We start from the raw sequence: 271,878 nt of genomic DNA on the forward strand, positions 1-271,878 counted from the left end.
TGTGCGGATTTGGCTGCGGATCCGCAGCGGATTGGCAGCTGCGGATTCGTAGCAGTTTTCCATCATGTTTACAGTACCATGTAAACCTATGGAAAACCAAATCCGCTGTGCCCATGGTGCGGAAAATACCACGCGGAAACGCTACATTGTATTTTCTGCACTCAATTCTTTGTGCGGATTCCGAAGCGTTTTACACCTGTTCCTCAATAGGAATCCGCAGGTGAAATCCGCACAAAAAACACTGGAAATCCGTGGTAAATCCGCAGGTAAAACGCAGTGCGCTTTACCTGCGGATTTTTCAAAAACTGTGCGGAAAAATCCTCACACGAATCCGCAACGTGGGCACATAGCCTTAGGATTAGAATTAGAGTTAGGGTTGGAATTAGGGTTAAGATTAGGGTTCGGGGTGTGTTGGGGTTAGGGTTAGGCTTGTGGTTAGAGTTATGGGTGTGTTGCGGCTAGTATTGGAGTTAGAATTGAGGGGTTTCCACTGTTTAGGCACATCAGGGGTCTCCAAACGCGACATGGCGCCACCATTGATTTTCAGCCAATCTTGCGTTCAAAAAGTCAAATGGTGCTCCCTCCCTTCCGGTCCCCAACGTGCGCCCAAACAGTGGTTTACCCAAACATATGGGTTATCGCTGTACTCAGGAAAAATTGCACAACAACTTTGGCTGTCTAATTTCTCCTGTCACCCTTGGGAAAATAAAAAAATGGGGGGCTAAAAACTTATTTTTGTGGAAAAAAAAGGATTTTTTATTTTCAGGGCTCTGCGTTATAAATTTCTGTGAAGCACTTGGGGGATCAAAGTGCTCACCACACATCAGCATACTCAGGACAAACTGGGCAACAAATATTGGGGTCCAATTTCTCCTGTTCCCCTTGTGAAAATAAAAAAATTGCTTGCTAAAACATAATTTTTGAGGAAAGAAAAATGATTTTTTATTTTCACAGCTCTGCGTTGTAAACTTCTGTGAAGCACTTGGGGGTTCAAAGTGCTCACCACACATCTAGATAAGTTCCTTGGAGGGTCTAGTTTCCAAAATGGGGTCACTTGTGGGGGTTTCTACTGTTTAGGCACATCAGGGGCTATGCAAACGCAACGTGGCGCCCGCAGACCATTCCATCAAAGTCTGCATTCCAAAACGTCACTACTTCCCTTCCGAGCCCTGACGTGTGCCCATACAGTGGTATACCCCCACATATGGGGTATCAGCGTACTCAGGACAAACTGGGCAACAAATATTGAGGTCCAATTTCTCCTGTTCCCCTTGTGAAAATAAAAAATTGCTTGCTAAAACATAATTTTTGAGGAAAGAAAAATTATTTTTTATTTTCACTGCTCTGCGTTGTAAACTTCTATGAAGCACTTGGGGGTTCAAAGTGCTCACCACACATCTAGATAAGTTCCTTGGGGGGTCTAGTTTCCAAAATGGGGTCACTTGTGGGGGGTTTCTACTGTTTAGGCACATCAGGGGCTCTGCAAACGTAACATGATGCCCGCAGACCATTCTATCAAAGTCTGCATTCCAAAACGTCACTACTTCCCTTCCGAGCCCTGACGTGTGCCCATACAGTGGTATACCCCCACATATGGGGTATCAGCGTACTCAGGACAAACTGGGCAACAAATATTGAGGTCCAATTTCTCCGGTTACTCTTGTGAAAATAAAAAATTGCTTGCTAAAAAATAATTTTTGAGGAAAGAAAAATGATTTTTTATTTGCACGGCTCTGCGTTATAAACTTCTGTGAAGCACTTGGGGGTTCAAAGTGCTCACCACTAGGGTTGAGCGAAACGGGTCGACCATTTTCAGAAGTCGCCAACTTTTGGCAAAGTCGGGTTTCATGAAACCCGACCCGACCCCTGTGTGGGGTCGGCCATGAGGTCGGCGATCTTCTGAATCTGGTATCGGAATTCCGATACAGAGTTCCGATATGTTTGCGATATCAGAAATCGGTATCGGAATCCACATTTAAGTGTAAAATAAAGAATTCAAATAAAAAATATTGATATACTCACCTCTCCGACGAGCCCTGGTAGTAATCGGCATCTTCCGTTCCTAAGAATGAGCACGTTCAGGGCCTTAGAAGACGTCACGGCTTTGTGATTGGTCGCGGCGGCCCACGTGACCGCTCAGCGACCAATCACAAGCCGTGACGTAATTCTCTCAGGTCCTAAATTCCTCATTCTAGGAATTTAGGCCATGAGAATTACGTCACGGCTTGTGATTGGTCGCTGAGCGGTCACGTGGGCCGCCGCGACCAATCACAAAGCCGTGACGTCATCTAAGGCCCTGAACGCGCTCATTCTTAAGAAGAAAGGCTGCCGGAAAGAAGCCGAGGGTGAGTATATTCCTATTAGGTATATACTCACCCTCGTACGTGCCCTGCTTCTTTCCGGCAGCCTTCCTTCTTAAGAATGAGCGTGTTCAGGGCCTTAGATGACGTCACTGCTTTGTGATTGGTCGCGGCGGCCCACGTGACCGCTCAGCGACCAATCACAAGCCGTGACGTAATTCTCATGGCCTAAATTCCTAGAATGAGGAATTTAGGACCTGAGAGAATTACGTCACGGCTTGTGATTGGTCGCTGAGCGGTCACGTGGGCCGCCGCGACCAATCACAAAGCCGTGACGTCATCTAAGGCCCTGAACGCGCTCATTCTTAGGAACGGAAGATGCCGATTACTACCAGGGCTCGTCAGAGGGTGAGTATATCAATATTTTTTATTTTAATTCTTTATTTTACACTTAAATATGGATCCCAGGGCCTGTAGGAGAGTTTCCTCTCCTTCAGACCCTGGGAACCATAGTATCCTATTGCACTGCATTGGGTTTCGCGTTTCGGCCGACCCCGACTCCGACTTTTTTATAGGATCGGCCGATTTCACTCGACCCGACTTTTGAGAAAGTCGGGTTTCGTGAAACCCGACCCGATCCTATAAAAATAAAAGTCGCTCAACCCTACTCACCACACATCTAGATTAGTTCCATGGGAGGTCTAGTTTCAAAAATGAGGTCACTTGTGGGGGAGCTCCAATGTTTAGGCACACAGGGGCTCTCCAAACACGACATGGTGTCCTCTAACGATTGGAGCTAATTTTTCATTCAAAAAGTCAAATAGCGCTCCTTCCCTTCCGAGCCCTGCCGTGTGCCCAAACAGTGGTTTACCTCCACATGTGAGGTATCAGGGTACTCAGGTGAAATTGCCCAATAAATTTTAGGATCCCTTTTATCCTGTTGCACATGTGGAAATGAATAAATTGAGGCTAAAAGAAATTTTTTGTGAAAAAAAAAGTACTTTTTCATTTTTACGGATCTATCTGTGAAGCACCTGGGGTTCAAAGTGCTCACTATGCATCTAGATAAGCTCCTTGGGGGGTTTAGTTTCCAAAATGGGGTCACTTGTGGGGGAGCTCCAATGTTTAGGTACACAGGGATTCTCCAAACGCGACATGGTGTCCGCTAAAGATTGGAGCCAATTTTTCATTGAAAAATTCAAATGGCACTCCTTCCCTTCCGAGCCCTGTCGTGTGCCCAAACAGTGGTTCCCCCCCACATATGGGGTATCGGCGTACTCAGGACAAATTGTACAATAACATTTGGGGTCCAGTTTCTCTTTTTACCCTTGGGAAAATAAAAAAATTGTTGGTAAACGATAATTTTTGTGACTAAAAAGTTAAATGTTAATTTTTTCCTTCCATGTTGCTTCTGCTGCTGTGAAGCACCTGAAGGGTTAATGAACTTCTTGAATGTGGTTTTGAGCACCTTGGGGTGTGCAGTTTTTAGAATGGTGTCACTTTGGGGTATTTTCAGCCATATAGACCCCTGAAAGTGACTTCAAATGTGAGGTGGTCCCTAAAAAAAATGTTTTTGTAAATTTCGTTGTAAAAATGAGAAATCGCTGGTCAAATTTTAACCCTTATAACTTCCCTTTATACCCTTATAAATAAATGTTGTTTCCAAAATTTGTGCTGATGTAAAGTAAACATGTGGGAAATGTTATTTATTAACTATTTTGTGTCACATAACTCTCTCGTTTAACAGAATAAAAATTCAAAATTTGAAAATTGCGAAATTTTCAAAATTTTCGCCAAATTTCCATTTTTTACACAAATAAACGCAAACATTATCGACCTAAATTTACCACTAGCATGAAGCCCAATATGTTATGAAAAAACAATCTCAGATTCGCTAGGATCCGTTGAAGCGTTTCAGAGTTATTACCTCATAAAGGGACACTGGTCAGAATTGCAAAAAACGGCCAGGTCATTAAGGTCAAAATAGGCTGGGTCATGAAGGGGTTAAAATGCAATAACGGGCGATCAAAAGAACGTATCTGCACCGAAATGGTATCATTAAAAACGCCAGCTCGGCACACGAAAAATAAGCCCTGATCTGACCCCAGATCATGAAAAATGGAGACGCTACGAGTATCGGAATTTTTTTTTTTTTTTAGCAAAGTTTGGATTTTTTTTTCACCACTTAGATAAAAAAGAACCTAGTCATGTTAGGTGTCTATGAACTCGTAATGACCTGGAGAATCATAATGTCAGGTCAGTTTTAGCATTTAGTGAACCTAGCAAAAAAGCCAAGCAAAAAACAAGTGTGGGATTGCACTTTTTTTGCAATTTCACCGCACTTGGAATTTTTTTCCCGATTTCTAGTACACGACATGGTAAAACCAATGATGTCGTTCAAAAGTACAACTCGTCCCGCAAAAAATTAGCCCCCACATGGCCATATTAATGGAAAAATAAAAAAGTTATGGCTCTGGGAAGGAGGGGAGAGAAAAACGAACACGGAAAAATGGAAAAACCCAAGGTCATGAAGGGGTTAATCTTTTTTTTTTTTTTTTAAGTTTGCCTTATAGACAAGCCCTTAGGGTACGTGTCCACCTTCAGGATGGCCAGCGGTTTGGTCGGAGCGGCAAACCCGCTCGGCGCTAAGCCCCGCCCCCTTCTGTGATGCGATGATGCCGGATGTGTTCATTGCACACATCCGGGATCATCGCACCCCACACATAGGGCCCTGTGTTATACCTTGCGGCGGCGCAGCGGCGCCGCAAGGTACACGGACATGCTGCGATCTTAAAAGACGCGCAGCATGTCCGGAGTCGCAGGGCCGACAGATGCGTGTTATGTGTTACCACGCATAGTGGAGACGGGATTTCATAAAATCCCCTCCACTATGCTGGAACATCTGGACGCTGCGTGTTTGACGCTGCGGCCCCACGCAGCGTCAAACACGCAGCGTTTCCTGAACGTGGACACATACCCTAATATGGGAAAAATTATTCTTGTAAAATGCAATTTCTTGTCTTTTTGGAATGTGTGACACCACTGTTCTCAACTGAGATCTGGGATTCACAGATGCTTCCATAGGTCTTCCCCAGGTCTTCCCCTTGCTGTCCTCCTTCCATTCAGCACTATTCCCATCCATTTGTACATTTTCACTGCCCCCCAGACCTCTTTGTAGGGTCTTACGGAAAAAAGCTTGGCTTTTTAATTGACTCTTATTATACTCGTTATTCGAGTATTTTTGGAGAGATCTGTAGGATGGTAGTGGGACGGATCTCTCCCTCCATTCTGAGTCTTACACATGGCCCATGGCCATGATTTTCATTTAAACCTGCAGTAAAAGTTTGGGTGTGTCAGTTTTTGTGTTTGAATTTCACATGCAGAAGAGCTGAAGGTGCTGTGGTTGTACGCATGGCTGTGTAAAGCTAACACAGGTTAAAGCCAGCGACATGGACGAACATGGCAGCTGGGGTGCAAGTGCCAGCAGCACTGGACTTATTTACATATTCCCTTCTGCGATCCAGAGGTGAGCGATTTCATGTGTGCAGTATTTGGACAATAAAGGAGGTTTGATTTAATTTGCCTGGGTCACTGTCTTACTAAATTCAATGGAGGAAACGCCACTGCCTTACATTACACAAACGTTCCATTAGTAGCTAATACAGAAAACTCACTTTAATTGAAGTTTCTCTTAGAAATAAAGAGAACTGTCATCATTAACTTCTGTTGTATTTAGAATTTTTCTTTTTTTAATTCTGATCAGCAAACATGCAGATCTAACTGAAAATACAGCATACACATAAGCAGGGATAGAAGCAATAGGACAAACATTTTTCAGACAAATACATAATAGTTTCTCTCCTGTATTGGCATGCAAGCTCTTTTACTATACAAGCTATTGTTTGACAAGCATCAATGTATGACAAGAAATGACGTTCTCCCACTGCCTTTGGGCTCATAGTCATTAGTAGCTGTCATGTTCCTGAGACATCTGTGTTCACTACTTGGAAAACCACTTTCAGATAAATCAACTGTTTACTAGGCCCCGTGAAAAAAAGGTCTGATCATTTACACATTTTCAGATCATCTGTGTTGGATCAGCTGCATGAACTACTGGGGACTGCGCTAGAGAGGAGAGAATCAGCGAACAGGATACACCAGATCAAATTCAGGCAAAATTATAATCTACAAAGACCTTTTTTGTGCGCACAAATACATTGGAAGTCCGTCATTTAAATATAGAGTAAGGACATCTGGAAATGTACAAGTGTTTATAAGATGAGCCGGTCTTCTCCTCCTTCTTGAATAATGCGCTCAGTTGAAGACTGATTTTGCGATTTAAGAAAACACATTTTCTTGCATTCCATCAGCTGTTCAAAATCTTTCCACATTTTCACTTGTTTCATGTTAGGTCCATGGCTTTCTCGTATAGATTTTTGCTTTTCTCTTAATTTCTGTAAAAAAAAAAAGACAAAAACAAAATAAAACAACTTGTAAAATTGAATTTTCCAGGATATATTTTTCCTTGCTTTGCCAATTTTAGCAGTGTTGTATACTGAACTAGCGCACATGCAGTCACGGGATGGCATTCAACCAATCAACCCCTTCACGACCTTGGGATTTTCAGCTTTGATTGTCTGTTATCGCACAAAAAAAAAAAAAAAGTAATTCTGGCATTTTGATATTTTTTTCTCGTGATGTGTTTTACCGATCGGATTGTTTTTATATTTTGAGCTGGTGTTTCTGAGTGGGGTGATACTAAATACGTGGTTTTTATTTTTGTTTTATTTGGAATGGGGCAAAAGGGGGGCGATTTGAACGTTCATATTTTTTAAAACATTTTTTTTCTACTTTTTACCTGCTTCAATAGTATCCATAGGAGACTTGAAGCTGCGATCTTCTGATCGCTTGTGCTACACATAGCAGGACTTCAACTTTGCTATGTGTAGCAGAAATGCTCATCTGCTATGAACGCTGGCCACTGGGCGACACTCATAGCAGAGCAGCAATAACAACTACAGGGGTATCCTGCAGACCCCGAGTTGTCATACCAACCCATTAGAGCAGGGGTGGGATTCAAATTTATAACAACAGGTTCTGTGTTTGTGCGTAGGAAAACCACACCCATTTTTTAAGCCACACCCATTTACACACACCTTTTCCTCAAACATATACAAGTAGGGGCACAGTCAAACCATACCTCCCAACTTTTGAAGAAGGGAAAGAGGGATAAAGTTAGCGGCGCACGCAGGCAAATTTTAGGCCACGCCTCTGGCCACACCCATTTTACAACTAGTCACACCCATATCCATGTCCCAACCACAGCCATTTAGCACTGCGGATCACACTATTGCATAAACAATAATTAGAAAAAAAAATATGGCTCCACATGATGCTCAATACTGTATAATGGCCACACATGCTTCATACTGTATAATGGCCACACATGATGCTCCATACTGTATAATGGCCACACATTATGCTCCATACTGTATAATGGCCCCACATGATGCTCAATACTGTATAATGGCCCCACATGATGCTCAATACTGTATAATGGCCACACATGATGCTATGTACAGTATAATGGCCCCACATGATGCTCCATACTGTATAATGGCCACACATGATACTCCATACTGTATAATGGCCACACATGATGCTCCATACTGTATAATGGCCACACATGATGCTCCATACTGTATAATGGCCTACATGATGCTCAATACTGTATAATGGCCCCACATAATGCTCAATACTGTATAATGGCCACACATGATGCTATGTACAGTATAATGGCCACACATGATACTCCATACTGCATAATGGCCACACATGATGCTCCATACTGTATAATGGCCACACATGATGCTCCATACTGTATAATGGCCCCACATGATGCTCCATATACTGTATAATGGCCACACATGATACTACATACTGTATAATGGCCACACATGATACTCCATACTGTATAATGGCCACACTCGATGCTGGGTACAGTATAATGGCCACACGATATTGCGTACAGTATAATGGCCACACATAATTACTCCTACACACGCGGCTCCATTCCATATACCTTGCACACACAGCTCTGCTCCGTACACCTCATACACACGGCTCCACTCCGTACCCACACGGCTCCGCTCCGTACACTGTTGTGAATTCCGTTCTCGGGCTCCCTCCTGTGGTCGTGAATGGTACTTTGGTGAGTTCTGTCCATGGACACCCTCTGGTGGCTTTGAGTGGAACTGCTGATCTTTGAGGTTGGCTTTCTCAGCTGCTCTCGTTATTTGCTTCTGCTGGCTTCCCTATTTAACTCTGCCCAGGTCGTTAGTCCATGCCAGCGGTCAATGTCTCAGTACTGGTTCAGATCTCTCTTGGATTTCTCAGATGACCTGTCTACTCCAGCAGAAGCTAAGTCCTCGCTAGTTCATTTGCTGTTCATTGGTTTTTTAATATATTTCTCAGTACATGCTATGTTTCAGTCCAGCCTGCTATTATATTTCCTTGCTAGCTGGAAGCTCTGGGGGTGCAGAGCTGCACCTCCACACCGTGAGTCGGTGTGGAGGTCTTTTTTGCACACTCTGCGTGGTTTTTGTAGTTTTTATTACTGACCGCATAGTTCCCTTTCCTATCCTCTGTCTGTCTAGAGAAGATTTGGCCTCCTTTGCTAAAATCTGTTTCATTCCTGTGTTCGTTACTTCCTCTTAACTCACAGTCAATATTTGTGGGGGGCTACCTTACTTTGGGGAATTTCTCTGAGGCAAGGTAGGCTGCTATTTCTATCTTTAGGGGTAGTTAGATCTTAGGCTGTGAAGAGGCGTCTAGGGAGAGTTAGGTACGCTCCACGGCTATTTCTAGTGTGTGTGATAGGATTAGGGATTGCGGTCAGTAGAGTTACCACTTCCTCAGAGCTTGTCCCAGGTTTTTCCATTTTAACCATCAGGTCATTTCGGGTGCTCCTAACCACCAGGTCCATAACAGTACAGCTGGCCCACAAAGTGTTAATGCATCTCAAAAGAGGGAAAAGAGAAGTTCTGAGTCAATTTTTTTTTCTTTGCTGCTGGTTTTGTCTTTCTTTTCCCCTTAACCTCTGGGTGGTTCAGGACTCAGGTGTAGATATGGATATTCAGGGTTTGTCCTCTTGTGTGGATCAACTCGCTGCTAGGGTACAGAGTATTCAAGATTATGTAGTTCAGAATCCGATGTTAGAGCCTAGAATTCAAATTCCTGATTTGTTTTCTGGGGATAGATCTAAATTTTTGAATTTCAAAAATAATTGCAGACTGTTTCTTGCTCTGAAACCCCGCTCTTCTGGTGACCCCATTCAGCAAGTAAAGATTGTTATTTCTTTGTTGCGTGGTGACCCGCAAGACTGGGCGTTCTCCCTTGAGCCAGGAAATCCTGCATTGCTTAATGTAGATGCATTTTTTCTAGCGCTTGGATTGCTTTATGATGAACCTAATTCTGTGGATCAGGCAGAAAAGATCTTGCTGACTATGTCAGGGTCAGGATGAAGCAGAAGTATATTGCCAGAAGTTTAGAAAGTGGTCTGTGCTTACACAATGGAATGAGTGTGCCCTGGCAGCAATTTTCAGAAAGGGTCTTTCTGAAGCCCTTAAAGATGTTATGGTGGGGTTCCCCACGTCTGAATGAATCAATGTATTTGGCCATTCAGATTGATCGGCGTTTGCGTGAGCGCAAAGTTGTGCACCATTTGGCGGTGTCCTCTGAGCAAAGGCCTGAGCCTATGCAATGTGATAGGACTTTGACCAGAGCTGAACGGCAAGAACACAGACGTCAGAATGGGCTGTGTCTTTACTGTGGTGACTCCTCTCATGCTATCTCTGATTGTCCTAAGCGCACTAAGAGGTTAGCTAGGTCTGTCACCATTAGTACTGTGCAGCCTAAATTTCTCTTATCTGTTACTCTGATTTGCTCATTGTCGTCCTACTCTGTTATGGCATTTGTGGATTCGGGCGCTGCTCTGAATTTGATGGACTTGGAGTTTGCCAGGCGCTGTGGTTTTTTCTTGGAGCCTTTGCAAATTCCTATTCCCTTAAGGGGGATTGATGCTACGCCATTGGCCAAGAATAAACCCCAGTACTGGACTCCGCTGACCATGTGCATGGCTCCCGCACATCAGGAAAGTATTCGCTTTTTGGTGTTGCATAATTTGCATGATGTTGTCGTGTTGGGTTTGCCATGGTTACAGGTTCATAATCCGGTACTGGATTAGAAATCAATGTCTGTGTCTAGTTGGGGTTGTCAAGGGATACATACTGATGTTCCTTTGATGTCAATTTCTTCTTCCACTCCTTCTGAAATTCCTGAGTTTTTGTCGGATTACCAGGATGTATTTGATGAGCCCAAGTCCAGTGCCCTACCTCCTCATAGGGACTGGGATTGCGCTATTAATTTGATTCCTGGTAGTAAGTTCCCTAAGGGCCGACTGTTTAATTTATCTGTGCCAGAACATGCCGCTATGCGGAGTTATGTAAAGGAGTCCTTGGAGAAAGGACATATTTGCCCGTCTTCATCACCGTTGGGAGCGGGGTTCTTTTTTGTGGCTAAGAAGGATGGCTCTCTGAGACCCTGTATAGATTACCGCCTTCTCAATAAAATCACGGTCAAATTTCAGTACCCTTTGCCTCTGTTGTCTGATTTGTTTGCTCGGATTAAGGGGGCTAGCTGGTTTACCAAGATTGACCTTCGAGGGGCGTATAATCTTGTGCGTATTAAACAGGGCGATGAATGGAAAACAGCATTTAATACGCCCGAGGGCCATTTTGAGTACCTGGTGATGCCATTCGGGCTTTCTAATGCCCCATCTGTGTTTCAGTCCTTTATGCACGACATCTTCCGGAAGTATCTGGATAGGTTCATGATTGTATATTTGGATGATATTTTGGTCTTTTCGGATGATTGGGAGTCTCATGTAAGGCAGGTCAGGATGGTGTTCCAGGTCCTTCGTGCTAATGCGTTGTTTGTGAAGGGGTCTAAATGCCTCTTTGGAGTTCAGAAGGTTTCCTTTTTGGGCTTCATTTTTTCCCCTTCTACTATCGAGATGGACCCTGTTAAAGTTCAGGCCATTTATGATTGGACTCAACCTACATCTGTGAAGAGTCTTCAGAAGTTCCTGGGCTTTGCTAATTTTTACCGTTACTTTATCGCTAATTTTTCTAGTGTGGTGAAGCCTTTGACTGATTTGACGAAGAAAGGCGCTGATGTGGTGAACTGGTCCTCTGCGGCCGTTGAGGCTTTTCAGGAGCTTAAATGTCGTTTTACTTCGGCCCCTGTGTTGCGTCAGCCAGATGTTTTGCTCCCTTTTCAGGTCGAGGTTGATGCTTCTGAGATTGGGGCAGGGGCTGTTTTGTCTCAGAGAAGTTCTGATGGCTCTTTGATGAAGCCGTGTGCTTTCTTTTCTAGAAAGTTTTCGCCTGCTGAGCGTAATTATGATGTCGGCAATCGGGAGTTGTTGGCTATGAAGTGGGCATTCGAGGAGTGGCGACATTGGCTTGAGGGAGCCAAACATCGCGTGGTGGTCTTGACAGATCACAAGAATCTGACTTACCTCGAGTCCGCCAAGAGGTTGAATCCTAGACAGGCTCGATGGTCACTGTTTTTCTCCCGTTTCGATTTTGTGGTCTCATACCTTCCGGGATCTAAGAATGTGAAGGCTGATGCCCTTTCTAGGAGTTTTTTGCCTGATTCTCCGGGAGTCTCTGAGCCGGCTGGTATTCTCAAAGAGGGGGTGATTTTGTCTGCCATCTCCCCTGATTTGCGGCGGGTGCTGCAGGAGTTTCAGGCTGATAGACCTGACCGCTGTCCAGTGGAGAAACTGTTTGTCCCTGATAGATGGACTAGTAGGGTTATTTCTGAGGTTCATTGTTCAGTATTGGCTGGTCATCCTGGGATTTTTGGTACCAGAGATTTGGTTGCTAGGTCCTTTTGGTGGCCTTCCTTGTCACGGGATGTGCGTTCTTTTGTGCAGTCCTGTGGGACTTGTGCTCGGGCCAAACCTTGCTGTTCTCGTGTCAGTGGGTTGCTTTTGCCTTTGCCTGTCCCGAAGAGGCCCTGGACGCATATTTCCATGGATTTCATTTCTGATCTTCCTCTCAAAAGATGTCTGTCATCTGGGTGGTTTGTGATCGGTTTTCTAAGATGGTCCATTTGGTACCCTTGCCTAAATTGCCTTCCTCCTCTGATTTGGTTCCATTATTTTTTCAGCATGTGGTTCGTTTGCATGGCATTCCGGAGAACATTGTGTCGGACAGAGGTTCCCAGTTTGTTTCTAGGTTTTGGCGGTCCTTTTGTGCTAAGATGGGCACTGATTTGTCTTTTTCTTCAGCGTTCCATCCTCAGACAAATGGCCAAACCGAACGAACTAATCAGACCTTGGAGACCTATCTGAGATGCTTTGTCTCTGCTGATCAGGATGATTGGGTGACCTTCTTGCCATTGGCCGAGTTCGCCCTTAATAATCGGGCTAGTTCTGCTACTTTGGTTTCACCTTTTTTTTGTAATTCTGGTTTTCATCCTCGTTTTTCTTCAGGGCAGGTTGAGCCTTCTGACTGTCCTGGTGTGGATTCTGTAGTCGACAGGTTGCAGCAAATTTGGACTCACGTGGTGGACAATTTGACGTTGTCTCAGGAGAAGGCGCAACGTTTTGCTAATCGCCGTCGCTGTGTTGGTCCCCGACTTCGTGTTGGGGATTTGGTTTGGTTGTCTTCTCGTTTTGTTCCTATGAAGGTTTCTTCTCCTAAGTTCAAGCCTCGTTTCATTGGTCCTTATAAGATTTCTGAAATTATCAATCCTGTGTCGTTTCGTTTGGCCCTTCCAGCTTCTTTTGCCATCCATAATGTGTTCCATAGGTCATTGTTGCGGAGATATGTGGCGCCTATGGGTCCTTCCGTTGATCCTCCTGCTCCGGTGTTGGTTGAGGGGGAGTTGGAGTATGTGGTGGAGAAGATTTTAGATTCTCGTATTTCGAGACGGAAGCTTCAGTACCTGGTTAAATGGAAGGGCTATGGTCAGGAGGATAATTCCTGGGTTGTTGCCTCCGATGTCCATGCTGCCGATTTGGTTCATGCCTTTCATTTGGCTCGTCCTGATCGGCCTGGGGGCTCTGGTGAGGGTTCGGTGACCCCTTCTCAAGGGGGGGGTACTGTTGTGAATTCCGTTCTCGGGCTCCCTCCTGTGGTCGTGAATGGTACTTTGGTGAGTTCTGTCCTTGGACACACTCTGGTGGCTTTGAGTGGAACTGGTGATCTTTGAGGTTGGCTTTCTCAGCTGCTCTCGTTATTTGCTTCTGCTGGCTTCCCTATTTAGCTCTGCCCAGGTCTTTAGTCCATGCCAGCGGTCAATGTCTCAGTACTGGTTCAGATCTCTCTTGGATTTCTCAGATGACCTGTCTACTCCAGCAGAAGCTAAGTCCTCGCTAGTTCATTTGCTGTTCATTGGTTTTTTAATATATTTCTCAGTACATGCTATGTTTCAGTCCAGCCTGCTATTATGATATTTCCTTGCTAGCTGGAAGCTCTGGGGGTGCAGAGCTGCACCTCCACACCGTGAGTCGGTGTGGAGGTCTTTTTTGCACACTCTGCGTGGTTTTTGTAGTTTTTATTACTGACCGCATAGTTCCCTTTCCTATCCTCTGTCTGTCTAGAGAAGATTCGGCCTCCTTTGCTAAAATCTGTTTCATTCCTGTGTTCGTTACTTCCTCTTAACTCACAGTCAATATTTGTGGGGGGCTACCTTACTTTGGGGAATTTCTCTGTGGCAAGGTAGGCTGCTATTTCTATCTTTAGGGGTAGTTAGCTCTTAGGCTGTGAAGAGGCGTCTAGGGAGAGTTAGGTACGCTCCACGGCTATTTCTAGTGTGTGTGATAGGATTAGGGATTGCGGTCAGTAGAGTTACCACTTCCTCAGAGCTTGTCCCAGGTTTTTCCATTTTAACCATCAGGTCATTTCGGGTGCTCCTAACCACCAGGTCCATAACAGTACACCTCGTACACACCCAGCTACGCTCTGTACACCTTGCACACATGGCTCCATTCCGTACACCTCGTACACACAGCTCCACTCCGTACACCTCGTACACACCCACCTACGCTCTGTGCACCTCGTACACACCCCGCTATGGTCTGTGCACCTCACACACACCCGACTATGCTCCGTACACCTCATACACACACAACTCCGCTCCGTACACCTCGTACCCACCTAGCTCTGCTCCATACACCTCATACACACCCAGCTATGCTCTGTACACCGCATACACACAACTCCGCTCCTTACACCTCAAACACCCGGCTACGCTCCGTATGCATACACACACGGCTCCGCTCCTTACACCTCGTACACACCCGGCTCTGCTCCGTACACCTCATACACACACAACTCCGCTCCGTACACCTCATACACACCCGGCTCCACTCCGTACACCTCATACACGGCTCCTTTCCATGCACACACGGCTCCGCTCCGTACACCTCAAACACACACAACTCTGCTCCGTACACCTCACACACCCGGCTCCGCTCCGTACATCTCATACACACACGGCTCCAATCCGTACACCTTGTACACACACGGCTCTGCTCCGTACACCTTGCACACACTCGGCTCCGCTTCATACACCTTATACACACCCGCCTACGTGCTGTGTACCTGATACACATACGGCTCTGCTACATCCACACTCTAAACCCCTCCTGACCCCACACATAAGCTTACCCTCATCACCATGACAGCAAGCCAGAGTCCTGCAATACACAGAGTACCTTGATCATGTGACTCCTGACTCCTCCCCTCCTGTGACCTCATCACAGGTCCTGTGCACAGAGCAGGGGCAGCCATGTATGTGGTGTGCGGATCTCTGCGAGTGGAGGGATGCGGCTCTGCAGTGCGGGACCCTCGCAAAATCGGGATGGTTGGGAGGCGTGGTACCGGATCGTGGCTCTGAATCTCCCCAGTTCAGGGAACCGGCTGCTTTTTTAACAAGCGGTTCCATCGAACCGGGGAGAACTGGCCGAATCCCACCCCTGTATTGGAGCTCCGCGATCATGTGACAGGAGCGCCGATGGGCAGGTCTTATGGCTAGCTTCCGGCGCGGCCATATGAACCCCTTTACACCCGAGAGTAGTTTGCACATTAATGACAGGCCAATATTTAAAATTCTGACCACTGTCCCTTCAACGGATCCCAGTAATTCTGAGATAGTTTTTTTGTGAGATATTGTACTTCATGATAGTGGTAACATTTCTTCGGTATGACTTGCATTTATTTGTGAGAAAAAAACGAAATGGTGAAAAATTTGTGAGATATGTCACACAAAATAGTTAATAAACAACATTTCCCACATGTCTACTTTAAATCAGCACAATTTTGTAACCAACATTTTTTTTTGTTAGGAAATTATACGGGTTAAAAGTTGAACAAAGATTTTTCATTTTTTCCAACAAAATTTACAAAACCATTTTTTTTTAGTGACCACATCACATTTGAAGTCACTTTGAGGGGTCTATATGATAGAAGATACCCAAAAGTGACACCATTCTAAAAACTGCACCTCTCAAGCTGCTCAAAACCGCATTCAAGAAGTTTATTAACCCTTCAGGTGCTTCACAGGAATTAAAAAAACAAACATTTAACTTTTTTTTCACAAAAAATTAGATCCAATTTTTTTTAAAACTTTGACAAAGGTCCCCGACTGCAGCGGGACCGCCCCTGGGTGAGTATAATGTAACCTGTTTTTCTTAACTTTCAGGTTACATCAGGGGCTTATCTACAACATTACAGAATGCTGTAGATAAGCCCCTGATGCCGGTGGCCTTCTCTCATATAAGATTTTTGGGGTGACAGATTCCCTTTAACTTTTTTTATTCTGTCCCACTATGGGACTATCATTTTTTACAGGCTGATCGCTTCTATAGCATGGAGATGTAGCAGCATCCCCATGCTGTAGAAACTGTCAGCTCTGCACTGACAGAGAGACTTGCTGATCATGCACTGCGCATGATCAGCATGTTTCCTAGCTCTGGTGACCTGGATGTCGTCTTGACGACATCCGATCACTATGTCAACGATCCGGATCCCGCATCACGCTGCGGGGTCTCCAATCCCAAGGCAGAGGGGCTGTCAGCCCTCTGCCGGCAACCGGAATGCTGCGACTGTGTTTGATATCAGCATTTTGGAAGTTAAAGTGCCGGGAACGATCTGTGACCGCTCCTGGCACTTAGTGCTGGGTATCAGCTATCAGAATTAGCTGACACCCAGCGGCAATTGCCCGTTCACCACCCATGTGCTCAGGCGATCACGCAGACGTAACAATCCATCCATGTTCAAATAAGCCCAGGTCACATGGACGGATTATTACATCTGATTTCAGAAAGGGATTAAATTCTGCTGTCAGAGATTTCACCAGCGGCTGTTAGGGGCACATGTCAGCTGATGAAATCAGCTGTCATATCCGGAAAACATGCGGACTCATAGCCAGAGCCCGCATCAAACAGAGGGAGGCGACCTATGACGTACCTATACGTCGTGAAAGTGTTAAAGGGAATCAGTCAGTAGGATCAACCATTGTAAGAATTCTCTATGGGCATGTAGGTCATGGGAAGCTGACTTGAATGATACATTGATATCTGTGATCCGATGTCTTATTCTAAAGAAATCCATGTTTTTCTTATATGTAAATGAGCTGTTCAGGACTATGGGCCGGATATTGATCTGCATGATAATCCGCTTCCAGAGATTATTTTACATGAAAAGGGGCATTAACAATGTGAGACTGTCAGTCATTACCTGTCTCAAACTGGTAACGCCCCCTTTCATTTATAATAAATCCGGGAGGCAAATTCTCAGGGAGATCTGTGTCCGGCCCACAGATCTTAACATCTCATTTACTGTACATATTGAGAACAACATAGATTCTCTGGAACAAGACATTTGATCACAGCTATCAAGGTATCATTTTATTCCACTTTCTATGACCTGTATACCAATATAGATGGGTTACAAGGGTTGATTCTAGAGACAAATTTACTTAAATGGGGCAATGAGTACCATGTTAACCCCAACCATAGCAGCCAAAAGATGACCTACAGACACACTGGCCAACGGGGCTCTTTCTGACGACCCTTAATAAAGCTGTTATCTTTTTTTTTTTTTAAAGGGGATCGGTCATCAGGTTATAACCACCTAATCTGAGAACACCATAATGTAATACAGTGTTATACAGGCAATGACACCTGCTGGCATATAGGGTTGGCAGCTGCCTAGAGCCCCTGCTACTCCAGGGGCCCTCAGCCAGTGGCATGTTGCTAATAGCGGCACACCATGCAGCCGCTATGGGGCCCGTGAGTCAGAGCCAGCAGAGCAGCAGCGGAAGACAGGAGGCAGAAGCCTGTCTCCGCTGCTAAAGAGAAATGAATATTCACTCCTCCCCACGGCCCCATGGGCGTGAAGAGGGGTGAATATTAATTTCACTGTTATAGCTGGCAGTGTTAGCTGCAGGCTGCGGCTAACATACTGCAACTGCATGTAACGCCGATGCTTCCGCACTGGGGCCAGGAAGTAGAGGGGGGCCCCTGCAGGTGACTAACACTGAGCGCAATCTGGTCTGATTATCCGGCCCCAAGGCTCTGGGGGGACCCTGGCCAGATTGCTCTCATGTGCGGCGGGAAGGGATCCGTCCTACTTCCTGCCCGCGCTTCTTGTCTGACACAGCAGCGCAGCTGGATGATGTCAGCTGCCGGTGATGCAGATGCCGCTGGGGAATGGACAGAGAGGTGAGTGGTGCGGTGTGTGTGTCTGTTTGGGAATGTACAGAGAGAGGTGTGTGTGTAGGTAGTGGAGAGGGCAATGATGTGTGTGATGGAAAGGACGATTGGGGTGGTGGGGGAAGAAAGCGATGATTGAGGTCGTGGAAAGGGCAATGATGGGGAGAAGGCAATGATGGAGGAGATGGAAAGGGCAATGATGAGGGTGGTGGAGGAGAAGGCAATGATGGAGGTGGTGATGAGGACAATGATGTGGTACAGGGGGAGAACAATGATGGAGGTGGTGGAGAGGGTAATGAGGGGGGCTACATTGTATTCAATGAGGGTGGCTACATTACATTCTATGAGGGGGCTACCCCAACCCCTGCTACATAATTAAGACGCGTACTACCTTATATTATACCTGATATTAGTGCGTTTAACCACTCAGTCGGTGGTCTTGTATTTACTTCTATGAAGTTACATAGTGGGCCCCAAGAATGATTTTCTCTGGTGGGTCCAAGGTGCTCCAGTCTGACGTTGCTTACAGCCAATGAAAACCCAAAAGTCATTATCTCAGTACATTAGAATACTTTATAACACCAGCTTGAAAAATGATTTTAAAATCTGAAATGTTGGCCAACTTAAATGTATGCTCAGTAAATGCACTCAATACTTAGTTGGGGCTCCTTTTGCATCAAAAACTTCATCAATGCAGCATGGCATGGAGGTGATCAGTCTGTGGCACTGCTGAGGTGTTATGGAAGCCCAGGTTGCTTTGATAGCAGCCTTCAGCTCATCTGCATTGTTGGGTCTGGTGTCGCTCATCTTCCTCTTGACAATACCCGATAGATTCACTACGGGGTTAAGGTCAGGCGAGTTTGCTGGCCAATCAAGCACAGTGATGTTGTTTTTAAACCAGGTATTGGTACTTTTGGCAGTGTGGACAGGTGCCAAGTCCTGATGGAGAATGAAATTTCCATCTCCAAAAAAGCTTGTCGGCAGAGGAAAGCATGAAGTGTTCTAAAATTTCCTGGTAGACGGCTGCACTGACTTTGGTCTTAATAAAACACAGTGGATCTACACCAGCAGATGACATGGCTCCCCAAACCATCACTGATTGTGGAAACTTCACACTAGACCTCAAGCAGCTTGGATTGTGTGCCTCTCCACTCTTCCTCCAGACCCTGGGACCTTGATTTCCAAATTAAATGCATAATTTACTTTCATGTCAAAACAATACCTTGGACCAATGAGCAACAGTCCAGTTCTTTTTCTCCTTGGCCCAGGTAAGACGCTTCTGGCATTGTCTATTGGTCATGACTGGCTTGACACAAGGAATGCGACGCCTGTAGCCCATGTCCTGAATATGTCTGTGTGGTGGCTCTTGAAGCAATGACTCCAGCAGCAGTCCACTACTTGTGAATTTCACCCAAATTTTTGAATTGCCTTTTCTTAACAATCATTTCAAGGCTGCGTTATCCCGGTTGCTTGTGCACCTTTTTCTACCACACTTTTTTCTTCCACTCAACTTTCCATTAATATGCTTGAATAGGGCACTCTGTGAACAGCCAGCTTCTTTAGCAATGACCTTTTGTGGCTTACCCTCCTTCTGGACATCTGTCAAGCCAGCAGTCTTCCCCATGATTGTGGAGTCTACTGAAACAGACTAAGGGACCTTTTAAAACACTTAGGAAGCCTTTGCAGGTGTTTTTTGTTAATTATTCTAATTTACTTGGATAATGACTTTTGGGTTTTCACTGGCTGTAATCCATAATCATCAACATTAACAGATAGGAACACTTGAAATAGATCACTCTGTTTGTAATGATGCTATATAATATATGAGTTTCATTTTTTGTATTGAAGAACTGAAATAAATTCACTTTTTGATGATATTCTAATTTTGTGAGAATCACCTGTATGCCTTATGAGGACATCTACCAGATGATATAATTATACATAATAAACCTGCACTCTCATTAACTCTGACTATATAACTTTTGCTATATATAGTGATCTTACAACCACTGATATAATTGTGAGTGTGTTTATTCATACTATTTGGATGGAGGGTTTTGCTATTGTACTAAAGCACCTATTAATTTGTGCCTAAGAATGTGGGATAGTATTTTCCAACCGCAGATACATACATAGAAGCTTAACACTGCCAGGACCTGCCTTTCCCTAATAGGATTTGAGCAGTCTGAAGAACAGGTGTGACTTATAATTGGGATGATGAAAAAGGTGTTGTGAGTGCACAGTGTCTCCATGGAGAGTGACTTTCCATTATTTATATGAAATGCAACCGACAAGGATCACATTACAGCTGATGAATCATTGCAGGAACCTCTGCTGACGTCACAACCTTCAGCCTCTACCCAAAAGCAAGCACAATTGTTTCTCACAGTCTGCACTACAGAATGGGGGTTTCATAGAACAATCATACAGCTTTAAAACTTGAGAAAAGCTGGTTTATCCAACAGAGGGCATGGGAAACAGACATTATCTGAAGAGCACAGCAAGTACTGCTTGGCTACAGTTGCTTTAGGTTATGATAAAGGCCCAGCTACTATTAATAGACATAGGAAAATAAAGAATCCCGCACATCCGAGTCATTTTTATATTTCGCTTTGTTTTAAAAGGAAAATCAATATTTTAAACAATGTATACTAATAATTTCTAAGTACTTTCCAGAAAATGTAGCGTAATATTTGCATACTTTTTTTTTTCCTAAAAGTGAGTTTGCTTTAGTGAAGTTTGTGATCCTAACAATTTTCTCTTCTTGAGAAGCTAGCTAAAAAAGTATTGACATCTCATATATTTGTATTTAAGGCTTTTCCAAAGTATGGCCCTTATTCATCAAGACTGATTTTCATGCTGGTCTTGATGAGGGGGCATGCTACAGTCAAATGCTCCTGATTCATTAAAGGGAATCTGTCACCCCCAAAATCGTATATGAGCTGCGCCCACCGGCATCAGGGGCTTATCTACAGCATTCTGTAATGCTGTAGATAAACCCCCGATGTATCCTGAAAGATGAGAAATAAAGGTTATATTATACTCACCCAAGGGCGGTCCCGCTGCAGTCGGGGTCCAATGGGCGTCGCGGTCCGGTCCAGTGCCTCCTATCTTCATCAGATGACGTCCTCTTCTTGCCGCGGCTCCGGCGCAGGCGTACTTTGTCTGCCCTGTTGAAGGCAGAGCAAAGTACTGCAGTGCGCAGACGCCGGGAAAGGTCAGAGAGGCCCATGCCTGCGCACTGCAGTACTTTGCTCTGCCCTCAACAGGGCAGACAAAGTACGCCTGCGCCGGAGCAGTGGCAGGAAGACAAGAAGAGGATGTCATCTGATGAAGATAGGAGGCGCTGGACCGGACCGACGCCCATCGGACCCGGACCGCAGCGGGACCGCCCCTGGGTGAGTATAATATAACCTTTATTTCTCATCTTTCAGGTTAGATCGGGGGCTTATCTACAGCATTACAGAATGCTGTAGATAAGCCCCTGATGCCGGTGGCCGCAGCTCATTTACGATTTTGGGGGTGACAGACTCCCTTTAAGAGGCGCACAAGACTTAAAGAATCAGGAGCATCTGAATGATGTGCGCTCCTGTGCACCTTTCCACAAATCTTACTCCAGTTGTCTTTGGGGGCAGGAGAGGAGAAGAAGAAGGGGGTGGAAAAAGTCTGCGGTTTTTAGGGGCACGGGCCCTTTAAAAGCGCAAACAGAAAAAGTGCAGGGGCGCGCGCAGGCAGCGGTCATTACCTGAACCACGGGGTCGCACGTCCCAATAGTAGCTGTCAAGTGTGCACCCATCGTCTCCGGCGTATGACGTCAGTGTCATGCGCCACATGCCATGGACGCACATCAGTCGCCGGCCTCTGCTAGGCCAATTTACCATGTTTGCGCCGACCTGCAGAGAAGAGGATAAGGACGCCGCCCGACGCTGAGAGAGCAGGAAGGTAAGAGGAATCTTCTGTCTGTCTCTCGGTCTGTCTCTGTCTCTCCATGAATCCAGGATAAGGGGCCAGGATGGATATATGGGGGAGCAGGAAAAAAGGACCAGGATGGATATAAGGGGGCGGCAGGAATGGATGCATATATGGGGGGAGCAGGAAAAAAGAACCAGGATGGATATAAGGGGGTGGCAGGATGGATATTTGGGGGGCAGGAAAAAAGGACCAGGATAGATATAAGGGGGCGGCAGGAATGGATGGATATATGGGGGGAGCAAGAAAAAAGGACCAGGATGGATATTAGGGGGGGCGGCAGGATGGATATATGGGGGGCAGGAAAAAAGGACCAGGATAGATATAAGGGGTGCAGTAGGAACGGGTGGATATATGGGGGGGGAGCAGGAAAAAAGGACCAGGATGGATATAAAGGGGGCGGCAGGAATGGATGGATATATGGGGGGAGCAGGAAAAAGGACCAGGATGGATATAAGGGGGTGGCAAGAATGGATGGATATATGGAGGAAGGAGCAGAAAAAAGGACCAGGATGGATATAAGGGTGAAGCAGGAATGGATGGATATATAGGGGGGGGGGAAGCAGGAAAAAAAGGAACAGGATGGTTATAAGGGGGAGGCACGAATGGATGGATATATGGGGGAGCAGGAAAAAAAGGACCAAGATGGATATAAGGGGGGCAGCAGGAATGGATGGATATATGGGGGGAGCAGGAAAAAAGGATCAGGATGGATATAAGGGGGGCAGCAGGAATGGATGGATATATAGGGGAGGGAAGGAAAAAAGGACCAGGATGGATATTAGGGGGGGGCAGGAATAGATGGATATACAGTACAGAGAAAAAGTTTGGACACATCTTCTCATTTAAAGATTTTTCTGTATTTTCATGACTGAATATATGGGGTGAGCTGGACCGCAGAGTGAAGGCAAAAGGGCCAACAAGTGCTAAGCATCTCTGAGAACTCCTTCAAGATTGTTGGAAGACCATTCCCGGTGACTACCTCTTGAAGCTCATCAAGAGAATGCCAAGAGTGTGCAAAGCAGTCATCAAAGCAAAAGGTGGCTACTTTGAAGAACCTAGAATACAAGACATAATTTCAGTTGTTTCACACTTTTTTGTTAAGTATATAATTCCACATGTGTTAATTCATAGTTTTGATGCCTTCAGTGTGAATGTACAATTTTCATAGTCATGAAAATACAGAAAAATCTTTAAATGAGAAGGTGTGTCCAAACTTTTGGTCTGTACTGTATGGGGGGAGCAGGAAAAAAGGACCAGGATGGATATGAGGGGGGCAGCAGGATTGGATGGATATATGGGGGGAGCAGGAAAAAAGGACCAGGATGGATATAAGGGGGGTGGCAGGAATGGATGGATATATGGGGGGAGCAGGAAAAAAAGACCAGGATGGATATAAGGGGGGCGGCAGGAATGGATGGATAAATGGGGGGAGCAGGCAAAATGGACCAGGATGGATATAAGGCAGGCGGCAGGAATGGATAGATATATGGGGGCCAGGAAAAAAGGACCAGGATGGATATAAGGGGGGCGGCAGGAATGGATGGATATATGGGGGAGAGCAGGAAAAAAGGACCAGGATGGATATAAGGGGAGTGGCAGGAACGGATGGATATATGGGGGGACAGGAAAAAAGGACCAGGATGGATATAAGGGGGCGGCAGAATTGGATGGATATATAGGGGGAGCAGGAAAAAAAGACCAAGATGGATATAAGGGGGGCGGCAGGAATGGATGGATAAATGGGGGGAGCAGGCAAAAAGGACCAGGATGGATATAAGGCGGGCAGCAGGAATGGATAGATATATGGGGAGCAGGAAAAAAGGACCAGGATGGATATAAGGAGGCGGCAGGAATGGATGGATATATGGGGGAGAGCAGGAAAAAAGGACCAGGATGGATATAAGGGGGGCGGCAGGAATGGATGGATATATGGGGGGAGCAGGAAAAAGGACCAGGATGGATATGAGGGGGGCAGCAGGAGTGGATGGATATATGGGGGGAGCAGGAAAAAAGAAACAGGATAGATATAAGGAGGTCAGCAGAAATGGATGGATACATGGGGGGAACAGGAAAAAAGGACCAAGATGGATATAAGGGGGAGGCAGGAATGGATGGATATATGTGGAGGGAGCAGAAAAAAAGGACCAGGATGGATATAAGGCGGGCGGCAGGAATGGATAGATATATGGGGGGCAGGAAAAAAGGACCAGGATGGATATAAGGGGGGGCGGCAGGAATGGATGGATATATGGGGGGAGCAGGAAAAAAAGGACCAGGATGGATATAAGGGGGGTGGCAGGAATGGATGGATATATGAGGGAGAGCAGGAAAAAAGGACCAGGATGGATATAAGGGGGTTGGCAGGAATGGATGGATATATGGGGGGGGGAGCAGGAAAAGAACCAAGATGGATATAAGGGGGGCGGCAGGAATGGATGGATATATGGCGGGAGCAGGAAAAAAGGACCAGGATGGATATAAGGGGGGCGGCAGGAATGGATGGATATATGGGGGGCAGGAAAAAAGGACCAGGATGGATATAAGGGGGGCGGCAGGAATGGATAGATATATGGGGGGAGCAGGAAAAAAGGACCAGGATGGATATAACGGGGGGTGGCAGGAATGGATGGATATATAGGGGGAACAGAAAAAAAGGACCAGGAAGGATATATGGGGGGCCAGGATGCATATATATGTGGGTGAGCCAAAATGTGTGTATGTATGTGTGTATATATATATATATATATATATATATATATATATATATATATATTTATTTATTTAGATATTTATATATGTATGTACTGTATATACATATGGTATATGGGGCAGCCAGGATGGCTATATATGGGGGAGCCAGGATAGTTATATATGGGGGGCCAGGATGACTATATGGGGGAGCCAAAATGTATATATAAGTGGGATCCGGATGGATTAATCGGGGGAGGCCCAGACAATGGACCAGGATGGATATATGGGGGTCCAGGAGAGATATATGGGGGGGCAGGACAAGGGACATATGGGGGCCAGTATGGATAGCTGGGGGGGCAGGATGGATATCTGGGGGCCAGGCCGCACAAGGGACATAGGGGGCCAGGCTGGGGCATATTATAAAATATAGGGGGGCCAGGCTGGGTGAGATTATTAAATAAAGGGGGCCAGGATGAACTTCTGTGTATAATGTCACTGTATTACATATACACTGACTCTATAAACAGAGCTACTGTGTAAAATGTCACTGGTGATCCCTGTATTACATGTACACTGACAGTATATACAGAGCTCTTGTGTATAATGTCACTGGCGGTAATAACAGTGTTGTTAGTATTGTGGTTTGTATTCATGATCAGTACTGTAGTATTCAGTCACTATATGATGGTAATATGTGGTCTGGTCAAAGTGTGGTGGTATTTATCGCCTGTATGTGGTATTATTCAGTCACTATGGTGGAATATGTAGTCTAGTTATGGTGTGACTGTATTTCTCCTTGTATGTGGTATTATTTGGTGCCTATATGCTGGTAATATGTGGTTTTATTCAGGCACTATGTGGTCTGGTCATGGTGTGGTGGTATTTCTTCCGTGTATGGGGTATTATTGGTCTTGGTATAGTGGATTGTGTTGTATATGGCAGTTATCTGTTCTCTCTGATATTAATTAGGAGAAGATTCTTTATTTCCATTAGAGATTAAATACTTGGATCACAGCGTCAGAGATGCACATACAGGGGTTCTCCTGTGAAAAAAGTAATCACCTCTCCACAGGATTAGTCATAACGTATTGATTGGTGTTGGTGAGGGGTCTGACTGCTGAGACCCAGTCGGCACAATGTGGAACTTTTATCCCCATTAGACTGGAGCGGTATGTCCTACTTCACCACTGATCCATTAATTCACTCTGTGGCTGCAATTGTTTTTCATGGAAGCCCAAAAGAAAAATGAATGGAGCTGCGGTCAGACATCTGAAGAGCTACTGCATTTTAATATGGGGATGAGTGTCCTGTCATGGATAAAACTTCCCCATTCTTCCGATCGGTGCAGTTTCTAATTATCACACCTAAGCAATCACCTATCCTGTGGAACCCATCGATCGGTGATAACTTGTTTTAACCATAGAAGCTTAAATGTAAAATACCGTAATTGTACATCCCAGTTATGGGGGCGCACAGTAGATGTGCAGGAGCTGCCAGTGTTTTATAGTCGATGCTCCACTATATTGGGGATAACGACTGACAGATATTTGCATACAGTTGTAGGGTGGGCCCCTAGAGTCCATTCCCCTGGTGGGCCCCAGACACCCCAGTCCAACCCTGCTCCAGTCAATGACTGCTGGAGTTAAAGATTTTTGGCTTAAGAAGTGCCATAGCTGGTCATGAATTAGACGCCCCATCCCCTCCTATTTTAGCAGACCTGGGACACACTGGCGTGTAAACAACAAAAAAATCGCAATTATTTTTTTTACACAACTCAGTTGTAAAATTTTTTTTACTTTTCAAACATTTTTACTGCAGTTTTCTGATGCAAAAGATATGATTAATCAGGGCCTATGTGCCATAAATATATGGTAGATATGGATCCCAACAATGTAACCTGCATCTACAGTTGTGCTCAAAAATGTACATACCCCCGCCGAATTTTTGCTTTCTTGGCCGTTTTTTCAGAGAATATCAATGATAACACCAAAACTTTTTATCCACTCATTGTTAGTGGTTGGGTGAAGCCATTTATTGTCAAACTCCTGTGTTTTCTCTTTTTAAATCATAATGACAATCCAAAACATCCAAATGATCCTGATCGAAAGTTCACATACCCCATTTTTTAATACCGGGTATTGTCCCCTCTAACATCAATGACAGCTTGAAGTCTTTTGTGGTAGTTGTGGATGAGATTCTTTATTTTCTCAGATGGTAAAGCTGCCCACTCTTCCTGGCAAAAAGCCTCCAGTTCCTGTAAATTCCTGGGCTGTCTATCATTTACTGCGTGCTTGAGCTCTCAATGATATTGTGGTCAGGAGACTGAGATGGCCACTCCAGAACCTTCACTTTGTTCTGCTGTAGCCAATGACAGGTCGACTTGGCCTTGTGTTTTGGATCGTTTCCATTTCGGAATGTCCAAGTACGTCCCATGTGTAGCTTCCGGGCTCATGAGTGCAAATTTGCTTCCAGTATTTGCTAATAACGTACTGCATTCATCACACACACTGATTACAAGCAAACAGGTCACAGGTGAGGATGTTACCTTTAGTAGCCATTCAAACAAATTTGTGCCAACTTCTGTGCATGTTATCAGGCCTAAATCACCAGGATATGTGAATTTTTGATCAGGGTCATTTGGATGTTTTGGGTTGTCATGATTTAAAAAGAGAAAACATAGTAGTTTGACAATAAATGGCTTCGCCCACCCACTAACCACGAGTGGAGAAAAAGTTTTGGTGTTATCATTCATTCTCTGAAAAAAGACCAAGAAAGCAAAAATTCTGCCGGGGTATGTAAACTTTTGAGCACAACTGTATCTCAGGACCAGGCCCCCCTCGCGCACTATTGGGGGGTTAGAATAGCCACACAAATGAATACAGATTCCAACCACCTACTCTCTAACAACTGCAAGACTTAGGGCCCTGTTCTCAATATATATGTACGTTCCATTGGTTGGACCTATTTATACTATATATTTATAGCATATCCTTTAAGTATGCAATAAATGTATAGGATTGAAATACCTCTTTAAAGAGCTGTAATGAAACAGGTATATGACCTATTAAATCTTAACTTTATTTCTTGGTTGTTAATGCTCATCAGAGGTGTTCTCTGGGAACAGAACAAAAAAAAGAGCCCACCAAAGAAAATGTTATTATGAATAACTAGGGAGGTACCTATACCATGCCTGTGCTGCCTCAGAAATACAATGGGGTTAGCAGTGTGGGTTGCCTTTTGTTTAGGGTGGGCAGGGTGCACTGCTTCTACTGTACAAGATTACAGGCACTTGTACAAGGTCACAGGCACTGTCCTATTAACAATTTAAGACAGGTTTCTGTCATTGTAACAAGGTGGTGGCCATTTTAATGTTATAGTAATTACTTTAATAGACACAAATACTGTGATTTGCATATTCGATGTATTTAGGAATTTAGTTATGAAAACATCTTTTTTCTGTTTCAGGAGAACTCCCTTAAAAGGCTTTTTTATAAGATTTCAATTTTTTTTTGTTAAGGAAGATACTCTAGAGAACAGATGATCACGTGAAGTACAACTTTTGAAAAGATAAGCTATTAGCCATTTGAGAACATTTTACCAAATAAATGGGCGACCATGACTTGCATGGTACGCACCAGTCCAGTCTGTAATTCTGCTGCCCGATTACTCCACCTCTACCATCACTACTCCTCTGCCTCTGCCAATCCCTTCACTGGTTTCCAATTCCCCAGTGAATGAAGTTTAAATTATTAGCATTGAGTTATAAAGCCTTCCGTAATCTGTCTCCCAAATATATCTCCGAAGTAATCTACCAATACCTCCCACCCATAATATCCAGTCCTCACAAGACCATATGTTCCTCACCGAATCAACATTTTTCAAAAGAATCCGGATCCTCTAAAACTTAGTGCCTCAACATGTCTGATTCATCTCTTCAGGAAAGCCTACAGCCTGCAATAACCCTGCTGTCACCTCAACACCAGCTTGAGAAAAACATTGCAGCATGCTACAATATGACGGCAACTCGGTAAAGGGCGAGAAAAAAAAAACGCATTCGATGCGAACCATCAGTATAGCATCTGGTTTTTAAGAATACATTACAATTATACAGTGGGTACGGAAAATATTCAGACCCCTTTAAATTGTTCACTCTGTTTCATTGCAGCCATTTGGTAAATTCAAAAAAGTTCATTCTGTTCACATTAATGTACACTCTGCACCCCATCTTGACTGAAAAAAAAAACAGAAATGTAGACATTTTTGCAAATTTAATAAAAAAGAAAAACTGAAATATCACATGGTCATAAGTATTCAGACCCTTTGCTCAGACACTCATATTTAAGTCACATGCTGTCCATTTCCTTGTGATCCTCCTTGAGGTGGTTCTACTCTTTCATTGGAGGCCAGCTGTGTTTAATTAAACTGATAGGACTTGATTTGGAAAGGTACACATCTGTCTATATAAGACCTCACAGCTCACAGTGCATGTCAGACCAAATGAGAATCATGAGGTCAAAGGAACTGGCCAAGGAGCTCAGAGAAAGAATCATGGCAAGGCACAGATCTGGCCAAGGTTACAAAAGAATTTCTGCAGTACTCAAGGTTCCTAAGAGCACAGTGGCTTCCATAATCCTTAAATGGAAGAAGTTTGGGACCACCAGAAGTCTTCCTAGACCTGGCCGTCCAGCCAAACTGAGCAATCGTGGGAGAAGAGCCTTGGTGAGAGGTAAAGAAGAATCCCAAGATCACTGTGGCGGAGCTCCAGAAATGCAGTAGGGAGATGGGAGAAAGTTCCACAAAGTCAACTATCACTGCAGCCCTCCACCAGTCGGGCCTTTATGGCAGAGTGGCCCAAAGGAAGCCTCTCCTCAGTGCAAGACATATGAAAGCCTGCATAGAGTTTGCTAAAAAAACATATGAAGGACTCCCAGACTATGAGAAATAAGATTCTCTGGTTTGATGAGACGAAGATAGACCTTTTTGGTGGGAATTTTAAGCAGTATGTGTGGAGAAAACCAGGCACTGCTCATCACCTGCCCAATACAATCCCAACAGTGAAACATGGTGGTGGCAGAATCAAGCTATGGGGGTGTTTTTTAGCTGCAGGGACAGGACGACTGGTTGTCATTGAAGGAAACATGAATGTGGCCAAGTGCCGACATATCCTGGATGAAAATCTCTTCCAGAGAGCTCTGGACCACAGACTTGGCCGAAGGTTCACATTCCAACAAGACAATGACCCTAAGCACACAGCTAAAATAACAAAGGAGTGGCTTCAGAACAACTCTGTGACCATTCTTGACTGGACCAGCTAGAGCCCTGACCTAAACCCAATTGAGCATCTCTGGAGAGACCTGAAAATGGCTGCCCACCAACATTCACCATCCAACCTGACGGAACTAGAGAGGATCTTCCTCTGCAAGGAAGAATGGCAGAGGATCCCCAAATCCAGGTGTGAAAAACTTGTTGCATCATTCCCAAGAAGACTCATGGCTGTTCGAGCTCAAAGGGTGCTTCTATACTCAATACTGAGCAAAGGGTCTGAATACTTATGACCATGTGATATTTAATTTTTTCTTTTTAAATAAATTAGCAAAAATTTCTACATTTCTGTTTTTTTCAGTCAAGATAGGGTGCAGAGTGTACATTAATAAGATAAAAATGAACTTTTTGGAATTTACCAAATGGCTGCAATGAAACAAGAGTGAAAAATGTAAAGGGGTTAGAATACTTTCCGTAGCCACTGTATATCACCATAGGAAACTGTAAACTGTCCTGTAAATGATTAATAACGGCTCAATAAAAAAACCGGATTGCATACGGAGGACAAGGGAGAAAAAATCTGTCTCTCTCTCCTGGATGAAAATGGGACCAATTTTTTATACGATCATGTGACCCCAGCCTTAGTCTGTTTACTGCATTTTATATATGTATTATATCATGTAAATCCCTTTCTCATGGAATTCATGGTGCTTTAATAATTCTGCCACTTCTAGCCAATATTAAAAATAACCGTATTTTGTACGTTTTCTGGAGACTTTGTTTCTGCTGATTCTCGTCAAACATTCAGAGAGAATTGTATATAAACCTTCACATTTATTGTAAATTATTATTCACAGGGTGAAATGAGCCCTTATTTAAATAGCTGCTATGCTCTGTTCACATTATGTTCGGGCCATATATAAGATGCGATACACTTTATTGATCTAGAGGGAAAATATAGTATCACAGCATATATCGGACATATACTGCAAAATTCCAAAAGGATTCTATGCAGTAGATATATATACCTAGACAAGCATAATTTTTGAATATGCATCACAGGTAGCAATGGATACCATTGCTTATTCATGACATAATAGTACTTTTTTTATTACAATATGAGAAAATGTGTGGATTGAACAAAACATATGACTCCCAAGTGATACCAAGGGTTGTTATTCAGTTTTTAACAAGCAGCCCATGGAGGAAGATAAAGCCCAAGGGCAACATCTCAGGCTGTATTGTAAAACCGTAGTGAAATGGACACCATTCATAGGAGAACAATAAAACTTGTCTCCCTTGACCCAATTTAGTGTTGAAAAAAATATCAATAAATAAAGTAATAGTAATATGGTGAAGCGAAAACCACATGTGATATCCTACCCCAGAATAAGCAATTTTTAAAGAATGGATTTGTTAAGAATTTTACAATATGTAGCAAATGAAAACTGAAGATAAGGGGAACAGAAGGAGTTTACATATTTTCTATTACAGCAATAGTTTATATTGTCTGGAGAAATACAGATATGCTTTAATGTTTGTGAATCCTTCAGAATTTTTCAAGCATATATTTGACCTCAAACTACATCTGATTTGCACATTTTGAAAGTAGATAAGAGAAAGGGAAACAAATCAAACAAAAGAGTTATAAATAATACAATTCTTTTCAGAGGAAAATTATCCACTACGACATGTCTGAGTAACAAAAGTATGTGAACCTTTACTTTCAGTATCTGGTGTGACCTACTTGTCCAGCAATAACTGTATCGAAATGTTTCTGGTAATTGTTGATTAGTCCTGAACATTAGGTCTTCGAGGAATTTTAGTCCATTACTCCCTATAAAATAGCTTCAACACTGTTATGTTGGTGGATTTTCTCTTATGAGCGGTTCACCACAGGTCCTTCTACATTTCTATAGGATTAAAGTCAGGACTTGGACTTTGCCATTCCAAATCTCTTTAGTTTCCTTTAACTATTTTTTGCAGGACGACTTGAGTCTTTTGGGTCGTTTTGCTGCGTGATGCACGTTCTCTTAAGATTCAGCTCATGGGACAGATGTCTTGATATTTTCTTAGAATTTACTGAAAAAAATCTGAATTCACTGGTCCAATCTAAAGGTTCACATACTTTTGCCACTCACATACATGTGATATTGGATAATTTTCCTCAATAAAAAAAAAATCTAATATTTTGAACGCATTTGGTTCACTTTATCTACTTTTAATACTTATGTGAAAATCTGATCGAGTTTTAGGTGAAATTTATGCAGAAGTATGGAAAATTCAGAATGGTTCAGGAACTTTTAAGCACCATTGTAAAGGTCACTGAATGGCAGTGAACGGCTAAGGCCTCAGGCACTAACCCATAGGCATGTGTCACGCTTAGTGGTCAGCAAGTGGTTGTCACAGCGGCTGTCAAATGGATTGACTGACTACTTATTGTTAATGTGTGCAGCCGAGCACCCGATTCTACCCTGAGAACGAGCCTTCACATATGCTGTAAATGAGCGCTAAATAGAGGCCTCATCATGTAGCAGTTTCCACTTTCAGCTTTGTTTTGCTAACATGAAATTAAACCATCGGTTTTAAAATAAATTAACCACAATTTTCCTTTGCAACTGCATATCTGTAACTGAAGAAACACTTCTGTCAATCACACAGCATCTTGTCAGACCAAGGGAACTGCAGGCATTCATAGTTTTACTGTAAAAGGAAATGTTTGACGTCTATTTTAGTCTATTGCCATCACTGTACAATGGAGAATGGAAAATAAAAAAAAATAAACTACAGCAGCATCCATAAATACAGTCCCCTTAATAACAATTTATTATGAAATGACAAAAACAAAACTAACTTTTCAGCTTTACTCTACATACACATGGTAAGTTAAACATCCTGTATCCCCCCAGTGTGGACAGATCATATTACAAACATTCTACATTATAACAATATTCATCTCCTCTGTAGGAGTAAAATCTATTCAATAAATCCAGATATTGCTAAGATGAACTACTTTAATAAAACACAAAATTAGTCATAAGGCAGAAAACTCAGTGGGAATAGGCAGAAATTAACAAAAGATCAATTATGTAGTAAAATATTGAGTAGAAATACACATTTTCTGGCCTTAGGGCCACATTGTGAGATGTAATCCATGGGCTACATAAAACTTAAAGGGATATTAGCATCCGGGACATTTATGGCACTCGTATAATACACAACATCACTGTCTGACAGGAGCCGCTTCTGCTTCCAGAACTCCGATTCCCAATTTCCCTGCTTGCACTTCAGACAGGAGGACACGATGCGTATAAGGAGCTTACTCCACTGTAGTCAATAGGAGTTGCTAAAATGGCCAAGTGTCTCACTACTCTCAAAAACTTCAATGCAAATTGGGGGACACATGCATAACTCCCAATGTTATCTACTCTTAACTGGAGTTCCACCAGATCCCTGTTCCATCCTTAAGTCTGTGTGCCAGAGTGCAGCAGGTGCAATGACGCCACTACATTGTGCATGCTGGGCCTTAGTACACAGCACAGACCAGGGCAGTGGGGGAACGGGGTTAACTGGGTATTTTATTTTTGTAATCATTTTGTGGGGCAAGAGAAGAGAACATAATACTGTGAAATGGGCCTGTGTGAGGATATCATTCTACATTGGGATTGTGTATGGGGCTGTGTGGAGGGACAGCATTCTCAGTCAGTGGCTGTGTGGGGTCATAATTCTGTGTAAGGGGGCTGTGTGGGGACATAATACTGTGAAATGGGACTGTGAGGACATTATTCTACATTGTGATTGTGTATGGGGCTGTGTGGAGGGACAGCATTCTCAGTCAGTGGCTATGTGGGGTCATAATACTGTGTAAGGGGGCTGTGTGGGGACATAATACTGTGAAATGGGACTGTGTGAGGATATCATTCTACATTGGGATTGTGTATGGGGCTTTGTGGAGGGACAGCATTCTCGGTCAGTTGCTGTGTGTGGGTCATAATACTGTGTAACGGGGCTGTGTGGGGACATAATACTGTGAAATGGGACTGTGTGAGGATATCATTCTACATTGTGATTGTGTATGGGGCTGTGTGGAGGGACAGCATTCTCAGTCAGTGGCTGTGTGGGGTCATAATACTGTGTAAGGGGGCTGTGTGGGGTCATAATACTGTGTAAGGGGGCTGTGTGGGGACATAATACTGTGAAATGGGACTGTGTGAGGATATCATTCTACATTGGGATTGTGTATGGGGTTGTGTGGAGGGACAGCATTCTCCAGTCAGTGGCTGTGTGGGGTCATAATACTGTGTAAGGGGGCTGTGTGGGGACATAATAAAATGTAAGGGGGCTGAGTGTGGGACATACTACTATGTAATGGAGCTGTGGGGAGACACAATACTGTGTAAGGGGGATGCGTGGGGACATCGTTCTAAACGGGGGCTGTATGGAGACATAGTACTGTGTAAGGGGGCTGTGTAGGAACATCATTCTGAATGGGGGGGCTGTGTGGGGACATCATACTGTGTGTGGACTGTGGGGTCATCATATTGTATTGGGAACTATTGATCAAAATACAAGGGCTGAATAACAGGACAGTATTATGTATAAACTTTATAAAAACCAGTAAATTATATGGTTTTGCTGCTACAGGTAATAATACATGTTACAATAGGCCCTATCACAACATGTATTAGTGGTAATAACTAGTCAACATACAAACAATAATAATAAGCAGAATTAAGTTCAGCCGGTTGGTTTGGCCCTCCACAACAGTCACAGTACCTAATGCAGCCACTTAAATTAATTGCCCACCCCTGCAATACAGAAACAGTCTCAGCCTATTAACTCACTTTTCTCTTTGACACACAAAATACAAGCTAGCAGCCACCAGACATAGCTAAGCATGTTTGTGACGGAGTTGGGGGAAAAGAGAATGGGATCACAGGCCGCATGTGGCCCCCAGGCTGCAGTCTATACACCACTGTTGTACAGAAATAAAATGTATGTCTTACCTTTCCCAAATTTTCTTGCTCTTGGATAGTCTTTGAATATTGGTCCCTAAAACATAAACAGCAAATATTTTTTGAGCTTTAATAAAAAATAAACCCTGATGACATAAAAAACCCATATACATTGAAGACCTTTTCTAGTTTTAGCAAATATAGATTATTCACTATACAATTAAAATGATGCAATTTTCTAATATAGTAGTTGTCCAGCATGTAGTATCAGATAACAATAGGTTCAAAACTTCCATCTGATCTTCTCCAAACAAATTGTTTTGCTCTTTAAAGGGGTTGTTCAGTCCAAATCGATAAGTCTGTAGTCTCTCTGTGTGACTGCAGACTTATGAATCCCCCCGGCGCATGCACTGCATGCTGCGGGGATTCACCGGTTTCTGAGCTGGGACCAGAGTATGTATCCGTTAGGCCGGTGTCACACTTGCGAGTTCAATGCGAGAACCTTGGACGAGTCTCTCGCATGAAGTCCCGGCACTGCCGCCGGCACTCGGGAACAGAGAGTTCAGCTGCATAGAAATACATGCAGCCGCACGCTACGTTCCAGAATGATGGCGGCATTGCCGGGACTCCATGCGAGAGACTCGTCCAAGTTTCTCGCATTGAACTCGCAAGTGTGACCCCGGCCTTATACATACTCTTGGCCAGCGGGTGCAGCCTCGTTCCAAAAGCCTGTATGGAGCCAGGCGGCACTCTGTCTAGTGACGCGGTCGGCCAGTGAGTGAGGCCTTGCTCCATACAAGTGCATGGTGCTTGTGCTGGGGGGATTCCTAAGTCTGCAGTCATACAGAGTGACTGCAGACTTATCGATTTGGACCGGACAACCCCTTTAAATAGCTCTATTGTTTCCAAAGAATTTTTTTTTATGTATTTATTTTTGTGAACAGATGGGCGCATGGTGTAATGAGTAATACTTACGGGTAGGTATCCATGGGAACTCGTAAAATGAAATTATATAGATTTTTTTAGATTTTAAACAAGAAATCAGCAGCTTTACTGATGAGAAATGTTTATTTCTATAACATGTATATTTTATAAGGATGCAGCAGCCCATTTCTTTAGAGCAAAAAATTATTCTGTTACATCAAGGCACAAACTTCAAACATTTCATCTTTCTTTGCCAGCCACTAGGGGGCAGACTTGTATACAGTTCCTTTTCAAGGCCACTGGACCTCATACAGCCAGATATACAAGAGCCCCTAGTGGTGGCTGCGTGAAGCTGAGATTTTTAGGGAATAGAATAGTTCTCTGTACTAAATAAATGGAGCATAACAAGTATACGAGCATATATGGAAAACTCTCAAATCATTTATGCAGCTGAATTCTTAAACATATAAAGGGTGGGCGCAATTTACTGATAAAGCAGATACAACGAACAAAGGGTCAATAGAAAATGTACGATTCTGCAAGTCACAATGAATGATACAGGATACAGATTTACAGTAAATTGGTGACATGGAGCCAATTTTTATCTGCAGTCTTCATGTGGGCAAACTTCTGTGTAGGAAGTTGTCATGGAAACCTTCTGTCATTTTCTCGTCTTCAGCAGCGGTTCACATTAGTCCACTGCTCAATCCCAATGAAATGACCACAGCAGACTGCAGAGTCTCTACATTTTATTCCACCCCTTATAAAAGTATGAGGTTTTCAACAAACCTAGAACAATGATTTTATATTCTAGTTTGCTATTACTGATGTAACACTTATTTAGCAATAATAGCATAGTCTGACAAGTAATTAGGATACACTCATCACTCACTCTGCTAGTCGTCTATGTGTTTGCACTTGTCCAGCCACATGGGTGAGATATAAAAACAAAAACAATGGAAATTTGCAGTTGTCCGTAGTAATAAATTACATTTCTGCGTTTCAGATTGTCCAAACTAAGAAAAGTGTCGGGTTGGAATGGACAACATAACGATTTGCATTTACCACTATGTTTTTCATGTACCCTTTACTCCAGTCATCCATAGTCTCCAAGTTTGGGGCCACATGTGGCTTGGGAGCCCCATCAAGATGTCTTCGGAAGTGGTTTTTCACACCTTTTGCATAAAGATGGCTTCTTCTTGATTGTCAATACTACTTTTCCATCAAGGGGAAAAAAGGGGCAGTGTGGTCTACTGGCCGTCAGAAGGCAGTAAGGAGGAGGCTCTTGTAGACCTCCTAACCTGTTTTACTTGAAGAACTTGTATCCCCCATCTTTTCTTGTTGCTCATCGCATTGTGATGTTCTTTTGTGAAGTGTATAGTGGCACACCACATTGTTAAGAGAATGGTAACACTAAAGGACCCCCCCATAGATGAATTTTGTATAAACCAGCTATTGATGGGTTTAGCCAGCAATCTAATGGGGGCGTCTCCCAACTGATTTTGGACTAATGATCGCTTTGTTCTACCGGAGATAAGCCACTGGCAGAGATGACCATCGGTGGCTTTCTCATAGAGAACACAGGAGCACTTAGAGAGCGCACCTGAGTATGGGAGAGACAACTGCCAGGATTCTTGTTGTCCTTCTACAGTTTGACCACTAGTGGCTGCTATTATTCGCTGCTCTTGTGTTCTGCAATTGCCCTTTTTAAAGATTGCAGATTCTGAACCTGTGGAATCTATCTTGTTTCCTGTTTGGACTACTTAAAGCCACATAGATCCTTTCACTCATTGCTTTAGTATTGTGTCTAGGTGTAAAGGCCCCGTCTCACATAGCGAGATCGCTAGCGAGATCGCTGCTGAGTCACAAGTTTTGTGACGCAACAGCGACCTCCATAGCGATCTCGCTATGTGTGACACGTACCAGCGATCAGGCCCCTGCTGTGAGATCGCTGGTCGTGTCGGAATGGCCTGGACCTTTTTTTGGTCGTTGAGGCCCCGCTGACATCGCTGAATCGGTGTGTGTGACCGATCCAGCGATGTCTTCACTGGTAACCAGGGTAAACATCGGGTTACTAAGCGCAGGGCCGCGCTTAGTAACCCGATGTTTACCCTGGTTACCAGCGTAAATGTAAAAAAAAAAAAAAAAAAAACAGTACATACTCGCCTTCTGATGTCCGTCAGGTCCCTTGCCATCTGCTTCCTGCTCTCACTGACTGCCGGCCGTACAGTGAGAAGTGAGAGCACAGCGGTGACGTCACCGCTGCGCTCTGCTCTCACTGTACGGCCGGATCTCAGTCAGAGCAGGAAGCAGACGGCAAGGGACCTGGACACCGAAAGGCGAGTATGTACTGTTTGTTTTTTTTGGTAACCAGGGTAAACATCGGGTTACTAAGCGCGGCCCTGCGCTTAGTAACCCGATATTTACCCTGGTTACCCGGGTGCTGCAGGGGGACTTCGGCATCGTTGAAGACAGTTTCAACGATGCTGAAGTCGTTCCCCTGATCGTTGGTCGCTGGAGAGAGCGGTCTGTGTGACAGCTCCCCAGCGACCACACAGCGACTTACCAACGATCACGGCCAGGTCGTATCGCTGGTCGTGATCGTTGGTAAATCGCTTAGTGAGACGGGGCCTTCAGTCTAGCTCCATTTTCCAGCTCCTGAATTTTCTTATCCAGACTGTCCTTATTTACCTCCAGATTGTTTCCTACAACTCCTTTGCTATCTCCAAGGACTTATTACTGATTGCTGTTCCTTGCTTGTGCTCCTCCGGCCACTGGATTACCAGCAGTGCTACACCAATTTCGTAACACTGACAGTCGAATGCTAAGTCACAGTATCATTCTGCCAAAAGCAGTTAATTTATTAATATGTTTTTATAAGTAATAATAGGGTAACAGCACAAAGCAGCAGGCTAAAAAATATGCTCCAGAATTATTTCCGAGAGAATGCAAGTATTCACAAAAAAGGACAAGTCACAAGATCTTACAGAAGCACCCAGGACAGGAACATTTATGAAAACTTCTTTTAAATACAAGAGTAATTTAGCTGATGTTTTTTTTTTAAATTTATTTTGGTAATTAACTTTTGAATAAACATCGAGAAATAAAGTTCTGTTGAACAGTCTGCCAACTACCTATATAAAACTGGGTGAAGTTGGCATGTGCATACAAATATCCATTTTAGCTTTATACCATTATCTCACAGGCTGCTCACTTAAATCAGTGGCATGCTCTTTCTACTAAGCAGATCATACAGCTTAAAAATGAATAAATGAACGGATAATGGCTTTATCCATCTGTATCATCATTGTTAGTAATGAGTGCGGTAGTAATCAGGACTGCAAAGCTCTTTTACCATACATGGTGGTCAAATCCACATCATGGGCATTTCCAATGTCATGTAATTTCCTCCCAAGCTGAAAATAGCAAATCTCCAGTCATGCAAACTAACACACTGTGTTTCCAAGGTACATTGAAGCTAATTACCCGATAAGTGAAAAATAAATTTAACTTCACAGGAAATCTACAGTCAATTTGAACATTTAAAACAATTTCTGTTTTTTAATACCACGCCTCAAGAGGCAATATGATTTCCATTTCTATTAATTGAAAATCCATCAGATGGAGAATTCACATTATTAAAAATAAGACAGGTTTAGCTGCTATGAGTATGACCTGACTTGGCACTGATCTACATTTACGATTTTCTATTAACCAAAAAAATAAAATCCTTGTTCCTATCCTCTCTTCTCTTTACAGATTAGATTACTTGTTTGCAGATAGAGCCACATACATTATCACACCCTACCGGTATAATCTTACTCTGATTGTGTTGACAGATACGTGGTAGAATCTACAGAAAATAGGATTTGTTTTTTAAATTATTAACCAACGACTGAAGGCAAAACTGGAGGTTTCTAATTCTACTGCCTTATAGTATGTTTTAATAAAAGGTTACACTTTAAAGGGGTTCTCCAAAAATAGAAAAAAATAACTAAAATGAAAGGTCTTTGCATATAAATTCATAAATACTTTTAAATTAGCAAACCATAGTCATTTTTTCTAAGGAAGTAATCACTAAAGAATTAAAATGGCCATTTTGTTACATTGGCAGAAATATGTCCTACAACGTTAATAAGACAAAGGCCTGTTAGCACGTGCAATGGGAGAGAACATAACAAATACTGTCAAGCTATCTCCAGGTCACAGCAGCTGCTTAGCATTCAGAAAGACATGGTGGACAGCAGTGTGAGCAGCCTCTTCTTACCTCAGCACCCCTGGTATCTCCAGTATTAGATCAGTTAGACAGGGTGGACAGCAGTGTGAGCAGCCTTTTCTTACCTCAGCACCCCTGGTATCTCCAGTATTAGATCAGGTAGACAGGGTGGAAAGCAGTGTGAGCAGCTTCTTCTCACCTCAGCACCCCAGTATCTCCAGTATTAGATCAGAAATACATTGTGGCCAGCAGTGTGAGAGGTCTCTTCCTACCTTAGCACCAAAGGAATCTCCAGTATTAGATCAGAAAGACATGGTGCACAGCAGTGTGAGCAGTTTCTTCTTAAATCAGCACCGATGGCACCTCCAGTATTAGATCAGAAAGACATGGTGGACAGCAGTGTGAGAGGTCTCTTCTTACGTCAGCACCAATGGTATCTTCAGTATTAGATCAGAAAGACATGGTGGACAGCAGTGTGAGAGGTCTCTTCTTACGTCAGCACCAATGGTATCTTCAGTATTAGATCAGAAAGACATGGTGGACAGCAGTGTGAGAGGTCTTTTCTTACGTCAGCACCAATGGTATCTTCAGTATTAGATCAGAAAGACATGGTGGACAGCAGTGTGAGAGGTCTCTTCTTACGTCAGCACCAATGGTATCTTCAGTATTAGATCAGAAAGACATGGTGGACAGCAGTGTGAGAGGTCTCTTCTGACGTCAGCACCAATGGTATCTTCAGTATTAGATCAGAAAGACATGGTGGACAGCAGTGTGAGAGGTCTCTTCTTACGTCAGCACCAATGGTATATTCAGTATTAGATCAGAAAGACATGGTGGACAGCAGTGTGAGAGTCTCTTCTTACGTCAGCACCAATGGTATCTTCAGTATTAGATCAGAAAGACATGGTGGACAGCAGTGTGAGAGGTCTCTTCTTACGTCAGCACCAATGGTATTTTCAGTATTCGATCAGAAAGACACAGTGGACAGCAGTGTGAGAGGTCTCTTCTTACGTCAGCACCAATGGTATCTTCAGTATTAGATCAGAAAGACATGGTGGACAGCAGTGTGAGAGGTCTCTTCTTACGTCAGCACCAATGGTATCTTCAGTATTAGATCAGAAAGACATGGTGGACAGAAGTGAGAGAGGTCTCTTCTTACCTCAGCACCACTGGTATCTCCAGTATTAGATCAGAAAGACATGGTGGACAGCAGTGTGAGCAGTCTCTTCTTACGTCAGCACCAATGGCACCTCCAGTATTAGATCAGAAAGACATGGTGGACAGCAGTGTGAGAGGTCTCTTCTTACCTCAGCAGCCCTGGTATCTCTAGTATTAGTTCACGTAGACAGAGTGGACAGCAGTGTGAGCAGCCTCTTCTTACCTCAGCACCCCGGCATCTACAGTATTAGATTAGAAACACAGGATGGCCAGCAGTGTGAGAGATCTCTTCTTACGTCAGTACCAATGGCACCTCCAGTATTAGATCAGAAAGACATGGTGGACAGCAGTGTGAGAGGTCTCTTCTTACCTCAGCAGCCCTGGTATCTCCAGTATTAGATCAGGTAGACAGGGTGGACAGTAGTGTGAGCAGCCTCTTCTAACCTCAGCACCCTGGCATCTACAGTATTAGATTAGAAATACAAGGTGGCCAGCAGTTTGAGAGGTCTCTTCTTACGTCAGCACCAATGTCACCTCCAGTATTAGATCAGAAAGACATGGTGGACAGCAGTGTGAGTGGTCTCTTCTTACCTCAGCAGCCCTGGTATCTCTAGTATTAGTTCACGTAGACAGGGTGGACAGCAGTGTGAGCAGCCTCTTACCTGAGCACCCCGGTATCTCCAGTATTAGATTTGAAATACAGGGTGGCCAGCAGTGTGAGAGGTCTCTTCTTACCTCAGCACCAATGGTATCTTCAGTATTAGACCAGAAAGACATGGTGGACAGCAGTGTGAGAGGTCTATTCTTACCTCAGCACCACTGGTATCTCCAGTATTGGATCAGAAAGACATGGTGGACAGCAGTGTGAGAGGTCTATTCTTACCTCAGCACCACTGGTATCTCCAGTATTAGACCAGAAAGACATGGTGGACAGCAGTGTGAGAGGTCTCTTCTAACCTCAGCACCCCTGGTATCTCCAGTATTAGATCAGGTAGACAGGGTGAACAGCAGTGTGAGCAGCCTCTTCTTACCTCAGCACCCCTGTATCTCCAGTATTAGATTAGAAATACAGGGTGGACAGCAGTGTGAGAGGTCTCTTCTTACCTTAGCACCCCTGGTATCTCCAGTATTAGATCAGGTAGACAGGGTGGACAGCAGTGTGAGCAGCCTCTTCTTACCTCAGCACCCCGGTATCTCCAGTATTAGATTAGAAATACAGGGTGTGAGAGGTCTATTCTTACCTTAGCACCAATGGAATCTCCAGTACTAAATCAGAAAGACATGGTAGACAGCAGTGTGAGCAGTCTCTTCTTACATCAGCACCAATGGTATCTCCAGTATTAGATCAAAAAGACATGGTGGACAGCAGGGTGAGAGGTCTTGTCTTACCTCAGCATCCCTGGTATCTCCAGTATTAGATTAGGTAGACAGGGTGGACAGCACTGTGAGCAATTCCCCTGCAGCTCTACCACAAAGAAAATTAAGCATTAGATGGTGCCCATTACAATTCATTGCCTGTCCTTGTAAGGCATCAAGGTGGCAGGTATTCCAGGAGTAATGCACTGCGTTGATGTCTGGATTAGAGATAGATGGGGTCTTAAAAAAAAATTTCAACCAGGAGACCCCTTTAACCCTTTCATGACCTTTGATGTTCCCAAACGTCATGAAAGGGTTAAAGGTTCCCGACCTTTAATAAATGGGTATGTCATGGCGATTGTGTGCCGCACAGGAGCTGTGCCGGCGCGATCGCCACCGAGAGGTTAGCTTATGTGATAGTCGAGCCCCGGCTGTCACTGCCAAGAGTGGTTCCTACACTACCCCCAGCTGTTTAACCACCAAAATGCTGCAATTGATACCTCCCTTCTGATCGTTGCCTCCGCAACATCATCACGAGGACCTGATCATTGTCATGACCACCTCCAGGTCTGCCAGTGACTGTGGCTTGCTGCATGGTCCTAGAGGATTCTGTCAGTGTATCACTGATATGTATAATACACTGCAATGCTAATGCATTATACCAGCTAATCACACTAATAAACGTTAAAGTCCCATAGAGGGACTAAGTAAAAAAGTAAAGAAAAAAATTCTAGACCTATAAAAAAAAAAATAATTCACAAAATAAAAAATAAAAAAAATCACAAAATAAAAAAATTAAATATTATACCAATAAATATATATATTTATGTAAAAATAGAAATAAACAGAAAAAGAACACATATTTGGTATAGCCGTGTCCGTAATGATCAGATCTACACAACTGTTTCACGCGTTAAATCCCTTCAGTGAACACCATAAAAAAAGGGGAAAAAAATAAGCTTTTTCATCATAGTGACAAACAAAAAGTGGAATAAAATGCAATCAAAAGGTTGAATGGAAATAAAAATGGTATCACTGAAAACATCGAGTCCCACAAAAAATAATCCACCATACAGCTCCATCAGTAGAGAAATAAAAAAGCTACAACTCTTGGAATATAAATCAACATACGGAAAAAGGAGTCCAACCGCTGTCACTTATAGTTTTGATAAAAGGTAAATATTTATTATGATAACAACAAGTTTTTAGGCTATCAAGCCTGGCAAAAAATAAAATCACAGTATAACAAAGGTACGGGTAACAAACTACCCCACACATAACCAAAGTTGTACAGCTGAAGGTTGCAGGTTCACTATTTTAGTAGGAGCATTAATAGTGGTATAGTTAAATAATAGCACTCTCAACCATGTATAGGACTCATTCAGAGTAACCATAAACAAACAGTCGGTGACTGCACCTTACCCATGTGAGCCGTGGTGTGTGTGTGGAGTATGGCAGCCCCTACACGTGTTTCGCGTAGGCTTCTTCCGGGGGTTACTCTGAATGAGTCCTATACATGGTTGAGAGTGCTATTATTTAACTATACCACTATTAATGCTCCTACTAAAATAGTGAACCTGCAACCTTCAGCTGTACAACTTTGGTTATGTGTGGGGTAGTTTGTTACCCGTACCTTTGTTATACTGTGATTTTATTTTTTGCCAGGCTTGATAGCCTAAAAACTTGTTGTTATCATAATAAACATTTACCTTTTATCAAAACTATAAGTGACAGCGGTTGGACTCCTTTTTCCGTATGTTGATTTATTATATGGGAGTTGTTTCTGTCCAGATTTGGACATATATGCGGCTCTGTTCTAATTTAGTATAACTCTTGGAATATAGCGAAGCAAAAAGAATTAAATTAAAGAATCAAAATATAAAGTCTGGGGCCAAAACTACAATTTTGTTGTAAAAATGTAATTTTTTCTTCAATGGCCAATGATATAAAATTCTGTAACGAGCCTATCTTGTCAATACAATCCTTAGGTGAATTCATTGAGATATGTAGTTTGTAAAATGTGGTCACTTATCGGGGGGTGGGGTGGGGGGTATCTGCTCTTCTGGCACCTCAAGGGCTCTCCCAGTGGGTCATGGCACCCTCAAACCATTTCAACAAACTCTGAACTCCAATATGGCGTTTCTTCCCTTCTGAGCTTTGCACTGCGCCTCAAAAATAGTTTTTGAGTACATATGGGTATTGGCGTTCTCAGGAGAAATTGCATAACAAATTGTAAGGTCCAGTTTCTCATATTATCCCTTTTGAAAACTTGGGGCAAAAGAAACATTTTAGTGAAAAAAAAAAACGGTAATTTTCCAATGACTCAGCCCAATGTTATACAATTGTGTAAATCGCCTAAGGGCTAAAAATGCTCACTACACCCATAGATGAATTCCACAAGAAGTGTAGTTTCCGAAAGGTCACTTGTGGGGGTTCCTGCTGTTTTGGCATGTTAGGGGCTATTCAAATGTGACATGGCTTCCGCAACCTATTCCTGCCAAAACTGCGCTCCAGAATTCACTTGGCGCTCCTTACCTTCCGAGCCCTGTCGTGTGTCCAAACAGTAGTTTTCCACCACATATGGGCTATCGATATTTTCAGAAATAATAGCAAATAATTTCAACCAAAATTTACCACCAACATGAATTACAATGTGTCACAAAAACAGCCTCATAATCCCTGGGATATGTTGAAGCGTTCCAGAGTTATAACCTCATAAAATTACACTGATAAAAATTGAAAAAATTGGCCTGGTCAGGCAGGTGAGAACAGGCTGGGGGAAAGGGTGTGTGTGAAGGGGTAAATTGCATCTCCCTCCTACATTTTAATTTTAGTAAATACCTTGACTTCTATAAAATAATGATTTGCATTAAACCAGATATCTAAGAAATGATGTTCTGTTGCTCTGATATTTTCCTTGGAATTTGAGGAACAAAACGAAAACTGAGCTTTACCATTCCCCGGTGTCAATAGGAGTATGGTATCTCCTTGCACACATTCAAACAGTGCTGACAGTTTCGGTGCACCCTATTGAGAGGATGTATAGTAACACCTAGTTGACAATTTACTTATTTGTAAGAACAACAGAGGAATAGTACAATGGACATTAAAAATATGCTCTAGAATTGTTATTCCATGGGGAATACAGCTATTTATTATTTTAAAAAATTTATGAAACAGACAGATTTTTTGCTAAACCACCATTTCGCCATGTTTACATTTCATTAGATTACAATGTGTACCATTATAAATATGCCCAGCAATGAACGCAATGTGCTAGGCATCAAATGTCCATATGGACACAAGCAAAGGTTAACAACCATGAACCAATATTAGGCAACATATTACCTTGAAGGAATACCAAACAATGCAGGGGCTCCAAAGTACCCGCGCCTGTGACCTGATGCGCATTTCGGAGAAAACTTCGGCAAGGGGCATACTGTGGGTATGGTGCAGGAGTTTAAAAAGGGGACCAGAACCAATGCCACCGCGGACCGGAAATGACGCATGCGTTGCCATGCCAGCCGCGATGCAGGCCGGTATCCGCATGCGATGACGGGTGACGTCACTATACAGGGTTCATTGTAGGGTATATTTATAATGGTACAACATATATTACTACCACATATATGTATTGAGATTGTTTATAAATATATGCTATCACTCCCACCCTGCAAGCCCCATACACACACTGTCTATGTGCAAGTGTGTATCTTGTTTCTTCTGCTTGTTCATAAACAGGTGCTTCTCACAAAGTTAGAATATCAAAAACTTAATTTATTTCAGTTCTTTAATACAAACAGTGCAATTCATGTATTATATAGAGTCATTACAAACAGTGATCTATTTCAAGTGTGTATTTCTGTTAATGTTGATGATTATGGCTTACAGCCAATGAAAACCCAAAAGTCATTATCTCAGTAAATTAGAATAATTAAGAAAAAACACGTGCAAAGGCTTCCTAAGCATTTAAAAAGGTCCCTTAGTCTGTTTCAGTAGGTACCACAATCATGGGGAAGACTGCTGACTTGACAGATGTCCAGAAGGCAGTCACTGACACACTCCACAAGGAGGGTAAGCCACAAAAGGTTATTGCTAAAGAAGCTGGCTGTTCACAGAGTGCTGTATTCAAGCATATTAATGGAAAGTTGAGTGGAAGGAAAAAGTGTGGTAGAAAAAGGTGCACAAGCAACCAGGATAAACGCAGCCTTGAAATGATTAAGAAAAGGCCATTCAAAAATTTAGGGGAGATTTACAAGGAATGGAGCGCTGCTGGAGTCATTGCTCAAGAGCTACGACACACAGATGTTATCCAGGACATGGCCTACAAGTGTCGCATTCCTTGTGTCAAGCCACTCATTACCAATAGACAATGCCAGAAGCGTTTTTTCTTGGGCCAAGGAGAAAAAGAACTGGAGTGTTGGTCAAGGTGTTGTTTTCAGATGAAAGTCAATTTTTTATTTCATTTGGAAATGAAGGTCCCAGAGTCTGGAGAAGAGTGGAGAGGCACAAATTCACTGCTTGATGTCTAGTGTGAAGTTTCCACAATCAGTGATTGTTTGGTGAGCCATGTCATCTGCTGGTGTAGGTCCACTGGGTTTTATCCAGACCAAAGTCAGCGAAGCCATCTAACCAGGACATTTTTGAGCACTTTATGCTTCCCTCTGCCGACAAGCTTTTTGGAGATGGAAATTTCATTTTCCAGCAGGACTTGGTACCTGTCCAAATTGCCAAAAGTACCAATACCTGGTTTAGAATCTATGTGGTATTGTGAAGAGGAAGATCAGAGACCCCAGACCCAACAATGCAGACGAGCTGAAGGCTACCAAAGCAACCTGAGCTTCCATAACACCTCAGTAGTGCCACAGGCTGATCGCATCCATGCCATGCCGCATTGATGCAGTAATTGATGCAAAGGGAGCCCCAAGTATTGAGTGTATTTACTAAACATACATCTCAGTAGGCCAACTTTTAGGATTTTAAAATTATTTTTCATGCTGGTGTTATGAAGTATTCTAATTTACTGAGATAATGACTTTGGGGTTTTCACTGGCTGTAAGCCATGATCATCAACATTAAAAGAAATAAATACTTGAAATAGATCACTCTGTAACGATTCTATATAATATAAGAGGTTTCCCTTTTTGTATTGAAGAACTGAAATAAATTAACTTTTTGATGATATTCTAATTTTGTGAGAAACACCTGTACGTAATTTAGCTAGTAAAGTTCTTCTACATTTCTAATATTTGATTGAACTTCAATTGTCGTTTCCCCAACTCCACCACCTCTTTGATCCACATCAGAGTGTGTAAAGACCTCTTAGGGAGTTGAGAGGAAAAGTGCCTAAAAGAGGGAGCGCATTCAGATACTGAACTAGCGGCCTCAAAGGGTGGCATCAAATCCATAACAAAGGCACCTCTGAAACACAGACCCGTGTCTGCTTCCAAGGTGACTCAAGCTAAACCGAATAGCTGGAAGTCGGCTGGCCAGATGTAGGCTGTTTGGAAAGAGTCAGCTTTGTTTCTAAAACACATTATTAATGTCAACCTCCGGGTGGCACCATATAAGCCATAATTCTTGTATTGAAGAATCCAAGAAATTTGTATTCAATGAAAACAGATTCTACCTGTGAATTGAGAACTTTGAGAATAAAAGATCAGTCCATGGTGAGAACAAAGTGGATTTCTCTGATAAGCTATATTACAAAAGTTTTTATTTTTATGTGTATTATTGATTTATGAGAAAAAGTGTAAACGGCTTTTACTCTTAAGTTTAACTATGGGTCTCGCTCTATTTTACCTGCTGCTGTGGTTTATGGTAGTTATTCACTTTCAAAGCTTTACAATACTGTTCAATGTTTTGCCAATGGATAATAAAGTAAGACTGGGTTTTCAGGTAGCATCTTGATATGATGCCTTATTTTAGCAGAAGAAAATCTTGGTAGTTCCTAGAATTGTTTCTTTGGAAAATTGCATCATGGCAGCACATGCTTTCTAGTGCTCCCACCACTGGTGGACACAGACAGAAAAGGGTCCCTGTGCAAAACACTAGGCCCTTTTCAGTCCAATAGCTCATCATAATACCTTCTGCTTTGGAGGGGGAAATGGGCCCCCTTACCTCCTGGGCCCCTGTGGGGCTACATGGGTTACACCAATAGTATTGTCCACCCTTGGCTCCAGCTGGAGACAGAGCATTTAGTGTGTGGTTTAAAAAACAAAAAATTCTTGTCCTTTAAAGATAGTATCAATACATCTAGCATAATTTTGATTATATTAGCAGAACTCCTACGCAGCTTCAGCCACGATTACAGGAAAACTGGGGACATCTATATTGGTTAAGATGGCTACAGGGGAACAAGTAGATGGGACAATGTTCTGTGGTATTATTTAGATTTCTTGTATTGCTATTTATAATTTTGACCTCGGAAAGAATGCATCATAGATTTGAAAACCTTCTAAATTTAGATAGCAAAATACACAAGTCAGATTTTGTCAGCGCTCATATGATGGATGCGTTTTGATCATGGAAAACTTAAACTGAAGAGATTAAATTGATTTTAATCTTAATGAAATTTTTTCTTTGTGGGCTTATGAAATGAGTTAAAAGATACACGTATGGAAAAAAAATAACATTTAGTCTACAAAACTAGTTATTATCAGCTTATATGTACAGACGATGGGTAGGATTATCTCACTGGTCTTGTGATACAAAGAGCAACCTTTTTTATATAACAGTTATATAACGTTTTATAAGCAGGACTCAGATTTTGTTATACAGTGTAATGAATCATGATATCTCTATAAACAAGTAAATATAGACAGCAGAGATCGTGAAAAAGGGGGGGGTGAAGGACAGGTTTAACCCCTTAATGATCGACAATACGTCTTTTAATGACCAGAGATATAAGAGAATATCCTCCCCATTCAGGTGACAATCCAGCAGCTGTCGGCTGTACACTATAGCTGACAACTTGCTGCATCAGCCATGATCAGTTTACCCGTTAGGTGCTGCTGTCAATAATGACTACATCATGTAAATGGTTAAAGGGAATCTGTCACCTCATTTTGGCCCTATAAACTGCGGCCACCGCCATCAGGGGCTTATCTACAGCATTCTGTAATGCTGTAGATAAGCCCCCGATGTAACCTGAAAAATGAGAAAAAGAGGTTAGATTATTCTCACCCAGGGGCGGTCCGGTCCGATGGGCGTCGCAGGTCCGGGTCCACCCATCTTCATGCGATAACATGCTCTTCCTTGCTTCTGTCGTGGCTCCGGCGCAGGCGTACTTTATCTGCCCTGTTAAGTATTTTACGCTGCCCTTAACAGGGCAAATCAGTACACCTGCGTCGGAGCCGTGACAGGAAGCAAGGAGGATGACTAACTTGTTTTTCTTATCTTTCAGGTTTATAGGGACAAAATGAGGTGAAAGATTCCCTGGGAGCGTGGGGTCTCCCTCTTTATCCCCATTGGCACCGAGATTATGGTCGCGCGGTCCTGATGTTTGCCCTGGAAGTTCACAACCAAATAATGTCCTTGGAGCAGGGGTGGGCAATTAGTTTTCCCGAGGGGCCACATGAGAGACCGTGACTGTTGTGGAGGGCCGAACCAATATGCTAAAATGAATTAAGCTCAATATTAATCTCAACATATAATTATTAATATAATAATTATAATTAATATTAATTATCACTCAATACTGAGCAGAAATAAGTATGCCAACATTACCCTATATACCGCTTGAACCCGAATACAGATTCTTCTATATATCGTATAAGCCCACACACAGCCTCCCCATGCCCAACATATGAGCCCCACACAGCATCCCCATCTTCAGCATATGAGCCCCACACAGCCTCCCCATGTCCAGTATATGAGCCCCACACAGCCTCCTCATGTCCAGTATATGAGCCCCACACAGCCTCCCCATGCTCAACATGAGCCCCACACAGCCTCCCCATGTCCAGCATATGAGCCCCACACAGCCCCCCCATGTCCAGTATATGAGCCCCACACAGCCTCCTCATGTCCAGCATATGAGGCCCACACAGCCTCCCCATGCCCAACATATGAGCCCCATACAGCCTCCCCATGTCCAGCATATGAGCCCCACACAGCCCCCCCATGTCCAGCATATGAGCCCCACACAGCCTCCCCATGTCCAGCATATGGGCCCCACACAGCCTCCCCATGTCCAGCATATGGGCCCCACACAGCCTCCCCATGTCCAGCATATGAGCCCCACACAGCATCCCCATCTTCAGCATATGAGCCCCACACAGCCTCCCCATGTCCAGTATATGAGCCCCACACAGCCTCCTCATGTCCAGTATATGAGCCCCACACAGCCTCCCCATGCTCAACATATGAGCCCCACACAGCCTCCCCATGTCCAGCATATGAGCCCCACACAGCCCCCCCATGTCCAGTATATGAGCCCCACACAGCCTCCTCATGTCCAGCATATGAGGCCCACACAGCCTCCCCATGCCCAACATATGAGCCCCATACAGCCTCCCCATGTCCAGCATATGAGCCCCACACAGCCCCCCCATGTCCAGCATATGAGCCCCACACAGCCTCCCCATGTCCAGCATATGGGCCCCACACAGCCTCCCCATGTCCAGCATATGGGCCCCACACAGCCTCCCCATGTCCAGCATATGAGCCCCACACAGCATCCCCATGTCCAGCATATGAGCCCCACACAGAATCCCCATGTCCAGCATATGAGCCCCACACAGCCTCCCCATGTCCTGTACATGAGGCTCACACAGCCTATATGAGGCCCACACAGCCTCCACATGTCCACAGTAAGACCCCATAGCTTCCCCATGTGCACAGTAAAACCCCCATAGCCTCCACATGTCCATAGTAAGACCCCCATAGCTTTTTCATGTCCACAAGAAAGACACCCATAGTCTACTCGTGTCCACATTAAGACCCCCATAGCCTTCCCATGTTCACAGTAAGACCCCTATAGCCTTCCCATATCCACAGTAAGACACCCATAGCCTCCTCAAATACACAGCAAGACTCCCATAGACTCCTAATGTCCACAGTAAGACACCCATAGTCTACTCAAGTCCATAGTAATACCCCCATAGCCTCTCGATGTCCATAGTAAGACCCCCATAGCCTCAACATGTGCAGCCAAACACATACATAAATAAATAATAATAAAAAAAACACATACGGTCCCGTTCCCAGGCACTCTGCTTCTGCGTAAAAAAAATGAACCTCCTAAAATGCTAACAAAATAAAATAACATTTTACAAATGGCGCTGATGTAAAGCAGAGAAGAGGAAATGTTATTTATTAATGTTTTGCTGTGATATGACTATCTGGATTAAAGGGATAATTATTCAAAGTTTGAAAATTGCTAATTTTTTTTTATTTTTTATCAAATTTCTGATATTTTTTTTATAAATAAACACAAAACATATCAACCCAAATTTACCATGATCATAAAGTATAATGAACTACGAAAAAACTGTCTCAAAATTACTGAGATTTGTTGAAGCATTCCAGAGTTATTACCACATAAAGTGACAATGGTAAGATTTCCAAAATTTGGCCTGGTCACTAAGGGGTTAAGCTTTATCGTTGAAAGAGCAATTTTTAGTTGTGAAAAACCATACCCTGTATCAATCACTACATTATTATTTGTTATGCATTGCTTATATAGCGCCATCATATTCCACAGCACTTTACAGACATCATCATCACTGTCCCCATTGGGGCTCACAAACTAAATTCACCATCAGTAGGTCTTTGGAGTGTGGGAGAAAACCCACACAAACACGGAGAGAACATACAAACTTTATCTCTTTACGATGTAAGCCTATGATTCATCAGAACGAAACTCCATAGGCTTATATTGTAAAAGATACTCACACAGAGCATAGAGTGAGCCGGAGAGTCTGAAGAGCAGTGAGGTAGGTGAGTATATTAACACATTCACACTGCACTATATACATGTTTAGGGAAAAAAAGGTCATGTGAGTGCGTCTTTAAAGGGGTTGTCCACTACAAAGACGACCCCTTCTTGATCAAAATGTTTGGCCCTCATAAAATGATAAAGGTTATACTCCCCTCCTGTGCCAACACCATTCCCGCGGTGTCGGTACTCGCTCTCCTGGGGCTCTTCTGTTGTTGTTGTGAGTGGTACCGCTGTCCAATCACCGCTGGCGTCACTGTCCCCACCTTCGGACAAATCGAACATGAAGAGGAAGTCTGGGCTGCAGCGGATCTCAGACTTCCTCTTCATGCTTATTTCGACAGGAGTCGGAGACAGTGACGTCGTCACCACAGCAACCGCACGTGAGCCCCGAGAGAGCGAGCGCCAACACCGCGGGAACAGTGCCGGCACGGGAGGGAAGTATAAGCTTTATTATTTTATGGGGGCCAAGCGAGGAGTATGACAAGAAATTGTCCAAGTAGTGGACAACTTCTTTAAGTGGTTTCCCAACTCTTTTAAAAGCTACTTTAAAAGTTCCACAATCTTAACCCCTTAACACACCATGACATGAAGGGTATGTACATCATGGAGCGGTTGCCGATGTATAGAGAGGGATCAGGAGCTGAGCGTGCTCCACACAGGGGCGATTGTCTTCGATGTTTTCCATGGACCACTCGGTGCGAGGAAAAAACAAAAATCGGACATGTGGATCACCCCATAGACTACTGAAAATCACGGATAGCACCCATACGCAAAGAATGAACGTCTAAATGAGGCCTTATCCACAGTTAAAAATAAAGAAATGTAGCTGTTGTTCCTATTTTTTTATGAATGGGGAAGCATTATACCATAAGGTATATGTTTTGTTTTTAGTGATCACGAGGTTTGGTTTTTTAAAAAAAAAGATGAGCTCCTACAGAAAATATATATTTTATTATTTTCCGTGTATCTCAAAATCCAAGTTCTTTTCTGTGGAATGTTCATACCTTTTGCATAAAAGGTGCAATGTGTAAGTTAACCATAGGTCAGGCGGCAGCTTGAGATTTTCCTTGGTGATATGTTATGGAGAAACGGGAAGGTGGTAATGGGACATATTGATTAAGCTTAAATAACAAATAGTGTGTAACATTCATGCATACTCCATACTGTCAGGATGGACCTAATGGTGAAATTGATTGCCTGCATTGAGAGCACTGATAGCCTGGAACACAACTGTGCAAACTTGTCCTGTAGGTAACATTTGAGACATACAGAGAACCCAAACAAATTAGAAAACTGATGTCAGTTATGTTTATTATTTATTCAGTAAATCACATACATAAATTGAACCTAATAATGGGAATCCTCCTTTAAGGGCCTTTTATATGGGGAGATTAATGTGTAAAATATCTTATGTTTGCAATCAATCTTTTTAATACCAGCAACTAAAATCAGAATAGCATACAGTAACCTTACCTGATCGCTTTCCTCCTTTCCTGTGAGTCTGGAGACACATAAGCTTTCATCTCATCTGCTGAGCGCTGTATCTGGACTTCAGAAATCTAACAAAGAATACAGATTCAGTGTTTCTGTCCAAAACCAGAAAGCAACTTATTAAATAAATCTGTGTAGTTTAACCTTTTTCATCAAGTTGATGTAATGATACTGAGTCTCGGCTTGGCTACACTCCTCCTGGAGTCCATGGACTTCCTGAGTTAAACATAAATAATTACATAATTATTCTGGAGTAAAAATAGAACAAGTACTGAAAACACAGAGGAAAGCTAACACGGCAAAAAGTAAATCACTAAAATATTTTTTCTAGTATTTTACATGCAAATCAATGCTTCGTCAACAAAGGTTTAGGGGCACCAGACTAAAGGCCCCGTCTCACACAGCGACGCTGCAGCGACACAGACAACGATGCTGATCGCTGCAGCGCCGCTGTTTTGTCGCTGTGTGGTCGCTGGGGAGCTGTCACACAGACAGCTCTCTCCAGCGACCAACGATCAGGGGAACGACTTCGGCATCGTTGAAACTGTCTTCAACGATGCCGAAGTCCCCCTGCAGCACCCGGGTAACCAGGGTAAACATGGGGTTACTAAGCGCAGGACCGCGCTTAGTAACCCGATGTTTACCCTGGTTACAAAAAAAAACAAACAGTACATACTCACCATCTGTTGCCCGTCAGGTCCCTTGCCGTCTGCTTCCCGCTCTGACTGTGTGCCGCCGTACAGTGAGAGCAGAGCGCAGCGGTGATGTCACTGCTGTGCTCTCACTTTACGGCGGCAGTCAGAGCAGGAAGCAGACGCCAAGGGACCTGACGGGCAACAGATGGTGAGTATGTACTGTTTTTTTTTTTTTACATTTACGCTGGTAACCAGGGTAAACATCGGGTTACTAAGCGCGGCCCTGCGCTTAGTAACCCGATGTTTACCCTGGTTACCAGTGAAGACATCGCTGGATCGGTGTCACACACACCGATTCAGCGATGTCAGCGGGACCTCAACGACCAAAAAAAGGTCCAGGCCATTCCGACACGACCAGCGATCTCACAGCAGGGGCCTGATCGCTGGTACGTGTCACACATAGCGAGATCGCTACTGAGGTCGCTGTTGCGTCACAAAACTTGTGACTCAGCAGCGATCTCGCTAGCGATCTCGCTATGTGAGACGGGGCCTTTAAAGAAATGTTGATTGCAGCAATTCTGAACTCAGTCCTAATTCTGCCTCCTTAAACAAACCATGGGGCTTGCATGGGGAAATTGTAGAATAATAGAGGAGGGTGTTTGTAAAATGGTTATTTTACATTTTTGTGGAAATTCAAAAACTGAAAAGTGGGGCGTGCAATATTATTCGGCCCCTTTAACTTAATACTTTGTTGCGCCACCTTGTGCTGCGATTACAGCTGCAAGTCGCTTGGGGTATGTCTCTATCAATTTTGTACATCGGGAGACTGAAATTCTTGCCCATTCTTCCTTGGCAAACAGCTCGAGCTCAGTGAGGTTTGATGGAGATCGTTTGTGAACAGCAGTTTTCAGCTCTTTCCACAGATTCCCGATTGGATTGAGGTCTGGACTTTGACTTGGCCATTCTAACACCTGGATACATTTATTTGTGAACCATTCCATTGTAGATTTTGCTTTATGTTTGGGTTCATTGTCTTGTTGGAAGACAAATCTCCATCCCAGTCTCAGGTCTTTTGCAGACTCAAACAGGTTTTCTTCAAGAATGGTCCTGTATTTGGCTCCATCCACCTGCCCATTAATTTTAACCATCTTCCCTGTCCCTGCTGAAGAAAAGCAGGCCCAAACCATGATGCTGCCACCACCATGTTTGACAGTGGGGATGGTGTGTTCAGGGTGATGAGCTGTGTTGCCTTAAAGCCAAACATATTGTTTGGCATTGTTGCCAAAAAGTTCGATTTTGGTTTAATCTGACCAGAGCACCTTCTTTCACATGTTTGGTGTGTCTCCCAGGTGGCTTGCTGCAAACTTTAAACAACACTTTTTATGGATATCTATGAGAAATGGCTTTCTTCTTGCCACTCTTCCATAAAGACCAGATTTGTGCAGTGTATGACTGATTGTTGTCCTATGGACAGTCTGTCCCACCTGAGCTGTAGATCTCTGCAGTTATTATTATTATTATTTATTGTTATAGCGCCATTTATTCCATGGCGCTTTACAAGTGAGGAGGGGTATACATAATAAAAACAAGTACAATAATCTTGAACAATACAAGTCATAACTGGTACAGTAGGAGAGAGGACCCTGCCCGTGAAGGCTCACAATCTACAAGGGATGGGTGAGGATACAGTAGGTGAGGATAGAGCTGGTCATGCAGCGGTTTGGTCGATCGGTGGTTACTGCAGGTTGTAGGCTTGTCGGAAGAGGTGGGTCTTCAGGTTCTTTTTGAAGGTTTCGATGGTAGGTGAGAGTCTGATATGTTGCGGTAGAGAGTTCCAGAGTAGGGGAGATACGCGAGAGAAATCTTGTATACGATTGTGGGAAGAGGAGATAAGAGGGGAGTAGAGAAGCAGATCTTGTGAGGATCGGAGGTTGCGTGTAGGAAAGTACCAGTTCATCCAGAGTGATCATGGGCCTCTTGGCTGCATCTCTGATCAGTCTTCTCCTTGTTTGAGATGAAAGTTTAGAGGGACGGCCGGGTCTTGGTAGATTTGCAGTGGTATAATACTCCTTCTATTTCAATATGATCGCTTGCACAGTGCTCCTTGGGATGTTTAAAGTTTTCGAAATAATTTTGTATCCAAATCCGGCTTTAAACTTCTCCACAACAGTATCACGGACCTGCCTGTTGTGTTCCTTGGTGCTCTCTGTGCTTCAAACAGAACCCTGAGACTTTCACAGAGCAGGTGCATTTATACAGAGACTTGATTACACAGGTGGATTATATTTATCATTAGGCATTTAGGACAACATTGGATCATTCCGAGATCCACAATGAACTTCTGGAGTGAGCTTGCTGCACTGAAAGTAAAGGGGCCGAATAATATTGCATGCCCCACTTTTCAGTTTTTGAATTTCCACAAAAAATTAAAATAACCAATAAATTTCGTTCAACTTCACAATTGTGTTCCCCTTGTTCTTGATTCTTCACCAAAAAATTACATTTGGTATTTTTATGTTTGAAGCACGATATGTGGGAAAAGGTTGAAAAGTTCCAGGGGGCTGAATACATTCGCAAGGCACTGTATGTTTTTTTTTTGCTGTGATCTTTTGTTGTTGTTCCAGTACACACAAAGAAAATAAACATGTGTATAACAAAACATTTGTAACTGCAATAAGTTTCTGGGAGAAATACCTCATTTTCTGGAACAATTTCAAGGGTGCCAACACTTTCGGCATGACTGTTGTGAGATAGCGCTTACTGCATGTGTTGAGGGACACTCGCTTAGCAACGGGACATTTTTCCTCACAAAAACAGTCCATGCAGGTTTATTATGCAGTCACAAACCGGGTTATGCACAGTTCATTATAAACTTCATAGAATACAATAGGCACCAACCGGTGACATTAAGTTGCAGCTTTAACTTAGGTATTTCATATATGGCTTTAACTCACAGTTCAGACACTACACCCGCCAGCCCTCCTTGACTAGTTCCCGGGGGTGTCCGTAAGCCGTATCAATGTCTCTAGTCATATAGCACACACGACATTAGTTCGCAGTGTCTAAACATGCTGGTCCTCATTTCGTCCAGTTACCATGGGAGACCACACAGTTCATTACTTACCCCCTGTCAGTGCACACAGTTCCCCATACTCTGGATTACCTTCCAGGAGCTCCTTCTCAACACGCTGACGCCTGTCAGTCCTCTTTCCTCCAGGGAAACTGCCGAACCGGGATCATCAACATATCAGTTAGTCCAGATACCCAGACGGGCTGTAGCTCCCCCAATGCAGTGCCATCACAGACTCTGCATACACTCCTTCCCATGTGGTCTTCAGGAAGTCCTACTCCCAGGATCTTCCAACACAGGTTGTGCTATTCAGGAAGTCCTAGTCCCAGAACTTCCAACACAGGACGCTGCGTGTGCTGTTCAGGACGTTCGTCCCCACCTGGGACCGTCCAACACACAAGTCTCTCAGTGCGCTTATCAGGGATCCGATCCTACTCCCAGGATCTCCCAACACACCAGTCTTCGAGATCCACGGCCTCTCAGTGCGCTGTTCAGGGATCTGGCCCACACACAGGAGTTCCCAACACACAAGCTGTCCAGGATCTACAAACTCTCCATTACAGAGAGCACAACAGACTCCATAGCAGAGACTACCCACCATGTGACCACACCATGGTCACATTATGTAGTTGTAACCACTCCCATAGATGGGAGGTGTGTGTGGCTAGTTCGACCCACCCAGCTCTCAAACTAGCCCAGTAAGCCTCCCTTCACAACTATACAAACACTTGCGGGACTACAGGTCCCAGAACAACATTACTTCAGGCTTACAGCGCAGACCTCCCTCTGCGACACATACCGGCCATTTACAATCCTGCCAGGCACTATCTCATTATCACCATTATAACCACAGATACGCCGCCATGCATATCCTGAGGAGCACACACAGCGCCCCCTACCTGTAACAGGGGTCACTGCATCACACTGTGCATGTATATATGTATAAATATATAATAAATATTTATATAACATATATATTATTTTATGTTAACATGGCTGCCTATGGCTAACGTGTGTCCCTGTATAGAGCATATTGGAGCCTTCATTAGAAGGTGTACATTAGAAAAGCTTATCAACACATAATTCCACAATCAAGCCCAAAGGCAATTTAAACATGACTTTAGGTCTGCCTTTCAGACCTCAAGGCATGGCTGGTATCTCGTCTGTGCCCATTCTTCTCAGATGCATTTATCTCTCTCTACTAGCATGATCTTCCAGCATTAGTAGGTGCACCAATGACTTGAAGTTGAGGTAGAGAACATCTACAATAGGGGTTATTGAAGGGGAAACCTTCCAAAACAGCAAGCAGGAAGACTGCAAATTGTCTAGTTGACCACTGAAACCTTTATAAAGCTGGGAAGCAAGACAGCAGCCACAAAAATAACTTGTTTTGCTGACTTTCTTATTATATACTTTGCTGCTATGTCTCTGAAATTAAAATAGTGGAGCTACACTTTTCATTGAATGATTACTCACATAATATGAATGGAGCCTCCTGTATATACAACATGCAGACCAAAAGTTAATCAGACAAACATAGCAGCCAATCAGATTACAGCTGATATTTTCTGAAATGCAACATAGAAACAAAAATTGTAATCTGATTGGTTGGAATAAGCACTTGAATGAGCATATCTTTTATACAATGTCCATTACTACTTCTGGATGTGCCATATAAAGGTGGATCTTTATTCAGCAGTCCTGAATGTAGTTGTACATGACATATTCAGAAGAGACTTCACACGATAAAGAAAGCGATACCTGCTCTAGCTTCGAGCAGTTACTCTCCAGGCCAGCCGCGCAGCTGTCATATTGGGCTTTCTTTTCATCATGCTCCTGGGTCAGCTCCTAATGTGAAAAGGGCAAAGATTCATGTCAGCACGTACTACGAGACATCAAGCACATGGCACAGAGAAATGTACGTTCCCGTCAGTCAGCAGCTTCAGTCTGTCATCCTGGCACATAGAGTGAGGCTTACTTAATCTCAGCAGATGTGTTTCATTCCACTTTCACACATCGCAGGGGAGTATGTGTTCTGTCTGATACTTCAGACAGACACATGTCGGCTAAACCAAGATGTTCTGAAGTAACCACTATGATGACCCGTTTCAAGGCACCAAAATGTTCCCCCCCCCCCCCCCCCAAGTCTATTGTATGGAAGTGATCATAATGAAGTTCAATTATGGTAGCTGGACAGCGTCTACAGCAGATATCTTTAGAGACATTTTTAAAATAAAAATCCACAAATGAATGAAATGCACAGCTGTCACTAACATTAACACTATGGGCAGCAACATGGGAGGTCTTGTGTTACCATTAAGGACAGTAGATTAAGCAGCTATATGAGAAAATAACACCGTGTTCAGACAAGTGACTTGGCATCTCATTTAGACTACAATACAACAGGTATCATTTCAGTACGACAGATGAATCCTTCTTTCTCCACCAAGTACAACAAAACTGAACTCCAACATGACAGATACTGATTTGGCTTTTATCCTAAGTTATATGGCAATGCTCGCTAAAGGGTCGATATTGACTTGTAGGATTGCTACCCCTAATAAGTGGCACTAGCGTTCAAGTCATCTTACTCTATGAAGAGACAAATTGCATATTTTATTTCCCAGAGGAGCATGCATGGCATTTAAGTCTCCTCATACTGGCGTGCCAGACCTGGCATGTCACTCTCCACAAGGAGAAACTTTATCCCTTAGAAACCTTACCCCATAGCCAAATCAGATCTGACACCTTGTACTGATGAGTAGCAATACCCCGAAACACAGTGTCTGCAAATTGAGATTCGGATTTGGCTTTTATCCCAAGTCATACTGCAAGGCTCATTAAATGGTCAATAATTACTTGTAGGATTGCTACTTCCAATGGGTGGCACTAGAGTTCAAGGCCTCTCTGAAGAGACAACTTGCATCTCCAACGTGACACAAATTCAGGTGCGTGACATCACCCTACACTACTGTATAAGTATATATTCAGTACCTGATGTTTATAAACTAGTCAAAGCACAAAAATACATAGGCACATTTTGTAAGAAAAAAAAAACAACAACTCCCTTCCCCCCACATCTGTAATATATATTTCGATTTTTACAAACCTGGAATTTCTGGCGCAAAGGCCTTAGCTCTTTTATAACAGGAGCCAATGCTGATTTTTTTGCTTCTATCATGGAGTTTAACTTCTTTACCTAAAGAAACATACAAAAATAGCGTGAATTATAAAAATCATTGTGAGCATAGGTGAGCGAGCGCCTGTGTCAACTACTATTATCTATAGGCAACTACAACATGTAGCTTTAAATGTTGTTTTAATATGTTATTTGAGTATTTCACTGAGTTATTATGGAGAATATATATTTGTCCATACTGTCAAACATGAAGTCTTGTGAGTAGTGTTGAGCGATACCGTCCGATACTTGAAAGTATCGGTATCGGAAAGTATCGGCCGATACCGGCAAAGTATCGGATCCAATCCGATACCGATACCCGATACCAATACAAGTCAATGGGACTCATGTATCGGACGGTATTCCTGATGGTTCCCAGGGTCTGAAGGAGAGGAAACTCTCCTTCAGGCCCTGGGAACCATATTAATGTGTAAAAGAAAGAATTAAAATAAAAAATATCGCTATACTCACCTCTCCGACGCAGCCTGGACCTCAGCGAGGGAACCGGCAGCGTTGTTTGTTTAAAATTCGCGCTTTTACTTGGTTACGTGAAGTCCCGGCTTGTGATTGGTCAGGGCGGCCATGTTGCCGGGACGCGGACCAATCACAGCAAGCCGTGACGAAATTACGTCACGGCTTGCTGTGATTGGTCCGCGTCCCGGCAACATGGCCGCCATTAACCAATCACAAGCCGTGACGTCACGGGAGGCTGGACACGCGCGCTTTTTAAAATGGGCGCGTGTCCAGCCTCCCGTGACGTCCCGGCTTGTGATTGGTTGCGCCGCGGTCAACCAATCACAAGCCGGGAGGCTGGACACGCGCGCATTTTAAAATTTTTAAAATTTTAAAATGGGCGCGTGTCCAGCCTCCCGGCTTGTGATTGGTTGATCGCGGCGCAACCAATCACAAGCCGGGACGTCACGGGAGGCTGGACACGCGCCCATTTTAAAATGCGCGCGTGTCCAGCCTCCCGTGACGTCACGGCTTGTGATTGGTTGCGTCTCCCATGTGACTGCGACGCAACCAATCACAAAGCCGGGACGTAATTTTAAAATCCTTAAGGACCTGAAATTACGTCACGGCTTGCTGTGATTGGTTGCGTCGCCCATGTGACTGCGACGCAACCAATCACAACGCCGGAACGTAATTTTAAAATCCTGAAGGACCTGAAATTACGTCACGGCTTGCTGTGATTGGTTGCGTCCCGGTCACATGGGCGGCACGCAACCAATCACAAGCCGGGACTCACGTAAAGGAAAGAAAAGCGCGAATTTTAAACAAAGAACGCTGCCGCTTCCCTCGGTAAGGTGCAGGCTGCGTCGGAGAGGTGAGTATAGCAATATTTTTTATTTTAATTCTCTCTTTTACACATTTTTACATTAATGTTGTTTCGATACCGATACCCGATATCACAAAAATATCGGATCTCGGTATCGGAATTCCGATACAGCAAGTATCGGCCGATACCCGATACTTGCAGTATCGGAATGCTCAACACTACTTGTGAGGCATTTTTACTCCATTATCTAAAATAGTGCATTGATCAATACTAATTTCAATTATACAAATATGTATACAATTAATGTATTCATTCATAATGTTTCCTGTACACCATCTCTTTACAATTAGTAATTTATACACCTGTATTGACATTACACTACTAAAATCAAAATGATTGTCTAGCAGACTCTTTTTCTAATGTTATATAACTCTGGTAATGCTGCAATAATGTATGTTGCTTAGAAAATTACTTACCATGTTGGACATATCATCTAGGGTTCGCCCTTTCATTTCATCTACTTCGCTCTTCAAGGCAGACACTCTCTCCAATTCTTCCTGGGTGTCACTGTACCCTGATATTCCCCTTTTCTGTTCTATGGTTTGCTTTAAGAGAAATAAAGACAAAAGATGAATTGCACTTTACAAGCAATTATATTATAGCAAATACCAAATGTGCTAGCAGCTTCCAACAGCTCTATTTATGGTGAGCTGTGGGAAACAGATGAATGACGTCAACATCTTTAAGTGAGAAGTCATCATGTGTGAATGAATACACGTAAGAACCCATTTCCTATGAAAGTAAGGGGAAAAACTAACCAGTGGCATTGAGGGTAAAAAGGTAAATGACTGAGGAAGAATGGAGCCAAAGTGGCTGACATACTGATAGGAAATTAAGAATGTGAGACCCAGTGGGGACAGTGATGATGTATGTAAAGTGCTTATAAAGTGAATTATTTGGGCTATAAGCAAGTAAAATAAATAAGCTCTATATTGCTGCCCCAGTTGTGTGGGTATAGAGTACTGTGTAGGACAATTTAGAAGCATGTGGTCTCCAAACAGTAGGGTCATTCCATAGAAGCTTACATTACAACACAATATAGTTACGTTACAAAGATGATGGTAACTTGCCTTACATTAAGGTTAATCCAATGGATGGTAACATATTGTAACGTAAGTTACCATCAGCTTAGTAACGTAAGTTACTATACTGTGCGGTAACGTAAGTTATCTATATTTCTTGAAATAAAAACTGTTGCTTTTAACTTGAGAGGTTAAAATATATTTTTTTAAATGCTGAGACTATGGTGTTTTAATACAATAAAAATAGTGCTTCTCCCGTTTACCAGAACAGAAAATTTGGCAGACTCATGAAGGACAATTGCCTTTCCTTTTTTTGTAACGTAAGTTACCAAGTAATAACACTGTATTTTGTATTTCATTTTATTACTGAAAAATCAAACTGTGTTGAAATCTATTGAGAATAATTTAATGTACAATATACATTCACTCTTTTTTGTGCCTGCCTTCAAAGAACAGTCTGTAGCCAGTTTTTGGCTTGGGACTGTAACGTAAGTTACCATGGAATGACCCAGTAGTATGTTAATTGTAAGCTCGATCAAACCGAGAGAAAGTGTAGATTCATTAAGACAGGCATAGCGCAGGATCGCACCACATCAGTTTTGTTTCAAACTATTGTGCAAAACGCCAAAAGTAGTGAGATTTTTTTACCAACTCCACTTAGTGAAAAAAAATTGTGACTTTTAAAGGCTTTTATGCCACGTTTGTGGTGTAAATGCTTTGATGAATGGGCCCCAAAGTGTTTTGGAAATAAGTTAAACATCTAAGATCTAACACACAGAGAAAGGTGTAGTGGCTGCACTGCGGAGACGGAGGAGGGCCCAGGTAAAGAATACAGGAATGTGTCAAGTCCAGGGCACAGAACATCTGTTTCGTCTGCCAGCTCCTCCACATGGTTCCCCTCTCACCATGCGCGGACGCCGGCTTACTCATTGTCACGGCCGCAGCAGAATTCCCGTGTGCCTCCGCCTTCTGCGTGCCACACCGTGCTACGGTGGCGCACTCCCCTGCTCTTAAAGGGGCAGTGTGTGCACATGGCAAAATGCCCCCAGTTGACAGCTGGGAGGCATTTTGTTAAAGTAATTACCTGCAAGGTGTCTCCCAGCCAATAGCTGAGAGGCATCTTGCATATAAGGCACCCAACCCAATTGGGAGGTGCCTGAGCAACCCCTATAGTTTAGTATTAGGTGTGTTGGTGTTTGCAACTGTATGTTGCCAGGTCCCCCGTCCCAGGTCTGTTAAAGATATTCCTGTATCCTATGTTCCCATAGTCTATTATAGTGATATACTTCCCTATTCTGCCCCTTTAGTCCTGAGTAAGTTACGTTTCCCTGTAGCTGCGTCTGCGGTATTGGTACCCCGTGGCCACATCGGTGGCACCTGAACAGTTTTCTGGAGACCTGTGTGTCTGTACCTGTCGCAATAGTCAAACCTGTCGGATATCTAGAAATTGAACAATCCGAACATGTCCCTAGTAGCTGTCCTGCCCTGTCTAGGATTCTCTATTCATATTAATGGCTTGGGGTCAGCTGCTACTGCCGGATGCCACCTTGGACTGGCACCTGGCAGCTGCACAAGCCTGACCTCACACCTGGAGGCTCCAGTGAACACCAAGGTGGCTGCTTAGTTACGCCCCCCCCCCAAGGGTAAGTCCAGTCCGTTGCACTGTGGGTCCATGAACCACGGGCACCATTTTTGAATGGGTGAAAAATGCAGCACAAAATGCTAAGAGAATTGATATGCTGCAGATTTGAATCGGCTTTAAAGCTGAAAAGCAAAAAAATTATTCATTTTGATGGTACTGTAAACACTGTTTTGGTGCAGAAAATTCAGCTTCAAATACTTAACGTGTGCATTTACCCTCAGATTGAAAACTATACTCAGTAGTAGGGAAATCGCTTGCAAGTCGGTTTTTCTCAGGAAATCTTGCAGTTTAGTTGAATATTGTACATACAATGTTCAATCATTAATCAATGTCAATAGAGAAAAATGGGAAGCGTCAGCTTGTTGTAAAGAAGTCTATCTAGACAGGTTAGGGAGAATTGTGACATGTTGATCTCAGTATTTAGGTATGGCCCACACTAGAAAAGCACAAAAAAGCGGATATGCCTACAAAACTGGAAACTGCACAATATATAACATGGAGTTGAGTTAATGACAAAATAGGCACATTTTAGATGGGTGATAGCAGTCAAAGAGGGCAGAATTGATTGAAGCCAAACCGAAAACAATAGCAGTCAGGAGATTTCTGGGCAAGCTTTGCTAATATCATGAAAAGTTGATGAACAACACATTATGCAAATTCAGTTGTACCAAAGCGTGCGTGGATATTTCACTTACACGCTCAATTACCACATGGTTACAATTTGGGGTAAACGCAAACAACAAGAACTATACAATGAATGCAAGTATCATATGTATACTACTAGCAAGCAGTAGTTTATGCCAGTCTTGATGAACCACGGCCTAAGTATGAAAAATAGTAGGAATGTTACACAAGAAATACTTAGAACAGTACCAAGCTACAACAATCAGTGATATTGACATCGTACATATGAACAAACAATTACATAAATCTGCTGCTGCTTAGAGAATAGTAAAGGAGGACAGAAAACAAAAAAAAAAAAACACAACAAAAAAGTACCAAATTCCAGTTTTTAAATACAAACAATCACACCAGCCCTTTCAAACTACACTTCCAGTTACCATATGTTGATAGAGGAAGAAAGTGATGAAAAGCATAAATACAGTTACATGGAATGATGCAGCAGCAGAGCAGATGAAGAATACTTAGTAAATCAGTGGGATATGTGCAGAGTAGATTTTCCCTTCTAGGTATGTGTGTATAGCTAGTTACACCTATGTTTATGGGAGGCTTGACAAGAGAGTTTAACGAAGCATGCTTAGCCAGTGTGTCATTGGCATTCACAAAGTCAAATCCAAACCGTTCCAACTTTTGGACAGTAGTTGGATCATAATCAGGGCCCCCAGAGACCCCTTTGAGTGGATATGGAAATTGATGCCAAATGTATTCCTCGAGGACACACAAGAGATGATCCACAAGCTTGCTAGCCTCAGCTGTAATTGTGCCCAGAAATTTAGGTATGTGTGTTGACATAATAGGCTAGCTTTACAGTAGACTCCAAGAACAGGTTACTGAGTGGAGATAGAAAAATATTTAGAATTGAGAGTCCTCAGTGGTTGATACCTTTTAATGGCTAACTGAAAAGATGGTAACAAATTGCAAGCTTTCGAGACTGTTTCGAGACATTTTGTATCAAAATGAGTGGAGATAGTAATTCATTGCCTTATGTACAGTAAAAGAAAAAAAAATTGAGACGGGGCGACCAGATGACCAAGATGAAAGATGCAAGCTGTTCTGCTCTAGTGGTAAGCGAAGCATTGCAGACTCATACCACACAGTAGCCTGCAGATGATTGGAAGGGCCTGGGGCACTTTCTTATTTCCTTACAAGCCCTTATTTAGCCTAAAATCATCTGGAGGGCATAGAAAGCCGGTGATATGTATGCTTAGAGCTGAGCCAACACTTCAGCTGTGCAGAGGACAATGTTGAGCACTGCTCTTGCCTGGAGCATTCATTCACAGATCTGAATTTTTTTGAGACCACAAATAGACATCTACTTCTACTGGACGTTACTTCTGTGTTTCTTTACTATTTAGTAGGTACAATTATGATAAAAGCTATTAATTTATTTGCATATACCGCAGTAAGAAGGCAATGAGGTCTCTTAAAGGTCTTTCGCGACTAACGCTACTTAAAATTTCTGATTAAAAAAATTAATACATTTTATTAGAGGGGTTGTTCGGAACTTATATATTGATTGCCTATCCTTAAGATAGTCCCAGGTATCCGATTTAAAAAGGGAATGTATTGTAGGTATGGATCAGGGAGGATTTTATTACTAGATCTTATCTTTTAGACATGAACACTATTTAATATTTGGTCCTTCCCAGTAGTTACAGAACGTACAAAACAGCTTTTCTTTTAAGAAGCCAACAAAATATCTTGGTAAATACATGGTAAAATTTCTGGGGATTTACATAAAAAACACCATATCTACAGTCCAAATCATAAAGTCTCCACTGTAATATAAAATTACAATATTTAGTGGTTGACAAGCAAGTCTTTATCCTGGACGCTGCATTTAATGGGCACAGGTCTGTAGCTCCGTACTTGACGTTATGTTTGGCATCTTGTCAACTCTAAAGTGATGCACTTTGTCTAAATCACTCCACAAGTTACGAAGTAATCAAGATTCATGTAAATTCTCTTCTACATATTCCAGTCTCTCTTGTACCATAGGGAGAAGCTGTGTTTAGTAGATATTTATCATACAAATAGCGCCGTAATGAAACCTTAGAATCTGTCTACAATATTACACTGCACAATTTAATCATTTACTTTTGCAATTCACACCTATCTTCACTGTGATGGCTAATGAGCACAGCTTTATTTGCACAAGATATCATTTCACATATTTCCTTTCAGACCTCAGAATAATGCGTATATCATTGTGTTAGTCTGTCCAAAGAGAGCTAAGCCTATTCATTTCTGATCTAACATATGCGGCTATTAATTGGTCATCACGCATCTCATTTGCAGAAAGGTTATAGGTTGAAGGAAATATATTTGAAAATGATGTATAAAAAGAGTATTTGATCATATAAAGGGAACAACAACAAATGTTTTCTCAGTTATATGTACTACATATATATGTTCTCCTTATGAATTTTCAAATCTTGAGATGTATTTCACAATTAAAGGTGTGTTCCCATCTGAGACATTTGGAGCTGTAGTCAAATGTATTAAATCCCCACTGCACATTCCGTTTATTTGCAAAATGTGAAATTTTCTGCTGTTTGCTATAAACCAAGATTTTTTTTTTTACAGAACTAATATAACCAGTGTTTTTTTCAAAATTCAACACAAAATGCCACTTTAAAAGAATTATTCAACCATCTGAATAAAATGCCCCATTAGAGCCACAGTTGTAGACCAGGTGTTGTCTCAAGCACGTCTAATGCAAATAATCGAGGATTTCATAAGTGACATCAGGTGTTCTTTGGATGAAAAAAGGATATTTGTGAATATATTCCGCACTGCTAAATGAATAAAGACGTCAGTCCAGAGATGGATGGATGAAAGATATTTGTGGTTTATTCTATGTGTTTCAAAGTTTCAAACACTTCTTCTTCAGGAAGCAGCCACAGGTACATGGGTTTTGTAGAAGGCAGCTGCATCAAGCAAACCCAAGAATATTACAGAACTGGAGGCCGCTGCCCATGAGGAATGGGCTAATATTCCTCAGAAACGCTACCAGAAACTGGGGTCGGGCAATGTATCACATATGCAGCAGGTCATAGCTCTACTAGGTACTAAAGATGATTTTCATAAAGGGGTTGAGTTGTTCTGAGACTGTATTGGTCATTAAAAATTGTATTTTATTTTGGATATGGAGAAACCACTCATTATATTATATTGTTCTACTTTGGTTAATTGCAGTCAGCAAAAAGTTTGTCAATTTTGCTAATAAACCTAAACTGCAATGGGTATAATTGAAACAAACAAATCTCCAGCGTCAAAAGCAAAAGGAGCGTAGATATGTTAAAAATTAACTTTTAATAGCCCAAATATAAAAACATGGGTAACTGGACACCACAGACCATGATTAAGGCTCTCCACTGAAACGCGTCAGTTTATACTGCTATATATCTCTACTTGTGGTGTCCAGTTACCCATGTTTTTATATTTGGACTATTAAAAGTTAATTTTTAACATATCTACACTCCTTTTGCTTTTGACGCTGGAGATTTGTTTGCTTCTATTATACTAGTCTATCCACGTTCCTGACTTTAACGGCTCCGGGCGTCTATATCTTCCACAAGATGCTTGTATTTGGGTGAGCTGATTTTTTCTTATTAGATTTTTAAATTGCAATGGGGGTTCAATAATTTTGATTGCAACGGAATTATGGGCAGGCAAAGAAATCATGGGCCCCTTATAGCAAAAATCCTAACTGGTCCCCCTTTCTCTCTCACTCAAAGAAAAAATACATTCTGCAGAGTAGGCGCAGTCACAGCAGGGCATAACTCCCAACATTTAAGGACAAGGAAAGAGACGTAGTGCAATGTGAAACACTAATTGTACCGCTGCTGATGCTCCTTATGGTTCTCACTCACCACAATTCCCTTTTCATGACCCCAATAGCGTATAATGCTCCCAAAAATGCCACCCAACACACACTATGATACCCCTACAATGATTTCTCCCATACACATTACCCCACAGTACCCCCTACATGCATGCCACCAAAACTGTATAATGCCCCCCTCCACAGAATAATACCTCCCACACAGCACCATGGCCCTCACAGTATGATGGCCACCACAGTCACCTACACAAAGTATCAAGGCATCATATAGTATCTGTTATGCATGCAGGTGGCGCGCGTGGATCATAGACCCACTGTGCTACAGGGAAGGGCATACCTAGGAGGGGAGTAGCTAAGTGGCTACCAGGTGTTCACTGGAGCTCCTGATGGTGGAGTAAGGCTTGGCTGCAGGTAGCCACCAGGTACTACTTCTAGGCAGTCCCTGGTACCTTCCTATTGGGGAGGGTGACTTTTAAACACGATGCCTCCCAGCTGTTGGCTGGGAGCAATCTTGCAGGTGTACACTTACACTAAACGTCTGAGGGCATTTTACTATATATGCGCTGCCACACACAGGACCATGGTCCTCACAGTCCCCCACACCGTATTACAGCCATACACACCGTTTGATACCCCAACAATTTCCCCTAAAAGTACTGTCAACATAAAAATGCCCTATTTTATTAATCCAATGCTCCTCTCTGTGCGGACTGAGACTCTGCGCAACAGTCATGATCTAGTGACATCATCTCACCCGCTGTGTCGAGTCTTCGACACACAGTCTGAATGGTGAAACAGGAAGCTGACAGCTCTGTGTTACACCATTTTATTCAACTCTATCGGCGTCCTGAGGATGCAATCACAATTGAAACTGAGATACCAGGTGGGAGGACGGGACATCTCCCCCCGACTCGTGGGCCGCATAGCGGTGCATAGTCACTTCTATTAATGGCACGCCACTGAACTGTATGAGATATGGATAGGATCGGCTCCCAGAGAATTGATTAAAGAGACCAGTGCATGTATGTTTTCCTCTTTATTCCCAACAGTGCAGTCATGGGCTCCAATGGTGAAATCCACATCTATCATGTTCATGCATCATAAATATTCTCAATGGCAGAAAATTCTGCACCATCCACAACGTGTGCACATAGCCTAAGGATATGTGCACATCTGTGTTTTTCATTTCCATGGTTCTTCTCTGTCATATGAACAGCAAAATGATGGCTGTGCTGGATCAGAAACAAGATGGACACCAACATTGTCTGATAAACCACAATGACTATGATGTGGTCCATAGGGTTTTCATCATTGTGTCCGTTATTAAAACAGCGCAGCATGTAGTGGTGCCATTTTGTCCATCATGTTTTACAAATATTTTAACTGAGGCTCCAATATAGAAGTGAACACAGCCAAATTTTGTTCTATAATATAAAGCAGTTTTTTAGAAATACAAGACAAACATACTTTCTTTATCTTGCGTTAGCCATGCTTTATACTACCACAATCATATTAACTTACTACAAATGCCGTAAATTAGGTTTAAAGAAAGCCAAGTCTCTGAAATAATGCATGTACTGTAGGGAATCTCCAGCTTACCAGTTGCTGCTGCATACTGTCATGCCGTTGTCTTAGGATCTGCTCTGTTCTTTGTAGGACACCATATTCTGCAGTAAGTTCTGCTAATTCTTGCCTCTTTTTCTTGAAGACCAAACTTTTCCCACGAAGTTTGCTGACATAACGTTTAAACTACAAAAGAAACAAATATCTGAAGTTACAGAGGATCTGTCTCCTTCCTGTTATTTTTGTGCACATTACCTTTGTAAAACAAGAAACTCTTTAAATTACAGTATTACAACACACGAAACCATAAACATTGAAATAAATGTATAGAAGAGTGTGTGAATAAGACCAACAAAATCATTAAAAATTTCAACTCGTTTATTTCTCTCTCTGCATTGACTAGCAGAGTATCAAAGAAGAGGCTGGCTAATTACTGTTGCAAAAGTGGACATTTTACCAAGTTCTAGATCGTGGCACTAACTGCATTAACGTGTAGGCAAGGATATTATTTACTCTTTTCACTGCTGGAAATGTCGGTGCTTCCAGTAGCTTGAACCTTGCTAATTCTGTAGCTTTAGGCTTTGTACACACAACGTCTATTTTAGAGGCGTGCGCTCGCTAAGCCGAAAAGTGAGAAGTAGACGCTAAGAAGAATGAACATATCCATTTGGATGTAAAAATGACTTGCTGTGCATATGTTCAGTCTCTGAAGCTTCTTTTCGCCGCTTCACATTTCCAAAAGTGCAAATCGGGAAAAAACAGTGCCCTAACATTCTTCAGGCGGCTTGCATTTGGAAGATGCTCACTAGTTCGTACAGTAAAAGTAAATAAATAGTAATAATAATAAAGAAAAAAATCTTGCAAAAGAACTGAAAATACACTGTAAATGGCGCATGTGCACAAACCCTTGTGGGATCTTGCTGGTGGTTTTATTATTATTATATTTTTTTCAAGCATCATTTTAGAAAAAAATATAACAAGTATTCAGTAGGGATGAATAAATTGATTTGATGCTAATCGAGGTTGTGTCAAATTTTTAGGAATTTGCTGAACCCACTGAATATGAACAGTGAGCAAATCAGCGAATCGCTTAAAATGGCTAAAGCCGTTTTACACATTTCAGATGATTGTATCTGGCAGAGAAGGCTCACATGATCTTGGAAGGAGCCTTTCCAATAATGCCTTGAAGCTACTGGTACAGAACAGCCAATCAGGACGGCCTATCACATTTGGTATTAAAGCAAAAGTTGGGAATACAGCAGCTACTTTGTGGAGAATCTGGATGGGGAAAACCATTAAACACTGAATAAACATTATTGATAATGTGTGAAAGAACAGTAGTGAAACACAGTTACGATCTGTTTGCCCATAGCCATATACAGTTGTGCTCAAAAGTTTACATACCCTGGCAGAATTTTTGCTTTCTTGGCCTTTTGTCTGAGAATATGAATGATAACACCAAAATGTTTTGTCCACTCATGGTTAGAGGTTGGGTGAAGCCATTTATTGTCAAACTACTGTGTTTTCTCTTTTTAAATCATAATGACAACCCAAAACATACAAATGACCCTGATCAAAAGTTCACAAACCCCATTTCTTAATACCGTGTATTGCCCCCCTCTAACATCAATGACAGCTTGAAGTCTTTCGTGGTAGTTGTGGATGAGGTTCTTTATTTTCTCAGATGGTAAAGCTGCCCACTCTTCTCCAGTTCCTGTAAATTCCTGGGTTGTCTAGCATGAATTGCATGCTTGAGTTTTCCACAGAGTGGCTCAATGATATTGAGGTCATGAGACTGAGATGGCCACTCCAGAACCTTCACTTTGTTTTGCTGTAGCCAATGACAGGTTTACTTGGCCTTGTGTTTTGGATTGTTGTCATGTTGGAACATCCAAGTACGTCCCATGTGCAGCTTCCGAGCTGATGAGTGCAAATTTGCCTCCAGTATTTGCTGATAACATGCTGTACTCGTCTTTTCTTCAACTTTGACAAAGTTTTCTGTGCCTTTGTAGCTCACACATCCCCAAAACATCAGCAATCCACCTCTGTGCTTTACAGTAGGAATGGTGTTCCTTAAATCATAGGCCTTGTTGACCTCTCTCCAAATGTAACGTTTATGGTTGTGGCCGAAAAGTGTAATTTTGGTCTCATCACTTCAAATGACCTTGTTCCAGAAGTTTTGAGGATTATTTCTGTGCTGTTTTGCGTATTGTAGGCAAGATACTATGTGGCATTTGCACAGTAATGGCTTTCTTCTGGCGGCTCGACCATGCTGCCCATTTTACTTCAAGTGCCTCCTTATTGTGCATCTTGAAACAGCCACACCGCTAGTTATCAAAGAGTCCTGTATTTCAGCTGATGTTATTTGTGGGTTTTTCTTTGCATCCCAAACAATTTCCCTGGCAGTTGTGGACGACACTTTTGTTGGTCTACCTGACCGTGGTTTTCTTTTTACAGAGCCCCTGAGTTTCTATTTGTTAATCACAGTTTGTACGTTGCTGACTGGCATTATCAATTCCTTGGATATCTTTTTTTATCCCTTTCCTGTTTTTACAGTTCAACAACTTTTTCCCGTAGATCCGTTGACAATTCTTATGCTTTCCCCATGACCCACAATCCAGAAAAGATGCAAGAGTCTGTCTGGATCTCAGAAACGCATTCAGCTTTTATGCACACACACTGATTACAAGCAAACAGGTCACAGGTGAGGATGTTACCTTTAGTAGCCATTCAAACCCATTTGTGTCAACTTCTGTGCATGTTATCAGGCCAAAATCACCAGGGTATGTGAACTTTTGATCAGGGTCATTTGGATGTTTTGGGTTGTCATTATGATTTAAACAGAGAAAACACAGTAGTTTGACAATAAATGGCTTCACCCAACCACTAACCATGAGTGGAGGAAAAGCTTTGGTGTTATCATTCATATTTTCTGAAAAAAGGCCAAGAAAGCAAAAATTCTGCTGGGGTATGTAAACGTTTGAGCACAACTCTATGTCGAGATAATTTTGACGTTACTAAGGCTGTGTTTGTGTTAAAGAAGTTAAAATGTGTTGGATACAGATCTAGGAGATCTTAGGAGTGTGATGCACATCTTTTCAGGGCAACTTGAGTACTTAAGAATTTACACTAATCATATTTTGGGAAAAAATACAGCTAACCAGGAAATTTGAATTTTGAGATGTGTTCTTCTTTAGCATTCAGTCTATACAAATTTTTATTATGGGTGAAATCCTGAAGAAATAGTAATTCAAGTTTAGTCACCATAAATAAAATATACATGTGTGTATGATTTTGGGGTAAACAGATTTCTACCCGTTATATATATGTGAAGTCTAGAGTCTCTTGCATTTACTGGAGTTTGTATTGCATTACATTGTAATATTAATGTAAATTTGCTTCCATAACTATATGAAGAGAAATAAAAAAAATTGGTGGCTAACTGAATGCAGAACAGAATTTCCAGTTCCATAGTGCTGTGTGGCAAGGGAATAGTTAGAGGCTGGTCAAGGAGCACTGTCCAGACAGTTACAATAGAGGTAGGTCAAGAGCACAATGCCAGCCGCATAAAATGGTCTCATTCACAGGTAACAAACAAGATGAAAAAAAAAGAATCCTAAAATGGTGCAAGAAATACAGAGATGTATTATGATCTGATCCATAATCTCAGAATAAATTCATTCCAACTTCAAGGGCTGGCACAATTATAACGGATAAATCTTATTAACAGAAAACCTCTTCTCCTGCTGTTGAATTTGAGCAGGACAGAATGTACATTTAGTGTTAGTTCCTTGTTCATAATACGTTGTTATAAATGATATCAGGCAATATAAATAGACAGAAGGACAGTCCCCATTAAAAATAGTCATCTACTGATGAAATGAATAAACGTTCTGCATGAAGTAACTGTATGTACGATTATGCTCCATGAAAATGACATGGTTCCACTCAAAAGTTTTTCATTATCTGTAATGGGGTATCAGGCAAAATGAATAAATATAGTGAATTTTGTACAGTAGAACTCAGATTATAAAGTAAAGGGACTCTCCTGTGTGACATAAAAATGTAACTGTATCTGTCAATTTTTAGTAAAGTCATATACTGTATTACTCTTCAACTTATTTATTTTGCTGCTGATCCTCTGATTACTAGGCCCAATTTTATTTTTACCCCTGCATGGACACAATGCTTCTTAGACGACTCTGCTCTCAGACTAGCTGTTCACTGTTCACAAGAGAAGCATTCAAGGGTGATGAAAATGAGCAATCAGTGGCAAACGAAAATAAGGGCACAGCGTAACTTTACTAAGAATTGCCCAGATATTCTAACATATTTATGTCAAACGAAGACATGCTTTACATACATAAAAATAAAAGAACTTCCTGAACTTGTCAGAACACGTGCACAATGGAATAAAAGTAAAGCATTCAGCTACTACTTTATTGGTAGAATGACTGTGACGCAACAAGGCTGTTGCGTCACAACTTTTAGACAACTTGATCAGATTTGATAAATAACATGTTAAACTAGTAATTTGTAAAAATTGTAAAATGTTATATCACAGTCCTGACAAATCACTGCCAAAAGTACCAATACCTGGTTTGGAATCAACAGTATCACTGTGCTTGATTGGCCAGCAAAACTCGCCTGAACTTAACCCCATAGATTGTCTATGGGGTATTGTCAAGAGGAAGATGACACCAGACCCAACAATGCAGAGGAGCTGAAGGCTGCTATCAAAGCAACTTGGGCTTCCATAACACCTCAGCAGTGCCAAAGGCTGATTGCTACCATGCCACACCGCATTGATGCAGTAATTAAAGGGCCACTGTCACCCCCCTCCAGCCGTTATAAACTAAAAGAGCCACCTTGTGCAGCAGTAATGCTCCCAAAATAAAGCGTTTTGAAACTTATCCAAAATACCTGTCTTTAGCCAGGGAGGCGGGTCCTCACTCCCCAGCTAGAACCGCTACTCTGCCGTCACTCAAATCTTCAGGGGCTTTCGGCGCCACCCCCTCCGTGCTTTTTTCGCTTCAAAACCGGCGCCTGCGCTGTGTTTAAGCTCTGGCCGTCTAACGTCCCAGCCAGGCTTGCAGACTGCGCCTGTGCGGGCAGTGCGGCCACCCTGCTACTGAATCCCCGTCCCGCAGTGTGTTATGCATTATGCACAGTGCGGGGCTGGGATTCCTAGGCACGGCACGGGCGCAGTCCGGAACCCGGCATCTGAGCTGACGGCCAATGCTCAATGCGCCTGCCCAAGGCAGGAGAGCACAGCGCAGGCGCCGGATTTCAGAGGTAAACATCGCTGAGGGGGCGGCGACCAGCACCCCAGAAGAGATGACTGACGGCAATTGGGTGCTTCAAAGAGGGGGGTTCAGACCTGCCTCCCTGGATAAAGACAGGTATTTTGGATAAGTTTCAAAATGCTTTATTTTGGGAATACTTGAACCTAAAACTAAAAGAGCCACCTTGTTAGAATGCAGCATTACTGCTGCACAAGGTGGCTCTTTTAGTTTATAACGGCTGGAGGGGGGTGACAGTGGTCCTTTAATGCAAAAGGAACCCCTACCAACTACGTGTTTCCCTTCAGTCTATCTTGTCCCCATTGCTTGTTGTCAAGAGGTGTCTACCTTTTGTTTATAGCGAGCATCTAGTTCAGGGTAGGAAAGGCATTTCAAAATGGCAGAGCATGGTAGGAAGTGAGAAAAGGGAAGTTCTAACATCTATAGTACTGGCAGAATGCAGATAAAGAGGAACCGCCCACTAAATAAGAGTGGACTGCAAGTTGCAGAGGAAGAGAATTGTTCCTGGACATAATAGACTGCTATGTGGACCAAAAGCAGTTCTAACTTACCGTGGGGGCCAAGGGCAGCATGTACATGGTTTACACATTTGTGAAAAAGGTCATCTACTAGAAGTCTTGTTTAAATTCACAGATAGAGCCTCATAGGCTGAGGTGAGCAGTGAAGTCCAGAGTACAGAAACTGAAGGCTCAAGTATCATAAGATGTTAGGTGGATTCTGCAACAATAAGGCTACTTTCACACTAGCGTCGTGTGACGTACATCGCAATGCGTCGTTTTGGAGAAAAACCGCATCCTGCAAAGTTGCACGCAAAATGCGTTTTTCTCCATAGACTTGCATTAGCGACGCATTGCGACGGATTGCCACACGTCGCGCGACGGATGCGTCGTGTTTTGGCGGACCGTTGGCACAAAAAACGTTCCATGTAACTTTTTTTGTGCGTCGCGGCTGCCATTTTCAACCGCGCATGCGCGGCCGAAACTCCACCCCCTCCTCCCCGGACTGCAGAATGGGCAGCGGATGCGTTGTAAGACTGCATCCGCTGCCCACTACTTGCTGTAATTCACAGCGTCCGTCGGTACGTCGGACTGACGCATTGCGACGGGCCCGTACCGACGGATAAGTATGAAAGTAGCCTAAGGCTAATTTGTCAGTAGAGAAGTTTTTTTTTTTTTTTTTTAATTCGTTTATTAACCACAAAGTAAAAGTATACAACATACACATTTGTGTTCATTAGTAATACATTCAATATGAAACATGTACATTGTATGCATAACTGAGTATCACAACTGTGCTTAGCATATCATTTACTCCATTCGAACCAAACAAACAAAATATGGAGTCATGAGAGTTTACAGTCGTTGAACCACAACTACAACTATATCCTATTAACTACCTTTCTGCCGCTTAATAATAAACTCGCATCTATCTCTCCGTAACATCTATGGGAATTTGATACCTTGCCTTAGAGTAATTAACTATGAATTTAAATTTATAAAGTAAGGTGAGAGGAGTTCCATCCGCTCCAAATTTTCTCAAATTTACCTGGACATCCTCTATTTTGATATAGCGTGCGTTCATATGGAATGACCGAATTTACCAACTCAACCCAGGCTCTCAGGGTCAGTAGAGAAGTTTGGGGTGTAAAGTACTAGAAAGTTCTTAAAGTGTGCGGCCACAGATCATTACATCTTAAAAGAAAGAAGGCAATCTTACGTTTTCTGTTTTATTGAATAGCAAAAGAAAGAGCATTGCAAACTGGTATGATTTGAGAAGGGCAAATTTTGTTAGCGGCCCATTGGCAGCATTTTTTACATCTGGGAACTACAGCAGGTTCTTTAAGGTAAGATCTATGTACAGTATATTGTAATAATCCAGTCCTGTCAGAAGGACAAATGCATGAATACATTTCCATGGACCTCAAAGGGAAATATACTACTTAATCTGTTGTTTCTTATTTGTAAGAATGGCGATTTGACAAAATTTTAGAATGAGAGGCTTCCATAGTGTGCCTGAAACCTCCAACTTAGGCTTCTTTCACACTTCAGTTGTTTGGCGTCAGTCTGCTCTGACATAGTGACGGATCGACGGTTCCGTCACAATTGTTGAGAAAACGGTTCTAACGGATCCGTTTTTTTGACGGATCAGTTACTTGGGGGTTGTCTGGGAAAAGTATCTACTTTTTGGAGCATGCGCAATTGGAAAAGCGGATTGGGGCGACAGATCCGTCGAAATGACGGTCGCGACGGATCCGTCGCCCATAGGCGGCCATTCTGTGGAATGGCGGACGCGACGGATCCGTCGCAAACCGCCATTTCGGCGCAGACAAAAGACGTTATAATGTCCGTCAATGTCTAGACAACGTCCGCCAAATTTTTTTGGAACGGACGGACGACCGGACGACCATCCGCCACAATTCGTCGCTAATGCATGTCTATGGGAAAATAGCGGATCTGCCAAAAGAAAATGGCGGATCCGCTATTTGAGGAAAATGGCGGTTTCAGACTGACGCCAAAAGACTGAAGTGTGAAAGAGGCCTTAGGGTACACTTACAAAAATGTATTTTCAGTCTATGTACTGTCAGTGTAAAAATCAAACCTCACACCGACAGAACTCGGACCAATGTTATTCAATGGTACTTATGACACTCAACTATTCAAGTCTATGAGTACACAAAAAAGAAAATCAGATCCTAGACACATCAAATTGTGTAGCATTTGTTTTTTAAAGATACACTGATTAGCAAAAAGGGAACAATGTGAGTCGACCAGTATGCACCAAATTTGGGAATGTGTAGAAGAGACCTGGGATCAGATTTCGAGATTTCGGTTGAGATATGATCAAGAGCATGCCCAAAACGATTCAGGAAGTGTTGATTTACAAAATAATAACAAAGTAATACAAATTTAAGCTTTGATTCTTAGGAACAAAACAGTAACAATGCAGTGACATGAGAAGGATCTGCATAAGTAATCATATGCTAGTCAAATAGCAAGTCAAATTTATGTATAGAAAGCCAAGATGATAGTAGCCTCAGGTGAGATATGGAGTCTGAAAGTCAAAAGTTCAAAACATTGTTCCCCTTTTGCTCTACATTGCGATTTACAACCTATTTGTTCTGCATTTGTATTAATTGCTGATGTATAAAAACGAATGTAATGTGGATGTAAAATAGGTGTAAAACACAAAGATAAGGGATGGTATGCAAATGAAAACCAGGTACACACATCAGAGAACCCTGTCAATTTTTTAGAGCTCTGTGGTGAGAAGCCGGACTAGTCAGGTCTCTCCCTATGGTCCTCGGCTGGTTATTCAAATTATATTCTGTCGTCTCAGAAAAATACATACCTCGCTGCAATCGTGTAGCCAGGCTCTGATTCATGCTGCCTGTGAACTGGCTAGCAGGTTCCCTTTAACTTGATTCATGATCTGCTTTCATTGTAATCAAATTCCAGCATTATCACAAAAGAAAAACCTGAATATTCTCCTCTGTATTTCATCTACAATTAGAAGATATTTGGAAATGGCAAAGGGAAGATGTATTTTTTTTATTTCTGATGTCTGCTATATTTACCAGGAGGCAAATCCTTTATTCTTGGAGGCATTGTTTTAAAGGACCATGGTGGTCATTTTATTCCTGGAAACAATTTAAAGTATCTCCAGTCTACTAATAGCCACATTATGGAATGAAAGCCGCAACAAACAGAATGCAACTACTTTTGTGTCACATGTGCCCCTTTCTGTCATCAACCAATATATATTCCCAATATGAGGATGATATGCTCAACAAGAATTTGAATAAGTGATGATGGAACTTCCAAATGATCAGAGATAGGTTCTTAAATAATAAGGAATACATGTGGTAAACCACTTGGACAAGTATTATAAACATTTTGAAATACTTCAAAAATATACATAAAGTGTAACTCATGTAAAATCATAAAAATAAGAGCACAAAATGCAAGGTGACATGCACTTGGTCAGAACGGCCTGCCTTGTCAATCTTTTCTATTTACCATTTGGGAAAAAAAGCTTCCATTTCGTTTTCTGTTTCATGCGCCAACAAGACTAGAATTATTCAGGTTCTAAATTAAATTTTCTTTTTAAAAGTCCAATAGCTGGAGGGCCCACCTCTGGGACCGCTACCCGTGTCTAAAATGATGAGTCTCAAACTTCCTGTCACTCCTCAATGCTGAACCACAGAAAAGAGGGCTTTGAATGAAGTAATTGTCAAGCATGTATTTGGCAGTCTATAACAGTAACAAATTTTAGGCAAAAAATGAATTATTGTGTAAAGTCTGTCAGATGCATACAGCTCAAAAAAGCTACTTTACAGCTCTGTAAAGATTTGACACTAGCCACTCCATCTTGAAGTTCCCAGAGAAGCCCCAGCTTTCACCTTTTAAAAAATTACAGGAATCGGTCCCCTTGGGTTGCATCTACAGAGTAGCTGCTGGCAGGAGAAACAAGCCTGTGGCAAGAATGGTCAAACTAGCTGGTAAACAAGAGGAAATAATAAACAAGTTGGAAGACAAAACCTTAGTCAATGGAATAAAGATGTCAGCGGTAATCTAAGCACTATATCTGGTAACTGCCAACAGACTAATGGAGTTTAACCCCTTAACCCCAAGGGTGGTTTGCACGTTAATGACCGGGCCAATTTTTAAAATTCTGACCATTGTCCCTTTATGATTTAATAACTCTGGTACGCTTCAACGGATCCCGGTGATTCTGACAATGTTTACTCGTGACATATTGTACTTCATGATAGTGGTAAAATATCTCTGATACTACTTGCGTTTATTTGTGGAAAAAAACGGAAATGTGGCGAAAATTTTGAAAATTTCGCAATTTTCCAACTTTGAATTTTCATGCCCTTAAATCACAGAGATATGTTACACAAAATAATTAATAAGTAACATTTCCCACATGTCTACTTTACATCAGCACAATTTTGGAACCCCAATTTTTTTTTGTTAGGGAGTTATAAGGCTTCAAAGTTGACAAGCGATTTCTAATTTTTACAACACCATTTTTTTTAGGAACCACATCACATTTGAAATCACTTTGAGGGGTCTACATGATGAAAATACCAAAAAGTGACACCATTCTAAAAACTTCACCCCTCAAGGTGCTCAAAACCACATTTAAGAAGTTTATCAACCCTTCAGGTGCTTCACAGGAACTTTTGGAATGTTTAAAAAAAAAAAAGAACATTTAACTTTTTTTCACAAAAAAATTACTTCAGATCCAATTTGATTTATTTTACCAAGGATAATAGGAGAAATTGGACCCCAAAAGTTGTACAATTTGTCCTGAGTACACCGATACCCCATATCGGGGGGTAAACCACTGTTTTGGCGCATGGCAGAGCTCAGAAGGGAAGGAGCGCCATTTGACTTTTCAATGCAAAATTGGCTGGAATTGAGATAGGACGCCATGTCGCGTTTGGAGAACCCCTGATGTGCCTAAACAGTGGAAACTCCCCACAAGTGACACCATTTTGGAAAGCAGACCCCCTAAGGAACTTATCTAGATGTGTGGTGAGCACTTTGAACCCCCAAGTGCTTCACATAAGTTTATAATGTAGAGCCGTAAAAATAAAAAATCATATTTTTTTTCAAAAAAATGATCTTTTTGCCCCCAATTTTTATTTTCCCAAGGGTAACAGGAGAAAGTGGACCCCAAAAGTTGTTGTGCGATTTGTCCTCAGTATGCGGATACCCCATATGTGGGGGTAAACCACTGTTTTGGCGCATGGCAGAGCTCGGAAGGGAAGGAGCACAGTTTGACTTTTTCAACGCAGAATTGGCTGGAATTGAGATCAGACACCATGTCGCGTTTGGAGAGCCCTTGGTGTGCCTACACAGTGGAAACCCCCCACAAGTGCCCCATTTTCAAAACTAGACCACCTAAGGAAGTTATCTAGATGTGTGGTGAGCACTATGAACCCCCAATTGCTTCACAGAAGTTTATAATGCAGAGCTGTAAAAATAAAAAATCATATTTTTTTCACAAAAATGATCTTTTTGCCCCCAATTTTTTATTTTCCCAAGGGTAACAGGGGAAATTGGACCCCAAAAGGTGTTGTGCAATTTGTCCTGAGTACGCTGATACTCCATATGTGGGAGAAAAGTACTGTTTGGGCACACGTCGGGGCTCTGAAGGGAAGAAGTGTCGTTTTAGAATGCAGACTTTGATGGAATGGTCTGTGGGCCTCACGTTGCATTTGCAGAGCCCCTGATGTGTCTAAACAGTGGAAACCCCCCAATTCTAACTCCAACCCTAACCTCAACACACCCCTAACCCCAACACACCCCTATCCCTAATCCCAACCCCAACACACCCCTAACCCTAATCACAACCCTAACCATAACCCTAACCACACCCCTAACCCTGACACACCCCTAACCCAACCGTAAACGTAATCCAAACCCTAACCCCAACTCTAGCCCCAACCCTAACCCTAACGGGAAAATGGAAATACATTTCTTTTTCACTTATCATTTTTCCCTAACTAAGGCGGTGATAAAGGGGGGTTTGATTAACTATTTATAGCAAGTGTTTATAGAAGGTTTTTATGTTTGGCAGCTGTCATACACTAAAAGACGCTTTTTATTGCAAAAAATAGTTTTTGCGTCACCACATTTTGAGAGCCATAATTTTTCCATGTTTTGTTCCACAGAGTCATGTGAGGTCTTGTTTTTGCAGGACGAGTTGACGTTTTTATTGGTACCATTTTCAGGCACATGACATTTATTGATCGCTTTTTATTCTGATTTTTGTTAGGCAGAATGAACAAAAACCAACAATTCATGAATTTCTTTTTGGGGGGACGTTTTTACGATTCCGCGTTTGGTAAGATTGATAAAGCAGTTTTATTGTTCGGGTTAGTACGATTACAGGGATACCTCATTTATATAATTTTTTTATGTTTTGGCACTTTTATACAATAAAAACGATTTTATATAAAAAAATATTTTTTTTTGCAGCGCTTTATTCTGAGGGCTATAACTGTTTTTCTTTTTTGCTGATGACGCCGTATGGCAGCTTGTTTTTCATGGGACAAGATGACGTTTTCAGCGGTACCATGTTTATTTATATCCGTCTTTTTGATCGCGTGTTATTCCACTTTTTGTTCGGTGGTATGATAATAAAGCATTGTTTTTGGAATCGTTTTTTTTTACGGTGTTTACTGAAGGGGTTAACTAGTGGGCAATGTTATAGGTCGGGTTGTTACGGACGCGGCAATACTAAATGTGTACTTTTATTGTTTTTATTATTTACATAAAGAAATGAAGTTATTGGAACAAAATATAGATTTTTTTCTTTATTTAGGATTTAAAAAAAAAAATGTTTTACATGTTGTAATTTTTTTTTACTTTGTCCCAGGATGGGACATCACTATGTAGTGTCAGATCGCTGATCTGACACTTTGCACAGCACTGTGTCAAATCAGCAATCTGACATGCAGTGCTGGAGGCTTGCCGGCTCCTGCTCTCAGCAGGGGCTTGCAAGCCACCTCCCTGCATGACCCGGAAGGACCCCCGCGGCCATCTTGGATACAGGGCCTGCAGGGATGAGAACGGACGAGACCCTCGAAACAACACAATCACATCGCGTTGTTCCGAGGGTCTCAGGGGAGCCCCCTCCCTGCGCGATGCTTCCCTATGCCACGGAACACTGCGATCATGTTTGATCGCAGTGTTTCGGGGGTTAATGTGCCAGGAGTGGTCCGTGACCGATCCTGGCACATAGTGCCGGATGTCAGATGTGATAATCAGACGACACCCAGCCATGATCGGCTATGACGTACTATCCCGTGCATGGGAATTAAGTCCTAGGTCACATGGACGGGATAGTACGTCCAATCGCAGAAAGGGGTTATGTAGGGTGCGGTACTGCTCAATTGGCCACAGCAGGAAGTCAATTATCTCAGTAAATTAAAATAATTAACAAAAAACACCTGCAAAGGCTTCCTAAGCGTTTAAAAAAGGTCCCTTAGTCTGTTTCAGTAGGCTACACAATCATGGGGAAGACTGCTGACTTGACAGATGTCAAGAAAGCAGTCATTGACACACTCCACAAGGAAGGTAAGCCACAAAAGGTCAACGCTAAAGAAGTTGGCTGTTCACAGAGTGCTGCATCCAAGCATATTAATGGAAAGTTGAGTGGAAAGAAAAAGTGTGGTAGACAAAGGTGCACAAGCAACCAGAATAACCGCAGCCTTGAAAGGATTGTTAAGAAAGGGCCATTCAAAAATTTGGGGGAAATTCACAAGGAGTGGACTGCAGCTGGAGTCATTGCTTCAAGAGCCCCACACAGACGTATCCAGGACATGGGCTACAAGTGTTGCATTCCTTGTGTCAAGCCACTCGTGACCAATAAACACCAGAAGCGTCTTACCTGGGCCAAGGAGAAAAAGAATTGGACTGTTGCTCAGTGGTCCAAGGTGTTGTTTTCAGATAAAAGTAAATTTTTAATTTCAATTCATTTGGAAATCAAGGTCCTAGAGTCTGGAGGAAGAGTGGAGAGGCACACAGTCCAAGCTGCTTGAGGTCTAGTGTGAAGTTTCCACAATCAGTGATGGTTTGGGGAGCTATGTCATCAGCTGGTGTGGGTCGACTGTGTTTTAGCAAGACCAAAGTCAGCGCAGCCGTCTACCATGAAATTTTAGAGCACTTCATGCTTCCCTCTGCCGACAAGCTTTTTGGAGATGGAAATTTCATTCTCCAACAGGACTTGGCACCTGTCCACACTGCCAAAATTACCAATACCTGGTTTAAAAACAACAGTGTCACTGTGCTTGATTGGCCAGAAACCTTGCCTGACCTTAACCCCATAGAGAATCTATGGGGTATTGTCAAGAGGAAGATGAGAGACACCAGACCCAACAATACAGACGAGCTGAAGGCTGCTATCAAAGCAACCTGGGCTTCCATAACACCTCAGCAGTGCCACAGGCTGATCGCCTCCATGCCACGCCGCATAGATGCAATAATTAATGCAAAAGGAGCCCCGACCAAGTATTGAGTGCATTTACTGAATATTCATTTCAGTAGGCCAACATTTCTGATATTAAAATACTTTTTCAAGCTGGTGTTATAAAGTATTCTAATTTACTGGATTTTCATTATTTGTAAGCCATAATCATCACCATTAACAGAAATAAACACTTAAAATAAATCTTTCTGTTTGTAATAACTCTGTATAATATACAAGTTTCTCTCTTTGCATTGAAGAACTGAAATAAATTAACTTTTTGATGATATTCTAATTTTGTGAGAACCACCTGTATGTAATAGAATTGGCAAAACAATTTAAGACATTTAGTTGCCCTTTTTGGTCTGAAAAAAAAAAAATGAAAATATTGTAAAACCGTAGACACATTTCCTCTCCCCCCTTTACATTTTCTCCCAATATTTGGCAAAAAATAAAAATGTAAAAAAAATTAGACCCTACATATCACAAAAAAGACAAAAAATAATTAACAAATGATAAAAAACGTTATCGAACTTAGAACCAAATGTAAAATATGTCCAGAACCTGAATTGGTTGAAAACAAGATAAGTTGTAAAACAGCACAGAAGTATGAGAGTTAAAAGTGAACCACTGATATGACAAACATTGCAATGTGTTGCAGGTTGTATTGCAGCTAAAGCTAAACATTTTTAAAAGGAACCTGTCACCCCCCCAAGCGTTTGTGACTAAAAGAGCCACCTTGTGCAGCCACCTTTTCTGAAATACTACCCCGGTATCATGTCATGCCAAAGTGGCAACAAGAAATTAGGGAGGTAAATAAGTGGCTCAGGAATGGGTACAAGGAGGAGGGTCTTGGTTCCTGGACAGCTGGGATGACTGTTGTCTACTGTCTTAACCTCAATGAAGGGAATGCAGCTGTACTGTAGATAAGGGGAGGGCAATTACTGTACAGGAGCACAGACAGAGCAGAGTCACGTGGGCCTAAAGAGCCCAATACACAATAGATAGCTGTCAGCGATCTCTTCCTACTCCTCCACACACGAGAGCTCGCTCTGCTGTGCACTCCTGTGAACTATACAAGAGTGCCATCTTTTCTGAACTTGTAGAGGGCACAATGTGTAGAATGAATGAATGAATGAAAAAAATCAGGGAAAAATAAATTTTAAAAATGTGCCTGAATTGTCATTGATAGACACAGCCCCACTATCCGCTCTTAAAAAAGGTGTCTGATATATAAAAATAATTGTTACTGTTAAGAGAATAAATTTACAGTGTATTTCAGTGCTCCTTGGAAGAAGTGTCACTGGAAAAAACTTGGGTATAATGGTAGAAAGTAAAGTAAACTTTTTTGACCAGTGCCAGGCAGCTACTGCCAAGTCAAATAAAATTATGAGATACATTAAAAGAAGCATAGATGCTTAAGTGAAGAGCATAGTTTTGCCTCTATACAAGTCACTAGTCAAGCCACACAATACTGTGAACACTTTGGGGCATCATTATATAAGGACATTAACCCAACTGAGTGGCTGCAGAGACGAGCGACCAAGGTTACTAAGGGAACTGGTGGTCTGCAATATGAAGTCAAGTTGTCAAACTTTGTGTTATTCAATGAGGAAAAACAAATGTTTAGGGGTGTTCTAAATATAATTGTAAAAATCTCTCTCATATTAACATTGAAGCGTGGATTAAATGGATCAAAAAGCTGGTTATTAACTTTTCCATGACCCTTGTCTTGGGCTGAGACCATCCAACTTTTTCAAAGATGTAATTAAAATTGGAATCTGATGAATAGCAGATTCCCCAGCTGCCAAGTAATGCAGAGGGTGACAAATTTATGGTCCTTGTCTGCATGTGTCCCAGAACTGTAAACAGAATGATCTGAGCTTCTTTGTTCCAGTCAAATTATTTTGAATATTGAAGCTTTTATGAATGGTAGAGATATGATAGATATAAAAGTCATATTTTTTTGACTCATGACAAAGTGGCGAATGTAATGCATTGTTTAATGTCACTGGGCAGTAACCAGAACACCATCAAGCTGAATATTGGAAAGATGGATGATGCTATCCTTGCCATGTTTCCTATCTATATAAAGATAAAATTGTGATAGGAAACGTGACAGTGATAGTGGTCAAACCCAGTGAGATGCGTATTGTCAGAAGCGACATATTAAGGTTACTGAGAAAAGAAAAGTACTAAGTGAGGGGTTCAAATTGACGAATAGCTAATATAAAGGGCTCCAAAGGTAGATATAAAATATAACGTTTAATGAAACCAACTTTTATAAGATATACAATGTCCAGATAACAAACCACCACACAATTTAAATAGTGCACTCTAGATTCACCCTGCGATAAGGGCCTTAGTCTCAACACCTGCCTACCAGCGGAGGTTGGCACCCTAGATATATTTGCACGAAAAATGGCGCCACTGCTCCTCGGTGGCTATCCCTTAAGTATGAATGTGTTTGTTATTTTTAAATAAAAATGGAAAAGTGTGTTTTGTTTTATTGCAAATACAAGACTTTATTCTGCTTTGTCTTTACCATATAACTATAGGATTAGTAATGGATAGGTGTCTTATACAAAGGCGACATCAACCTCCCAAATATGAACCCCACTTGCCACCACTACAGGGCAAAGCGCCAGAACTGGTGCACCTAATGTATGTGACTTTTCTGGGGTGGCTGTGGGCTGCTATTTGTATGCTGGGGGGAGTCAATATGGAGTGAGGACTCCTGCATTCTTGATAACCAGTTTTGCTGTAGCTGACAGCTGAGGGTTGCAGCCCCCAGCTGTGAGTTTTGTCTGGCTGGTTATTAAAAATACAGGGGAACCCACACCGTTATTTAAATTTTTTTTTTATTTACAGCACAGGTGCCAGCTGATGAATACTCCCATCAGCCGCTCCTGCTCTCACTGTTATAAGTGGCAGCAGGCATTGGCTGATGGGATCAGTAGTCGTAACAGCTGACACCAGTGACCGGAGGTAAACTTTATTCCTCCGATCACAGCTGCGCGCTCATGCTGTCTTTTGACGACGTGGGAACTGCAGCTGTCTGACCGACGATGATGATTTTTACCGCCAATCAGAAGCGGAGTGTGCTGTCATGCACATGGTGCCGACCAACTTCTTCAAAGAGTGTGTGGTTAAGACGGACGCATTGAATGTCGGGCTGGGAGATTAACAGAGAGGAACACCCTGTGATGTACCTAAAATGGAAGTTGTCCACAAGAGAGAAGAACTACTCCATAGTGAAAAAAGAATGTTTGGCTATCAAGTGCGCATTGGACAGTGTATATTACTTAGGCCCCTTTCACACATCAGTTTTTTGCCGCCAGTCACAATTTGTTGGGCTCAACAGATCCGTCGCAGATTGTGAAAAACTGATGCGACGGATTAGTTTTTTGGACGGACCCAACTAGCGGATCTGGCTAATTGGATCCTAAAATAAATCGGAGCATGCTCAATAAAAAAAAAAGGAATCCGTCGCCAGATTCTGTCATTTGACAGATCCTTCACCCATAGGCTTCCATTCGAGCAAACGACGGATGGCGACGTCGCTGTCGGATTTTTCGACATACACAAAAAACGTTACTTTGTCCGTTGTCTCCAGCAGCCAGACAAACAATTTTCAATGGATCCGGCGAAAGACGGATGATACGTGAGGCCATCTGCCGCAATCCGTCACTAATACAAGTCTATGAGAAAAAAACTAATCCGGCGGCATCACTTGCCGGTTTAGTTTTTTTCAAAATTCTACGGATTGTGACTGACTTGACGCGTGAGAACAAGGGAAATAATGCCAGAGTAACTAGATGGTTCCTAGCCCTGTATGATTTTAGTTTTTAAGTGGAGCATAGACCTGGAAAACAACATGCAAATGACTAGTGGGCGGGACTGTGGAATATGATGAGTCGAGATCTTATTCTGCGCATGCGCTACCTTCAGCCCCATTTTCCTGAAGACCAGTGGAGGTCGATCTGTGCATGCGCCGGTGCCATTTTCGTGAAGACGACCACCAACTGAATCTGGGAGAGCGCCACCCACAGCTAGGATGGCACAAGCCCAAAATTGAAATTACGAGGATGATGAATACAACGGAGCAGCAGAGGGGCCATGGGTGACCCAAAGCACGAAGAGATGAGGAAACAAAAATTTATCATGATGATTTAAGGAAAACCAGGCTGCAGAGTTTTACACTAAAGGTATGTATTAAATTAGTGTGACAGCGGCATTCTGCCCATACCTTTATTTTAACATGGATATTTCTGCTGACAAGTTCCCTTTAAGACAGCTGGTGTGGTCTCACTTGGTCTGTGTGTGCAAGGAGAGGAAGCCTTGTATGTGCTACTCAGACCCTACCAAAGACTGAGAGTGAAGCCTGTGCTTTATATGGGATTGTTACTTTCCATTTTTGTTCTGTTTTTGTACCCATAAGAGACTGTTTTGTTTTGTTAACCAAATAGTTTATGGATATTTATGGATATTTAATAAACCACCCGTTTGTTTGGAGCTGCGAACTGAAGTCCTGTGTGTGAGCCAGAGTCTACCATACAGCTGATCCCTTGCAATATATATATATATATATATATATATATATATATATATATATATATATATATATATATATATATATATATATATATATATATATATATATAGTGAAGAAATAGGAACAGCACTACACTTGTACTTATCTTCGGGTGCAAGGCCCCAGGCAACCAGTCCAATGATTGCACCAGATTCACAGAGATTCAAAGAAGAGGCAGAACTCCATAGTTAAAGTGAAACATGTGGTAGGTTTAATCGACCCACATAGCCGGGCGACGTTTCAGCTCAATCTGAGCCTTTGAGTACAAAGTAATGTCCCTATTACCCCTATATGTATAAAAACTTTTAGTAAATTGTGCTAGTATCATATAGGTGTCTTGGCTGCGACTTTTTGGTCCTGAGGGACAATTGAGGAGCCGAATGACTCTATTGACTCACGGGGGCTGTATGGGAGATATGGTCATCCGTGGGGTCAAGATACATTTGAGCACTACATAATTATATCACATTACCTTGCTGGTATCATGTAGATGTCATGACTGCAACACTTTGGTCCGGAGGGACAATAGAGGGGCGGAATGACTATTGGCTCACGGGGGCTGTATAGGATATATGGCCGTCCGTGGGGTCAAGATACCTCTAAGCAGCTTCGGGTATTCAAAATTAAGTGAAATAATAATAATAAAAACAAATATTTATTTTGTTGGCGTGGTCTAGTGACGGATCTGATCTGTTTATAAAATATAAAAAATATATACAAAATAAAAATAAGTATACAATCACTTTGAGGCCGGACAGCGGAGTGTATTATGATTAAAATTAGAAGCTCTTCTATTTATAGCATTTAAAATGCACAACAGCGCTAGCGCAGTCAGAATGAGACACATAGTGTGCCTTCATGCCACTGCGCAGACGCTGAAGAGAAGCATAGTGAGTAGATAGGGAGCCACTACCAATATGGCGGTGTTTAGCGCTATTGCGCATGCGCCATACAAAAATTGCCACACAGAGAGCCGTATTGGCTGGTGTGATCTCTCAGCACAATGATGCGATTCAGACATGCGCAGTAGGCAGCGGAAGACGCCGACTTTGAGACATAACGTCCTCCATGGGCCTGCTATGAGTTGTGGGTGAGTGGATAATAGTAATAGTAATATGTAAATGTAATAATTATCAATAAGAGATTAGTTTCTGGAAGTTTGCAGGTAACTAAGTAATACATTCTGAGAAGCAGGTGTAGGTTGGAACATAGAGATATATTGCACAAAGGCACAAAGCACTTTATATATAAGCACTGGACACGAGATTATGATGAATAATGTAAATGTTTTATGGATAATTGGTAAATGTAAAATATGATTGGAATCAATGTAACACTTGTTGAAACACGTATAAATAAGTAACAGGTATGGTTACTCACTGCTTGATAAAGGCTCAGATTGAGCTGAAACGTCGCCCGGCTATGTGGGTTTATTAAACCTACCACATGTTTCACTTTGACAATGGAGTGCTGCCTCTTCTTTGAATCTCTCTCTCTCTCTCTCTCTCTCTCTCTCTATATATATATATATATATATATATACACACACACTAGATTCTAAAATATGTATGTAGTTTATTTATGAAGATTTTAGAATAATACATTGAATACACAGGATTCGGCCGGCCGCGACCAATTAGCGAAGCCGGACTGCGCCTGTCGCTGATTGTTCGCGGCCGGCCACGTAGTATATAGCACAGCCACGTAGTATATAACAGCCCACGTAGTAAATAGCACAGCCACGTAGTATATTGCACAGCCACGTAGTATATAGCACAGCCACGTAGTATATAGCACAGCCACGTAGTATATAGCACAGACCAAGGAGTATATAGCACAGCCACGTAGTATATAGCACAGACCACGGAGTGTATAACAGCCCACGCAAGCAGTATATAACACAGGCCACGCAGTGTATAACACAGGCCACGTAGTGTATAACACAGCCCACGTAGTGTATAACACAGCCCACGTAGTGTATAACACAGCCCACGTAGTGTATAACACAGCCCACGTAGTGTATAACACAGCCCACATAGTGTATAACACAGCCCACGTAGTGTATAACACAGCCCACATAGTATATTGCACAGCCCACATAGTATATTGCACAGGCCACGTAGTATATTGCACAGGCCACGTAGTATATAGCACAGCCCACGTAGTATATAGCACAGCCCACGTAGTATATTGCCCAGGCAGTATAAAGCACAGCCCACGCAGTATATAGCACAGCCCACGTAGTATATAGCACAGGCCACGTAGTATATTGCACAGCCCACGTAGTATATTGCACAGCCCACGTAGTATATAGCACAGGCCACGTAGTATATAGCACAGCCCACGCAGTATATTGCACAGCCCACGCAGTATATTGCACAGCCCACGCAGTATATAGCACAGCCCACGTAGTATATAGCACAGGCCACGTAGTATATTGCACAGCCCACGTAGTATATAGCACAGGCCACGTAGTATATAGCACAGCCCACGCAGTATATTGCACAGGCCACGTAGTATATTGCACAGCCCACGTAGTATATTGCACAGCCCACGTAGTATATAGCACAGGCCACGTAGTATATAGCACAGCCCACGCAGTATATTGCACAGCCCACGCAGTATATTGCACAGCCCACGCAGTATATTGCACAGCCCACGTAGTATATTGCACAGCCCACGTAGTATATTGCCCAGCCCACGTAGTATATTGCACAGCCCACGTAGTATATTGCACAGCCCACGTAGTATATTGCACAGCCCACGTAGTATATTGCACAGCCCACGTAGTATATTGCACAGCCCACGTAGTGTATTGCACAGCCCACGTAGTATATTGCACAGCCCACGTAGTATATTGCACAGTCCATGTAGTATATTGCTCAGCCCATGTAGTATATAGCAATGTGGGCATCATATCCCTGTTAAAAAAAAAAAAATTGACTCAAAATAAAAAATAAACATATACTCATCTTCCGAAGCCCCCTTGAAGTCCTGGCGCCTGTGTGCGGTGCATGCGGCAGCTTCCGGTCCCAGGGTTGTATGAGCGCAGGACCTGTGATGACATCGCGGTCACATGACCGTGACGTCATGGCAGGTCCTTCTCGCATAGCATCCTTGGAACCGGAACCTGCCGCTTGCACTGCTGAGGACAGCCGCGACGTCAGAAGGTGAGAATAACCTTTTTTTTATTATTATTATTTGTAACATTAGATCTTTTTACTATTGATGCTGCATACGCAGCATCAATAGTAAAAAGTTGGTCACATGTTAATAGCTGCGTTAACGGAGTGCGTTACACCGCGGCATAGCGCGGTCCGTTAACGCTGCCATTAACTCTGTGTGAGTTACATAGTTACATAGTTATTAAGGTTGAAGGAAGACTTTAAGTCCATCTAGTTCAACCCATAGCCTAACCTAACATGCCCTAACATGTTGATCCAGAGGAAGGCAAAAAAAAAACATGTGGCAAAGAGTAAGCTCCACCTAGGGGAAAAAAATTCCTTCCCGACTCCACATATGGCAATCAGACTAGTTCCCTGGATCAACGCCCTATCAAGGAATTTAGTGTATATACCCTGTAACATTATACTTTTCCAGAAAGGTATCCAGTCCCCTCTTAAATTTAAGTAATGAATCACTCATTACAACATCATACGGCAGAGAGTTCCATAGTCTCACTGCTCTTGCAGTAAAGAATCCGCGTCTGTTATTATGCTTAAACCTTTTTTCCTCCAGACGTAGACCTTGTCCCTGTCTCAGGTCTATGATTAAAAAGATCATCAGAAAGGTCTTTGTACTGTCCCCTCATATATTTATACATTAAAATAAGATCACCCTTTAGTCTTCGTTTTTCCAAACTAAATAGCCCCAAGTGTAATAACCTACCGTATATACTCGAGTATAAGCCGAGATTTTCAGCCCAAATTTTTGGGCTGAAAGTGCCCCTCTCGGCTTATACTCGAGTCATGATCGGTGGTGGGGTCGGCGGGTGAGCACTGTCATATACTTACCTGCTTCCGGGGCTCCTGGCGCCCCCCCTGCACGTCCCACTGTCTCCGGGTGCCGCAGCCTCTTCCCCTGAGCGGTCACGTGGGACCGCTCATTAGAGAAATGAATAGGCTGCTCCACCTCCCATAGGGGCGGAGCCGCCTATTCATTTCTCTAATGAAGCGGTGCCGGTGACCGCTGATAGAGAAAGAGGCTGCGGCACCGAAGACCAGCTGTCCGGGGGAAGGAGCGGGACGCCGGGAGCAGGTAAGTATTACATATTCACCTGTCCTCGTTCCACACGCCGGGCGTCGCGCCATCTTCCCGGCGTCTCTCTGCACTAACTGTGCAGGTCAGAGGGCGCGATGACGCATATAGTGTGCGCGCCGCCCTCTGCCTGATCAGTCAGTGCGGAGAGACGCCGGGAAGATGGCGCCGAGGAGCTGCAAGCAAGACAGGTGAGTATGTGTTTTTTTTTTATTTATTGCAGCAGCAGCAGCACAGATTTATGTGGAGCATCTATGGGGCAATGGTGCAGAGCACTATATGGCACAGCTATGGGGCAACGGTGCAGAGCACTATATGGCACAGCTATGGGGCAACGGTGCAGAGCACTATATGGCACAGCCATCTATGGGGCAATGGTGCAGAGCACTATATGGCACAGCTATGGGGCAACGGTGCAGAGCACTATATGGCACAGCTATGGGGCAACGGTGCAGAGCATTATATATATGGCACAGCTATGGGGCAACGGTGCAGAGCACTATATGGCACAGCTATGGGGCAACGGTGCAGAGCACTATATGGCACAGCTATGGGGCAACGGTGCAGAGCATTATATATATGGCACAGCTATGGGGCAACGGTGCAGAGCACTATATGGCACAGCTATGGGGCAACGGTGCAGAGCACTATATGGCACAGCTATGGGGCAATGGTGCAGAGCACTATATGGCACAGCTATGGGGCAACGGTGCAGAGCACTATATGGCACAGCTATGAGGCAACGGTGCAGAGCACTATATGGCAGAGCTATGGGGCAACAGTGCAGAGCACTATATGGCACAGCTATGGGGCAATGGTGCAGAGCACTATATGGCACAGCTATGGGGCAACGGTGCAGAGCATTATATATATGGCACAGCTATCTATGGGGCAACGGTGCAGAGCATTGTATATATGGCACAGCTTTATGTGGAGTATCTATGGGGCAACGATGCAGAGCATTATATATGGCACAGCTTTATGTGGAGCATCTATGGGGCCATAATGAATGGTATGGAACATCTATTTCTAATTTTGAAATTCACCGGTACCTGCTGCATTTCCCACCCTAGGCTTATACTCGAATCAATAAGTTTTCCCAGTTTTTTGTGGCAAAATTAGGGGGGTCGGCTTATACTCGGGTCGGCTTATACTCGAGTATCTTGGTATTGCAGACTGTTGTGAATTCCGTTCTCAGGCTCCCTCCTGTGGTCGTGAATGGTACTTTGGTGAGTTCTGTCCTTGGACACCCTCTGGTGGCTTTGAGTGGAACTGCTGATCTTTGAGGTTGGCTTTCTCAGCTGCCCTCGTTTATTGCTTCTGCTGGCTTCCCTATTTAACTTTGCCCAGGTCGTTAGTTCATGCCAGCTGTCAATGTCTCAGTACTGGTTCAGATCTCTCTTGGATTTCTCAGATGACCTGTCTACTCCAGCAGAAGCTAAATCCTTGCTAGTCATTTGCTGTTCATCGGTTTTTGAATATATTTTTCAGTACATGCTATGTTTCAGTCCAGCCTGCTATTATGATATTTCCTTGCTAGCTGGAAGCTCTGGGGGTGCAGAGCTGCACCTCCACACCGTGAGTCGGTGTGGAGGTCTTTTTGCACACTCTGCGTGGTTTTTGTAGTTTTTTATACTGACCGCATAGTTCCCTTTCCTATCCTCTGTCTATCTAGAGAAGATTCGGCCTCCTTTGCTAAAATCTGTTTAATTCCTGTGTTTGTCACTTCCCTCTTAACTCACAGTCAATATTTGTGGGGGGCTACCTTACTTTGGGGAATTTCTCTGAGGCAAGGTAGGCTGCTATTTCTATCTTTAGGGGTAGTTAGCTCTTAGGCTGTGAAGAGGCGTCTAGGGAGAGTTAGGTACGCTCCACGGCTATTTCTAGTGTGTGTGATAGGATTAGGGTTTGCGGTCAGTAGAGTTACCACCTCCTCAGAGCTTGTCCCAGGTTTTCTGTTTTAACCATCAGGTCACTTCGGGTGCTCCTAACCACCAGGTCCATAACAGTACAGCTGGCCATCAAAGTGTTAATGCATCTCAACAGAGGGATAAGAGAAGTTCTGAGTCAATTTTTTTTTCTTTGCAGCTTGTTTTGTCTTTCTTTTCCCCTTAACCTCTGGGTGGTTCAGGACTCAGGTGTAGATATGGATATTCAAGGTTTGTCCTCTTGTGTGGATCAACTCACTGCTAGGGTACAGAGTATTCAAGATTATGTAGTTCAGAATCCGATGTTAGAGCCTAGAATTCCAATTCCTGATTTGTTTTCTGGGGACAGATCAAAATTTTTGAATTTCAAAAATAATTGCAGACTGTTTTTTGCTCTGAAACCCCGCTCCTCTGGTGATCCCATTCAGCAAGTAAAGATTATTATTTCTTTGTTGCGTGGTGACCCGCAAGACTGGGCCTTCTCCCTTGAGCCAGGAAATCCTGCATTGCTTAATGTGGATGCATTTTTTCTAGCGCTTGGATTGCTTTATGACGAACCTAATTCTGTGGATCAGGCAGAAAAGATCTTGCTGACTCTATGTCAGGGTCAGGATGAGGCAGAAGTATATTGCCAGAAGTTTAGAAAGTGGTCTGTGCTTACTCAATGGAATGAGTGTGCCCTGGCAGCAATTTTCAGAAAGAGTCTTTCTGAAGCCCTTAAGGATGTTATGGTGGGGTTCCCCACGCCTGCTGGTCTGAATGAGTCAATGTCTTTGCCCATTCAGATTCATCGGCGTTTCTGCGAGCGCAAACTTGTGCACCATTTGGCGGTGTCCTCTGAGCGGAGGCCTGAGCCTATGCAATGTGATAGGACTTTGACCAGAGCTGAACGGCAAGAACACAGACGTCAGAATGGGCTGTGTTTTTACTGTGGTGACTCCTCTCATGCTATCTCTGATTGTCCGAAGCGCACTAAGAGGTTCGCTAGGTCTGTCACCATTAGTACTTTGCAGCCTAAATTTCTCTTATTTGTTACTCTGATTTGCTCACTGTCGTCCTACTCTGTTGTTATGGCATTTGTGGATTCGGGCGCTGCCCTGAACTTGATGGACTTGGAGTTTGCCAGGCGCTGTGGTTTTTCCTTGGAGCCTTTGCAGAGTCCTATTCCCTTAAGGGGAATTGATGCTACGCCATTGGCCAAGAATAAACCTCAGTACTGGACTCAGCTGACCATGTACATGGCTCCCGCACATCAGGAAAATATCGCTTTTTGGTGTTGCATAATTTGCATGATGTTGTCGTGTTGGGTTTGCCATGGTTACAGGTTCATAATCCAGTACTGGATTGGAAATCAATGTCTGTGTCTAGTTGGGGTTGTCAAGGGATACATGGTGATGTTCCTTTGATGTCAATTTCTTCTTCCACTCCTTCTGAAGTCCCTGAGTTTTTGTCGGATTACCAGGATGTATTTGATGAGCCCAAGTCCAGTGCCCTACCTCCTCATAGGGACTGTGATTGTGCTATTAATTTGATTCCTGGTAGTAAGTTCCCTAAGGGCCGACTGTTCAATTTATCTGTGCCAGAACATGCCGCTATGCGGAGTTATGTAAAGGAGTCCTTGGAGAAAGGGCATATTCGCCCGTCTTCGTCACCGTTGGGAGCAGGGTTCTTTTTTGTGGCCAAGAAGGATGGCTCTCTGAGACCCTGTATAGATTATCGCCTTCTCAATAAAATCACGGTCAAATTTCAGTACCCTTTGCCTCTGTTGTCTGATTTGTTTGCTCGGATTAAGGGGGCTAGTTGGTTTACCAAGATTGACCTTCGAGGGGCGTATAATCTTGTGCGTATTAAAAAGGGCGATGAATGGAAAACAGCATTTAATACGCCCGAGGGCCATTTTGAGTACCTGGTGATGCCACTCGGGCTTTCTAATGCTCCATCTGTGTTTCAGTCCTTTATGCACGACATCTTCCGGAAGTATCTGGATAGGTTCATGATCGTATATTTGGATGATATTTTGGTCTTTTCGGATGATTGGGAGTCTCATGTAAGGCAGGTCAGGATGGTGTTCCATGTCCTTCGTGCTAATGCGTTGTTTGTGAAGGGCTCTAAATGCCTCTTTGGAGTTCAGAAGGTTTCCTTTTTGGGCTTCATTTTTTCCCCTTCTACTATCGAGATGGATCCTGTTAAAGTTCAGGCCATTTATGATTGGACTCAACCTACATCTGTGAAGAGTCTTCAGAAGTTCCTGGGCTTTGCTAATTTTTACCATCGCTTCATCGCTAATTTTTCTAGTGTGGTGAAGCCTTTGACTGATTTGACGAAGAAAGGCGCTGATGTGGTGATTTGGTCCCCTGCGGCCGTTGAGGCCTTTCAGGAGCTTAAACGTCGTTTCACTTCGGCCCCTGTGTTGCGTCAGCCAGATGTTTTGCTCCCTTTTCAGGTCGAGGTTGATGCTTCTGAGATTGGGGCAGGGGCTGTTTTGTCTCAGAGAAGTTCTGATGGCTCCTTGATGAAGCCGTGTGCTTTCTTTTCTAGAAAGTTTTCGCCTGCCGAGCGTAATTATGATGTCGGCAATCGGCAGTTGTTGGCTATGAAGTGGGCATTTGAGGAGTGGCGACATTGGCTTGAGGGAGCCAAACATCGCGTGGTGGTCCTGACTGATCACAAGAATCTGACTTACCTCGAGTCCGCCAAGCGGTTGAACCCTAGACAGGCTCGATGGTCATTGTTTTTCTCCCGTTTCGATTTTGTGGTCTCATACCTTCCGGAATCTAAGAATGTGAAGGCTGATGCCCTTTCTAGGAGTTTTTTGCCTGATTCTCCGGGAGTCCCTGAGCCGGCTGGTATTCTTAAAGAGGGGGTGATTCTGTCTGCCATCTCCCCTGATTTGCGGCGGGTGCTGCAGGAGTTTCAGGCTGATAGACCTGACCGCTGCCCAGTGGAGAAACTGTTTGTCCCTGATAGATGGACTAGTAGGGTTATTTCTGAGGTTCATTGTTCAGTGTTGGCTGGTCATCCTGGGATTTTTGGTACCAGAGATTTGGTTGCCAGGTCCTTTTGGTGGCCTTCCTTGTCACGGGATGTGCGTTCTTTTGTGCAGTCCTGTGGGACTTGTGCTCGGGCCAAACCTTGCTGTTCTCGTGCCAGTGGGTTGCTTTTGCCTTTGCCTGTCCCGAAGAGGCCCTGGACACATATTTCCATGGATTTTATTTCTGATCTTCCTGTCTCTCAAAGGATGTCTGTCATCTGGGTGGTTTGAGATCGGTTTTCTAAGATGGTCCATTTGGTACCCTTGCCTAAATTGCCTTCCTCCTCTGATTTGGTTCCATTATTTTTTCAGCATGTGGTTCGTTTGCATGGCATTCCGGAGAACATTGTGTCGGACAGAGGTTCCCAATTTTTTTCTAGGTTTTGGCGGTCCTTTTGTGCTAAGATGGGCATTGATTTGTCTTTTTCTTCAGCGTTCCATCCTCAGACAAATGGCCAAACCGAACGAACCAATCAGACCTTGGAAACCTATCTGAGATGCTTTGTTTCTGCTGATCAGGATGATTGGGTGACCTTCTTGCCATTGGCCGAGTTCGCCCTTAATAATCGGGCTAGTTCTGCTACTTTGGTTTCGCCTTTTTTTTGTAATTCTGGTTTTCATCCTCGTTTTTCTTCAGGGCAGGTTGAGCCTTCTGACTGTCCTGGTGTGGATTCTGTGGTGGACAGGTTGCAACAAATTTGGACTCAAGTGGTGGACAATTTGACGTTGTCTCAGGAGAAGGCGCAACGTTTTGCTAACCGCCGTCACTGTGTTGGTCCCCAACTTCGTGTTGGGGATTTGGTTTGGTTGTCTTCTCGTTATGTTCCTATGAAGGTTTCCTCTCCTAAGTTCAAGCCTTGGTCCTTATAGGATTTCTGAAATTATCAATTCTGTGTCGTTTCGTTTGGCCCTTCCAACTTCTTTTGCCATCCATAATGTGTTCCATAGGTCGTTGTTGCGGAGATATGTGGCGCCTATGGTTCCTTCCGTTGATCCTCCTGCTCCGGTGTTGGTTGAGGGGGAGTTGGAGTATGTGGTGGAGAAGATTTTAGATTCTCATATTTCGAGACGGAAGCTTCAGTACCTGGTTAAATGGAAGGGCTATGGTCAGGAGGATAATTCCTGGGTTGTTGCCTCCGATGTCCATGCTGCCGATTTGGTTCGTGCCTTTCATTTGGCTCGTCCTGATCGGCCTGGGGGCTCTGGTGAGGGTTCGGTGACCCCTCCTCAAGGGGGGGGGGGGGGGGGGTACTGTTGTGAATTCCGTTCTCGGGCTCCCTCCTGTGGTCGTGAATGGTACTTTGGTGAGTTCTGTCCTTGGACACCCTCTGGTGGCTTTGAGTGGAACTGCTGATGTTTGAGGTTGGCTTTCTCAGCTGCCCTCGTTTATTGCTTCTGCTGGCTTCCCTATTTAACTTTGCCCAGGTCGTTAGTTCATGCCAGCTGTCAATGTCTCAGTACTGGTTCAGATCTCTCTTGGATTTCTCAGATGACCTGTCTACTCCAGCAGAAGCTAAGTCCTTGCTAGTCATTTGCTGTTCATCGGTTTTTGAATATATTTTTCAGTACATGCTATGTTTCAGTCCAGCCTGCTATTATGATATTTCCTTGCTAGCTGGAAGCTCTGGAGGTGCAGAGCTGCACCTCCACACCGTGAGTCGGTGTGGAGGTCTTTTTGCACACTCTGCGTGGTTTTTGTAGTTTTTTATACAGACCGCATAGTTCCCTTTCCTATCCTCTGTCTATCTAGAGAAGATTCGGCCTCCTTTGCTAAAATCTGTTTCATTCCTGTGTTTGTCACTTCCCTCTTAACTCACAGTTAATATTTGTGTGGGGCTACCTTTACTTTGGGGAATTTCTCTGAGGCAAGGTAGGCTGCTATTTCTATCTTTAGGGGTAGTTAGCTCTTAGGCTGTGAAGAGGCATCTAGGGAGAGTTAGGTACGCTCCACGGCTATTTCTAGTGTGTGTGATAGAATTAGGGATTGCGGTCAATAGAGTTACCACCTCCTCAGAGCTTGTCCCAGTTTTTCTTTTTTAACCATCAGGTCACTTCGGGTGCTCCTAACCACCAGGTCCATAACAGCAGACCCCCCAGTCCTCTAATAACCTTGGTCACTCTTCTCTGCACCCGCTCCAGTTCAGCTATGTCTTTCTTATACACCGGAGACCAGAACTGTGCACAGTATTCTAAGTGTGGTCGAACTAGTGACTTGTATAGAGGTAAAATTATGTTCTCCTCATGAGCATCTATGCCTCTTTTAATACATCCCATTATTTTATTTGCCTTTGTAGTAGCTGCCTGACACTGGCCACTGAATGAGTTTGTCATCCACCCATACACCCAGGTCTTTTTCATTGACGGGTTTTAGAATTAAGCACATAGTTATACATCTTATTACTTCTACCCAAGTGCGTGACCTTACATTTATCCCCATTAAAGCTCATTTGCCATTTATCAGCCCAAGCTTCTAGTTTACATAAATCATCCTGTAATATAAAATTGTCCTCTCCTGTATTGATTACCCTGCAGAGTTTAGTGTCATCTGCAAATATTGAAATTCTACTCTGAATGCCCCCTACAAGGTCATTAATAAATATGTTAAAAAGAGGGCCCAATACTGACCCCTGTGGTACCCCACTGCTAACCGCGACCCAGTCCGAGTGTGCTCCATTAATAACCACCCTTTGTTTCCTATCCCTGAGCCAGCTCTCAATCCACTTACACATATTTTCCCCTATCCCCATTATTCTCATTTTATGTAACAACCTTTTGTGTGGCACCGTATCAAAAGCTTTTGAAAAGTCCATATACACTACATCTACTGGGTTCCCTTGTTCCAGTCTGGAACTTACCTCTTCATAGAAGCTGATCAAATTAGTCTGACATGAACGGTCCCTAGTAAACCCGTGCTAATACTGGGTCATGAGTTTATTCCTCTTCAGATACTCCAGTATAGCATCCCTTAGAATGCCCTCCAGGATTTTACCCACAGTAGAGGTTAAGCTTACTGGCCTATAATTTCCGAGTTCAGTTTTTGTCCCCTTTTTGAATATTGGCACCACATTTGCTATACGCCAGTCCTGTAGTACAGACCCTGTTATTATGGAGTCTTTAAAGATTAAAAATAATGGTCTATCAATGACTGTACTTAATTCCTGCAGTACTCGGGGGTGTATCCCATCAGGGCCCGGAAATTTGTCAATTTTAGTGATTTTTAGACGCCGCCGTACTTCCTGCTGGGTTAAGCAGGTGACATTTAACCCCTTCACCCCCAAGGGTGGTTTGCACGTTAATGACCAGGCCAATTTTTACAATTCTGACCACTGTCCCTTTATGAGGTTATAACTCTGGAACGCTTCAACGGATCTTGGCGATTCTGACATTGTTTTCTCGTGACATATTGTACTTCATGATAGTGGTAAAATTTCTTCGATATAACTTGCGTTTATTTGTTAAAAAAATGGATACTTGGCGAAAATTTTGAAAATTTTGCAATTTTCCAACTTTGAATTTTTATGCCCTTAAATCACAGACATATGTCACGCAAAATACTTAATAAGTAACATTTCCCACATGGCTACTTTACATCAGCACAATTTTGGAACCAAATTTTATTTTTGTTATTGAGTTATAAGGGTGAAAAATTGACCAGCAATTTCTCATTTTTACAACACCATTTTTTTTCAGGGACCACATCTCATTTGAAGTCATTTTGAGGGGTCTATATGACAGAAAATACCCAAGTGTGACACCATTCTAAAAACTGCACCCCTCAAGGTGCTCAAAACCACATTCAAGAAATGTATTAACCCTTCAGGTGTTTCACAGGAATTTTTGGAATGTTTGAAAAAAAAGTTAAATGTTCATTTTTATTTACACAAAATTTATTTCAGCTCCAATTTGTTTTATTTTACCAAGGGTAACAGGAGAAAATGGACCCCAAAAGTTGTTGTACAATTTGTCCTGAGTACGCTGATACCCCATATGTGGGGGGTAAACCACTGTTTGGGCGCATGGCAGAGCTCGGAAGGAAAGGAGCGCCATTTGACTTTTCAATGCAAAATTGACTGGAATTGAGATGGGACGCCATGTTGCGTTTGGAGAGCCCCTGATGTGCCTAAACATTGAAACCCCCCACAACTGACACCATTTTGGAAAGTAGACCCCCTAAGGAACTTATCTAGATGTGTGGTGAGCACTTTGACCCAACAAGTGCTTCACAGAAGTTTATAATGCAGAGCCGTAAAAATAAAAAATCATATTTTTTCACAAAAATGATCTTTTCGCCCCCATTTTTTTATTTTCCCAAGGGTAAGAGAAGAAATTAGACCACAAAAGTTGTTGTGCAATTTGTCCTGAGTACAACGATACCCCATATGTGGGTGTAAACCATTGTTTGGGCGCAGGGCAGAGCTCGGAAGGGAAGGAGCGCCATTTGACTTTTCAATGCAAAATTGACTGGAATTGAGATGGGACGCCATGTTGCGTTTGGAGAGCCCCTGATGTGCCTAAACATTGAAACCCCCACAACTGACACCATTTTGGAAAGTAGACCCCCTAAGGAACTTATCTAGATGTGTGGTGAGCACTTTGACCCAACAAGTGCTTTACAGAAGTTTATAATGCAGAGCCGTAAAAATAAAAAATCATATTTTTTTCACAAAAATGATCTTTTCGCCCCCATTTTTTTATTTTCCCAAGGGTAAGAAAAGAAATTAGACCACAAAAGTTGTTGTGCAATTTGTCCTGAGTACGACGATACCCCATATGTGGGGGTAAACCACTGTTTGGGCGCATAGCAGAGCTCGGAAGGGAAGGAGCGCTATTTTACTTTTCAATGCAAAATTGACTGGAATTAAGATGGGACGCCATGTTGCGTTTGGAGAGCCCCTGATGTGCCTAAACATTAAAACCCCCCACAAGTGACACCATTTTGGAAAGTAGACCCCCTAAGGAACTTATCTAGATGTGTTTTGAGAGCTTTGAACCCCCAAGTGTTTCACTACAGTTTATAACACAGAGCCGTGAAAATAAAAATTCCTCTTTTTTATCACAGAAATGATTTTTTAGCCCCCAGCTTTGTATTTTTACAAGGGTAACATAATAAATTGGACCCCAAAAGTTGTTGTCCAATTTGTCCTGAGTACGCTGATACCCCATATGTGGGGGGGAAGCACTGTTTGGGCGCATGACAGAGCTCGGAAGGGAAGGAGCGCCATTTGGAATGCAGACTTAAATGGATTGGTCTGCAGGCGTCACATTGCATTTGCAGAGCCCCTGATATACCCAAACAGTAGAAACCCCCCACAAGTGACCCCAAATTGGAAACTAGACCTCCCAAGGAACTTATCTAGATGTGTTGTGAGAACTTTGAACCCCCAAGTGTTTCACTACAGTTTATAACGCAGAGCCGTGAAAATAAAAATTCCTCTTTTTTTTCACAGAAATGATTTTTTAGCCCCCAGCTTTGTATTTTTACAAGGGTAACATAATAAATTGGACCCCAAAAGTTGTTGTCCAATTTGTCCTGAGTATGCTGATACCCCATATGTGGGGGGGAAGCACTGTTTGGGCGCATGACAGAGCTTGGAAGGGAAGGAGCGCCATTTGGAATGCAGACTTAAATGGATTGGTCTGCAGGCGTCACGTTGCATTTGCAGAGCCCCTGATGTACCCAAACAGTAGAAACCCCCCACAAGTGACCCCAAATTGGAAACTAGACCTCCCAAGGAACTTATCTAGATGTGTTGTGAGAACTTTGAACCCCCAAGTGTTTCACTACAGTTTATAACGCAGAGCCGTGAAAATAAAAATTATTTTTTTTTTCACAAAAATGATTTTTTAGCCCCCAGTTTTGTATTTTCACAAGGGTAACAGGATAAATTGGACCCCAAAAGTTGTTGTCCAATTTGTCCTGTGTACGCTGATACCCCATATATGGGGGTAAACCACTGTTTGGGCGCATGGCACAGCTCGGAAGAGAAGGAGCGCCGTTTGGAATGCAAACTTAGATGGATTGGTCTGCAGGCGTCACGTTGCATTTGCAGAGCCCCTGATGTACCTAAACAGTAGAAACCCCCCACACGTGACCCCATATTGGAAATTAGACCCCCCCAAGGAACTTATCTAGATGTGTTGTGAAAACTTTGAACCCCCAAGTGTTTCACTACAGTTTACAACGCAGAGCCGTGGAAATAAAAAATATTTTTTTCCCACAAAACTTATTTTTTAGCCCCCAGTTTTGTATTTTCCCAAGGGTAACAGGAGAAATTGGACCCCAAAAGATGTTGTCCAATTTGTCCTGAGTACACCAATACCCCATATGTTGGGGTAAACCCCTGTTTGGGTACACGGGAGAGCTCTGAAGGGAAGGAGCACTGTTTTACTTTTTCAACGCAGAATTGTCAGGAATTGAGATCGGATGCCATGTCCCGTTTGGAGAGCCCCTGATGTGCCTGAACAGTGGAAACCCCCCAATTATAACGGAAACCCTAATCCAAACACACCCCTTACCCTAATCCCAATGGTAACCCTAACCACACCCCTAACCCTGACACACCCCTAACCCTAATCCCAACCCTATTCCCAACCGTAAATGTAATCCAAACCCTAACCCTAACTTTAGAACCCAACCCTAACTGTAGCCTTAACCCTAGCCCTAACCCTAACCCTAATGGGAAAATGGAAATAAATACATTTTTTTAATTTTTTTATTTTTCCCTAACTAAGGGGGTGATGAATGGGGGTTTGATTTACTTTTATAGCGGGTTATTTAGCGGATTTTTATGATTGGCAGCCTTCACACACTGAAAGACGCTTTTTATTGCAAAAAATATTTTTTGCGTTACCACATTTTGAAAGCTATAATTTTTCCATATTTGAGTCCACAGAGTCATGTGAGGTCTTGTATTTTGCGGGACGAGTTGACGTTTTTATTGGTAACATTTTCGGGCACATGACATTTTTTGATCGCTTTTTATTCCGATTTTTGTGAGGCAGAATGATCAAAAACCAGCTATTCATGAATTTCTTTTGGGGGGGGCGTTTATACCGTTCCGTGTTTGGTAAAATTGATAAAGCAGTTTTATTCTTCGGGTCAGTACGATTACAGCGATACCTCATTTATATCATTTTTTTATGTTTTGGCGCTTTTATACGATAAAAGCTATTTTATAGAAGAAATAATTATTTTGGTATCGCTTTATTCTCAGGACTATAACTTTTTTATTGTTTTGCTGATGATGCTGTATGGCGGCTCGTTTTTTGCGGGACAAGATGACGTTTTCAGCGGTACCATGGTTATTTATATCTGTCTTTTTGATCGCGTGTTATTCCACTTTTTGTTCGGCGGTATGGTAATAAAGCGTTGTTTTTTGCCTCGTTTTTTTTTTTTCTCACGGTGTTTACTGAAGGGGTTAACTAGTGGGACAGTTTTATAGGTTGGGTCGCTACGGACGCGGCGATACTAAATATGTGTACTTTTATTGTTTGGTTTTTTTTATTTAGATAAAGAAATGTATTTATGGGAATAATATTTTTATTTTTTTTCTTTATTTAGGAATTTATTTTTTATTTATTTTTTTACACATGTGGAAATTTTTTTTTTTAACTTTTTTACTTTGTCCCAGGGGGGGACATTACAGATCGGTGATCTGACAGTGTGCACAGCACTCTGTCAGATCGTCGATCTGCTGTGCAGGGCTGCAGGCTTACCAGCGCCTGCTCTGAGCAGGCACTCGGTAAGCCACCTCTCTCCCTGCAGGACCCGGATGCCGCGGTTATCTTGGATCCGGGACCTGCGGCGAGGAGGGAGGTAGGAGACCCTCGGAGCAACGCGATCACATCGCGTTGCTGCGGGGGTCTCAGGGAAGCCCGCAGGGAGCCCCCTCCCTGCGCGATGCTTCCCTATACCGCCGGTACACCGCGATCATGTTTGATCGCGGTGTGCCGGGGGTTAATGTGCCGGGGGCGGTCCGTGACCGCTCCTGGCACATAGTGCCGGATGTCAGCTGTGATATGCAGCTGACACCCGGCCGCGATCGGCCGCGCTCCCCCCGTGGGCGCGGCCGATCGCGTATGACGTACTATCCCGTCGGTGGTCATACGGGCCCACCCCACCTCGACGGGATAGTACGTCAGATGTCAGAAAGGGGTTAATTGGGTATTTTTATCACTAGTCATTTTATCTGCCATGGGATTTTCTTTTGTAAATACTGATGAAAAAAAGTCATTTAGCATGTTGGCTTTTTCCTCATCCCCATCCACCATTTCACCCAGACTATTTTTAAGGGGGCCAACACTTTCATTTTTTAGTTTCTTACTATTTATGTAGTTAAATAATATTTTGGGATTATTTTTACTCTCTCTGGCAATGAGTCTCTCTGTCTCAATTTCTGCTGCCTTGATTTGCTTTTTACAGGATTTATTTAATTTTTTGTATTTATTTAATGCCTCCTCACTACCTACTTCCTTTAATTCTCTAAATGCTTTCTTTTTGTCACTTATTGCGCCCCTTACAGCTCTATTTAGCCATCTTGGTTTCCTCCTATTTCTAGTATGTTTATTCCCATACGGTATATACTGTGCACAGGTCCTATCCAGGATGCTAATAAACGTCTCCCATTTTCTTTGTGTATTTTTATGTCTCAGGATATCGTCCCAGTTAATTGCACCAAGATCCTCTCTCATCCGTTGGAAATTTGCCCTCCTGAAGTTTAGTGTCCTTGTCACCCCTCTATTACACATCTTATTAAAGGATACATGAAAACTTATTATTTTGCGATCACTATTCCCCAAGTGACCCCCAACCCTTATATTTGATATGCGGTCTGGCCTGTTGGTTAATATTAGGTCTAGAAGTGCCCCCCTTCTTGTTGGGTCCTGAAACAGTTGTGAAAGGTAATTGTCTCTCATAGTTGTCAAAAACTGATTACCTTTGCTGGAACTGCAGGTTTCTGTTCCCCAATCTATTTCAGGGTAGTTGAAGTCCCTCATAATAATGACTTCTCCTTGAGTCGCAGCTTCATCTATTTGCTTTACGAGGATATTCTCCATTGCTTCCATTATTTTTGGAGATTTATAACAAACCCCTATCAGTAATTTATTATTTTTTCCCCCTCCCCTTATCTCCACCCACAGGGACTCTACATTTTCATTAAATTCATCTATATTATCACGCAGGATGGGTTTTAAGGATGATTTTACATATAGACACACCCCTCCCCCTCGCTTATCTGTACGGTCATTTCTGAACAGACTATAACCCTGCAAGTTAACAGCCCAGTCATGGCCCTCATCCAGCCATGTTTCAGATATCCCCACCATGTCATAATTATGCTCCAACAACATTAGTTCTAATTCGTCCATTTTGTTGGCGAGGCTTCTGGCATTAGTATACATGCACTTGATGTTCCTCTCTGTACCTCTGTTCTTTCTTAAATTATTAACTGTTCTAACCCCACCCCCCATGCCACCGCCACCCCCAACTTCCTTATTTGTTCCCAGGTCTCTATCTGCACTATCTTCCCCTCCTATAAATTGAATACCCTCCCCCCCAATCCCTAGTTTAAACACTCCTCCAACCTTCTAGCCATTTTCTCCCCCAGCACAGCTGCACCTTCCCCATTGAGGTGCAGCCCGTCCCTAGCGTAGAGCCTGTAGCCAACTGAGAAGTCGGCCCAGTTCTGCAGGAACCCAAACCCCTCCTTCCTACACCAATTCTTGAGCCACTTATTAACCTCCCTAATCTCCCGTTGCCTCTCTGGCGTGGCACGTGGTACAGGCAGTATTTCGGAAAATACCACGTTGGAGGTCCTTGCTTTCAGCTTGCAGCCTAATTCCCTGAAATCATCTTTAACCCCTTCATGACCCAGCCTATTTTGACCTTAATGACCTTGCCGTTTTTTGCAATTCTGACCAGTGTCCCTTTATGAGGTAATAACTCGGGAACGCTTCAACGGATCCTAGCGATTCTGAGATTGTTTTTTCGTGACATATTGGGCTTCATGTTAGTGGTAAATTTAGGTCGATAATTTCTGCGTTTATTTGTGAAAAAAATGGAAATTTGGCGAAAATTTTGAAAATTTTGCAATTTTCACATTTTGAATTTTTATTCTGTTAAACCAGAGAGTTATGTGACACAAAATAGTTAATAAATAACATTTCCCACATGTCTACTTTACATCAGCACAATTTTGGAAACATTTTTTTTTGCTAGGAAGTTATAAGGGTTAAAATTTGACCAGTGATTTCTCATTTTTACAACAAAATTTACAAAACCATTTTTTTTAGGGACCACCTCACATTTGAAGTCAATTTGAGGGTTCTATATGGCTGAAAATACCCAAAAGTGACACCATTCTAAAAACTGCACCCCTCAAGGTGCTCAAAACCACATTCAAGAAGTTTATTAACCCTTCAGGTGTTTCACAGCAGCAGAAGCAACATGGAAGGAAAAAATGAACATTTAACTTTTTAGTCACAAAAATGATCTATTCGCAACAATTTTTTTATTTTCCCAAGGGTAAAAGGAGAAACTGGACGACGCAAGTTGTTGTCCAATTTGTTCTGAGTACGCTGATACCTCATATGTGGGGGTAAACCACTGTTTGGGCGCACGGCAGAACTCGGAAGGGAAGGAGCGCCATTTGACTTTTTGAATGAAAAATTGGCTCCAATCTTTAGCGGACACCATGTCGCGTTTGGAGAGCCCCCGTGTGCCTAAACATTGGAGCTCCCCCACAAGTGACCCCATTTTGGAAACTAGACGCCCCAAGGAACTTATCTAGATGCATAGTGAGCACTTTAAACCCCCAGGTGCTTCACAAATTGATCCGTAAAAATGAAAAAGTACTTTTTTTTCACAAAAAAATTATTTTAGCCTCAATTTTTTAATTTTCACAAGGGCAACAGGATAAAATGGATCCTAAAATGTGTTGGGCAATTTCTCCTGAGTACACTGATACCTCACATGTGGGCGTAAACCACTGTTTGGGCACATGGTAAGTCTCGGAAGGGAAGGAGCGCCATTTGACTTTTTGAATGAAAAATTATCTCCATCGTTAGCGGACACCATGTCGCGTTTGGAGAGCCCCTGTGTGCCTAAACATTGGAGCTTCCCCACAAGTGACCCCATTTTGGAAAGGAGACCCCCCAAGGAACTTATCTAGATGCATAGTGAGCACTTTAAACCCTCAGGTGCTTCACAAATTGATCCGTAAAAATGAAAAAGTACTTTTTTTTCACAAAAAAATTCTTTTAGCCTCAATTTTTTAATTTTCACATGGGCGACAGGATAACATGGATCCTAAACTTTGTTGGGCAATTTCTCCTGAGTACGCCGATAACTCATATGTGGGGGTAAACCACTGTTTGGGCGCATGGCAAGGCTCGGAAGGGAAGGCGCGCCATTTGACTTTTTGAATGGAAAATTAGCTCCAATCGTTAGCGGACACCATGTCGCGTTTGGAGAGCCCCTGTGTGCCTAAACATTGGAGTTCCCCCACAAGTGACCCCATTTTGGAAACTAGACCCCCCAAGGAACTTATCTAGATGCATAGTGAGCACTTTAAACCAACAAGTGCTTCACAGAAGTTTATAACGCAGAGCCGTGAAAATAAAAAATAATTTTTCTTTCCTCAAAAATGATTTTTAGCCCAGAATTTTTTATTTTCCCAAGGGTAACAGGATAAATTGGACCCCAAATGTTGTTGTCCAGTTTGTCCTGAGTACGATGATACCCCATATGTGGGGGTAAACCACTGTTTGGGTGCACGGCAGGGCTTGGAAGGGAAGGCACGCCATTTGGCTTTTTGAATGGAAAATTAGCTCCAATCATTAGCGGACACCATGTCGCGTTTGGAGAGCCCCTGTGTGCCTAAACATTGGAGCTTCCCCATAAGTGACCCCATTTTGGAAACTTGACCTCCCAAGGAACTAATCTAGATGTGTGGTGAGCACTTTGAACCCCCAAGTGCTTCACAGAAGTTTATAACGCAGAGCCATGAAAATAAAAAATAATTTTTTTTTCTCAAAAAAATTCTTTTAGCCCTGATTTTTTTATTTTCCCAAGGGTAACAGGGGAAATTTGACCCCACCCCAATAGTTGTTGTCCAGTTTCTCCTGAGTACGCTGATACCCCATATGTGGGGGTAAACCACTGTTTGGGCACACGTCGGGGTTCGGAAGGGAAGTAGTGACGTTTTGAAATGCAGACTTTGATGGAATGCTCTGCGGGCGTCACGTTGCGTTTGCAGAGCTCCTGATGTGCCTAAACAGTAGAAACCCCCAACAAGTGACCCCATTTTGGAAACTAGACCCCCAAAGGAACTTATCTAGATGTGTGGTGAGCACTTTGAACCCCTAAATGCTTCACAGAAGTTTATGACGCAGAGCTGTGAAAAAAATAAATACGTTTTCTTTCCTCAAAAAAAATTTTTTTAGCCCTGATTTTTTTTATTTTCCCAAGGGTAACAGGAGAAATTTGACCCCAAGAGTTGTTGTCCAGTTTCTCCTGAGTATGCTGATACCCCATATGTGGGGGTAAACCACTGTTTGGGCACATGCCGGGGCTTGGAAGTGAAGTAGTGATGTTTTGAAATGCAGACTTTGATGGAATGCTCTGCGGGCGTCACGTTGCGTTTGCAGAGCCCCTGATGTGCCTAAACAGTAGAAACCCCCCACAAGTGACCCCATTTTGGAAACTAAACCCCCAAGGGAACTTATCTAGATGTGTGGTGAGCACTTTGAACCCCTAAGTGCTTCACAGAAGTTTATAACGCAGAGCCGTGAAAATAATAAATACGTTTTCTTTCCTCAAAATTTTTTTTTTAGCCCTGATTTTTTTATTTTCCCAAGGGTAACAGGAGAAATTTGACCCCAAGAGTTGTTGTCCAGTTTCTCCTGAGTACGGTGATACCCCATATGTGGGGGTAAACCACTGTTTGGGCACATGCCGGAGCTCGGAAGTGAAGTAGTGACGTTTTGAAATGCAGACTTTGATGGAATGCTCTGCGGGCATCACGTTGTGTTTGCAGAGCCCCTGATGTGCCTAAACAGTAGAAACCCCCCACAAGTGACCCCATTTTGGAAACTAAACCCCCAAGGGAACTTATCTAGATGTGTGGTGAGCACTTTGAACCCCCAAGTGCTTCACAGAAGTTTATAACGCAGAGCCGTGAAAATAAAAAATCATTTTTCTTTCCTCAAAAATAATTTTTTAGCCTGCAATTTTTTATTTCCCCAAGGGTTACAGGAGAAACTGGACCCCAAAAGTTGTTGATCAGTTTCTCCTGAGTACGCTGGTACCCCATATGTGGGGGTAAACCACTGTTTGGGCACACGTCGGGGCTCGGAAGGGAGAGAGCACCATTTTACTTTTTCAACGCAAGATTGGCTGGAATCAATGGTGGCGCCGTGTTGCGTTTTGAGACCCCCTGATGTGCCTAAAAAGTGGAAACCCCTCAATTCTAACTCCAACACTAACCCCAACACACCCCTAACTCTAATCCCAACCCTAACCACAACCCTAACCCCAACACACCCCTAACCCTAGTCTTACCCCTAGTTCCAACCCTAACCCTAAGGCTATGTGCTCACGTTGCGGATTTGTGTGGATTTTTCCGCAGTTTTTGAAAAATCTGCAGGTAAAACGCAATGCGCTTTACCTGCGGATTTACCGCGGATTTCCAGTGTTTTTTGTGTGGATTTCACTTGCGGATTCCTATTATGGAGCAGGTGTAAAACGCTGCGGAATTGCACAAAGAATTGACATGCTGCAGAAAATACAACGCAGCGTTTCCGCGCTGTATTTTCCGCACCATGGGCACAGCGGATTTGGTTTTCCATAGGTTTACATGGTACTGTAAACGTGATGGAAAACTGATACGAATCCGCAGCGACCAATCCGCTGCGGATCCGCAGCCAAATCCTCACCGTGTGCACATAGCCTAATTCTAACCCTAATTCCAACCCTAACCCTAATTGCAACCCTAATTCTAACCCTAATTCTAACCCTAGCCCTAAGTGCAACCCTAGCCCTAAGTGCAACCCTAGCCCTAAGTGCATCCCTAGCCCTAAGTGCAACCCTAGCCCTAAGTGCATCCCTAGCCCTAAGTGCAACCCTAAGTGCAACCCTAGCCCTAAGCGCAACCCTAAGTGCAACCCTAGCCCTAAGCGCAACCCTAAGTGCAACCCTAGCTCTAAGTGCAACCCTAGCCCTACGTGCAACCCTAAGTACAACCCTAAGTGCAACCCTAAGTGCAACCCTAGCCCTAAGTGCAACCCTAAGTGCAACCCTAGCCCTAAGTGCAAACCTAAGTGCAACCCTAAGTGCAACCCTAGCCCTAAGTGCAACCCTAAGTGCAACCCTAGCCCTAAGTGCAACCCTAAGCGCAACCCTAGCCCTAAGTGCAACCCTAAGTGCAACCCTAGCCCTAAGTGCAACCCTAAGTGCAACCCTAAGTGCAACCCTAAGTGCAACCCTAGCCCTAAGTGCAACCCTAAGTGCAACCCTAGCCCTAAGTGCAACCCTAAGTGCAACCCTAAGTGCAACCCTAAGTGCAACCCTACCCCTAACCCTATCCCTAACCCTACCCCTAACCGTACCCCTAACCCTAACCCTAATGGAAAAACAAAAATAATTATATTTTCTGTATTTTATTATTGTCCCTACCTATGGGGGTGATAAAGGGGGGGATTTATTTACTATTTTTCTTATTTTGATCGCTGTGATAGAACTTATCACAGCGACCAAAATGTGCAGGAACGAATCTGCGGGCTGGCAGATTCGGCGGGCGCACTGCGCATGCGCCCGCCATTTTCCAAGATGGCGGCGCCCATGAAGAAGACGGCCGGACACCGGGAGGGATATCGGAGCTAGGTAAGTATGGGGGGGTGGGACCGGAACACGGGGGGGGGAATCGGAGGACCTGGGGAGCGGACAGGAGGACCGGGGGAGCCGACAGGAGGGAGGAGGGGAGCGGAACGGAGATCGGGGCAAAAAGGACGACTGGGGAGGCGATCGGTGGGGTGGGGTGGGGGCAGATCGGGGTCTCCAGCCATGGCAGATGCTATTGCAGCATCGGCCATGGCTGGATTGTAATATTTCGCCATTTTCATAGGTGAAATATTACAAATCGCTCTGATTGGCAGTTTCACTTTCAACAGCCAATCAGAGCGATCGTAGCCACGGGGGGGGTGAAGATACCCCCCCTGGGCTGTAGTACCACTCCCCCTGTCCCTGCAGATCGGGTAAAATGGGAGTTAACCCTTTCACCCGATCTGCAGGGACGCGATCATTCTGTGACACAGCATATGCGTCACAGGTCGGATTGGCACCGACTTTCATGACGCATACGCTGTGTCACAGGTCGGGAAGGGGTTAAGGACCTTCCACCTACCTCTAACTTTGTCATTTGTACCAATGTGCACCATGACCGCTGGGTCCTCACCAGCCCCTCCCAGTAATCTGTCAACCCGATCAGCGATGTGTCAGACTCGAGCGCCAGGTAGGCAGCACACCGTTCGACGATCCCTGTCTTTGTGATAGATTGCCCTATCTGTTCCCCTAATAATTGAGTCCCCCACTACCAGCACTTGTCTGGCCTGCCCTGGTCTCCTATTTCCCTCCTTACTGGAGCAGTCACTCCTCTGGCTTTCAGAGGACATGCCTGGCTGCAGCAGTGCTACCCCTGTACTGGCACCCCCCTCATCTGCCAACTTAGCAAACTTATTGGGGTGTGCCAGATCAGGACTAGCCTCCCTGGCACTCTTCCCTCTACCCTGCTTTCTAAGTGTCACCCAGCTTGCTACTCCATTGTCCTGCAGCTCCATCCTACCATACCCCCCCTCCTCTATCCCATTGAGCGTCTGCTCAGTGAGCAGAAGACTCCTTTCCATATTGTCTATGGATCTCAGTGTTGCCAGCTGCACATTTAGATTCAGAATCTGGGTTTCCAAATGCACAATGTGCTCACATCTCGCACAGCAGTATGCACCCTCGACCGGCTGATCAAGGACTGCATACATGTGGCAAGATGTGCACTGGATGGCATTAACAATAGTGGAGCACATTTCCTAATGGTGATTGCACCACACAGAAACATTAAATAAAAAATAAATACAAAGTATTAATAAAAAACAGACAGCAATTCTTCCCTTGGAAACTCCCTGATTCCAAAGTCACTGAATCACAAGTCACACTTACCGCCGTTCACACTTACGCTCAGGTCACACTCAGCTCGTTCACACTCGCTAATGCTTTAGATTTATAGATTTTTTTTTTCTCTATTTCCCCTCAACAGCAATCCACCTTGCTGTTCAAATGCACTTCCAAAAAGGAAGGGCTGACAGGAGGGGATTATGGAGCGGGCACTGAGTGCGGGGAGGAAGGAGCAGCCATTTTTCCGCCGGACTGTGCCCGTCAATGATTGGTCGTGGCTGTTTTGCCGCGACCAATCAGCGACTTGGATTTCCATGACAGACAGAGGCCGCGACCAATGAATATCTGTGACAGACAGACAGACAGAAGAACAGACGGAAGTGACCCTTAGACAATTATATAGTAGATATATATATAGTAGATATATATATATATATATTATATATATATATATATATATATATATATATATATATATATATATATATATATATATATATATATATATATATATATATATATATACACACATACACACACACACTCTCTCTGTGACTTTCCCAATAACTGGCCTACTAGGGAAAACAGCCGTGGCCTGGTTCATCATTGCCCATCATTGCCCATCAACTGCATAATTGTCTGTATTAATGGAGCTGATGGAGTGTTGCGCCCTGACATATTGGTGTTCTCCCTGACAAGGGACTTATTACAATGTCCAAATATAAAGATCTGTTTATACCTACATAAGCAATGATGACAAGGGGGCATCCTCTCAATCTTTAGGAAAAATGGTTAAATTATTATTAAAAACAGTGATGCTTTACAGTGCGAGCATGCCACATGATGCGGAAATGGTTGATTACTAAAAAAGTTCAAAGAGGGACCGGATGCCTTTCTAGAAAAACACTATATTACAGATCATGAATACTAAATTTTGGTGATGGAATGTCGATCCAGGGAACTAGCCTGACTACCATATCTGGAGGCAGGCAAGAATTTTTTCCCCCCAATAAAGGGCAATTAGCATTTGCCTAAAGGGGCGTTTTCCTTCTTATGGATCGACACGTTAGGTTATAAGCTGAACTCAATGGACTTGTGTCTTCTTTCAACCTTAAAACTATGAAACTATATTTCTCATATGAAGAATTGCTTCCCTCTTGTTCATTTAAAGAGATTGTAGCAATTAGGACAATCTTGTACAAGTATGTTGTGAGGCTTGTTTCTCACCTCATCTCCTCTTAACATTTCAGAGCCATCAGTGTCTCGAGCCTGGCTAGATTTTTGTGTTATTTCCCTCTCCAAATTGGCAATTTCTTCCTTTGCTTCCTGTAATTCTTCAGCTTTTGTTTCTTTCTTTCGTGAAATGATAGCTGCCTGAGAGAAAGAAAAAGAATTGTTTATATTGATTCAATACAAAATAAATTATGTCATCAATATATGTGACATAAATATCTTTCAAAAGGCTTCACTGTTTTTTTTATACTCATTTCTATAAACTTAACATTGCCATGGAGCTTTGAATAATATAAGCTGTAGAAGAGGAAGGCTGATAAGATTTTTCATCATACAGAAAAACACACCTGCTGTCGAAAAAGAGTAAGCTTGTCATCCACTGGATCACTTCTCATTCTCTTTTCAATCAGATGGTTAATTTCAGCATTAACTTCTTGGATCTAAAATAAGTAAACAAGTGTTAATCTATTTTATTCTAGCATTCTAAGCAAAAAATAACTTAGAAAAATAAATAAAAATGTTTACTTTTAAATTATTTGAAGATGTGGGATAAAACATACTCAATATCTAAAATGTGGAAGCAGATTAGAAAACATTAACATAAATGTAACTTTTTTTTTTTCTTATTTACACCAGTATTTATTTTTCCTGCTATTTGTATTTTTCATTTAATTTACACATTGTGCCCAGCATAAGGTAATTTAAAAAAATATTGAAAATGCTCCCAAAAGGTCTTTCATATGATTTCTCCTATAAGGCTAACTCGGGCTGGTGCATTAGCCTCAGTTACAGTGGGAATTCAGCCCCCTGGCTGCAAAGCAGAACTGCCTGCGTCTCTTTGGACCCAACAGCTACTGCTCCCTCCTTACACCCAGTGATCACTTCCAGAGGAGGAAGTGCTGTGTATACAGCCATAGAGAAGGAAGAGACGGCAATAAACCATCTCTGCAGTCTCTATGGGCAATCTGGTTGAATCAGAAAGCTGGATCCTCAGTCCTGCAGTGATTTTTCACATTAGTGCATTAACTCTTTACATTCCCCAAATTCTTGCGGGACGTATGTGACCAAATCAAAGACGTTAGCCAATGGGTTTTTTTCTCTATTGTCCATAGCAGTAATGTTGATTGCAAAACCTTTACTCTCTATCACAGGAGCTCCATTCACTCCATTAAGCTGCATTCACAGCCTGCAGAGAGAGGTGACACCTGACACCTCTCTCAGCCATACAATGTATCTCTCCCCTCCCTCCACAATGCCTGGCCATTCACTGCAGACCTGGAGCTCCTTCTTATCTTACTGAGGGATGAGTCACAGACAGCTCTGCACAGACAATGCTGCTCCATACACACCACAGAAACTAAAGGCCCCGTCTCACATAGCGAGATCGCTAGCGAGATCGCTGCTGAGTCACAAGTTTTGTGACGCAACAGCGACCTCAATAGCGATCTCGCTATGTGTGACACGTACCAGCGATCAGGCCCCTGCTGCGAGATCGCTGGTCGTGTCGGAATGGCCTGGACCTTTTTTTGGTCGTTGAGGTCCCGCTGACATCGCTGAATCGGTGTGTGTGACACCGATCCAGCGATGTCTTCACTGGTAACCAGGGTAAACATCGGGTTACTAAGCGCAGGGCCGCGCTTAGTAACCCGATGTTTACCCTGGTTACCAGCGTAAATGTAAAAAAAACCAAACAGTACAAACGCACCATCTGTTGCCCGTCAGGTCCCTTGCCGTCTGCTTCCTGCTCTGACTGAGCCGCCGTACAGTGAGAGCAGAGCGCAGCGGTGACGTCACTGCTGCGCTCTCACTTTCCGGCCGGATTACGCTGGTAACCAGGGTAAACATCGGGTTACTAAGCGCGGCCCTGCGCTTAGTAACCCGATGTTTACCCTGGTTACCCGGGTGCTGCAGGGGGACTTCGGCATCGTTGAAGACAGTTTCAACGATGCCGAAGTCGTTCCCCTGATCGTTGGTCGCTGGAGAGAGCTGTCTGTGTGATAGCTCCCCAGCGACCACACAGTGACCACACAGCGACGCTGCAGCGATCAGCATCGTTGTCTGTATCGCTGCAGCGTCGCTGTGTGAGACGGGGCCTTAACTGTGCTTCTGATGCACTAACTGCTGGTGATAGCAGATCACAGGTCAGTCACACACAAAATGGCGCTGCCCTGTGATGCTGCTCTTCATTCTGCCCCAGGGATATTAGACCACCCAAAAGGGGAGGGAAATGGTGATGTCAGCAGTTACTGCCCAGATTTTTCCAGCTAACAGTAAAGCTGGTAAGTCTTACTATAGCTGCTTGAAGTCTAAAACGGAAAATGCTCCCCCTAGTGGTCAATATATATATTTGTAAGAAAATATATAATATTTTTCATATAGAAATGTTTGCAAACAGTGCAAACATTGCATTAATACAATTTATTTACTATTTTAAGCTTAATTTCACAAAAAAACAAACTACAAGAAAACTGGTGGCACCTTCCCTTTAAATTAGAGAGATATGTCACACAAAATAGTTAATAAATAACATTTCCCACATGTCTACTTTACATCAGCACAATTTTGAAAACAACATTTTTTTTTTGTTAGGGAGTTAAGGGTTAAAAGCTGACCAGCAATTTCTCATTTTTACAACACCATTTTTTTTTAGGGACCACATCACATTTGAAGTCATTTTGAGGGGTCTATACGATTGAAAATAACCAAGTGTGACACCATTCTAAAAACTGCACCCCTCAAGGTGCTCAAAACCACATTCAAGAAGTTTATTAACCCTTTACATGCTTCACAGGAACTGAAACAATGTGGAAGGAAAAAATGAACATTTAACTTTTTTTTGCAAACATTTTAATTCAGAACCATTTTTTTTTTTTTCACAAGTGTAAAAACAGAAATTTAACCATAAATTTTGTTATGCAATTTCTCCTGAATACGCCGATACCCCATATGTGGGAGTAAACCACTGTTTGGGCGCACCGCAGAGCTTGGAAGTGAAGGAGCACCGTTTGACTTTTTCAATGCAAAATTGGCTGGAATGGAGATCGGATGCCATGTCACGTTTAGAGAGCCCCTGATGTGCCTAAACAGTGGAAACACTCCATAAGTGACACCATTTTGGAAACTAGACCCCTTAAGGAACTTATCTAGATGTGTGGTGAGCACTTTAATCCCCCAAGTGCTTCACAGAAATTTATAACGTAGAGCCGTGAAAATACAAAATCCTTTTTTTTACCTCAAAAAAGATTTTTTAGCCTGCAATTTTTTATTTCCTCAATGGTAACAGGAGACATTGGACCCCAAAATCTGTTGACCAGTTTGTCCTGAGTACGCTGATACCCCATATGTGGGGGGGCACTGTTTGGGCACCCATCAGGGCTCGGAAGGGAAGGAGCACCGCTTGGAATGCAGACTTTGATGGGATGGTCTGCAGGCGTCATGTTGCATTTGCAGAGCTCCTGATGTACCTAAACAGTAGAAACCCCCCACAAGTGACCACATTTTGGAAACTAGACCCCCCAAAGAGCTTATCTAGATGTGTGGTGAGCACTATGAACCCCCAACTCCTTCACAGAAGTTTATAATGTAGAGCCGTGAAAATAAAAATCGCATTTTTTCTACAAAAATGATCTTTTTACCCCCAAATTTTTTCTTTCACAAGGGTAACAGGAGAAATTGGACCCCAAAATTTATTGTGCAATTTATGCTGAGTAGGATGATACCCCATATGTGGGGGTAAACCACTGTTTGGGTGCATGGCAGAGCTCGGAAGGGAAGGAGCGCCATTTTGGAATGCAGACTTTGATACAATTGTCTGCGGGCGTTATGTTGCGTTTGCAGAGCCCCCGATGTACCTAAACAGTAGAAACCCCCCACAAGTGACCCCATTTTGAAAACTAGACCCCCCAAAGAACTTATCTAGATGTGTTGTGAGAACTTTGAATGCCCAAGTGCTTCACAGAAGTCGTGAAAATAAAAAAAAATTCCACAAAAAAGATTTTTTTAGCCCCCAAATTTTTACAAGGGTAACAAGAGAAATTGGACCTCAAAAGTTGTTGTCCAATTTGTCCTGAGTACACTGATACCCCACACTGTTTGGGCTCAAGAGACCCCATTTTGGAAACTAGACCCCCCAAGGAACTTATCTAGATGTGTGGTGAGGACTTTGAATCCCAAGTGCTTCACAGAAGTTTATAATGCAGAGTCATGAAAATAAAAAAAAATATTTTTTTCCACAAAAAAGATTTTAGCCCCCAAGTTTTTTATTTTCACAAGGGTAACAGGAGAAATTGGACTCCAAAAGTTGTTGTCCAATTTATCCCGAGTACGCTGATGCCCCATATGTGGGGGTAAACCACTGTTTGGGCGCACGGCAGAGCTCAGAAGGGATGGAGCACCATTTGACTTTTTGAGCGCAAAATTGGCTGTGGCGTTTAGAGACCCCCTGATGTACTTAAACAGTGGAAACCCCCCAATTCTAACTCCAACCCTAACCCCAACACACCCCTAACCCTAATCCCAACCCGATCCATAATCCTAATCACAACCCTAACCCCCAAAACATCCCTAACCCTAATCCCAAAGCTAACCATAACCCTAATCAAAACCCTAAACCCAACACACCCCTAATCCTAATCTGTTTTAGCTATCCAGAGCAGTTTATGCAGTTTTTATTAAACTTTCCTGGACATTTCAATAATACTGCTTCCTGTGCCTACCTCAACCGCAGCAAAGTGAGTACAGACTCCTACAATGCCCAACTGACATCTCTCCCAATCATCAGTCAGCCGGCGCCCCCATACACGTAGACAGTAGGCCGAACTCGTCGATAGCAGCATGTTCAGCCGGCATTAATCTAATGCGTATGGGAGCCTTAACTCTTTTACATGTTAAATTGCAGTGATCACCAAGAATAACCAGGAGCTAGCAAAGGAACGAGTTTCCTATTATTGTCAGACCAGTCAACTCTATAATAATAAAAGGTAATAGCGCTATTCACAGACTGGAAATATAACAGTGATAAAGGAAGAGTGGGGGGAAGGATAGGATAGACTAAGGGTACCTTCACACGAAGCGACGCTGCAGCGATAGCGACAACGATGTCGATCGCTGCAGCGTCGCTGTTTGGTCGCTGGAGAGCTGTCACACAGACCGCTCTCCAGCGATCAACTATGCCGAGGTCCCCTGGTAACCAGGGTAAACATCGGGTAACTAAGCGCAGGGCCGCGCTTAGTAACCCGATGTTTACCCTGGTTACCAGCGTAAAATCTAAAAAAAACAAACAGCACATACTTACATTCACGTCCCCCTGCGTCCACTTCCTGACTGACTGAGCGCCGTACAGTGAGAGCAGAGCGGTGACGTCACCGCTGTGCTGCTTTCACTTTCACTTTGCGGCGCTGAGTCAGAGGAGGAAGCAGACTGCAGGGGACGCAATGTGAGTATGTGCTGTTTGTTTTTTTTACATTTTACGCTAGTAACCAGGGTAAACATCGGGTAACTAAGCGCGGCCCTGCGCTTAGTAACCCGATGTTTACCCTGGTTACCAGTGTAAAATATCGCTGGTATCGTTGCTTTTGCTTTCAAACACAACGATACACAGCGATCGGACGACCAAATAAAGTTCTGGACTTTATTCAGCGACCAGCGACATCACAGCAGGATCCTGATCGCTGCTGCGTGTCAAACGAAACGATATCGCTAGCGAGGACGCTGCAACGTCACGGATTGCTAGCGATATCGTTATAATGTCGTTTCGTGTGAAGGTACCTTAACAGTGTTGGATGGTGTGAGAAATAGATATGTGATCTAATTAGAATGATGGTGGTGCACTGATGCTCTGCTAATATTTGTTATGTGCTTAAAATGTTTTCAATCTGATAAAAACTGGAAAAGGAAGAAAACATGACTGCCTGGTGAGAACAGTTATCATGTGCTGGTCTCATTTCCACTTAGCTGTTTGAAACACTAGATAAAATTATGTGAAAAACAGCATATGGATACATGGTATGCTTTCAGATATACAGGGAATCTATTCGTCTGCTTATTACGATGCAGTTAAACAACATATATTTCAATTAAAGACTTTCTGGAGAAACAGAAATTGCATAAAACATAACACTACTAATATTTATGTATAAAGTTACAGTGAATAATGTAGACATATACTCTATATATACCTTGGTTTCAAGTTCTGTGAGATCAGACTGGTCAATTACTTGCTCATTCATTACTCTTTGCATGAAGCTCAGGGTTAGTCTCTTGTTCTCCAGTTCTTTTGGAAGCTTTTCAGAAACCATATATGAATTAAATTTAATTTCTTCTTCAACTCTTTTCATAAGACCTAAAGAAAAGTAAAATATATACAAAATTAACACATATGAAATATTTCTGCAAGGAACTGACAAAATGGTTTAGGTTTAGGTGTATGGGGTGAACTCAGGATCTTAGCCAGCTCCATACACTGGGGGTGCCAACCGTGTTGTAGAGCCTGCCTCTGAATCTAGTAGCAGCAACTGGAGTTGGCTCATATCGCTGCTGTTTAACCTTTGAAATGCCCTCTTAACAACTGAAAACACTGGCATTTATATGCTTGGATTTGTTAGATCCCAGAGAACCATTTACTTGCACATTAGACTCCCATGGCACAATCACTACTGCTAGCATCTTAGGCTACTTTCACACTAGCGTCGGGCTCGGCCCGTCGCAGTGCGTCGGGCCGAGGTTACCGACGCTAGCGTTCTCTGCGCCGCACAACGGGGGCAGCGGATGCATTTTTCCAGCGCATCCGCCGCCCCATGGGGAAGTGCGGGGAGGTGGGGGCGGAGTTCTGGCCGCGCATGCGCGGTCGGAAAAAGCGGACCGTCGGCGGCAAAAAACGTTACACGTAGCGTTTTTTGGTGCCGACGGTCCGCCACAACACGGCGCAACCGTCGCACGACGGTTGCGACGTGTGGCAATCCGTCGCAATGCGTCGCGTAATGTTAGCCAATGGAGAAAAAACGCATCCTGCAAGCACTTTTGCAGGATGCGTTTTTTCTGCAAAACGACGCATTGTGACGGATTGCAGTTAACGCTAGTGTGAAAGTAGCCTTAGCATGTTGGTACTACTCTAAAGCTCCACCATAAGCATGGTTTTATAGCAGATTGTTAATTTGGTAACGTATTGACGTATTTCAGTTTTTTGAACAAGTGATCAAATGGTCTAGTGGGACTAAACAAGTACCGTATATACTCGAGTATAAGCTGACCCGAGTATAAGCTGAGGCCCCTAATTTTGCCACAAAAAAACTGGGAAAACTTAATGACTCGAGTATAAGCTTAGGGTGGGAAATGCAGCAGCTTACTGGTAAATTTAAAAAATAAAAATAGATACCAATAAAAGTAAAATTAATTGAGACATCAGTAGGTTGTGTTTTTGAATATCCGTATTGAATCAGGAGCCCCATATAATGCTCCATATAGTTCATGATGGGACCCATAAGATGCGCCATATTAAAATATGCCCCATATAATGCTCCATAAAGTTCATGATGGGCCCATATATTTGCTCCATAAAGTTGATTATGGCCCCATAAGATGCTCCATAGAAAATATGCCACATGTAATGCTGCATAAAAGTTGATTATGGCCCCATAAGATGCTCCACAGAAAATATGCCACATGTAATGCTGTATAAAAGTTGATTATGGCCCCATAAGATGCTCCATAGAAAATATGCCACATGCAATGCAGGATAAAGGTTGATTATGGCCCCATAAGATGCTCCATAGAAAAATATGCCACATGTAGTAATGCTGCATAAAGGTTAATAATGGCCCCATAGAAAATATGCCACATGTAATGCTGCATAAAAGTTGATTATGGCCCCATAAGATGAAGTTTATGCTGATATGATTAACCGTACTGTGTATCTGCTGCAATAAAAAAAAAAATTACATACTCGCCTCTCGTTGTTGCCCGCGGCTCCTCAGCGTCCTGTCTCTCTGCAGTGACTGCTCCGGCAGATGGCGCACACTAACACGTCATCGCGCCCTCTGACCTGAACGTCACAGCCAGAAGATGCGGAAGACGGAGCCCGGCGGTGGAACGGGGACAGGTGAATATCGGAATGCTCACCCTCCCCGTTATACTCACCTGCAACCTGGCAGCTTCTCACTGACAGATGGTCTCCGAGCGCCGGCAGCTTCTTCCTATGTTCAGCAGTCACATGGTACCACACATTAAAGTAATGAACATGCGCTCCACCCCTAAGGGGGTGGAGTCACGTCTATATTCATTACTTTAATGAGCGGTACCACGTGACCGCTGAACAAAGGAAGAAGCTGTCAGCGCCCGGAGACCATCTGTCAGTGAGAAGCAGGGACCGCGCCGGGAGCAGGTGAATATGATGTGGCAGCCGTCGCTCCCCCTCCCCCACCGACCCCCCAGGGACAATGACTCGAGTATAAACCGAGAGGGGCACTTTCAGCCTACAAAAATGGGCTGAAAACCTTGGCTTATACTCGAGTATATACGGTATGTAAAAATGTTGACAAATGTATGAAAAATGATATAAAACCCTTTAAACCTAAATGTAAAAACAATCCAAATAAAAAAAACCTTAAAAAAGCCTGAGCTTTCAAAATATAAAATTATCATTATTTAACTAATCTTAAATGCCATAATATTTACAGTACAGATGGACAATGACTCAAAACATACTGCGTAATCAACCCAGAAATTTTTAAGGCAAAGAAGTGAAATATTCTGCGGTGCCCGAGTCAATCACAAGATCTCAATCCCATCGAGTATGCATTTCCTATTCTTAAGACAATGTCCACTACATTGTATAATCTATGACCCCATAGATTTACACCTTTTAACTAAGTATTTTTGTAAATACCTTATGCTGTCATATGTGCCTGTGATAGGCGCTATCGCTGCTCGCTCAGTCTGCATCACATGACTCCGCGGCTGCAGCTGGCCTCCGCTGATGTCACATCAACTTCTAGATTTCTTGAATTCACCCAGGCGTGGCCCAGTCGCAGGCACCCCCCTTGATTGACTGGGTTGTGTTTCACAACACGTCACAGCCCAGTATCCAAAGCACGCTTTCCTTCTCTACTCTACTTTCATTGGCTGCAAGCGCGCGCTGGATACTGGATCCATGCGATTACAGTGATACCAGATTTATATAATTTTTTTTATGTTTGGCTGCTGTCAAACACTATAGAAATATATTTTTTACACCGCCATATTTTGATAGCTATAATTTTTCAATATTTCTGCCGACAAAGTCATGTGAGGGCTTGTTTTTTGTGGGACGAGTTGCCATTTTTATTGGTACCATTTTTGGGCACATGACAATTTTTGATTGCTTTCTATTCCGATTTTTGGGAGGCAGAATTAACAAAAACCAGCAAGACGGCAATTTTTTTTTTTTTTATGCCGTTCCACATGTGGTAAAATTGAAAAGGCAGCTTTAATTTTCGGGTCAGTACGATTGCAGCGATACCACATTTATAATTTTTTTTTTATGTTTTGGCGCTTTTACACAATAAAACCTATTTTATATAAAAACATTTTTTTATGCATCGAGAGCTATAACTTATTTATTTTTTGCTGAAGGAGCTGTGTGATAGCCTGTTTTTTTGTGGGACAAGATGACGTTTTCAGTGATACCATTTTGTTTTACATTCGTCTTTTTGATTGCATTTTATGAAACTTTTTGTTCGGCGGCATGGTGATAAAGTATCATTTTTTGCCTCTGTGTTAACTGAAAAAGGTTTACTAGTGTGACATTTTTATATGGCAGGTCGCTCCAGATGCAGTGATACAAAATATGAGCACTTTTTTCATATAACATTTTTATTTTATTTTTAATATTTTGTGATTTTTATTCTATTTTTTTTTTTTTTTAAACTTTTGTTTTAGTTTTTTACGTAGTTCCACTATGGGACTTTCATTTTCAGCACTCTGATCACAGCTATAAAGCACAGCAATGACCAAGTATTTTTATGTTTTGCAACCGTCAGTGCTGCACTGACAGAAGTTCGTTAGATTATGCACTGCGCATGATGTAACTAACTTGCTAGAGCCTGCTGACCCGGATGTCATCATGATGATTAACCGGATCACCATGGCTACAATCGGGCCACTGCGATGTCGTCATTCTCTCCGTCTGCCTGCCTTCTAAATAAAGATTTAAGGGGTTAATCTACCAGGAGCGGTGCGGGCACCGCTCGTGTCAATGAGTGCAGGGTGTCAGCTGTCAGAATCTCTGAACACCCGCATGTGTTCGCAGCTCCTGGCAGAATCGCCTGGATGTAACCATATGTACAAGGTCGTGAAGGGATTAAATAAACCTGAAAGTCTACATTTAAATTGCATCTCAGTTGCTTAATTTTAAATGACAAAATCACGAAGACTTGGTCACTGTCCAAATATTCTAAACACATACTTTATTGAAATATAAATATATATATATATATATATATATATATATATATATATATATATATATATACACACACTAGACTAGATGGTGGCCCGATTCGAACGCATCCGGTATTCTAGAATATGTATAGTAGTATATAGCACAGTCTACGCAGTATATAACACAGCCCATGTAGTATATAACAGCCCACGTAGTATATAACACAGCCCATGTAGAATATAACACAGGCCACGTAGTACATAACACAGCCACGTAGTATATAGCACAGCCCACGTAGTATATAGCACAGAGACGAAGTATATAACACAGGCCACGCCGTATATAAGGGCTGTCCCACACGTCCAGATAATTCCGGTACCGGAAACAATCGGTACCGGAATTATCCGTGTCCGTGTGCCCCTGCGTTTCTGGTGAACATCAGTGTGGCACACGTGTGCCGCCCGTGTGCCCACTGGGTACCACACGCACCGTGCTGGGTACCACACGTACTACCAGCATCTGGTGCTGAAGCCGCGATTCATATGTTCCCTGCAGCAGCGTTTGCTGCAGAGAAAATATGAATAATAGTGTTTAAAAGAAAGATCTATGTGTCCGCCGCCCCCCCACCCCCTGTGCGCCCCCCCACCCCCTGTGCGCCCCCCCCGCTGTTCTGAAAATACTCAGCCACGTCCCTCGTTGGCTGTCGCTGCTTCCTGGTCTGGCCCCATCTTCTCCTGTATGCGGTCATGTGGGGCCGCTCATTTACAGTCATGAATAGGCGGCTCCACCCCTATGGGAGGTGGAGCCACCTATTCATGACTCTAATCGGCGGGCCCACGTGACCGCATACAGTAGAAGGGGCGGCCAGCACAGAACACTGCGAGGGAGGCGGGTAAGTATTTTCAGAACAGCGGGGGGGCGCACAGGGGGTGGGAGGGCGGCGGACACATAGATCTTTCTTTTAAACACTATTATTCATATCTTCTATGCAGCAAACGCTGCTGCAGGGAAGATATGAATGGCGGCTTCAGCACCATGTGGGGGGGACAGCGCTTACTGTAGCGCTGTCTCCTGCACGCCACACGGACTGCACACGGAGAAGGTCCGTGTGTGGTCCGTGTTTTACACGGACCCATTGACTTTAATGGGTCCGTGTAATACGTGCGCTCCCACGAACACTGACATGTCTCCGTGTTTGGCACACGGAGACACGGTCCGCAAAAAATCAATGACATCTGCACAGATGCATTGATTTTTATGGGTCTACGTGTGTCAGTGTCTCCGGTACGTGAGGAAACTGTCACCTCACGTACTGGAGACACTGACTTGTGAAACCGGCCTAACACAGCCCAGCAGTACATAACACAGCCCACGTAGTATCTAACACAGCCCACGTAGTATCTAACACAGCCCACGTAGTTTCTAACACAGCCCACGTAGTATCTAACACAGCCCACGTAGTATCTAACACAGCCCACGTAGTATATAGCAATGTGGGCACCATATCCCTGTTAAAAAAATAATTAAAATAAAAAATAGTTATATACTCACCTTCCGGCGGCTCCCGGATCCAGCCCAGGCCTTTAGCGACGCTTCGTTCCCAGTAATGCCTTGCGGCAATAACCAGTGATGATGTAGCGGTCTTGCGAGGGCACTGACTGGAGGGGAGTAGGGAGGGGCCAACTCGTGGCCGGACTGTGCCTGTCGCTGATTGGTCGCGCCCAGCCGGCCGCGACCAATCAGCGATGCGGGATTTCCGTGACAGAGAAACAGACAGACAAACAGACGGAAGTGGGCCTTAGACAATTATATATATATATATATATATATATATATATATATATATATACACACACAGTTAAGTCCATATATATTTGGACAGAGACAACATTTTTCTAATTTTGGTTACAGACATTACCACAATGAATTTTAAACAAAACAATTCAGATGCAGTTGAAGTTCAGACTTTCAGCTTTCATTTGAGGGTATCCACATTAAAATTGGATGAAGGGTTTAGGAGTTTCAGCTCCTTAACATGGGCCACCCTGTTTTTGAAGGGACCAAAAGTAATTGGACAATTGACTCCAAGGCTATTTCATGGACAGGTGTGGGCAATCCCTTCGTTATGTCATTCTCAATGAAGCAGATAAAAGGCCTGGAGGTGATTTGAGGTGTGGTGCTTGCATTTGGAAGGTTTTGCTGTGAAGTAAACATGCGGTCAAAGGAGCTCTCCATGCACATACACATACATACATACATAAAAACCACAGTTGCCATTCTTAGTTCACGTTGCCTGTCGTTAGAGACACAATGAAAATCGATCAATAAGTTATGCTTACCTCTAAGGGTACCAATGAAAATAGTGAATAAGAGAGAGGCCCCCTCAGTTCAACTGATAAAGAAGCAAAGCAATGGTCCTTAATAAAAGGGGAAAAAGAAGCTAAAGCAGAAAAACACAAATTGGTCCTTGAAGTTCCCCCCACAAGTTATCTATAGCTACAGTGCTTTCATGTAGTAAAATAAAATACTTTATGCACCCCATTTTAATCAAAGAATGTGTATGTATTGTTTTTTTGTTTCCAATTTGTATTTGGAGTTCTCCTGTGTCAAGTGCTGGGTTTGAAAGAGCACTTTCTTTAGCTAAAAAATGTTTCCCAAAATATTAGGTTTAGGATTAGTAAAATGCTATTTGTATGATACCTCCATATATCATAGTATAAGAAACAAAATAAATGTGGCCAAATTAGATAGGAATAAGTCATCTAGGAGAAAACCCTAAAACATAAATGCATTTTTGATAGGCAGAGGGACACATACACTTGTAGCAGCAGGTTTACCTTGAAGCAATACAACATGGGCATCTAGTAATTCAATATTCCCACCCTTCATTCCGCCAACATCTCATGGCGTATACAATGGTGTTCAAAAGTCCTGCATAGGCGTGAAGAAAACTATATGTTTCATACGTCTGCATCTCTACAGTGAAACTGGTGGAACATATATGTTTTTGTAATCCCTCATTGTATGCCATACTCATTTTTGAATGTCCCAAGTGTATAAATTGTTATGGTATGCGCATTTTTGATAATTTTTTTACAGCATAACCATACCTACACCAGTACAGTGTGTAGAATGGTGAACAGGTTTCTAAGTTCATTAACTTCCAATGCAAGTTCACACAGACTTAAATTTAACTTTTTAAGATTTATTATTTTTTATTTAATTCAGAGTCCTGAAAAGGGCCTTTAGAGTGCATCTTTAGCTTCTAATACTTTATTGGCCAGCCTTTGCTCTTGAGCACCAGCTTGCATCTCTGTGGCATTGAGTGAACAAGCTTCTGCAGATGTTCACGAGTGATGATGTGGTTCCAGGCCTGTATCAGAGCCTCAATCAACTCACTCTTGGTCCTTGGCTGTTTTCTAGATATCTCTAATGATACCTTGTGCCACAAATTTTCAATTGGATTGAGGTCCGGGGACTGAGCTGGCCAGTCAATAGTAGCCACCTTGTTCTTTTTTTTCCATTCCGTTACTGTCTTAGCTCTGTGACAAGGAACATTATCATCCTGGAAGATGTAATCCCCTGAAAAGAGGTGTTGAGCAGAAGGCAGCATTTTCTTATTAAGGATGTCTATGTATTTTTTTGCATTAACCATACCCTCCACAATATGAAGCCTTCCAACACCATTGGCTGCCATACAGCCCCAGACCATTACTTTCATCGGATGTTTCACAGAGAAGCTCAAACACTCTGGCTTGTACTCTTCATGTGGGAACCTTCTCACATAAGACTTGCCATCATTTCCTAAAATGCAAAAAGTGCTTTCATCACTAAATAGCACTTTTTCCCACTCCTCCTTCCTCCATTTTAAATATTTCAATGCCCACAGTTTTTGCCTTTGTCTTTGTATGGCTGTCATCAATGGCTTCTTTCGGGCCTTGCACCCTCTCAATCCTGCTTCCAAACATCTCTTCCTAACAGTTGATGTTGCTACCTCAATATTGCACTTTTCTTGCCATTCTCGCAGAAGCTGAGGAGAGGTGAGCTTTCGATTGGCAAGGGATGTTCTTATCAGTACTCTATCCTCCCTTCTAGTTGACTTTCTGGGCCGACCAGATCTGGGCCTGTCCAGGGTAATTCCAAGCTGCTTATGTTTCTGCAAAATTCTTACGACTGTACTGATTACAGCCGACCTTCCTTGCGATCTGGGGGCCAGTATAACCCTCTTCATGTAGCAACACAACTCGCACACAATCCTCCGCTGACAAAAATCTGAAGGCTCCCATCATAAAACTCTACAGTATGATTCACTAGATAGACCAACAGATAAAACAAACAAACAAAGCAGCAGATGTGATGCAATGTAATGCAATGTGATTGGCTGCCATATCCAGGTTATGATTGGTCACAAGAACCTCATCTGTGATTGGCTAATTTTGGATCTGAAGCTGTACAATATTTAGTTGTGCTTTCAATTCCCATATTGTTGCAATAATATCAGGCAAAACTGCTTCAAAAGCTAAAAATATTATAGGGAGAGAATGCAAAATTGTATTCTGAACAAAACCATATATAATATGTCATATTAGCATCGAAGATATTCGACAGAAAACGTTTAAAACTTGAAAAATCAATTTATCCTATACCTATGCAGGACTTTTGAACACCACTGTATATGGTAACTGCACTGTCCCAATGAACATCAACCAACCCCCACAAAAATTAGAGTGTTTGGTGAACAACTACTTATGGATCTTTATTGTCCTTGCCACTCATCCACAAGAAACGTATTCCCCCAGCATTGGTGGCTTACACCAAAGATCAATAATCTCCTCAATTATTTTTTACCATATTTCATACTCGTTGAGACATATGAGAGACTGGTTAGTCATTGCAAGTTAACAACTCTATAACTCTGTTATCAAGTTCTTCTATAATAGTGGAGGAGACTAGGAATGTTCTTCATAAACAATAAAAATCCTTTCCTCCACACAACAGCCTGATCTGGGCCATGTCCCTGATAATCATCCAACCTGCCTCTTTAGGTCTCAGGAGATATGGCAGCTTAATGGGGTTGTCCTCTACTTAAGATATTGATGGCACATGTGATAGCAGGATTTTTTTTGTCTCCATTTTAGTTGTGTCTACGTGTATCTCCACTCGTGTGATACGGAGAAGTTAGTGTTCATTTTTAGGTTAGAAGTCACATGTATTTCTTTGTAAAACAAAACTTAGAGAGAACATGTAGGAATGTGAAGTAGGAGCCTCACCTAGAACCTTAAAGGGAACCTGTCAGCAGGATTGTGCACCGTAACCTACAGACAATGTCAGGTTAGCGCCTTTATACTGATTAAAATGATACCTTGGTTGATGAAATCCATCCAGTGGTTGTTGTTTAAACTTAATGTCCATTTATTTATTATATCTGGTGATAGAAATTTATTCAGGAAAAAAAATTCTCTCGAAATGGCGCAGACTATGCATGCGCAGCAGCATCTATCAGTGAAAAACCAAACACAACAATGACGCGCCCCATTAGTTTTCTTCCAACCCAATCAGTCCACTCTCAGTACTTCAAAACAGCAACACTGACCTTGTAAATCTCCTTGGTGCTAACCTGCTGCAGAAGATACGTGCCAACATACAGTATCAGGAGGATGGCACTGTGCACTGTCTCTGGTACCCTAAACAATCAGGTTTGCCTACTGGGTGCCTGTGACTATAACCCTTGGTTCATGTTTGTCACAGTATGCTCCTAAGAGGAGACCACCCAGTTTCTGTCTGCTATACCGGAATACCTCTGGTCTAATGGGCCAGCAGATGTAGAACGCCTGTCTGTGCCCCCAGTTAGCATTGACCTAAAGCCATGCAATACCCCAGTGTTCCCAGTCAAGAAAAAAGTAGAGAAAGGTCAGCCCAGTACCACACTGACCATGACTTGCGGGCTGTTAATGGGGCCACTGTCCTCAATACACCCATTGTGAATAACCTGCATACGCTATTGGTACAGATTTCCCACACAGCCACCAATTTCATGGTCATTGATCTGGCCAATGCTTTGTTCTCAGTAAAACTCCACCCTGATTCTTGGTATTTGTTTGCCTTAGCACACAAGAGCAAACTTGCCATGTCTTACTGGCAAAGAACAATCCAACCAGGCAGTCCTTCTTCAGTATGTCAATGATTTACTCCTTTGCTGCCCCAGTAAAAAATACTATCGAAAACACTGTCCCTCCTACAGTTTCTTGCAGACAGAGGTTGCAAAGCTTCTAAAAGGGAACTCCAAATTTGCTGTACAACCATCAAAGTTTTTGGAAGACTGTATTTCTGTGGGAGTTAAGCACCTCACAACAGACAGAAAGAAGGCTATTCAGATGCTCACCCCTCCATACAATCCTAAAGCACTGAGTGGAGAGCACTGAATATTTATTCCCTTAAGTAGCGGGCACACTTCAGAGTCCAGCAGCTGCAGGAAGCCGGTTGCTGCAGCTAACAGCGTGTCCACTACTAAAGTGAAATGAAAATTCACTGCTCTCCACTCCTATCGGCGTGGAGAGCATTGAGAATTCATTTCTCTTTAGCAGTGGGCACAGGTGTTCGTTGCAGCAGCCAGCTCCTGCCTCCTGTAACCCGTTGCTCTGCCGCTCCTCCTACGTCTTATAGTCCAAAAAATACCGTAAGTTGGACCCTCACTCAAGTTATAAGCCGAGGGGGGCTTTTTCAGCTTAAAAAATGTGCTGAAAAACTCGGCTTAAACACGAGTATACATGTTACTTAGAAAATTGGTGTTCAATACTTATTTCACAAGTTGTAAATTCCTCCAATTAACTTTTGTAACCAGTCAGGTCACCGAACTCTGCCATTATTTTGAAGATTACCAATCGATAATTGGGTCTCCCAAAACATAAAAATATTTGTTTATAATGCAATTTACTAGAACAATACCTACAGCCACCTATTGCTGCAAATCATTTCGTAGTTTGTGTGGAGGCACCCAGTAGCTAACGAAACCACTGTTTTCATTTCTTTCCACAAGACCTATCTCGAAACAATATCACAAATAAACATATTAGGAGAATTATTGTTTAATTGTTATAAGGGTCAATCTGCATTAAAAGGAATCTGTCACCACATTTGACCTATCTAAACTGTTAATATGGGCATACAGGTTATAGACTGTTGAAAACATTTCTATCTGTGTGCCTCATATCAGATGCCTTGCTGCTGGGAAATCATCGTTTATGACCTTTTCCAGGCTATGGGGCGGAAGCTGCCTTTAAGATAACTCTGCCTCCAGAGCTGATTTTAAATAGAAGGTGGAAGTTACCAGTGTGAAACAAGTAACTAAGGCCCCTTTCACACATCAGTTTTTTGCTATCAGTCGCAATCCGCTTAATTTTGAAAAAAACGGATCCGGCGACTGATGCCGCTGGATCCATTTTTTTCTCATAGATTTGTATTAGCGATGGATGGCCTCACGTTTCATCCGTCGTTCTCCGCATCCGTCAAAAATTGTTTGTCAGGCGGCCGGAGACAACGGACAAAGTAACGTTTTTTTGTATCCGTCAAAAAAACGGACAGCGACGGATCCGTCACCGTCCGTCGTTTGCTTGAGTGGAAGCCTATGGGCGCCAGATCCGTCAAATGATGGCGACGGATTCCGTTTTTTTTTTTAAACTGAGCATGCTCCTATCCAATTAGCCAGATCCGCTAGCCGGATCCATCGCAGATTGTGAAAAACTGATGAGACGGATACGTCGAGCCAACGGATTGTGACTGATGGTAAAAAACTGATGTGTGAAAGGGGCCTAACACAGAATAGGAGAAATGAACCTTGTCTTCTTGCAAACACATGTTTTGCTTCTGGGTATGTGCACACGTTGCGGATTCTCTAAGTTTTGTGGTGCAGAAACGCTGCAGATCAGCAATTGATTTACAGTACAATGTAAATCAATGAGAGAAAAAAACGCTGTGCGGAAAATTCCGTGCGGAAACGCTGCAGATTAAAAGAAGTAGCATGTAACTTCTTTTTTGAGGATCTGCAGCGTATTTGTACCCATTCCATTATAGAAATCCGCAGGGGTAAAAAACGCTGAAAATCCGCAAAAAAATCCGCAGCAAAACCGCATAAAAAACGCAACAAATCCGCAGCTGCGTTTTCTGCCAAGAGATGCAGAATCCGCACCAGAAATTCCTAAGGCTAATCCGCAATGTGTGCACATAGCCTCTCTCTGAGCTTTGCTATATTGCAACAATATTGCAACCCTGTCTGGGTGTGAAATGGAGGCTGAAGCTGAGAGGAACCTGCAGATGTGTCAATTATAATCACACACAGCTCTGTCCTGAGATCAGGAGAGCAGAGAGCGGCCATCACACTGGTAACTCCCCTTCATATAAAATAAGCCCTGGAGGCAGAGTTATCTATCAGGCAAAGTCCTGCCTAGAGCCTGGAAGAGGTCATTTACATAAAGTTATGAAAGATGATGTCTCAACAACAAGGCATCTGATATGAGGCATACAGGTAGAAACGTTTTCAACAGTCTATAACATTTATGCCCATATTCATAGTTTAGATAGGTAAAATGTGGTAACAGATTCACTTTAGGGGTAAATATAATTTTTATTAAAGAGAAGAGAATTTTACAAGAAAAACAGTAGTTGAAAACTACGACAATGATCAAAGTACTTTTCCTTATAATATACAATTCGAGAAGAGTAACACAAAAAACACTCGTTCACAAACCTTGCATAAATCTTACATAAAAGAGAGAAAGAAAAAGAAAAAAAAAATTAGAGGGAGTAAACCCTCTAGAATACAGATTCACTTTAAAGGGAACCTGTCACCGCCAAAATCGAAGATGAGCTAAGCCCACCGGCATCAGGGGCTTATCTACAGCAATCTGGAATGCTGAAGATAAGCCCCCGATGTATCCTGAAAGATGAGAAAAAGAGGTTAGATTATACTCACCTAGGGGCGTTCCCGCTGCGGTCTGGTCCGGGGCCTCCTATCTTCTTACGATGACGTCCTCTTCTTGTCTTCACGCTGCGGCTCCGGCGCAGGAGTACTTTGTCTGCCCTGTTGAGGGCAGAGCACAGTACTGCAGTGCGCAGGCGCTGGGCCTCTCTGACCTTTCCCGGCGCCTGCGCACTGCAGTACTGTGCTCTGCCCTCAACAGGGCAGACAAAGTACTCCTGCGCCGGAGTCGCAGCGTGAAGACAAGAAGACGTCATTGTAAGAAGATAGGAGGCCTCGGACCGGACCGCGATGCCCATCGGACCGGACCGCCCCTGGGTGAGTATAATCTAACCTCTTTTTCTCATCTTTCAGGATACATCGGGGGCTTATCTACAGCATTACAGAATGCTGTAGATAAGCCCCTGATGCCCGTGGGCTTAGCTCAGATATGATTTTGGGGGTGACAGGTTCCCTTTAAGTGAGTAAATATGTAAAACCTTTGGTAGAGTTCTGCTGTTTTTCATTGGGTTTAGTCTGAATCAGGGAATTCCTTATTGTGAAAATTGTTATGCGGTGTCTGATTACATAAACATACAAAAGTCAAAATTCATGCTACCATATATAGCTTGTTTTGTCCTTTTAAGCATATGATTCCTTCTGTTGCAGGGCATGCTGTGCATCCATCACACAAGCTGCTATGGCTACAATGGACTTATAAAAGACTACAGAATAGTCATGAAAAAACTAAAATAGCATTTGTGTTTCTATTTGCAAGCGCATAACAATCATAAGTAAAATTCCTACTATACTGCTGTGTTACAAAAAAAAACAACAAAAAACTATTTAAAAAATATATGAACTACCGTACTTTTTCCACAATAGTGCCAGTAAAAAAAATCACTATTTCAAGGTTCTTTTTTTTTTTAAATTGCGTAGGCAAAAGAAATCTTTCCATTACATATACCATGGTTTACGAAATGTGCAGATGTACAGCGCACAGTAATGATTTGGCCAGATGCCCTGAGATTTCCTTCCAAGCTCTGACTTCCCAACCATGTGCTTACATATACAAGGGTATAAAACAGATTGCACTGGAATGAAGGAACTAGGGCATCTCAATTGAGAAACTATGATCCCAAGGAACAGGGACATGATGAGAAGTTATACCACTAAGCTTTTAATTTTAGAGCTGGCAGCAATCTGACATTATGGGAATTTTAATCTTAGCACTTGTTACAACCCAGGTTAAAGGGACTCTGTCAGCACAGAATAACTGGTCAAACCAAGCTTGGTGCTCCCTTGACGCGTCCAAACATTTAAGTGTTTCTTCTTACCTGCTTGGTTTACCTCAATTTCCATGCCACACTTTCTTTGAATAAGCTCTGAATAAGCTTCATAGAGCCAGAAAAGGGAGGAGGTAGATTGCAAACAAATAGAAGGAATGTGCACTTAAAGGGGTTATTCAAGACTTTTATTATTTTTGTGCATAGGGCTAAGAACCAACAGGCAGATAGTTGCTAACTACCTGCCTGTCCTGCAAGGGGATGATCCCTGCCAGCAATTCCCCTGCTTTTTTTCCCTGTAGGCAACAGAGCAGCACCATTTCTTTTGGTCTGTTCTGTCAATGGGTAGTCATTGCAGACATCATGCAGATTGACAGCTGGCTCCTCACAGGCAGCAGGGAGTTGGCTGTCACTCAGCATGACATCGGAAGATGTCCTGTCAACAGAGCAGAGCAAAAAAGAAGACTTCTGAGAAAGCAGAGGCATTGCCATCAGCAAGATTAGCTTCAGGCAGAACAGGCATGTAGTTACTATGTAACCCCATATACAGTACAGACCAAAAGTTTGGACACACCTTCTCATTTAAAGATTTTTCTGTATTTTCATGACTATGAAAATTGTAAGTTCACACTGAAGGCATCAAAACTATGAATTAACACACGTGGAATTATATACTTAACAAAAAAGTGTGAAACAACTGAAATTATGTCTTATATTCTAGGTTCTTCAAAGTAGCCACCTTTTGCTTTGATGACTGCTTTGCACACTCTTGGCATTCTCTTGATGAGCTTCAAGAGGTAGTCACCGGGAATGGTTTTCACTTCACAGGTGTGACCTGTCAGGTTTAATAAGTGGGATTTCTTGCCTTATAAATGGTGTTGGGACCATCAGTTGTGTTGTGCAGAAGTCTGGTGGATACACAGCTGATAGTCCTACTGAATAGACTGTTAGAATTTGTATTATGGCAAGAAAAAAGCAGCTAAGTAAAGAAAAGCGAGTGGCCATCATTACTTTAAGAAATGAAGGTCAGTCAGTCTGAAAAATTGGGAAAACCTTGAAAGTGTCCCCAAGTGCAGTGGCAAAAACCATCAAGCGCTACAAAGAAACTGGCTCACATGAGGACCACTCCAGGAAAGGAAGACCAAGAGTCACCTCTGCTTCTGAGGATAAGTTTATCCGAGTCACCAGCCTCAGAAATCGCTGGTTAACAGCAGCTCAGATTAGAGACCAGGTCAATGCCACACAGAGTTCTAGCAGCAGACACATCTCTACAACAACTGTTAAGAGGAAACTTTGTGCAGCAGGCCTTCATGGTAAAATAGCTGCTAGGAAACCACTGCTAAGGACAGGCAACAAGCAGAAGAGACTTGTTTGGGCTAAAGAACACAAGGAATGGACATTAGACCAGTGGAAATCTGTGCTTTGGTCTGATGAGTCCAAATTTGAGATCTTTGGTTCCAACCACCGTGTCTTTGTGCGACGCAGAAAAGGTGAACGGATGGACTCTACATGCCTGGTTCCCACCATGAAGCATGGAGGAGGAGGTATGATGGTGTGGGGGTGCTTTGCTGGTGACACTGTTGGGGATTTATTCAAAATTGAAGACATACTGAACCAGCATGGCTACCACAGCATCTTGCAGCGGCATGCTATTCCATCCGGTTTGCGTTTAGTTGGACCATCATTTATTTTTCAACAAAACAATGACCTCAAACACACCTCCAGGCTGTGTAAGGGCTATTTGACTAAGAAGGAGAGCTAAGCATCTCTGGGAACTCCTTCAAGATTGTTGGAAGACCATTCCCGGTGACCACCTCTTGAAACTCATCAAGAGAATGCCAAGAGTGTGCAAAGCAGTCATCAAAGCAAAAGGTGGCTACTTTGAAGAACCTAGAATATAAGACATATTTTCAGTTTCACACTTTTTTGTTAAGTATATAATTCCACATGTGTTAATTCATAGTTTTGATGCCTTCAGTGTGAATGTACAATTTTCATAGTCATGAAAATACAAAAAAATCTTTAAATGAGAAGGTGTGTCCAAACTTTTGGTCTGTACTGTACTAAGATGACAGGAGTCATGGATAACTCATTTAAATGTTTGGGCACGCTGTATGGAGACATCGAGACTGAGCCCAATTGGGTATCGAGGCCGTGCCCAATGGCCGGGAGTACATATAACTCATACATACCCTCCGTTCCAGAGTCTGAGACCGGGGAGTTTCCACAGCGCACAGTACGTGTGCTGGGCAGGTTCATAACACTGCAGTCACACAGAGTGACTGCAGACTTATTGGTTTTGACCAGGCAACCCCTTTAAAACTGTATATTTTCTTAAAGGGGTTTACCACTACTATGATGTTTGTGACTTGTCCTTTGGATGGGTCATCAATATCAAATCATTGGGGGGACAGACACCCAGCAACCCCCCAATCAGCAGTAAACAGTTCATGGAGCGATACACCAAAGATCTGCACACTGTATTGCGTTCGTTCCTGGGTACTACAGTTCAGCTCCTATACAAATGAATAGGAGCGGATCGACAACGTACTGAATTCAGATTAACCCCTTCCCAACATCTCCCATACATGCTTAGCACATGTTACATGCAAGAGTGTGTAAAGGGATAAGCGAAGCCTGTTCCATATGCAGATGTCAGCTATGTTATATAGCTCGTTCCGATCACTGCTGTTTAACCATTTAGATACCACTGTCAATCACTAACAGCTGCCAGTGTGCACATGGACTGGCCCCTATCGGCCCTCCCACTAAACAATCACAGGGTGTTGATGGGCTGCCATGGCAGGGTCCTACTGAAGGCTACCCATGCAGGCATGGCCGGCCTTAGCTATATGCGACCTATGCACATGGCACCGGCTGGCAGACTGCAGTGGGGGCAACTTGCTCTCCCTCTGGGCTCCTGCACACTGTCCTGTCAGATCTGAGCAGCACTGAGGAGCCCCTGTCTCCTCTCATCTGCTCTCAGTGCACTTATGCAGAGACAGAAGCCAGAAGTTATTGGCTGATCAGTGATAGACTTGCTTTCTTCTATAGCCTTTGAGCTCTGATAGTTTAGGCTGCCAGCAGCCTCATAACATGGGGAGGAGCATCGGGGAACAAGTGCTATACCTGAAGTTACAGGGGACACAGGGGCAGCAACAGATTGGGTAGACCCTCAGACCGAAAAGATGGGCGAAGCACAGTGAAAGGGGCTGGTCGGGAGCAGGCAGTGTCTCAGGCAGGGATGCCCATAATCTGCAAGACTCCTGCCAGCCTGCAGTCATGAAAGAAAGCATGTACAGTAAGTGTGACATCTGATTTGTCATTGGGGATTGCAGCTCAAGCAGTTCAAGTGTTCAGTGTAGTCCATTGAATAAGTGAAACATGTTCTTTTGTCTGAGCAATGTGTGTATCATATGTGTAATATAAAAGTGACATCGGTGTGCAGTGTATGTGTGCGGTATACGGCCAGTGTGAGTGCAGTGTGCGGTACACAGCCAGTGTGTGTGTGCTGTAGGCAAGTGTGTGAGTGCAGTGTGGTGTATACGGCCAGTGTGTGAGAGCTTTTTGCAGTATACAGCTAGTGTGTGAGGGCTGTGTGCGGTATACAAGCAATATGTGAGTGCAGTGTGCGGTACACAGCCTGTGTGTGTGCTGTGTGCGGTATACAGCCAGTGTGTGTGCTGTATACGTCAAGTGTGTGAGTGCAGGGTGGTGTATACGGCCAGTGTGTGAGTGCTTTTTGCAGTATACAACCAGAGTGTGAGGGCTGTGTGCGGCATACAGCTAGTGTGTGAGGGCTGTGTGCGGTATACAGCCAGTGTGTGAGTATTGTGTGCGGTATACAAGCAATATGTGAGTGCTGTGGGCGGTAAACAACCAATGTGTGAGTGTGTGTGTTGTGTCCGGTATATAGCCAGTGTATCAGGTGTCAGGACTGTGTGTGGTAAACGGCCATTGCATGAGTGCTTTGTACAGTATATAAGTAGTGTATGGTACACGGCCAGTATGTTTGTGCTGTGTGTGGTGTGTGGCATACAGCCAGGGTGTGAGTATTGTGTGCGCAGTATATGACCATTGTATTAGTGCTGTGTACGGTATACGAGCAGTGTGCGGTATAAAGCAAGTGTGTGAGGGCTGTGTGCAGTATACAGCTAGTGTGTGAGGCCTGTGTGCGGTATACAGCCAGTGTGTGAGCACTGTCTGCAGTATACAGCCAGTATGTCAGGGCTGTGTGCGATATACTGCCAGTGTGTCAAAGCTGTGTGTAGTATACAGCTAGTGTGTGAGTGCTGTATACAGCCAGTGTGTGAGTGCTGTATACAGCCAGTGTGAGTGTTGTGTGGGGTAGGCAACCAGTGTGTCAAGACTATGTGTGGTATACGGCCAGTGTGTGACTGCTGTGTACGGTATACAGCCACTGTGTGAGTGCCATATGCAGTATACAGCCAGTGTGTCAGGACTGTGTGCAGTATTCAGCCATTGTGTGAGTGCTGTGGGCAGTGTGTGAATGCGGTGTGCGATATATGGCCAGTGTTTGAGTGCTGTGTGCGGTTTTGGACAGTGTGTGAGTGTTTTGTACGGTATACAGCCAGTGTTGTGTATGGTATATGGCCAGTGTGTGAGGGTTGTGTGCGGTATACGGCCAGTGTGTCAGGGTTGTGTGCAGGGTGCGGCCAGTGTGTGAGTGCTGTGGGCTACTTGCTGTAGCTCACCATGTAAAAAAATAAGCCCTCCCACACACATTTTTTAGTGATTTGCCTCATGTTTCATAGTTTATAAGGCTAAAGGTAGACAAGGCAAATACAATGGCATGTAGATGTTTGGGCACCCCTGGTCAAAAGTATTGTTATAGTGAACAGTGAAGCAAGATGAAAATGAAATGATCTCTAAAAGGTCTAAAGTTAAAGATGACGCATTTCCTTTGTATTTTAGGCAAAATATTTATATATTTTCATCTTTCACATTTTAAAAATTCCAAAAAAGAAAATGGTCCGATGCAAAAGTTTGGACATCCTTGGAAATTTGTGTGCTCAGAAAACTTTGACCACGGTTTCAGACCTTAATTAGCCAGTTAGGGTTAAGGCTTGTTCACCACCATCGTTATGAAAGACCAGGTGATGCAAATTTCCCAGTTTTATAAAAACCCACCCTCCTCTACCCTTGTACCAAAGAACAGCAGCTATGGGTTCTTCTAAGCTGTTGCCTAGCACTCTGAAAATGAAAAAAGTGGAGGCCCACATAGCAGGAGAAGGCTATAAGACAGCAAAGCATTTTCAAGTTGCCTTTTCTGCAGTTTGAAATTTAATTAACAAACTGCAGTTAACAGGAACAGTGGAGGTCAAGATGAGGTTAGGAAGACCAAGCAAAATTTGAGTGAGAGCTGCTCGTACGACTGCTACAGAGGCAAATCAGAACCCCCGCTTGACTGCAAAAGACCTTCAGAAAGATTTAACAGACTCTGGAGTCGTGGTACGTTGTTCAGAGAGACCTGTACAAATATGGCCCCTTCATGGAAGAGTCATCAGAAGAAAACCTCTCCTGCGTTCTCATCATAAAATTCAGAGTGAGAACTAGTATGCAAAATAACATCTAAACAAGCCTGGTGCATGCCAATGGCACAAGGAAAATTTCACAGGTAAAGGGAAGAACAGATTCAATGAAATTTCAACAAATTCTTGATGCAAACATAACACCGTCTGTAAAAAAAAAAGCTGAAGTTGAAAAAAGGATGGCTTCTATAAATGGATAATGATCCTAAACACATGTCAAAATCCACAATAGACTACGTCAAAAGGCACAAGCTGAAGGTTTTACAATGGCCCTCATAGTCCCCTGATCTGAACATCATTGACAATCTGTAGCTAGACCTCAAAATAGCAGTGCATGCAAGACTACCTGGGAATCTCACAAAACTGGAAAAAATTTCCAAGGAAGAAAGGATGAAAATCCCTCAAACAAGAATTGAAAGACTCTAGGCTGGCTACAAAAAGCGTTTACAAGCTGTGATACTTTCAAAAGGGAGTGCTACTAGGTACTAACCACACAGGGTGCCCAAACTTTTGCATTGGCCCATTTTCCTTTCTGTCATTTTTAAAATGTAAAAGCTTAAAATATATGTTTTTTTCCTAAAATACAAAAGGAAACCTTTAGGATCATTTCATCTTCAACTTGCTGTTATTCACAATAACAGTAGTTTTAACCAGCTAGGCGGCTACCTGGTGTTCACTGGAGCTCCTGATGGTGGAGTCAGGCCTGAGCTGTAGATGACTGCCAGGAACCCGATCCCTGGTACTGCAGGGGGACCTGGAAACATACAGTTGCACACACACTTCCACTAACAAACTATGAGGGTTTCTCAGGCACCTACTTATTGGGGATTGTGCCTTTTATACAAGATGCCTCCCAGCTATTGGCTGGGGGCATCTTTGCAGGTACGCGCGCTGGCCCTATACAAGCAGGTGTGCGTGCGCACACTAGACGCGCCACCAGAAGTCAATGCAGCATGCACAAAAGTAGAGGAGGGGAGGAGGAGCATGAGGACATTGCTGCAGTCGGGGCAGTGAGAACAGCTCCTTGCGGCGCCGGTAGCAGTGTAATGAGGTCAGCAGTGTGCTAACGTCATCATGCTGTTGTACCAGTCTTCAAATGTATTAATGTCTGAAAGGGCTGAAGCAAAATGGCAGGTCACATGCGGCCCACATGTTATGCAGCCCTCAATTACACAATTATGGGGCGGAGAGTTCCATAATCTCACTGCTCTTACTGTAAAGTATCGCCATTTGTGATGATGGTTAAACCTTCTTTCCTTTAGACGTAGAGGATGCCCCTTGTCATCACTGCACTCAATAAAATTGCCCCTGGCTGGCTGACATTTTGCTGATTGCAAAGTTCTGGTATAGGAGTGAGAAAACAAAAATACCCACGTTATTGCTCATCTGTCCTACAACTGCAGCATAAAAACTGGTCCTCCACTTATAACATCCTTTGGCCTTTACTCTCTCTGGGCATAGTGAATAGCATCTTCACTATGAACCCGAGCTTCTGGCACTGGTGAAAAGTGAAGATGAAAGAAGAACCAACGACAATGTCACATGTATGATACAATAGGAAAGAAGAGGCCGGAGGGAGCTGCACAGAGGACTGGATGGGTATTTTTTTTCTCTAACGCTAAGTTTATTATACCCTGGGTTTCAAGAGACCCCAGAGCAAAATAAGGAACAATCAATTTGCATCGAATAACTTTGATGCAAATCAAGTTTTCTAACCAAATTTGGTAATTGCTGCTATACAAATTTGGCATCTCAGTCATTGTACAATTCTGGAGAATCATACTGCCAAGTCATTTCTATTGCATAATAAATGTCTATAAACAAAACCCCAAAACAATCAGTGGTAAAATTGCGTTTTTTTTTATTTCACTAGACTTGGAATGTTTTCCTGTATAGAGTACATTGTATAGAAAGCTGAATGTTACATTTCAAAACTACAATTCATCCTGGAAAAAACAATCCCACGTATGGATACCTTGAAAGACAAATAAAATAGGTATGACCCTTTCACTGACAGTTCAGTTTAGGAGCTGGATTGTGAATTCCAATGATGAGTATTTGTCCTTTTTTTCTTTCCAGACTGGCTTTCCCCTCTCAAGTTTTTTTTTTACTGGAGAATCCCACTTAGAGACTGTCAGAGTAACAGTGCTGGAGCACGGAGCAGATAACAAGAGTATGTATTCAGTTTTTCTATTTCCACGCTCCCTTTCCACTGTCAATTTAAATGTAATTAATTTACCTTCGGGTTTTGCATCTGCTGCTGCATGTCGCATGTTTTTCAACTGTTGCTGGGCTCTTTGCAGCTTTTGCTCTGCACTGAATAGCTGTGAAACACAAGTAAGATCATTGTATTATGCTCAATATATAAAAACATCTTCATATTTTTGTACTGAAATAAGTATGTGAAAACTGAACATGCGTACTGCCACTCAATATACTTGTATAGGACCAAGGGAGATCCTATCTCTGCCAGTCCCATGGACTTTGAATGGACCAACCTTACATATGCTCGACATTCACTCAATTTAAAACAGGAAACGTGCAACACTCATTCTTGTGATTACTGGGGTCCCCGAAAGTAGTATACGCCACTATCTGCAATTTACCACGTATGATGGAAATAGGTCATATGTTATGTCTATGGCACAACTCATTCGCATAATGTTGACTCCATGCATAAATATGTGTATATTTGTAAAGTTTTATTTAACCCATTTAATGCAAAAGACATAAACTAGAAATTCTAAAAGCGGTACAGTAAAAAACTGACATAGAAATCAATTTTTTTATACTGAAAACTAAAAAGCAATCATATGAATGATGCCTGGATTCCCCACTCAAGTCAGACAATACACTCCCTGACAGAAGTTATGTCGCTTATCCATGTTATATAAATAAAAGCTTATAACCTGACGTTAAAATCATCCATTGGTTGTATAAATTATTCTTTTGAAAGCTGAAACCCTCCGAAATGTGGTTTAGGTTAAGAAAATAAATTGGCATCCATGCAGAAATATTGATCAGTTAATGGACACAGAATGGTCAGATTTTGCCAAGGCAAAAGTTTTGTCGCCTGGTTATATAATGCACCCAATCCTAGTTTCTATCCTCACCTGTGCTCAGTAAATGATCGGTTAATTAGTGTGTGGGTATAAAAAGAAACCCAGCACCACAGACCTTCACTTGAACTGCAACTTGAGCTCTGACAACATGCCAAAAATCCACCCTGTGACCAAAGCCTGGATTATCAAGAGGCTGAAGACCAGATCCACTGCAGAGGTGGCTGGCACCTTTAATGTGTCTCAGCGTCAAGTACACAGAATTAAAGGGAACCTGTCACCCACCCAGGCGTTTTTAACTAAAAGAGCCACCTTGTGCAGCAGTAATGCTGCATTCTGACAAGGTGGCTCTTTCAGTTCTGGGTGCTGTAACTTCTGAAATAATCAGTTTTGTAATTTGTCCTAAATACCTTTTCTTCAGTCAAGGAGGCAGGCCTTTCCCCCCTGCAGCAGACGCCACACAGCAGTCACTCAAATCTTCTTGGCGCCGGGCGCCGCCTCCTCACCTCTGTTTTGAAATGAGCCGGCGCCTGCGCTCTTTTGTCATGCCTTGGGCAGGCGCAGTGAGTGCTGCCCGTCTGTCCTCATATGCAGTCTAGCTGACTGCGCCTGTGCGGACGCCCTGCCTGTGAATCCCATCCCCGCAGTGTCTTCTGAATTATTCACATTGTGGGGCTGGGATTCACAGGCAGGGCGTCCACACAGGCGCAGTCAGCTAGATTGCATATGAGGACAGACGGGCAGCGCTCAGTGCGCCTGCCCAAGGCAGGAGAAAAGAGCGCAGGCGCCGGCTCATTTAAAAATAGCGGTGAGGAGGCGGCGCCCGGCGCCAAGAAGATTTGAGTGACGGCTGTGTGGCGTCTGCTGCAGGGGGGGGAAAGGACTGCCTCCTTTACTGAAGAAAAGGTATTTAGGACAAATTACAAAACGGATTATTTCGGCAGTTACAGCACCCAGAACTAAAAGAGCCACCTTGTCAGAATGCAGCATTACTGCTGCACAAGGTGACTCTTTTAGTTAAAAACGCCTGGGGGGGGTGACAGGTTCCCTTTAAAAAAAGATTTGAAGAGACTGGAGATGTGTTTGACAAGCCCAAGTCTGGCAGAACCCACAAGACAACTGCTCAGGAGGAACGTTTGTTGGTTGGAAAATCCAAAGCAAGCCCCTCTTCCACTGCAGCAGAGTTCCAACAGGCCTGGTCACCTCAAGTCCCTGTATCAACTAGAACAGTTTGTAGGATTCTGTCTCGAAATGGCCTCCATGGTCGAATCAGTGCCCAGAAGCCAGCACTAAACAAAAGGCAAATAAAAACCGTGTGGCATTTGCAAAGTCCCACAGCCTGCTAAACAGATGGATGCTGGAAAAGTGGCAGAAGGTGGATTTCTCTGATGAATCTTCAGTAGAATTACACCACAGCCGCCGTAAATACTGCAGGAGACCTACTGGAGCCCATATGGATCCAAAATACACCCAGAAAACAGTTAAATTTGGTGGTGGAAAGATCATGGTCTGGGGTTACATTCAGTATGGGGGTGTGTGAAACATTTGCAAGGTGGAAGGCAATATCAATAGCCTAAAATATCAAGAAGTATTAGCTACCTCTTATATTCCAAATCGTAAAAGGGGTCAAATTCTGCAGCAGGATGGTGCTCCATCTCATCCATCCATCTCTACAACAAAGTTCCTCCAGGCAAAAAAGATCAAGGTGCTCAAGGACTGGCCAGCCCAGTCACCAGACATTAGCATCATTGAGCATGTTTGGGGTAGGATGAAAGAGGAAGCTTGGAAGACAAAACCAAAGAATCTAGATGAACTCTGGGAGGCATGTAAGACTGCATTCTTTGCTATTCCTGATGACTTCATTAATAAATTGTATGAATCATTGTTGAACCGCATGGATGCAGTCCTTCAAGCTCATGGAAGTCACACAAAATATTAAATATGACTCTAATAGCACCACAACTTCATTCACTAATGTTATGCAACATATATTTGTATTTTAAGTTAATTATTTGTTTGAATATCACATTACTTTCTGTGGGTGACAAAACTTTTGTCTTTCCAAAATCTGACCATTCTGTGTCCATTAACTGATCAATATTTCTGCATTGTTGCCAATTTATTTTCTTAACCTAAACCACATTACGGAGGGTTTCAGCTTTCAAAAGAATAATTTATACAACCAGTGGATGAATTTAACGTCAGGTTATAAGCTTTTATTTACATAACATGGATAAGCGACATAACTTCTGTCAGGGAGTGTATGGTTGTTTTCTCGTTTTGTTTTTTAATGCAGGGCAGGGGAGCTGCAAGGTAATACCAGAGGCAGAAGAAAGGAATAACAAAAGGGAGAAATGAAGGCTAGAGGAAGAAGAAAAAAAAGTTGCAAGCATAGTCTGGACCATTCTGAAATTATATTCAATGGAACAAGTGCAATGTGAAAGTGACTGAAGAATTAACTACTCCATTTGCATTGTTTCAGTCATCATAGCTAACCAGAGAACTGCTATACTGGGATCCGGGTCCTTCCATTTACTGCTGCTTCTAGATGATGTAAGAGAGAATGATTATATTGCTGAAGGGCCATATTTCTGTGGCCATCTAATTTGCCTTTCTTACTGGGTCACTCCAGCACTTTTTATATTGCCCCTTCCTTTACCCATACTCAGGGCCGGTTTTAGACAAAGTGGGGTCCTCGGCAAAAGTATAAAGTGGGGCCCCAAATGCTAACGTATCGCACCATCACACAGAAATATTTCGGTTGTATTTACATGCGCTGAGTTCAGGCTGTTAAACGAGCGTGATTGACAATATTGAAGTCGTTCGACGCATGTTCCCGAGTTTCTTTACACCGGCTGAGGAAGAATGGTGGGGATAGTCCTTGATACAGTATAATGCAGCCCCCCTCAGAGTATACTGCAGGCCCCCTCAGAGTATACTGCAGGCCCCCTCAGAGTATACTGCAGGCCCCCTCACAATATACTGCAGGCCCCCCTCACAGTATACTGAAGCCCCCCTCACAGTATACTGCAGCCCCCCTCAGAGTAAACTGCAGCCCCCCACAAAGTATAATACAGCCCCCTCAGAGTATAATGCAGCCCCCTTCAGAGTATAAAACAGCCCCCCGAGAGTATAATGCAGCCCCACACACACACAGTATAATGTAGTCTCCTCATATCGTATAATGCAGCCCCCCTTAGAAAATAATGCAGCCCAGCACACACAGTATAATGTAGCCCCCTCATAGAGTATAATGCAGCACCCTCATAAAGTATAATGCAGCCTCAAATACACACAGTATTATATAGCCCCCTCATAGAGTATAATGCAGCACCCCACACAGTATAAGGCAGCCACCAACACACAGTATAGTGTAGCCTCCACACACAGCTCCCCACCAACACAGTATAATGCAGTCCCCCCGAACACACAGTACTATTCGGCTCCCTGGAACTTTTCAACCTTTTCCCACATATCATGCTTCAAACAAAGATACCAAGTGTAAATTTTTGGTGAAGAATCAACAAGTGGAACACAACTGTGAAGTGGAACAAAATTTATTGGTTATTTAAAATTTTTGTGGAAATTCAAAAACTGAAAAGTGGGGCGTGCAGTATTATTCGGCCCCTTTACTTTTGGTGCAGCAAACTCACTCCACAAATTCATTGTGTATCTCTGAAAGATCCAATGTTGTCCTAAAAGCCTAATGATGATAAATATAATCCATCTGTGTGTAATCAAGTCTCCGTATAAATGCACCTGCTCTGTGATAGTCTCAGGGTTCTGTTTGAAACACAGAGAGCATCATGAAGACCAAGGAACACAACAAGCAGGTCTGTGCAGCCTCTTCCCGTTCCACCGCAGCTCTGGCTTCTGCAGCACGTCTCAGCAGCACGTCTCAGCAGCTCCACTGCTGGCACAGTGTGGCGCACGATGAGGTGACGTCATCGTGTGCCCGATGAGTCACAAGCAGAGGAGAATGGTGGGAGAGGGAGCGTCATCTGACGCTCTCTTCTAAATCACTGCTTTTAACTGTATTGGCATCTATTGATGCCGATAAGTTGAATGCGCGATGCGGGAGGGGCGGAGCTGGGCCCCCCTGACTCACGTGACCCGTAGAGGCCACGTGGTGTGCCACTATTAAAAGCACGCCACTGGCTGGGGGCCCCTGGAGAACCGTGAGCCCTAGGCAGCTGCCTGGTCTGCCTGCCCCTAACGTAGGCCCTGCCAAAAACTTACTGGACTCTTGTCTTCTGCAGTTTCAATTGTTGCTCAGGTCCCTTTCCTGCATCATGTGACCACAGTTGTGATTAGCTGGCTCACGCAGCAATTCTATGTGGGCTGGAAATTACTTTCTCATTGTTAGTCTATGACCCAGAGTCATGAAGGTGTTTACATGTAAAACACCTCCCTCTGTCCCCAAATTTTTCAACATTTGGTGTTTTCACACCAGTCCAGGACAACTTTGGTGGTCTAAGTTTCTGCAGTAGTGCACTGGAGACAGACACCAGTTAAGAGAAGCGCCTAATTCTTTCAGTGATGTCAGTCTCTTATTGAATTAGGCGCATCGCACTCCATTGTGCTGCGAAATGCCAGTCTTAAAGGGAACCTGTCACCCCCAAAATCGATGATGAGCTAAGCCCACCGTCATCAGGGGCTTATCTACAGCCTTCTGGAATGCTGTAGATAAGCCCCAGATGTTACCTGAAGGAGGAGAAAAAGAGGTTATATTATACTCACCCAGGGGCGGTCCGATGGGTGTCTCAGGTCCGCTCCGGCGCCTCCTATCTTCATTCCATGACGTCCTCTTCTGGTCTTCACGCCGCGCCTCCGGTGCAGGTGTACTTTGTCTGCCCTGTTGAGGGCAGAGCAAAGTACTGCAGTGCGCAGGTGCTGGGCCTCTCTGACCTTTCCGGCGCCTGCGCACTGCAGTACTTTGCTCTGCCCTCAACAGGGCAGACAAAGTACGCCTGCGCCGAAGCCGCGGCGTGAAGACCAGAAGAGGACGTCATGGAATGAAGATGGGAGGCGCTGTACCGGACCTGAGACGCCCATCAGAGCGGGACCGCCCTTGGGTGAGTATAATCTAATGTCTTTTTCTCATCTTTCAGGTAACATCGGGGGCTTATCTACAGCATTACAGAATGCTGTAGATAAGCCCCTGATGCCGGTGAGCTTACATCATCATCAATTTTGGGGGTGACAGGTTCCCTTTATAAGATCAGGCCCTATGAGACTCAGGACAAGTCTCTCACAGGCCTACACTAAGAAAGGAAGGAACGATCTTCAATGTAAGTCGGCAAGGAAGACTGGTCGCATGATGCAGGAGAAAGAGCGCAGCAGTGCTGGAAACTGCATTAAAATAGTTATTAGTCACCATCTTCTGCTAACTCTGTAACCCATTAATAATGGCTAACAGAGTGATCATTAAAAGCGACTACCAGCACAGACTGCATGTTCAAACCAAGTACAGGTGCTCGCTGCATAATGGCATGGTCAAACATTTAAGTGCTTCTTCACACCTACTTGTTTTTCATCTAATTCCACCCCACCTCTTATCTGATTGACAGCTCTGGTTTTAAGGCAAGAAGGATGGAAATAGATGGGAAACAAGTATGTGCGAAGATGCACTTAAATAGTTTGGTTAAGCCAGGGGTGCACTGAGCACCTGTACATAAAAGGGGTTGTCTGGTCCAAAATAAGTCTGCAGTCACTCGGGGATTCGCCAGTTTCTGTGCCAGGATCGGAGGGGTACAGATGTGTCATGCATACTCCTGGCCAGAGCCCGACTAGCATGGCCTCGCTCCAAACACTCCATACAAATGTATGGAGCGAGGCAGCGCCCATTAGTTGGGTTCCTGGCTCATAAACAGGTTACTACCCACAGCACACACTGCAGAGTGAATGCAGACTTATCATTTAGGAATGGACAACGCCTTTAATTTGAACAGTCATTCTGAGAGACAGAGTCCCTTTTGGACATTTTTTCTAGATGCCCAAATATGATAAGGTCTGCCTTGGAAATAAAAGTAGATTTGTGTTAGAATGGACTGAGTCATCTTTCTTCTCCTTGATATCCACATAGTAACTTCCTAGTGAGCTGTGGAGGGTAACTACTTATTCTACGTGTACAGAGGTTCCTATCCTAAAAAGAAGCTAAGCTACCATTATGGAAGACAAAAAGAGCAGCCAAGCCATACCCAAGGTTTGGTTTGTATAAAATGCTCATCCCTCAGATGGACAGTCTCCTTATGTTTCTTCTGATTTACATTGCTACTCCTATGGTGAATGATGACCTGAGAGTTGTACAGAATTAGGAAGGTACCTGATTCTCTGCTCCTGCTTCTGTTGAGTACACCTTCACTTGAGAAAGCAGGGATAATATCCATGCAAAACGCATGCTGGGGATGGGGATCTACTCATCCGATTGTTGACCTCTTGAGTCCTGCTCCATTACATGGTAAGATGTTATCATTGTATGCATATAGATCTCTTGACCATTGGTGGCACTTTTTTTTTTATAAATTATTGAAATCTTGTCAATTTGCATTTATCTATTTATACTGTGATATTCCACTGGTCAGTATGCCTTACACCCCCCCGGCTAATGGCTTATTCCCCTCACTGTGTTGGGAAGCTATAAGTGGAAGTTGACTCTGGGGTGCCAAATCTGTCTCTCTTGTTTACGTTTTTTTATAATCTCTGGCTATGTTGCTTCACAATAAAAAGTAATAGTTTTTTACCCGTTATACTCTGGTTTTTCTCCTGATTTATAAGAATTAGTAAGGTACCTGATTTCTCTGCTCCTGCTTCTGTTGAGTCAGAGAGTCTTCTCTTTCCTTTTCAATGCGCAGCTGACTTGCTATTTCAAGCATCCGCTGATGATTCTGAACGGTCTCCACCTACAGTAAATAATAAAGAGGTGCAAATGACTGTCACATTCTTAAGAAAACAAGTAGATGTATCATGTTTAACACTGGTCTCCCTTAGCATTTCCGTTTCATGCCTATTACTCCCAGCAGCTGACAAAGTTATTGGATTCAAGTTCCTTAAAAGCTTTGGCCTTCGGCCCAAGGAGATCCCCTTTCTCTCACTTGCATTTGTATCTTCATTAATAAACAGTAACATGCGGCTCCTAATCCGTGTTTGCATTCCCTAAGTCAAACGTTTTGACACTGAACTGTGACAATATCAAATGTATTCTCACCCTTTTTTTAAGGCGCTCAACTCTCTTCATTAGCTGATCCTTTTCCTCTTCCATTGCACTGATGTCCTAAACATGGCAGATAAATAATAATGTATAACATACATCGTTTTAGAACTTGCACAATTCAAAAGTTATATTCAGAAGTTAGCTAGCTAAAGAACTTAGCAGTGACATAACTATCACAGGTGAAGGGGCTGCAGTCGCATCCGGGGCATGGAGTCTTAGGCAGGTTTGCCAACCTATTAAAAAAAAAATTCTGTACACTTGGGACTCAAATTCACAGAAGGCCTAAAATATTTACAGACATTTGACACTCCCCCTAAATACCACACTCCCCAAAATACCACGCCCCCTAAAAATTAGAATAGGAGTGCTATCCGACAAAGAAAGGAATCTCAGAGAACGAAAATTATACCTGACCTGTGTGTTATGCATAGATAACCAATGTAGAATCAAATATTTAAATAAGAGTTTATCAATAAAAAGCAACAGAAGACACACCACATAGCCCTCCATACAGAATAATGGCCCCACATAGTCCTCCATACAGTATTATGGGCCCCATATATTGCTTCATACGGAATTATGGCTTCATATATTGCTACACACAGTATAATGGGCCCCAGATACTGCTCCATACAGAATAATGAACACTATATAATGCTCCATGCAGTATAATGGCCCCATCTATTGCTCCATACAAAATATTGGACCTATATGTTGCTACACACAGTATAATGGCCCCATATATAGCTCCATACAGAATATTGGACCTATATGTTCTACACACTGTATAATGGGATCCATATATTGCTCCATACAGAATAATGACCCCATATATTGCTAAACACAGTATAATGGGCCCCATATATTGCTCCATACAGAATAATGGCCCCATATATGGCTACACACAGTATAATGGACCTCATATAATGCTTCATACAGTATAATGGGTCCCCTATAATGCTCAATGCAATATAATATCCCCAAATATTGCCCCATACAGATAATGGCCCCACATATTGCTACACATAGTATAATGGGCCCCATATAATGATCCATACAGAATAATGGCCGCATATAATGCTCCATTCAGTATAATGGCCCCATATTATGCTCCATTCATGAAAAAAAATAATAATCTGTGATAGTTAGGAGTCCTGCTGGAGATTCTGAGACTGGAGATAAAAAATTTAAAATCTGGGCACAGAGCCGGAAATGTTGGTCCATTATAAGCATTAACTACAGTCACGGGCAGATTAAGAGTAGCCAGGGCCACAGGCAGTTTAGAAGGCATGGGCCCCCCAGCACCCGATGTATCATGTGACGTCACACAACTCCCTTTAATAGATCATGTGATAAGCCAAGTGATTAAGAGACAGGTGCTCTGGCGCACATCTGTAGACACAAAACATAGGAGATATCTGTGTGCTAGGAGCACTGCACACATTTTTTTCCTTTGTGTACAGCGCTATACATAACATAGCGCTATATATAATAGGGCATGGGCGGGACATTAATTTTCCCAAGGGGCCACATAAGAGGTCATGACTGTTATGGGGGGGCCGAACCAATAGGCTGAAATTAATTCTACTCAATATTAATATTAACATACTTTTTTATAATTATTATTTTTATATTAATATTACTTCAATAACTTAATATTGAGCAGAAGTAAGTATGCTGACATCCTCTATATACCGTATAGCCTATACACAGCCCCCACATATCCACTACATACAATACGAGCCCCCACATAGCCCCTATATACAGTATGAATCCCACATAGCTCCTAGATACAGTATGAGCCCCTACATAGCTTCGTGTATACAGTATTAACCCCTACATAACTCACTATACACAGTATGAAACCCTGCATAGCTCACCATATACAGTATGAGCCCCCACATAGCTCCCTATATGCAGTATGAGCCCTCACATAGCCGGCTATATAGTGTGAGCCCCCATATAACTCCTTATATAAAGTGAGCTCCCACATAGCTCCATATATACAATATGAGCCTGCACGTATACTTCTATATACAGTATGAGCCCCCACATAGCCTCCGTATATACAGTGAGTTCCACATAGCCCCTATATACAGTATGAGCCACCACATAGCTCTCTATATACGGTATGAGCCCCCGTATATCCTTCTATAAAGAGTATGAGCCCCCAAGTAGCTTCATATATACTGTGTGAGTCATCAAAAAGCCCCCTATATACAGCATGAGTCATCACATAGCCCCCTAAATACAGCATGAGCCATCACAAAGCCCCCTATATACATGCACACAGCACAACACATACTCCTTCCTGGTCCCAAGGGTGCTACGTCTTTTCTTGGCCGGCGCATACATGCTGACACGAGCACAATAACATAACCACGCCAGCTGATGACGTCAATGTGCAGGCACGGCACAGAAGAGGCGACAGAAGCTCCCCTATGCTGACACCCTGTATTGCTGGCAGCAGAGCTTCAGGAAAGCTCCCTGCCTGGGGATGTGTGCCATAATGGGTGCAATTTTGCCATGGGCACTCCCAAAGCCTCGGTCCGCAAATGGTAGCCCAGATTGCCCTTGTAGTGGTCCACTTATGACTACAGTGTCAAACTGATAAGAAACAAAGCGCCCCACTATAAAAGTTAAAGTGAAAAAAAAATCAGAAATGTTGAAGATAAAACGAGGTAGAAATTTTCATTCTAAGGATGAAAAACAAAAACACAAAGCTGGCATTACCCGTCTAATCTCTGCGGTAGAGAAGCCAGATGTTTTTAGCTGCTCACACTCCTTATGTACAGTTTTGAAGTTCTCCATCAGATCTTCATACTGTAAAGAAAAATACATACAGCTTACATCAGAAAACACTTCACATGCAAAGTAACCAGAGGGAAAAAAATTTAACTGGTATATGAGCAGGTTAATTAAATAGTCACTACAATAAATTTTACATAAATCATTTGTACAGGCAAATATTGAGAAACACTGTTATATATCTTTCAGAGAAAACATGCTTCTTTCGTCACTTATGATACACTTCTCTCTTCCTTGGCTCATCATTCACCTTGAAAATCTGCTTAAACCTGTCTTGGTCAGAACAAGATGGACTAAGCGCACTATGGTGTCAGATTAAAGCTTCATATTGAAGTCTATAGAAAGGGAAGTGTGAAGGAGTAAAGCGAGAACCGGTGAAAGAAGTATAGACACATACATGTTCTCTTGCTTTCTAGTAAGTGTTTATCTCACCACAGAGATACACTGTTCAGTACTGCTGTATAATGTCCTCCATGCTGCTGTTTTTGATTTTTGTGCAGCATAGAGACTTGGGAGCAGGAATAACCAATGTCTGTGTGTGTTGTGTTTGGGAGACATAACATCTAGTCTAAGACCACTAGCTCAGAAATAACTGAACATTAGATATTGAGCGAAGAGGAAAACTGGCAAAAAAGCAAGAAACAGGTTATAAAATGGGCAGAAATATTGATGTTGTTATGTTATTCCTGATATGCAAACAGAAAAGCTTCTTCTGATCAGTCACCTGAAATGACAGGTACACTTTAAGGTAATTTGAGTGTATGAAAATGAGGGCTTTTAAGTGATCGTGTATGACTAGGATCACTTCCAATCTTCACAATTTTAAATTCGGCATTGTTCAATGTGTGTTAAGTCATTTTTGGAAGTGGATCCGTCACATCTTCTATGTGAGGGCACAGAGGAGGAGATGAAAAGCTCTGAGATATATAGCTGTCTATGATATGACTGGCTATTTTCATATAAAAAGCTAATAAAACATAGCCAGTAAATCTTCCAGTCCCCACACACACTGCTGGCAGACACATTTCCATGTTTGAGTTTGTATACATGTAAAGCTGTCAATCACAATGTGTGGGTGAGAGAAAGGAGGACTCACAGGATTTTCAATAAGTCCTGGCTGAATTTCAACAGCACTTACTGTATTTTTCGGACTATAAGACGCACCCCAAATTTTCACATTCAAATCTCAGCAACGAGATCTCGTCCCAAGATCTCGGGACGAGATCTGAATCTGAGCATGCGACGGCCCCTGGCCCGGCGGCCATCGCAACATGGCAGCAATGGATGTGCGGGAGCCTCCGGGCTTTGACGAAATGCTAGTAAGAGCCCCACATGGAGCACAGAGAGCTGCTGCCACTGCTCCGGAGCACAGCCTGCCACCACCACACCACAGAGCCCCGACGCATCACCACAGCCACGGGATTGGTAATTATATTGCAACCATAAGATGCACCCCCATTTTCTAAAAAAAAAATTTGGGGAAAAAGTGCATCTTATGGTCCGAAAAATACGGTAAATTTAAAGAATTAACCAAAACATAAAAAAAAAAACAAAAAAACCTATATATCCCCAAGCTCAGCGTCTTGTCATGTATTACATACTACCCATAGAGGGAAGAGTATAGGAGACCTCATGGAGCTGCTTTACCCCATCACGACATCTTCCATACATACAAATCTGGCAAAAATTATGAGACTACCACATCAAAACCCTGTCATGGGCATCCCAATCTCCAGACCTGAACCCCATTGAAAACCTCTGGAATGTAATCAAGAGGATGATGGATAGTCACAAACCATCAAACAAAGAAGAACTGCTTAAATGTTTGCGCCAGAAGCAGTGTGATAGACTGGTGGAAAGCATGCCAAGACGCATGAAAGCTGTGATTAAAAATCATGGTTATTCCACAAAATATTGATTTCTGAACTCTTCCTGCCTGTGATATGATTGCGTGTCAACAATGGGTTGTCATGACAGCATGGGGTCAACTGATGACACACATGAATGTTATTCCTGACCTCCTTTGAAACCCTGCCTTTGGCTTCAAAGAAGACGGTGATTTCTGCTATATGCGGTCGCATCGCTGTATATAGCACAAATGGAAGATTGCAAAAAAATTAAAAACAGACACACGTGGTATTGCCGCATTCAGGAAAGTCCAATCTATCAAAATATAAAAACAATTAACCCAATCAGTAAACACTGTAAACTGAAAAAATAAAAGAATGACAAAATTATGTTTTTTTAGTCGCCACAATTTCACAAAAAAGGCTGTAACAAGTGATCAAAAAGTCATATCTATCCTAAAATGGTACTAATAAAAACGTCTCGCCCCGCAAAAAAAAATAAGCCATCACACAGCTCCATCGGCCGAAAAATAAAAATGTTACAGGTCTTGGAACATGGTGACAACCCCTAAATTTTTTTTTTTTGCAAATTTCTGACTTTTTTTCACCACTAAAATAATTTACAAAAACTGGACACATTAGGTATCAATGGCTCTGGGAAGATGGGGAGGAAAAAGCGGAAATGCAAAAATGGAGGGGTTAATATTAATTAACTTATGATTCTGTAGATGGTATTGTAGTCACTTGAATAGAGCTAAGTTGCTGCTGAGCTGCTACACTAGACACAGCCTGTGGCATTTTCCATGCAATCTATTTTGGTCAGAATTTATAAGTCAAAACCACAAGTGGAACCTACATACAGAAACTAATGAAAATATTAATATTTCTTTGATTCTGACACTCACTCCTCGCTTTCGCTTACAAATACAGAAGCAAAATACTGACATGGGAAAGTGTCCTATTGATGAGAATGGTAATGAATCTTCTGATTGCTGGAGGTCCCAGCTGCCAGGCCAATACCAATCACATATGGCATACAGTGTTGCTCACCATTATTGGCACCCCTTCATTTTTTTCATAGACTGTACAATATCTTCATAAATAAATGTACCAAAGTTATAGCCAAAGAGAAGAAAAAGCTGGGTAAGGCCGGGTTCAGATTTGCGTTCGGGGGCTTTGCGGAGGGCGGCGTATGTCCTCCGTTAAGCCCCGCCTACTTCTGCATGTGTCCTGCGTACCTATGCGGATGCTGAACGCTAATCTGAACTTAGCCTAAAAGGGCAAAATGGGCAATAGTAAGTACACGGTGCTATATAATATACCGGTAATGACTGCAATATATTAAGAGGATACAAATGTTAATGCGGATACAACTTTTAATGGGACAGCTTCTTTAAATTAAGTGCTATTTGGTTTCCTATAAAACCTGAATGCAGAATGTGTGCATGTCTGATAAACAATAAGGCACTGTAAGCTATACAGAAAAGAAATGATGTGATAATATATTTCCTATGCTACTCAACAGAATGTAGTATTACCATGTACTGTTGATCCAAAGAACTGTAAATACAAGGATTTAATAAAATCACAATAACAAAAGTATAACTTCCATCCATAAATCTGGAACATAATTTTGTCTGATATAAATATGAGTTCTGAGGAGGTTCGTGGCATTTAACTACATCTTGTACTAGGCAATTGTGCTTGAGATTGCCATGTAAACAGCACGCCAGGCAGTGTTCCAGGGATCTCGATAACATTCTGCAGATGAGAAAATTGAGAAAAACGCTCCAAATTCATTTCCTGGTAAATATAAGTCATCAGGAGAAAGGCTGCTGAGCCAGTTATTAATGTGTGTAATTGCAAAAGCACGGAAGAGAGAAACACGTATTAACACAATTGTCGGGGATCGGGACTAATTTGTTCTGAATTATATATGTATGATGTCACGTTAGCCTGTACCATTATTCCATATTGATCCACTTAATTTCTCTGTATATATTTGGCAATATTTCTGCAGTTGGAAGCCAACAATAAATCGACTCAATAATGCTAATTATGGTAAACTGCATATTTAAAATCTGTGCTATAACCTGGAAGTGAGCAGGAAAACATTCTGCTCAGCACAGTCTGTTATTTCACAGTGCATATCTGATAGAGGACCCTTGTGGTGGTGAGTAGGCGTAGGGAGGTGGATGAGTGATACAATTCCTATCCATCACAGGCTGTACTTTCTGTCCACTGTAGAACATGTTCCTGTTGCTTTTAAAGACCAGGTATACAGAAACTTTTCCTTTAGATTAACCCTGAGCGCCAGCTGTGTCATTTCATTTTCCCTTGCCTATACTGTTCAACCCAGTATATACTTAACATTATAAAAGCTGACTAGTTTAGGGATAAATTATATATACACACACACAGTACAGACCAAAAGTTTGTACACACCTTCTCATTTAAAGATTCTTCTGTATTTTCATGACTATTAAAATTGTAAATTCACACTGAGTGCATCAAAACTATGAATTAACACATGTGGAATTATATACTTAACAAAAAAGTGTGAAACAACCGAAAATAAGTCTTATATTCTAGGTTCTTCAAAGTAGCCACCTTTTGCTTTGATGACTACTTTGCACACTCTTGGCATTGTCTTGATGAGCTTCAAGAGGTAGTCACCGGGAATGGTTTTCACTTCACAGGTGTGCCCTGTCAGGTTTAATAAGTGGGATTTCTTGCCTTATAAATGAGGTTGGGACCATCACTTGTGGTGTGCAGATGTCTGGTGGATACACAGCTGATAGTCCTACTGAATAGACTGTTAGAATTTGTATTATGGCAAGAAAAAAGCAGCTAAGTAAAGAAAAACAAGTGGCCATCATTACTTTAAGAAATGAAGGTCAGTCTACAATCAACATCAACAATCTTCTTACACCTCTCAGCTGAAATTTTAGACCACTCTTCTTTTGTAATCTGCTCCAGGTCTCTTATATTTGAAGGTTGCCTTCTCCCAACAGCAATTTTAATATTTCTCCACAGTTGTTTAGTAATGTAGACCCAGACCCGTTGCTGGAGACTTCTGAACTCTCCAGTGCTTTGTTTTCATCCATTTCTGGGGGCTTCTTGAAGTATCTTTGGAGTCATTGTCCTGCTGGCAGACCCATAACCTAGGACACAAACAGCTTTCTGACACTCCGTAATACATAGCAACCCAAAATCCTTTGGTAATCTTCAAATTTAATGATGCCTTGCACGCAGTCAAGGCCACCAGTGCCAGAGGCAGCAAAGCAACCCCAAAACATCTTTGAAACTTCACCATATTTGACTCTAGGTACTTGTTTTCTGTGTCAGAAGTGAGGAGGTCCTCCTGTGTCTCCTGCCATTGCATTTCATTTCATTCAAATGTCAACAATGTCAACAGATAGCTTGCGCTGACACTGATGTACCCTGAGCCTGCAGGATAGCTTGAATTTCTTTGAAAATTGATTGGGGCTGCTTATCCATCATCCGGACTTTCCTGTGTTGCAACCTTTCATCAATTTTTCTTTGCCATCCACGTCCAGGAAGATTAGCTAACATGGGTTGTAAATTTCTTTCTTTTACTGCAGACCATGGACGAAGGAACATCAAGATATCTGGAGATGAACTTGTAACCTTGAAATTGTTAAGGCTAGGTTCACATTGTGTTAGTGGGTGATCGCTAACGGACAGCGTTGCACGGCGAAAATGTCGCAATTAACGCCGTGCAACGGGTCCGTTAGCGCACCCATTGACAGCAATGTAAATTTCGCCTGCAGTGCATCACTAGCGCGTGCCTTTTTCGGCTCGCGCTAGTGATGTGCCGTTTTTCTGTGACGCGCCTCGGACGCTGCTTGCAGCGTCCGCGGCGCGCCCGAGGTCCGTTCCCCGCTCTCGCAGATCGGGGATCTGCGAGAGCGGGGACGTGAACGCGACCCCTGAACGCGGCCCCTAAATAAACATTGCGTTAGCGCAATCCGCTAGCGCTAGCGCTAAATGGATTGCCCTAACGCAATGTGAACCTAGCCTAATATATTTCAACAATTTTGGTTCTCAAGTTTTCTTACAGTTCTCTTCGGCGCTTTCTGTTCTCCATGCTTAGTGTGGCAGACACAGACAAACAATGCAAAGATGGAGTCAAATTCTCCTCTTTTTACCTGGTTTCAGGTGTAATTTTCATATTGCCCGCACCTGTTAATTACCAAAGATGAGTTTGAACTAGCATCACATGCTTGAAACAAAGTTGCTTACCCACCACTTTGGAAAGGTGCCAACAATTTTTGTCCTGTCCATTTTTGGGGTTTTGTGTGAAACCATGTACAATTTGCCCATTTCCCTCTGTTTTTTTTTTTGTGCTGTTCCAAAAGTGGAGTGGTGTGAAGGGTACAGTGGTGTGCCTATTTGGGTTGGTATTCATAATAATTGGACTCTAACACTTACAAGATCAGTACCTGGCATGGTAGTCTTTGTATGATCCTGGTTCATTGAGGCTGGTGCATATGGTTTCATTTTTATTTTTTCCTTACTTATGCCATCATATACTTGGATTGGATATTATTATTGATATTAATTATATAATATTACACCTTGTTGCACTTTATTTATCATTTGTGGTTGTATATTTAAATCCATCATATACCTTTTACATGCAGCTGTCTACCTGGATCAATTTCTACATTAAATACTATACTAAATAATTCTTATATAAAATATTTCCGATCTTTACATAATGTTCATGAATGAAATTTATCCCTCCATGTGATATTTCATCTTGCCTACCCTGCTCCCCTCATACATATATATGTATTCATATATATTCTTATAGGTTGTTTTTTTAATCATGTGCTTTAATTATGCTTTTTTTTGTTATAGATAAAAATTATTATGTATACCTTGCTTCGAATACAATACTTTGGGCATAAATTATTAAACAGCATGTATACTTGGATAAGAATACAGGAATTAACCAGAGCCAGCATGGGTTTGTACAAACAAGTCGTGCCAGACTTTTCCATTTACCTTCTATGATGGAATCACTAACTGGGTGGATCAGGAAAATGCGGTAGAGATATTAGATCTGAACTTCAGCAAAGCATTTGATAAAGTATCTCATATTATACTTATTGAAAAAATTACCAAGTATGAGATTAACAAGGCTACGGTTAGGTAGATTCATAAATGGCTCAGTGATTGTACTCAAAGAGCGGTAATAAATAGTTGCACATCCAATTGAAGAGTGTTCCAAGTGGGGTAGCACAAGGCTCTGTCCTGACCCCTGTGTTGTGCAACATTTTTATATATGATCTCGTTAAGAGAACTGAAAGTAAACTAATCAAATTTGCAGACGAGGCAAAGCTAGGAGGCATAGCTAACACTAGAGAAGACAGAAAGGATTCAGAAGAATCTAGACAGCTTCAACAATGGATAGCGACTAATAAAATGATATTTAACGGAGAAATGCAAGATTCTACATTAAGGCAAGAAAAACGACAGAATGGGAGGAAGAGACCTAAGCAATAGCACATGTGCAAATGACTTGGGTATACTAATAGATCACAGACTGCACATGAGTCAACAGAGTGATGCAGAAGCAAAAAAGGCAAACATATTTCTAGGATGTATTAAGAGATGCATAGAGTCTAGAACACGTGAAGTAATTATTCCCCTCTACTCCTCCTTAGGCAGGTCTCATCTGGAATACTATGTCCAATTCTGAGCAGTATATTGTTCAAATTAGTTTTACATATTTACCTTTTATTTTTTTCTGCAAAATTCACAGCAATTTTACTACATGCGAAAATTACCTAAAGCTTTGTTGATGTAAATTACAGTTCTGCTCCGATTTGTTTTAACAGGAATTATAAAGTAACGAATTGACTTATAATGGATTAATCAGACACAGCAGAATGGCTGCCCGACAGGGCAAGAGTAACCTGACGCCAGTGTTAGCAGCTTGAGTAATAGTAATTGAGTAATTTATTATAAGATTTGTTATGGATTTATCTACAGATTTCATGCAATGACAAGTGACCAACTTAATGCTGACAAATGAGAAAATTCACATAGTTATTCCAAATGACTAAGTTCTTGCAAGTTCCTAGATTTCACTTTCTAGCTTCACGCTTTTTGGCAAACATTACAAGGACTAAACAAAATGATAAAGCAAAGAAACTATTTAAACATTCAAAAATCAAATCATTTTATCTAGGTGTAAGTGAAAATGACACCGGAACTGTCTTCAGTCACTCTGATATGATGCATTTACTAGAACAATCTTTCTGTGGTTATACCTTATTCCTGTATTATCTTGGGGGTCAGTAAGGGGAATCGTATGACTGCCTTGATGCCGCTGCTGATATCCCTGTTCTGGCCAAAAGGATATGTGAACTCTGCATCCTATGACTGACCACAGCACAATTGGTTGCAGCAGTCATGTTTGTTTGGACAGGATTTAAAAAGACTGGGGAGGAACTGGAGGAGTGCTAGAACAGTGGTGGAGATCCCTAATATCTTATTAGTATATTGTTTCATCAAAAATAATTTGCTTAAAGGGAACCTGTCAGTAGATTTTGCCGCTATAGGATGTGGCCACTGCCTTTCAGGGCTTATCTACACCATTCTATAATGCTATAGATAAGCCCCCAGTCCAACCTGCAAAGTGAAGAAGAATAAGTTATATTATACTCACCCGGGGGGCCGTCCGGGTCCGGCGCCTCCCATCTTCTTGTGACGCCGCCCTCCTGCTTCTTCATCGCTCCCCGGCATCGGCGCTCCTGCGCAGGCGTACTTCTCTGCCCTGTTGAGGGCAGAGCTAAGTACTGCAATGCGCAGGCGCCTGCGCACTGCAGTACTTAACTCTGCCCTCAACAGGGCAGAGAAGTACGCCTGCGCAGGAGTGCCGATGCCGGGGAGCAATAAAGAAGCAGGAGGGCGGCGTCGCAAGAAGATGGGAGGTGCTGGACCCAGACCTGCGACACCCATCGGACCGGACCGCCCCCCTGGGTGAGTATAATAAAACTTTTTTTTTTTCACTTCCAGGTCGGACCTGGGGCTTATCTACAGCGTTATAGAATGCTGTAGATAAGCCCTAAAAAGCAGTGGCCGCACCTTATAGCGGCAAAATCTGCTGACGGTTGCCTTTAATTTGGCTTCTACAGCCTGTAAGAAATAAAGAAAAGTACATAGCAGACTGCGAACAAGTTAATAGCTAAATCCGTCAAAGATGTCAATTCCTATGACTCCCCTAACTGACCATCAAGATAATACATCAGTAAAATATCAACACAGTAGGACTGTTCCAGTAAATACATTGTATCAGAATGACTGAAGACAGCCCCTACACCTAGATATGTATTTATGACATATTTGTCTCCCATTACATCCAGTCTTCCTATAATTAATATAAATATAAAATGATTTGCTCTTTGAATGGTTAAATATTTCCTTTGCCTTGTCATTTTGTTTAGTGCTTGTAATGTTTGCCAAAAAAAAGTGTGAAGCTAGAAAGTCAAATCTGGGAACTTGCAAGAACTTAGTCATTTAGAATAACCATGTGAATTTGCCTCAATTGCAACCATGAAATGGTCACTTGTCATTGCATGAAATCTGTAGATAAATCCGTAACAAATCATATAATAAAACTATTACTCAAGCTGCAAACACTGGCGTCATGGTTCACTTCTCTCAGGTTTCTGTTGCCCTGTCGGGCAGCCATTCAGCTGTGTCTGATGGATCCATTATAAGTCAATACGGTACATTAGAATTCATTATAAAACAAATAAAAGCAGAACGGTCATTTCCATCAACAAAGCTTTGGGCAATGCTCACACAAAGTAAAATTGTTGTGGATCATGCTGCCAATTTTGATGGCGAAAAATAAAGGTAAAATTAAAACACTATAATCACTTTCCCATGGAAATCTATGGCTCACTTGCCTGGTTCTGTCACAATCAACTCGTCCTACTGAGTTGATGTTCTGTTGTGAACGCTGCAATCTGTGATTGGCCTTCATAGGGAATCATCATTAAGGTGTGTACAAAGCAGAAGGGAAGTGGAGATTTTTCTTTAAAAATATCCTGCAAAATCTGCAACAATTGGGAGTCTATTGTGGATTTTGAATTAAGATTTTTCCCACTGAACTCAATGGAACAAATCTGCAACAAAACTTTCAGCAGAAAGAATTGAAATGCTGCACATTTTAAACCTGCATAGCATGTCACTCTATGCTTAATATTATTGATTCTTTTTTTAAACAGTGGTTAGCCTCAGATTGATGATTTGTCTAAATATGTTCTAGCAGAAAAAACCCTAGTGTGTCTCGAAAGGGCCCGACTTTCCAGCAAAGTCAGGCCTGAACTTCCAGTCTAACAAAACCAAAGAAAAGATAATGTGTTAATATACCCTAATGAAAATAAATACGTAAAAAAGCAAGTGTAGTAATCTGCAGCAGTGCCAGATTAGTGTACAGAGCGAGAGCAGTCCCCATGGGTTGTGGTACCCGCTCTGTCTGACAGTCTGTAGGCGTCAGATGCTCCTGACCCATTAAGAGGCGCACGCCTCTTCATGAATCAGGAGCATCTGATGCGTCCCCTCCGCCTCTGTGTGCCACATAGGGTACACCACAGCTCGTCTTGAATTAGACAAGCTGTCGTATCATGCTACCGTCCCGCCCAGCTCCTCATATTTTGGAAACATCAAAACTTACAACCCCAGATTGTGCCAAAATTTTGCAACTTTCCAAATTAATTTAAGACAGAATTCTTTCAAAATTGCTTTGCCGAATCAGGGCCTTAATCCTAGTGCGTCTGGATTCTGAGACCCCAGCAACTAGTATAGCAAAGGGGCAGATGCACTTAGTTGACTACTATACCTCTGCTTAACTTTTCTTGGAAAATAAAGTGAGTGGTGTACAGGCTCATAAAAAAATCATAGAAATTGTTGAGACTGTCTGGCTTTTAATTTTACGATCAGTGGGGGAATCTCCGCACATTAATCTCTACTTATTAAAACATCTGACATGTCAGAAATTGTAGGAAATTATAGGTGCACTCTAAAGTCGGAGATTTTTACATCAGTTCCCACAAAGCCTCCAAAAAATCGAAGTCACCTTACCTGCTTGTATGTCTCAAAAACAATGTCATCCTGAAGAAACTCTGCAGGAACTTCCATTTTAACCAGAAACCGGGCCAAATAAGCTCTCTTCTTTAACTCATTTGTCTTCTGGAGAAGCCAGTATAATACTGGGTGAATAACAGGTTTACTTCCAACGACCAGACCCTGGCGAAACGTGCTCCTATGAATAAAAGCAATTAAAGATTATTACATAAAATAGATGCAAATAAATTCCATTAAAGACTATAAAGTTGATGGCATTTATGTGCTTAAAACAAACTAGTGCTATATTTCTAGCTGTGACACAATAGTTGTACATTTCATTAGTACATTAGCATTTGACAAGATCATTTGGTTTAAACAAATTAAGATGAACCATATGACTTGGAAAACAGCACAGGTGATTTATTAAGAGGTTTTACACTTTAAACAATTTATTCTCTACAGGCATGTTCTAATAAAAAAAAAATACCAAAACGAGACATGTCCCCTGCCACTCCGCTCACATTGGACTTTGTTGACTTAACTGCAGTGGTGATCTTACAGTTACAGCAAGTGACCACTGCATCCACTCACTGTGCTCTGCAATCCCGTCAAGGTAGATGGCACAACAGCATTGACCCGTTGACTGGCGGTCCAAGGCTGTAGTTATGACATCATTGCTGCAACTAGGGCAGAAGATTAGGTGCAACGCAGTAGCAGTCGGAGTGAGTAGGGATAATTTCATAAAAAAAATTTATCAGAGCATACATCTAATATATAAAGCTGAATGTGTGTATGTATGTGTGTGTGTATGTCCGGGATTGGCATCTGAACCGTCGCAGCTACAGGCACAAAATTTTGCACAGTCACACGTCTGGACCCTGAGAGCATCAAAGCTATGTTGTGAGGTGAAATGTTAACCCCGCGCTTTCCAATTCACCAAACAATTTTGCCTCTATCTACATAATGGGGAAAAAGTGAAAGGAAAAGTGTTGGAGGGGTCGCAGCTACAGGCACAAAATTTTGCACAGTCACACGTCTGGACCCCGAGAGCGTCATAGGCTATGTTGTGAGGTGAAATTTTAACCCCGTGCTTTCCAATTCACCAAACAATTTTGCCCCTATCTACATAATGGGGAAAAAGTGAAAGGAAAAGTGTTGGAGGCGTCGCAGCTACAGGCACAAAATTTTGCACAGTCACACGTCTGGACCCTGAGAGCGTCAAAGCTATGTTGTGAGGTGAAATTTTAACCCCGCGCTTTCCAATTCACCAAACAATTTTGCCCCTATCTACATAATGGGGAAAAAGTGAAAGGAAAAGTGTTGGAGGCGTCGCAGCTACAGGCACAAAATTTTGCACAGTCACACGTCTGGACCCTGAGAGCGTCAAAGCTATGTTGTGAGGTGAAATTTTAACCCCGCGCTTTCCAATTCACCAAACAATTTTGCCCCTATCTACATAATGGGGAAAAAATGAAAGGAAAAGTGTTGGAGGCAAATTAACAGCTGCCAGATGTGAACAAGGGGGACTTAACCCCTTCACCCCCAAGGGTGGTTTGCACGTTATGGACCGGGCCAATTTTTACAATTCTGACCACTGTCCCTTTATGAGGTTATAACTCTGGAACGCTTCAACGGGTCCTGGTGATTCTGACATTGTTTTCTCGTGACATATTATACTTCATGATAGTGGTAAAATTTATTTGATATTACCTGCGTTTATTTGTGAAAAAAATGGAAATTTGGCAAAAATTTTGAAAATTTCGCAATTTTCCAAATTTGAATTTTTATGCAATTAAATCACAGTGATATGTCACACAAAATACTTAATAAGTAACATTTCCCACATGTCTACTTTACATCAGCACCATTTTGGAACCAAAATTTTTTTTTGTTAGGGAGTTATAAGGGTTAAAAGTTGACCAGCAATTTCTCATTTTTACAACACCATTTTTTTTTAGGGACCACATCTCATTTGAAGTCATTTTGAGGGGTCTATATGATAGAAAATACCCAAGTGTGACACCATTCTAAAAACTGCACCCCTCAATGTGCTCAAAACCACATTCAAAAAGTTTATTAACCCTTCAGGTGTTTCACAGGAATTTTTGGAATGTTTAAATAAAAATGAACATTTAACTTTTTTTCACACAAAATTTACTTCAGCTCCAATTTGTTTTATTTTACCAAGGGTAACAGGACAAATTGTATAACATCTTTTGGGGTCCATTTTTTCCTGAGTACGCCGATACTCCATATGTAGGGGTAAACCACTGTTTGGGCGCATGACAGAGCTCGGAAGCGAAGGAGCGCCATTTGACTTTTCAATGCAAAATTGACTGGAATTGAGATGGGACGCCATGTTGCGTTTGGAGAGCCACTGATGTGCCTAAACATTGAAACCCCCCACAAGTGACACCATTTTGGAAAGTAGACCCCCTAAGGAACTTATCTAGATGTGTGGTGAGCACTTTGACCCACCAAGTGCTTCACAGAAGTTTATAATGCAGAACCGTAAAAATAAAAAATCATATTTTTTCACAAAAATGATCTTTTCGCCCCCAATTTTTTATTTTCCCAAGGGTAAGAGAAGAAATTGGACCCCAAAAGTTGTTGTACAATTTGTCCTGAGTACGCTGATACCCCATATGTGGGGGTAAACCACTGTTTGGGCGCATGGGAGAGCTCGGAAGGGAAGGAGCGCCATTTGACTTTTCACTGCAAAATTGACAGGAATTGAGATGGGACGCCATGTTGCGTTTGGAGAGCCACTGATGTGCCTAAACATTGAAACACAATGACATCATTTTGGAAAGTAGACCCCCTAAGGAACTTATCTAGATGTGTGGTGAGCACTTTGACCCACCAAGTGCTTCACAGAAGTTTATAATGCAGAACAGTAAAAATAAAAAATCATATTTTTTCACAAAAATGATCTTTTCGCCCCCAATTTTTTATTTTCCCAAGGGTAAGAGAAGAAATTGGACCCCAAAAGTTGTTGCACAATTTGTCCTGAGTACGCTGATACCCCATATGTGGGGGTAAACCACTGTTTGGGCGCATGGGAGAGCTCGGAAGGGAAGAAGAGCCATTTGACTTTTCACTGCAAAATTGACAGGAATTGAGATGGGACGCCATGTTGCGTTTGGAGAGCCACTGATGTGCCTAAACATTGAAGCCCCCCCACAAGTGACACCATTTTGGAAAGTAGACCCCCTAAGGAACTTATCTAGAGCTGTGGTGAGCACTTTGACCCACCAAGTGCTTCACAGAAGTTTATAATGCAGAGCCGTAAAAATAAAACAAAATTTTTTTCCCACAAAAATTATTTTTTAGCCCCCAGTTTTGTATTTTCCCAAGGGTAACAGGAGAAATTGGACCCCAATAGTTGTTGTCTAATTTGTCCTGAGTACGCCGATACCCCATATGTGGGGGGGAACCACCGTTTGGGCGCATGGGAGGGCTCGGAAGGGATGGAGCACCATTTGGAATGCAGACTTAGATGGAATGGTCTGCAGGCGTCACATTGCGTTTGCAGAGCCCCTAATGTACCTAAACAGTAAAACCCCCCCACAAGTGACACCATTTTGGAAAGTAGACCCCCTAAGGAACTCATCTAGATGTGTTGTGAGAGCTTTCAACCCCCAAGTGTTTCACTACAGTTTATAACGCAGAGCCGTGCAAATAAAAAATATTTTTTTTCCACAAAAATTATTTTTTAGCCCCCAGTTTTGTATTTTTCCAAGGGTAACAGGAGAAATTGGACCCAATATATTGTTGTCCAATTTGTCCTGAGTACGCTGATACCTGATATCTGGGGGTGAACCACCGTTTGAGCGCATGGCAGAGCTCGGAAGGGAAGGATCATCATTTGCAATGCAGACTTAGATGGATTGGTCTACAGGCGTCACATTGCGTTTGCAGAGCCCCTAATGTACCTAAACAGTATAAACCCCCCACAAGTGACCCAATATTGGAAACTAGACCCCCCAAGGAACTTATCTAGTTGTGTTGTGAGAACTTTGAACCCCCAAGCGTTTCACTACAGTTTAGAACGCAGAGCCGTGAAGATAAAAAAAATAAAAAATTTCCACCAAAAATTATTTTTTAGCCCCCAGTTTTGTATTTTCCCAATGGTAACAGGAGAAATTGGACCCCAAAAGTTGTTGTCCAATTTGTCTTGAGTACGCTGATACCCCATATGTGGGGGGGAACCACCGTTTGGGCGCATGGGAGGGCTCGGAAAGGAAGGAGCGCCATTTGGAATGCAGACTTAGATGGAATGGTCTGCAGGCGTCACATTGCGTTTGCAGAGCCCCTAATGTACCTAAACAGTAAAACCCCCCCACAAGTGACACCATTTTGGAAAGTAGAACCCCTAAGGATCTCATCTAGATGTGTTGTGAGAGCTTTGAACCCCCAAGTGTTTCACTACAGTTTATAACGCAGATCCATGCAAATAAAACATTTTTTTTTTCCACAAAAATTATTTTTTAGCCCCTAGTTTTGTATTTTCCCAAGGGTAACAGGAGAAATTGGACCCCAAAAGTTGTTCTCCAATGTGTTCCGAGTTCGCTGATACCCCATATGTTGGGGTAAACCCCTGTTTGGGCGCACGGGAGAGCTTGGAAGGGAAGAAGCACTGTTTTACTTTTTCAACGCAGAATTGGCTGGAATTGAAATCGGACGCCATGTCACGTTTGGAGAGCTCCTGATGTGCCTAAACAGTGGAAACCCCCCAATTATAACTGAAACCCTAATCCAAACACACCCCTAACCCTAATCCCAACGGTAACCCTAACCACACCTCTAACCCAGACACACCCCTAACCCTAATCCCAACCCTAATCCCAACCGTAAATGTAATCCAAACCCTAACCCTAACTTTAGCCCCAACTCTAGTCCTAACTCTAGCCCTAACCCTAGCCCTAGCCCTAACCCTAATGGGAAAATGGAAATAAATACATTTTTTACATTTTTTTAATTTTTCCCTAACTAAGCGGGTGATGAAGGGGGGTTTGATTTACTTTTATAGCGAGTTATTTAGCGGATTTTTATGATTGGCAGCCATCACACATGAAAGACGCTTTTTATTGCAAAAAATATTTTTTGCGTTACCACATTTTGAGAGCTATAATTTTTCCATATTTGAGACCACAGAGTCATGTGAGGTCTTGTTTTTTGTGGGACGAGTTGACGTTTTTATTGGTAACATGTTCGGGCACGGGATATTTTTTTGATCGCTTTTTATTCCGATTTTTGTGAGGCAGAATGACCAAAAACCAGCTATTCATGAATTTCTTTTGGGGGAGGCGTTTATACCGTTCCGCGTTTGGTAAAATTGATAAAGCAGTTTTATTCTTCGGGTCAGTACGATTACAGCGATATCTCATTTATATAATTTTTTCTTGTTTTGGCGCTTTTATACGATAAAAACTATTTTATAGAAAAAATAATTATTTTGGCATCGCTTTATTCTGAGGACTATAACTTTTTTATTTTTTTGCATATGATGGTGTATGGTGGCTCGTTTTTTGCGGGACAAGATGACGTTTTCAGCGGTACCATGGTTATTTATATCAGTCTTTTTGATCGCGTGTTATTCCACTTTTTGTTTGGCGGTATGAGAATAAAGCGTTGTTTTTTGCCTCGTTTTTTTTTTTTTTTTTTTACAGTGTTCACTGAAGGGGTTAACTAGTGATATAGTTTTATAGGTGGGGTCGTTACGGACGTGGCGATACTAAATATGTGTACTTTTATTGTTTGATTTTTTTTTATTTAGATAAAGAAATGTATTTATGGGAATAATATTTTTTTTTTATTTATTTATTTAGGAATTTTTTTTTTTTATTTTTTTTTTTTTTACACATGTGGACATTTTTTTTTAACTTTTTTACTTTGTCCCAGGGGGGGACATTACAGATCATTGATCTGGCAGTGTGCATAGCACTCTGCCAGATCTGCGATCTGCTGTGCAGGGCTGCAGGCTTACCAAGTGTCTGCTCTGAGCAGGCACTCGGTAAGCCACCTCCCTCCCTGCAGGACCCGGATGCCGCGGCCATCTTGGATCCGGGACCTGCGGCGAGGAGGGAGGTAGGAGACCCTCGGAGCAACGCGATCACATCGCGTTGCTCCGGGGGTCTCAGGGAAGCCCGCAGGGAGCCCCCTCCCTGCGCGATGCTTCCCTATACCGCCGGCACACCGCGATCATGTTTGATCGCGGTGTGCCGGGGGTTAATGTGCCGGGGGCGGTCCGTGACCGCTCCTGGCACATAGTGCCGGATGTCAGCTGCGATAGTCAGCTGACACCCGGCCGCGATCGGCCGCGCTCCCCCCGTGAGCGCGGCCGATCGCGTATGACGTACTATTCCGTCCTTGGGAAGTAGGGCCCACCCCACATGGACGGAATAGTACGTCTAATGACAGAAAGGGGTTAAAGAATGAGAGCGATGGCGCCAAAGAGTATATACTGTACAGTTGCTAAGGTGGGGCCCCGACATGGGATAATCACCACACCACCACGGGGATATGAACACACACACAAAATGCGCCACACACTACCACGTGCTCGAACACATATACCACCCTCAGCACACATTTCACCACACATACACCAACCTCGCCACATAAAAGTTGAAACACAAAAGTCGCCGCTCAAAACTCGCCATGCGCAAAACTCTCCACATGCAAAACTCGCCACACGTGCAAAACTCACCTCATGGAAAACTCGCCACACGCAAAACTTGCACACGCGGAAAAATTGCCACATGCACAAAAGTTGCAACACATGCAAAAGTTGCCTCACACAAAACTTGCACATACTCAAAAGCCACCACACATAAAACTCGCCACGCGCAAAACTCGCCATGCGCAAAACTTGCTGCACACAACTTGCTACACTAACCTGTCACATGCAACTCGACACACAAAGTTGCTACACACATGTCGCCACACAAAACTCATCTCACAAAAGTCGCTACATGCATGTCGCCACACGCAACTCAACACACACAACCTGACACAGGAAACTCGCCCTAAAACAAACACAAGTCTGGTATTATCCTTCAAAAATAAAAATCTGATTAATAAGCTGACAAACTACAAGAGCAACAAACGTACCATATAGGAATCCGGCAGCTGTCAGTCACATGACCAGTCTATTATGTGTATGTGTGAGCTAATATATACTGCCAGGGGGTGGGCTTACTGTTGGCTGGGGATTTATCAGGCTGCCAATTTAGCTTACAAATACTGAGGTAAAAATACTGACCAAATAACGTGTGAATGAGGTCTAATACAGGAGGAGATGACATACAGATATATACTATATACAGGAGGAGATGACACACAGGTATATACTATTTACAGGGGAGATGACACACAGGTATATACTATATGCAGGAGGAGATGACACACAGATATATACTATATACAGGAGAGATGACACAGGTATATACTATATAGAGGAGGAGATGACATACAGGTACATACTACATACAGCAGGAGATGACATACAGGTATATACTATATACAGAAGGAGATGATACACAGGTATATACTATATACAGGAGCAGATTACCTACAGGTATATAGTATATACAGGAGGAGATGACATACAGGTATATGCTATGTATAAGAGGAGATGACATACAGGTATATACTATATACAGGAGGAGATGACACACAGATACCGTATATACTCGAGTATATACCCCATAGATGCTCCACATAAAGCTGTGCCACATATAATGCTCTGCACCGTTCATTATGGCCCCATAGATGCTCCATAGAAAGCTGTGCCATATACAATGCTCTGCAACGTTGCCCCAGATACTCCACATAAAGCTGTGCCATATATACAATGCTCTGCACCGTTGCCCCATAGATAGCTGTGCCATATATATAATGCTCTGCACCGTTGCCCCATAGCTGTGCCATATATATAATGCTCTGCACTGTTGCCCCATAGCTGTGCCATATATATAATGTTCTGCACCGTTGCCCCATAGCTGTGCCATATATATAATGCTCTGCACCGTTGCCCCATAGCTGTGCCATATATATAATGCTCTGCACCGTTGCCCCATAGCTGTGCCATATAGTGCTCTGCACCATTGCCCCATAGCTGTGCCATATAGTGCTCTGCACCGTTGCCCCATAGCTGTGCCATATAGTGCTCTGCACCGTTGCCCCATAGCTGTGCCATATATATAATGCTCTGCACCGTTGCCCCATAGCTGTGCCATATATATAATGCTCTGCACCGTTGCCCCATAGCTGTGCCATATAGTGCTCTGCACCGTTGCCCCATAGCTGTGCCATATAGTGCTCTGCACCGTTGCCCCATAGCTGTGCCATATAGTGCTCTGCACCGTTGCCCCATAGCTGTGCCATATAGTGCTCTGCACCGTTGCCCCATAGCTGTGCCATATAGTGCTCTGCACCGTTGCCCCATAGCTGTGCCATATATATAATGCTCTGCACTGTTGCCCCATAGCTGTGCCATATAGTGCTCTGCACCATTGCCCCATAGCTGTGCCATATAGTGCTCTGCACCGTTGCCCCATAGCTGTGCCATATAGTGCTCTGCACCGTTGCCCCATAGCTCTGCCATATATATAATGCTCTGCACCGTTGCCCCATAGCTGTGAAATATATATAATGCTCTGCACTGTTGCCCCATAGCTGTGCCATATATATAATGCTCTGCACCGTTGCCCCATAGCTGTGCCATATAGTGCTCTGCACCGTTGCCCCATAGCTGTGCCATATAGTGCTCTGCACCGTTGCCCCATAGCTGTGCCATATAGTGCTCTGCACCGTTGCCCCATAGCTGTGCCATATAGTGCTCTGCACCGTTGCCCCATAGCTGTGCCATATAGTGCTCTGCACTGTTGCCCCATAGATGCTCCACATAAATCTGTGCCATTGCTGCTGCTGCAATAAAAAAAAACACCACATACTCACCTCTCTTGCTTGCAGCTCCTCAGCGTCCCGTCCCGGCGTCTCTCCGCACTGACTGATCAGGCAGAGGGCGGCGCGCACACTATATGCGTCATCCCGCCCTCTGACCTGCACAGTCAGTGCGGAGAGACGCCGGGAAGATGGCGCGGCGCCCGGCGTGTGGAACGCGGACAGGTGAATATGCGATACTTACCTGCTCCCGGCGTCCCGCTCCTTCCCCCCGACAGCTGGTCTCCGTGGGCCGCAGCCTCTTCCTCTGTCAGCGGTCACCGGCACCGCTGATTAGAGAAATGAATTATGCGGCTCCGCCCCTATGGGAGGTGGAGCAGCCTATTCATTTCTCTAATGAGCGGTCCCACGTGACCGCTCAGGGGAAGAGGCTGCGGCACCCGGAGACCGTGGGACGGGCAGGGGGAGCGTCAGGATCGCCGGGACTAGGTAAGTATGCCTCAGCACCCTCTCCCCCTCACCCGCCGACCGTGACTCGAGTATAAGCCGAGAGGGGCACTTTCAGCCCAAAAATTTGGGCTGAAAATCTCGGCTTATACTCGAGTATATACGGTATATACTATATATAGGTGAGATGACACACAGGTATATACTATATACAGGAGGAGATTACATACAGGTATATACTATATATAGGAGGAGATGACATACAGGTATATACTATATACAGGGGAGATGACACACAGCAGGTATACACTATATACAGGGGAGATGACATACAGGTATATACTATATACAGGAGATGACATACAGGTGTATACTATATATAAGGGAGATGACAAACATGTATATACTGAGGTGAAAATGAGAGGTGTGAGGTGAAAATGAGGGAGTGATCGAAAAATGGCAGATGTGAGGTCAAAATGACAAGTGTTAGGGGGGAATGAGAGGAGTGAGGGGGAAAATAAGAGGAGTGAGGGGGAAAATGACAGGTGTGAGGGAGAAAATGAGAGATGTGAGGGGGAAAATGAAAGATGTGATGGGGAAAATGAGAGGCGTGATGGGAAAATAAGAGAAGTGAGGTGCTATAACTAACCACAGATATTTACTATGCCCAGGCAATGCCGGGCTCTTCAGCTAGCTTAGACTTACAATCTCCATGCTTTTCTCATGGTCAACTTTATGTGGCCTGTTCATGAGTTGGAACAGCCAAAAATCTGTTTGTCTTTGCATCTGAAGGAAAAACTAAGAATGTCGTTTATCAAAAGGCTCTCGAATAAGTAGTAGAAGATTACTTCACATTACTTGGCCAATTTAGTTAAATCTGTGTGGAATATCTCTGGTGTTGAAATATATGTTGTAAAATGCTTCTATTAGCTTAGTTTTTGCCTTTTAATAATTACATTTCTATCTATTTGTTTTGTGGTTTTTTTGTGCAGAATAAATTTTGTTAACACATTCTATTTTGCTAACAGCAGTTATTACCCCGGGCGAAGCCGGGTAGTACAGCTAGTCTAATATATAAAGCTGAATGTGTGTATGTATGTGTGTATGTATGTCCGGGATTGGCATCTGAACCGTCGCAGCTACAGCCACAAAATTTTGCACAGTCACACGTCTGGACCCCGAGAGCGTCACAGGCTATATTGTGAGGTGAAATTTTAACCCCGCGCTTTCCAATTCACCAAACAATTTTGCCCCTATCTACATAATGGGGAAAAAGTGAAAGGAAAAGTGTTGGAGGCGTCGCAGCTAAAGGCACAAAATTTTGCACAGTCACACGTCTGGACCCTGAGAGCGTCAAAGCTATGTTGTGAGGTGAAATTTTAACCCCGCGCTTTCCAATTCACCAAACAATTTTGCCCCTATCTACATAATGGGGAAAAAATGAAAGGAAAAGTGTTGGAGGCAAATTAACAGCTGCCAGATGTGAACAAGGGGGACTTAAAGAATGAGAGCAATGGCGCCAAAGAGTATATACTGTACAGTTGCTAAGGTGGGGCCCCGACATGGGATAATCACCACACCACCACGGGGATATGAACACACACACAAAATGCGCCACACACTACCACGTGCTCGAACACATATACCACCCTCAGCACACATTTCACCACACATACACCAACCTCGCCACATAAAAGTTGAAACACAAAAGTCGCCGCTCAAAACTCGCCAAGCGCAAAACTCTCCACATGCAAAACTCGCCACACGTGCAAAACTCACCTCATGGAAAACTCGCCACACGCAAAACTTGCACACGCGGAAAAATTGCCACATGCACAAAAGTTGCAACACATGCAAAAGTTGCCTCACACAAAACTTGCACATACTCAAAAGGCACCACACATAAAACTCGCCACGCGCAAAACTCGCCATTCGCAAAACTTGCTGCACACAACTTGCTACACTAACCTGTCACATGCAACTCGACACACAAAAAGTTGCTACACGCATGTCGCCACACGCAACTCAACACACACAACTTGACACACGAAACTCGCCCTAAAACAAACACAAGTCTGGTATTATCCTTCAAAAATAAAAATCTGATTAATAAGCTGACAAACTACAAGAGCAACAAATGTACCATATAGGAATCCGGCAGCTGTCAGTCACATGACCAGTCTATTATGTGTATGTGTGAGCTAATATATACTGCCAGGGGGTGGACTTACTGTTGGCTGGGGATTTATCAGGCTGCCAATTTAGCTTACAAATACTGAGGTAAAAATACTGACCAAATAACGTGTGAACGAGGTCTAATACAGGAGGAGATGACATACAGATATATACTATATACAGGAGGAGATGACACACAGGTATATACTATTTACAGGGGAGATGACACACAGGTATATACTATATGCAGGAGGAGATGACACACAGATATATACTATATACAGGAGAGATGACACACAGGTATATACTATATAGAGGAGATGACATACAGGTACATACTACATACAGCAGGAGATGACATACAGGTATATACTATATACAGAAGGAGATGACACACAGGTATATACTATATACAGGAGCAGATTACCTACAGGTATATAGTATATACAGGAGGAGATGACATACAGGTATATGCTATGTATAGGAGGAGATGACATACAGGTATATACTATATACAGGAGATGACACACAAATATATACTATATATAGGTGAGATGACACACAGGTATATACTATATACAGGAGGAGATTACATACAGGTATATACTATATATAGGAGATGACATACAGGTATACACTATATACAGGGGAGATGACACACAGCAGGTATATACTATATACAGGGGAGATGACATACAGGTATATACTATATACAGGAGATGACATACAGGTGTATACTATATATAAGGGAGATGACAAACATGTATATACTGAGGTGAAAATGAGAGTTGTGAGGTGAAAATGAAAAGGTGTGAGTGCAAAATGAGAGGAGTGAGGGAAAATAGTGGAGTGATCGGAAAATGACAGACGTGAGGTCGAAATGACAAGTGTTAGGGGGGAATGAGAGGAGTGAGGGAGAAAATGAGAGATGTGAGGGGGAAAATGAGAGGCGTGATGGGAAAATAAGAGAAGTGAGGTGCTATAACTAACCACAGATATTTACTATGCCCAGGCAACGCCGGGCTCTTCAGCTAGCTTAGATTTACAATCTCCATGCTTTTCTCATGGTCAACTTTATGTGGCCTGCAAGAGTTGGAACAGCCAAAAATCTGTTTGTCTTTGCACCTGAAGGAAAAACTAAGAATGTCGTTTATCAAAAGGCTCTCGAATAAGTAGTAGAAGATTACTTCACATTCCTTGGCCAATTTAGTTAAATCTGTGTGGAATATCTCTGGTGTTGAAATATATGTTGTAAAATGCTTCTATTAGCTTAGTTTTTGCCTTTTAATAATTACATTTCTATCTATTTGTTTTGTGTTTTTTTTGTGCAGAATAAATTTTTGTTAACACATTCTATTTTGCTAACAGCAGTTATTACCCCGGGCGAAGCCAGGTAGTACAGCTAGTGTGAGATAAAAGTGAAAACAAAAAGGCAAGGATATGCTACATGTGAAAGTCTGCAACAACTCTGCCACATATGAAAATAATGGCCAATAGGCAAAGTTTGGTAATTAGATGAATTAGATAACATTTTATGTTTTTATATAGTGGCCAATTTTGCAAAAGTAAAAACGTGAATTAAATAAATGTACTTAAGTTAAAACTAATTTTTCTCCTACATTCCTGTCTATTCAGTGCCATAATCTAACCTATTTTTCTATATGCTTGAATTTAAACATTTCCAAACTACACTAACTGCTTTTCTGTTTTTTTCCACTTCCTTTTTGATGCCGCTTCATTTCAGAATCTCATTGCATGCTGGGATACTCATACAAAATGTCATCAGGGGGCAGAAGCTGTAGTCACTGCCACAGCAGGCTCTTTCCCTGAAATGAAGGATCATCAGTGATGCTCGTTTCACAGGCTGGGCTAGTCCCTTTGCACTGTACACTGTGTGATGTGCATGCGCTCTGTTGTCGGCTCAGATATCGGTAACGAGCTGGCAACCGAGCACGCTGTCAAACCAGAAAAATCACTTGGGGGGGCGCCGCTGGTCTCTGCATGTCGGATATTCTGACAATGAACAATAGAGCGCGTGCTGTCATTGTGCACAGCGCAAAGGGATAGAGTGGACCAGACCTGCCCCTGAAACGAGAGTACCAGATGACGCTTTGTTTCAGAAAAGGGGTAAAGGCTGCAGCAGTGACCACAGCCTCTGAGCCCTGATGATGCTTTGCTTGAGTATCCCAGCATGTACTGGGATTCTCAACAAAAAGTCATCAAAAAGGGAGTAGAAAACAAATAGACAGTGTAGAGAGGGAAGAGTAGGGAATTTTTAATTCATCTAAATAAATGTATATATATATATGAGGTAGCGGCGCTCGTGAGATGGATGGGGATAGCTGCGGGTAATGCTCCTTACCACACAAAGGAGAAAAGAGTTTACTAAAAAATAGTGATATTTTTAAAACATTTCAAAAATATCTATACCTGCGCTAACCTTAAAGTACACTAGTCAATGTTCCCCGTAGAAATTTACCTTTTTGATGTGAAGTTTGTTAGAAGTTCTGCTTGTGGATGTATATAGCAGATCGTGGATTGATCATGGAAAGGGACTAGGAAGGGAAACAGTGAGAGTTAAAATAAGGTCATTGATGCTTGATTACTAGTGTATCACTTAGTTATTGTTAAAATTAGAATAGTACCAAAATATTCCGCGTGTTCTGGAGGACTACTACTGATCCGTAAATCCTGGATCACTCCTGTGAATATTAAAAGCTGACACCCTGCAAGTGCGTTGCTTAAAGTGAAAAAAGTGTGCGTGCTTCTCTACTTAGTAAAACTAAGCTGCGGAGTCCAGTACCTGTGATGCAGGCGCTACTCAGAAAGAAGGAGAAACAGTATCCATTAATCCTTAGCGATAGTCATAAAAACGGTTTTACTTAGCTGGATTAATGCTTTACTTTCTGTTTCTCAGGCGGCTTGTGCAGGCGCCGTCCCGGCCGGTGACGAGCACTTGCGCGGCCTGGATTCTGTAAATCTTGTGTATTGCTTCGCAGGACCTGCAGTTGCGTTCGGGTCACGTGATCGCTGATCACGTGGTGCCCTTGATGATAGTACGGAGCGCTGTGGGAGCCAAAAACCAACGCGTTTCGGAAAAGCTACGGTTTCCTTCCTCAGGGTTGGCTCCCCCTGCGCTTTCTGGCTTTTTATAGATGCTCATCAGTCTTCTCCTCTGCCGATTCAATTAAACGCAAATAGTTCTACCTCATTATTTAGGCCCCTTGGCTTTAAGGTGTCCAGTTCAAAAATGTGCCTGGTTTCTTCCCGGGACATCTGCTTAATAAAATCCCCATTTCGCCAGTCATGTTGAACTATTTTTATTCCTGCTACTTTAATTCCCTGTATGTATCCAAACATTTTCTTAATTACCATAAAGGATCCATGAATGCGCAGGGGGAGCCAACCCTGAGGAAGGAAACCGTAGCTTTTCTGAAACGCGTTGGTTTTTGGCTCCCACAGCGCTCCGTACTATCATCAAGGGCACCACGTGATCAGCGATCACGTGACCCGAACGCAACTGCAGGTCCTGCGAAGCAATACACAAGATTTACAGAATCCAGGCCGCGCAAGTGCTCGTCACCGGCCGGGACGGCGCCTGCACAAGCCGCCTGAGACACAGAAAGTAAAGCATTAATCCAGCTAAGTAAAACCGTTTTTATGACTATCGCTAAGGATTAATGGATACTGTTTCTCCTTCTTTCTGAGTAGCGCCTGCATCACAGGTACTGGACTCCGCAGCTTAGTTTTACTAAGTAGAGAAGCACGCACACTTTTTTCACTTTAAGCAACGCACTTGCAGGGTGTCAGCTTTTAATATTCACAGGAGTGATCCAGGATTTACGGATCAGTAGTAGTCCTCCAGAACACGCGGAATATTTTGGTACTATTCTAATTTTAACAATAACTAAGTGATACACTAGTAATCAAGCATCAATGACCTTATTTTAACTCTCACTGTTTCCCTTCCTAGTCCCTTTCCATGATCAATCCACGATCTGCTATATACATCCACAAGCAGAACTTCTAACAAACTTCACATCAAAAAGGTAAATTTCTACGGGGAACATTGACTAGTGTACTTTAAGGTTAGCGCAGGTATAGATATTTTTGAAATGTTTTAAAAATATCACTATTTTTTAATTTTTAATTCATGTATATAAGAAAATACCACACTTTAACATTAATGGCTGCAAATATAATGGTTGTAAGCAAAAAACGTCTTTTTAAGAAGAAAACTACACAATTTGGAACTAAATCTACTAAACTATAGGAAGACCTATTGTTATATATACAAAAAGAGCACACATACCTTTACACTATGTTCCAAATTATTATGCAAATTACATTTTTATCAGATTTTCCTAAATGGTCGGTGCAAATGACAGTCAGTCTAATAAAAGTCATCACCCATTAGATTATACATCGAATTTTATTGAAGAAACCTCCCAATGATAACAGTATAATCTCCAAAATGAATAAAAACTCAAAATGCACTGTTCCAAATTATTATGCACAGTAGAATTTCTAAACATTTGATATGTTTTAAAGAACTGAAAATGCTCATTTGTGGAATTTGCAGCATTAGGAGGTCACATTCACTGAACAAAAAAGCTATTTAATGCCAAAACATCCCACGGAAAGATGGCCGCGCCCACCGGTAAACGGCTGAATAGCGCAGATCGCGCTCTTTTTCATCTCCTGGGCAGTGGATATTCTCTGTTGGACATGCGCACACCACTACGCCACCAACGGAATGATGAGCCTGATCTGGGAGAGAAACAGCGCTGTCACCACGCCCATAGAACCAGACCAGCGTGAGTGACAGCAGAAAACGGCGACTTTACAAAGGTATTTCAGCAGCATAGGTGGGTAATAAAGGCACACAAAAGACACTAATGTAACGCCCAGCTCTGCCCCTATTTAACGCTATTTTTAGCTCATCTTCAAAAAACGGGGTGACAGGTTCCCTTTAACATAGGACCCCTTCTTTGATATCACCTTCACAATTCCTGCATCCATTGAGTTTCTGCTTGTATTTCTTTGCATGAAGTCAGAATTGCCTCCCAGAGCTGCTGTTTGGATGTGAACTGCCTCCCACCCTCATAGATCTTTTGTTGATGATACTCCAAAGGTTCTCTATAGGGTTGAGGTCAGGGGAAGATGGTGGCCACACCATGAGTTTATCTGCTTTTATGCCTATAGCAGCCAATGACTCAGAGGTATTCTTTGCAGCCTGAGATGGTACATTGTCATGCATGAAGATGATTTTGCTCCTGAAGGCACGTTTCTGCTTTTTAGACCATAGAAGAAAGTTGTCAGTCAGAAACTACATACTTTGCAGAGGTCATTTTCACACCTTCAGGAACCTTAAAGGGCCTTACCAGCTGTTTCCCATGATTCTGGCCCAAAACATGACTCCTCCACCTCCTTGCTGATGTCCCAGCCTTGTTGGGACATAGTGGCCATCCACCAACCATCCACTACTCCATCCATCTGGACCATCCAGGGTTGCTCAACACTTATCAGTAAACAAGACTGTTTGGAAATTAGTCTTCATGTATGTGTGGGCCCAAAACAATCATTTCTGCTTGTGAACACTGTTTAAGGGTGGCCGAATAGTAGGTTTATGCACCACAGCAAGCCTTTGAAGGAGCCTACACCTTGAGGTTCGAGAGACTCCAGAGGCACCAGCAGCTTCAAATATCTGTTTGCTGCTTTGTAATGGCTTTTTAGCAGCTGCTCTCTTAATCCGATGAACTTGCCTGGGAGAAATCTTCCTCATTATGCCTTTATCAGCACAAACACATTTGTGCTCAGATACAGCCACAAATCTCTCAACAGTACGATGATCACGCTTACGTTTTCGGGAAATTTCTAATGTTTTCATCCCTTCATCAAGGCATTGCACTATTTGATGCTTTTCAGCAGCAGAGAGATCCTTTTTCTTTCCCATGTTACTTGAAAACTGTGACCTGCTTAATAATGTGGAACATCATTTGTAAGTAGTTTTCCTTTAATTAGAATCACCTGGAAAACCAATTATCACATGTGTTTAAGATTGATTTCAGTGATCCATTGAGCCCTGAGACACAATACCATCCAAGAGTTTATTTGAAAAACAAAACAATTAAATCTTTATGACACTTAAATCCAATTTGCATAATAATTTGGAACACAGTGTAGTTTTACATTAATGTACAGGTACAAATACACTGTCACCAGTACACAAACACATACACAAACAATGCATCAGCACAATGCGACTAGTGAATGCAACAACTCAACTAGTTTTAATGACACTTTCTTGCATCTTTATTAGTAGGTTGCAGCATTCAGACCAGAATCTTGAAAGACAGCAGCCGAGTCATAACACAGAGAGCAACAGTATAGCACTAATACTATATCCTACACATATATCCTCCAGTCTCCGATTGGAGTAAGATTTATGGTGAGGTGTGAGGAGGTGTACACCACTTTTAAGATGTGCGTTAAATATTAAGAGAATTCAGTATAGTGTCAACCCCTGATGATGCCACAAGGCGAAACATGTTGGGGAGGCTAATGGTTGCACGATTTTAACTAGCATAACAATGTGTGATGAGTAATAGCCTAAATATAATCAATAGAGTGAAGCTCTATACAGCAATATAGCGGCACAGTGCTGTTAACTCTAATTAATCCAAGCATGATCCTTATATAGATCAATACTAATTGTGGTAAAGTCGAACGCTGCACTAATAGAGAGATATAAGAGTATACTGAGGATCTGCCTGTATGATCCTAGAGTTTCGAAAATCAGTATACCTAATTGCGAATCCGAGTGTATGATCCTGTAATATAGGAGGAGTCTCGTAGATCTGGATGCATGATCCTATAGTCTCCTGGCTGTGATTTTGGCTACATACTCTTATAATATAAGAATTGCTCGGGATCCTGCTGCATGATACTACAGTTCTGAGATCATTTAGATCAGACCACACAATCTTACAGGATGACTACCTGAAGAGGATTTGACTGTGATCCTCTGCTAGCAAAAATTGTGGATCGGACTATAAGTTGAATTCTTATTGTGGATCTAATGTATGCTCCTAGGGTGATAAAATCAACCATATGTCAGTAAAGTCAGTGAATCACTAAAGTGATCTCCTGTGGATCTGATCATATGACCACAAGCAGTGCCTTTAAAAACAGGAATCTGCTGAGTGTCGGTATTTAAATAGGGATCCAATTTTGTGGCCCTTTAATCTACATTAATAACACTTATAAATTAGAGCGACCTATTGATCTGTATATGCACTAATACCCATCAGTAGCTTAATACTGAAAATAGAAGTGCACTTGTTGGGTTAATTTTGCCTTAAAGGGATACAGGTGGGAGATCTCTCTCAAACTTCAATGTGCTACTAACCGTGGATATATCTCCACTGTAAGTAAGGGTTGTGCAATAATCAATAGGCTGCATATGTACTTGCACTTTTGTCACTAAGTAAATCCTAGAGGCATACTCACACACTAGTTTTGCATGTTTAGTTGTGAGTTTCCTTTTGAAAATGATTAAAAGTTACGTTTTACTTTAGGATCTTGATCAGGGACCTTTAGTTCCCTTTGGCAAATTGTGTGTTAATTTAAACCCTATGCTGAATCCAAACAGTATTGAACGTGGTAAAACATTAAGAGGCGTGCAAATCTTAATGAATCAGGTGCATCCAACTCCACGATGCCCCTTATCAAGACTGGGATAAATCAGGGCCTAAATGTCAGTGGCTGGCATTCCTGATCGATGGCTGTGTGTTCTGCAAATCTTTTGGTTTATTCATACATGGCGGTAACAAAACAGAACACCAATAATACAGCACCTGATCAAAACTAAATTTGCTTTCTTGCTGTGATTTTTACTAGTAACAATTAATTATTATGATCAATTGTTGCCTGTTTCAGGGGTCTTGTCATTATTTCCTCACTACAGTTAATACAAAAGCCTTGTTACGTACCATAACTTAAAAACTCTAAGCTACTTTCTTGTCTCAACAAATGTAGTTATTACCATTAGGTACAGTCATCCATTGTTTGACTTTACCGAACGCCTCTAATATGACATCTTCAGTGGGAAGAATGCACTACATTATACAGAACAAACCCATAAAAAGAAAAAGAAAAGTCTCTCCTTGCCATTTTCTAATTACCGGATTCATGACTGTTACACAAGGACCATGATTTCAAATATTCTATCAAAACGGTATTTACAGCAGACAGAATAAAAAAGTAAATTAGAACACTTTAGAACACCAGCTTAAAAAATGATTTTAAAATCCGAAATGTTGGCCTACTGAAATGTATGTTCAGTAGATGCACTCAATACTTGGTCGGGGCTTCATTTTAATCAATTATTGCATCAATGCGGCGTGGCATGGAGGTGATCAGTCTGTAGCACTGCTAAGGTGTTAAGGTACCTTCACACGAAGCGACGCTGCAGCGATAGCGACAACGATGCCGATCGCTGCAGCGTCGCTGTTTGATCGCTGGGGAGCTGTCACACAGACCGCTCTCCAGCGACCAACGATGCCGAGGTCCCCGGGTAACCAGGGCAAACATCGGGTTACTAAGCGCAGGGCCGCGCTTAGTAACCCGATGTTTACCCTGGTTACCAGCGTAAAAGTAAAAAAAACAAACAGTACATACTCACCTGCGCGTCCCCCAGCGTCTGCTTCCTGACACTGACTGAGCTCCGGCCCTAACAGCACAGCGGTGACGTCACCGCTGTGCTTTCACTTTCACTTTAGGGCCGGCGCTCAGTAAGTGTCAGGAAGCAGACGCTGGGGGACGGGCAGGTGAGTATGTACTGTTTGTTTTTTTTTTACTTTTACGCTGGTAACCAGGGTAAACATCGGGTTACTAAGCGCGGCCCTGCGCTTGGTAACCCGATGTTTACCCTGGTTACCAGTGTAAAACATCGCTGGTATCGTTGCTTTTGCTTTCAAACAAAACGATACACGGCGATCGGTCGACCAAATAAAGTTCTGGACTTTATTCAGCGACCAGCGACATCACAGCAGGATCCTGATCGCTGCTGCGTGTCAAACTAAACTATATCGCTAGCGAGGACGCTGCAACGTCACGGATCGCTAGCGATATCGTTACAAAGTCGTTTCGTGTGAAGGTACCTTTATGGAAGCCCAGGTTGCTTTGATAGAAACCTTCAGCTCGTCTGCATTGTTGGGTCTGGTGTCTCATCTTCCTCTTGACAATACCCCATAGATTCTCTATGGGGTTAAGGTCAGGCAAGTTTGATGCTAATCAAGCACAGTGATACTGTTGTTTTAAACCAGGTATTAGTACTTTTACCAGTGTGGACAGGTGCCAAGCCCTGCTGGAGAAGGAAATTTCTATCTCCAAAAACCTTGTCGGCAGAAAGGAGAATTAAGTGGTCTAAAATTTCCTGGTAGACGGCTGCGCTGACTTTGGTCTTGATAAAACACAGTGGACCTACACCAGCAGATGACATGGCTCCCCAAACCATCACTGATTGTGGAAACTTCACACTAGACCTCAAGCAGCTTGGATGGTGTGCCTCTCAACTCTTCCTCCAGACTCTGGGACCTTGATTTCCAAATTAAATGCAAAATTTACTTTAATCTGAAAACAACACCTTGGACCACTGAGCACCAGTCCAGTTCTTTTTCACCTTGGCCCAGGTAAGACGATTCTGGCGCTGTCTATTGGTCATGAGTGGCTTGACACAAGGAATGCAACACTTGTAGCCCATGTCCTGGATACGTCTGTGTGTTGTGGCTCTATGGTGGTGGCTTTCTATGGGTATTCACATAGAAAAAATGATTATCCAGCTCACACATAAACTGAAGTCTTCCGGTTGTGCAGGGACATGAGAGCGTGTGTCGTCAGCAGGAAATTAAGACAACTAGGTAGGGAAGCTGTCCAGCTACAGATACGGAAAGGTCAAGTGCTAATAACTACTACTGATTTAAAAAAATGATATATTTAAAAAAAATACATTAAAAAAAAAACAAATTTGTATCATGTTAGCAAAACTGCATATTCCTGGAAATGCACAAGACTGACGCATTTCCAAATACTTGTTCTTAGTAATAGTATGGTAACTACCCCCACAGTGTGCCTAAACCACATTTATCTTCCATATGTTTGGCATTTCTGAAGCGATGAGAGCTCACCTACCGGTAATTTACGGGTGCATGTCTCCAGCAGAACGTGCTGGGCACTACAACATACTGGGCACTACAATGGCAGTTCGCAATTTTTACTCAGAAACATCCACTGCTGCTGGTCTGGAAAACACCCATGGAGTCAAAATTGTCACTACACCGGTAAATTCCCATCGAAAAAGGGAATCACTTGAGGGGGGATTCTGCTATTCCAGCACTTAGGAGCTCTGGACATGGAGTTCACAAACTATTCTAGGAAACTCTGCGCTCCAGGAGGCAAATAGCACCCCGTCCCTCCCGAGTTTCGCCGTATGATTAAGCAGCACTGTACAGCCTTATATGGGGTATTTCTACATTCAGCAGAAATTGTGGAACAAATTTTTGTGCCATTTTTACCCATTTTCTAGTGTGAAAATGTAAATTCTGAGGCTAAAACAAATTTTGGTGGTAAAAATGTAATTATTTTTTCTTCACTGTCCAATGGTATAAAATTATGTGACACCTGTAGTGTCAATATAATCACTGCTTCCCTAAATTAATTCATTGAGAGGTGTAGTTTGTAAAATTGGGTCACTTATGGGGGGTTCTGCTGTTTTGGCACCTCACCTCAATGTGACATGGCACTCTTAAACCTGTTCAGCAAAATTTGAACTCAAATATGGCGCTTCTTCCCTTTTGAGCTTTGCACTTTGCCTCAAAAGTAGTTTCCCTCCACATATTAGATGTCGGTATACTCAGGAGAAATAGCACAACAATTTGTATGGTGCATTTTCTTCTGTTACCCTTATGAAAATGCAAAGTTTGGAGCAAAAAATCATTTTTGTAGGAAAGACGCAATTTTTTTATTTTCATGGCTCGATGTTATAAACGTCTGTGAAGCACCTTGGGTATCAAGGTGCACCATACAGATCTAAATAAGTTCCCTGTGGGGTCTAGTTTCTAAAATGGTGTCACTTGTGGGGGGGTTTCCATTGTTTAGGCACAATATGGGCTCTCAAAAACGCGACATGGTGTCCACTAATTATTCCAGTAAATTTTACATTTAAAAAGTAAAATGGTGGCCGTGCGCCCAAACAGTAGTTTTCCCCACATATGGAGTATCAGTGTGCTCAGGATAAGTTGCACAACAAATTTGAGGTCCATTTTCTCCAGTTACCCTTGTGAAAATAAAAAAAATTGGGTCTATAGTAAAATGTTTGTGGGAAAAAAGTTAAATGTTCATTTTTTCCTTCCACATTGCTTCAGTCCCTGTGAAGCACCTGGAGGGGTAATAAACTTCTTGAATGTGTCTTTGAGCAGCTTGAGGGGTGTAGTTTTTAGAATGGTGTCACTTTTGGGTATTTTCTGTCACGTTGACCCCTCAAAGTAACTTCAAATGTGATGTGGTACCTAAAAAAATGATTTTGTAAATTTTGTTGTAAAAATGAGAAACCGTATAACCCTTCTAACTTCCTAACTAAAAAAAATATGCTTCAAAAATTGTAAAGTACACATGAAGAAATTGTTATTTTTTAACTATGTTGGGGGAAATAACTCTCTGATTTAAGGGCATAAAACTTAAAAGTTTGAAAATTGCTAAATTTTCAAACTTTTTACCAAGTTTCCGATTTTTTCACAAATAAACTATGTCATTTAGAATCAATATTACCACTATCATAAAGTACAATATGTCACGAAAAAATAATCTCAGAATCAGTGTGATCCGTTGAAGCATTCCAGAGTTAGGCTGGTTTCACATTTGCGTTTTTTGCCGCTGCGTTTTAGCGCAAAAAAACGCATGCGTTTTTTTCCCTATATTTAACATTAAAAACGCATGCGTTTTGCCGCGTTTGACGACGCATGCGTCGTTTCTATGCTTGCGTTTTGTTGCAGAAATGCAACATGTAGTAATTTCTAGAGGCGTTTTTTTGCGGCAAAAAAACGTATTGCTGTCTATGTAAACGCATGCGTTTTTAAGCACATGCATTTGGTTGCGTTTTAAACGCATGCGTTTCAATAGAAAAAAACAAGAATACACACTGATAAGCCACCCCCCACCATCAAGGTGATAAAGGGATCCAAACCCTAACCCTAACCCTACCCCTAACCCTAGGGATCCTAACCCTAACCCTACCCCTAACCCTAACCCTAGGGATCCTAACCATAACCCTACCCCTAACCCTACCCCTAGGGATCCTAACCATAACCCTAACCCTACCCTAACCCCAACCCTAGCTATTTCTATTTATAGTGGGTTTTCTAGATGATTTTGATGATTGGCAGCTGTCACACACTTTTCAGCATGCGTTTCAAAAACGCAAACGCATGAAAAAACGCATGTAAACGCGCCAAAACGCCGCGTTTTTTTACCGCATGAGAAAACGCATGCGTCTAAAAAACGCAGCGTTTGCACGCATTTACATGCGTTTTTTTCACCACCTGCGTTTGCGTTTTAAAAGCTGCGTTTTTAAACGCAAATGCGAAACTAGCCTTATTACCACAAAGTGACACTGGTCAGAACTGTAAAATTTGGCCTGGACAAGAAGGTGAAAATTGGCTCGGGGGTGAGGGGGTTAAACTTTTGTAATGCCTCATTGTTTCTTCACATGATATGTTTGTCACAGCACAGCTGTCGGGTGACTAGGGGCTCCTTCCCTGTCCCTAACACTAGGGGGCCACTAGCTCGCCCTGCTCCCCAGGATACTTCAGATGGCGAAGATGATGGGGCCTCCGCCCTTGCCTTATCTCCTGAGTTAGCCCTCTGTCTGTTCTCTTCCCCCACCCTGGGAAGATGGGCACTACTGTGCACCGTAGTACACCAACCCGATAAACAAGGCAACACAAACAAGGGTTAACAGAAAACTCCAGGGATATAAAATATTCACTCACATATAACAGAGGAATGCACCAGGGTGAGAAGATAGGGGAATAAATCAAAATAAAGAATGATAGGAAACTACTGCACATACAAACCAAACAACAGTCACAGATAACTCCTCCAACTCTCCTTCTCATATGAACTGCTTTCCCTCCGTTAGCCATGCAGCAAATGCTAGCTCTGGCAAGGATTTGTAACAGAGTCCAGATTATAAAGGGGAAGGGAGTGGCTAACCGAGGTTAGCTGTGAAGACAGGAACTTCCAACATGCCGATTAACCCCTGTTCTGCCAGAAGAAATAAACATTTAAAATGAAGAAGTGCTTCTTCTCAGCACCAGAGTAGGAGAAGTCAGACAATGCAGACTTCTGGCTCCACACTGTCGTGGTAACCCCGTGACAATGTCATTTTTTATTACATAATGCCTACATTCCCTGATTTCTTGACATTTCATTAATCAGACTTATAGTTACTAAATTGAATTTATAAAATATGAAATGTTGTAGAAGTGAAAGTCAGAGAAACATGACTAGCTTTTAGACGCCATAAACTTTCTTTATATTTGGATTGTAAAGTTGTAAAGAAAATACCTGCCAAAGCCCCGCATTAACATAGAGCATCTCCTTTAAGTTGGAAAGCCTAAAGCTTTTGGACTGGAAGAAATTACCTGATCTACACTTAGGTCCATATATATTTGGACAGAGACAACATTTTTCTAATTTTGGTTATAGACATTACCACAATTAATTTTAAACAAAACAATTCAGATGCAGTTGAAGTTCAGACTTTCAGCTTTCATTTGAGGGTATCCACATTAAAACTGGGTGAAGGGTTTAGGAGTTTCAGCTCCTTAACATGTGCCACCCTGTTTTTAAAGGGACCAAAAGTAATTGGACAATTGACTCCAAGGCTATTTCATGGACAGGTGCGGGCAATCCCTTCCTTTATGTCATTCTCAAGTAAGCAGATAAAGGGCCTGGAGTTGATTTGAGATGTGGTGCTTGCATTTGGAAGGTTTTGCTGTGAAGTAAACATGTGGTCAAAGGAGCTCTCCATGCAGGTGAAACAAGCCATCCTTAAGCTGCGAAAACAGAAAAAACCCATCCGAGAAATTGCTACAATATTAGGAGTAGCAAAATCTACAGTTTGGTACATCCTGAGAAAGAAAGCACTGGTGAACTCATCAATGCAAAAAGACCTGGGTGCCCACAGAAGACAACAGTGGTGGATGATCGCAGAATAATCTCCATGGTGAAGAGAAACCCCTTCACAACAGCCAACCAAGTGAACAACACTCTCCAGGAGGTTGGCGTATCAATATCCAAATCTACCATAAAGAGAAGACTGCATGAAAGTAAATACAGAGGGTTCACTGCACGGTGCAAGCCACCCATAAGCATCAAAAATAAAAAGGCTAGACTGGACTTTGCTAAAAACCATCTAAAAAAGCCAGCACAGTTCTGGAAGAACATTCTTTGGACAGATGAAACCAAGATCAACCTCTACCAGAATGATGGAAAGAGAAAAGTATGGCGAAGGCGTGGTACAGCTCATGATCCAAAGCATACCACATCATCTGTAAAACATGGCGGAGGCAGTGTGTTGGCTTGGGCATACATGGCTGCCAGTGGCACTGGGTCACTAGTGTTTATTGATGATGTGACACAGGACAGAAGCAGCCGAATGAATTCTGAGGTATTCAGAGACATACAGTGTGCTCAGATCCAGCCAAATGCAGCCAAACTGATTGGTCGTCGTTTCATACTACAGATGGACAATGACCCAAAACATAAAGCCAAAGCAACCCAGGAGTTTATTAAAGCAAAGAAGTGGAATATTCTTGAATGGCCAAGTCAGTCACCTGATCTCAACCCAATTGAGCATGCATTTCACTTGTTAAAGACTAAACTTCAGACAGAAAGGCCCACAAACAAACATCAACTGAAAACCACCACAGTGAAGGCCTGGCAGAGCATCAAAAAGGAGGAAACACAGCGCCTGGTGATGTCCATGAGTTCAAGACTTCAGGCAGTCATTGCCAACAAAGGGTTTTCAACCAAGTACTAAAAATGAACATTTTATTTAAAATTATTGAATCTATCCAATTACTTTTGGTCCCTTAAAAAACAGGGTGGCACATGTTAAGGAGCTGAAACTCCTAAACCCTTCCTCCAATTTTAATGTGAATACCCTCAAATGAAAGCTGAAAGTCTGAACTTCAACTGCATCTGAATTGTTTTGTTTAAAATTCATTGTGGTAATGTCTATAACCAAAATTAGAAAAATGTCTCTGTCCAAATATATATGGACCTAACTGTAAATGGATGCATAAATGGTTCTCGTGTCATTTTCTGGATAGCATTCTGCTTAAAAAAACAACAACTTTTGATAGGGCAGTAACTGATGTGTTCTTTGCCCTAAAAAGGATGTTAAGAATATGTGACCTCTTAATGTTTTCTCTCTAAACAGCAATGCTTAAGGGAGTATTCTCATGTAATGAAATTGGTATAGTTAGCTGAAAAAAAAAAATTGCTTATTTTCATATCTTCTGTCATTCTCCTGCTATGAGAGCTTCTATCTTGCATAGTGTACAGCTTGTGCAAAAGGAGGTAGACCACCACAGCCTGACAAGAATATGTAGTGGATACATTTCAGGCTGAGGAGTTAACTCATGAGATACTAGTCAGCTCATTCAAGCCAACTGATTTCTATACAGATTTCTATGGGCTGCTCAGCTCCTTACTCTTTTCCTGCCATCTATGTTATTTTTTTTAATTTTAGTTGCTTAGGCTAGTTTCACATTTGCGTTTAAAAACGCAGCGTTTAAAACGCAAATGCAGGTGGTGAAAAAACGCATGTAAACGCGTGCAAACGCTGCGTTTTTTAGACGCATGCATTTTCTCATGCAGTTAAAAAAAGCTGCGTTTTGACGCGTTTACATGCGTTTTTTCCTGCGTTTGCGTTTTTGAAACGCATGCTGAGAAGTGTGTGACAGCTGCCAATCATCAAAATCATCTAGAAAACCCACTATAAATGGAAATAGCTAGGGTTGGGGTTAGGGTTAGGATACCTAGGGTTAGGGTTAGGGTTAGGATTAGGGTTGAGCGAAACAGATCGGCCAATTTCAAAAGTCGCCGACTTTTGGCAAAGTCGGGTTTCGTGAAACCCGACCCGATCCCACTGTGGGATCGGGTCGGCGGTTGGCGAACTTCGCTCCAAAGTCGGGTTCCGTTATATATATATATATACTTCAGCGCAATATAGCAGAAAAGCCGGTAATTCAATTGCCGGCTTTTCATTTCTCCTGCCTAAACCCGACATGATATGAGACATGGTTTACATACAGTAAACCATGTCATATCCCCCCTTTTTTGCATATTCCACACTACTAATGTTAGTAGTGTGTATGTGCAAAATTTCGGCGCTGTAGCTATTAAATTTAAGGGTTAAATCGCGGAAAAAATTGGCGTGGGCTCCCGCGCAATTTTCTCCGCCAGAGTGGTAAAGCCAGTGACTGAGGGCAGATATTAATAGCCTGGAGAGGGTCCACGGTTATTGGCCCCCCCCTGGATAAAAACATCTGCCCCCAGCCACATCTGGAAGATGCGCCTATTCTGGCACTTGGCCACTCTCTTCTCACTCCCGTGTAGCGGTGGGATATGGGGTAATGAAGGGTAAATGTCACCTTGCTATTGTAAGGTGACATTAAGCCAGATTAATAATGGAGAGGCATCAATTATGACACCTATCCATTATTAATCCAATTGTATGAAATGGTTAAAAAAAACACACACAATATTGCAAAGTATTTTAATGAAATAAACACACAGGTTGTTGTAATATTTTATTATTCTCTTAATCCAGCTGAAGACCCTCGTTCTGTAACAAATTAAAAATAATAAACCAACAATATACATACCTTCCGTAGATCTGTAACGTCCCACGATGTAAATCCATCTGAAGGGGTTAAATCATTTTACAGCCAGGAGCTGTGCTAATGCACTCGCTCCTGCCTGTAAAACCCCGGGTACTGAATGGAAAGCAGTTTGATCTGTAGTTACCTTGAACTTTTACCAGGCTCCAGTTCATGAGGACATCCAGCAGAGGGCGCATCACCGCGAATGAAGGTAACTACAGGTCATTGACCTACATTACCTTCATTCCCCGGGGTTTTACAGGCACGAGCACAGCTGCATTATAGCAGAGCTCCTGCCTGTAAAATATTTTAACCCCTTCAGATGGATTTACATCGTGGGATGTTACAGATCTACGGAAGGTATGTATATTGTTGGTTATTATTTTTAATTTGTTACAGAACGAGGGTCTTCAGGTGGATTGAGAGAGCAATAAAATATTACAACAACCTGTGTGTTTATTTCATTAAAATACTTTGCAATATTGTGTGTGTGTTTTTTTTAACCATTTCATACAATTGGATTAATAATGGATAGGTGTCATAATTGACGCCTCTCCATTATTAATCTGGCTTAATGTCACCTTACAATAGCAAGGTGACATTAACCCTTCATTACCCCATATCCCACCGCTACACGGGAGTGGGAAGAGAGTGGCCAAGTGCCAGAATAGGCGCATCTTCCAGATGTACCTTTTCTGGGGTGGCTGGGGGCAGATGTTTGTAGCCAGGGGGGTCCAATAACCGTGGACCCTCTCCAGGCTATTAATATCTGCCCTCAGTCACTGGCTTTACCACTCTGGCGGAAAAAATTGCGCGGGAGCCCACGCCAATTTTTTTCTGCGATTTAACCCTTAAATTTAATAGCTACAGCGCCGAAATTTTGCACATACACACTACTAACATTAGTAGTGTGGAATATGCAAAAAAAAAAAAGGGGGATATGACATGGTTTACTGTATGTAAACCATGTCTCATATCATGTCGGGTTTAGGCAGGAGAAATGAAAAGCCGGCAATTGAATTACCGGCTTTTCTGCTATATCACGCTGAAGTAAATATAAAAATATATAGATTTCCCAATGACTTGCATTGGGTTTCGTGTTTCAGCCGATCCCCCGACCCCGACTTTTCAAGAAGATCGGCCGATTTCACTCGACTCGACTTTTGAGAAAGTCGGGTTTCGCGAAACCCGACTCGACCTCAAAAAAGGAAAAGTCGCTCAACCCTAGTTAGGATCCCTAGGGTTAGGGTTAGGATCCCTAGGGTTAGGGGTAGGGTTAGGGTTTGGATCCCTTTATCACCTTGATGGTGGGGGGTGGCTTATCAATGTGTATTCTTGTTTTTTTCTATTGAAACGCATGCGTTTAAAACGCAACCAAACGCATGTGCTTAAAAACGCATGCGTTTACATAGACAGCAATACGTTTTTTTGCGGCAAAAAAAGCCTCTAGAAATTACTACATGTTGCATTTCTGCAACCAAACGCAAGCATAGAAACGACGCATGCGTTGTCAAACGCGGCAAAACGCATACAAAAAAACCGCATGCGTTTTTAATGTTAAATATAGGGGAAAAAAATGCATGCGTTTTTTGCGCTGAAACGCAGCGGCAAAAAACGCAAATGTGAAACCAGCCTTATATAGCACGATTAATATTTTAGCGATTTACAGACATTGTCATCACTGTCCGTTTGGGGTTCACAATATAAATTACCTATCAGTATGTCTTTGGAGTGTGGGAGCAAACCCATGCAAACATGGGGAGACTATATAAACTGCTTGCAGATGTCCTTGGTTGGATTTGAACCCAGTACTGCAAGGCTACAGTACTAACTACTTAGTCACCATGCTGCCCTATTGACTTGTTATCAGTCTCTGTCCTCCACCATTGGCAGCTGTCAAAGCACTTCTACTAATCCCTGCTCTCACTTTCCTAAAGGTACCTTCACATTAAGCGATGCTGCAGCGATAGCGACAACGATGCCGATCGCTGCAGCGTCGCTGTTTGGTCGCTGGAGAGCTGTCACACAGACCGCTCTCCAGCGACCAACGATGCCGAGGTCCCCGGGTAACCAGGGTAAACATCGGGTTACTAAGCGCAGGGCCGCGCTTAGTAACCCGATGTTTACCCTGGTTACCAGCGTAAAATGTAAAAAAAACAAACAGTACATACTCACATTCGCGTCCCCCGGCGTCCGCTTCCTGCACTGACTGAGCGCCGGCCCTAACAGCAGAGCGGTGACGTCACCGCTGTGCTGTACTTTCACTTTCACTTTACGGCGCTCAGTCAGTGTGGGAAGCGGACGCCGGGGGACGCGAAGGTGAGTATGTACTGTTTGGTTTTTTTACATTTTACACTGGTAACCAGGGTAAACATCGGGTTACTAAGCGCGGCCCTGCGCTTAGTAACCCGATGTTTACCCTGGTTACCAGTGTAAAACATCGCTGGTATCGTTGCTTTTGGTGTCAAACACGACGATACACGCCGGTCTGACGACCAAATAAAGTTCTGAACTTTGTTCAACGACCAGCGATATCACAGCAGGATCCTGATCGCTGCTGCGTGTCAAACACAACGATATCGCTAGCCAGGACGCTGCAACGTCACGGATCGCTAGCGATATCGTTTAGTGTGAAGGTACCTTTAGCCATATGCTTAAACAAAAGCCCTGTTATCTCTATATAGAAATCCGTTGTTGATCAAAACGTTTATGATGACCAAAAAATTATTGTTGGACAGCTTTATACCTCTTTGTAATCAGACTTTGTAGGTCTTTAGCAGTAGACACACGGGAAAGACAAAATTATGATAAAATAGGATTACTGCTACATATAAATATTTATCTCTTCTTTTGGGTGTTAAAACTCACTATATTGTTAATCTTTCTCAATAATTAGAAATAATAATTTCTATGTAAAAGGACGCCTAGCTAGAAATTCCAGCCAATGAGAATATCTGTTGCTTTTTCGTGTATTACCATGGATTTTTTAGGAATAAAATATTAGCCTTTCAGGGTATGTGCACACGCTGCGGATTACTCTGCAGATTTTTCCGGACTGATTTTGGTAAATCCTGCGGATTACCTGCGGAATTACCACGGATTTACCGCGGGTTTTTTTGCGGTTTTTGTGCGGATTTCACCTGCGGTTTTACATCTGCGGATTCCTGTTACGGAGCAGGTGTAAACTACTGCGGAATCCGCAAAAAGAATTGACATGCTGCGGAATAAACAACGCTACATTTCCGTGCGTTTTTTCCGCAGCATGTGCACTGCGGATTTTGTTTTCCATAAATTTACATGGTACTGTAAAACTCATGGAAAACTGCTGCGAATCCGCAGCGGCCAATCCGCTGCGAATCCGCAGCAAAATCCGCAACGTGTGCACATAGCCTCATAGAAATAGATGAACGATGCCCTTTTCTCTTAATTCTGCATTACACTGCCACCATGCATCAAAGCACTCACAGGTGAGCTGAATTTCTTCATGAATCCATGTACAACGTGCAAGACAACGGATACACTTGCATCAGGGAGAATACAAACATGAGTCATTAAAAACAAACAACTGCATCAAAGATGATCTTCTGTAAAGTCTCTGATGCTTCATATATAGAGCTCTTGGAACGTACCAATTTTCTTTGACGAGATCCAGCTGGTGTAGGGAGTATTACAGGCAATACTTCAAGAGAAAAAGTATGCAAATTAGATATCTTCTGGACACATCAGGCCAAAGTTTTGCCTGAGATAGCAAAAGGGCTAAAAACAGTGGCTCATGGGCTGCTCCAGGGCCCATCCCATGCCTTGATATCAATGCTGTCTGCCTCCTCAAAATGCCAATAGCGGTGAATACATTCGTGGAGGACAGAGCCGTCTGCTTCTTTTTCCACGAATCAGCGAGTGTGACTGAAGGCCCCGTCACACATACCGATTTACCAACGATCACGACCAGCGATACGACCTGGCCGTGATCGTTGGTAAGTCGCTGTGTGGTCGCTGGGGAGCTGTCACACAGTCAGCTCTCTCCAGCGACCAACGATCAGGGGAACGACTTCGGCATCGTTGAAACTGTCTTCAACGATGCCGAAGTCCCCCTGCAGCACCCGGGTAACCAGGGTAAACATCGGGTTACTAAGCGCAGGGCCGCGCTTAGTAACCCGATGTTTACCCTGGTTACCAATAAAAACAAACAGTACATACTCACCATCTGATGTCCGTCAGGTCCCTTGCCGTCTGCTTCCTGCTCTGACTGAGTGCCGCCGTAAAGTGAAAGCAGATCACAGCGGTGACGTCACTGCTGTACTGTGCTCTCACTGTACGGCGGCAGTCAGTCAGAGCAGGAAGCAGACGGCAAGGGACCTGACGGACATCAGATGGTGAGTATGTACTGTTTGTTTTTTTTGGTAACCAGGGTAAACATCGGGTTACTAAGCGCGACCCTGCGCTTAGTAACCCGATGTTTACCCTGGTTACCAGTGAAGACATCGCTGGATCGGTGTCACACACACCGATTCAGCGATGTCAGCGGGACCTCAACGACCAAAAAAAGGTCCAGGCCATTCTGACACGACCAGCGATCTCGCACCAGGGGCCGGGTCGCTGGTACGTGTCACACATAGCGAGATCGCTACTGAGGTCGCTGTTGCGTCACAAAACTTGTGACTCAGCAGCGATCTCGCTAGCGATCTCGCTATGTGTGACGGGGCCTTGAGACAGCAGACAGTGGTGACATTACTACATTGCGTCTGTTGTGCGGAGTCAGTGTCCCATAGAACAAAAGCAGAGCACAAGGAGAACGTGATCGGGGAGTAGTTTATATATATTTATGGGAAGGTTGCCTGTACATAGGGAGCTATGTGAGGGCTCATATTGTATAAAGTGAGGCGAGGCTATGTGGGGGCTCGCACTGTATATAGGGGGATTATGCAGGTGCTTATACTATATATAGTGGCTATGTGAGGGCTCATACTATATATAGGGGTGTAGGGTTTCACTCGTTTTCAGGCAGCTGGTAGCGTTCACACAGGTACAAAAAGGAATTACAGTTAAGACCAAGCAGGTGAAGTTTATTATCTCCATTAGCTTCAGAGGACTCAAGGCAAAACAAAAACAGCTTTTCTGGCATTACGGTAACGGTATGACAGAAGAAAACAATGTCCTCAGAAAGTACAGGGTCACCAGTTTACAATTAAGTCTATTCAATTCTGCAATCAAAGGTCCCTTTACAGAGCCAAGTCCCATAGGTGTTTTCTCTTCTACTCCATCCAGGACCTGTCCAGCTGCTTTATTACAGGGAGGCCAAGTGAGGGCTCATACTGTATGTAGAAGGGCTATGTGGGGGCTTACATGAAATTTATGGGGCAATGTGGTGGCTCATACTGCATATAGGAGGCTACGTGGAGGGCTCATACTGTATAAGGGCTATGTGGGTACTCACTGTATAAATGGGGACTGTGTGGAGGCTCATACTGTATATATTGTGGGACTGTGTGGGGGATACTTAATTCTGCTCAATACTATGCGACATAAATGCTATTATATAATAATTAATTGCTTCTGCAATAGACACAAAGGGTTTAATATATATATATATATATATATATATATATATATATATATATATATATATATATATATATATATATATAAAAGCAGCGTATAGCGGTGCAATTAGAAAAGTACATTATCACAGCCAAAGCAAAGTGGGAAAGAGATTTGGGTCTCCTATCTGAGGAACAATGGGAAGAGGTGCTAAATCTAAATGCTAAATTATCATTGTCCGAATCACAATGACTGTCCAAAATCTTTCTTAGGGTACCGTTACACTAAACGATTTACCAACGATCACGACCAGCGATACGACCTGGCCGTGATCGTTGGTAAGTCGTTGTGTGGTCGCTGGAGAGCCGTCACACAGACAGCTCTCCAGCGACCAACGATGCCGAAGTCCCAGGGTAACCAGGGTAAACATCGGGTTACTAAGCTCAGGGCCACGCTTAGTAACCCGATGTTTACCCTGGTTACCATTGTAAATGTAAAAAAAAAAAAAACACTACATACTCACATTCCGGTGTCTGTGCCGGCCGTAAAGCTCTGCTTTTACTTTACGGCCGGCGCTCACAGTCAGTGCGGGAAGCTGACGGCGAGGGACGTGACAGACACCGGAATGTGAGTATGTAGTGGGTTTTTTTTTTTACATTTACAATGGTAACCAGGGTAAACATCGGGTTACTAAGCGCAGTAACCTGGTTACAAGCAAACACATCGCTGGATCGGGGTCACACACGCCGATCCAGCGATGACAGCGGGTGATCCAGCAACGAAAGAAAGTTTCAAACGATCTGCTACGACGTACGATTCTCAGCGGGGTCCCTGATCGCAGTAGCGTGTCAGACACAGCAAGATCGTAAGTATATCGCTGGAACTTCACGGATCGTGGCGTTGTAGCAACCAAAGTGCCACTGTGAGACGGTACCCTTATTCACAGAGTATATAAGACCCGAGCATCCTATTTAAAATTGGTATGAGTGGACAACACGTGTCCAAGATGTGGGAAAAATGACGCGTTCGCCTAATGCACATGATGTCATCACAAGTCCCTAACTCACATACCCAAAGTGTTATTTTTATTTTAGTTTTATTTTATTTTTATTTTATTTATTTATTTTTTATTTTTTTTGGGGGGGGGGGGTTTAGGAAACAAAAGGATCCTAGATAATTATAAGCAAATGCTATAATTTTCTGTATTATAATGCAATACACGAACAGTCAGATGGAATTCACTTAAATTTGTGTTCATGCATATAAATTGTAGAAAGCGAAAAATACCTATGATGAATGTTAATATGAACCAGTTTTCATTTGGTTCTCAATGACTTAGTCTACGTTCACATTTGCGGTCAGCGCCGCAGCGTCGGGCGCCGCAGCGTCGCCGCATGCGTCATGCGCCCCTATATTTAACATGGGGGCGCATGGACATGCGTTGCACTTGCGTTTTGCGCCGCGTGCATCACTGCGGCGCACGCGTCCGGGCGCAGAGGACGCAGCAAGATGCATTTTTGCTGCATCCAAAATCAATCAAAAAAAGGACGCATGCGGCGCAAAACGCAGCGTTGTGCATGCGTTTTGCTGCGTTTTTGTTTGCGTTGTGCGTTGCGTCGCCGACGCTGCGGCGCACAACGCAAATGTGAACGTAGCCTTATATGTTTTTTTGTGTGTTTGTTTTATTTAGTTTTGTTTGTTTCTAAAAACAAAATTAAAATGTGAATGTATCTTGATATTTTTCACAATAAAAAAAAATATTGGATTAAAAAAATAATAATAATTAGCATTAATATGTGAATATTTAAATTGAGCGGAATTAATTTCAGCCTATTGGTTCAGCTGTCCTTAACAGCCATGATCTCTCATGTGGCCCCTCAGGAAATCAATTGTCCACCCATACACTAAAAAGAATAAAACTATCTCTGGTGCCACCTATAGGTAGTTTTCATTTAAATCATTGTCAAAGATGTTAAGAAAGAAGTGCCAGCAAGTTTCATTTCTTAAACTGTCCTAATAATATATGCACGTGACTTACTGATCGCAGCCATCCCTGGTTTCCAGTGTCGCTCCGGTACTCTTCTTGTCTACATTTCCTGTAAACAAACTAAACGCCGCACGCTGAGGTTTTTGTGTGGGAAGCAAGTCACTATCTCTGTATAAGACTATGGCACATCGTTCTTAGGCTCTATAAATTTACATTGAAGGAAGTAGCTCTACCCTATACAAAGGTCAATTGCGCAAATGGTAATATGGCAATGAAGAGCACGGACGGTTTTAGACAAAGTGCGGCCCTGCGCAAACGTTTAAAGTGGGGCCCCAAATGCTAATATATTGCACCATCAGACAGAAACATTTCTGTTGTATTTACAAGCGCTAAATTCAGGCCGCTAAACGAGCGTGATCGACAATATTGAAGTTGTTCGACACTTGTTTCCCAGCCTCCTTAGGGTCTGTGCACACGTTCAGTAATTGACAGCGCTTTGGACGCAGGTGAATCCGCATGTGTTCATTGAACCGTGCTGATTCACTGCATCCAATACATTGTACAGGTGAAATTTATCTTGCGGAGACTAAAAGATAAATTGACACGCTGCGGCCTGGAAAGACAAACCGCATGTCTGTCTCCGCTGGTGAGCTGCGGCCATCTGTGCACGCATAGTGCTGCTGCACAAATACGCAACGCCAACCCACACCATTTACTGTGCATCTACCTTTACTCCAGCTGAGGAAGAATGATTGGTACAGATAGTCCTCGATACAGTACAATGCAGGTCCCGCATAGTACATATAGTAAAATGCACTCCTCATGGTCCTTCGTAGAGTATACTGCAGCCCCCTAAGAGTATACTGCAGCCCCCCTCAAAGTGTACTGCAGCCCCCACACATAGTATAATGCAGCCTCCTCAGAGTACACTGCAGCCCCCTAAGAGTATACTGCAGCCCCCCTCAAAGTATACTGCAGCCCCCCTCAAAGCATACTGTAGTTAGTGCTCAGAGATTTAGTTTTTCGTCGCCTCAGTTGCATGATTTACGGCTGCTGGACAGCAAGAATTCCCTAACAAACAGGCATTCCTCATGTATTCAGGCTGTCTAGCAGTCGCAATTCATGCAGCTGCGGCAAATAAAACTAAATCTCCGAGCACTAACAAATACTCGGAGACCACCTGAGCTTGATCGGGAAAACCCGAACGAGTATACTCGCTCATCACTAGTAATCATTCCAAGTTTGAAAATTGCTATTTTTTTAGTTTTGTCAAATTTTTGATTTTTTTTTATAAATACACACAAAACATATTGACCTAAATTAACCATTATCATAAATTATAATGTGTTGCGAAAAAAACATTCTCAGAATCACTGGGATATGTTGAAGCGTTCCAGAGTTATTACCACATAAAGTGTCATTGGTCAGATTTAAAAAATTTGGCCTGGTCACTAAGGGGATAACAAAGATTAAATCCTAAGTGTACTACCACTTTCCAACAAATTACTAAATTATGATCCAGAGTTGGTTCAGATGCCAATATGTAGGCTATGTGCACATGGTGCGGATTCGTGTGTGGATTTTTCTGCACCATTTTTGCAAAATCCGCAGGTAAAACGCACTGCGGATTACCTGCTGATTTACTGTGCTTTTTGTGTGGATTCCACCTGTGGTTTTACACCTGCGGATTCCTGTTGAGGAGCAGGTGTAAACCGCTGCGGAATCCGCACAAAGAATTGACATGCTGCGGAATGTAACCTGCAGTGTTTCCGCGCGGTATTTTCCGCAGCATTGGCACAGCGGATTTGGTTTTCCATGGGTTTACATGGTATTGTAAACTGCAAACGGCCAATCCGCTGCGGATCCGCAGTCAAATCCGCACCGTGTGCTCATAGCCTTAACCCCTTAGTGACAGAGCCAATTTGGTACTTAATGACCGAGCCAATTTTTACAATTCTGACCAGTGTCACTTTATGAGGTTATAACTCTGGAACGCTTTATCGGATCCCGCTGATTCTGAGATTGTTTTATCGTGACATGTTGTACTTCAAGTTAGTGGTAACATTTCTTCGATATTACTTGCGATTATTTATGAAAAAAATGGAAATATGGCGAAAATTTTTAAAATTTTGCAATTTTCAAACTTTGTATTTTTATGCCCTTAAATCAGAGAGATATGTCACAAAAAATAGTTAATAAATAACATTTCTCACATGTCTACTTTACATCAGCACAATTTTGGAAACAAATTTTTTTTTTGTTAGGGAGTTATAAGGGTTAAAAGTTGACCAGCAATTTCTCATTTTTACAACACCATGTTTTTTTTAGGGACCACATCACCTTTGAAGTGATTTTGAGGGGTCTATATGATAGAAAATAACCAAGTGTGACACCATTCTAAAAACTGCACCCCTCAAGCTGCTCAAAACCACATTCAAGAAGTTTATTAACCCTTTACGTACTTAACAGGAACTAAAACAATGTGGAAGAAAAAAATGAACATTTTTCTTTTTTTTGCAAACATTTTACTTCAGAACCATTTTTTTTAATTTTCACAAGTGTAAAAACAGAAATTTAACCACAAATTGTGTTGTGCAATTTCTCCTGAGTACGCCGATACCCCATATGTGGAGGTAAACCACTGTTTGGGCGCACCGCAGAGCTTGGAAGTGAAGGAGCACCATTTGACTGTTTCAATGCAGAATTGGCTGGAATTGAGATCGGACGCCATGTCGCGTTTGGAGAGCCCCTAATGTGCCTAAACAGTGGAAACCCCCCACAAGTGACACCATTTTGGAAACTAGACCCCCCAAGGAACTTATCTAGATGTGTGGTGAGCACTTTGAACCCCCAAGTGCTTCACAGAAGTTTATAACGTAGAGCCGTGAAAATAAAAAATCGCATTTGTTTTCACAAAAATGATTTTTTCGCCCACAAATTCTTATTTTCACAAGGGTAACAGGAGAAATTAGACCACAAAAGTTGTTGTGCAATTTCTCCTGAGTACGTCGATACCCCATATGTGGAGGTAAACCACTGTTTGGGCGCACCGCAGAGCTTGGAAGAGAAGGAGTGTCGTTTTACTTTTTCAATGTAGAATTGGCTGGAATTGAGATCGGACGCCATGTCACGTTTGGAGAGCCGCTGATGTGCCTAAACAGTAGAGACCCCCCACATATGACACCATTTTGGAAACTAGACCCCTTAAGGAACTTATCTAGATGTGTGGTGAGCACTTTAAACCCCCAGGTGCTTCACAGAAGTTTATAACGTAGAGCCGTGAAAATAAAAAAATCGCATTTTTTCTACAAAAATGATCTTTTTGCCTCCAAATTTTTATTTTACCAAGGGTAACAGGAGAAAATGGACCCCAGAAGCTGTTGTACAATTTGTCTTGAGTACGCCGACACCCCATATGTGGGGGTAAACCACTGTTTGGGCGCATGGCTGAGCTCGGAAGCAAAGGAGCGCCATTTGACTTTTCAATGCAAAATTGACTGGAATTGAGATCGGACGCCATGTCGCGTTTGGAGAGCCCCTGATGTGCCTAAACAGCAGAAACCCCCCAAAAGTGACCCCATTTTGGAAACTAGACCCCCCATGGAACTTATCTAGATGTGTAGTGAGAACTTTGAATGCCCAAGTGCATCACAGAAGTTTATAATGCAGAGTCGTGAAAATAAAAAATATATATTTTTTAACAATAAAGATTTTTTAGCCCCCAAGTTTTTATTTTCACAAGGGTAACAAGAGAAATTGGACCCCAAAAGTTGTTGTCCAATTTGTCCTGAGTATGCTGGTACCCCATATGTGGGGGTAAACCACTGTTTGGGCGCACGGCAGAGCTCGGAAGGGAAGGAGCGCCATTTTGGAATGCAGACTTTGATAGAATTGTCTGCGGGCGTTATGTTGCGTTTGCAGACCACTAATGTACCTAAACAGTAGAAACCCCCAACAAGTGACCCCATTTTGGAAAATAGACCCCCCAAGGAACTTATCTAGATATGTGGTGAGAACTTTGAATGCCCAAGTGCTTCACAGAAGTTTATAATGCAGAGTAGTGAAAATAAAAAATATTTTTTTTCCCACAAAAAATATTTTTTTAGCCCCCAAATTTTTATTTTCACAAGGGTAACAAGAGAAATTGGACCCCAAAAGTTGTTGTCCAATTTGTCCTGAGTATGCTGGTACCCCATATGTGGGGGTAAACCACTGTTTGGGCGCACGGCAGAGCTCGGAAGGGAAGGAGCGCGATTTTGGAATGCAGACTTTGATAGAATTGTCTGCGGGCGTTATGTTGCGTTTGCAGACCACTAATGTACCTAAACAGTAGAAACCCCCAACAAGTGACCCCATTTTGGAAAATAGACCCCCCAAGGAACTTATCTAGATATGTGGTGAGAACTTTGAATGCCCAAGTGCTTCACAGAAGTTTATAATGCAGAGTAGTGAAAATAAAAAATATTTTTTTTTCCCACAAAAAAGATTTTTTTAGCCCCCAAATTTTTATTTTCACAAGGGTAACAAAAGAAATTGGACCCCAAAAGTTGTTGTCCAATTTGTCCTGAGTATGCTGGTACCCCATATGTGGGGGTAAACCACTGTTTGGGCGCACGGCAGAGCTCGGAAGGGAAGGAGCGCCATTTTGGAATGCAGACTTTGATAGAATTGTCTGCGGGCGTTATGTTGCGTTTGCAGACCCCTAATGTACCTAAACAGTAGAAACCCCCACAAGTGACCAAATTTTGGAAACTAGACCCCCTAAGGAACTTATCTAGATATGTGGTGAGAACTTTGAAAGCTCAAGTGCTTCACAGAAATTTATAATGCAGAGTAGTGAAAATAAAAAAAAATATTTTTTTCCAACAAAAAAGATTTTTAGCCCCCAAGTTTTTATTTTCACAAGGGTAACAGGGGAAATTGGACCCCAAAAGTTGTTGTCCAATTTATCCCGAGTACGCTGATGCCCCATATGTGGGGGTAAACCACTGTTTGGGCGCACGGCAGAGCTCAGAAGGGAGGGAGTACCATTTGACTTTTTTAGCGCAAAATTGGCTGTCGTGTTTGGAGATCCCCTGATGTACCTAAACAGTGGAAACCCCCAAATTATAACTCCAACCCTAACTCCAACACACCCCTAACCCTAATCCTTAACCCGATCCATAATCCTAATCACAACCCTAACGATAATCACAACCCTAACCCCAAAACAGCCCTAATCTCAACCCTAACCATAACCCTAATCAAAACCCTAAATCCAACACACCCCTAACCCTAATCCCAACCCTAACCCTAATCCCAACCCTAATCCCAAACGTAACACTAATCCCAACCCTAATCCAAACCCTAACCCTAATCCCAACTCTAACCCTAACTTTAGCCCTAAACCTAACTTTAGCCCCAACCCTAACCATAACTTTAGCCCCCGTCGTCACAAAAAAAGTTCAATGTAACCTTTTTTTTGTACGTCGCGTCCGCTATTTCCGCGGATGCGTGGCCGTAACTCTGCCCCCTCCTCCCCAGGACATAGACTGGGCAGCGGATGCGTTGAAAAACTGCATCCGCTGCCCACGTTGTGCACAATTTTCACAACGTGCGTCGGTACATCGGGCCGACGCATTGCGACTGCCCCGTACCGACGCAAGTGTGAAAGAAGCCTAAGGCTACTTTCACACTAGCGTCGTACTCGGCCCATCGCAGTGTGTCGGGCCGACGTACCGAGGCTAGCGTTGTAAGCGCCGCACAACGGGTGCAGCGGATGCTGTTTTTTCAACGCATCCGCTGCCCCATTGTGAGGTGCGGGGAGGCGGGGGCGGAGTTCCGGCCACGCATGCGCGGTCGGAAATGGCGGACACGTCGCACAAAAAAGTTACATGTAGTTTTTTTTGTGTCGATGGTCCGCCGAAGCACGACGCATCCGTCGCACGATGGATGCGACATGTGGCAATCCGTCGCAATGCGTCGCTAATACAAGCCAATGAAGAAAAAACGCATCCTGCAAGCACTTTTGCAGGATGCGTTTTTTCTCCAACGACGCATTGCGACGGAAGCCAAAAAACGCTAGTGTGAAAGTAGCCTAACCCTAACCCTAGCCCTAACCCTAACCCTAAATTTAGCCCCAACCCTAACCCTAACTCTAACTCTAACCCTAACCCTAACTCTAACCCTAACCCTAACTCTAACCCTAACTCTAACCCTAACTCTAACCCTAACTCTAACCCTAACCCTAACCCTAACCCTAATTTTAGCCCCAACTTGTCTTCTCCTGCCGGCCGGCAGATGGCAGCAGATGGCGGGCGCACTGCGCATGCGCCCGCCATGATGAAAAAGCCGGCTGGCAGGAGAAGACAGAAGAGGACCCAGGGACCCCGGGTGAGTATGATAGGGTCCCCGAATCCCCCTATTTCTCTGTCCTCTGATGTGCGATCACATCAGAGGACAGAGAAATAACTGATCGCTTTTTTTTTTTTTTTTTTTTTTTTGCGGTCGCCGGTAAACTGTTAATTACCGGCGATCGCAAAGCAGGGGTCGGTGCAAACCGACCCCGATCATGTTCTTTGGGGTCTCGGCTACCCCCGGCAGCCGAGACCCCAAAGAACATCCGGGTGCCGGGCGGCGGGCGCACTGCGCGTGCGCCCGCCATTTTTTCCCGGAAAAAAGATGGCGGCGCCCATGGGGAGACACGAGGAGCACCAGGGGAGGTAGGTAAGTATTGGGGGGCTATTGGGGGCCATCGGGGACCACATTTCTCTGTCCTCCGATGTGCGATCACATCAGAGGACAGAGAAATTAAACGGCAAATCGCGTTTTTTTTTTTTGTTGCGACCGCCGGTAAACGGTTAATTACCGGCGATCGCAACTCGGGGGTCGGTAAAAACCCCCCGAATCATGTTCTCTGGGGTCTCGGCTACCCTCGGCAACCGAGACCCCAGAGAAAATCCGACTCTGGGGGGCGCTATTCACTTTTTCCACAGCGCCGTTAATTAACAGCGCTGTGGATTAAGTACCCTTAGCGGCCGCCGTTAAAAGGCGTATCGGCGGTCGTTAAGGGGTTAAGCCTCATATCAAAAGCAAGCCATATGTATTGTATAATGTATGGCTGTTACTAACCAAACCTTAAAGAAAATCTCCTTAACTAAAAATGAACTAAAAACTCTTAGGCCATGTGCACACGTTCAGTATTTTTCGCGTTTTTTTCGCTATAAAAACGTGATAAAACTGCGAAAAAAATGCTAACATATGCCTCCTATTATTTACAGTGTATTCCGCATTTCTTGTGCAAATGTTGCATTTTTTTCCGCGAAAAAATCGCATCGCGGAAAAAAAAGCAACATGTTCATTAAAAATGCGGAACTGCGGGGATTCCGCACACCTAGGAATGCATTGATCTGTATACTTTCCGCACGGGGCTGTGCACACCATGCGGGAAGTAAGTAGATCATGTGCGGTTGGTACCCAGGGTGGAGGAGAGGAGACTCTCCTCCACGGACTGGGCACCATATAATTGGTCAAAAAAAAAGAATTAAAATAAAAAATAGTGATATACTCACCTTCGATGTCTTCCCGCCTCTCAGGTGCATGCTGCCGCTTCGGTTCCTATAGCTGGTGTGCGGTGAAGGATCTGCGATGACGTCGCGGTCCTGTGATTGGTCGCGAGACCGGTCACGTGACCGCGATGTCATGGAAGGTCCTGCGCACACACACCAGCTATAGGAACGGACGCCGCTGAGGAGATCAGCTGTCTGCAGGTGAGTATAAGCATTTTTTTATTTTTTTTATTATTTTTAAACATTCTATCTTTTACTATAGATGCTGCATAAGCAGCATCTATAGTAAAAAGTTGGTCACACTTGTCAAACAGTATGTTTGACAAGTGTGACCAACTTGTCAGTCAGTTTTCCAAGCAATGCTACAGATCGCTTGGAAAACTTTAGCATTCTGCAAGCTAATTACGCTTGCAGAATGCTAAAAAAAACGCGAAAAAAACGGGAAAAAAAAAACGCAAAAAAAAAAAAAATGCGGATTTCTTGCAGAAAATTTCCGGTTTTCTTCAGGAAATTTCTGCAAGAAATCCGGACGTGTGCACATACCCTTAAGGAAATCCATCTAATGATGTCAGCACGGTCTCGGAGGGAGACAGCAGTTTAATCAATCAGATATCTCACTCTTCTCTGACCTTTGAAACAACACATACACTTGATTTTAGTAGTTTGGTTTCTAGACTGAGATTCATCACAAGCAAATACATAATGCAAGACAACTAAGTTATAAATTGTATAATACACAGTTTTTGTTACCAAGAAAGTAACCTAGCACAGAAAATTATACAAATTGCCTTATTCATAACTTATCACTGTTCATAAATATTCAACCAATTTCAATATTATCCTGTTAAACATTCTGGAGAAACAGTATGTAATAGGTTATGAAGATGTGGAGCTACTTGCAAATAAGACACCGTTACTATATCCTAGTATTTAGCAAGGAGTGCAGCAAATAACTCATATATAACAGCCTAGAGTCAAAAACATCTCTTTTTCGCTAATGATCTCTATCATAAACATATTCAAACGCATCAAAAATGAAAATTAACACACTGGCGCTAATGGTGAGTAAATAAAGGAAAGCTGCTGATACCAGACAGGTGCCGTGCCGCACCTGTCACACACACTGGTGCACAAGAGACGATCAAAGGAATAAGGTATCGCGCTAAAGCAGATTGGAAATATGGGTATACCACAATCCTACCACATTCACAGACTGTTAATAATAGAGATAACAATGTGGATAGCAACCGTATGCAGAGTTAGTGAAAGCGACTCCGCTCCTTACCTAGGTCGTGTAAGATGTGTAGGATGATGACGCTAGGGGTAAGAGCCGGCGAATGTTACTGGGGGCTCTGGACACCAGACGGCAGGAGAAGTGGTGGTAGCTGGGATGGCTGAAGGACGCGCAGAGCCAGAAGCGCCCCGGCCGGTGGCGATCCTGGATGCGCGGTTGAAAAAAATGGCCGACGCTGCTCTGCAGCGTGTGACGTCACAAAACTACGGAGCCTGGATGGGGCAAAAAAGCTAACCAACGCGTTTCGAGGGACACAATCCCTCTTCGTCACCCGTCACAACTCTTCTCAATCACTATGTTTCCAAGTAAAACAACACCTATACTCACCTCTATTTCGAGCGCAGTAACAGTGATGTTGTCACGCGAGCCCTGTGGCCAAAGGCCGTTTCACACTTCCCTCCTTCAGACAAATCAGACATCTGGAGGAAGTCAGAACTGCAACTGCTTTCTTACTACCTCCAGATGCCCTGATCTCAATCCTATTGAAAATTTATGGGCAAAGCTGAAAAGGCCGGTGCGAGCAATGCTACCTACAAACCTGGATCAGTTACACCCTTTTTGTCAGGAGGAATGGGCCAAAATTCCGACCAAATATGGTGAGAAGCTTGTGGAAGGATATCCCAAACGTTTCACCCAAGTCATTCAGTTAACTGCAATGGTACCAAATACTAATGAAATGTATGTAGTTTTTAACTCTGCAGTAAGTAATAAAAATGACTTAAAACATTCTCTCTCTCTCAATTATTTTGGCACTTGGCAAATATTAATTATGGTAATCCTAAAACAGGAAATATTTATACTGATTTAATGTCAGATATTGAGAAAACATGCATATGTGTCTTTTTATATAGTGTATGTAAACTTCTGGTTTCAACTGTATGTAGTAGTACTTCACCTTCTTTACTCACGATACTATTTCGAGGGGGCACCTTACGGTGAAGATATGCCTCCATCCCAGATTACTGTGCCTTTTGTGCTATGTCCTTTTATATGGCCTCTTTCTTGGTGAATTTGACATTACTGTAGTTAGCCAATGTGCTCATTTGGTTTATTTTACTTCCAGAGATATTGGGATTTTAAATTTAATTAGGTTATCAATTCACAAAAGTTACAGGGTGTGCAAAAATATTGTCTGTCACTTCTGAAATAGCTTTTCAGCAATTTATCAAAAAATGAAATTTCGTAATTGATTGGACATGTTGAGAAAATTACATTACATCATCAGTTTCTGAGAAGCTAATGGGACTACGACAACTTCCTGGATACCAAATATCACAGAAATAAACAGGAGAAAAAAGAAAACCGTAAATAAATATTTGCTTATTTCCGCAGTGTGACAAGAGCTGTGCAAAACTGGAAAAGGTCGTAAATGATTTGAAAAATAAAGCATGCAGCAAAATTAGCAACTTTTTTTACAACATAATTCTGCCACCTATCTCTTACTAGAGCCACAGCAATCAAAGTATTTTAAAATTGTAAGATACAATGATCTAACTCAGAGTTTTTTCAGAACACATTGGCAAGACCAGACACTTACAATATGGTAAGCAACTAAAGTTCATTTCCTCCCAGCATTGGGGCTCAAAGTGCGAGCACCGGGTAGGTTCAAAAAAGCTATTAACCTGCAGACTAGCCCCACATCTGCAGGTTATAGAGATCAGCAGGTTTTTGCAATGTAATCTGAAGACAGCATGAGGTAAGGGTTAAAACACAGATTTCAGCATGGCTCTCTTATCAAGCTCCAAGGTTTTGTTTGCTTACAATGATTGCTTTAGCACCAGTAGCTTATCATTGTTGGGACTAGCTGGCCTGTGAGCTCTGGTCCGACACACCGCCTCCTGTGATAGGCACCGCACTGTCTGTGCTATTTGTGCAAAAACGGCCTGGTGGGCGCGGGGGCAGCTTTCTCAGCCCTGCTTCATACTAAATCTAAAAGCGCTGATTATTTGAGAACGGCTGCACCCAGTAATGCAAGTGATACATCCTTGAATTCAGCTTCTTTGCCTACATCATGCTGCTTTCAGATGAGGTAGCAAAAACCTGCTGACACATTCCCTTTAATAGCATTTTTTTTCTAGTAGTCTGTAAAATGCATGCAGAGTGCAATCTATTGTTAAATAGCATATGACCTTCCTATTAGACTTTGGAAAAAGCTTAGATAATTCTATGCAATCATTTCAAGATATTGATAAGAACAGCATTATAGGAAACAGCTATGACTTCTTATTCACTGCATAAACACTAAAGTATCCAATGACATGGTACAGGGGTGATGCACTGGTAACGACCCTTTTATTGAAAATAATCATAGAATCAAAGAATGTTACAGTTGGAAGGGGCCTCATTTGGTCCCCCCCCCCCCCCCCCCCCGCTCAATTAAGGATTCACTAAACCATCTCAGACAGATATCTGTCCAGCTTTGGATTTGAAGACTTCCCTTGAGGTAGAAATTCGTGAAAGCAGATTCTCATGCAGATCAGCATCTGGACCATAACTTGTAACAGCTCATTTACATATAAAAATCATGATTTTTCTTGAATAATCAGATCAGAGATATCAAGGTTTTCCCTAACAAACAGGCAATCCCCATATGTATTCAGGCTGTCTAGCAGCCACAAATCATGCTGCTGCGGCGACTCAGACATAATCTTCGATCACGCCAAAAAAACTCGGAGAACACTCGAGCATGCTCGGAAAACCCGAGTAATAATAATCTTTATTTTTATATAGTGCTAACATATTCCGCAGCACTTTACAGACAGAGTACTCTCGCTCATCACTAATAAGTACCTATCGCCTATACCAGAATCAAGTCAAAATCATTCTTTTTAGAATTTTGACAGGCCTTCAATTGTGCCAAAAATCGATACTCAATTTTCAGCATGACGTCATTTTTTTTTAAATTTTCACTTTTAAAAAAAAAAAAAAATAAATTCTGCCGGAGATAGCGAGAATCATAGTAATTAAAAATCTCTTAGTTTTTCGTGTCAGACTAGTACAACAACCATGATCATGGCCACCGTTGACCACTGTTTTGTTTTCCTTGCCAATTTCACTGCATTTTTACAGTGTTTATTTATACTCTTTTCATGACATAAAAATTTGTAAGCATACTTCAAACATGTGTACATGAATATGAGAAAAAATTATATTTGGATCCATACAAGTGTGTTTATTTTAACTGGACATCTTGCAAAGTTTCATAATGACTGATACCTACATGTCTCCCATGTTTCCTGGAGGTTTATATTTCAGGACACCCAAAATGCTCAACATCCTTTTAGCTGTTTGATCAGGCATTTCTTCACGAATGTCAAGGGAATGCTGTAAAGGTAATTAAAATAAAATGAATAACATATTCTAAGCTTAGAAGCCATACAATAAATGCATTAAGTAGCTCTTAAAGGGAACCTGTCAGCAGGATTGTGCTGAGTAACCTACAGACACTGTCAGGTTCGCACCATTATACTGATTAAAATGATACGTTGGTTGATGAAATCCATCTTGTGGTTGTTGTTTAATCTTTATTTTCAGTTCTGAGTTAATGATATGCTCGTGCTCCGGGACGGCTGTGGGAGGTCTTCATGTGGTGCTCTGATTAGGTATTCATCAGTATGGCTTCTGACATGTCACTAATCCCTCATTGACCTTCAGCAGGCAGGCGCCGGCAGTGCCGCCTGTGCTGCAGCATGATCCGGATCATGCTGCATGTGAATCACAGAATCATATGATTCTATGCTGCATGTGGATCATGCTGCAGCACAGGCGCCGCCACCTGCCTGCTGAAGGTTCTTTTTTTCTATATATATAGTATTCATTATGTAAAATAGGGGGTAGGTCACTGAGGGCTCAATGACCTGTTAGAAGCCATACTGGTGAATACCTAATCAGAGCACCAAATGAAGAGACCCCCCCATTGCCCCCCCACAGGCCACCCCGAAGCACGAGCATCATTAACTGAAAAATAAAAATAACGATTAAACAACAACCACAAGACGAATTTCATCAACTAAGGTATCATCTTAATCAGTATAATGGAGCCAACCTGACACTGTAGGTTATGCAGCACAATCCTACTAACAGGTTCCCTTTAACCACTTTCTGACAATGGACGTAATGATTTGTCCGTGTGGCCTGGGTCTATTTGACCATGTACGGATCATTACGTCATCGCCACTGGGTGTAAGCTGATTCTAACAGCTGACCACAGACCACTCCCGGCACTTTAACCCTGGAAATACTGCAATCGAACACGATCACAGCTTTCTGGAAGCCGACAGAGGGCTGACAGCCCCTCTGCCTTTGCATCAGAGACCCCACGGCGTGACGCGGAGTCCCGATCATTGCCATGGGGTCTCGATCGTTGCCAAGGTGACCCGATATCATCATGATGACAGCCGGGTCACCAGAGCTAGGAAACTTGGTGATCATGCGCAGTGCATGATCAGGAAGTCTGTCAGTGCAGAGGTGACAGCTTCTATAGCATGCAGATGTTTTTAAAATAATTGTAAAAATATTTATAAAAAAAAATCCATATATTCTATCTCTAAATAAATATTTGAATGAAAAAAATATAAACAATAAAAGTACACATATTTGGTATCGCCGCGTCCGCAACAAACCGACCTATAAAGCTGTCCCACTAGTTAACCCCTTTAGTGAACATCATAAAATAAGAAAAAACAAGGCAAAAAACAATGCTTTATCATCAGGCCGCCGAACAAAAAGTGGAATAACACGTGATCAAAAAGACGATATAAATAAACATGGTACTGCTGAAAACGTCATCTTGTCCCACACAAAAAAGCCGTGAGATCTCACAGTGTTAGAGGGAATCTCACCTCAGCTCAGCCCGGCTGGGAACAAAGCCTCACTGACCGGAGGTAACATTTATGAAGTCACCCCCGGTCACTGACGCTGCGTTCCCAGCAGCTCATTCACCAGTGGTTCTCAGCCTGGAAGGTCGCATCTTGGCACTGTCCAGGTTGAAAACGGATTATCCCCCAGACATGGATTACAGCGTGGACAGAACGACCGAGAGGTGAGGGATATTGTTGATTTTTTATTTTTGTTTTATTACAGGATAACGAACAAGGGCTTCGGTGGAATAGGCGTTAGGTGAGTACAACTGTGTTATTTTTAAATAAAAAAGTAAATCTGTGTTTTGTTTTACTTCTAATAAAAGATTTTATTCTGGCGGTGTCTTTATTTACCATATAACTATAGGATTAGTAATGGATAGGTTGTCTTATAGACGCTTCTCCATTACTAAGCCGTGGTCTTGATGTCACCTGACAATACAAAGAGGACATCAACCACACAAATATGAACATCGCTTGCCATCGCTACAGGGCAAGTGGGAAGAGCAGGGCAAAGCGCCAGAATTGGGGCATCTAATAGATGTGCTTTTCTGGGCAGATGCAGGATGCTATTTTTAGGCTGGGGGGTCAATATCCATGGCCCCTTACCAGCCTGAGAATACCAGCCCCAGCTGTGAGCTTTAGAAAGGCTGGTTGTCATAAATGGGGGGGAACCCAAGCCTTTTTTAAAATTATTTATTTAAATAATTTAAAAAAAACAGCGTGGGGACCCCTCTATTCTTGATAACCAACTTTGCTGAAGATGACAGCTGAGGGTTGAAGCTCCCAGCTGTGAGTTTTGCCTGGCTGGTTATAGAAAATACAGGGGAACCCACGCCGTTTTTTTCATTTCAATATAGCGCAGGCAGCGGCTGATGAATACCCCCATCAGTCGCTCCTGCAGTCACTGTTATTAGCAGCAGCAGGGGTAGGCTGATGGGAGGAATAGTCCCACCAGCAGCCACCAGCTGTCCCTTTTATCACTTAAATGCAACCTTCAACATTTTCCCCTGCTCACATTGATCGCCGGCAGAGCAGGTGAGAATGATGAGAGCCGTGTCCAGCACCAGGGAACAGCGCTTACTGTAATGCTTCTTCCCCGGCGCCGATGTGTGTCACATGGATGACATCCATGTGTGTTATGCATATGCACATGTGCGGGACATTTTGTGGCCCGTGATGACATTAAAAGACGGACATGTCAGCGTGTTTTGCCCATGGACACACGGTCTGTGGAAACTCGCTAACATGTGCACAGACCCATTCACTTGAATAGGTAAATAGCGCTCCGTTCCTCCCGAGTCTCTCCGTATGGCTAAGTAGCACTGTACAACCACATATGGGGTATTGCCACGTTCAGTAGAAATTGTGGGACAAATTTTGGAGCCATTTTTATCCACTTCTTGTGTGAAAATGTAAAATCTTTGGCTAAAACAAAATTGTGGTGGTAAATATGTAGTTATTTTTTCTTCATTGCCCAATGGTAAAAAATTCTGTGACACACCAATGGTTTCAATATGATCACTGCAACCCTAGATGAATTCAGCAAGAGGTATAGTTCGTAAAATGAGGTCACTCATGGGGGGTTCTGCTGTTCTTGCACCACATGGGCTCTCCCAGTGGGTCATGGCACCTGCAAACCATAACAGTAAAATCTGGCCTTCTGAGCTTTGCACTGTGCCTGAAAAATAGTTTGTTGTAAAAAAAAAAAATTAATATTAGCCCTTTGGAAAAATATAAACTTGGGGCTAAAACAACATTTTAGTGGTAAAAATGTACCGTATATACTCGAGTATAAGCCGAGATTTTCAGCCCATTTTTTGGGGCTGAAAGTCCCCCTCTCGGCTTATACTCGAGTCATACCCCGGAGTCGGCAAGGGACGGGGAGCGGGGGCTATCTAATTATACTCACCTGCTCCTGGCGCGGTCCCTGCAGGTCCCTGGCTCCCCAGCTTCTTCCTGTACTGAGAGGTCACATGGTACCGCTCATTACAGTAATGAATATGCTGCTCCAACTCCCATAGGGGTGGAGCAGCATATTCATTACTGTAATGAGCGGTAACGGTGACCGCTCAGTACAGGAAGAAGCTGCGGCGCCGGGGAAGCAGGGACTGCACAGCGCCAGGAGCAGGTGAGTATAACGGGGAGGGGAGTGCAGCGCTGCGCGATATTCACCTGCTCGGGTCGGCTTATACTCAAGTATATACGGTAATTTATTCTTTCTTCACTGCTCAGTGGTATAAAATTCTGTGAGGCACATGTGGTGTTAATAATATGACCACTGAACCCCTAGATGAATTCATTGGGGAGTGTAGTTTGTAAAATGAGTTCACATATAGGGGGTTTCTGTTGTTCTGGCACCTCAGGGGCTCTGCCAATGTGACATGGCACCCTCAAACCATTCCAGCAAAGTCTGAACTCCGATATGGCGCCTTTTCCCTTCTGAGCTTTGCTCTGTGCCTTCAGAAATAGTATTCCCCTACATATGGGGTATCAGAATACTCAAGAGAAATTGCACAACAACTTTTGGTGTCTAATTTCTCCTGTTACCCTTGGTAAAATAAAAAATTGGGGGCGAAAAGATTATTTAAGTGAAAAACATGATTTTTTTATTTTCACGGCTCTACGTTATAAACTTTTGTTAAGCACTTGAGTGTTTAAAGTGCTCACCACACATCTAGATTAGTTCCTTGTGGGGTCTAGTTTCCAAAATGGTGTTACTTATGGGGAGTTCCACGGTTTAGGCACATTAGGGGCTCTCCAAACGCGACATAGTGTCCGATCTTAATTCCAGCCAATTTTGTGTTGATAAAGTCAAACGGCGCTCCTTCCCTTCTGAGCTCTGTCATGCGACCACAAAGTGGTTTACCTGCACATATGAGGTACCAGTGTACTTAGGACAAATTACACAATAACTTTTGGGGTCCAATTTCTCCTGTTACCCTTGGTAAAATAAAAAAAAAAATTGGATCTGAAGTAAACGTTTTGTGAAAAAAAAGTTAAGTGTTCATTTTTTTTCAAACATTACAAAAATTCCTGTGAAGCACCTGAAGGATTAATAAACATCTTGAATGTGGTTGTGAGTACCATGAGGGGTGCAGTTTTTAGAATGGTGTAACTTTTGAGTATTTTCTAATATATAGACCCCTCAAAGTGACTTCAAATGTGATGTGGTCCCTAAAATGGTGTTGTAAAAATGAGAAATTGCAGTTCAACTTTTAACGCTTATAACTTCCTAACAAAAAAACAAGATGGATGCGGATGTATGCAGATCTGAAGGAAAGAGGTACGCAGTCCTATGCTGCGGACACAAACACTAGTGTGAAACCAGCCTTATATCACTAAATGGTTTGTGTAGAGATGGGGGAATATAAGAAGGGGTTGGAAAAGGGATAAACAAAAGATGTCTATGTTCTATTTCGCAGAGGTGAGATATGAATGGAAGAAGTGGCAATGGAGGTCTGGGTGAATGAAAAGAAAAAAGAAAGTAGAAGAACGTCACCGATGATCAATGAAGTTATCTGTGCAGTATGAACAAAATACGTACGCTACTTACCTGGTAGCAGTGTTTTTTCAGGAGCCATGACAGCACAACGAGAGAGGGGAATCCGCCCTTCAGGGACAGGAAACCTCAGACATAAAAAAGGGCGGTACCTCTCTCCCCCACCAGTTGGTTTACAGAGAACGAAAGGACCTTCTAGGTTAGTAGCACATAAACAATATTAAAATATGGTACAATTCACCACGTGCATAAACTTAGGAATTATACTAAAGGAGGTGTCGATCCCAATAGACAAAAGAGGGTAGGGAATATAAGGGTGATGTCATGGCTCCTGAAAAAACACTGCTACCAGGTAAGTAGCGTACGTATTTCTTCAGTCGCCATGACAGCACAACGAGAGACTTTCAGAGAAGTGAAAAAGTGACTAGGGAGGGACTACTGCCTCCAGCACCCTTCTTCCAAACGTGAGGTCGGAGGAGCCACCTAGATCTAATCTATAGTGCTTAAGAAAGGTAGACGGAGAAGACCATGTAGCCGCCTTACAAATGTCTTCAATCGACACTTCTGCTCTCTCAGCCCAGGACGTGGCTACCGCACGAGTGGAATGAGCCTTTATACCATCCGGAACTTCCACGCCACCTGCGGTATAAGCGAGAGATATTGCCTCCCTAATCCATCTAGCTAGTGTATTTTTTGATACTCTAAGCCCTTTCCTAACCCCCTGGTAGGATAAAAATAAGGAGTGATCTTTTTTCCAAGTGTCTGTTACTGAAATGTACTTAAGGAGACACCTTCGTACGTCCAAACAATGAAATTTATATTCCTTTTCATTAGAGGGATTAGAACAGAATGAAGGTAGGACCACCTCCTGGGACCTATGAAATTTTGAAGCAACCTTTGGAAGATAAAGGGGGATCAGGTCTCATGACCACTCTATCTTCCCTGAACTGCATATATGGAGGTTGTCTAGACAATGCTTGTAGATCACTAACCCTCCTCGCGGATGTGAGGGCAACTAAGAGGGCCGTTTTAACTGATAAGATCTTGATTGGAACATTATCAATAGGCTCGAACGGGGCTTGTGTTAAGGCCCCGTCACACACAGCGACGCTGCAGCGATACAGACAACGATGCTGATCGCTGCAGCGTCGCTGTTTTGTCGCTGTGTGGTCACTGGGGAGCTGTCACACAGACCGCTCTCCAGCGACCAACGATGCCGAGGTCCCAGGTAACCAGGGTAAACATCGGGTTACTAAGTGCAGGGCCGCGCTTAGTAACCCGATGTTTACCCTGGTTACCAGCGTAAAAGTAAAAAAAAACAAACACTACATACTTACCTTCCGCTGTCTGTCCCCCGGCGTTCTGCTTCTCTGCACTGTGTAAGCACAGCGGCCGGAAAGCAGAGCGGTGACGTCACCGCTGTGCTGTGTTTTCCGGCTGGCCGGCGCTCACAGTGCAGAGAGGCACAGCGACGGGAGACAGACACCGGAATGTGAGTATGTAGTGTTTGGTTTTCTTTACTTTTACGCTGGTAACCAGGGTAAACATCGGGTTACTAAGCGCGGCCCTGTGCTTAGTAACCCGATGTTTACCCTGGTTACCAGTGAAGACATCGCTGAATCCGTGTCACACACACCGATTCAGCGATGTCAGCAGGACCTCAACGACCAAAAAAAGGTCCAGGCCATTCCACCACGACCAGCGATCTCACAGCAGGGGCCTGGTCGCTGGTACGTGTCACACATAGCGAGATCGCTACTGAGGTCGCTGTTGCGTCACAAAACTTGTGACTCAGCAGCGATCTCGCTAGCGATCTCGCTATGTGAGACGGGGCCTTTAGAGCTGAGAGCACAAGATTTAGGTCCCATGGGACTATTTTTTGTTTAATAACTGGCCTGGATCTGGTAACCGCCTTAAAGAATCTAGATATCCAGTGATTACTGGCTAAGTTAGCATTATATAGCGCCCCCAGAGCTGAAACCTGAACTCTGAGAGTGCTGGTGGCTAAGCCCATCTCTAGGCCCTTCTGTAAAAATTCTAAGATTTGAGTAACATCAGGTCTTTGATCAATTTGTGCCCCAGAGCTCGATAGGAATTTTCTCCAAACCCTGACATAGATGTTTGTGGTGGAGGTTTTCCTACTTTTAAGCAGTGTATTTATAAGATTTTGAGAAAATCCCTTCCCTTTTAGTAGTGACCTCTCAAATTCCACGCTGTTAGGTGTAAGTTGGCTACTCGTGGATGCAAGATTGGACCCTGGGAGAGGAGGTCTGGTAATTCTGGGAGGATCCATGGCTGGGAAATGGACATGTCTCTCAGCCATGGGAACCACGACCTCTTGGGCCAGAACGGGGCTATCAGTATCACTCGAGCCCTGTCTTCCCGAATTTTCCTCAGGACTATAGGAATTAGATTTAGAGGAGGAAAGGCATAGGCGAGACTGAAGTTCCAAGAAATTGAGAGAGCGTCGACTGCATACGGGATGTCCCTTGGACTTAGGGAACAGAATTGATGTAGTTTTCTGTTTCCTCGACTGGCAAAGAGATCTATCTCTGGACAGCCCCACAACCGTATGATCTGATTGAAGACAGTCAGTTTTAGAGACCAGTCCCCTTGTTTGAGTTCGTTGCGGCTTAAATAATCGGCCAAGGTATTTAGTTTTCCCTTTATATGGAGAGCCGTAAGGGAGAGTAGGTGGTTCTCGGCCATCTGAAAGATTCGATTCGCAACGTCCATTAACGATCTAGACCGCGTACACCCTTGGTGGTTAATATAGGCAACAGTCACCTGGTTGTCAGAGAGTAGTCTGACATGTCTACCCTATAGATGTACAAGGAAACCTTCCAAAGCCCGTTCTACCGCCAATAATTCCTTAAAATTAGTGGATGTGTTCTGTTCAGACTGGAACCATAACCCCTGAATGCAATCATCTTCCCATGAGCCCCCCAACCCGTAGGGCTGGCATCAGTTGTAATCACACGCGATATTGGATTTGACCAGGGTACCCCTCTACGGAGATTCGGAATGTGCGTCCACCAAATTAGTGAATCAGTGGTTTCAATAGATAGAGAAAATTTGCTATCGAGGTTACCGTCCAGCCTTCGAAAATTATGCAGAACCTCCCACTGCAAGGACCTGGAGTGAAACTGTGCCCAGAGCACTGCTGGAAAACAAGAAGTAAGAGAACCCAAAAGTGACATTGCTTCTCTTAAGGAGACTACGGGATTATTGATCGCCGTGGTGACCAGCCGGTGAATACCATTCACCTTTGAGTCCGGCAGGCGGCATTCCTGCTGACTCGAATCTATAATAAGACCCAAAAATTCCTGTGATGTTAATGGTTGAAGACGCGATTTCTTGAGATTAACAACCCATCCTAAGTTATGTAGTGCCGCCATCACCTTATTCAACTGGTCTTTACAGTGTGACTCTGAACGTCCCACAATTAACAAATCATCTAGGTAGGGAATTATTAGTATGTTTTGTTCGTGAAGGTGTGCCATAACTTCTACCATGATCTTAGTGAAAACTCGAGGTGCAACCGCAACACCAAAAGGGAGTGCCCGATACTGAAAGTGCTCCACTGTGCCGGCAAGAGAAACCGCCACCCTGAGAAAGCGCTGATGATTCACATGTATTGGGACATGGTAATAGGCGTCTTTCAGATCTAAGACGACCATGAAGCAACCGTGAAAAAGAAGTTTTATTGCTGTTTTCACAGATTCCATTTTAAAGGATGGGATCAGCAAGAATTCATTCAGGCCTTTAAGATTGATGATGGTACGATATGACCCATCAGGCTTTTTTATCAGGAATAAAGGGGAATAAAACCCCTTACCTTGTTCTTCCGTGGGTACTTTAATCAACACCCCCTTATGTTGGAGATCATGAACATCTGACTCCAATGCCAATTGTTCTGCGGGAGAAGAACGGATAGCAGTTAATTTAAATTTGTCCTGAGGTATATGATGGAACTGGAACTTTAGGCCCTCCTTAATGATACTAAGAATCCACGGACTATTGGTAATCCTCAACCAGGCTGGGTAGAAGGCCAAAAGCCTACCCCCCACCTGGCCCGCCAGTCATTGGGGTTTTTTAGAGTCTCGAGAGGAGTTGAACATATATCCTCTACCTCTTCGTCTGCTGCTATTATATCTGGTCGAATCTCTATTCGGATCTCTATCAAATCTTCGGCGATAAGATCCTCCTCTGTAGTAATCCCGCCTATAAAAGGGTTTTCTCAATAGAGGGAACCGTTTTTTACTGTCCCCTGCTTTTTCAAGCAGCTCATCTAGCACTGGACCAAACAAATGAACCCCTTCACAGGGGATGCCACATAATTTTGATCTGGCCTGCAAATCTCCTGGCCAACATTTCAACCAGAGTGCCCTGCGGGCTGCATTGGATAAAGCTGAGGATCTTGCGGCCAGCCTGACAGAATCCGCTGACGCATCAGAAAGGAAGGCTGCAGCATCTTGAATTACAGACATAGACGATAGGATCTCACTTCTAGGAACCTTATCCTTAAGTTGGTCCTCCAGGTGCCCTAGCCACACCATCAATGATCGGACTGTGCAAGTGGCCGCAATTGCCGGCCTCAGGGATCCCGCAGCTGTCTCCCAAGTCCCTTTAAGGAACACATCAGCCTTCCTATCAAGTGGGTCCTTCAGGTTACCCAAGTCTTCAAACGGGAGAGAAGATTTCCTGCATGCTTTGGCCACTGCTGCATCCAGTTTCGGGACCTTGTCCCAAGAAGACGAAGCCTCTTCCTCGAAAGGATACCTCCTTTTAAAAGCTGGTGGAAGTGACCCCTTCCTCTCGGGCTTCTTCCATTCCTTCGTAATCAATGACTTGATTTTTTCTACTACCGGAAAAACCCTACGGGTTTTACGGTCAATGCCCTTGAACATGATGTCCTGAATAGAACATTCTGACTGGGTCTCTTCAATCCCCATGGTGTTGTTGACAGCTTTCACTAGGTGATTAACCCTATCTAGCGACAGACAGGCTCGGCTGGACTCCATATCCTCTGAGGATGATGATGACGGAATAGAATCCGAACTCACACCGCCCGACTCCGAATCCACATCTGACACCGGGGATGAAATTTCCTTCCTCTTTTTGGCAACTATCTTGTGAGACCTGGACATCATGGAATCTCTGACCTCCTGTCTAACCATGTCTCTAAGAGTAGACGATAGATCAGGGGCCTTCTCCTCGATTAAACGCTGTATGCAGGCTTTGCACAGCTTCTTTTTATGTCCATCCGGAAGCGGCTCTGTACACACGGCACACTCCCTATGTTTGGACTTGGAGTCACATTTTCTCCCCTAACAAGGAGAGAGGGAATACAAGGAGGGACAGCAATCAGGAAGCATACTTTCACGTAGCTCACTTACCCATCCCTGCAGCGAATGGTACCGTGATCGGGGGATCCTTCTTGGCCGGAGTCTCTTTACGGCCTGAGGATCTGGTTGATTTCTGAGCAGCCCTGGCCCCACCAGCGCGACTACTGCCACTAGACCGCCGCTGGGAACCGACCTGAGGCTCTTCCCAACTGTTGCAATTGTTGCTGCTGCTGTAGATTTCTCTGCGAAGCTCCCTCTGACGAATCCATTATAATAAGGGATCAGGAGCAGTCTGCAGCCGCTATTAGCCTCCTTAATATACCCCCATGGTACCACCCCCCAGATGAGGGGACAGCAGGAACTCCCTGTGGTGCGGTCCGTACTATCCGCTGATAGGGCCCGCTCCCCAGGGCCGCACCCCCGTTCATCGCCGAGACGTAGCACCACCCGGACTACAGGGCGCCGCCATTGACCAGGGCGGCGCTACTGCGCATGCCCCACCGCGTCACCAAGCCGCGCCGCAACATCCGGAAACGTCACTTCCGGTTGCGACTACGGCGATGCCGGCCGACACGTGTAGGGAGACACAGCACCGCCCGGCATCAACGCGCCCGCCCCGGGCAGTGCACAGAGTCCCGGACGCATCAGGAGACGCGCCCCCGCAAGCAGACCCCGAATACTCACCAGGTACGCGCGCGCGGCCCACAATAGAAGTCGGCCACCACCAGGGGCCGCTTCTCGCTGCTGTCACCGACACCGACAGTACCCATGCCTTGTGGTGCTTCCACAATCTGACCAGGCTGAGGTAGGGGACCCCCGCTACCTGCGTCGGCCTGTCAGAAGTGGGACATCTTCATTAATCTTCAACCCTCTTCATCGGGTCTGTCTGAAGAGGTTCCCCGTCAGGGACAGGAAACCAACTGGCGGGGGAGTGAGGGGCCGCACTTTTTTATGTCTGAGGTTTCATGTCCCTGAAGGGCGGATTCCCCTCTCTCGTTGTGCTGTCATGGCGACTGAATAAAATTATCTTCAGAGTAGAACTGATATGACCATTAGAATGTCATTGCATGGTGGTAACATCGGTTTTAGTACAGTAGGTTTTCTTAATGATCAGTATGTTGGTATTGTCACTCCTGTATTATCTGGTGGGATTATTTGTCTTACATTATAGTACTGATGGTAATAATGGGACAGTGATGTTTGTTAATGTTCAGTATGGTGGCATGATTCTGTCACTATGTGGTTGGATTACATATATAATCATAGTGTGGCAGTATTATTTACTCACATCACATATAGCAATATTATTGGAAATGTTGGTCTTGCAATAAATATTGATTTCCTTCAAAGTCAGGCAGAGTCATATTTGCAATAGAGAACCCCATCTGGGAAAGTGGATAAGAGGCGGAAGCATGGACCTATGTGCTTTCAAATGCCAGGGCTAAATTTCATTACTAGTCCAGCCCTGCATATGGATCTATTTGGTGATTACTGGGGGTTCTTCCGCGGGGACTTTTAGTCCAACCAGCACCTGCATCTGCAGCAAAAGGACGTACGCATGCTTGACCTCCTCTCATTGTCTATGGGACTGACGGAGAAAGTACAGCACTCAGCTAATGTGTTTCCAGCAGTCTCATTAACAATGAATGGAGCAGAGGAAGAGTATGCGCACCTCCGCTGAATTCAAGTTGGATTTCTGCAGAACCCCATTCTCAGGATCCATGGGAGTCCCAGAAGTCAGACCCCAGTGAACAGCATATCATATTAAAAGGGGATAACTTGCAATCCTGGGAAAAACTGTTTAACGAGGTATGGCAAATCCACACCTTTATAGGAGGATGGTTATCTCAAGATACCTGTCTGCAATAAGAGTATGTTGCATAAGTGCTTGAGAGGACCCACACCTACCAGACATTTATAGCACATCCTGTGGACAAACCAGAAATATTTAATATAAGAATATACCTTTAATTTTCAACACAGTCATATAAAATTAGGAAACTACAGCACCGTAATACTGGTTACCATCACAGACACATGAAGTTAGATCAAGTACAGATAAGACATCGATTTTATATGCCCAAATAAATATAATACACATTACCTTCGGGTCAATTGCTGCAAGAACATCATTGAGGACTTGTAACAACTGCATCGGCTCCAAGGAATCAAATGTTATTAAGTTCAAATTCTTCTTAAAGGGATCCTTGTTCAATTTTTCCACAATGAATTTCAGTTGGTCACTCATTTTTAATAGTGAGATCGAAATCTGTAAAAATAAAGATATGTTCTACTATTTTGGAACAAGAAATAATATAATTATAACAGTTCAGTACTAATATTAACATTTGATGGAAACCACATTGATAACAGCAGGGACATATGACCAACCATACACTCGTCCTACATATTAGTTGTTTGTAAGTAAATCCAACATCCCACCAGTGTCATAAATGGATGATACAGAGACGAATAAGACAAATATCAGCAGATTCAACCATCAGACTCTCTCTAAGCCTCTGCTACCCTCACATTCAGGGCTCGTTCAGAGGAGAGTATATACGGATTGTGCTGTCTGTGTGCTCCCATTTAGCCAGTGAAGCAATCTACAGGGAAAAAGATTGCAGGATGCACTACTTAGGTCCGACTTATGAACCAGACTAAAGCATGAAAATAGCAGTAAGCTGCTGTACTTGTCCAATATGCAGAAGAGCACAAGGAGCCATATACATCGACAATTTACAGAGGACGTTCATCACTTACAATTTTTGCTGTACACAGTAGGATAAGGCTAGGTTCACATTGCGTTAGTGGGTGATCGCTAACGGACAGCGTTGCATGGCGAAAATGTCGCAATTAACGCCGTGCAACGGGTCCGTTAGCGCACCCATTGACAGCAATGTAAATTTCGCCTGCAGCGCATCACTAGCGCGTGCCTTTTTCGGCTCGCGCTAGTGATGTGCCGTTCTTCTGTGACGCGCCTCGGACGCTGCTTGCAGCGTCCGCGGCGCGCCCGAGGTCCGTTCCCCGCTCTCGCAGATCGGGGATCTGCGAGAGCGGGGACGTTAACGCGACCCCTGAACGCGGCCCCTAAATAAACATTGCGTTAGCGCAATCCGCTAGCGCTAAATGGATTGCCCTAACGCAATGTGAACCTAGCCTAATAGAAACAGGAACACATGGGCTACTTGCACAGTGAACAAGTCTGTAGGAACATGTTCACACACCACCAAGAAACTTGAAGACACAAAAGAGCACAGTAAAACCAAAAACACTCAGTTTCAAAAAAATCACAGTAATCCACAAGTGCTAGTAAAAAGATGTAAAAAACAGGGTTATATACAGATGATCAGGTTTTTAAACACATCAGATAGGGATTGCATACATCAGTTAGGACTGCTCTATATGGGTATACCTTGACGTTTGGTGGAGCAGCTTAGTATACGGTACATTTTTTTGCAAAAACGTATCAACCAAATACCCTGTTTTTTTTACTAGCACTTGCGGATTACTGTGATTTTTTTTAAACTGAGTGTTTTTGGTTTTACTATGCTCTTTTGTGTCTTACAGTAGGATAATAGCCCAGCAATACATACAGGCATATAGCAAAAAAAGAAAAGGACACAAAGGATACCAAATAGTACAAGTTTTGGAAGCCAATGTAATGCATCTGAGCCTACCAGTGGATGTATAATACATCGGCATATACTCCTGAGGCAGCTCTGAATATGACGAGAACAAAGCCATAAGTTCAGAAGATATTTCCAGTTTTTAATCCGATTTGGGATGACAGAAAAGGAAATAAACAATCGGTACAGGATTCATTCATATGAGTGGGGATCTAAATGTCCTTAACCCCTTCACCCCAAGGCGATTTTCTGTTGTTTTTTTTCCATTTTCCTCTTTGTCCTCCTCCTTTTTCAAGAGTCACAACTTTTTTTTATTTTCCATCCACAAAGCCCTATGAGAGCTTGTTTTTTTGTCGGACGAGTTGTACTTTTTAATGAAATCATTCATGCTATCATGTGACGCACTGGAAAATGGGAAAAATGCCAATTATAATGAAAAAAAAAGTGAAATTCCACAATTTTTTTTTTTTTACTTATCATGTTCACTATATTGTAAAATGGAATTAGAGAAAAGTGGTGCTATTATACTTAAAACACCCTTCAGCTGCAAAATAAAAGCAATACCACAAAATTGCCAACTTCTTGGTAAAACTGACCTGGCAATATGATTCTCCAGGTCAGTATGATTACACTCTATACCAAACTTTTTTTTTAATTTACCGTATATACTCGAGTATAAGCCGACCCGAGTATAAGCCGACCCCCCTAATTTTGCAACAAAAAACTGGGAAAACTTATTGACTCGAGTATAAGCCTAGGGTGGAAAATGCAGCAGCTACCGGTAAATGTCAAAAATAAAAATAGATACCAATAAAAGTAACATTAATTGAGACATCAGTAGGTTAAGTGTTTTTGAATATCCATATTGAATCAGGAGCCCCATATAATGCTCCATATAGTTCATTATGGCCCCATAAGATGCTCCATACAAAATAGGCCCCATATAATGCTCCATACAGTTCATTATGGCCCCATAAGATGCTCCATACAAAATAGGCCCCATATAATGCTCCATACAGTTCATTATGGCCCCATAAGATGCTCCATACAAAATAGGCCCCATATAATGCTCCATACAGTTCATTATGGACCCATAAGATGCTCCATATACAAATATGCCCCATATAATGCTCCATGCAGTTCTTTAAGGCCCCATAGATGCCCCATATAATGCTCCATGCAGTTCTTTATGGCCCCATAGATGCCCCATATAATGCTCCATGCAGTTATTTATGGCCCCATAGAAGCCCAATATAATTCTCCATGCAGTTCTTTATGGCTCCATAGATGCTCCATATAATGCTCCATGCAGTTCTTTATGGCCCCATGTAATGCGCCATATAATGCTCCATGCAGTTATGGCCCCATAGATGCCCCATATAATGCTCCATGCAGTTCTTTATGGCCCCATAGATGCCCCATATAATGCTCCATGCAGTTATGGCCCCATAGATGCCCCATATAATGCTCCATGCAGTTCTTTATGGCCCCATAAATGCCCCATATAATGCTCCATGCAGTTCTATATGGACCCATAAATGCCCCATATAATGCTCCTTGCTGTTCTTCATGGCCTCATAGATGCTCCATATAATGCTCCATGCAGTTCTTTATGGCCCCATAGATGCCCCATATAATGCTCCATGCAGTTCTTTATGGCCCCATAGATGCTCCATATAATGCTCCACGCAGTTCTTTATGTCCCCATAGATGCTCCATATAATGCTCCATGCAGTTATTTATGGCTCCATAGATGCTCGATATAATGCTCCATGCAGTTCTTTATGGCCCCATAGACGCTCCATATAATGCTCCATGCAGTTCTTTATGGCCCCATAGACGCTCCATATAATGCTCCATGCAGTTCTTTATGGCCCCATATAATGCTCCATGCAGTTATGGCCCCATAGATGCCCCATATAATGCTCCATGCAGTTCTTTATGGCCTCATAGATGCCCCATTTAATGCTCCATGCAGTTATGGCCCCGTAGATGCCCCATATAATGCTCCATGCAGTTATGGCCCCATAGATGCTCCATATAATGCTCCATGCAGTTCTTTATGGCCCCATAGACGCTCCATAAAGCATTGTGCCACATGTAATGCTGCTGCTGCACTAAAAAAAAAAAAATGACATACTCACCTCTCGTCGCTGCCCGCTGCTCCTCAGCGTCCTGTCTCTCCGCACTGTCTGTTCAGGCAGAGGGCGGCGCGCACACTAATACGTCATCGCGCCCTCTGACCTGAACAGTCACTGCAGAGGACGCAGAAGACGAGGCGGCGGTGGAACGAAGGAAGGTGAATATGACATACTCACCTGCTCCCGGCGCGGTACCTGCATGTCCCACGTCTCCGGGAGCGGCAGCTTCTTCCTGTAGTGAACGGTCACATGGTACCGCTCATTAAAGTAATGAATATGCGGCTCCACCCCCATGGGTGTGGAGTCCATATTCATTACTTTAATGAGCGGTACCAGTGACCGCTGAACAGGGGAAGAAGCTGCCGCGCCCCAAGACCGTGGGACATGCAGGGACCGCGCCAGGAGCAGGAGAGTGACAGTCGTCACTTCCCCTCACCCGCCGACCCCCCCGCCTTCCATGACTCAAGTATAAGCCGAGAGGGGCACTTTCAGCATATTTTTTGGGGCTGAAAATCTCGGCTTATACTCGAGTATATACGGTAAGTGATGAAAAAACAATTGAGAAATTTGTAAAAAGATAAAGATTAAAAAAAACTTTGCTTGTATTGCCATTTTCCAAGACCTGCAACGCTTTCATTTTTGGGGACATGGGGCTGGGTGAGGGCTTTTAAGTGCTTCTCACTAAATTAGAATATGGGTTTTCATTGGCTGTAAGCCAAAATCATTAACATTAACAGAAATAAACACGTGAAATAGATCACTCTGTTTGTAATGACTTTATATTATATAGGAGCTTCTCTTTTTGTATTGAAGAACTGAAATAAATTAACTTTTTGATGATATTCTAGTTTTGTAAGAAGCACCTGTATTTTTAGCGCCCTGAGCTGCCGTTTTTACTGCTATCATTTTGGGGTAGATAAAAAGTGTTGATAAACTCTTATTGCATTTTTTAGAGTGTTGCAAAGGCAAAAAAAAATAATTCTGGCATTTCAATTTTTTTCTTGTTAAGCCGCTTACCGATCGGATTAATTAATTTTATATTTTGATAGGACTTTTAAGTACGCAGGGATACAAAAAAAAAGTCTTTTTTTATTTGGGGAAAAATTTGAACTTGTGTTTTTTTATTTGCTTTATATTTTTTAAAACAGTTTATTCTTCGTTTTTACTGTTTTTAATAATCTTCTTACTGGACTTGAAGCTTTCATCATCTGATCGTTAGTGCTTTACATAGAAGTGCATCAGCACTGCTATGTATAGAGAAAATCACAGTCTCCTATGAACCTCAGCTACACAGGAGAATTGTCATGACATGCACAGAGGTCTTGAGCAGACTTGTCAAGGGGACCCAATGGTACCCCATGATCACGTCACGGGCATGCCGATGGAATGATGCGCCCCCTCCCCCCCCATGTTAAATGCTGTTGTCAGAGATTGAGAGCGGGATTTAACAGGTTAGCAGTTCTTCTCCACCCGTGGCTGATAAAGGCACGTGATGGCTAATTAAATCAGCCATCTTCTGCTGGGAAAGATGTTGGCTTGGCGTGTGAGCCTGCATCATATATACAGTACAAACAAAAAGTTTGGACACACCTTCTCCACCTTCTCATTTAAAGATTTTTCTGTATTTTCATGACTATGAAAATTGTATATTCACACTGAAGGCATCAAAACTGTGAATTAACACATGTGGAATTATATACTTAACAAAAAAGTGTGAAACAACTGAACATATTGCTTATATTCTAGGTTCTTCAAAGTAGCCACCTTTTGCTTTGACGACTGCTTTGCACACTCTTGGCATTCTCTTGATGAGCTTCAAGAAGCAGGCGCCCGTGTCACTGTTCCCGCCTTCAGACAAATCAAACTTGAAAAGGAAGTCCGACTGCTGATTGGGCGCTGGCGTGACTTGTCACAACAGCAGCACGGGAGCCAGAGTGCCGACACTGTGGGAAAGACGGCGGCATGGGAGGTGAGTATAAGCTTTATTTAATCAGAGCCAAGAGAGGGGTATGAGAAGTTGTCCAAGTAGTGTACAACTTCTTTAACATTACGCCTAAGACCTTTTAGGCAGCCGCGGTTCAGTGGCTTCCGCTTACATCACGTCATTAATGAAGCGGGTTCTCATTTACTCTGCTCTGTTTACGAACCAAGACTGAGGATGTCATGCTGATTGACAGCCAGCTATCGCCTGCCTAACTGGGAGAAGCCGACAGTCAATCAGCATGACATGGCAAGTTACGCCTTGTAGACAGAGCAGCCCAGAAGAAGAACTGTTCAAGTGACTTGCAGCAGCTGAATCACCGTCAGGAACAGTGACGTGCGCTGTGCCAGGTACAAATGGCAGGTAGTTGTCTCTGTTAGCGACTACCTGCCTGTTATTTTTCACTATGGGCCTAAAAACTAGCAAACTCCTAGATAACCTCTGTAAATGTTTTGTTTGACTGCAATCCATCTGTACTGGGTTTTTTTTTCATTTGATCAGAAAATACAGACTGCATGAATTTTTGTCAGACAGAAAAAATGGATCGCAACTGGAACCATTTTTTTAAATTTAAGTCTATGGGAAAGTCTTAAAGGGGTATTTTCAAGTTTCTAAGTTGCTTTAGTAAGACAGCATGAAAATAAGCAAGTTGACTTGCTTTTTCGGTCTTTCATTACCCTGCCACGAGAGGTTTTATCTTTAATAGTTTACACCTTGTTTCCATAGAGCTCGGCCACTAGGGCCTGCCCAGACACTGGCTGACTGTGCACAGTAACTACATACCAGGTGACAAGTTAAAGAGTTCGTCCAGTACCTAAAATGTCCTTTGTAAATACCTATATTTACACCCTAGCCACTTTTGTAATTAGCTTTATTATAAAATGCCCTACACTTCTCAGTATTCTGCAAATGCCTAAATAAGCTTTTTTTATTTATTTCTTGTGACTAGTGATGAGTGAGTATACTCGTTGCTCGAGATTTCCCGAGCATGCTCTGGTGGTCTCTGAGTATTTGTTAGTGCTCAGAGATTTAGTTTGTCGACGCAGCTGCATGATTTGCAGCTGCTAGACAGCTAGAATACATGTGGGGGTTGCCTGTTTGTTAGGGAATCCCCACATGTATTCAAGCTGTCTAGCAGCCGCAAATCATCCAGCTGAGGCGAAGAAAAACTAAATCTCCGAGCACTAACAAATACTCAGAGACCACCAGAGCATGCTCGGGAAAGATGATTAACAGGTCTCTGCCTAAATACACACATGGGAGAGACCTGACCAATCTAATGATGTCCCGGGCCGGCATCCTCCAACCCCCACTGTAGATGACTGACTGACGGGTCTCTACCTAGGTACACACATAGGATAGACCTGACCAATCTAATGATGTCCCGGGCCGGCATCCTCCAACACCCACTGTAGATGACTGACTGACGGGTCTCTACCTAGGTACACACATAGGATAGACCTGACCAATCTAATGATGTCCCGGGCCGGCATCCTCCAACACCCACTGTAGATGACTGACTGACGGGTCTCTACCTAGGTACACACATAGGATAGACCTGACCAATCTAATGATGTCCCTGGCCGGCATCTTCTGACCTCCACTCTAGATGATTGACAAGTTTCTACCCAAGTACACACGGGAGAGACCTGAACAAACCAATGATATCCCCAGCTGGCATCTCCAGAACTCCACTCAAATGACTGACATGTCTCTACCTAGGTACACACATGGGAGAGACCTGTCCAATCCAATGAAGTCACCGGCCGGCATCCTCCGATCCCCACTCTAGATGACTGTAAGTTATCTACCTACTGTAGGTACACACATGAGAGAGACCTGACCAAACCAATGACGTCCATAGCCGGCATCCTCCGATCCCCACTCTAAATGATTGACAGGTCTCTACCTAAGTACACACATGAGAGACCTGTCAGTGAGCTGGAGCAGGGCAGGGAAGTCACTGGACTCATCACCTATCTCCATATAGTCAGCTTTTTAAAGTATGCTTTCTGGTAATGCAGAGCCTGATTCATTATGTCCGTGGTCTGGGCATCATCAATAAACTGACACGTTCCCGCTAAGACATTGGCACAGAATGCCGCCACCTCAGCTCGGTCTGGATTCTGCACATTTCTCACACTTACTATAGCATGCTCCATAGATGAACAAGGCACACGGACAGCAGAGGGCAGTCACCAGGGGGCCGTCACCAGGGGGGCAGGGGGCCGGCACACGGGAAGCAGAGGGCCGTCACCAGGGGGGCAGAGGGCCGTCACCAGAGGGGCAGAGGGCCGGCACACGGGAGATAGAGGGCCGTCACCAGGGGGGCAGAGGGCCGTCACCAAGGGGGCAGAGGGCCGGCACACGGGAGGCAGAGGGCCGTCACCAGGGGGGCAGAGGGCCGGCACACGGGAGGCAGAGGGCCGTCACCAGGGGGGCAGAGGGCCGGCACCAGGGGGGCAGAGGGCCGGCACCAGGGGGGCAGAGGGCCGGCACCAGGGGGGCAGAGGGCCGGCACCAGGGGGGCAGGGGGCCGGCACCAGGGGGGCAGGGGGCCGGCACACGGGAGGCAGGGGGCCGGCACACGGGGGCAGAGGGCCGGCACACGGGAGGCAGAGGGCCGTCACCAGGGGGGCAGAGGGCCGGCACACGGGAGGCAGGGGGCCGGCACACGGGGGAAGAGGGCCGGCACACGGGAGGCAGAGGGCCGTCACCAGGGGGGCAGAGGGCCGTCACCAGGGGGGCAGAGGGCCGGCACACGGGAGGCAGAGGGCCGTCACCAGGGGGGCAGAGGGCCGGCACACGGGAGGCAGGGGGCCGGCACCAGGGGGAAGAGGGCCGGCACACGGGAGGCAGAGGGCCGTCACCAGGGGGGCAGAGGGCCGGCACACGGGAGGCAGGGGGCCGGCACCAGGGGGAAGAGGGCCGGCACACGGGAGGCAGAGGGCCGGCACACGGGAGGCAGAGGGCCGTCACCAGGGGGGCAGAGGGCCGGCACCAGGGGGAAGAGGGCCGGCACACCAATCTATATGTACATGCACCAGTCTGTAAGTTGCAGATAACGCAACCTCGGGAAATAACGGAGCGGCGGAGGTCACTGTGGAAGGAGCCTGGTGGTCGGTCACTGGTGTGGGGTCCGCAGTGCTTGCCCTGAGAGGAGCCCTGCAGCTGCACAGCTCAGTCATTTTGCTGGAGAAATAAGAATGTTTCTACTTGACTATAAGTGAACGGCTGCACGTATACGATTCATATCAGACACAGCCGCCATTACGCGGATATAACGAGCAGTGAATGCCGAGGCGCGAGAAGTTACCTGACACGGAAAACCTGCCCCGTTAACGATGAAAGCAGCTTGCTGTAGTTGCCTAGGAGACGTTTCCCATGAGTGATGTCACTTCCGGAATGAGCGGAAGTCTTTGGGACAAAGCGGTCGCGTCATTGGAGTGTTGGAATTCTGCTTTCTCCTCCACAACTTGTCGCATGCTGCCATCTAGCGGTCAATTTATTAACTTCAGATAGTTATGAAGTTTCCACAAACTGCTGTGATGTAACGTGCGCCATAAATAATGACGAGGTCGGAGCAGTGTATGGCAGGTGTCACCTTTGTTATCCTATTTGCACATTTTCTGACCGCTCGGTGCCAGTATTGAACCAGAGTGCTGCATGTTTGGTTGGCACACTTCGATCCACGAGCAGAAGTAACAATTCATGGCTTCATTCGCTTCTATGGGGCTGTCTGAGAAAACCGAGCGCCATGTTGGCAGTCAGGACATTGTCAGTGTGTGTGGGACGTGAAGGCTCCAGGGTGCACAGTTAGAATGGAGTCTGATAAACAGGGCTCGGACAGATAGACAAGCAGGAGTCGCACAGTGCTGGCTGGGAACCATGGCCCTAGGAAGAGAGAAAAGGCCGCCAGCAGAAACAATGGGACAAGCCACCATATCCCAAAAGCCGAGCTCCTACTGTGTGCACATAGGGAAAAGAACAGCGCTAAATGGGTTAACATCGCTGGGAAAGAAAATGGTTGTTAGTGGCATAAGTAGGACTCCCACCTGGTGAAGTTATACTAGGAGCATAGTACCCATAGACAAGTGTGCAGTACTAGGTGGCAGACTGGGTATTATATACCTGACAAAGCGGACAATTCGTCTCTGAAATGTCTTTGTCTGCACCTTTAATAAAGTTTCTGAATGTCCTCGGATCAGAGGCGCCAACCTACCCCACTCCTCGGTTTCTTCACCTTTGCTACAAAAGCAAGTACAAGTGACAAGTACACAACTGGGCAACACCTGAATCAGAGTGACTGGGCATCTCACAAATTACATTTTTTAAGAGCAGAGCTTAATTGTTGATGCCACTTTAAGTTGTGGAAACATTTATGGTCATAATCTCTGAAGAGGTTGTAACAGGACCAGGGGAAAAGTGATTGATGTCTGCACATTTCCTCTAAGTTCTTTTCATGGGATATGTCCACACGTTGCATTTTTGCTGTGTTTTTTACATGCATTTTTGCCACATAAAAAAATGAAGCATTTTACTTTACCAGCAAAGTGAATACAATTTCTGAAATCTCAGGCATGTGCTGCTTTTGCCCTTGCAGATTTGAAACAATTTCAAATCTGAGGCATGTCAGGTCTTTCAGTGTTTTCACCTGTTCAAATACCTGGGGTAAAATGCATCAAAAACGAGGAAAGACCTGAATATTTTAAGCAACATTTTTCCTACCAACACTGTAGTACTTGTAGCAGAATGCTGAACATGTGCATATACCCTTATGATGCTTCTCGCTAACCACCTGCAATGCACAGCTATGGTAATATGTATATAATGGCAGAGGGCACATGCTGGCTGTCTGTGTGCTCTTAGGGTATGTGTCCACTTTCAGGAAACGCTGCGTTTTTGACGCAGCGTTAAGCCGCAGCGTAAAAAACGCAGCATCCAGATGTTACAGCATAGTGGAGGGGATTTAATGAAATCCCGTCTCCTCTGTGCATTAAAAAACGCATGCGTTTTTCCCACAAAAACGCACATGCGGTGTGTTTTTCCAGAACGCAGCATGTTGCTACAATGAGCAAAACACGCAGGAACACCGCAGGTGACCTGCCAGTGACCTCAGGTGCATTTTTGGTCAGGATTTTACCTGCATAAAATCCTGACCAAAGCCTGAAGCAAACCTGAACGTTCAGGATTGCATCAGGATTTGGTCAGGATTTTTCATCAGTATTTGTAAGCCAAAACCAGGAGTGGAACAATTAGGGTATGACTCCACGATCAGGATGGCCGGCGGTATCGCCGCAGCGGCGAAGCCGCTCGGCGCTAAGCCCCGCCCCCTTAATGGGACGCGATCATGCCGGATGTGTTAACTCTTCACATCCGGGATGATCACTCTGTCCCATAGGGCCCTGTGATATGCCTTGCGGGGACGCTGCGTCCCCGCAAGGTGTACGGACATGCTGCGATCTGAAAAGACGCGCAGCATGTCCGTAGTCGCAGGGCCGCCGCGTGCGGGTTTCCACGCATAGTGGAGACGGGATTTCATCAAATCCCCTCCACTATGCTGGAACATCTGGACGCTGCTTGTTTGACGCTGCAGCGCTGCGCAGCGTCAAACAAGCAGCGTTTCCTGAACGTGGAAACATACCCTCAGAGGAAAAGTATAATAGAAACATATGCTCCACTTTTGCATTTATCACCCACTCCTGGTTTTGGCTTACAAATACTGATGGAAAATCCTGACCAAATCCTGATGCAATCCTGAACGTGGACACATACCCTTAGGAAATCTGAGGTGTGGAAAGCTAGGCCCACCTCTCAAGTCCGGATTTGCTTGCATAGTTAACCACCAGCTGACCTAGAATTTTATTCTGGATTTTTTGTGTTTTGGTGAATTTAGTTTATTTATTTAACAGCCTTCACCTCGACATGGCGACTGGAAGGATGAACGATATGTAGGAAGATCGATCTTGTGCAAGCCTAGATAGGTTCACCAGGGTCTTCTCTACCTTTATTTTAATAAGAACCTAGAAAAAATTGGCCTTGATAATGATGACACTTCCACAATTGCATATAAACCTATAAATATACAGAAGCAAATGCCCAGTAAATTTCAAAAGATAATACATTTTTTGAATACTAAATAACACACAATTTAAAAAAAAAAATGCAATGGGTAAACACAAGAAAGATGGACTTGCAAACAAAGGGATAGTTATACCCAATATTAAGAGCAATGAATATCATGAGGCTATGTGCACACGTTGCGGAAAGTCCTGCGGATTTTTCCGGATTGATTTTGTTAAATCCGCAGGTAAACCGCACTGTGGATTACCTGTGGAATTACCGCGGATTTACCGCTTTTTTTGTGGTTTTTGTGCGGATTCCACCTGCGGATTCCTATTGAGGAGCAGGTGTAAACTGCTGAGGAAGCCGCACAAAGAATTGACATGCTGCGGAATAAACAACGCTACGTTTCCGTGCGTTTTTTTCCGCAGCATGTGCACTGCGGATTTTGTTTTCCATAGGTTTACATGGTACTGTAAACTCAGGGATAACAGCTGCAAATCCGCAGCAAAATCCACAACGTGTGCACATACCCTTAAAGTAGTGTTATGTTACTGATAGGGCTTGTTCACACGTTCCTTTTTTTGCTGCGGATTTTTCAGGTCCTGATTTGGGAAACCCGCAGAGCAAATCCGCGGTGATTTTCACTGCGGTTTTTTGTCCTTTTTCTACTGCGGATTCCACTGCGGGTTTCCAACTGCACTTTCCTATTGGTGCTGGTGGAAACCCGCTGCGGAATCCGCAGCAAGAATTGACATGGTACTTCTTTTTTTCCGCAGAAAATCCGCGCGGATTTTCTAGCTGAAAAAAGGAACGTGGGAACAGCGGATTTCGTTTTCCAAAGGGTAACATTGTACTGTACCCTGCATGGAAAACGGCTGCGGATCCGCAGCTGCAAATCCGCTGCGGATCCGCAGCCAAAACCGCATCGTGTGAACATAGCCTTATGGTTTGGACTAGAGAAAAACATCCAATTCTTTCACAAAATAAAATACTGTTAGTGCTTATAAGCTTCGATGTGTAAAAAATAATAATGAGTTCTCAAATAATAGGCAGTCATGTACATTTAGATCGATTAAATTATTCCTGATGCTAAGTAGCAATATTAGTACATATTAAATCAGTACCATTGTACATACAATTAGTGCTTATAAGCTTCAACGTATGAAAAAATCTCTGATGATATGAACTCCAAATCCAATTGGACCAATTACATTATTAAATCTATTTTTAAAGCAGAGTAACAAGTGTCTTAGGCTACGTTCACATTTGCGTTGTGCGCCGCAGCGTCGGCGCCACAACGCAAACAAAAACGCAGCAAAACGCATGCACAACGCTGCGTTTTGCACCGCATGCGTCCTTTTTTTCATTGATTTTGGACGCAGCAAAAATGCAACTTGCTGCGTCCTCCGCACTCGGACGCGGGCGCCGCAGTGACGCATGCGGCGCAAAACGCAAGTGCGACGCATGTCCATGCGCCCCCATGTTAAATATAGGGGCGAATGACGCATGCGGCGACGCTGCGGCGCCCGACGCTGCGGCGCCGACCGCAAATGTGAACGTAGCCTTAAAGGTAGATCAGCTTAGGCTATGTGCACACGTTGCGGGTCCGCAGCAGTTTCCCATGCGTTTACAGTACAATGTAAACCTATGGAAACCACAATCCGCAGTGCACATGCTGTGGAAAAAAACACGCGGAAACGCTTTGGGTTACATTCCGCAGCATGTCAATTCTTTGTGCAGATTCCGTTGCATAAAAACCGCGGTAAATCCACAGGTAAAACGCAGTGCCTTTTACCTGCGGATTTGTAAAATCCGCTGCCGAAAAATCCGCAGCGCTCAAAAATACGTGTGCACATAGCCTAATAGTACATATTGAATCAATGGTCCAATGGAAAAAGAGCTTTTAACAATAGTAGGAAATGATGGTTTTAACCCCTTAGTAACGGAGCCAAATTTTAAAAATCTGACCAGTGTCACTTTATGGGGTAATAACTCTGGAACGCTTCAACAAATTACAGTGATTTTTTTTTTTACTTTATGATAATGGTAAATTTAGGTTCACATGTTTTGTGTTTATTTATAAAAAATATCAGAAATTTGACAAAAATGTAAAAAAATTAGAACCCCCACTTTGATGCGGGCTGCGGCGGTGAGTCCGCATCAAAGTCGGGACACATAATCTGTTTTGAACAGCTGACATGTGCCCACAATAGCGACGGGTGGAATCACGATCCACCCGCAGTTATTAACTAGGTAAATGCCGTTGTCAAACGCTGAGAGCGGCATTTAACTAGCGTTTCCGGCCATCGGGCCGGAAATGAGCGCATTGCTGACCCCCGTCACGTGACTGAGGGTCAGCGATGCGTCAGCATATTATTATTATTAATCGTATGAACATATATTTAAACATCATATAAGAATACATAAATGATAAACAGTGATTGAAAAGAACAAAGGAGCAGAAATCAGAGTCAGATATCGAGATTTTCTATGTATGCAATAACATTGTCATTTCCAGTATAGAAATCATTCTTGTCACCAGTATAAGATCTGAGGGGACATTCCTCGACAATGTGCTGAATTGTTTGATGGTCAGCTCCACAGTCACAGGCAGGAGAGTCAGATTTTCCCCACTTATGCATAAGATCTGCACAGACTCCAAAGTTTGTTCTGATACGATTCAAAGTGACCCAGGTTTTCCTTGGCAGATTGAAGCCTGGTGGTGGATTTTGAAAGTGAGGAAACGCTTGAGGCTCACCGTCTACTGCACTGACCCAAAGTTCACGCCATTTCTCTTCTAAATTGAAATCATGATCATACAGGGTAATTGCGGTTCGGATGGGTGGATGTCTTGATTTCAGTCGCTGTATTTGAACATCTTGGATATTTTGATGTATTGGGAGATTTTCATTATTCAATACTTTGGTGTATTCTTTAAGTAGGAGCTTTTGTCTTCTCAGATTTGCAGGTGCGATATGGGTCAAGACAGGTAACCAGTGGATGGGCGTAGGTCTGATAGCACCAGAAATTATGCGCATAGAGTTGTTCAACTGATTGTCGATTGCATTCACATGACAACTATTCAGCCATACTGGAGCACAATATTCTGCGGTAGAGTACACCAAGGCAAGGGTAGACGTTCGCAAGACAGGTGTGGAGGAACCCCAGGAGGATCCGCAGAGTTTCTGAATAATATTGTTGCGTGCTTTCAGTTTCTGTGCCGTCTTTTCCAAGTGAGATTTAAAGGTTAGGCTTCTATCAAGGATTATGCCTAAATACTTGGGATTGAAGTTGTGTTTGACAAGTTGACCTTCAAAACGTACTTTGAGTTCAGTCTTAGCACTTGCATTGTGTAAATGAAAGCAACATACTTCCGTTTTTGATGGATTGGGCTTTAGCCTCCATTGTCGAAAATACATTCCCATTACACTAAGATCTTCTGTTAGGACCTCCTCTGCTTCCTCCATTGTTTTGCTCACTGTAGCAAGTGCCCAGTCATCGGCGTATCCAAATTTCCGTGATATTGTGTCAGGAATGTCAGCTAGGTACAAAGCAAACAGGAGAGGTGCCAGCACTGATCCCTGGGCCAAACCATTGTTTAAGGTTTTCTTACAAGGTTTTCTTGCGTCAGCATAGTAACCAGAGGTCTCCTTGAGACCTCTATCGTTGTTGATGCCGGATTGCTGTGAGCGCCACCCTGTGGTCGGCGCTCATAGCAAGCCTGTAATTGTGCTACATAGGAGCGATCTGAGCTTCGCTCCTATGTAGCAGAGGTGATCGGGTTGTACCAGTTTCTAGCCTCCCATGGAGGCTATTGAATCATGGCAAAAGTAAAAAAAATGTTTTAAAAAAATCTGAAAAAAATAAAAGATATATAAAAGTTTAAATCACCCCCCTTTTGCCTCATTCAAAATAAAACAATAAAAATAAAGACCCGGATTCAGGAGAACTTCCCTATATATTCATGCTGGAGAAGGAGTTAGTTGGTCAGTCTGTCAGAGGGACAGAGAAGAGTCAGACAGAGAGTCTGAGAGAGGAAAGCTGGAGCCGTGTAGAGGAGTGGATCTGCAGCTCCTGGACGGAGAGAAGAGAAACAGAGCAGTCTGTAGGAGACTGATAGGGGAGGAAAAGCACAGGAGAAGTAAAGAGCTGGAGGGGAGCTGCGACTGAGCTCTCTCCACGCTGAAGCGCAGAATACCGGGGGCCAGAATTCCGAGGTTGTGGGGGTAACTGTATGCCCCGCAGCAGAGACCAGCGGACAGGAGATTGCAGGTCACCTGCCCACCACTAACACCCGAAGGCACAGCAGCACATAGAGCCCAAAGTCATACATAGAGACACCTGTAAAAAGGCTCGAGTTGCCTTCCATGCGGGTAGTGTCCTACTAAAAGGGACAGAGAAAAAGTGTGGACCTTGTGCGAGGCCTAAGGCAGCAAGGGACTACAACACAGCGCAGAGAGGAAGGCTTCCAACCCCACCTGGCTAGGGAGATTCCTGAATCGCTTCCAAGCTGGCCAGACCTCACCATCACCCGTGATCCGTACCCTGGACTGTGGCTGAATAATACAGTAAAAGGTAAAGAGACTGCAACTGTGTGTCCTCTGATTCTTTCCGGCACCACACCATCTCTGCCTATTACACCGGACGCCATACCATACCTGTGGGAAGCCATACCATCCCTGCTGCAGTACCATCATTTCCAGTGGACCCCTTTAAGCAACGTCGGTCGTCCCTGACTGAATACCAAAGGTGGCGTCACAAACATTCTTTATTCCAAATAATCCCTTTAAAGACCTTTCCTTTTACTTTGACGCCCAGGGCCACGGACCGGGTCGCTACCACCGTGACCACCCCTTTAACGACCACCGGACCAGGCCCGAGTACCCCAGGGTCCTAGTGGAGCGCTCCAAACTTGGCGTCACGAACAGGATGGACCGACCCAGCAAACTTGGTCTTGTGCACCTGAGAGACTGTGCTTAATTGAGAGATCATTAAACTGCTAATTGCCGCCATTACCGCCATTACAGCACCATGTGGCGTGCAGGAAGAGTGAGGCATGTTGTCATTGGCGGAGCTTGGAGAAACGTCGCGAACGTTATGGCCGCCCCTCACCAATACTATTATGTCCGAGAGATCTGTCCGTCAACAAGAGAAGTCCGCCTCCTAGTCTGTGATGGCGGGAATCGGAGGAGAAATGACCGCCCCCTAAAGAGAATGTTGGAAGAGCAGCAGAGGAGCAGGCTTCCAGTATCTCAGCCTGCAATGGAGGTGTCCGGCACCGGAGACCTAGCAGCGGCAGGTAAGTATACCGACTCTGCCCCGGTAGCCCAGGACACCCTCATAGGGCCCTTTGACGCTCCGACACCCCCACCACCCGGCCAGGTGTACAGACGCATTGATTGGGAGCAGCCCTCAGGTATCGTACATACCTTAACAGCCCCGCTGGAGCCACAAAAAGAACTTCAGTAAGTGAGTGGGGAATGGGTGATGTTCCGGTGGGAGCACTCCGGCACCAACCTGATGAGGTTCCCCGGGGAGGCCCAGGCTAAGGGAGAGCATCTGGAGGTCATCATTAAGAAATAATATTGCCATCAGCAAACGCTCAAATGGGAAAAGGAGGATAGAGAGCGGGACCTCCGGCGCAGGGCCATAGAGGAGAAGAACCTGTGAGCTAAGGCTCAGACCCGTAAGGCCAAACATGAAGAACGGGGTCCACGGAGACAAGGCATAGTAGTAGCGTTTCGCATAAAGGCAGGCTGGGGATTCATTAAGGAACCTGGAGTGCAGGCAGAAGTCTTTGTCACCCGACCTGATGTGGAATCTCACCTTTTAGAGGGACACCTGGATAGGGACCTCTACCCATTAGACCGTGTCACCTATACCCAACACTGGGGTAAAAAGGGGTGGTATGCACTGCACGTCCACAAATGCGCCCCAAAAGGAACAGCACCTAGGTCACCCGCAAGTGATCCAGAGCCACTGCCCCCAGCAACACCCAAGCCATCTGCAGTCAGCCCAGCTCCATTACCTGGAATGGTAACCTCTACACCTGAGACCACAAAAGAACCAACTGCAATGTGTTCCAGGGCTACGCAGGCCACAGTTGAACTGCATTCTAGTAGCACCCAGACTCCCATAGTGGGTACTGACCAACTTTTCGTCTTACCTGGAATAAGACTGAACTCCCGGCAAGGAGACTGCAATGTTCAGGTATATCCTTGGAAGCATCAGGATTAATATAGAAACAAGAGTATGACTGTAAGCAGTTTAAGTTCAATTAACCTGGCAAGGTTTCTGTTTAAAAAAGTTAACTTGTTTAAAAAGAACTGCAGAATCATAAGCTAGGCTGCTGGCATGATCAGAACTGTCATGTAAATAGTTGGCACTTCTTAAAGTGCTTCCTACTGGTTTTACAAGTAACCAGCGAAGATACTGTTTACTGCTTGCATTAAAAAGTGTATTTGTCTTAAAGTGACCAAAAACAAAAACTCATTTGGCGTAGCCAATGAAGTGGTCCAGAGAGGAGACCACTTAAGCCTTGCAGCACGCCCAAGCCTACGTTGGGGGTTTGGAATGGGTCCCGCATGCTGCTGTTGTTGGGGAGAGAGATCTCACAATTTACTGAATGAAACTGTTATTAATGTGATGGTGAAGTACTTGAATGTTGTTTGCACCTTTTCCAGAAAATGTTAATTTTGTTGTCTTTTGTGTCACAAAGATCTATTTTTGGTAAAGCTATTTTCCACCATATATTATAGTTATGCAACGTTCACGAAAGTTGCCTCCCGTAAAGGGCAGAAAAGTTTATTTTACCTGTTGTAGTTAAATTGCGCATTTCAAAATTTTGTGTGTTTTAACCCATTCATTATTTAAGGTTTCCCTGTCCGGGAGTCCTGGATTTAACGGGGGGGGAATGTGATGCCCCAGGAAGCTGGGTGTCACAGTGCTATTGCCTTCATCACGGGGAGGGTGATGCCATGCCTGGAAGCGACAGGGATCACTTTAACAGGTAACATGTACATACAATACCGTTCTGAATCCAGGCCAGAAGGGAGAGCTCTAGACCCGGTTTTAGAGTAGCTTCCCTATATATTCTGGCTGGGGGAGGAGTTAGAGGTGAGTGTGTGAGGAGAACTGGAGCCAAGCAGACATGCTGTTCTGCAGCTTCTGACAGGAGAGTCAGACAGTCTGTAGGAGACAGTGAGGGGAGAAGAAGCAAAGGAGGAGAGAGAAACTGGAGTGGAGCTGTGATTGGGCTCACTCCAGGTTCAAGTGCAGAAACCAGAGGCCGGAAGTCCGAGGCTGTGGGGAACTGTATGCTCCACAGCAGAAACCAGAGGGCAGGAGATTCTAAGTCTCCTGGCAACAACTATACCCGAAGGCACAGCAGCAGATAGAGCCCAGAGTTACCACGAGAGAGGGACCCCTGTAGAAAGGCTCGAGTTGCCTGCCATGCAGGTAGTGTCCACCTAAAAGGACAGAGTGAAAGAGGACCTTGTGTGAAACCTCAGGCAGCAAGGGACTGAGAATACAGCGCAGTAAGGAAGGCTTCTAACCACACCTGGCTAGGGGGATTCTGAATCGCTTCCAGGCTGCCCGGATTCCAAAGACCACCTGTAATCTGTACCTGAACTGCACCAGTAAAAGGTAAAGAGACTGCAACTTTGTGTCCTCCAATTCTTTCCTGCAATTCACCATCTATCATCCTTAACAACTGCACTGGGAGCCCTGGGGACTAAGCTTCACCTGTGGGGAGCTATACCACCTCTGCTGCAATACCATAATCCCCAGAGGACCCCTTTAAGCAGTGTCGGCCATCCCTGGCCGAGTACTGTTATGATCCGGTGGTAGGATCTCAAAACTGACCTGACACATATGACCAGAATATAGGACAAGTTCTGGGGATGTGAAAACTATACTGACCGCAATCCTGATCCTATCCACACACACTAAAGGTAGCCGTGGAGCGTTCCTAAAAACCTACACGCCTCTTTCACAGCCTGAGAAAATGACTACCCCTAGAGAGAAAGCAAAGACCTCACTTGCCTCAGAGAAATAACCCCAAAGTATTTAGACAGCCCCCCACAAATAATAACGGTGAGTTAAGGGGAAAATACAAACGTAGAAATGAAACCGGTTTAGCAAATGAGGCCCGCTAACACTAGATAGACAGAAAATAGATAGGAGTCTGTGCGGTCAGTACAAAAACTATCAAAAATAAACCACGCAGAGAATACAAGAACCCTCACACCGACTCCCGATGTGAGGGGCGCACTCTGCACCCCAGAACTAACCAGCAAGCGAAAAATCACATAATAGCAAGCTGGACTGAACTCATTAAATACTGAGAAACGTTTTCAATGAAATAATGAGCAAGAGTAACAAACAAACTTAGCTTCTCCGGCAGGAGACAGGTCACAAGGAATATCCAGGAGAGCACAGAATCAGGACTGAATACACCGACAGCAGGCAACAAGTGAAGGTCCAGGTGGAATTAAATAGGGACCAGTCATAGCAGGAAATGAGGCAGCTGAGCCCTGCTACAGACCCGCAGTATCGCTAAAGGCCACCAGAGGGAGCCCAGACGGAATTCACAACAGAGTACCACAGGTGGCGTCATGAACATTACTCTTTAGACTTTATTTCCCACTGCACTATTGCCCCTTTTATTGGACGCCCAGGGCCACGGACCGGGTCACCGCTGCCATGACACAACCCTTTAAAAACCAGCCCGGTTCCGAGTACCCCATGGTCCTAGCAGGCGCTTCAGATAAACCTAGGTCAGCTTCTCAAGCCGAGGGACCGGAACTATAACCGACACCTGACCCAGGCAGAAACGGCACTAAATAGCCACCCCAGAATCAAAGAGAGGTGGATAAAATTAACCCAGACCTAACCAGGACGAGAAGGAAGCAAAACCCCATCCTGGATTATGACAGAGGGCTAAGTGGTGGCCACAATACTGTATGGAGCAATATATGGGGCATGTTATTCTGTATGGAGGACTATGTAGTGCCCAGAATACTGTAGGGAGCGCTATGTGGTGCCCATAATATTGTATGGAGCAATATATGGGGCTCATTCTGTATGGAGGACTATGTGGTGCCCATAATACTGTATGTAGGATTATGTGGTGCCCATTATACTGTATGGAGGACTATGTGGTGCCCATAATACTGTATGGAGGACTATGTGGTGCCCATAATACTGTATGGAAGACTATGTGGTGCCCATCGTACTGTATAGAGGACTATGTGGTGCCCATTATACTGTATGGAGGTCTATGTGGTGCCCATAATACTGTATGGAGGACTATGTGGTGCCCATAATACTGTATGGAAGACTATGTGGTTCCAATAGTACTGTATGGAGGTCTATGTGGTGCCCATTATACTGTATGGAGGACTATGTGGTGCCCATTATACTGTATGGAGGACTATACTGTTTGATTTATGGCCTATTGTAGAATGTACACTAGATATCACTCATGTAATGTAAGAAGATAAATCTTTGGCATTGTATACCTATATTTCTCTTCTGGATATGTGCATTATGAATTGTGGTATGTGTTAAAGAGGCCCACTGAGACTTTCACCTGGGGCCCACAAAAAACCTGGAGCCTGCACTGTATACACTGCACAGTACCACTTCTCCTGTCCTGTTGTCGAAGAGGCGACATTGGACTTTGGGATGGTCAATATTGGTTTAGTATTTTCAATATTACTATGGCCAAATAAAAATAAAATATTAGAAAAGCTGTTTAAATGGATAGGAGATAACTTTCCAATTGCTGGAGATCCGACTGCTGGGACCCCCATGATTCTGACAATCGGAGCCGATCATACATACTGTGGCAGCATTCACATGTGTTTCTTCAAATGTCTTTTAGGAGAGTGTTATGATCCTAGTGGCTGAGGATCACAAAACGGACTAGCTAAGTTTATGAACATAGACACGAGCTCTAGGGAGGTGGTAACTGAACTGACCGCAAACCTGAACCTAACCAACACACTAAAGATAGCCGGTGAACGTGCCTAAAATCCTGGACGTCTCGACGCAGCCTGAGAAACTATCTACTCCTGGAGGGAAAGTAAGACCTCACTTGCCTCAAGAGAAATCACCCCAAAGATATAGGAAGCCCCCAACAAATAATAACGGTGAGGAAGGGGAAAACACAAACGTAGAAATGAAAACAGATTCAGCAAATGAGGCCCGCTAATACTAGATAGCAGAAGACAGATAGGGAACTGTGCGGTCAGTAAAAAACCCTATGCAAAATATCCACGCTGAGAATACAAGAACCCCCACACCAACTAACGGTGTGAGGGGAGAAACTCAGCCCCCTAGAGCTACCAGCAAGCAAGGAAATCACATATTAGCAAGCTGCACAAGAAACAAAAATAAACCAAGAAACATATGACCACTGATGGTCAAAAAATGAACAAAGCAAAACTTAGCTTCACTTGAAGAGACTGATAACGAAGGACTGCAGGAGAGCTCCAAAATAGCACTGAAGACATTGACAGCAGGCAACAACTGAGAGTCCAGGTGAACTAAATAGGAATCCAGCTAACAGATAACGAGATAGCTGATCAGCCTCAGACCTGCAGAATGACGCAAAGAACCACCAGAGGGAGCCCAAAGACAGCACTACACAGTACCAGTTGTGACCACAAGAGGGAGCCCAAAAACAGAGTTCACAACAGGAGAGTGAGGGGCACTACAAAGTAAAGCAACATTCACTGATCGGGGTGAGGAGTGTTATAGCTTGTGGGCTGGTGGGGTTTGTGTGGCAGGGCTGCTTTTTTGTCCCAGTTCGGCCCTGACTAGGACCCAGCGTGCCTGTCCTGAGCAAATCCCAGCTTGCACGGAGTGAAGAAAACTGCAGCCTGGGAGAAGCTCCTGAGGTCAGTCAGCACAATACAGCAGGGGCGGGCTGGGCCGGGTGGCAGGAATGCATATGCCCCCCGGGCCGGTGCCTGAGCAGCTGCACAGGGCCGCTGGAAGACCGGCAGCGATTTTAATACCTAGCGCACCTGTAGTGCGTGCGCGGCCGCGTCATCCCGGCAGTCAGCCCTTTAAATCTTGAGGTCCTATTGCCCGCGCTGACAAGGCCGCGGTGGCCCGCGTGTGCGAGCACGGCCACGATCCTCGTTTCTGTGTGTGCTCGTCTGCTCTGCTGCCCGTGCCAGCGCAAGCAGGAGACCACGCGCGCTTACGGAGATATTTGAAATGGCCGGCGCGCCTCCACCTGACTGTTTCTGACGCTGGTGGGCCTGTACCAGCGTCAGAGAAAACTACTCATCAATGCCTGGGATCCTCTCCTCTTCACTGCCGACGCTGGACACAGTGGACAGGATGGACCCGACCACCCTTAGCTCTTCATCCTCCCGACCTCCCCCTATCTCAGGGACCTGGGTGAGTCCCAACATGAATTTGTTTGTTTTTAATGTATATACAGCAGTTGCACCTATATAATGTGCATAGACTGCTGTATATACAATATATGTGATACTGCTGTGTATACTGTATATAATCACTGTATCACCTATATAATGTATGTAGAGCAGTCTATATACATTATATAGGGAATACTGCTGCTGATATGTATATACAGTATGTTATATAGGTGAAACTGGTGTGTTTATATATATATATATATATATATATATATATGTGTGTGTAAATGTGTATGTATCTGTGTGTGTGTGTGTGTGTGTGTATGTATATATATATATATATATATATATATACACATACATGTGTATATATATATATATATATATATATACACACATATATATACAGTTAGGTCCATATATATTTGGACAGAGACATAATTTTTCTAATTTTGGTCATAGACATTACCACAATGAATTTAAAAAAAAACAATTCAGATGCAGTTGAAGTTCAGACTTTCAGCTTTCATTTGAGGGTATCCACATTAAAATTGGATGAAGGGTTTAGGAGTTTCAGCTCCTTAACATGTGCCACCCTGTTTTTAAAGGGACCAAAAGTAATTGGACAGATTTAATAATTTTAAATAAAATGTTCATTTTTAGTACTTGGTTGAAAACCCTTTGTTGGCAATGACTGCCTGATATCTAGAACTCATGGACATCACCAGACGCTGTGTTTCCTCCTTTTTGATGCTCTGCCAGGCCTTCACTGAGGTGGTTTTCAGTTGCTGTTTGTTTGTGGGCCTTTCTGTCTGAAGTTTAGTCTTTAACAAGTGAAACGCATGCTCAATTGGGTTGAGATCAGGTGACTGACTTGGCCATTCAAGAACATTCCACTTCTTTGCTTTAATAAACTCCTGGGTTGCTTTGGCTTTATGTTTTGGGTCATTGTCCATCCGTAGTATGAAACAATGACCAATCAGTTTGGCTGCATTTGGCTGGATCTGAGCACACAGTATGTCTCTGAATACCTCAGAATTCATTTGGCTGCTCTGTCCTGTGTCACATCATCAATAAACACTAGTGACCCAGTGCCACTGGCAGTCATGCATGCCCAAGCCATCACACTGCCTCCGCCGTGTTTTACAGATGATGTGGTATGCTTTGGATCATGAGCTGTACCACACCTTTGCCATACTTTTCTCTTTCCATCATTCTGGTAGAGGTTGATCTTGGTTTCATCTGTCCAAAGAATGTTCTTCCAGAACTGTGCTGGCTTTTTTAGATGTTTTTTAGCATAGTCCAGTCTAGCCATTTTATTCTTGATGCTTATGAGTGGCTTGCACCGTGCAGTGAACCCTCTGTATTTACTTTCATGCAGTCTTCTCTTTATGGTAGATTTGGATATTGATGCGCCTACCTCCTGGAGAGTGTTGTTCACTTGGTTGGCTGTTGTGAAGGGGTTTCTCTTCACCATGGAGATTATTCTGCGATCATCCACCACTGTTGTCTTCTGTGGGCGCCCAGGTCTTTTTGCATTGATGAGTTCACCAGTGCTTTCTTTCTTTCTCAGGATGTACAAAACTGTAGATTTTGCCACTCCTAATATTGTAGCAATTTCTCGGATGTTTTTTTTCTGTTTTCGCAGCTTAAGGATGGCTTGTTTCACCTGCATGGAGAGCTCCTTTGACCGCATGTTTACTTCACAGCAAAACCTTCCAAATGCAAGCACCACATCTCAAATCAACTCCAGGCCTTTTATCTGCTTAATTGAGAATGACATAACAAAGGGATTGCCCACACCTGTCCATGAAATAGCCTTGGAGTCAATTGTCCAATTACTTTTGGTCCCTTTAAAAACAGGGTGGCATATGTTAAGGAGCTGAAACTCCTAAACCTTTCATCCAATTTTAATGTGGATACCCTCAAATGAAAGCTGAAAGTCTGAACTTCAACTGCATCTGAATGGTTTTGTATAAAATTCATTGTGGTAATGTCTATAACCAAAATTAGAAAAATGTTGTGTCTGTCCAAATATATATGGACCTAACTGTATATACACATATTAATTTAATTGTTTATATGTATATACATGTACATATGTATATATATATGTGTGTGTGTGTATATGTATATATATATATATATATATATATATATATATATATATATATATATACATATATATACACTCACCGGCCACTTTATTAGGTACACCATGCTAGTAACGGGTTGGACCCCCTTTTGCCTTCAGAACTGCCTCAATTCTTCGTGGCATAGATTCAACAAGGTGCTGGAAGCATTCCTCAGAGATTTTGGTCCATATTGACATGATGGCATCACACAGTTGCCGCAGATTTGTCGGCTGCACATCCCAAAGATGCTCCATACAAGGCAGGATGGATCCATGCTTTCATGTTGTTTACGCCAAATTCTGACCCTACCATCCGAATGTCGCAGCAGAAATCGAGACTCATCAGACCAAGCAACGTTTTTCCAATCTTCTACTGTCCAATTTCGATGAGCTTGTACAAATTGTAGCCTCAGTTTCCTGTTCTTAGCTGAAAGGAGTGGTACCCGGTGTGGTCTTCTGCTGCTGTAGCCCATCTGCCTCAAAGTTCGACGCACTGTGCGTTCAGAGATGCTCTTAGGCCTACCTTGGTTGTAACGGGTGGCGATTTGAGTCACTGTTGCCTTTCTATCAGCTCGAACCAGTCTGCCCATTCTCCTCTGACCTCTGGCATCAACAAGGCATTTCCGCCCACAGAACTGCCGCTCACTGGATTTTTTTTCTTTTTCGGACCATTCTCTGTAAACCCTAGAGATGGTTGTGCGCGAAAATCCCAGTAGATCAGCAGTTTCTGAAATACTCAGACCAGCCCTTCTGGCACCAACAACCATGCCACGTTCAAAGGCACTCAAATCACCTTTCTTCCCCATACTGATGCTCGGTTTGAACTGCAGGAGATTGTCTTGACCATGTCTACATGCCTAAATGCACTGAGTTGCCGCCATGTGATTGGCTGATTAGAAATTAAGTGTTAACAAGAAGTTGGACAGGTGTACCTAATAAAGTGGCCGGTGAGTGTATATACGTATACATATATATATATACACACATATATATACATATATATAATTAATATGTGTATATATGTATTTATATATCTACTATATAATCGTCTAAGGGTCCCTTCCGTCTTTCTGTCTGTCATGGATATTCATTGGTCGCGGCCTCTGTCTGTCGTGGAAATCCAAGTCGCTGATTAGTCGTGGCAAAATGCCCATGACCATTGCCACGACCAATCAGCGACGGCCATAGTCTGGCAGCGAAATGGCCTCTGCTTTACTGCCCTGCAGTCAGCGCTGAGCGCTCACACAGGGTTAATGGTAGCGGTAATGGACCGCGTTATGCCGCAGTGTAACGCACTCCATTAACGCAGCTATTAACCCTGTGTGACCAACTTTTTACTATTGATGCTGCGTATGCAGCATCAATAGTAAAAAGATCTAATGTTACAAATAATAATAATAATAATAATAATAATAAAAAAAGATTATTCTCACGTTCTGACGTCGCGGCTGTCCTCGGCAGTGCAAGCGGCAGGTTCCGGTGCTAAGGATGCTATGCGAGAAGGACCTGCCATGGTGTCATGGTCATGTGACCGCGACGTCATCACAGGTCCTGCTCTCATACCAACCCTGGGACCGGAAGCTGCCGCCTGCATCGCACACAGGCGCCAGGACTTCAAGGGGCCTTCGGAAGGTGAGTATATGTTTATTTTTTATTTTAAGTCTTTTTTAACCACGCATATAGTGCCCACATTGCTATATACTACGTGGGCTGTGTTACATACTGTGTGGGCTCTGTTATATACTACATCTTTGTGCTATATACTATGTAGCTGGGCAATATACAACGTGACTGTGCAATATGCAATGTGACTGTCCAATATACTACGTGGCTGTGCAATATACTACGTGTTATATACTACATTGCTGTGCAATATACTATGTGGCTGTGTCGGTTCTGTTATATACTACGTCGACTGTGCAATATACTACGTGGCTCTGTTATATACTAGGTGGCTCTGCTATATACTACGTTGCTGACCAATATACTACATAGCTGTGCAATACACTACGTAGCTGTGCAATACACTACGTGACTGTGTTATATACTACGTGGCTGTGCAATATACTACGTGCCTCTGCAATATACTACGTGGCTCTACAATATACTACGTGGCTATGTTATATACTACGTGGCTGACCAATATACTACATACCTGTGCAATACGTTACGTGGCTATGTTATATACTACGTAGCTCTGCTATATACTACATCCGCTGTGTTATATACTACGTAACTCTGTTCTATGCTATGTAGCTATGTTATATATTACGTCGGTTGTGTATATACTACGTCACTGTGCAATATAGTACGTAGCCTGTGCTATATAGTACCTGCATATTCTAGAATACCCGATACGTTAGAATCGGGCCACCATTAGTGTGTGTGTATATATATATATATATATATATATATATATATATATATATATATATATATTAGTGTAGAGATGTTTATATAGTATGGCGCTATGTATATAGTGTGGAATTTACACTATATATACACTGCCACATCTCTACACTATAAAATATACACTCACCGGCCACTTTATTAGGTACACCATGCTAGTAACGGGTTGGACCCCCTTTTGCCTTCAGAACTGCCTCAATTCTTCGTGGCATAGATTCAACAAGGTGCTGGAAGCATTCCTCAGAGATTTTGGTCCCTATTGACATGATGGCATCACACAGTTGCCGCAGATTTGTCGGCTGCACATCACCACCACCAGCCTGAACCGTTGATACAAGGCAGGATGGATCCATGCTTTCATGTTGTTTACGCCAAATTCTGACCCTACCATCCGAATGTCGCAGCAGAAATCGAGACTCATCAGACCAAGCAACGTTTTTCCAATCTTCTACTGTCCAATTTCGATGAGCTTGTGCAAATTGTAGCCTCAGTTTCCTGTTCTTAGCTGAAAGGAGTGGTACCCGGTGTGGTCTTCTGCTGCTGTAGCCCATCTGCCTCAAAGTTCGACGCACTGTGCGTTCAGAGATGCTCTTAGGCCTACCTTGGTTGTAACGGGTGGCGATTTGAGTCACTGTTGCCTTTCTATCAGCTCGAACCAGTCTGCCCATTCTCCTCTGACCTCTGGCATCAACAAGGCATTTCCGCCCACAGAACTGCCGCTCACTGGATTTTTTTTCTTTTTCGGACCATTCTCTGTAAACCCTAGAGATGGTTGTGCGTGAAAATCCCAGTAGATCAGCAGTTTCTGAAATACTCAGACCAGCCCTTCTGGCACCAACAACCATGCCACGTTCAAAGGCACTCAAATCACCTTTCTTCCCCATACTGATGCTCGGTTTGAACTGCAGGAGATTGTCTTGACCATGTCTACATGCCTAAATGCACTGAGTTGCCGCCATGTGATTGGCTGATTAGAAATTAAGTGTTAACAAGAAGTTGGACAGGTGTACCTAATAAAGTGGCCAGTGAGTGTATACATTGCTCTATATTAACACGGTACATCATATGCAGCTGTGTATATAATAGATTGTAGTATACCGTATATACTCATGTATAAGTCGAGTTATTTAGCATATTTGTTTGTGTGCTGAAAACGCCCCCCTCGGCTTATACACGAGTCATTGTCCCAAAAAAACGGAGGGGGAGCAGTGGGTCACAGAGGCAGGCGGCTGCGGCTAAAACCTGTTCCGCTGCTAAAGAGAAATGAATATTCACTGCGCTGGCAGTGAATATTAATTTCTCTTATAGCGTGTACAGTCACAGTCACTGTCGCCGGCTTCCTGCACACATCCTACATACCTTCCCTGCCCACCCTCGCTGCATCTCGTTCTTGCGCCAGCAGCTCTTCAGGCCGAGCGATCATGTGTCCCCGCTCATTAAGGTAATGAGTATTCAACCCTCCCCACTTCCATAGGCGTGGAGTAAATATTCATTACCTTTATGAGCGAGGGACACGTGATCACCCGGCCACAGGAGCTGCTGGCATCGGAACGAGATGCTGCGAGGGCATGCAGGGAAGGTAAGTAGGATGTGTTTTTTTATAGTTTTTTTTTTATAGTAACCGTGCAGACAAGAACAGGGATAAGGAGCCATGCATACAAGGTCGGGGATAAGGAGCCATGCATACAAGGACAGGGATAAGGAGCCATGCATAGAAGGACTGGGATAAGGAGCCATGCATACAATGACGGGGATAAGGAGGCCATGCATACAAGGACAGGGATAATGAGCCATGCATACAAGGTCGGGGATAAGGAGCCATGCGTACAAGGACGGGGATAAGGAGCCATGCATACAAGGTCGGGGATAAGGAGCCATGCATACAAGGTCGGGGATAAGGAGCCATGCATACAAGGTCGGGGATAAGGAGCCATGCATACAAGGTCGGGGATAAGGAGCCATGCATACAAGGTCGGGGATAAGGAGCCATGCATACAAGGTCGGGGATAAGGAGCCATGCATACAAGGATGGGGATAAGGAGCCATGCAGCTGTGTATACTTCTACTGTCCTGCATAAATGGTGTAATTCTCAGTATCTATTCTTATTATGTATGTGTGTGTATCTATCTATGACTCCGATTAATTGTGAGAAAAGTAGCGGACTCTTTATTGGCCCATGTGGCAACAATTTGGGTTCATAACTGAACGTTTCTCTGATATGGAAGTGAAATGTTGCCACATGGGCTAATAGAGTATAAAAAAGATCGGTTCCATTTTCTTCCACAAAAGTGGTACAATTTTCTTCTCACTTCGTGCAGTCGTTTTTTTTTCTCGGCAGATGTCGCAGTCCGATACACAGCGAGTCAGACCATTGAGGATATGGAGAAATTAATTTCTCCGTCTCCTCCACACCTGTGCTGCGATGGCATTGGCGCACTGACACTCTGATCACGCTCACAGCAGAGCAAGAGCCGAGTATCATTGGCATATCACATCCGATGCCATATTCTACTGTGATTCCACCCTAATGAGTACCTGTATTAAGCCCACGTTCACACGGTCAGTATTTGTTCAGTATTTTAATCAGTATTTGTAAGCCAAAACCAGGAGTGGGACAATCAGAGGAAAAGTATAATAGAAACATATGCACCACTTCTGTATTTATCACCCACTCCTGGTTTTGGCTTACAAATACTGAGGTAAAATACTGACCGAATACTAAACGTGTGAATGTGGCCTTATTCTGTATATATACACTGCACAGTACCACTCCTCCTGTATATATACACTGCACATTTCCACTCCTCCTGTATATATACACTGCACAGTACCACTCCTCCTGTCCTGTATATATACACTGCACAGTACCTCTCCTCCTGTATATATACACTGCACAGTAACACTCCTCCTGTCCTGTATCTATACACTGCACAGTACCACTCCTCCTGTCCTGTATATATATACACTGCACAGTACCACTCCTCCAGTCCTGTATATATACACTGCACAGTACCACTCCTCCTGTCCTGTATATATACACTGCACAGTACCACTTCTCCTGTCCTGTGTATATACACTGCACAGTACCACTCCTCCAGTCCTGTATATATACACTGCACAGTACCACTCCTCCTGTCCTGTATATATACACTGCACAGTACCACTCCTCCAGTCCTGTATATATACACTGCACAGTACCACTCCTCCTGTCCTGTATATATACACTGCACAGTACCACTCTTCCTGTATACACTCACTGGCCACTTTATTAGGTACACCTGTCCAACTTCTTGTTAACACTTAATTTCTAATCAGCCAATCACATGGCGGCAACTCAGTGCATTTAGGCATGTAGACATGGTTAAGACAATCTCCTGCAGTTCAAACCGAGCATCAGTATGGGGAAGAAAGGTGATTTGAGTGCCTTTGAACGTGGCATGGTTGTTAGTGCCAGAAGGGCTGGTCTGAGTATTTCAGAAACTGCTGATCTACTGGGATTTTCACGCACAACCATCTCTAGGGTTTACAGAGAATGGCCCGAAAAAGAAAAAAAATCCAGTGAGCGGCAGTTCTGTGGGCGGAAATGCCTTGTTGATGCCAGAGGTCAGAGGAGAATGGGCAGACTGGTTCGAGCTGATAGAAAGGCAACAGTGACTCAAATCGCCACCCGTTACAACCAAGGTAGGCCTAAGAGCATCTCTGAACGCACAGTGTGTCGAACTTTGAGGCAGATGGGCTACAGCAGCAGAAGACCACACCGGGTACCACTCCTTTCAGCTAAGAACAGGAAACTGAGGCTACAATTTGCACAAGCTCATCGAAATTGGACAGTAGAAGATTGGAAAAACGTTGCTTGGTCTGATGAGTCTCGATTTCTGCTGCGACATTCGGATGGTAGGGTCAGAATTTGGCGTAAACAACATGAAAGCATGGATCCATCCTGCCTTGTATGGAGCATCTTTGGGATGTGCAGCCGACAAATCTGCGGCAACTGTGTGATGCCATCATGTCAATATGGACCAAAATCTCTGAGGAATGCTTCCAGCACCTTGTTGAATCTATGCCACGAAGAATTGAGGCAGTTCTGAAGGCAAAAGGGGTCCAACCCGTTACTAGCATGGTGTACCTAATAAAGTGGCCGGTGAGTGTATATACACTGCACAGTACCACTCCTCCTGTCCTGTATATATACACTGCACAGTACCACTCCTCCTGTCCTGTATATATATACACTGCACAGTACCACTTATCCTGTCCTGTATATATACACTGCACAGTACCACTTCTCCTGTCCTGTATATATACACTGCACAGTACCACTTCTCCTGTCCTGTATATATACACTGCACAGTACCACTCCTCCTGTCCTGTATATATACACTGCACAGTACCACTTCTCCTGTCCTGTATATATACACTGCACAGTACCACTCCTCCTGTCCTGTATATATACACCGCACAGTACCACTCCTCCTGTTCTGTATATACACTGCACAGTACCACTCCTCCTGTCTTGTATATATACACCGCACAGTACCACTCCTCCTGTCCTGTATATATACACTGCACAGTACTACTCCTCCTGTCCTCTATGTATACACTGCACAGTAACACTCCTCATGTATATATACACCGCACAGTACCACTTCTCCTGTCCTGTATATATACACCGCACAGTACCACTCCTCCTGTCCTGTATATATATACACCGCACAGTACCACTCCTCCTGTCCTGTATATATACCCTGCACAGTACCACTCCTCCTGTCCTGTATATATACACTGCACAGTACCACTTCTCCTGTCCTGTATATATACACTGCACAGTACCACTCCTCCTGTCCTGTATTAATACACTGCACGGTACCACCCCTCCTGTCCTGTGTATATACACTGCACAGTACCACTTCTCCTGTCCTGTGTATATACACTGCACAGTACCACTCCTCCTGTATATATACACTGCACAATACCACTTCTCCTGTCCTGTATATATACACTGCACAGTACCACTCCTCCTGTCCTGTATATATACACTGCACAGTACCACTTCTCCTGTCCTGTATATATACACTGCACAGTACCACTCCTCCTGTCCTGTATATATACACCGCACAGTACCACTCCTCCAGTCCTGTATATATACACTGCACAGTACCACTCCTCCTGTCCTGTATATATATACACTGCACAGTACCACTCTTCCTGTATATATACACTGCACAGTACCACTCCTCCTGTCCTGTATATATACACTGCACAGTACCACTCCTCCTGTCCTGTATATATATACACTGCACAGTACCACTCCTCCTGTCCTGTATATATATACACTGCACAGTACCACTTATCCTGTCCTGTATATATACACTGCACAGTACCACTTCTCCTGTCCTGTATATATACACTGCACAGTACCACTCCTCCTGTCCTGTATATATACACTGCACAGTACCACTTCTCCTGTCCTGTATATATACACTGCACAGTACCACTCCTCCTGTCCTGTATATATACACCGCACAGTACCACTCCTCCTGTCCTGTATATACACTGCACAGTACCACTCCTCCTGTCTTGTATATATACACCACACAGTACCACTCCTCCTGTCCTGTATATATACACTGCACAGTACTACTCGTCCTGTATGTATACACTGCACAGTAACACTCCTCCTGTATATATACACTGCACAGTACCACTCCTCCTGTATATATACACCGCACAGTACCACTCCTCCTGTATATATACACCGCACAGTACCACTTCTCCTGTCCTGTATATATACACCGCACAGTACCACTCCTCCTGTCCTGTATATATACCCTGCACAGTACCACTCCTCCTTTCCTGTATATATACACTGCACAGTACCACTTCTCCTGTCCTGTATATATACACTGCACAGTACCACTCCTCCTGTCCTGTATTAATACACTGCACGGTACCACCCCTCCTGTCCTGTGTATATACACTGCACAATACCACTTCTCCTGTCCTGTATATATACACTGCACAGTACCACTCCTCCTGTCCTGTATATATACACTGCACAGCACCACTCCTCCTGTCCTGTATATATACACTGCACAGCACCACTTCTCCTGTCCTGTATATATACACTGCACAGTACTACTTCTCCTGTCCTGTATATATACACTGCACAGTACCACTCCTCCTGTCCTGTATATATACACTGCACAGTACCACTCCTCCAGTCCTGTACATATACACTGCACAGTACCACTCCTCCTGTCCTGTATCTATACACTGCACAGTACCACTCCTCCTGTCCTGTATCTATACACTGCACAGTACCACTCCTCCTGTCCTGTATCTATACACTGCACAGTACCACTCCTCCTGTATATATACACTGCACAGCACCACTCCCCCTGTATATATATACTGCACAGTACCACTCCTCCTGTCCTGTATATATACACTGCACAGTACCACTCCTCCTGTCCTGTATATATACACTGCACAGTACCACTCCTCCTGTCCTGTATATATACACTGCACAGTACCACTCCTCCTGTCCTGTATCTATACACTGCACAGTACCACTCCTCCTGTATATATACACTGCACAGCACCACTCCCCCTGTATATATATACTGCACAGTACCACTCCTCCTGTCCTGTATATATACACTGCACAGTACCACTCCTCCTGTCCTGTATATATACACTGCACAGTACCACTCCTCCTGTCCTGTATATATACACTGCACAGTACCACTCCTCCTGTCCTGTATATATACTGCATAGTACTACTCCTCCTGTCCTGTATATATACTGCATAGTACCAATCCTCCTGTCCTGTATATATACACTGCACAGTACCACTCCTCCTGTATATATACACTGCACAGTACCACTCCTCCAGTCCTGTATATATACACTGCACAGTACCACTCCTCCAGTCCTGTATATATACACTGCACAGTACCACTTCTCCTGCTCTGTTGTTAGAGTGGCGACATTGGTCTTTGGGAAGGTTAATACTAGTTTGTTGTTTTCATTTTTTTTTATTTGCAGTTTTTTTTTATGGGAAAAGAAAAAAAAATATATATTGGAAAACCCATTTAAATGGATTATCCCAAGTAATCTTCTATGCCGAGAACTTTCCAATCGCTGGGGTCCAACCACTGAGACCCCCATGATCCCGAGAGCTGGAGCTCTAAAGAGCACCATGTAAATGGACCTGTCGTCATGTAAATGGACCTGTGGTTGATCATGTGCGCTGCGGCACCATTCACATGTGGCTCTTCAAATAACGCCTTTAAGAGGAGTGGGGAGTGCTTGAGTATTTGGGGTTTGTGTGGCAGGGCTTCTTTTTTGTCCCAGTCCGACCCTGTGTGTGTGATTATACAGAGGGGCTGTGTGTGTGTGTGTGTGTGTGTGTGTGTGTGTGTGTGTGTGTGTGTGTGTGTGTGTGTGTGTGTGTGTGATTATAATATATATATATATATATTATATATATATATATATATATATATATATATATATATATATATATATATATATATATATACACTAGATTGTGGCCCGATTCTAATGCATCGGGTATTCTAGAATATGCATGTCCCCGTAGTATATGGACAATGATGATTCCAGAATTCGCGGCAGACTGTGCCCGTCGCTGATTGGTCGAGGCAACCTTTATGACATCATCGTCGCCATGGCAACCATTATGACATCTACGTCGATACTGTGCCCGTCGCTGATTGGTCGTGGCCTTGCGGCCGCGACCAATCAGAGACGTGGGATTTCCATTATGACATCATCGTCGCCATGCTGTGCCCGTCGCTGATTGGTCGAGGCCTGGCGGCCTCGACCAATCAGAGACACGGGATTTCCAGGACAGACAGACAGACAGACAGACAGACAGACGGACAGACAGACGGAAAAACCCTTAGACAATTATATATATAGATATTCGCATGCTTGCAGTCACAAGACCACCTGTTCCCGGTGCCAGCACCAGAGAATCCTCACAGCGCAAAGTGCGCATGATGCGAGGATTCACACATAGTGACTCTAGCCATGTAGCTTAAGATCCGACAACACCTTTAAGCCTTTGCCAGCCAGCCCCTGAATACAGTGCAGGAGGAAGATTCTGTAACTGGCCACTGTGCTACCAGCGTTCTGAATCTCCATCAGACAGGGAAGCAGTCATTTTATTGCTCTCCTCCTGTGCTGTATTGTACCTCATCACTGAAGTGGCAGTGCCGGCTCCCAGTGGGCCCCTTCATGTGACAAGGCCCGGGGCAAAGGCCCCCTCTGCCCTCACCCCAGTAGGTACGCTACTGATACCAGTGCAGAGCTCGCAGCAGTGAGATAGTAGTGCAGTGCTTAGGAAAATACTAGTGCAGAGCTCTTCTCGCAGCAGTGAGATAGTAGTGCAGTGCTTAAGAAATACTAGTGCACTCCTCTTGTTTCAGCAGTGAGATACTAGTGCAGTGCATAGGAAAATACTAGTGCAGTTCTCTTCTCTTAGCAGTGAGATACTAGTGCAGTCCTCTTCCTTCAGCAGTGAAATACTAGTGCAGTCCTTAGGAATTACTAGGGCAGTGCTCTTCTCTCAGCAGTGAGATAGTTGTGTAATGCTCAGGAAATACTAGTGCAATGCTTAGGAAATACTAGGCCAGAGGTCTTGTTTCAACAGTGAGATACTAGTGCAGTGCTTAGGAAATATTAGTGCAGTGCTCTTCCCCCAGCAGTCAGATACTACTGCAGTGCTTATGAAATACTAGTACAGTGCTTAGGAAATTCTAGTGTAGTGCTCTTCTCTCAGCACTGAGATATTAGTGCAGTGCTTATGAAATACTAGTGCAGAGCTCTTCTCTCAGCAGTGAGATACTAGTGCAGTGCTTAGTAAATACTAGCGCAGTGCTCTTCCCTCAGTAGATAGTAGTGCAGTGCTTTGGAAATACGAGTGCAGTGCTCTTCCCCTAGCAGTGAGATAGTGGTGCAGTCCTTACAAAATATTAGTCCAGTGCTCTTTCCTCAGCAGTGAGATAGTAGTGTAATGCTTAGAAAATAGGAGTGCAGTGCTCTTCCCTCAGCAGTGAGATACTAGTGCAGTGCTTAGGAAATACTAGTGCAAAGTTCTTCTCTCTGCAGTGAGATAGTAGTGCAGTGCTTAGGAAATACTAGTACAGTGCTCTGCCCTTAGCAGTGAGATAGTAGTGCAGTGCTTAAGAAATACTAGTCTAGTGCTCTTCTCTCAGCAGTGTGATACTAGTGCAGTGCTTAGGAAATACTAGTGCAGAGCCCTTCTCTCAGCAGTGAGATAGTAGTGCAGTGCTTTGGAAAAACTAGTACAGTGCTCTTCTCTCAGCAGTGAGATAGTAGTGCAGTGCTTTGGAAATACTAGTCCAGTGCTCTTCCCTCAGCAGTGAGATAGTGGTGCATTGCTTAGGAATTACTAGTGCAGTGTTCTTCTATCAGCAGTGAGATTGCAGTGCAGTACTTAGGAAATACTAATCCAGTGCTCTTCCCTTAGCAGTGAGATAGCAGTGCTGTTGTCTTCTCTCAAGCAGTGAGATATTAGTGCAGTTATGAAATAACCAGGGCAGTGATATTCTTTCAGCAGTAACCTACTAGTGCAGTGCTTAGGAAATACTAGTCCAGTGCTCTTCCCTCAGCAGTGAGATAGTAGTGCAGTGCTTAGAAAATACTAGTGCAATGATCTTCTCTCAGCAGTGAGATAGTAAGTGCAGTGCTTAGGAAATACTAGTCTAGTGATCTTCTGTCGGCAACTTGATACTAGTGCAGTGCTTAGGAAATACTAGTGCAGAGTTCATCTCACAGCAGTGAGATAGTAGTGCAGTGCTAAGGAAATACTAGTACAGTGCTCTTCCCTCAGCAGTGAGATACTAGTGCAGTGCTTAGGAAATACTAGTGCAGTGCTCTTCCCTCAGCAGTGAGATACTAGTGCAGAGTTCTTCCCTCAGCAGTGAGATAGTAGTGCAGTGCTTTGGAAATACTAGTGCAGAGCAATTCTCTCAGCAGTGAGATACTAGTGTAGTCCTCTCCTCAGCAGTGAGATACTAGTGCAGTCCTCTTCCCTCAGCAGTGAGATAGTAGTGCAGTCCTCTCCTCTCAGCAGTGAGATACTAGTGCAGTCCTCTTCCCTCTGCAGTGAGATACTAGTGCAGTGCTTAGGAAATACTAGTGCAGAGTTCTTCCCTCAGCAGTGAGATAGTAGTGCAGTGCTTTGGAAATACTAGTGCAGAGCTCTTTCAGCAGTGAGATACTAGTGCAGTCCTCTCCTCAGCAGTGAGATACTAGTGCAGAGCTCTTCTCTCAGCAGTGAGATACTAGTGCAGTCCTCTTCCCTCAGCAGTGAGATACTAGTGCAGAGCTCTTCCCTCAGCAGCGAGATACTAGTGCAGTCCTCTCCTCTCAGCAGTGAGATACTTGTGCAGTCCTCCCCCTCAGCAGTGAGATACTAGTGCAGTGCTCTTCCCTCAGCAGTGAGATACTAGTGCAGAGCTCTTCCCTCAGCAGTGAGATACTAGTGCAGTCCTCTCCTCTCAGCAGCGAGATACTTGTGCAGTCCTCCCCCTCAGCAGTGAAATACTAGTGCAGTCCTCTCCCTCAGCAGTGAGATACTAGTGCAGTCCTCTCCCTCAGCAGTGAGATACTAGTGCAGTGCTCTCCTCTCAGCAGTGAGATACTAGTGCAGTCCTCTCCCTCAGCAGTGAGATACTAGTGCAGTGCTTAGGAAATACTAATGCAGTGCTCTTCCCTCAGCAGTGAGATACTAGTGCAGTGCTCTCCTCTCAGCAGTGAGATAGTAGTGCAGTCCTCTCCCTCAGCAGTGAGATACTAGTGCAATGCTCTCCTCTCAGCAGTGAGATACTAGTGCAGTCCTCTCCCTCAGCAGTGAGACACTAGTGCAGTGCTCTTCCCTCAGCAGTAAGATACTAGCGCAGTCCTCCCCCTCAGCAGTGAGATACTAGTGCAGTGCTCTCCCTCAGCAGTGAGACACTAGTGCAGTGCTCTTCTCTCAGCAGTGAGATACTAGTGCAGTCCTCCCCCTCAGCAGTGAGATAGTAGCGCAGTCCTCTTCCCTCAGCAGTGAGATACTAGTGCAGTCCTCTTCCCTCAGTAGTGAGATACTAGTGCAGTCCTCTCCTCTCAGCAGTGAGATACTAGCGCAGTCCTCCCCCTCAGCAGTGAGACACTAGTGCAGTCCTCCCCCTCAGCAGTGAGATACTAGTGCAGTGCTCTCCCTCAGCAGTAAGATACTAGCGCAGTCCTCTCTCTCAGCAGTGAGATACTAGTGCAGTGCTCTCCCTCAGCAGTGAGACACTAGTGCAGTGCTCTTCCCTCAGCAGTGAGATACTAGTGCATTGCTCTCCCTCAGCAGTGAGATACTAGTGCAGTCCTCCCCCTCAGCAGTGAGATACTAGCGCAGTACTCCCCCTCAGCAGTAAGATACTTGCGCAGTCCTCTCCCTCAGCAGTGAGATACTAGTGCAGAGCTCTCCCTCAGCAGTGAGACACTAGTGCAGTGCCCTTCCCTCAGCAATGAGATACTAGTGCAGTCCTCCCCCTCAGCAGTGAGATACTAGTGCAGTGCTCTCCCTCAGCAGTGAGATACTAGCGCAGTCCTCTCCCTCAGCAGTGAGATACTAGTGCAGTCCTCCCCCTCAGCAGTGAGATACTAGTGCTGTCCTCTCCCTCAGCAGTGAAATACTAGTGCAGTCCTCCCCCTCAGCAGTGAGACACTAGTGCAGTGCTCTTCCCTCAGCAGTGAGATACTAGTGCAGTCCTCTCCTCTCAGCAGTGAGATACTAGTGCAGTCCTCCCCCTCAGCAGTGAGATACTAGTGCAGTGCTCTCCCTCAGCAGTGAGATACTAGCGCAGTGCTCTTCCCTCAGCAGTGAGATACTAGTGCAGTGCTCCCCCTCAGCAGTGAGATACTAGTGCAGTGCTCTCCCTCAGCAGTGAGATACTAGCGCAGTGCTCTTCCCTCAGCAGTGAGATACTAGTGCAGTGCTCCCCCTCAGCAGTGAGATACTAGTGCAGTGCTCTCCCTCAGCAGTGAGATACTAGCGCAGTCCTCTCCTCTCAGCAGTGAGATACTAGTGCAGTCCTCCCCCTCAGCAGTGAGATACTAGTGCAGTCCTCTCCTCTCAGCAGTGAGATTCTAGTGCAGTCCTCCCCCTCAGCAGTGAGATACTAGTGCAGTCCTCCCCCTCAGCAGTGAGATACTAGTGCAGTCCTCCCCCCAGCAGTGAGATACTAGTGCAGTGCTCTCCCTCAGCAGTGAGATACTAGCGCAGTGCTCTTCCCTCAGCAGTGAGATACTAGTGCAGTGCTTTTCCCTCAGCAGTGAGATACTAGTGCAGTGCTCCCCCTCAGCAGTGAGATACTAGTGCAGTGCTCTCCCTCAGCAGTGAGATACTAGCGCAGTCCTCTCCTCTCAGCAGTGAGATACTAGTGCAGTCCTCTCCTCTCAGCAGTGAGACACTAGTGCAGTCCTCCCCCTCAGCAGTGAGACACTAGTGCAGTCCTCCCCCTCAGCAGTGAGATACTAGCGCAGTCCTCCCCCTCAGCAGTAAGATACTAGCGCAGTCCTCCCCCTCAGCAGTGAGATACTAGTGCAGTGCTCTCCCTCAGCAGTGAGACACTAGTGCAGTGCTCTTCTCTCAGCAGTGAGATACTAGTGCAGTCCTCTCCCTCAGCAGTGAGATAGTAGCGCAGTCCTCTCCCCTCAGCAGTGAGATACTAGTGCAGTCCTCTTCCCTCAGTAGTGAGATACTAGTGCAGTCCTCTCCTCTCAGCAGTGAGATACTAGTGCAGTCCTCCCCCTCAGCAGTGAGACACTAGTGCAGTCCTCCCCCTCAGCAGTGAGATACTAGCGCAGTCCTCCCCCTCACCAGTAAGATACTAGCGCAGTCCTCTCCCTCAGCAGTGAGATACTAGTGCAGTGCTCTCCCTCAGCAGTGAGACACTAGTGCAGTGCTCTTCCCTCAGCAGTGAGATACTAGTGCATTGCTCTCCCTCAGCAGTGAGATACTAGTGCAGTCCTCCCCCTCAGCAGTGAGATACTAGCGCAGTCCTCCCCCTCAGCAGTAAGATACTAGCGCAGTCCTCTCCCTCAGCAGTGAGATACTAGTGCAGAGCTCTCCCTCAGCAGTGAGACACTAGTGCAGTGCCCTTCCCTCAGCAATGAGATACTAGTGCAGTCCTCCCCCTCAGCAGTGAGATACTAGTGCAGTCCTCTTCCCTCAGTAGTTAGATACTAGTGCAGTCCTCTCCCTCAGCAGTGAGATACTAGTGCTGTCCTCTCCCTCAGCAGTGAAATACTAGTGCAGTCCTCCCCCTCAGCAGTGAGACACTAGTGCAGTGCTCTTCCCTCAGCAGTGAGATACTAGTGCAGTCCTCTCCTCTCAGCAGTGAGATACTAGTGCAGTCCTCTCCCTCAGCAGTGAGATACCAGCACAGTCCTCTCCTCTCAGCAGTGAGATACTAGTGCAGTCCTCCCCCTCAGCAGTGAGATACTAGTGCAGTCCTCCCCCTCAGCAGTGAGATACTAGTGCAGTCCTCTTCCCTCAGCAGTGAGATACTAGTGCAGTGCTCTCCCTCAGCAGTGAGACACTAGTGCAGTGCTCTTCTCTCAGCAGTGAGATACTAGTGCAGTCCTCTCCTCTCAGCAGTGAGATACTAGCGCAGTCCTCCCCCTCAGCAGTGAGATACTAGTGCAGTCCTCCCCCTCAGCAGTGAGATACTAGTGCAGTCCTCCCCCTCAGCAGTGAGATACTAGTGCAGTCCTCCCCCTCAGCAGTGAGATACTAGTGCAGTCCTCTTCCCTCAGCAGTGAGATACTAGTGCAGTCCTCCCCCTCAGCAGTGAGATACTAGTGCTGTCCTCTCCCTCAGCAGTGAAATACTAGTGCAGTCCTCCCCCTCAGCAGTGAGACACTAGTGCAGTGCTCTTCCCTCAGCAGTGAGATACTAGTGCAGTCCTCTCCTCTCAGCAGTGAGATACTAGTGCAGTCCTCCCCCTCAGCAGTGAGATACTAGTGCAGTCCTCCCCCTCAGCAGTGAGATACTAGTGCAGTCCTCCCCCCAGCAGTGAGATACTAGTGCAGTGCTCTCCCTCAGCAGTGAGATACTAGCGCAGTGCTCTTCCCTCAGCAGTGAGATACTAGTGCAGTGCTCCCCCTCAGCAGTGAGATACTAGTGCAGTGCTCTCCCTCAGCAGTGAGATACTAGCGCAGTGCTCTTCCCTCAGCAGTGAGATACTAGTGCAGTGCTCCCCCTCAGCAGTGAGATACTAGTGCAGTGCTCTCCCTCAGCAGTGAGATACTAGCGCAGTCCTCTCCTCTCAGCAGTGAGATACTAGTGCAGTCCTCCCCCTCCGCAGTGAGATACTAGTGCAGTCCTCTCCTCTCAGCAGTGAGATTCTAGTGCAGTCCTCCCCCTCAGCAGTGAGATACTAGTGCAGTCCTCCCCCTCAGCAGTGAGATACTAGTGCAGTCCTCCCCCCAGCAGTGAGATACTAGTGCAGTGCTCTCCCTCAGCAGTGAGATACTAGCGCAGTGCTCTTCCCTCAGCAGTGAGATACTAGTGCAGTGCTCTTCCCTCAGCAGTGAGATACTAGTGCAGTGCTCCCCCTCAGCAGTGAGATACTAGTGCAGTGCTCTCCCTCAGCAGTGAGATACTAGCGCAGTCCTCTCCTCTCAGCAGTGAGATACTAGTGCAGTCCTCTCCTCTCAGCAGTGAGACACTAGTGCAGTCCTCCCCCTCAGCAGTGAGACACTAGTGCAGTCCTCCCCCTCAGCAGTGAGATACTAGCGCAGTCCTCCCCCTCAGCAGTAAGATACTAGCGCAGTCCTCCCCCTCAGCAGTGAGATACTAGTGCAGTGCTCTCCCTCAGCAGTGAGACACTAGTGCAGTGCTCTTCTCTCAGCAGTGAGATACTAGTGCAGTCCTCTCCCTCAGCAGTGAGATAGTAGCGCAGTCCTCTTCCCTCAGCAGTGAGATACTAGTGCAGTCCTCTTCCCTCAGTAGTGAGATACTAGTGCAGTCCTCTCCTCTCAGCAGTGAGATACTAGTGCAGTCCTCCCCCTCAGCAGTGAGACACTAGTGCAGTCCTCCCCCTCAGCAGTGAGATACTAGCGCAGTCCTCCCCCTCAGCAGTAAGATACTAGCGCAGTCCTCTCCCTCAGCAGTGAGATACTAGTGCAGTGCTCTCCCTCAGCAGTGAGACACTAGTGCAGTGCTCTTCCCTCAGCAGTGAGATACTAGTGCATTGCTCTCCCTCAGCAGTGAGATACTAGTGCAGTCCTCCCCCTCAGCAGTGAGATACTAGCGCAGTCCTCCCCCTCAGCAGTAAGATACTAGCGCAGTCCTCTCCCTCAGCAGTGAGATACTAGTGCAGAGCTCTCCCTCAGCAGTGAGACACTAGTGCAGTGCCCTTCCCTCAGCAATGAGATACTAGTGCAGTCCTCCCCCTCAGCAGTGAGATACTAGTGCAGTCCTCTTCCCTCAGTAGTTAGATACTAGTGCAGTCCTCTCCCTCAGCAGTGAGATACTAGTGCTGTCCTCTCCCTCAGCAGTGAAATACTAGTGCAGTCCTCCCCCTCAGCAGTGAGACACTAGTGCAGTGCTCTTCCCTCAGCAGTGAGATACTAGTGCAGTCCTCTCCTCTCAGCAGTGAGATACTAGTGCAGTCCTCTCCCTCAGCAGTGAGATACCAGCACAGTCCTCTCCTCTCAGCAGTGAGATACTAGTGCAGTCCTCCCCCTCAGCAGTGAGATACTAGTGCAGTCCTCCCCCTCAGCAGTGAGATACTAGTGCAGTCCTCTTCCCTCAGCAGTGAGATACTAGTGCAGTGCTCTCCCTCAGCAGTGAGACACTAGTGCAGTGCTCTTCTCTCAGCAGTGAGATACTAGTGCAGTCCTCTCCTCTCAGCAGTGAGATACTAGCGCAGTCCTCCCCCTCAGCAGTGAGATACTAGTGCAGTCCTCCCCCTCAGCAGTGAGATACTAGTGCAGTCCTCCCCCTCAGCAGTGAGATACTAGTGCAGTCCTCCCCCTCAGCAGTGAGATACTAGTGCAGTCCTCTTCCCTCAGCAGTGAGATACTAGTGCAGTCCTCTCCTCTCAGCAGTAAGATACTAGTGCTGTCCTCTCCCTCAGCAGTGAGATACTAGTGCAGTCCTCCCCCTCAGCAGTGAGATACTAGTGCAGTCCTCTCCCTCAGCAGTGAGATACTAGTGCAGTCCTCTCCCTCAGCAGTGAGATACTAGTGCAGTCCTCCCCTCAGCAGTGAGATACTAGTGCAGTCCTCCCCTCAGCAGTGAGATACTAGTGCAGTCCTCCCCTCAGCAGTGAGATACTAGCGCAGTCCTCCCCCTCAGCAGTGAGATACTAGTGCAGTCCTCTTCCCTCAGCAGTGAGATACTAGTGCAGTCCTCTCCTCTCAGCAGTAAGATACTAGTGCAGTCCTCCCCCTCAGCAGTGAGATACTAGTGCAGTCCTCCCCCTCAGCAGTGAGATACTAGCGCAGTCCTCCCCTCAGCAGTGAGATACTAGCGCAGTCCTCCCCCTCAGCAGTGAGATACTAGTGCAGTCCTCCCCCTCAGCAGTGAGATACTAGTGCAGTCCTCCCCCTCAGCAGTGAGATACTAGCGCAGTCCTCCCCCCAGCAGTGAGATACTAGTGCAGTCCTCTCCCTCAGCAGTGAGATACTAGTGCAGTGCTCTCCCCAGCAGTGAGATACTAGTGCAGTCCTCCCCCTCTGCAGTGAGATACTAGCGCA

The 271,878-nt window shown here is 43.6% G+C and overlaps 1 protein-coding gene across 3 annotated transcripts; it reads right to left on the bottom strand.

Moving 5' to 3' along the window:
• Positions 1–6,016: 6,016 nt before the first annotated feature.
• IFT81 (intraflagellar transport 81) lies at positions 6,017–236,563 on the bottom strand. Of its 3 annotated transcripts, none has more exons than XM_077292909.1 (19): positions 236,395–236,563; positions 227,432–227,596; positions 214,839–214,942; positions 166,784–166,964; positions 155,736–155,825; positions 152,997–153,062; positions 152,581–152,691; positions 144,970–145,054; positions 122,702–122,865; positions 116,873–116,965; positions 116,520–116,666; positions 71,072–71,221; positions 62,697–62,825; positions 60,873–60,962; positions 59,525–59,611; positions 54,203–54,274; positions 54,041–54,126; positions 35,022–35,067; positions 6,017–6,754 (listed from the first exon to the last, which is right to left on the bottom strand). In XM_077292909.1, the coding sequence occupies exons 2-19, from the start codon at positions 227,573–227,575 to the stop codon at positions 6,572–6,574; spliced, it is 2,028 nt and encodes a 675-aa protein (XP_077149024.1). In that variant the 5' UTR covers positions 227,576–227,596; positions 236,395–236,563; the 3' UTR covers positions 6,017–6,571. The 3 variants fall into 3 exon arrangements, with proteins under 3 accessions (XP_077149024.1, XP_077149019.1, XP_077149028.1); XM_077292904.1 differs by lacking the exon at positions 236,395–236,563 and adding an exon at positions 235,226–235,362; XM_077292913.1 differs by lacking the exon at positions 236,395–236,563 and adding an exon at positions 232,862–232,883.
• Between the last annotated feature and the right edge of the window lie 35,315 nt (positions 236,564–271,878).

This window comes from Ranitomeya variabilis, chromosome 1, assembly GCF_051348905.1.
Source record: "Ranitomeya variabilis isolate aRanVar5 chromosome 1, aRanVar5.hap1, whole genome shotgun sequence".
Lineage (NCBI taxonomy): Eukaryota > Metazoa > Chordata > Amphibia > Anura > Dendrobatidae > Ranitomeya > Ranitomeya variabilis.

Excerpts from the sequence above, each read along its gene's own strand:
- IFT81 (XM_077292904.1), bottom strand. Across the intron at positions 155,826-166,783 it reads TTTTTGAGACATACAAGCAG|TATGAAGATCTGATGGAGAA; the intron begins GTAAGGTGACTT and ends TTTTCTTTACAG. Across the intron at positions 152,692-152,996 it reads TTGAGCGCCTTAAAAAAAGG|GTGGAGACCGTTCAGAATCA; the intron begins GTGAGAATACAT and ends TATTTACTGTAG.